At 44.6% G+C, this 212,862-nt stretch overlaps 2 protein-coding genes across 2 annotated transcripts; both read right to left on the bottom strand.

Annotated features, from left to right (window-relative positions):
* Nucleotides 1–23,223: 23,223 nt before the first annotated feature.
* LOC115478402 (probable cation-transporting ATPase 13A4) lies at nt 23,224–107,948 on the bottom strand. The gene is made up of 30 exons (XM_030215703.1): nt 107,842–107,948; nt 98,658–98,831; nt 94,467–94,613; nt 85,642–85,712; nt 85,211–85,291; nt 82,053–82,122; nt 75,381–75,515; nt 72,470–72,542; nt 70,510–70,641; nt 68,235–68,405; nt 66,755–66,912; nt 64,127–64,315; nt 61,892–61,953; nt 59,087–59,237; nt 56,509–56,592; nt 53,107–53,263; nt 51,277–51,394; nt 50,973–51,097; nt 49,010–49,173; nt 48,796–48,924; nt 46,051–46,130; nt 43,960–44,002; nt 40,612–40,721; nt 40,206–40,302; nt 38,072–38,144; nt 31,791–31,962; nt 31,402–31,622; nt 29,303–29,391; nt 27,537–27,617; nt 23,224–23,765 (listed from the first exon to the last, which is right to left on the bottom strand). The coding sequence occupies exons 1-30, from the start codon at nt 107,902–107,904 to the stop codon at nt 23,541–23,543; spliced, it is 3,645 nt and encodes a 1,214-aa protein (XP_030071563.1). The 5' UTR covers nt 107,905–107,948; the 3' UTR covers nt 23,224–23,540.
* A 15,958-nt stretch (nt 107,949–123,906) lies between these two features.
* Nucleotides 123,907–198,050, bottom strand: LOC115478403 (probable cation-transporting ATPase 13A4). Its single transcript, XM_030215704.1, has 29 exons — nt 197,880–198,050; nt 195,548–195,679; nt 193,473–193,543; nt 193,294–193,374; nt 186,662–186,731; nt 184,613–184,747; nt 182,360–182,432; nt 180,191–180,322; nt 179,188–179,358; nt 176,709–176,866; nt 174,957–175,145; nt 172,496–172,557; nt 170,874–171,036; nt 164,449–164,538; nt 161,617–161,773; nt 159,774–159,891; nt 159,065–159,189; nt 156,851–157,029; nt 155,530–155,649; nt 150,809–150,888; nt 148,518–148,560; nt 146,744–146,853; nt 146,260–146,356; nt 140,099–140,171; nt 137,319–137,493; nt 133,810–134,030; nt 129,904–129,992; nt 126,103–126,183; nt 123,907–124,197 (listed from the first exon to the last, which is right to left on the bottom strand). Exons 1-29 carry the CDS (start codon nt 198,048–198,050, stop codon nt 123,907–123,909), a joined length of 3,657 nt encoding a protein of 1,218 aa, XP_030071564.1.
* Between the last annotated feature and the right edge of the window lie 14,812 nt (nt 198,051–212,862).

The following is a 212,862-nucleotide window of genomic DNA, read 5'->3' as shown; positions in this document are numbered from 1 at the left end:
GTTGTCAGACCCAAAATGGACACATACCAATTTTCATTTTGCCGCATGTCCATTTTCGGCAAAATTAAAAAAAAAAAAGACCTTTTTTACAGGTGCGCTGAAAAATGATTCTGCGCGCGCCCAAAACCCGCGCCTACACTACCGTAGGCCATTTTTCAGTGCACCTTAGTAAAAGCACCTCAAAAGCCCTCCTGGATCTGGGAATAAACTACAAATAGGGAGGGACTCCTGCATTTTTTAAGTTCAAAACTTGCTCTCCCTCTGTCTCGCTGTGAACTAGGCAGGTTTTCTCCCCATGCCTGAGTTTACTCAGCTGTGATTGAATAATGAGAACAACATTCTTCCCTCTTCCTGTTAGAAGACGCCGCACAGATCCGGCAGCAAACCTAATGATAGAGTTACTGCATTATAGAAGTGATGTTGTACCTGCGTCAGGAGAATTAAGTTATTAATCCTTTTTTGTTGTTGTCTAGTTAAGACAAAAAGTGTAATATGAAGATACTCTAATATTAGGTGTCTGTTCTCCAAATGTGATTAAGAGCATATTAGCTTATAAACAACAACCTCCCCCTCCCCACCGCTTAAATAAGCAATCTAACATTACCAAATACATCTTCCCTTTTCCCTTCCCCCAGAAAAGTAGAACTGTAAAGGAAGTCATGCAAAGTAAAATCCATCAGAAGTGTAGAATGACAAGAGGTGTTTTGACTTTCAAGGGTATCAATAGAAATCAAACAAAATAAAACATGGAAAAGAAAATAAGATGATACCTTTTTTATTGGACATAACTTAATATTAGCTTTCGAAGGTTGCCCTTCTTCCTCAGATCGGAAATAAGCAAATGTGCTAGCTGACAGTGTATATAAGTGAAAACATTCGAGCATTACTATGACAGTCTGACAGGGTGGGAGGATGGGGGTGGGTAGGAGGTATGCATGGGGACATCAAAGCATATCATTGATATTCTAACAGGATGGGTGTGGATAGGTGAGGGGTGGGGTGATCAACAGAGAAATACAGCTTTATGGTTTATAATGGGCTAGGAACCCCAGACCCTTGTTTGATTTCTATTGATAACCTTAAGAGTGGACTAACACGGCTACCACACTCCTCGACTTTCAAGGGGAAATTGTCCGTCTCATTTGCTGTTTCCCCACCTTCTCCAATAATTGGTGTTGCCCTTCTTAGAAGACTGGTGGTGTAACCTGGCTCCTACTTTGGCACCAAGTTGGGGATGGGAAAATGGGTTTCTGAACACCTTTGATATATAGTAACATAGTAGATGACGGCAGAAAAAGACCTGCACGGTCCATCCAGTCTGCCCAACAAGATAAACTCACATGTGCTACTTTTTGTGTATACCTTACCTTGATTTGTACCTGTCCTTTTCCGGGCACAGACCGTATAAGTCTGCCCAGCACTATCCCCGCCTCCAACCACCGGTTCTGGCACAGACCGTATAAGTCTGCCCAGCACTATCCCCACCTCCAAACCACCAGTCCCGCCTCCCACCATCGGCTCTTGCACAGACCGTATAAGTCTGCCCAGCACCATCTCCGTCTCTTGCCACCGGCTCTGCCACCCAATCTCGTCTAAGCTCCTTAGGATCCATTCCTTCTGAGCAGGATTCCTTTATGTTTATCCCACGCATGTTTGAATTCCTTTACCGTTTTCGTTTCCACCACCTCCCGCGGGAGGGCATTCCAAGCATCCACCACTCTCTCCGTGAAAAAATACTTCCTGACATTTTTCTTGAGTCTGCCCCCCTTCAATCTCATTTCATGTCCTCTCGTTCTACCGCCTTCGCATCTCCGGAAAAGGTTCGTTTGCGGATTAATACCTTTCAGATATTTGAACGTCTGTATCATATCACCCCTGTTTCTCCTTTCCTCCAGAGTATACATGTTCAGGTCCACAAGTCTCTCCTCATACGTCTTGTAACGCAAATCCCATACCATTCTCGTAGCTTTTCTTTGCACCGCTTCAATTCTTTTTACCACTGATGTTAAAAAAGATGTGCACATTGACGCAACATGATTAACCCATCTTGCTTAGGTACTTTTGGGCCTCTAGGTCTTTGCTGGAGCTCCAGACTTGTAGATAAATATCAGTTACTGTACAGTGGGTCAGCTTGCAGCCAAAAGGGTTAAAAGGTATGTCTAAATATATTGCTACCTACTAATCATTTCTATAACACTACTATTTATTAATTTAGAATTTGCTCACACCTTGTCAGTAGTAGCTCAAGGTGAGTTACATTCAGGTATACTGGATATTTCTCTGTCCCAGGAGGGCTCACAATCTAAGTTTGTACCTGAGGCAATGGAGGGTTAAGTGACTTGCCCAAGATTGCAAGGAGCAGCAGTGGGATTTGAACCGGCCACCTCTGGATTGCAAGACTGGTGCTCTAACCACTAGGCCACTCCTCCACCCCAAAGGATCTTGTTACTCTTTGGGGTTCTACATGGAATGTTGCTACTCTTTGAAATTCTGCATGGAATCTTGTCACTCTCCAAGATTCCAGAATCTTATTTATTTAGATTTTGCTCACACCTTTTTCAGTAGTAGCTCAAGGTGAGTTACATTCAGGTACTCTGGATATTTCTCTGTCCCAGGAGGGCTCACAATCTACTAGACTTATGAAGTGCTGTACACATTATATGCAGGTACTTCCTCTGTCCCTAGGGCTCATAATCTAAGTTTTTATATACCTTGGGCACTAGAGGGCTTAGGAGCCGTTTTAATAAGCCGCGTAGGTGCCTACGTGCGCCCAGCGCGTGCCAATTTGGAGTTACTGCCTGGCTACCACGTGGTCCGTGCGGTAATTTCATTTTCATTTTGACGCGGCGAAAATCGGGCAGTAACTCCGACTTGACACACGTAGGCGATTACCACACAGTTAACGCGAGAGACCTTACCACTAAGTCAATGGTTGGCGGTAAAGTCTCAGACACAGACTGGACGTGCGCCAATATTTATTTTGCCGCATGTCCATTTTTGGCAAAACTTTTTAAAAAGGCCTTTTCTTTCTTTTTTTTTTTTTTTTTTACAAAAAAGGCTCCTTGTGCTTTTTTGATAATGACTTTTGTCATTGTGCTTTTGGTTTTCCTCTCCTTTGAGTTTTTTATATATCCAGTTTTGCAAGATCATTAAGAAGCTGAATGAGACTGAATTAGTCGCACTTTGATTAATGCCTGGATTTTATTCTATGATGTTTATGCGTTATTCAATATTCATTTTAGTCTGCTATAATATTCTTTACTGACCTTTTCTCAGGGACTTTTTAAGTAAGCCGTGTAGGCTCGTACGTGTGTCCTCCGCATGTGAATTTGAACTACCAACTGGCTACCGCGTGGCCCAGGTGGTAATTTTATTTTTTACATGCATCCACTAAGCACACTGGAAATGTTTTGGCACACAGCGCTAACTGAGCGGTAATCACCATTGTACACGTGTAGACCATTACTACCCAGTTAATGCGTGAGACCTTACCGCTAGGTCAATGGGTGGTGGTAAAGTCTCAGGTCCAAAATGGATACGTGGCAATTTTTATTTTGCCGCACAACCATTTTCAGTTAAAAAAAAGAAGCTTTTTTTGTAGGCGCGCTGAACAGTGGCGTAGCTACGTGGGGCCTGGGCCCCCGTAGATTTGGCACTGGACCCCCCTACCGATGACCCACCCGACCCCCACCCTCTTGCTACCAACCCGCTGTCATTTGCCTTTGCTGGTGGGGGACCCCAACCCCCGCCAGCCGAGGTCCTCTTTTCGCAAAAGGCTTCCTTCTGTTTCTGACGTCCTGCATGACAGTGTGGCAGCGGGAGGCGGGTCGAGAGGGTTGGCAGCAGAGGGGGCAAAGTCGGCAATAGTGGGGGAGTCGGTGGCACCGGGGGGGGGGGGCTAAAATGTGCCCCCTCACCTCGGGCTCTGGAACCCCTCCCGCTGAAGTCTGGCTACGCCCCTGACACTGAAAAATGGACCTGTGCATGTCCAATACACACGTCTACACCAGCACAGGCCATTTTTCGGTCACCTTAGTAAAAGGACCCCTCAGTGATTTATCCTTGATTGTCTCTTCTTCTAATCCTAGACATTTATATACCCTCCCATCCCATTCAAGTTCCTTTATTTCACCGTCATCAGTCAGAGGAATGTTTCCGGTTTTGCTCAGTTTTCATATAAGGAAGGTTGCCTTAGCATATTTCTCCAGACCTCAACTCATATTGATGTCATGCTTTTCACGACATAGAGTTGTTCCACTAATTGTTGGTCACTGGTCATGTCATCTGCAAATGGTATGCGTGATATAACTACTATCTTGAGGATTAAGGATCAACCCATAGCCCGAAGTGTTAATAAAAGTACTCAGTGGTGATATGGAGTCTCCCTGAAATATTCCTTGATGGATTTTGCCAGCTATTTGTGACCTGGATTGGCCACTGTTGGAAACAGGATGCTGGGCTTGATGGACCTTTGGTCTTTCCCAGTATGGCAATACTTATGTACTTATCTTGATGTTAGGAACAAAAAACTGTTCAACGTTTCACTTCAGATGACTTGTGGTTTGCCCCATTTTCACTTGATGTAATCAATTAATCCGGGGTTTATTTTGTACATTTCAAGTCAATTTATTATCCTGCTATCAAAGACTTCCTTATAGTCAACCATGCTATACTGATTTTCTGTTCTACTAAGCATGATGGCTTTATTCTGTATCAACGGGTGTTTGTTTTCATATGTTCCCTTGTTGCCCTTCTGCCCAATTGTCATGATGTTATTGGAGTTGATATGATCATGTATTCCATTGGCATCTATTCTGCTAGGTCTCAGTGGACTACTACTACTACTACTTAACATTTCTAGAGCGCTACTAGGGTTATGCAGTGCTGTACAGTTTAACAAAGAAGGACAGTCCCTGCTCAAAGGAGCTTACAATCTAAAGGACGAAATGTCAAGTTGGGGCAGTCTAGATTTCCTGAATAGAGGTATGGTGGTTAGGTGCAGAAGGCGACATTGAAGAGGTGGGCTTTGAGCAAGGATTTGAAGATGGGTATGGAGGGGGCCTGGCGTATGGGCTCAGGGAGTTTATTCCAAGCATGGGGTGAGGCGAGGCAGAAATGGCGGAGCCTGGAGTTGGCGGTGGTGGAGAAGGGTACTGAGAGGAGGGATTTGTCTTGAGAGCAGAGGTTACGGGTAGGAACGTAAGGGGAGATGAGGGTAGAGAGGTAAGGAGGGGCTGCAGATCGAGTGCATTTGTAGGTTAGTAGGAGAAGTCTCAGTGGACTAATGTTAACTGTTGGAGCCAAAAATTGCTCCGTCTGGTCTAGGGCTCTCAGTTTCAAGCTTTCTTTTGTTGCTTCGGGGCATTCTATAATTTTGATGTTTACCTTTTCCAAATTCTCCTGGATGCAGGGCCGCCATTCTACTACTACTTGTCACTTCTATAGCGCTACAAGGCATACGCAGCGCTGTACACCATACATGAAAAGACAGTCCCTGCTCAAAGAGCTCACAATCTAAAAATGGAATGTTGCTAGTGGAATAGCAACATTCCATATAGAATCTCAAATAGTAGCAACAGAATCTCCAATAGTAGCAACATTCCATCTAGAATCTCAAGTAATAGCAACATTCCAGAATCTCAAATAGTAACAACATCCCGTGTTCCACTGCACTAACTACTAAGGCTATTCCTCCACTGGCAACATTCCATGTAGAATCTCAAATAGTAGCAACAGAATCTCCAATAGTAGCAACATTCCATCTAGAATCTCAAGTAATAGCAACATTCAGAATCTCAAATAGTAACAACATCCCGTGTTCCACTGCACTAACCACTAAGGCTATTCCTCCACTAGCAACATTCCATGTAGAATCTCAAATAGTAGCAACAGAATCTCCAATAGTAGCAACATTCCATCTAGAATCTCAAGTAATAGCAACATTCCAGAATCTCAAATAGTAACAACATCCCGTGTTCCACTGCACTAACCACTAAGGCTATTCCTCCACTAGCAACATTCCATGTAGAATCTCAAATAGTAGCAACATTCCATCTAGAATCTAAAGTAATAGCAACATTCCAGAATCTCAAATAGTAACAACATCCCGTATTCCACTGCACTAACCACTAAGGCTATTCCTCCACTAGCAACATTCCATGTAGAATCTCAAATAGTAGCAACAGAATCTCCAATAGTAGCAACATTCCATCTAGAATCTCAAGTAATAGCAACATTCCAGAATCTCAAATAGTAACAACATCCCGTGTTCCACTGCACTAACCACTAAGGCTATTCCTCCACTAGCAACATTCCATGTAGAATCTCAAATAGTAGCAACAGAATCTCCAATAGTAGCAACATTCCATCTAGAATCTCAAGTAATAGCAACATTCCAGAATCTCAAATAGTAACAACATCCCGTATTCCACTGCACTAACCACTAAGGCTATTCCTCCACTAGCAACATTCCATGTAGAATCTCAAATAGTAGCAACAGAATCTCCAATAGTAGCAACATTCCATCTAGAATCTCAAGTAATAGCAACATTCCAGAATCTCAAATAGTAACAACATCCCGTATTCCACTGCTCTAACCACTAAGGCTATTCCTCCACTAGCAACATTCCATGTAGAATCTCAAATAGTAGCAACAAAATCTCCAATAGTAGCAACATTCCATCTAGAATCTCAAGTAATAGCAACGTTCCAGAATCTGAAATAGTAACATCCCATGTTCCACTGCACTAACCACTAGGCTACTCCTCCACTAGCAACATTCCATGAAGAAGCCTGCCCTTGCAGATCAGCAACGCGGCCGCGCAGGCTTCTGTTTCTGTGAGTCTGATGTGCTGCACATACGTGCAAGGGCAGGCTTCTACATTACTACTACTACTACTTATCACTTCTATAGCGCTACAAGGCATACGCAGCGCTGTACATCATACATGAAAAGACAGTCCCTGCTCAAAGAGCTTACAATCTAAATAAGACAGGTAAACAGACGGAACAACTAAGAGGTAAGGGAATTAAAGGTAGGGTACAGGGCAAGGGAGTAGTGGGTAGGAGTCAAAAGCAGTGTCAAAGAGGTGGGCTTCTTAGTTGTGCTCTACAGAGTCCTCGTATAAGTTTCTCCAGAATGTTTCTGTTTTTAGCTTTAATTGGTAGTATTTTCTATTTGAAAATACTGTTTACTAAGCTGCGTTATAGATGCATTAGCATTTTTAATGCACGTTAAACATGTATGTGCATTAACTGTGTATGTGCCTACAATATCCCTAGAGGTGCCTACAAGGTTAGCGCGCAAGCTAATTGTAGGCACGTTAAAAATGCTAACGTGCCACGGGGTCCCTTTTCCTAAGCCGTGGTAGGCTCTATGTGTGTGCAGCGCATGCCAAAATGAGACTACCGCCAGGCCAGCACGCCCTCCTGGCAGTAATTTCAGATTTGGCGCATGCCCATCACGCCTAGATGAATTATTTAGGCATTTCCTCCTATGTGCACCGGTTCTGGTGGTAATCAGCACTTGGCGCGCATCAACCGATCACCGTGCATGTAATATATGAGCCTTTATGGATAGATCAGTGGGTGGCGTTAAGGGCTCAGGCCGGTTTTGGGCGCACACTGGTTTCATTTGTACTCCAGGCCCATTTCCCTTCTCATTTAAAAAAGAAAAATTGTAGATGCGGTAAAAACGGACCCAGTGCACGCACAATACACGCACCTACACTACTGTAGGCCACTTTTTACCTTAGTAAACAGGGACCACTGTTCTGTAATTTGTTTCTGTAAATTGTTTCCTACTCTTGTTCTGTCCAAGCTCCACTTATGTCAACGCCCACCCATAAATTAAACTTAAACTTAACTTAAATTAAGCTTAAACGTATAAGACCTTACTTTCCAAGGGAAATATTCCGTAGCTTGACACAATCAATGGTATTGAGCCGCACAGATTAATGCAATGGAATATATGCGGGTTGTAAAGTACAGCTTATGAAAAAACTCCAGACAGCCCAAAACACAGCTGCCAGACTGATATTCAACAAAAAAATGATTTGATAGCGCTAAGCCACTTCGATTGAAACTACACTGGCTCCCTATCAAGGACCGCATTACTTTCAAAATTTGCTCTCTGGTCCACAAGATAATCTACGGTGATGCCCCAGGATATATTTAATTGATCTTCCAGCCAGAAACAGAATCAGTTCATCACATATTTATCTGAACCTTCACTATCCAAGCTGCATTGGACTCAGATACAAATCAACCTATGCATCCAATTTTTCTTACTTAAGTACGCAAATGTGGAATGCATTACCAAAGAGTGTGAAAATGATGCACGATCATCAAAACTTCAGGCGATCTTTAAAGACCTATCTGTTTGCAAGGCCTACCCTATTGATTCTACTTAAATGCCTCAACTGTACAATGCCTCTGTACATACATTGCAATGGACATTTTTATTTCATATTTCCTTGTCCCTTATTGCACACATTTACCCCTACCTTACCTGACCCTTTTTCTAATTGTATTTGTTTAATACCTACCATACTTGGCGTTCACCATTACGGTATTTTGTAAGCCACATTGAGCCTGCTAATATGTGGGAAAATATGGGATACAAATGTTACAAATCTACTATAATAATTTCCACCTCCAACGTTCTGAAGCTGACCCCGTGGCTTCACTGAAGTGAAGGGTTCGTTAGGTTCGTCAGTCTGTCACCATCTCTCTCTGTCCCGCCCTCGCGTCAAAACGTGATGATGTCGAGGGCGGCACAGTGAGAGGCAAGGCAACCAACCAACGATAACAGTTGTAAGCGCGCCTGCGTACCGCCTACCCTCTCTGTGTCTCGCGGTAGTCGTTCGTTGGTTTTTGGAGGTCGAGCAAGTGAAGAACTCGGCAAACAAGAAAGGCAGTGTGGCAGTGAAAGCCACACGGAAATATCTGACAGCTGTAGCTGAAGGACAGCCGCATACGTGAAGACAAGACCAGGAATTGAAGTTTATCCTGGTGAGTGCCTGTAGCTGCGTCAGCCCTGCCATTGCCTATCAATGTGTGTGAGTGAGAGAGTATGAGGGAGCTCCTGCTGGCTGTGGATCAGGCCAGGACTTAGCTGGTGGACGGGAGAAGCACTGTGTGGGAGGGAGGGGTCCCTGGAACTGGGTGGGGACCCTGGAACTGGGTGGGAGGGAAGGACCTCTGAAACTCAGAGGGAGGGGGGGCCCTGAAACTTGGAGGGAGTGGGGGAGGGTGTACCCTGAAACTCGGAGGGAGGGAGGAGGGGTGGGGACCCCTGGCATATACTCTCATTCTCACACACACTCTCTCTCTCTCTCACAGACACACTCACAACCAGTCTAACTCGCACCCAGTCTCACTCTCTCTCTGTCACACACACACTCACACATTCACTCTCTCTGTCTCTCTCTCTTATACAGTCACTCTCACACACACTATCTCAAACATACACACTCCGAGGAAAACCTTGCTAGCGCCCGTTTCATTCATCTCAGAAATGGGCCTTTTTTACTAGTAAATAAATAAATAAATAAAATTAGCACTACGGCACATAGGTTTGTGTTTGCAGAATTGTACTTAGCTGCTATGCTGGTCATTAACCCCCAGATACTAGTATATAGCGTACCTAGAGATCGGCGCTGAAATCGACACAGATTCTACAACAATGCTCTTAATTTAATAAGCTTAAGAAGCTAATGAGTGTTGATAACAGTACTTAACAAGCAATAATGAGCACTAATTGGCGCTGATTAGAATTTAGGTGCACAACTCACTGAGCGTATTCCATAACGATGTGCACCGAACTTCTAACACGTGCAGGCAAAACAGGGCGTGGTTATGGGCGGGGAAATGGGCATTTTTGTGGGCGTTACAAAATTTATGCACCTAGTTATAGAATACGGCCCAGTGCGCTTAAATCTACATGCTTGGATTTACGCCACATTTTCATATTCTATAATAGGCACTTAAATCTAGGCACCGATTATAGACTATGCTTAGTCGGCACTGATTTCAGTACCGATTTGTTTAGACGCCATATAATAGAATCTCCCCATACGAATCAGAGAAAATTTTTCTTCACTCAACATGTAATTAAACTGTGGAATTAGTTGCCAGAGAATGTGGTAAAGGCGGTTAGCTTAGCGGAGTTTAAAAAAAGGTTTGGATGGCTTCCTAAAGGAAAAGTCCATAGACCGTTATTAAATGGACTTGGGGAAAATCCACTATTTCTGGGATAAGCAGTAGAAAATGTTTTGTACATTTTTGGGATCTTGCCGGGTATTTGTGACCTGGATTGGCCACTGTTGGAAACAGGATGCTGGGTTTGATGGACCTTTGGTCTGTCCCAGTATGGCAATACTTATGTACTTATGCTACTATTTGAGATTCTGAATGGAATGTTGCTACTCTTTGGGGTTCTACGTGGAATGTTGCTACTATTTGAGAATCTGAATGGAATGTTGCTTCTCTTTGGGGTTCTACATGGAATGTTGCTATTGTTTAGGTTTCTGCCAGGTACTTGTGACCTGGATTGGCCACTGTTGGAAACAGGATGCTGGGCTCGATGGACCTTTGGTCTTTCCCAGTATGGCAATACTTATGTACTTATGCCCATTTGTGTCAACATGTGTGCAAAAATGACTAGAATATGGACATTTATCTGTATTCTTACCTCCTAACTTAGGTGGCTCCTTATAGCATTACCCCACAAATAGGCAAGTTTTATAGGCATCTTATTATCAAATTATTCCCACCCCATCTAATACCTTAGAGAGGTGGCTTCTATGAATGGTGCCTAAAAAAAAATCAGTGCTGGAAAATCCCACTTAAGTGTTTATTCTATCGGCCGCGCCTAAAGTTCAGCATGGTTTATAAAATAACGCTTAAGCGGAGAGGTTGCGTGCAAATTTAGGTGTGGCCATTTGCACCAACGAAAATGTGGTTCAAATGCTTGCACCTAAATTTACGCACAGAGAAACCGTTATTCAACAGTTATGCGCAAAATTCAAAACCACGCCCGCAATCTGCCCCAAAACGACCCTTCCATGGCCCTTCCATTGCTCTGCCCCCTTTTTAAGGTCATGCATAAATTTCAGGCGCAGAGCCCATGCCTAAATGTATGCATCTAAGTCGCAATTAAATCTAATCAGTGCCCATAATTGCTTGTTAAAAAGCCAGCTATTGCCACTAATTGGCTCATTATTCTATTAAACTGTGCACACAAATCGGGGACCCGCCTAAATTTGTGCACACAATATTTGGTGACTTTTATAAAATTGGGGAGAAAATATATGCTATAAATACATTTTTTTCTTCCCTGATAGTGAAATTAGAACATGCATAAAATGTTGCCAGTAGCTCCGTCTTTCGCATTCCACGTAATACCTTTTCTGATCAGTAGGGTTCGATATCACTGTTTGCACCGATGATGCTCATTGCTTTAGTTGTTGAATATTAGTTCCTTTTATTATGTATAGTAGTTCTGAATTTTTCCAAAATAAAAAATGACTTGAATTTAAAAAGAAAGTAAGTAGAAGCAGGAGCAGAAGAAGCCCTTACCATCTCATTTTCTTCTCCTTGGTTAAGAAGCGCATGGTGATCACCTCTAGTCTTTGCCTCCATTGGAAAGTATCGGAGCAGGTCCTGTCTCCTGTCCTTTCAGACTGTGTTACAGAATTCTCTGATTGACTTCACCTGAGCCAGTTAATTACGTGTTGTCGTTTGTCCCACCCCTAGGCATTCCTCTCAGAATCACACCTCCCTTATTACGCCAAAAAAGAAAAGATGACACTGTAGAAATCTCACATGTTTTAGCCACCACTGGCAATTATAATCTAATATTTCCTCTTCACAATGTGTTGTTAACAAAACATGCCACATTGTTGTTTAAAGTTCAGATTTATCTGAAATAAACCTCTACAGAGAGAAGTCACTATTCTGACTTGGATACTGTGGTGACCAGCGAAGTGGCTTTCAGTTATCCATTACAAGGTGGAACGTGAATACTTCTAGGGATCATTCGATTTGATTGACCAGGGGTTTTGTCAGGAAAGGAGTGAAAAAACTCCTAATGCAAACTGTACTAAGGGGTCCTTTTACTGCTGCCTTTAAACATGCTGAGGTCACACCTCTCCTTAAGAAGCCTTCACTCGACCCTACTTGTCCCTCGAATTACCGACCCATCTCCCTCCTTCCCTTTCTCTCCAAATTACTTCAGCGTGCTGTTCACTGCTGCTCCCTTGATTTTCTGTCCTCACATGCTATTCTTGACCCACTACAATCTGGTTTTCGCCCTCTCCACTCAACCGAAATTGCGCTTACTAAAGTCTCCAATGACCTATTACTGGCTAAATCCAGAGGTCTCTATTCCATCCTCATTCTTCTTGATCTTTCCGCTGCTTTTGACACTGTCGATCACAGCATACTCCTTGATACCCTGTCCTCACTTGGATTCCAGGGCTCTGTCCTTTTCTGGTTCTCTTCCTACCTCTCCCTCCGCACCTTCAGTGTTCACTCTGGTGGATCCTCTTCTACTTCTATCCCTCTGCCTGTCGGCGTACCTCAGGGTTCTGATCTTGGTCCCCTCCTCTTTTCTATCTACACTTCTTCCATTGGTTCATTAATCTCATCCCATGGCTTTTCCTACCATCTCTATGCTGAATACTCCCAAATCTACCTTTCTACCCCTGATATCTCACCTTGCATCCAAACCAAAGTTTCAGCGTGCTTGTCTGACATTGCTGTCTGGATGTCTCAACGCCACCTGAAATTATATATGACCAAAACCGAGCTTCTCATTTCCCCCCCCCCAAACCCACCTCCCCGCTCCACCCGTTTTCTATTTCTGTTGATGGCTCTCTCATTCTCCCTGTCTCCTCAGCTCGAAACCTTGGGGTCATCTTTGACTCTTCTCTCTCCTTCTCTGCTCATATCCAGCAGATCGCCAAGACCTGTCGTTTCTTTCTTTACAACATCCGTAAAATCCGCCCCTTTCTTTCTGAGCACTCTACCAAAACCCTCATCCACACCCTTGTCACCTCTCGTTTAGACTACTGCAATCTGCTTCTTGCTGGCCTCCCACTTAGTCACCTCTCCCCTCTCCAATCGGTTCAAAACTGTGCTGCCCGTCTCGTCTTCCGCCAGGGTCGCTTTACTCATACTACCCCTCTCCTCAAGTCGCTTCACTGGCTCCCTATCCGTTTTCGTATCCTGTTCAAACTTCTTCTACTAACCTATAAATTTACTCACTCTGCTGCTCCCCAGTATCTCTCCACACTCGTCCTTCCCTACACCCCTTCCTATTCTCTGGCAACAAATTCCAGAGTTTAATTACATATTGAGTGAAGAAAATATTTCTCAATTTGTATTAAATTTACTACTTTGTAGCTTCATCGCATGCCCCCTAGTCCTAGTATTTTTGGAAAGAGTAAACAAATGATTAACATCTACCCATTCAACTCCACTCACTATTTTATAGACCCCTATCATATCTCTCTTCAGCCGCCTTTCCTCCAAGCTGAAGAGCCCTAGCTGCTTTAGCCTTTCCTCATAGGGAAGTCATCCCATCCCTTTCATCATTTTCGTCGCCCTTCTCTGCACCTTTTCTAATTCCACTATATCTTTTTTGAGATGCAGCGACCAGAATTGAACACAGTATTCGATGTGTGGTCGCACCATGGAGCGATACAAAGGCATTATAACATCCTCATTTTTGTTTTCCATTCCTTTCCTAATAATACCTAACATTTTATTTGCTTTCTTAGCCGCAGCAGCACACTGAGCAGAAGGTTTCAATGTATCATCAACGACGACACCTAAATCCCTTTCTTGGTCCGTGACTCCTAACATGGAACCTTCCATTACATAGCTAAAGTTTGGGTTCCTCTTTCCCACATGCATCACTTTGTACTTGCTCACATTAAACGTCATCAGCCATTTAGATGCCCAGTCTCCCAGTTTCCTAAGGTCCTCTTGTAATTTTTGGCAATCCTTTTGCGATTTAACAACTTTGAATAACTTTGTGTCGTTAACAAATTTAATTACCTCACTAGTTACTCCCATCTCTAGATCATTTATAAATATGTTAAAAAGCAGCTGTCACAATACAGACCCCTGCAGAACCTGACTATCTACCCTTCTCTATTGAGAATACTGACCATTTAACCCTACTCTCTGTTTTCTTTTAATCCACAATAGAACACTTCCTCCTATCCCATGACTCTCCAATTTCCTCTGGAGTCTTTCATGAGGTACTTTGTCAAACGCCTTTTGAAAATCCAGATACACAATATCAACCGGCTCACCTTTATCCACATGTTTGTTCACCCCTTCAAAGAAATGTAATAGATTGGTGAGGCAAGATTTCCCTTCACTAAATCCACGTTGGCTTTGTCTCATTAATCCATGCTTTTGAATATGCTCTGTAATTTTGTTCTTTATAATAGTCTCTACCCTTTTGCCCGGCACCGACATCAGGCATACACATGTGAAACCAGATGTTAGGAAGCCCTATTTATATGTGGATATACTAGTAACATAGTAGATGACGGCAGAGAAGGACCTGCACGGTCCATCCAGTCTGCCCAGCAAGATAAACTCATATGTACTACTTTTTGTGTATACCTGACCTTGATTTAGTATTTGCCATTTTCACGGCACAGACCGTAGAAGTCTGCCCAGCACTAGCCCTGCCTCCCAACCACCAGCCCCCCCCCCCCCCCCCCCCCCACCGGCTCTGCCACCCAATCTCCGGTAAGCTTCTGAGGATCCATTCTGCGCTGTGTGTAGATTGTAAGGGGGTGTGGCTTGCACAGGCCCCAGGTGTAACTAAAATCTGCACGTGTATTTCCCATTTCAGAAGGAGAATGCCTGTACATGTTCCAATACAGGAGCGGACTGACAGTGATCTGGGCCTCCTGCTGCAGCTTCCAACATTGTTTCCAGCACCCACCTGCACACTACAGCCCCTGGGCCTACCTTGGTGGTCTACTGGCCTCTTCAGCGAACAGTAAAGAACCCCACTCTTTCCTGCCCACCACTGCTGCTCTCCCTGGCACTGCAGTTTCTTCTTAATGGCTGCTGAGACTTCCTGCAGCAGTTTAACGGGTCTCGGCAGTCTCGGCAACCATTTTGAAGATGCAGCGGTGCCGAACAGAGCAGTGCAGTGGGCAGAAAAGAGTGAGGGTTCTTTCCTGCCCCTGAAGAGGTCACTAGACCACCAGGGCCCTCTGAGGCTGGGGGGGGGGGGGCTGTAGTGTGTGGGGAGGAGAGAGGCATTGGGTTCCTCAGACCCTCTGGCACTGCCCAGTTGCCTCTATGGTCAGTTTTGGGATTTTCAGCTGCTTCTTAGCATTCACAGATTTTTAAAAAAGCCCTTAGAGCATTCCTCCCTTATTCCCTGTAGTGTTTTTTTTTTTTTTTGTTACATTTGTACCACAGGCTCAATGTGGCTTACATGGGGCAACGGAGGGTTATGTGACTTACCCAGAGTCACAAGGAATTGAACTCAGTTCCTCAGGACCAAAGTCCACCACCCTAACCACTAGGCCACTCCTCCTTTCCACCTTTGATTTGAAAATAAATAAGGATTGAGGCTTCTATTGTTAATTATTGGAGTGTTCGCACAAAGGTTTGCAAACTGGCAGGGAGACATGCATAAATGGAGGAGTAGGTCTAATGGCTAGAGCAGGGGTTGGGAATCAAATACCATTGCGGCTGCACCTAATCATGGGTGAGTCGCCTAATCTTGCAAACAGATTATGAGCACTCTGGAGACAGGAAGATATCTATTATACCTGAACACACATGTATATGTAAAAAATGCAGACACTTATTACATGTGTAGATGGTGAAATACCAACTTACACAATTGACAATTTTGGACACATGATGATTTGGGTTTTTCAAAGATAAGTGTTTTTATTGTGTGTTGTTTTTTTACTCACTTTTTGTAAAGATTTTTGATATGTTTCCTGTTTGAGAAAGACTGTGATATGTTTGCTTTTGATACATTTTCCAATGGAAGGTTTTTATGCCGATGATGAAAGAGTAAGTGATCATTGGATCCTTTCAGCTCGTGTGATTTTTGAGCTCTTTGAGGCTTTTCCTTCCATTTCTTTCAGTGGTTCTTTTTGTTTTCAGTGGATTTTTCCTGTGATTTCATGTATACTTTGAAAATGAGCACCTAAATGTGTGGGACCCTCTCAGTCTTAGGGCCAGACAAGCAGACTTCCTCTCTAAAAACTCTATCAATCCAGTGGACAAGCGTCCCAATGTACAATTTTTGCATGGGATGACCAGCAGTCTGTTATGTTTGAGACATTGCAAATAGCGAAAAAAAAGCACAAGGAACCTTAAAGTAAGGGGTGTCTCAGCTTTACTTTATTGATCAGACCCGACACAATTCACCGAGAATTTCTAAAAGCTTCAGCTACATCTCCGCTTTGAAGTGACCCAACTCATCATTGTACTGTTTGATAGGAGACCAGTAACTAGTTCAACAAACACAAGCAACTCCATTGTTCTTATAGGCTTTATGTACTGAACAGCAAAATTGTTTGCATGTCAAGGTTTGCAATAACAAAATCCTGTTCCCAGTTGTGCTGTTTCATTTGGTTTACTGAGGGACCATCATTTACATCTCACTTCTGCTTTTACTTTTTTAATTTAACTGCAAGCGTTGGACATAACTGAGTAAAAGTAGTAAAAATTGGCAAAATTATTACTTAACTAAAAGTTACAAATGTTATCCTGCACTTCTTTATGAGCAAAAGTGACAAAACCATTACTTAAGTACAGTAACTAATTACTTTTAGGGGCCTTTTTACCGGAGGGTTACAGCGTGGGAATCTGGCACTAATGTTGAGCTACCCCAGGAGCCTGGTGGTACTTCTGCCCATCCCCTCCACCACATGCTATTTCTGGTGCTTCAAATTTATTTTAATTTTTTTGGCGGCGGGAGTGTGCTTGGTGCTGCTGGGTTACCACCGGGTTAACGCGGGAGCCCTTACCATCACCTAAATAGGCTGCAGCAGGGACGTAGCCAGACCTTATGGTGGGAGGGGGCCAGAGCCCGAGGTTGGGGGCACATTTTGAGTGCCGCCCTGCCTCGCCTCCCCCTCACCTCGTCAACAAATACCTTTGCTAGTGGGGGTCCCCAACCCCCGCCAGCTGAAGCCTTCTTCAGCGCCGGTCTCCGGCGCAGCCATTTTCGCTGCTCTGCTGTTCTTTCTTCTTGCTCCTCTGTCCTGTACACGCTGACGCTCCTTCTCAGTTTCACGTAAAGGAGGGTCAGCGTGCACAGGAGGAGCAAGAAGAAAGAAGAGCAGGGCAGCGAATGTGGCTGCACCGGAGACGGGCGCTGAAGAAGGCTTCGGCTGGTGGGGGATGGGGACTCCCGCCAGCCAAACCAGGGGCCCAGACAAAATTTACGGGGACCCAGGCCCCCATAGCTACGCCCCTGGGCGGCAGTGAGGGCTTCTCCCGGAAATGGTCATGCAGCAAGTGTGCCACTTTCCACATAGTCATTTCTATTTCTGGTTCAAAAAATACACTTTACCCACTGTGGTAAAAGGGAGACACAGCACATGGCAAATCCACACGCTGACACCACTGCAGGCCCCCTTTTGCCGTAACTTTGTAAAAGGGGTCCTTAATTAGGGATCCTTTTACAAAGGCATACTAGCATTTTTAGTTAAAAAAAAAACATGGGCTAAACGCTAGAGACGCCCATATATTCCTATGGGCATCTCTAGCGTTTAGCATGTGCTAATTATTAGCGCACGCTAAAAATGCTACCGCACCTTTGTAAGAGGTCCCCATAGTTACTATACAACACTGTTCAGAACATAGCCTCCCACTCTCACCAGGACACATGTACTTATTTGGCCACTGTTGGAAACAGGATTCTGGGCTTGATGGGCTTTTGGTCTGTCCCAGTGTAACAATACTTATGTACTTGTAAATTGTTTTTTCGCTGTTCATGTTCCTTCCTGTTCTAGTTTTTCAAATCAGGATCAACTCCTTAGTCTTCCTTATCTGTATGAACACAGACTGCTTCACAAAATTCTCAGTTTTTATTATTTTATCTATCAAATGTTAGTATAGTAGATCACAAGATATCTTGCACCATATTAACTATTAAACATTTTTTTAAAACTTGATAATACCCAACTTGTATTCAACATGCCCAAAGATTAAGCCTACAGGATAGGGTGTAGGCAATGCAAAATTATTAATCACATTTGGTGAAATCACAAGATACATATAAAATACTCATCGTTTTAATCGACAGAATCATAGACATTCAGCCCAAGAGGATGGCAGTTTTGACTACTTTTAAATTTCCAGTTCTTCCATAATAAAGCAACAAACAAATTAGTCTCCCAGCACCTCAGGAACATATACAAATACATAGAGAAAGCAGTACACACTTAATCACAATCTTTTTTAATAATTCCATATGAAATAGCATTCTAAGGGGCCCATTTACTAAACCACGGGGCGCCTACATGCGCCCAATACGCATCAGTTTTGACTTACCGCCCAGCTACCATGTGAATTAAACCCTTGTAAATGTTTAGGTCTTTTTACCACCTCTACAAATCTTCATATATCAGTTACCCACGATTGGTCTATGAGAAAGGTAATTTTATTCACTTACCAAGTATTGATACAATTAATATTTTTCTCATGGGAGAACAGAACTACTGCATAAATATGCTGGCTGTATCTATCGCTCCAACATACTGGACTGAAACAGCTATTTTTATACACGTGTTTAACAATGATTTACAATGCCTCAATAAGCTATCTTACCCAGGATCATCCTGCCTTCTTTCAAAGTCATCTGGTTTTTCTCACCTGCTAAACCACATTCCCATGTTTGTTTATGCTTCCTCCTTTCCCAGGCCTGTTTGCCCGTGAGGAAATCAGATCAGATCATAAGTTCCTGGGCCTCACGATTTATGGCCTTTGCCCTTTGACTCTACTCCAGGGTGCATAACTGTGTTTACTATCTACACATGTGGTCCTTGCGGTAATTTCATTTTTTATGTGCGTCTGCTATGTGCGCTGGAAAATATTTTCAGTTACTGGCACGTGGGCGGTAATTGGGCAGCAATTGGCATTTTATGTGCATAGACCATTACCTCCCGGTTACTGTGTGAGACCTTACCACTAGGTCAATGGCTGGTGGTAACATCTCAGACCCAAAATGGACAAGTGGCAATTTTCATTTTGCCGCACATCCATTTTCGGCAAAAATATTAAAAAAGGTGTTTTTTACAGGTGTGCTGAAAAATGATTCTGTGTGCTCTCAAAGCACGTGTACACTACTGCAAGCCATTTTTCAGTGCGTCTTTGTAAAAGGACCCCTTAAACTATAAATTTAAAAAGCAGAATAAAATCATTAAAAAATGACCAGAGTGAATCGATTTCACGAACCATCTTAGAGTTCATTGATTTTGAGAGGACAAATTGTCAGACCAATCTACTGTTTTGATGGGTCAGTGTTGAATAATTATCAATGCTTCATTTGAATCTAAATTGATGACACAGAGACTTCAAAAATATATAAACCATGAATAATCTAATACATTCTTTTGACACCTGCAGTAAAAAGGAAACTTCTCTTGAATTAGGGGCCTATGTACTAATTCAGGCTAAAACGTTTTAGCATGTACTCTTTTAAAATTTTAGTGCATACGCAAAAACTTCAATTGGCAAGCAATGGAGTAGATATTTTTTCTGCATGAAGTGAAAAATAATTGTAATAGTGCATGTTTGTTCTTAATAGGAGACACTATAGATGGAATCCATGTGCTTTGAGTACATGAGTGTTACATGGAGGGGCAGTTTTGATAATGTGTCTAAATCGGACTTCGGATGTTTTGCAGTAAACGTACCAAATCTGAATAGAAAACGTAACTGTTTTCAAAAAAGAAAACTGTCTTTTTTTTTTAAATCAAAAATACCATTCTGAACAAGGATTTGTGCTTTGTGCGTTTATCTTTCTAGACCATTAAAAAAAAATGCACAAGTTAAAAATGCACAAAGTTCAAGCCATTGGGATGTAGGAGGGGCCAGTATTTTTAGTAGACTGGTCCCCCAGACATCCCAGGAGAGCAATGGGGCAGTGGCGTAGGAAGGTGCACACCGCTGGGGGGGGGTGTCGGCTCCGCTGGTTCCCTGCTCTCTCTGCCCTGGAACAGGTTACTTCCTGTTCCGGGGCAGAGAGAGAGCAGGGAACCAGCGGAGCCGACGCAGCTCCCAGCGACTTGCATTCAGGGGCAGATCGGCCCGCCCCTCGCCTCGTTTCTTCATCCATGTAAGAATTAGCTCGGGGGGGGGGGGGCTGCATGCGCCATGCTGCACCCGGGGGGGGGGTGCACAGCGGCGACCCGTCCCGGGTGTCAGCTGCCCTCGCTACGGCACTGCAATGGAGCACCCTAGGGAGCACTACAGTGGACTTCAAATAAATGCTCCCAGGTACACATCTCACCGTTGCTCTCTTATCTTATCTGCTGAGCCCTCCAAAATCCATTGCCCCCAACTGTACACCACTACAACAGCCCTCATGGGTGAAGGAGACACCAATATGTGGGTACAGTTGGTTACTAGTGATTTTTCTGGCGGGCTCACAATTTCCACCACAAGTGTAACAGGTAGGGGAAGGTATGGGCCTGGGTACACCATTCTACAGTGCACTGCACCCACCACTAGACTACTCTGGGGACCTGCCTGCTGCTCTAATGGACCTGGCTATAATATCTGAGGCTATCAAGGAGACTGGTGAGTACTATTTTCATTCACATTTTTGGGGGTGAGTGGGGTCAGTTAACACTGGGAGATTAAGGGGGGTATCCCTGAATCCTTCCAGTGGTCTTCTGGCCATTTAGAGCTCCTTTTTGGTCTTTTTTTGTTGTAACAATAGCTCTAGTCCAAAATGTTGATGTTTTCGCCCTAGACATTGTCTTCCATTATGGCTGTAAAACATCTAAGTGTTAGGCCCGCCCTAAGCACCCCTTCAAAACACCCCCAACACACCCCCTTGCAATTTGTATGCACTGCAGACAAAATGCATAGATAGATGTCTGCAATACAGGTTTCGAAAATACCGATTTGGAAGCTTTGAGAAGAAATCCGTCCAAGAGACGGCTGAGGGGAGACATGATAGAGTTATATAAAATAATGAGTGGAGTGGAACAGGTGGATGTGAAGCGTCTGTTCACACTTTCCAAAAATACTAGGACTAGGGGGCATGCGATGAAACTACAGTGTAGTAAATTTAAAACAAATCGTAGAAAATGTTTCTTCACCCAACACATAATTAAACTCTGGAATTCGTTGCCGGAGAACATGGTGAAGGCGGTTAGCTTGGCAGAGTTTAAAAAGGGGTTAGACGGTTTCCTAAAGGACAAGTCCATAAACCACTACTAAAAGGACTTAGGAAAAATCCACAATTTCGGGAATAACATGTATAGAATGTTTGTACGTTTGGGAAGCTTGTCAGGTGCCCTTGGCCTGGATTGGCCACTGTCGTGGACAGGATGCTGGGCTAGATGGACCCTTGGTCTTTTCCCAGTGTGGCGATGCTTATGTCTTATGTTTTATCTTACACACTACTCTGGTACTATACATATGAATTATCACATCATACCAAAGGTAATGAGTTTATCTTGTTGGGCAGACTGGATGGACCATACAGGTCTTTGTCTGCCGTCATCTACTATGTTACTATGAAAATTCATACAGCCTTTGTCCTATCCGGACAGTGTCACTGATAATTCTTATAGACCACCCTGGCACCAGCTGGATAGCACTGGTGTGGAGTGAAGGTGGAGCGAGGGCACTTTGCCTAACTAGTCAGTGATATTCAGCCAGTATCCATATGTATCTCTGTGGATAAATTTAGGCCAGAAAATGGCTCTGTTAACTTAAAGGACATAGCTGTATGGATAGTTTATGGAGCCTCAGTGGTCACTGCTATGCACATATATTTATGCTCTGACTAACTGGACAGCAGCACTGATGATATGGAATAGATTTAAATGTCATAGCTGGTGTTTACAGTCGAGTCCATATTCAAATGTTGTGGCCAGCAAGTTTGTAGAATCCATAAACTTCTAAATTTCAGTAGCTGAGGAAAACCTAAGTTGAAAAACTCCATGATGTGGTAGGACCATGAGCCACTGATTTCGGGTCTAACGTTTTTGTTGTAAGTTTATAATGGAAATCCAAGTTGTTTTTGTGATGAGGAAGAACGGGAGAATGTACACCTTGACAGGGTACATCTCAGTAAAAAAAAAAAAAAGCATAAGCATGGAAGAGATATATCACTGACTCAAGGGGGCGCACTGGATCATTTTTCATTTTTTTTTTACATTTTGGTTATTAAGAATGACATGTTAAAAATAAAAAAAATGGAAAAACAAAATAATGTCCATCTGGGGCATCGCCTGTCCAACCTGTGAAAATGAATGATGCTTCCGAGATTCACTGGGACCCCCTGCAACCCCTTTTATCCCGTGGGTTTATATGGGGCAGATACGATCCTTTGTCCCTCTTGTCCCACTGCTGCTCTGTATCTAAACGAGTCCAGCCGCAGGTTGGCCAGAGCTATGTTGAAACATAGCACAGGCAATGCAGGAGTGACTAAGGGCCGCTCCTACCTCATTTAAATGTATAGATGTTGTAAGATGGGGTCAGAAGATTCAGGAGGCTGAGGAGGTTGTGTTGGTTTCATACACTCAGGGATCCTTTTACTAAGTGCGGGCAGGTAAAAAGGCCAAAAAATAGCATCGCCGTGTGGTAAGATTTCACTTACCAGGTGACCGTGCAGGGGGGACCACTTAATGCCACCCATGGGCCGGTGGTAGTTCCAGATTAACGTATGGCTCCAGAAAAAGGAGGACACATTGATCCAGTCCGGGTTTTGCTTCCATTGAAAGCAATGGAAGTAAAACCCTCCTCCTTTTTCTGGAGCCATATGGTAACCCTAGGGTTGGGGAGCTTTCGAGGAGTCTGTGGAAGCAAATAAGCTACTGCCCACGTCACCGCTGTCACCGAGCTGGGCTGGGCTGCAGGGGGCCTGCTTAGGGTTACCATATGGCTCCAGAAAAAGGAGAACACATTGATCCAGTCTGGGTTTTGCTTCCATTGAAAGCAACGGAAGTAAAACCCAGACTGGCTCAATCTGTCCTCCTTTTTCTGGAGCCCTGTGGTTAACCCTACGTGTGGGGCTTACCACCACTCTGTACAAAGGGGCCCCCGCTGGTTGGGTAAGACAGTAGGAGGGGCCCAGAATATTTCATAGATATTCATTGCGGATGTCCTGAAAACCTGATTGGTTGGGGTTTCCCCAAGACAGATTTGGGGAATCACTGAGCTGGACTGGATCTTTAAAAGGGAAGATGACACATTTTGAACATTCACGAGCAAGTTACCATGATAGGACCTTGATTACTACAAACTATTTGGGCAAACCACTGACGCTTCAAATGGCTTTGTTCTGTTTGAGGTCAGCAAGCTGCTTTTTCATGGTTTTCATACGCTGGATTACAATACACTTGAGTTTTGGTGTCTTTCTCGTCCTTGTTGAGGACCCCGTAGAATGTCCTGTTTAGTGGAGGCCATTCTGGATCCTTCTCCAATATTCGGATGAATGTTCGATACTTGCTCTTTGAATGGTAGTTAACGATTTCCTTTAACATCAACCAAAGTTTTCTGTTTTCAATCACAAATTCCTGTACAAATGAAATGCACGCATTAATAAAGACCTGGGCACGAAAGAACAGAAAATATAGTTCCTTTAGAAAGACAAATAATGTGGATCTTTCTAATGCTAATGAACTTGCCTTGGCTTAATAAAGGAAAATTCCTATGTCCCCTTATAATCATCCCATATGGTACAAAAGATTACAGTAATGTAATTCTCCATTCAAACTAGACTGATCATTGAAGTGCTGCTGACAATTAGCAGTTTGTCCCGAGCAGGCGATTTAACCAGTCAGGAGTCAATTCTGGTCTGCTTAAATTGCTTCGAATAGCGACCTGAAAGTTCCAGGTGGCTCACAGTAAAAACAAAGATATTAAAATAGCATATAAGTACATAAGTATTGCCATACTGGGACAGACCAAAGGTCCATCAAGCCCAGCATCTTGTTTCCAACAGTGGCCAATCCAGGTCACAAGTACCTGGCAAGATCCCAAAAAAGTACAAAACATTTTATGCTGCTTATTCCAGAAATAAACAGTAGATTTTCCCCAAGTCCGTTTTAATAATGGTCTATGGACTTTTCCTTTAGGAAGCCGGTCAACTCCGGTGCCTTCATTGTGTGATCATCTGTTTCTGACATCTTACGTCCTGCACCATGCATGTCAGAAATAGAAGATCACACAACGAAGGTGCCGGAGTCAACCGGCGCTGAAGAAGACCCTTCGGCTGGCGGGGATTGGAGACCCCTGCCAGCAAACAAGGTACCTGATGTGACAGTGGGGTGCCGCGGGGGAAGGGTTTGCGGTTACGGCGGCGGTGGGGGGTCCAAAGTGGCAGGGGGGGGTCGGCGGCTAAACAGTGCTCCCCCACCTCGGGCACTGGCCCCCCCTCCTGCTGAGGTCTGGCTACGCCCCTGACGCATACGCATACGTAGTCCACTCTCCACTCCCCCTGGCTATGCTTCTGTGTGTAAATGTGACAGAGATAATGTGTGACTTTGATAGAGTGACTGAGTGTGTGTGCGTGTGAGTGAGTGAATTTGAGTGTTTGTATTGCCTGAAAGACTGGACCAATGTGTTTTATCTCATTAGCTACTAACTAATATGCATGGAGTAAATAGAGACTTATAAACACTTCTGTATTAGGAGAAAAGGACCTCATACACTACTACTACTACTTAACATTTCTAAAGTGCTACTAGGTTTACGCAGCGCTGTACAATTTAACATAAAAGGACAGTCCCTGCTCAAAGAGCTTACAATCTAAAGGACAAGTGAATGGTCAGTCCAATAGGGGCAGTCAAATTGGGGCAGTCTGGATTTCCTGAAGGTAAGAGTTAGGTGCCGAACGCAGCATTGAAGAGGTGGGCTTTAAGCAAAGATTTGAAGATGGGTAGGGAGGGGGCTTGGCGTAAGGGCTCAGGAAGTTTATTCCAAGCATAGGGTGAGGCGAGGCAGAATGAGCAGAGCCTGGAGTTGGCGGTGGTGGAGAAGGGTACAGAGAGGAGGGATTTGTCCTGTGAACGGAGGTTACGGGCGGGAACGTAAGGGGAGATGAGGGTAGAGAGGTAGTGAGGGGCGGCAGACTGAGTGCATTTGTAGGTAAGAAGGAGAAGCTTGAATTGAATGCGGTACCTGATCGGAAGCCAGTGAAGTGACTTGAGGAGAGGGGTGATATGAGTATATCGGTTCTGGCGGAATATGAGACGTGCAGCAGAGTTCTGAACGGATTGAAGGGGGGATAGATGGCTCAGTGGGAGGCCGGTGAGGAGTAAGTTGCAGTAGTCAAGGCAAGAGTTCGGGTGGTGTGTTCAGAGAGGAAAGGGCGAATTTTGCTGATGTTAAAGAGGAAGAAGCGACAGGTCTTGGCAATCTGCTGGATATGCGCAGAGAAGGAGAGGGAGGAGTCGAAGATGACTCCGAGGTTGCGGGCAGATGAGACGGGGAGGATGAGGGTGTTATCAACTGAGATACAGCCTCATATAGCCAAATGCTTAGACTTTAATAGCCAAATGGCTTTCCAACAAGTCTGCTTTTAGGCTTCTTTGTGATCATAGGTCCTGAAAAACTCCTATAACAAACACATCAACATATATATTCAATCACATGCTCAGCTCAGTCTGAATCTGTTTGACTGTTCTTCTTTTCTTCCTCTGCGCTCTTCCCCCCCCCCCCCCGAATCCCAGTATCATCAGCCCTAATAAATACAGCATTCGGCTCAGTTCCCCGACAGGGTTCCTCGTAAATTTACTCACATGCAGCACAGTAAAAAAACCACACGTCGGGATTCTGATTATGCCCTTGATTCCAGGAGAGGGCGCTCCCAGATACCCAATTTATACAGTAGCAAAGTCTGGTCGCTGCATCTCAAAAAAGGTATAAAGCAATTGGAGAAGGTGCAGAGAAGGGCGATGAAAATGCTAAAGGGAATGGAACGACTTCCCTATGAGGAAAGGCTGAGAAGGTTAGGGCTCTTCAGCTTGGAGAAAAGGCGGCTGAGGGGTGATATGATAGAAGTCTACAAGATAATGAGCGGAGTAGAGCGGACAGATGTGAAGCGTTTGTTTACACTTTCGAACAACAACAAAACCAGGGGACACAAGATGAAGTTAGAATACGGTAGATTGAAAACAAATAGGAGAAGGTTTTTCTTTACTCAGCGTGTAGTTGGACTCTGGAACTCGTTGCCGGAGAATGTAGTGACAGCAGCTGGCCTTACGGAATTTTAAAGGGGGTTTGGACAGATTGCTGAGGGAAAAGTCCATTGAACATTATACATTTTGGAGGAGGGGGTTGCTGGGTTTTTGAAGCCTGGATTGGCCACTGTCGGAGACAGGATGCTGGGCTTGATGGACCCTTGGTCTTTTCCCAGTATGACGGTGCTTATGTACTTATGAAAATGATAAAAGGGATGGAACGACTTCCCTATGAGGAAAGGCTGAGAAGGTTAGGGCTCTTCAGCTTGGCGAAAAGGCGGCTGAGGGGTGATATGATAGAAGTCTACGAGATAATGAGCGGAGTAGAGCGGACAGATGTGAAGCGTTTGTTTACACTTTCAAACAACAACAAAACCAGGGGACACAAGATGAAGTTAGAATACGGTAGATTGAAAACAAATAGGAGAAGGTTTTCTTTACTCAGCGTGTAGTTGGACTCTGGAACTCGTTGCCGGAGAATGTAGTGACAGCAGCTGGCCTTACGGAGTTTAAGGGGGGTTTGGACAGATTCCTGAGGGAAACGTCCATTGAACATTATTAAATTTTTTTTTTTTTTGGGGGGGGGGGGGGGGTTGCCAGGTTCTTGAAGCCCGGATTGGCCGCTGTTGGAGACAGGATGCTGGGCTTGATTGACCCTTGGTCTTTTCCCAGGATGGCAGTGCTTATGTGCTAAAGCAACCTCACAGCACCCCCATGGGGAATAAGATCATTATTTTTACGGAGGGTCTTTGACTAAGGCGCACTCACGTTTTTGGTGTACGCTAAAATTATGGGTGTGCTAAACGTTAGAGATGCCAATGCACTCCTACGGGTGTCTCTAATGTTTAATGCGCCCACAATTTTAGCACACACTAAAAACGTGAGTGCGCCATAGTCAAAGACGCCCATGGTTTGTAGTTAGTGTTTTTTTGAAATCACAGAGTAGAAGCAAAGAAGAGATTAAAAAAAAATTATACACTCATTTCACATCAAACCTTAAAGCAATTTCAACACCACTTCCAGGAACAAGGTCACACTGTCTTACAATTGTATTCTCGCTTTGATTTGCCATTTCTGAATGGAAATAAACTGCATAAAACCTACCTCTAGAATGACTGATGCAACAAAAGTGGCCAATAACAGAACCAGAATATTAATCCGCCATAACGTCGGAGTGCAGACGAGCTTTGAGGAAGAGGAAGAAGAAGTAAATTAATGGGGGCAATAGATAGTCCAACTTCAATTTTTTGTTAATTGCACATAAAAATCATGTTTATTGTAACCTGATGTATCAAAAATCAGTCCACTTAAAACTAAACGCTTTGTTACTTCACTTTGGGGCCCTTTTACTAAGGTGCGCTGAAAAAATGGCCTGCGGTAATGTAGGCGCATGTTTTGGGTGCGCGCAGAATCATTTTTCAGCCTACCTGCAAAAAAAATGCCTTTTAAAAAGTTTTTGTTGAAAATGGACGTGCGGCAAAATAAAAATGGCCGCACGTCCATTTTGGGTCCGAGACTTTACCGCCAGCCATTGACCTAGTGGTAAAGTCTCACGTGGTAATCAGGACCACCAAGAGACTAGGCCGGGCCTGGGGCAAGGCTGCCCAGCCTCCGTCCCACTGCCACTGCCGCCCCCCGTCGCTCCCCCCGCCGCTGCAACCCGCGGTCTCACCTGCCTGCCTCCACGGCTCCAGGCCCCCTTCATTCAAAGCGGCAGTCGCAGATCGCGTCTCTTCTGGCCTGTGTCCCTCCCTCATCTGATGTAACTTCCGGTTTCCGCGAGGGCGGGACACAGGGAGGGAAGGCCAGAAGAGACGCGATCTGCGACTGCCGCTTTGAATGTAGGGGGCCTGGAGTCGAGGATGGAGGCAGGTGAGACTAGGGACTGCAGCGCCGGTGGCCCCCTTGGAGCCTGGGCCCGGGGAATTTTGCCCCCCTTGCCCCCCCCCTCTCGGCGGCCCTGGCGGTAATGACCTATGCACGTCAAATTCCACTTGGCACATGTCCGATATGCGCATCCAAAAATAAAAATTATTTTTCAGACACGCATATCAGATGTGCCAAAAATGAAATTACCACAAGAGCCACATGGTAGCTGGGTAGTAACTCCATTTTGGCACATGTTGGGCACATGTAGACGTTTATGTGGCTTAGTAAAAGGGCCCCTTCGTTACTAATTTGGCCACACTGCTGATTACCCCTGGCAGCACCCCCTATGGTAGAGAATAGAAAAAATATTTTCTACCATGGGAAATACCATGTGTCAACTTCGAAATTACCACCAGGCGCCTGCACTATCCCGGCGGTAGTGTTGATTTGGCGTATGCTACCCACTCGTTAGCCTTAGCATTGCTTAGTAAAAGGTCCCCTAAGAGCTCATTGGGTTGGTGCTTCAATCATTACCCAGTGGCATACCAAGGGGGGGGTGGGGGCGGTCCGCCCCAGGTGCACGCTGGTGGGGGGGGGCTGCGCGTCTGTCGGCAACGCTCGCTTCCTGCTCCCTCTGCCCCGGAACGGGTTACTTCCTGTTCCGGGGCAGAGGGAGCAGGGAACGAGCAAAGCGGACAGGCACGCGGTACCCCCCCTCCAGCAGGTAAAGATGCACCCGGGGGGGGATGTCGTTTCGCCAGGGGGGGTGTCCTTTCACCGGGGGTGGGGGGGTCGCGCTGCACCCGGGGGGGGGGGGGGCATCGGCGATTCGCCCTGGGTGTCAGCCACCCTAGGAATGCCACTGTCATTACCTGTTTTCAATACGACACAGATTATCAATTTGTTTCATTCATTAATTTGTGATTTTCGTCACTTATAAACACACTAACATAATAATGCAGGACGAGACCAGCTTCGTGCTCTTTTTGCAATAGCCTTACCTCCATGAAAGCGTAGATGCTCTCCGTGTCTGTAAATAGCAGAAACATACAAAGTGCGAGCTGTGCTCCCAGCAGAAGTGAAAATATATCTGAAGGAATACGAGTCATGTCAGCATCAGACGTTTGTATTAAAGTTTATAGTTTATTAAATTTTCAATACCAATTGGCTCGGAAAACAAGATCACAATGGTTTATAATGACAACAAAAACATTTAGAACTAGTAAAAAAGGCCCGTTTCTGACACAAATGAAACGGGCGCTAGCAAGGTTTTCCTCGGAGTGTGTATGTTTGAGAGAGTGAATGTGCGAGTGTGTGTGTGTGAGAGAGAGTGAGTCTGGGTGCGAGTGTGTCTATGAGAGAGTGTGTGTGTGAGAATGAGAGTGTGTGCAAGTACATATGTGAGACACAGTGTGAGAGAGAGAGAGTGTGTGTTTCACACAGATACAGTGTATGCGAGAGAGAGAGTGTGTGTGTGAGACACAGACTCTCTGTGAGCCTGAGTGTATGAGACCAAGAGAGTGTGTGAGTGACTGTGTGACACATAGAGAGTGAATGTGATATAGTGTGAGAGACAGTGTGTGAGAGTGAGAGAAAGACATTGACTGTGAGAGAGAGAGTGTGTGTGTGACAGAGATACCTCCCCCCCCCCCGCCCTCTCTGGTGTCAGGCCCCCCCTCCCTCCCTCTCTCTGGTGTCAGGCCCCCCCTCTCTCTCTGGTGTCTGAGCGTTACTGTGCAGGACGCTGAGCTCTGGCTGTGCTTCAAGGAACTGACCAATCCTATTTAATAGAATGCACCTCCAACAACATTCTGAAGCCGAGAAACCTCGTGTGGTTGGTCACTTCTGCTTGTGACGAACCCGGAAGTACGTGATGTCGATTCAGGAGATGGATACAGAGAGCAGGAATGCCTCAGCCATGCAGTCAGCTTCACAATGTTGGAGGTGCCTTTTATTATATAGGATAACTACAATAGGAAAGCATAATTTCCAAAACAACACACACCAAAGATAAACAGCATAAAACAGATTTAAAAATATACTATCATCAACTAGTAATTATTCTTTGAATAATTATGAAGTAAAATGGAAAACTGTGGACATTTTCTAAAACCTGATAAGAAAAATCTCCATTTCTATAAGAAAAACTTTCACAAATTTTATGACTATTTTTTTTTTGTCGTAGTAGGGCTCAGACTCACTCAAGCATCCTTAAGTCTTTGATATCACACACTAGTTCAATCCCTCTGTAGCATCACCCACTAGACAATAATGAACAAGTTTGGCTTTCAGCATGGGGGATGGGGAGGTGGGGTGTAACCGAGAGTTAAAATTATTGCAAAGAGAACAGTGGTGGATTCACCAGTTAAAATCTATTGAACCAACATGCAGTGGTCACATTTCGATTAATGGTCTGTGGTTCCTGCTTCCTCTTGTTGACACAATGACATTAGTAATATAATTAGCCACGTTGGCGTCTTTGTCTGTGTATCACCATTGAACAAGCTCCCTGTGCTAAGCTGGTTGTACTGTTTGTTAGTCTTGAACAGGATTAATTGTATAAGTAGTGAGACTATTTATAATAATGTGTATTGTAGACAGTGAGTTCAGTGAGACGCAGCTTTGAGTTACATATCCCCCGAGGAAGCCTTCAGTGAAACGGAGATCCCCGTTGGGGTTCAAGATAAGTGCTGGCTGTTTGAATCGCTTCTCTGAGATTTTTATTCCCCCCCCTGCTGTTCTATCCCACTTTTTTTTCTGTACTGCCCATTTGCTCATGCTCCAGGATGGCAATTTTAAAAGACATTCCCCTGGGTAAAACACAGAAATGTCCTTTCCTTAAATTGACTGGACTACATGTTTGTCAACAAATGCATATACCCCCGAAAAGTCACTAAACATTGCTCACACATATTTGGGCATGTGTTGCGAACAAGCACAAACCTTGTACCTACGGGTTCTCGAAGGTAATCAGCAGTCCATTTGCCTCGAAACCTGATTAGATGCAGCATCAAAGTTCCTGGCAGTCCTGGGCACCTCTGCTAGTATTGAATAAAAAGTACAGCTTTTACATGCTAGTACATTGCCCCTGTATACTTACAGTTAGTGTATATTGGCTGCCTGAACGGTTTTCCTTTGGAGAACACGAATGCCATGATGATGAAGTTGACCGTACTTAATAGCCACAATGTTGTGGTTTCAAAACTTTCATGACTTTGGTTAACTTGTCTTAGAGCTTCATCCACAGTCCTGCTTATGGCTGCAGTGGTATTGGTGGCAGTTGGGTTCTCGAGCAGACTTCCGTTGACTGGTCTACACATTCTACAGAAGAACCAGAGACACTAAACTCAAGTATCCACTTAAACAGTGAAGCAGTTTTCATTTCAAGACAGCCATTTATAACTAGCACAAAGATGTCTATGGAAAGTGTACCTACAGAAGAGTTGTTCAGAATTAGACCCGTCCGAGTGATGAAACAAATAATTTTACCTGGAGGGGGCTGAGGAATACCATGGTTGCTCCTGGACCACCAGAAAGCCACAGACCTGCATGGCAAGACTTAAACAGACATGGATAACGACCGAGAGCAGCAGAGGTGGAGAGATGAGTTGTGCCGGAGGTCGGTATGGAGCCAGCTTGGGGTACGCGTGATTCAAACTCACTGGAAGAACACAGGGCATGCATAGATTTCTTTAACATGTACAAGATGCTCATATCAAGTCAAAGTAATAGAGCAACTTTACTGTACAAAATACTAGTCAGAAAGCGAATGGGACTTATATACCACCATTCTGTGGTTTTTACAACTACATTCAAAGCAGTTTACATATATTCAAGTACTTACTTTGTACCTGGGGCAATGGAGGGTTAAGTGACTTACCCAGAGTCACAAGAAGCTGCAGTGGGAATCGAACTCAGATCCCCAGGATCAAAGTCCACTGCACTAACCACTAGGCTACTCCTCCACATTAAGACAGAGCCTACTCATAAAAGTCTAAAAAAAGGCAGTTCTCTGTGTCCACTTATGAATGTAAGTGAAAACGGGGTGAATTCTATATATGGTGCTGAAAAAGCGCTATTCTATAAGCCGCGTTTAAAGTTAGGTGTGGTTTATAGAATAGCACTTATGTCCAGGAAAAGCACCTAACTTTAGGCGCAGTCATTAACACCAATAATTGCTTGTTAAAAAGACAATTATTGTCACTAATTTGTTATCTAATTAAATTGTACACGCAAATTGGGCTCATGCCAGAAATTAGCAGCAGCTTTTGTAGAAATAGGGCGATGGTGGCAGAATGTGGAGGAGTATTTTCGACATGACATCCAAGACGGACTTTGGAGATTTTACACAAAATGTCCCAAATCCGAACAGTAAACAACCATTTTCAAAACCTCAAATCGTTTTTTTGTGCTCGGTGCTTAGGCCATTTTTGAAAAAAAAAAAAAAAAAGTACACGTGAAAAGGTGCTCAAATGGGTATAATAATAGCTAAGGCTGAACTCTTAGCAATTGGTTCTGCTGTTCACGAGATTCAAATTTATGCTCTTCAGACCCATTTTGGGCTTGATTTCCTTACAGGGCACCTACATGAAAAGTCCAAAGAGAGGCCTATTTTATTAAGCCTATTTATAAAGGCAACATAGGTGTCAGGCTCATTTTCGAAAGAGAAGGACGTCCATCTTTCGACACAAATCGGAAGATGGACATCCTTCTCACAGAAACGTCCAAATTGGTATAATCGAAACCCGATTTTGGACGTCTCCAACTGCAGTCCATCACAAGGACGTCCAAATTTCAAGGGGGCGTGTCGGAGGCGTAGTGAAGGCGGGACTTGGGAGTGCCTAACACTTGGACGTGTTTGACCCATAATCGAAAAAAGCAAGGACGACCCTGACGAACACTTGGACATTTTCACCTGGACGTGGTTTTTTATGAATAAGGCACAAAAAGGTGCCCAAAATGACCAGATGACCACCAGAGGGAGTCGGGGATGACCTCCCGTTACTCCCCCAGTGGTCACTAACCTCCTCCCACCTCAAAAAATATCTTTAAAAATATTTTGTGCCAGCCTCTATGCCGGCCTTAGATGTCATACTCAGGTCCATGACAGTGCATGCAGGGCCCTGGAGCAGTTTTAGTGGGTACTGCAGTGCACTTCAGACAGTCGGACCCAGGCCCATACCTCCCTACCTGTTACATTTGTGGAGGAAACAGCGAGCTCTCCAAAACCCACCATAAACCCACTGTACCCATATATAGGTGCCCCCTTCACCCTTAAGGACTATGGTAGTGGTGTACAGTTGTGGGTAGTGGGTTTGGGGGGGGGGTTGGGGGGCTCAGCACACAAGGTAAGGGAGCTATGTTCCTGGGAGCATTTTATGAAGTCCACTGCAGTGCCCCCTATGGTGCCTGGTTGGTGTCCTGGCATGTCAGGGGGACCAGTGCATTAGAAATGTTGGTTCCTCCCATGATCAAATGGCTTGCATTTGGATGTTTTTGACATGGACGTCTTTTGTTTCAAAAATCGCTGAAAGTCAAAGACGTCCATGTCTAGGGACGTCCAAATTTAAGGATTTGGACGTCTCTGACGGTATTTTTGAAACAAAAGATGGACATCAGTCTTTTTTCAAAAATACGGTTTTCCCTGCCCCTGGATTTGGACATTTTGCAAAGATGTCCAAATTGCAACTTGGACGTTTCTTTCGAAAATGCCCCTCCATGTGACTCTAAAATAGGCTTCCAGACACAGTCAATCTACAATGCACAAATTTTCTCCTGCTCTGAGAAAGATGCAAATTTCTGTGTGTGTGCTTAATGCATAAACCTGCATATTTTATAAAGCACACATATACATCACAACTGCACTGATGCTCCATGAAATCTACAGTACAGCCCTACTTAGCCTTCATATAACAGTAGGCACACACTTTCTGGGGGGGGGGGGGGGGGGGGGGGAGGGTAGTTATCATTGTATAATAAAAGTTGGGCTTTTATCCCATCTTAAGTTACGTCAGGTCAGGGGCGTAGCCAGACTTCGACGGGAGGGGGGTCCAGAGCCCAAGGTGAGGGGGCACATTTTAGCCTGCCCCCCAGTGCTGCCGACCCCCCCGCCATTGCCGACCCCCCACCCCGCCACCACCACCACCAACAACAACTTTGCCCCCCCCTGCCGGTGACCCTCTCGACCCCCCCTCCCGTCGCCAACCCTCCCCCACCGCCACCATCGCCTACCTTTCCTGGCGGGGGACCCCAACCCCCGCCAGCCGAGGTCCTCTTTTTCCGGCGCAAGGCTTTGTTTTGTTTGTGTGAGTCTGACATCCTGCACATTGTACGTGCAGGACGTCAGACTCACAGAAACAGAATGAAGCCTTGCGCCGGAAGAAGAGGACCTCGGCTGGCGGGGGTTGGGGTCCCCCGCCAGCAAAGGTAGGCGATGGCGGTGGCGGGGGAGGGTTGGCGGCAGGAGGGGGGTCCAGGGCCAAATCTATGGGGGCCCAGGCCCCCGCGGCCCCACATAGCTACACCACTGCTTCAGGTTACCGATTCATGTGGTGTATGTCTAACGCTGCTTTTGAGTATCCTCACAAACAGTGTTATTCTATCATCCCAGGAGCATCGGACTGCAAAGCTGTGGCCCAATGCTTCTGGGCTGCATTCTTAAAAAGGCCAATGGGCTGCAAGAAAAGCTGCCTCTTCCCCATGCATAATACCACTGAAGCCAGCTTCCCCAATGACTGATTGTACTCCCCATAATCAGAACGCCCTGCCTGGAAGTCCAGCCTCTCATCAGAACCCTCCAACCAGAAGTCCACCCCCAAGAAGAGCCTCTCTCAAACCTCCAATAGGCTACCCCCAGGCCTACCTTCAAAGTTCCCTGGTCTCTAGTAGGGTCAGGCAGGAGCGATCCCCAGTTGCTCCTGCCGTTGCCAGTTCTGAGTTTAAAATTTCAACAGTGACCCCTAGTAGTAATCTCATGGTACTACAATGAAAGGTATAGTTATAATGCAGCTTGATAACTGCTCTCCTCCAAGTGTGCACTTTTTATATTCATATGTGGTTGTCTAAAGCTTTTACAAAAATACCCCCACTTGTCTGTTACCAGGTATCCAATAGATCAGTGGTTTCCAAGCCTGGTTCTGGAGGCACCCCAGCCAGTCAGGTTTTCAGGGTATCTACAATGAATATTCACCAGAAAGATTTGCATGCAGTGGAGGCAGTATATTCAAATTTCTCTCATGAATATTTATTGTGGGTATCCTGAAAACTTGACTGGCTGGGGAGCCTCCAGGACAAGGTTTGGAGAACCACTGTAATAGGCAATAGATATGCTTATCTACTTTCCAAAATTAAGGGGGACATTTATTGACATGGGCTACCAACTGCAAAGGAATTAAATACAAAACCAATTATGCATCCAGTTTCTCCTTCTTGGGCAGCCAGCTTTGGAATGCTCTACCTAGATCCATCCGAACAATTAATGAATATCTACCCTTTAGGAAAATGTTAGACACATCTCTTCAAGCAAGCTTACCCTAACGAACCTACTTAATTGTCAGGTTCTCAGGTTCAGAGCCCGCGGGGCCGGGCTCTGGAGCAAACGTGAGCCCTTGGGCTGCTGCCGAGGAGCGGCAGCAGCAGGCAAAACCCCCCAACCAACACTGGGCAAGCACACCGGCACCGGCAAGGACTGCAGGCACCGCCCAGCGAGCCAGAACACAAGGACTGGAATCCCTCGGACTGGAGGACACAGGACTGGAACACTGGACTGGCACACACCGGACCGGAACACACTGGACTAGAGCACACCAGACTGGAACACACACTGGACCGGAACACACTGGACTGCTCCGTACAGCTTCACCTGCACTTAGCCACTGCCCCCCCAAGGGTTGAGCCCTTGGGTTCGCATGGCCGGCAGGACTTACCGGATACCAGATGACACAGGGACCAGGACTGGAAACAGAAGTACTCCTAAATCTTAAACTGACCTAAGTGCTCCCAAGCCCTAAACCAACAGAAGTGTTCCTAACAGTAAACTAACAAAAGGACTTCCTAAGCCCTATACTAACAGGAGTTCCCCTAGGCACTGACCTAACAGGAGTGCTTCTCATAGCACCAAAAGGAAAAGCAGGGGAGCCACAAGGAAGAACAGGGAAGCTAGAAGCTAAACACATAAGCTAATAAAGGTGCTTCCTAAGCACCAAACTTCAGCAGACCTAACACAGGTGCTCTGAGCACCAAGCTACAGAAGCTCTACAACTCTAAACTAACTAGGGTGCTCCCACGCACCAAACAACCAGAAGAGCTCCTAGCACTAAAAGGGAAGACAGGGGAGCCACTAGGGAAAAAACAGGGAAGCTAAACACGTAAGCCAAAAGTGCTTCCAAAGCACCAAACACAAACAGCAAAGACTGCAATGCTCCCAACAGCACAAACACCAGAAGTACTCCTAACAGCCAAATCTGCAGTGTTCTTAACAACACCAAACCCTGAAGTACTTCTATCAGCAACAGAGCTTCCAAAGCCCTACACACAGCAATGCTTCCAAAGCACCAAGAGGGAAAAGCAGGGGAACCACAAGGGAAAAGCAGGAAAGCTAAACACACAGTCACCAGTGCACACTGCACTAACACTAACCTGGACCTAAAGCAAGTAACAAAAGCAAACGTTGCAAAGGCCCTGAAGGGAGGAACACCACTTCCTTATCAAGGCCCTCCCTGATGATGTCACATTCCCTAGACCCAGGCAGACAGCACACTGAAACCCAGAGAGGCCCAACCCCCACACCAATGCAGCACCGTGAAGCACTTGAAGCCAGTACACCCAGAGAGAGGCAGAGCTAACTCAGTCCACACACACAGCTGCAGTATAGTGAAACAATTAGAGCCATGCTGCTGGGAGCTGCCAGCATAGAGAGACAGAGCTAGCTCAGAAAGGACAGACACAGGAAACAGAAGCCAGCTAAGAAGCTGACCACCAAGAAAAAGGTAAGTTTGAGAGGGGTTCTGACCACAACCATAACATTAATCCTACCAACTGCAAAGGAATTAAATACAAAACCAATTATGCATCCAGTTTCTCCTTCTTGGGCAGCCAGCTTTGGAATGCTCTACCTAGATCCATCTGAACAATTAATGACTATCTACCCTTTAGGAAAATGTTAGACACATCTCTTCAAGCAAGCTTACCCTAACGAACCTACTTAATCCTATCAGCCCACTTATACTACTCAGTTCTGACAATGACACTGCCTTTGACACTGATTATACCTTTAACCCTGTCCCCTACTCATCCTCTAATCGTTTCTTCTCCATCTCCCTATTCTATCCCCCTCCCAATCTCCTCTCCTTTTTCCAATCTATCCGTGTTTACCTTCCCATATCCAATCCATATATTCTTCAAACCTTATTATTATTATTATATTATTGTAGTTCGTAGTTACAGGACTCTGTAATGCTGTTTTTTCTTCGGTAAGTAAGTCGCATTGCACCTGCTGTATGTGGGAAAGCGCGGGGTACACGTGTAATAAATAAATAAATAGTATTGTACTGTTAACACCAGTAATTAGTAACTAAGTTCATTGCATGAAATGGGACGTGCTAAAATCGTCTGAGTTAATGGTAAAATAAAATGTCTTAAGGGTAGTTCATGTTGATAAATTAACTACACTCCTAAGTATACAAATGGTTCAGATACATTGTGAATTCAGGTTCCTGTGCATGCATCTGCTTTTTCATATTTGGACACATGCACGCTCTTCTGTCACTTACTTGTCAAGCACACTAAGATGGTGACGACCACATCTTGGATCAGGAACTGATAATTCCCCAGAATCTGTAATTGCTAGGGTAAAAAATTGCAAACCCTGGTTATAATATATTGCAAGCAATCTCCTCACGATTCTCCCTAATTTTGCTACAGAGGATTCTTAGCAGCAAGGATGTAGGGAGAAAGATAGAGATCAAGAAGTAAGAGGGTACTGGAACAAAAATAGAAAATGGACAGACCAGATGGTCCTTTCTGTCTTTAATTTCTGTCACATGGTGGGGGAGGGGGATTTTCAAACAATTTTACCCGAGAAATTGCCTCTCCCACTGCAGGGGCTGCACAGGGGTGGAGCTAACCAATAGTACACAGGGGGTGTTATTTTCCCTTTGAACATTTATTTGTAAGATCATGAATATAAAATGGCTGAATAATGCTGCTCTCTGTAAAACTTTAGGCCCTTCCCCCAAGAGCACCCGAATCCCACCCAGTTTAAATGTATAACTTTAGGCCCCACCCCCAGAACACTATATCCCGTCCCAGTTTAAATATATAATTTTAGGCCCCACCCCTCAAAGCACCTGAATCCTGCCCCATTTTAAACGTATAAATTTCAACCTTGTCGCAGCTACTTATAGAGACAAGATTTATGCTTTGTCCGTGCTGGCAAATTCAACCAAAGCCACTTATGCAGCCAGTAGTACTGATGGGTCTGTATACTGATCTGATTATTTTTGTTTATTGGCTTCTGTGTTCTACGTATTGATGTCTCATTTGAGTGAATGGACACAATGAAAACTGTCAGAGCAATATTTAAACTCCATAATCAGCATTTCTTTTAAACAGTAGGGTAAACATAAGGAATCCTGTTCCGAGGGAATGGATCCTCAGAAGCTTAGCTGAGATTGGGTGGCAGAGCCAGTGGTGGGAGGCGGGGCTGGTGGTTGGGAGGCGGGGATAGTGCTGGGCAGACTTATACGGTCTGTGCCAGGGCTGGTGGTGGGAGGCGGGGCTGGTGGTTGGGAGGCGGGGATAGTGCTGGGCAGACTTATACGGTCTGTGCCCTGAAAAGGACAGGTACAAATCAAGGTAAGGTATACACAAAAAGTAGCACATATGAGTTTATCTTGTTGGGCAGACTGGATGGACCGTGCAGGTCTTGTTCTGCCGTCATCTCCTATGTTTACTATGTTGTTCAACACCAGGCAATATCTGGATATCAGGTATTCAGGTATGGCGCTGACACTGTCAACACTCAGCTGATGGTGATACTCAGCCCCCATATCCAGATGCACATCTGGATAACTTACGACAGTTTTCTTTCTTGTCCTGTGTTATTTGGGTACCAGCATCGAATTTCACTGGTTTCTAGGTAAATCCCGGATTCACCCATGGATGCCCCAGTGTTATCCCAATAGCGCCAGGGTGATCTGCAGTGATTTCAGTGGTATGATATGGATCATGCCACTGAAAATCCGTGGATGGCCCCGGTGAGCAGCACTTATCTGTGTAGGAGCAGCTGCTACCTGGACAAGTAGCTCTGAATACCGAGCTCTGCATTTTTGGCTCCAGGTCTCAGGAACTGATTCAGAAACTGTTGTCTCTAAACCGTGGCGTCTACTGTTGAACTGGGAAATCCCATGCATGTAGCTGCCCATTCCTGGTGTAATTCTTGGAACGTGCACAGACAAAAATAAATTGGATTTGTCTTCATTTTAAATGAAAGTTTTGTAACTTCCCCATGTATTTTTATGTTTTTTTTCCACACATCTGTGTTTTTTTACATACATTGTATGCATGCATGAACCTTTTGCGTGTGCAGATCAATTGTAAATTCATTAACTTTTAAGTGTACATGCGTACAAACGATTTGCATGCAATTTAAATTTGAGAGACACCCATATGGATCAAGGGGCCCTTTTACTAAGACGCGTGGAGGAGCATAATCGAATGGGGCTGGCCATCTCCAAGGCCTCCTTCACACCACGTTCTCGTATCTTAGAACCATCTGTGCTTATCACCAGCTTTCTCAAATTCTATCCTAGTGTCTCCCTTCTCTGCTATCCCGCTGCACTGCCCTGTCTCACCGATCACATCTTCGCCTTCATATAACCTAACAAAGATCTTTTGGTGGCTTACCCAGTAGAGCAGCAGGAGACAAATGAACTGGATCATGGCATAAAGCGTCATGTACTTAAAGACGCAGAATGAAGTCACCAGCGCGGCTCGCCCTTCCCTGTTTAAAACAGAAAAACAGTTCTACCATTGAGCCATACCGTTGCTATATCCTCTCGATTCTACCGTAAAATAAAAGGCGTTTGTTTGTCCCCCCTGCCCCCCCCCCCTCGGCGGCTATGTCTTGAAGAGCTTGCCTGCCCCTTATTATTGAAAATGATACTGAAACAGCACCACCCCACTGGTAGGACTGTGCTGGAGGACGGTCACATAGCTTAGAGGGAACAGTGCTTTCTAATCATCAAATTTTCTCTAGATATATCTGTGTAGATCCAGCAACGAGAGTAGGTCTGAAATGATTTTTACGTACTTGATGAGCTGTGGGACACATTCTATGTTGGGTGTTTTTGAGGTGAAGGGTGAAGCCACCGATGCCTCCTGCTCCGACAAGGAAATCCCAGCATGGGCCACTTTCAGTGCCTGTATGAAAAGGAAACGTGATCTCCATGATCAACGGTTTACGAATATCACAAAACAGAGATCAGTTTTCAACAAAATGCTCAGTGCCTGAATGTGCTTCCTAGGTTTTGGTGCTTTAGGGGTTATCGCAGTTGATTCCCAAACCTGGTCCTGGAGGCAGCCCAGCTAATCAAGTTCTCAGGATATCCACAACGAATATTCATGAAAAAGATTTGCTTTCACTCTCCCACTGCATGCAGATCTGTCTCATGAATATTCATTGTGGATATCCTGAAAAACCTGACTGGCTGGGCTGCCTCCAGGACCAGGTTTGGGGACCACTGGGTTATTGTATAGCTGAAAGCATAGATGCATTTTTCACTCTGTGAATTCTGCTGGACTTTCTCTTCAAAGACTATCCCTGCTATTTGTTGCACAGAATCTGGGGGGGGGGGGGGGGGGGATATTTGTAATGTATTTCTTAAAAGTTTATTAATAACTTACTATCCTGCTTATCGGGATAACCAACTAAGGGCTTACAGAAAAGAGAAAACGAGAAAAAGTAACGAAGGCAACACAGCAAGAAGGGGAGAGGTACAATATTTGTGATAGAAAAGAGGGTTAGGGGAACACAACAGGAAGGAGAGTGTGCTCAGAGCACAGTGAGGCCTAGTCCAGGCATGGGCAGCGGAAGTCAGTTGAGCACTTCCAGGAAAAGATAGGTTTTAAGTTCAGATTTAAACTGTTCTAAGGAGGTTTGCAACCAAAGACGTTCTGGAAAATGGCTCCAGTGTTTTATCTGCATTTGCCTTTCATATAATGGCCTGGAGTTAGGGTTACCATATTTTGTCTCCCAAAAAGGAGGACACATGCCCTGCCCCCACCACAAACCCGCTCGTCCCCTTTCACAACCTCGCTCCGCCCCCTGTCAAGCCCTCGCTCTGCCCCCTGTCACATTTTCCCATCGCCCCCCCCCTCCCCGTCACCCCCCTCCCCTTACCTTACTACTGCCCTGGTGGTCTAGTGACCTCTTCCACCTTCGGGGCAGGAAAGAGCCCCCTTTTTCATCCCCGGAGCGCTGCCCTTTATGCATCCTTCCTGTTGGTGATCTCGGTGCCGATTCAAAATGGCCACCGAGAGTTGAAGTCTCGCGAGGTCACTTCAACTCTTGGTGGCCATTTTGAATCGGCGCCGAGGATCACCAACAGGAAGGATGCATGCAGGGCAGCGCTCCGGGCAGGAAAGAGGGGGCTCTTTCCTGCCCCGAAGGCGGAAGAGGTCACTAGACCACCAGGGCAGTAGTAAGTAAGGGGAGGGGAGGTTAGCAATCTGCCCATTTGTCCGGATTTCTGGACAAACGGGCAGGCTGGCAAAACCCGCCCGGTTGCCCGGACATGCCCTCAAAAAGAGGACATGTCCGGGTAAATCCGGACACACGGTAACCCTACCTGGAGTGTACACATAAAAATCTAACAGAAATATTCCCAGTGGTCAGGGTTGGAGAAGGGTTTGCATTCCTGCACATAAGTACATCCAATAAACTGTGAAATTAGCGTCTGTCCAAACTGCGTAAACATGTAGCTTTAAAATGGACAAGTCTGCGTATACATTCCTTTTTAAAAACTGGTGTAACTGTAATACAGTTACCCTGTTTGGCACTTAAGCCACCCCTTAGACTAGGCTTTGCATTTAGGAGGCGATTTTCACTGATTTCACCTTGTTTACTAAACTCAGGAACTCAGCTGAAGAGCACTTTTCCTTCTGTAACGTAATTGGAACTTGTAACACAGCACTTCGTCCTGGTCTCCCCAAGTTTTAAATTTCTTCTTTGTTTTTTGTTTTTTTTTAATATCTAACCTGAAGTGAGCACCTGACTATCTACTCTTGAAGTGCTTTGCTTCAGGAGAGATGTTACTTGAATGTTCTAATGTGTGCTTATTAGGTGTTGCATTAGTATTACGCTATCATATCATATTTATGTTATTTGAATGTTCTTCCATGCTGCCCATTATTGTATAATTTGTATTGCCCTGATATTTATCATACGTCTGTTATATGATTATTTTATAGTGCTGTTAAATGCACTTCCCCATGGAGAGGACTTAAAATGCGTACATTTTTGATACTGTTTCATGTTAGTTCTTTACTAGGTTTCAATTATGCTTATGTTTGGTCATTTTACTATTGTTACATAGTAACATAGTAGATGACGGCAGAAAAAGACCTGCACGGTCCATCCAGTCTGCCCAACAAGATAAACTCATATGTGCTACATTTTGTGTATACCTGACCTTGATTTGTACCTGTCCTTTTCAAGGCACAGACCGTATAAGTCTGCCCAGCACTATCCCTGCCTCCCATCCACCAGCCCCACCTCCCACCACCGGCTCTGGCACAGACTGTATAAGTCTGCCCAGCACTATCCCCGCCTCCAAACCACCAGTCCCGCCTCCCACCACCGGCTCTGGCACAGACCGGATAAGTCTGCCCCACTATCCCCGTCTCCCATCCACCAGCCCCACCTCCCACCACCGGCTCTGGCACAGACCGGATAAGTCTGCCCAGCACTATCCCCGTCTCCCATCCACCAGCCCCACCTCCCACCACCGGCTCTGGCACAGACCGGATAAGTCTGCCCAGCACTATCCCCGCCTCCCAACCACCAGCCCTGCCTCCCACCACCGGCTCTGCCACCCAATCTCGGCTAAGCTCCTGAGGATCCATTCCTTCTGCACAGGATTCCTTTATTGTTACACTGTTAACCTCAATGTAAATTTTATGTTACACGGTAACTGCTGTAGACTGCCTTGGGTGAAATCTCTTCATAAAGGTAGTTAATAAATGCCAATAAATAATAAATATAAGATGTCTTTATAGTTGTCTTGATTTTTTTTTTCCTCAAGATGTGCTAAGTGGGTAACATTTCTCTGGAGTAAGGCACATTGCTGTTTCTCTTACCCAAACTTTCTGGACATCTACGGGCATTAGGGCAGTGAGTATTGGAGAGCTATCCTACTTACTGGGCATCTTTGCAAGATGATTAGTTGGAAAGACCAAAAGTGAGCATCACAGAATCAGTGCCAACCTGATTTGCTGAGTCTATCCAGGAGGAGTGGCATGGAGGAGGATGGAGGAGTGGCATATTATATCACTACCCTCTCTCATTTCAGGGGACCTTCTGCAACCCGGGCACCCTCAGGAATTCAGGCCAGAAACAACAAACTAATTTTAAGGGATTGTAGCATTTGCCTTTACTTACGCCGCAGTCGTTGGCGCCGTCCCCACACATGCAAACGTAGTAGCTAAAGAGAAAACAAAATACAGAAAAGTGATACATAAAATTAAAAAGGTACAAAGAATAAGGTTGAGGATTTTAAGTTTTATTGGCCTACATTATGTCTTCAGAGAACCCACCTGCGTGATATCATGTTAAATATTCTGATTACACATTAGTGGCTGGATTCTATTAACGGCACGCAAATTTCCATGTGCAAAATTGCACGCTATCCTGAGAGGCATGTAGAACTAAATTGGCTAATGAGCCAATTAACTCATAATTGGATGCTAACAATCAATTATTGGGGTTAATTGGCAATATTTCTCATTTGCACACGCATCTTGCTAAATGCTGTTCCGGAAAGATCTGCATACAGATCTTTATGGCGCGCAATTCAAAAGGGGATATGGGAGGGTCAGGGGTGTTCATTAAAGATGTACGCAGTATTATTGAATACCGTAGATCCGTGCCTAATTTGTGCACCAGGATTTATACCAGGTTTCAATTGGTGCAAATCCTTACACTCAAACTTGGGTGCAGATCTCGGTGAAACTCGCTGTTCTTTAAAGGGTGCCGATCCCGGAATGCCCATTGTAGAATACCATTTACTACCGATTAATTTTCAGTGCTGAATTTTGAGCACCGTTTATTGAACCCTACCCTAGGAGTTGATGGCCCCAGCACAAACAAATTACTCAGGGGTCCTTTTATCAGTGGAGGAGTAGCCTAGTGGTTAGTGCAGTGGACTTTGACCATGGGGAACTGAGTTCAATTCCCACTGCAGCTCCTTGTGACTCTGGGCAAGTCACTTAACCCTCCATTGCCCCTGGAACAAAATAAGTACCTGAATATATGTACACCGCTTTGAATGTAGTTGCAAAAAAACCTCAGAAAGGTGGTATATCAAGTCCCAGTTCCCTTTCCCTATTTGAGATTCTACATGGAATGTTGCTATTCCACTAGCAACATTCCATGTAGAAGCCTGCCATTGCAGATCAGCAACGTGGCTGCGCAGGCTTCTGTTTCTGTGAGTCTGATGTCCTGCACGTGCAGGACGTCAGACTCACAGAAACAAAAGCCTGCGCAGCTGCATTGCTGATCTGCAAGGGCAGGCCTCTACATGGAATGTTGCTAGTGGAGGAGTAGCCTAATGGTTAGTGCAGCGGACTCTGATTCTGGGGAACTGAGTTCAATTCCCACTGCAGCTCCTTGTGACTCTGGGCAAGTCACTTAACCCTCCATTGCCCTTTCCCTATCAAGCTGCAGGAGAAAGGGCCCAGCGCTAGTGTTGGGGGCCATTTTTCCTGTGCGCCAGGGCCTCTTTTTTACTGCAGTGGGTAAAATCCCCCAGACAAAGATGGCCATGTGATGAGAACTCTTACCACGTGGCCATGTGGTGGGGAGTCCTTATCGCCACCCATTGAGATGGCAGTAAGGGCTCTTGCTGTAACCCAGCAGTAACCTGGCAGCATGCATCCATGCCCGATTACCACCAGGTTACCACCGTGCAAGCCATATCCGGGGCTTCCCAATGTTTACCGATCCTTACCGACACTTTATAATAGTTATTACCTGGTTTTAATTGGAAAGTTTTCATAACTGGTCACTTTCTGAACAAGGATGAGGTGGACATTTGGCCATTTGATGAATGTATAATGTGAGATGTCTAATCCACATATTTTTTAACTCTACATGTATTTGTGCAGCAGCCTGTTTAGTTGAAGCTGCTGAAGATCACATTTTACCTAATTTTCAAACTAAGAGTAGTAGCATTTTCACTTTGAAAATGAATCCAAATCAAAATTACCCATGGACCTGACATCAGCTATTTGTGTAGGCTAAGGAACAGGGTAAAACTGAACATATAGAATTTGAAAATTCAATTTTTGCATGTAGTTTGCTCACTGAACTGCTCATAACCCATGAATGCTATGCTTTGTTTTGGGTTTTTTTAGCTGCTATTCGGTGGGAGATTCTCAGCTCAGAAGATCTATCCAGTTAACTCATTAGCTGGCTGGATTCCTTTGAAAATGGTCCTTCCCACAGTTGTAACTTTAACAATGAAATTCTTACTCTAATTTCTGAAATTCCTCAATAAGGCTTGATTTCTGCCCAGGGGACATTCTAGCAAATATTGCTCCATTCACCAGTATCTGTAAAATGAAACAAAATATAAATGCATTTATAAAAGCCAGGGACAAGACACTTGAAGGAGTAGCTACTAAAGAAAATTATAGGAATAACACAATTGATGCTTTTAGTGCGCGTTTTGGAAGAATAATTTGAGGCAAATAATAAGAGATGCATGCAAACATTTTGTAAGCCACATTGAGCCTGCAAATAGGTGGGAAAATGTGGGATACAAGTGCAGCAAATAAATAAATAAACCAGGGATGGACTGCTATTTCCAATGGCATTGTGAGCCCCCTGGTGGCAGAGCAATGTATTACACTGATGTTCCAAAATTTGTCATAGAGTTTCCCCAAATAAACTCTACGCCAAGCCAGGGAGTTTAACAATAAAAATAAATGTTAATGTACTCTTAATCATGAAACATTACATAATTCAGTTTAATTTCAAAACTAGCAGATAACAAATTTATATATTTGATCTAATTATAGAGTTGTGAGATCTTTTCCTCCAGAACATCAGATAAGTATAAACATAGTAACATAGTAGATGACGGCAGAAAAAGACCTGCACGGTCCATCCAGTCTGCCCAACAAGACAACTCATGTGTGCTACTTTTTGTGTATACCCTACTTTGATTTGTACCTATGCTCTTCAGGGCACAGACCGTATAAGTCTGCCCAGCACTATCCCCGCCTCCCACCACCGGCTCTGGCACAGACCGTATAAGTCTGCCCAGCACTATCCCCGCCTCCCAACCATCAGCCCCGCCTCCCTGCACCGGGTCTGGCACAGACCGTGTAAGTCTGCCTAGCACCAGTCCCGCCTCCCACCACAATATTTACTTAAACCATTTACTCAGACTCTTTGGATAAATTCATTACATATGATACTAGATACTGTGAAACATTTTTTCACATAGGTTTCACACCACGAATATCTCCAGAGACTCCACTTCAGGAAAGTTTTGTTCTCACTCTCATATTCTCTCTATAACATCTATCTATATTTCTCTCTTTTTCTTTGTATTCCTTTCTTTTTGTGGGCGCACTTCTCAGTCACTTATCTGTTCTTTTCTCCCTTTTCAGGGATATGCTTGTCATTGGCCGGCTCTTCGTGCACTTCCAGGAAGAAGTCACAAGTCGGTTCCAAGCTCTCTCTTCAAACCCTATTGGCCTATCTTTACAAAACCAATAGACATAAACCTATTTCCCTAAGGGGGTGTTCATAAATTTCCTAACTAGCTACCCAAAAAGAAAAAATAATTTAGTAGCCCTAAACTATCCCTCCCACAGCAATTCAAATGACTTTGCACTCTCACACAGGCATTCTTCAGTTTCTAGCCCCTACTACATATAATACTTTATTTCTCGATATCTGAGTACATACTAGAATACTTCACGTTCAAACACATTATTACAGCTTCAATAAAAACTTGTCATTTTCTTATTAGGCACGGCAGAACACAAGTTTCAGTTGTCAAAATCCGAAGACACTTCAAAATTCACACAAAAGAATATACGTTTAAAAATGTCTTTCTTAATTACCCAACCTTGAGCTCCAAAATACAGCGGGGCCTAGAGTTAAACTAAATCACAGCCTTAACAAATACTCAGGTTACCCATTTAAAACACTTGACAGACCTGCTCAGTCTCACACATCTGCCTTTTATCAGATTCCCCCTCCCAACTCAAGGTTTCCTTACATTTTTTCCCTTAAAATCTTTCACTCTCAGCATTCTTTACATCACTTGGTTACATACATCTTCTTCCCTCATTGTTTTCCTCCTAACTTCTCAACTCGGCAGTTTAGAACCTGACCCGGGGCCAGGGCTCTTGTCAGAACCCCGCGTGAGACTCTGTCAGAGTACTGGGCACATGCTGCAAACTTGTGCAAAACTTTTCCCTTCTTCAAACATTACCAGATTCTGATAGAAATGAAAAGAGCCAGATCCTTCTCCTACCTTGCTAGTGTCTCCCCCTGCATGGCACAATTTGGTCCCGATGCACCACCTTTCGCTGCACACCGACACAACGCTACTCCTGCCTCCTCACACCAAAGCTGCAGAACTGGAGCGCATGCGCTCACAATCCTAGCCACGCACCACTTCTAAAAATAAACCTTCAAGGGGGCTCTCCTAAGCTCTTCCCTTCATCCCTAGACACCTCCGCGACTGCTCTCCGCGCCCTGGAACCAGCCTGGCTCCACGAATCAGCCCGGTTCCAATACAGGCCCAATCCCCGACTCCTCTGCGTATGTGCAAGGACGCGCATGCACACAGACGCCCATACTCCCAAAGCAGGAACAGACAGCTGCTGCCTGACGGCTCCAACACCGCGGCACCTCAAAAATCACGACACCGCAGTGCCTCCTTACCCCAATCCTGCCTCCCTTACCCGGACCAGGTATTTTATTTATTTATTTTTAAACAATGTTAACCCACAGGGCTACAACATGATAGCATGCTCTATTTGTAAACAGTGTGTACTTAATGGCATTGCTCCTAAAATGACAAAATGGCCTACATGACGATAAATAATACGATAGACAAACATCAAACAAAAAAATTCCAGCTGTCCGTCCCTATAAATCACCTGCCTTACTCTTGAATCTAAGAATCCCCTGTACCATGTAGAAGAGAACAGGAAGGTGAACAGAACATCATTAGTTTAAAGCCTCCAGACTTGCCTTTGGTAGCAAAGTGTTGAAATGCTGTACGATCACTTGATAAGATTTTCCACTCATGGCAAAGTAGAAATTCTCTTTTCCGTTTCTCCCATGGAACCCTCCTTCGATGTTGACGTGTACATTCGTGTCCTGCAGACCAATAGGGGTTGACAGGGACTTTAATACCCAAAGTAGCTCTAGCCATTTGCATTACTCAAAGGAGAAGCATACATACATGATTTCCGTATTCGTCCTGCTTACATTCTCCCACGAGTTTCCAGCTAATACATGCCGGACTCCAACCTGTTGGTTCGTTTGCTTCTACTAGGATGACCATTCCATTACCGGAAACCAAGCCGGAGTTTTTGGCCACAGTAATAGCTGTCTTAAGGTTGTCACCTGGGAAATAAGTCCAGACAGTAGGGAGGTAAAGAAATAAAACACGACACCATTTGCTATGCGTTGAATATAACACCATTATTCCTCATGTCGGTCATTGTCCGCAGCTTTACTTCTCCCTTTGACATAGTAATTTACTTGAATTTGTTGTCAATTCACCCTTCTGGAGGATGAACTTGAAAGTGAGCATTAGCATAGTAACATAGTAAATGACGGCAGAAAAAGACCTGCATGGTCTATCCAGTCTGCCCAACAAGACAAACTCATATGTGCTACTTTTTGTGTATACCCTACTTTGATTTGTACCTGTCCTCTTCAGGGCACACACCATATAAGTCTGGCCAGCACTATTCCCCGCCTCCCAACCACCAGCCCCGCCTCCCACCACTGGCTCTGGCACAGACCGTATAAGTCTGCCCAGCACTATCCTCGCCTCCCACCACCTTAGGATCCATTCCTTCTGAATAGCATTCCTGTATGTTTATCCCACGCGTGTTTGCTAAATGATAAGAAGCCCGTTTTAATCCTATGGGTTTCTTAGCATTTGACACAAAAACAAGCCATAGTGATCACTGTGTGGCTGCATTCCACACAACTCCAGGCTCCGCCCATTCTGCTTCGCCTCACCCTATGCCTGGAATAAACTTCCTGAGCCCTTACGCCAAGCCCCCTCCCTACCCATCTTCAAATCCTTGCGCAAAGCCCACCTCTTCAATGTTGCTTTCGGCACCTAACCTTTATACCTTTCAGGAAATCTAGACTGCCCCAATTTGACTGCCCCCAATTGACTGACTGTACATTTGTCCATTAGATTGTAAGCTCTTTGAGCAGGGACTGTCCTTCTATGTTAAATTGTACAGCGCTGCGTAACCCTAGTAGCTCTTTAGAAATGTTAAATAATAGTAGTAGTAGTAAACTGGCCACACAGATATCCCAGCAGAGCAGAGGGGCAGCCTAGTGGTCAGTGCAGTGGACTTCACATAAAGGGACCCAGGTAGAAATCCCACCTTAACACCCTTATTTTGTATTATGAGCCCTCCAGGAACATCTATAAACCTACCGTACCCAACTGTACACCAGTACAAAAGCCCTCAGGTCTGCAGCTGTCTCCTTTCTATAGGTACAGTTGGTATTTTGTGGGTTTTGGAAGGCTCATAATTTCCTCCACAAGTTTACCAGTTAGAGTGGAATATAGACCTGGGTCCCTCTCTCTACAGTTCACTGCACTGACCACTAGCCTACCCCTGGGACCAGCTTGTTGCTCTAATAGGAATGGCCATAATAGCTGAAGCTCTCACAGATGTACTGTCACATCTTTGAGGGGTGGTAAGGGGTCAACGATCACTGGGGTATTAAGGGGGTGTCATGCCTTAATCCCTCCAGTGGTCAATTAGGGCACTTTTTTTGTGATTTTAGTTGTGATTGAAACAGGTCTACATAAACATGTACCAAGTTTTGCCCTAGACATTTTTATCTGGTCCCATTATCCCTGAAAAATGTCCACATTCTGGGCCCGCCCAAAATTCTACCCAAAACATGTCCACAACATGCCCCCTTGCGATTTAGATGAACTGCAGAGAAAAACATCTTAAATCTGAGTTTTGAATATAGCGACTTGGACAGTTTACCGTGAAAAAACACTCATTTGTCGCTTTGAGATCTGTCAGGTACTTCAAAGTGACCCTGAATGGTCACTGTCCGAGACAGGATGCTGGACTCGATGGACCCTTGGAATGACCAGCATGGTTCATCTTATGTTCTATGAAAGAATCATTGCATTTATAGATGACTTGCTGTACCTGTAATCATCACTGTCCTGATCTGGGCTTTGTTGAGCTCCTCTAAAACAGGCTTTGTTTCCACCTTCAGCCGATTCTCCATTATTAGCAGACCAAGAAATTCCAGATCAGATTCCACCTGTTCCCTTTAGAGCCAAAAAAATTCTACGTTAAATATATTTCCACAACAAAATTACACTTCAGACTGGGACAGAAGAATGCACACAACTTTGATGGATTTGAAGCTTGTAGGTGATATATACAAAATTAAAATTACAAAAAGGAAATAAATATGGCACACACAGTACGTAAAAGATGTCCTTACCTTGTTAGACTGGCCACTTCATCCCGTCCCTCTTTTTCCAGTGTTTTGTAAGCCAGTCCGATGACTCTGAGACCTTGTGTAGTGTAATACTGAAGTTCTTCAAAAAAACTCTTTGGAACTTTTCAGAAAAAGAATCAAAATATTAAAATCTATGTGAATAATTCCAGAAAGGCTCCACCCCAAGGGCATCAGCTTTCTGCCAATGCCCCATTTCTTTCAGAAATGAAAGCACTTTCAATTTAGTGACAAATTCATTGGGCAGGAACAATATGACCTGACTGAAAACCAACCTCCTCAAAGGTGGCCTAAAGTATGTCCGAGTGGAGTGGAGGAGGAGGAGCCTAATGGTTAGTGCAGTGAACCTTGATCCTGGCAACCTGGGTTCAGTTCCCACTGCTGTTCCTTGTGACCTTGGGCAAATCACTTAACCCTCCATTACCCCAGGTACAAAAAACTTACATTGTGAGCCCCCTAGGGGCAGAGAAAGTACTTGAATATAGGGGTCCTTTTATTAAGGTGCCCTGAAAAATGGCCTGCGCTGGTATAGACACATCTACTGTATTTCAGCGCACTTGCAAAAAAAAAGGCCTTTTTTTGGCCGAAAATGGACTTGCAGCAAAATTAAAATTGGCGCACGTCCATTTTGGGCCTGAGACCTTACCACTACCCGTTGACTTAGCGGTAAAGTCTCATGCATTAACTGGGCAGTAATTGTAAGCGCATGTACACTGCCGATTACCGCCTGGTTAGCACCACGCAGTGGAAATTTTCCGGCGTGCGTAGTGGATGTGCGCAAAAAATGAAATGACCGCCCGGGCCATGAGGTAGCTGGGTGGTAGTTCCAAACTGGCGCACTTTGGGCATGTGTAGGCGCTCACACGGTTTAGTAAAAGGCAGTGGCATAGCTACGTGGGGCCACGGGGGCCTGGGCCCCTGTAGATTTGGCCCTGGACCCCCCTGCTGACAACCCTCTCGACCCCCCCTCCTGCCGCCAACCCGCCGTCACCTACCTTTGCTGGCGGGGGACCCCCAACCCCTGCCAGCCGAGGTCTATTTCCTTCATTCTGTTTCTGAGTCTGACGTCTTGCACGTTGTACGTGCAGGACGTCAGACTCACAGAAACAGAACGAAACCTTGCAGATCAGCCAGCAACATGCAGGACGTCAGACTCATAGAAACAGAATGAAGCCTTACAGATCAGCCAGCGGCTGCGTTGCTGGCTGATCTGCAAGGCTTCGTTCTGTTTCTGTGAGTCTGACGTCCTGCACGTGCAGGACGTCAGAAACAGAATGAAGCCTTGCACTGGAAGAAGAGGACCTCACTGGCTAATCTGCAAGGCTTCGTTCTGTTTCTGTGAGTCTGACGTCCTGCACGTACAATATGGAGGACGTCAGAAACAGAACGAAGCCTTGCGCGGGAAGCAAGAGGACCTCGGCTGGTGGGGATTGGGGTCCCCCGCCAGCAAAGGTAGCCCACGGCGAAGGCGGGGGAGGGTTGGCAGCAGGAGGGGGGGTCGAGAGGGTCATCAGCAGGGGGGTCTAGGACCAAATCTATGGGGGCCCAGGCCCCCGTGGCCCCACGTAGCTATGCCCCTGGTGACTACCCACGGCAGGGCATTGAGCTTTATCAACAAATAATAACAGAAGCAATGTGAAATCAGAGATCATGTGTTTATTTTAGGTAGGATTTAGCACAGTAGAAACCTGGATTATTCGTATTTGAATTTAAATCACTATTCAGCTGAATACGAATCATGTCATCGGGGCACTATGTGGGGCCAAATGAAATTGAATACCAATATTCGGTACAAACCCTACTACATTCCTGTACCTGTCTCGGATCTGCAAAATCTGTACACCGTCTCCGGAGCTCCCTTCATATAAACTGTAATCTTATCCTGTCCAGTCTCTTGAGTGATCACAGACATCCTCTGTAGGACTGAGGAAAAGGGAAACTGGTGGAGAATGGAAATTCCTTCCACTGGGACCTGGAAGAAAAACTTGCAAACTTGGAACGAGCATTTGAAGAAAGATGATTTTACAGATGAGGGACCTGAGGGGACCGCGGATTATCTATGTTGAGGCCCCAGGATATATGATTGATTTAATAGATCTCCCAGCCAGAAACAGAATCAGTTCATCAAGTACTTATCTAAACCTTCACTATCCAAGCTGCGTTGGACTCAGATACAAGTCAACCTACGCATCCAATTTTTCTTACTTAAGTACGGAAGTGTGGAATGCATTACCAAAGAGCGTTAAAATAATGCCTACCCATCAAGACTTCAAACGAACTTTAAAGACATACCTGTTTCGCAAGGCCTACCCTATTGATTCTACTTAATTACCTCAACCCTACAAAGCATCTATATATACATTGCAATGAATATTTTATTTCGAATCTCCTTGTCCCTTATTATATCCATTTACCCCTACCTTACCTGACCCTTTTAATTATTGTATTTGCTTAAAATCTACCGTACTTGGCGTCCACCATTACGGTATTTTGTAAGCCACATTGAGCCTGCTAATATGTGTGAAAATGCGGGATATAAATGTTACAAATAAATAAATAAATGTTTATACAGCTTCTTTTTTTAAGTCTGCTTCAGCTTTGCTTCATAAATTCATACATGCTGATATTTATCTGTGAAAAAACAGGGGCAGGATTAGCTCCAGGCCAGGAGCTGGCACAAAAGTTATCTGAGAGCATTATTTAAATGTACAGCACCACTGAAATTATAAATAAATTAAAATGTTGCCACCACTGAACATCAGGTCCTAGAATTTTTTTTATCCTCTCTAATCTCTTGAGTGATCACAGACGTGGAGTTATCAATCAGGAAAGATTCAGTGGTGTTCCCCAACGAAGCGCTTTATGAGAAGAGACGGCTGAGGGGAGACGTGATAGAGGTCTATAAAATATTGAGTGGAGTGGAACAGGTGGATGTGAAGCGTCAGTTCACGCTTTCCAAAAATACTAGGACTAGGGGGCATGCGATGAAACTACAGTGTAGTAAATTTAAAACAAATCGGAGAAAATGTTTCTTCACCCAACGTATAATTAAACTCTGGAATTCGTTGCCGGAGAAAGTGATGAAGGCGGTTAGCTTAGCAGAGTTTAAAAAGGGGTTGGACGGTTTCCTAAAGGACAAGTCCATAAACCGCTACTAAATAGACTTGGGAAAAATCCGCAATTCCAGGAATAACATGTATAGAATGTTTGTACGTTTGGGAAGCTTGCCAGGTGCCCTTGGCCTGGATTGGCCTCTGTCGTGGACAGGATGCTGGGCTCGATGGACCTTTGGTCTTTTCCCAGTGTGGCATTACTTAAGTACTTATGAGTAAGGCATAAAATTTTAAACCAAATGAACAGATAGTAACATAGTAACATAGTAGATGACGGCAGAAAAAGACCTGCACGGCCCATCCAGTCTGCTCAACAAGATAAACTCATATGTGCTACGATTTTGAACAAGGAGCCAATGTAGTTTTGCTAATAGTGGCAAAGCGGGATCAAAAGTGCCAGAAATCTGTACATTTGCATATGTAAGTGGGAGATAAACTTGGACGCCCAGTTATGAATAGTCCTTTATGTCACCCATATGGTTCTCATTGCTGGGATTTTTGTGGTTGGGAACTACTGCAACCACGAAAGTATCTCTGAATATGGGCCCTTTTTATATTGACCTTATCACATACTTCAATGAATTTCATTACTGTTTGTGCACTCAGCATCTGTCACGGGGGTGTTTCATGCATCCACTACCATCAATGGCCTACAACTACTTTGGAAAATATTAGGAACATCTCTCATCCCTCATTCTTTGTGCATTTCCTTAAACATAAGAACAGCCACACTGGGTCAGACCAATGGTCCATCTAGCCCAGTATCCTGCTTCCAACAGTGGCCAATCCAGGTCACAAGTTCTGATAGAAACCCAATTAGTAGCAACATGGCCTGCGTTAGTGTGGAAGCTTGTTTTGGGCATGCGCAGAATCATTTTTCAGTGCACCTGTAAAAAATGCCTTTTTAAAAATTTTTGCCGAAAATAGACATGCGGCAAAATGAAAATTGCCGAGTGGCCATTTTGGGTCTGAGTCCTTATGCCAGCCATTGACCTAGTGATAGACTTATGTGGTAACCGGGTGGTCATTAACTAAGCACGTCAAATGCCACTTGGCGTGTGCCCAATACGCACATCAAAAAATAAAAATTATTTTTCAGACGCGCATATCGGACTTGCACAAAAAATGAAATTACCGCAAGAGCAACATGGTAGCTGGGTGGTAGCTCCATTTTGGTGGATGTAGATGTTTACGTGGCTTAGTAAAAGGGCCCCTAAGTGACACAATACAAATTTTTACATTGAATATTTTCCATTGAATGTGTTACCAACAGTAGAACTTGGGATTCTTATATAGATACAGTGGAAGCAGGACCACAGTCCATCTTCATACACGATAACTTCACCTCATATCATTTAGGGAGCAAAATCAATATGGGCTACTGTTAAGATGGGTTATTTTACTACAAGTTGTACTATTTTAACACAATATCCCATTTTATGCAATGAAACCTAGTTACTAATAACTGGCATTAACAGTAAAATAACCCAACTAGCCCATGTTGATAACTTCACCCCTCAGTGTTTCTTTCTGATAAGCATAATCATTGTTGAATCAAAAGGCCTATTGTTGAAGGTGAAGGGTGTGACATTAAATACATATCTAGCGTGCTATTAATAAACTTAACACAAGACTACCTCTACTTCAGGAAGCAGGTGAAAGCTTGGCTCTTCAACCAAGCCTTTAATGGAAGAAGTAACTAATTTGTTAGTCTCACTCACACACACAAGGATTGACTCACATACTGCATTGGGACATGTTTCTCCACTCCTACCCTGGCTGAGATAATATTTAACCATCTCTCTGACCTCACGTTCAACTTTCTTCAAATCAATCGCCTTACTTTCTAATTCTTCCTACTTTCTTACTCATCTATATGTTACAACTTTGCCTTACCCTTCACTACCAATTATAATGTTCTAGTACATATTGTGTTGTCATTGCAAGTAGTATACCATGCCATACTTTGTATTGTTGTTCGAATATTTTTACTGCTGTAAATGCCTACTGCTCATGTTTGATCTATTCTTAATGTCCACCGCCTTGAGTGAATTCCTTCAAAAAGGCAGTAAATAAATCCTAATAAATAAATAAATAAACTTACCATGCTGGCATTAGTTGCTGGTTTAACAATTATACTTGGTGCTGGTTTTGTATTACTGTCCTTTGCACTGGAGTCTTCTAGTTCCTATTTAAAAAAAAAAAACCCATTTCAATATTTTAAAATATACAGCAGAAAACTGAAAAAGTTCAATATCATTTTTTCAACAAAAAAAAAACTGCTTTATCATTGCTCAACAGAGATAACCACTGGCACTTTGCACCTTAGCCAAAAGAATTGTGCAGCAATCATTGCGCTTGTGGAAGGGAAATTAGGATTTAAAATGGAAAGGGGAGGGGGGTTAATGGATGAAGGCCCAGGATGTCTAGACATAGAAACATGGCGGCAGATAAGAGCCAGACCATAGCATTCCAGATAAGGAATGTAGAGAAGTCTGCCAGTCAGAGCCAGTGCAAGGGTGCTGGGTTCCCTAGGTGAACCTTCAGCCTTTCACCCTCCTCAATTAACATCCAGGCCCCTCCTCCCCTCCCAAGCTTTTGATGTACTGAACAATCATGATCCTCATGTAAGAACCCTATAAAAATGCAGATCAAAACACATGTTGAGTTTTTCTGGCTGTCGGGAACATATTGTTTTCCTTTGACTGAAGCCTGCTCTTTGTTGCCCCCCCCCCACCCCAAAAGCTGCTGCCCTAGGCGACCACCTAGCTTTGCCTAATGGTTGGGCCAGCTCCTCTGCTAACCCGGCGGTAACCAGGTAGCGAAGCGCTGCCTGATTACTGCCGGGTAACCACTGTGTTAAAAAACTGAGCCCTATTTTCCCCAGCGCCATGAAAGGGTGCATGCTGAGGCTGGAAATATCGCTGGCACCTGTGTTGGGCCGGTGGAAAGTTCCAAATTAGCGAGCAGTAAGCCTACATTGGGCTTATCGCCGCTTTGTAAAGTGGCCCCTGTGTTATGTGTTTACGTAGGTTCCCTGTCTCTAATGCAGTATTTTATTTTGTATAAAGATCAAAAAACATTCAGTGTGACAATACCTAGGGGAAATCAGGAGCGGGGAAATCTTTTTCACATCACTATATTTATTTATTTATTTGTTACATTTGTATCCCACATTTTCCCACCTATTTGCAAGCTCAATGTGGCTTACATAATACCGTAAAGGCATTTGCCAGTCTGGTAAGGAACAAATACAAATAGATGTTAGGGTCAATAGGGTAGATAAGGTTCTGGCACATTATGGGTTGGGGATAGGAAGGGGTGTATAATGACCGATAAGATTGTTGATATTAATGTGTTGCAGAGTTGAGGCATTTATGTTGGATCAGTAGGGTATGCCTTTCTGAACAGGTAGGTCTTTATAGTGATTTTCTGAAGTTTAGATGGTTGAAGATTAATTTCACAGCTATTGGCAGTGCGTTCCATAGATGTGTGCTTATATAGGAGAAGTTGGACGCACAGGTTGTTTTGTATTTGAGACCTTTGCAAGTTGGGTAGTGGAGATTCAGGTAAGACCGAGATGAACTGGTTCGATTTCTGGTTGGAAGATCAATCAAGTCAGTCATGTATCCTGGGACTACACCATAGATGATCTTGTGGACCAGGGTGCAAATTTTGAAGGTGATACACTCTTTGATCGGAAGCCAGTGTAATTTTTCATGGAGGGGCGTGGCACTTTGGAACCGTATTTTACCAAATATCAACCTGGCTGCTGTGTTTTGGGATGTCTGGAGTTTCTTTATGAGTTGTTCTTTACATCCCGCGTAGATTCCATTGCAATAGTCAGCGTGGCTTAGTTGATTTTATTAGGTTGCAGAAAATTTCCCTGGGGAAGAAAGGTTTTATACATTTAAGTTTCCACATTGAATAAAACATTTTCTTTACAGTTGAGTTTACTTGGGTCTCAAGTGTAAGATTATGGTCAATTGTAACGCCTAGTATTTTGAGACTATCTGAGATGGGGAGGGTGTGACCTGGGGTGGTTAAGGTTGTGGGTTTGTAATTATTATGAGAGGATGAGGCAGTGTGTTTTATCAGTGTTCAATTTCAGTTGAAATGAATTTGCCCATGAGTCCAAGGTGTTCAAACCATGCTCGATTTCATTGGAGATTTCTAGTAGATCGTGTTTGAAAGGGATGTAGATAGTGACATCGTCGGCATAGATGAACGGGTGGAGACCTTGGTTGGATAAGGACTTGGCCAGAGGAATCATCAGTATATTGAAAAGTATTGGTGACAATGGTGAACCTTGAGGTACTCCGCAATCTGATTTCCACGTTGGAGATAAGTTTGTATTAGATTTCACTTGGTATGTTCTGGTAGTTAGGAAACTCTTGATCCAACTAAGTATCTTTCCACCAATCCCAAAGTGATTTAGAAGTCGAAGAAGTATATTGTGGTTTACCATATCGAACGCACTCGACATGTCGAATTGGAGGAGAAGTATGCTTTTACCTATGGCTATTTCATTCTTGAATTTGGCCAGGAGAGTGACCATTACAGTTTCGGTACTATGGGATGGGCAGAATCCTGATTGAGATTCATGTAATAGTGAGAACTTGTCCATGTAGTTAATAATGAATATATTTCCTTAAAGATTTTGGCTTAATAATTTACATTACCCAGTTAGTGGCCTCGAACATTTTCAGGTCCAGTGGGTCTCCCTGGACTTGTCCATCATGGACAATCAGTGAGTGACAGCTGGCCATAGCTCCCAGCAGAGGCCCCCAGGGCAGGGCGTTGCCAGAGGAGAACTTGTGAACGTCCAGGAAACTGGTTAAGAAAAAAAGAAAAATCAGATAATACAATGACCCTTATTTTATAGCAGCTTTTACACATCTAGATTGGCAATACGCCTGTACAAGGCATTTCAGAACAAGGGCTCAGGGGGCCTGTGTACGTACGGAGATGCTCACCATATGTACACAGCCCTGGAAGGCTAGTTTGAGTGGGACTAATACAGTGGTTCCCAATCCTGGTCCTGGAGGCACCCCAGCCAGTCAGGTTTTCAGGATACCCACAATGAATATTCATGAGAGAGATTTGTATGCTGTACCTCCACTGCGAGGGAGCAGCGCAGCAGTGACTAGAGATAGAAAGGTGTGGGGGCGGCCGGGGGGGGGGGGGGGGGTCAGGCTGCCAAATAAGGCCAATATTCCCTTATTTAGAAACCTGGATTTTAGTAATAACTAGTATTTTATCTTCCTTTGTTTTTCAACTATACAATCTCCCCCACATTCATATAGGTACACTATTCCCCTAATTCTATATAAAGTCCTAGATTCTATTTAGTGCAACTTAATTAGTTAAGCCAATCAGCACTGATAATTGCCACTAAAAAAGCAATGATTGACACTAATTGGCAATAATTAGAATTTACACATATTCTATAATGTGATGCGCTTAAATTCTAAGTCGCATAGTTGAAAAGGGGGCGTGGCCATGGACACAGAATGGGTGGGACATGGGCATTTCTAAAATCTATGCACGTTGCTATAGAATACACTCGCTCTGCACGTAATTCAGGCGTCCGCATTTACACTAAGTAAATTTAATCGTGTCAACAGGTGCGTTATATAAACCATGCAGAAATGTAGGTTTATTCTATAAAGTGCGCTTAAATTTTGGCGTACATTATAGAATACACTTAGGCTTTTGTCATTTTTGTGCCGAATTTGTAGGTATGCTACATAGAATATAGCGTGAAGCGCTCAAAGCTCCACACAAAAATTTGGGCGCGCGCCCAAATTGTGCACACAATTTAATTACTTAACAAGCCAATTAGCACTGAATTGGACGCTAACCATCAATTATTGGTGCTAATTGGTAATAATTTGAATTTATGCTATTCTATAAAGATGCTTGCACTTTTTCTGCATGATCTGAAAAGGGGGCGTGGTCATGGGAGAGGCATGGGCGGGTCAAGGGTGTTTCTAGAATTTGCAAGCAGTGATATAGAATTGGGGGGGGGGGGGGGGGATCTGCACCTCATTTAGGCTCAGAGATTTACACTAGTTTCAGTTGGTGTAAATCCTTGCTCCCAAAATTCGACACAGATCCCAGAGCTATGAGCTATTCTATAAATGGCGCCTAAATTGCAACGCCATTTACAGAATAGCGCTTATTACACATTTCTTTTTGGTGCCAGAATTTGGGTGCCTTTCCCAGAATTTAGTCCTAAATGTTAGCAAGTAATATCTCTCTTTAATGAATATTTATATGTGGAATCTCATTTTCATCTGTTTTATTTTATCTTATTAGTAATCTAAGTGTGCACATTTTTATGATTTTATATTGCGTTTTGAGTTTTATATTGTTAATTTATATTTATATTTATATGTATGCTTATTGTTTTTAGACCCCTGAGGCAGGCAATTATTGGCCAAACACTGGTCATGTCAAATTTATGAATAAAATCTGTTGACTACATCACTTTTGGCCTACTGTGCTTTTTTTTTTTAACCTGTTCTAGCAGTAACCACAAGATTACCATTAGGGACCTCAGCGGCCATTTTGGACCCCAAGGATGTACAAACAGATATGAGTTAGCACCTCTACTGCTTCCACTAGACACCAGGAGAATAAGGGGGAAGGTTGCCTGGGGGGGGTCCAGGTGCGTAGCCAGATGGTCAAATTTGGGTGGGCCTGAGCCCAAGGTGGGTGGGCATGGAATTCACATCCCCCCTAATCCCCCTCTGGTTTGCTCCTCTCTCCACCCTTCCCTGCCCACAGACCCCAAATATTAAATACTTGAGCAGGCGGGGATCCCCAAACCCTGCTTCCTGAAGATTTCCTCCTCTTCCTCGAGGCAGCCGGCAGCACTTGCCTCAAACTGATGCTGCTACTGGCTTGTCGTGCATGCTCAGTGCTTATGCATGTGTGAAAGCTGAGCATGTGCAGAAGGGCTGGTCTCCAGACAAGTGACGCTGGCTGACATTTGGAAGAGCGCTGGTGCTCAAAGAGAGAAAATCTTCAGCTGGCAAGGTTTGGGGATCCCCACCAGCCACAGCAAGAGTGTCACAATTTTGGGTGGGCCCGAGTTCAAAGTGGGTGGGCCCTGGCCCACCCAGGCACCTGTGGCTACGCCACTGGGGGGGGGGGGTCATCAAGGGAGATGCACTGTTACTGGAAAGTTCTAGGGGGGATCTTTGTGCCGGGGAGGGGTTGTGGTTGGATGCATCAGATGCTTTGGGGGTGGGGGATCGAATGATTTGCGAGCGTTGGGTGATCCAATGCCTTGTGGAGTGGCGATTGGGGAGATGAGATGGTGGTGGGTGGGATCAGATACTTTGGGGGAGGAGAACGTATGCTGAAGCAGATATATCCGACAAAGTAATCTATTAGGTGCCATCTGCCTTGTGTCAATTTCTTTATATCAGACTAACACAGCTACCCTTTCAAAAAACATTTTTTTTTTTGCAACATACCAGTTTCCTCCTGAAGGACTAACACCCCATAAATCCAATCCATCCTCCGTTAATGTACCAGTCTACAGAAGCAGAAAGCAGAGAAAGAAAACACTGCGTTAAATTGTCAAAACTAAAATTAAACACAAGAAACGAGAAAAGTAGTCGCATAGAGGTTAAATATTTGTAAGGTTCATGATACCGACCATTTTGAGCCTCTGTATGGTCAGGTAAAGCGGTCATTATTTAATGGATGACATCATATTTCAAAAGAATTTTCTGCTTCCACTGAGCAAGAGTGTCTTAAATTAGCTTTGATTCTTTCGTCTTGATTCATAGCATTGTCAACGTCTTGCATCACTGGGAGATGTAAACTGGGATCTGCTTAGCGCCTTGCAGGTTTGGAAGTTTGACTAATTTCTTTAATAATATCTGAATGAAATGTAACAAATCAGCATCTGAAATTTTCAACTCGCATTCTTCTCCCTTTTAGCTTCCCTTACATAACACTGTTGTAAATTTACAGCATTGTACCTTAATTAGCCTGATACGCTAACTCTCTCCAACTTAATTTGTTATGGGTTTTTGTTTATTTAAATTGGCATTAAGACAAATGATTATCTCAGTGTGAAATGAACAAGAAAAGCTACAGTTTAAAAAACCAAGGGGCCCTTTTATGAAAGCACGGTTGGCCTACTGCCGGCTTGCCGTGTGGCGATTTGGCTCTACAACCAGGCTCCTAGGGAGCCATATGGTAATTCTGGCTCCCACCACGTGCCATTTCTGGCCAGCCAGAAAAGGTATGTTCGGTGCATATGCACGGGGGGGGGGGGGAGAGAAGAAGGGAGGAATGCATTGCCCACCCAGTTCACACCGGGCACCCTCAAAATTGGAGGGCTGGCTATGCCCCTCAACCTTACAATTCTTAAAATTAGCAATGCAAAACAACAACAAAAAAAAGATGTACCTTGATGGATTGGGGATTTTTGTTTTGTGTCATCAATTCTGAGTTACAGAATTACACAGCAAGACTGCAGTCCAACATCACCTTTCAGGAGGACTAAGTCCCATGCCTACCATTGCAATTACCGTGCTCTAGAAATTGGCTTTCTCTGATTCACACCCTTTTCTTACTGAACTGCTTTAGAAATGCCTTGCTTGAGGTCTAGAAGCAGTCTGACCTTCCTCTCCATTTCTGGGATTAAGAGGTTAGGGATCGTCAGCTTGGAAAAGAGGCAGCTAAAGGGGGAAAATGATAGAGGTCCTACAAAATCCTGAGTGGAGTAGAACGGGTAAACATGAATCGATTGTTCACTCTTTCAAAAAGTACAAAGACTAGGGGACACTCAATGACGTTAAAATGAATACAAGGAAATATTTTTTCACTCAAAAAACAGTTAAGGTGTGGAGCTCATTGCCGGAGGCTGTGGTAATAGCGGTTAGTGTATCTGGGTTTTAAAAAGGTTTGTACAAGTTTCTGGAGGAAAAGTCTATAATCTGCTGTTACTGTAAACACAGGAAAAGCAACTACTTATCCCTAGTATCAGTAGCATGGAATCTTGCTACTCTTTGGGATTCTGGAATCTTGCTATTCTTTGGAATTCTGGAATCTTGCTATTCTTTGGAATTCTGGAATCTTGCTACTCTGGAATTCTGGAATCTTGTTACTCTTTGGGATTCTGGACTCTTGCTATTCTTTGGGATTCTGGAATCGTGCTACACTTTGGGATTCTGGAATCTTGTTACTGTTTGGGATTCTGGAATCGTGCTACACTTTGGGCTGCTACTATTTGCCAGATACCTGTGATCTGGATTAGCCACTGTTGAAAGCACATACTAGGCTAGATGGACCATCAGTCTGACCCAGTATGGCTTTTCGTATGGGATTGCCCTGTTTGTAAATACAACTGCAATAAGGAAGGTGAGTTGTTTTATCCAATAGCCTGCAAATGGAAGAAAGCTGCCACGAGGGGGAAATGGAAGAAAGGGCAGAAATTTGCCGGGAATGTTGTGTCACAAATTCTGTTTTTCAGTGGTTCTACTAATGTCCACCACTTATTCTATAATAATAGGGGCATGAAAGTGCCTTTGTCCAAACTACAATATTACTTTTGAAAATCCAACACAATGCACTCATTTTTAAGTTTGCATTTGTACCCAAACAGTAGAAACAGTACCATAGGCGGTGTCCATCTTTTAATGACTCATTTAATAAGCGCCCCCATAAAAAGCATTGTGACAAAAATATTTGAATACCTTGTCAAAGCAAACCAGGTTCAGGCGTCCGCACACATTGATCCTCTGAGGGCTGATGCAGTAAATCCCGTTCTTCTTCATTCTCCTTTGTGCGTACATAGTTCCTGTGGATAAAGCCGCAGAGAGGGCTGGGGGTACGGCAGTGGTGACCATAATCAGCCCCTTTATCACTATTTCAGATACTGATGCCTGAAAGAGTGCACGGAGAAAGTTATAAGATAAAGCGAATGCAGAAGGGAATAGGCTGCCTCGATACCCTGTGGATTAATAATGCCTTTGGTTATGAGTCTATTAGGCAAATACGAAAAAGGGGTCTGAAAAGGATTCCACTTCACAGGCATCAGTAACTAACAAAATGGTGGAATCCATGATAACTGCAAGCTTGTGGCATAATACAGTCTTCAAAACACATCAAGGGGTCCTTTTACTAAGCCGCGGTAAAATGTGGTTTGTGGTAGCTTGGGCGTGTGTATTGGGCACACGCCGGGTCAGTTTTTACCACATCTACAAAAGAAAATTTTTTTTAACGGGCCTGGAAAAGGGCCTGCGGTAAAAATGCCGCCCCGGGACCCCGCCCCCTCCACCCCCGAGGTCGCCGCCGCCACTACCCCCCCCCCCCTGAGGCCACCGCCCCCCTCCGTCCGCCACCGGGCTGGGCCCCCTGTGTTGAAATCACAGCGCCTCTCACCTCCTTGTGAAAGCGCTGCAGGCAGCAACGGATCGCCTCCCTTCGGGTCTCCTTCCCTCCCTGTGTCCCGCCCTCGTCTGACGAGGGCGGGACACAGGGAGGAAAGGAGGCCCAAAAGGAGGCGATCCGCTGCTGTCTACAGCACTTTCACACGGAGGTGAGAGGCGCTGTGATTTCAATGCAGGGGGCCCAGCCCGGTGGCAGACGGTCGGCGCTGGGCTCCCAGGCCCGGGGAATTTTGTCCTCCCCTGCCCCCCCTCTCGGCGGCCCTGCTTTGGGGTGCTGAAATTTAGATGTGACTTATGCCAGGCCAATGATTGGAGTAAGTTGGCGTGTCTAAGTACATCACTTGGTGACACGGCCATGGCCCACCCATGCTCCACCATGAGTGCACTCCCTCACAAGGGCACTTAGGGGGTCCTTTTCCCAAGCTGTGGGAAAAAGGGTCATGCGGTAGCAGCAGGGAATGTTTTTCCCATGTGCCAGGGCCCTTTTCCCCGCAGTGGGCAAACCCCCCCCCCCCCCAAAAAAAATGGCCATGCAGTAAGATTACTCTTACCGCGTGGCCATGCAGTGGAGAGCTCTTACTGTCATCCACTGAGGTGACAGTAAGGGCTCCCCATGCTACCTCGGTAGTATATTTACAAAAACTAAATCCAGCAGTACTGGAAATGGTGCACGCTGAACTATTGCCAGTGGCCACGTTGGGCTGGCAGTAGTTTTGGGTTGCCACGTGGCAACCCTTTAGTAAAAGGGTCCCTTAGTACTTACACTAAAGCACTTATAAAATAGTGCCTAGTGCACATACACTCCCAAATTCTAGAAAAGTCACTAAAAATTGTGTGTGAAAATTTGGAGTGGGCACTCAATTTGTGCATTCAATTTAATAGAATAACATGCTAATTAGCACTGATAAATTGGCTGGTTAACAACCAACTATCTGCACTAATTAAATTTAATTGAAATATACAAATGTACATGTGTCAATTTAGGCGCGGAAAAGGGAAGGTCACGAGCGGAATGGGGGCATTCCTAACATTTATGCGCATTGTTATAGAATTAGGGGGGTATATTAGATGCGTACATTTGCACCGTGCTTCAGTTGGTGCAAATGGCCACGCCTAAAGTTAGCCATGATTCCAGGGCTTAAGCGTTATTCTAGAAACTGCGCATAACTTTAAGCATGGGTTTTATAGATGAGCGCTCTTATCGGCGCCAATTTTTTGGGGGTGCCGTATATCTCATCCCACATCACATAACTGCCCATTACTGGAGCATCTCTATGTAAGTCTACGCACCAGTTTATAGAACTGCCTTTCACGTATTTTGGGTAGAGAGGTGTGGTAGTCGTGTTAGTCCACTCTTAAGGTTACCAATAGAAATCAAACAAAATAAAACATGGAAAAGAAAATAAGATGATACCTTTTTTACTGGACATAACTTAATACATTTCTTGATTAGCTTTCGAAGGTTGCCCTTCTTCCTCAGATCGGAAATAAGCAAATGTGGTAGCAGATAGTATATATAAGTGAGACATCCAAGCATTACTTTGACAGTCTGACAGGGTTAGAATATCAATGAAATGCTTTGATGTCCCCATGCATACCTCCTACCCACCCCCACCCTCCCACCCTGTCAGACTGTCAAAGTAATGCTTTGATGTTTCACTTATATATACTGTCATCTACCAACATTTGCTTATTTCCGATCTGAAGAAGAAGGGCAACCTTCGAAAGCTAATCAAGAAATGTATTAAGTTATGTCCAATAAAAAAGGTATCATCTTATTTTCTTTTCTATGTTTTATTTCTATTGATAACATATTTTGGGAAACGCAGTCCTTCTGCTGCTACTATGAATGACAATTTATGTTTTCCTGCCATCATTCCTCCCAACAGAATCCCAGGTCACACTATAGTTGACTACACACAGAACACTTACCCCTTGCATTGCGAACACAACTACTGTGTAGATGAGTCCAATTACAGCAACAGTCGTAAGAAACAGGAGGAACTTGAAAGCGTCTCTGTACAGCTTGAAACTCATGGGTTTGGGGTAGAGAATGGACCTCACCAGCTCACCTTTGGCTGTGTTAAACCCTAAATAATCATTAAAATATTTAGCAATGTTGAATTATATATAGTGAAGCAAAATGCACCACCTCGCATCGAATCTTAAAAGTAAGAACAGGTGCGGGCAAAATTTCCTCAGGAAAATAACATCTGTAGGTTACGAACGTGCGTATATCTGTACTATATTTTCTAATCCTACTCAAAATGTGTCACCTGAAACACTCAAAAAAACTTGAGAAAAGAAATCACTGTGAAAAAACCCCAAAAATCTCACAGAGTGCTACCACACTCGCAGAACCTCTTACGTGAGTGTCACAAACCTTACTAAGGGGTCCTTTTACTAAGCTGCGGTTAAATGTAGTGTAGGCTCGTGTTTTAGGTGCACGTTGGGCCACTTTTTTTTTTTTACTGCGGCTGGGGAAAAAAGGCTTTTTTCTTCAATGGGGGCAGTAAACGGCCATGTGCTAGAATTAAAGGTTACACGCAGCTATTTACTGCCTGAGCCCTTACCGCCACCCATTGACCTAAGTGGTAAGGGCTTGTGCGTTATACGCAATATGGCCAGAGTCACTATGCTCACATTAGCCCTCTCTTCAAGTCACTTCACTGGCTCCCCCCTGTTTACTAAGCCACACAACAATGCTGACACAGTCCGTTCAAAGTGAAAGGGCTCAGCAGCTCCTAACGTGGCTTAGTAAACAGGGGGGTAAATGTTAAAGATTAAATAAAGGCAGAAATAACACGGAGATTTTGGGCCACTGATGAAGTTGATATCTGTTGAGCACAAAAGATTTGATGTATTAAATGCTAACATTGTATTATATCTCTGGTGTTTGAATTCCACTGCTGTTAAGTGTGTATATTTTTGATACTGTTTCAGGTTAGTTCTATTATTAGGTTTCAATTTACTGTTTTCAAGTTTACTTCATTTATTGTATTTATGTTTATTCTTGGTTATTTTACGATTGTTATGCTGTTAACAAAATTGTAAGTTTTATGTTAAACTGTACCTGCTTTACACCGCCTTGAGTGAATCTCTTCATAATGGTGGTTAATAAATCCCAATAAATAAATAAATAAATAAATAAATAAAATAGAATAAATAAATATTGTGTGCAAGAGAATTGTTGAGGTCTTTTCCTCCATGTTTTTAGAACTGGTGCAGCACTTGTTTTGTATAGCATTTTCTTACCTAGACAACCTATACGCAGTTACCTGTATTTATTTTATACATTTATTTGAGGTAGCTTGTAAACCAGCAATAGCTCCTAAAGGCTTACAATACCTCCTACACAAAACTTTATACTAGCATTAGTTGAAAAATAGAAGCCCAGACTAAACACACTAACCAGTTCGCAGTACGACAGCTTTCACTGGACCCTGTTCGCTTGACTTGGTTTGTATGACTTCAGTTCCACAGAACAGGACGTGTCTTTTGTAGTCTTCCCCACTGTGCATCTTCCAGGGCATAAAAAGATCCACGTTTGGAAGGGGCGTCTTGATCACTGGGATGCTCTCACCTTAAGAAAGTAATTTTATAGCTGTCAGCGAATATCATAGGCTTTTAGAGTCCCATCGATTTGTCAGTCGTCCAATCTATAATCTAGAGTTCACTAATTGCTTCTTCAGCTGGTTGATATCTTCAATTATACTGAAGATAATTATCTGCATTATAATCATAAACAGTGATTTATCTTGAGGTAGCTAAGTCAGAAAACAAATGCTGAGGCTTTGGCCCAATTCACATGCTTTCTCACTGATATAGCTACTTAATTTTTGCTGATTCTGCCATTTTACCAGTGTATGAATTGAGAAATTACTCCTGAGTGATTTAAATGCAGAACTCAGTAAGGGGTCCTTTTACAAAGCCGCGGTAAAAAGTGGCCTGCGGTAGTGTGGGCGTTTCTTTTAGGTGCGTACTGGTCCATTTATTACTGTGGCTGGGAAAGAAGGCTATTTTTTAATGGTGGTAGTGCCGATAGGGTGCGTGCTACCTGCGCATTAACCGCCCCGTGTCTTTGTAAAAGGGTTCCTATGTTCCCTAAGAATTTCTTCTTTAATTTTCAGTCCGAACAGCAGCGTCTCCTCCTTATCAGAAAAATTAAGGGCCCTGTTTTATTATTATTATTTGTTACATTTGTATCTCATATTTTCCCACCTTTTTGCAGGCTCAATGTGGCTTACATATAACCGTTAATGGCGTTAGCCGATTCCGGTCTGAACAAAATACATGGTGTGAATGAATACAAATTGATATTGTGGTGGACTGAGGTACATGTATGGTAGGAAACGGTTGGGGGGGAACTTAGAGAGGGAAAGGGGGAAGAAGAGTCAGGTAATGTCCGTTACAGTCTTTGTTTGCATTGTGTCGCAAGTGTTCAGGTATTTTTATGTTGGGTCGGTGGGGTATGCTCTTCTGAACAGCTCTGTCTTTACTGCTTTCCGAAAATTTAGGTGGTCGAGCATAGTTTTTACTGCTTTTGGCAATGCGTTCCATAGTTGTGCGCTTAGGTAGGAAAAGCTGGTTGCATAGGTGGATTTGTATTTGAGTCCTTTGCTGCTTGGGTAGTGGAGGTTTAGGTATGATCGTGCAGATTTTGTGGTGTTTCTGGTTGGCAGGTCGATGAGGTCTGTCATGTATCCCGATACCTCGCCGTAAATAATTTTATGAACAATCGTGCAGATTTTGAAAGTGATACGTTCTTTGATTTGTAGCCAATGCAATTTTTCTCGGAGTGGTTTGGCGCTGTCAATACGTGTTTTTCCAAATACAAGCCTGGCTGCTGTGTTTTTGGCATTTTACTAAGGTGCACTAGTGTTTTTAGGGAGTGCTAAATGCTAGAGACATCCCTATATTCCTATTACAGCAGCTTAGCAAACAGGGCCCTGATTTGACCCACAGGGCAGTGAAGGGAAAGTAGAATTTTAGGGGTCAATATTCAATTTGCAGTGGTCAGCAGCTGGTTAGCCCCAGGTATTCGTCACCAGGCTGTTTCCTGGTACTGATATTTATTTATTTATTGTATTTGTACCCCTCATTTTCCCACCTTTTTGCAGGCTCAATGTGGCTTCCAGAGTATAGATATGGTGTGGCTGTTGAAAGTTATCTGATATGCTGGTATCTGGATATTGTAGTATCTGGGCACATTAGAATTACTATTTATGTGATCGCGCCTGTCCACCACTGAATACTGACCCGAACAACTTCCCGTTCCACCTGCGCTCCACTCCGAACCACCCCAGTACTATTGGGGTGATGTAATCTGATATTCAGTACCACTATCTGATTATTTGTGTCAAGCAACTGTTACATAAAGTGTAGAGTTTAAAATGGGCCTCCAGGATTCAAGAAAACGCTGGACAATACACTGTCAACTCCCCTTCTGTGCCTTATAAGCACCAAAGTCATTAGGTGCCTCTGAATCAAAGGGGATAGTTGAGCCTGCTATAAGCTGTTGGTCATCATTTTCTTGGACTTCAATAAATTGCTTTATTCATTTTCATTTTTACCAGTCCAATATTTAAAACTGGATTCAGGAAACAGCTGCATTTTCGATCCCCCTCAGCAGGAGGTGGAGCTGTCCTAAAGTTTCAGGTTTCATACAGACCGCTAGTGGTCAATACCTGTTAACATGCTCTCGTTCACAATACAGCCTCCACCGAGCAGGATGGCATCGCATGGCAAAAACTGCTTCTTCCCAGTCAAAATGATTACGTCTCCTGGGACCAAGTAACGAGATTCCAACTCACGATACTCTGCAAGAAAGTTTGGAAATGTACAACATCTGCAGGCTTTGACAATTATTAGCAACATTTCCAAGTACATATAATTTTAGATGAGATTATTCTTATATATTTTTGTCTTGAGCAGCTCATTTACATGCATTTTAGTAACAGAAAAAAAAATTGTCGACTGCTCCCAAGTTACGATTCCAACTGACCTGACTTTTGTTTAATCATGCCTGATAAAGGTATGCATTTGCTCACAAATTTTAAATGATAGCTTGAGACAGTACCAGAAATAATTTTTTGACAGCACCAAGTTATGGTTCCAACGAAGCCAACTATTATTTTGATGGTGCATGATAAATATATGTACATTTTTGTGTGGATACCTCACCAAAAATCAAATCAACCCACAAGAGTACAATCCAAAAACTGGAAGAGAAAAGGCCTCAGTGCCCCACCTCCATCCTGTATTTAACTTTTGGAGATGACAGGATTTTAACAGGGTCAATACAGTACACAAGCATTTTAAAAAAAAACCCTTAGAAAACAAATTGTTAAAACTCAGTTTACAAGTGAAGTGTGGATACCTACACGTTGAGCACACTGATGCCAGATTATGCTAGCTTTCTATTACGAAACCTAAACACCTTTGTTCCGTAATACAACAAGCTCTTACTGCGTGGCTGGAGGTAATGGCTCCCACGCTAACCCAGGAGTAACCGGGCATTGCGTGATGCTGCCCGATTACTGCCGGGCAGTGCGTTTGTTTCTAGCAAGGTGCTGGTACTAAAATGCTAGGCCACCCTTCAAGGGTGGAGTGATCACTGAGGAACCCACCCCACACCCAGTCATAGAATCTATGACAAGGCAGAATTGGTGTGTAGAGCCTGAGCTCTTTCATTAAAACTTGGGGATCATAGGTCAATTTTACCAGACAATGGAAAAGGTGCCAGTACTCAGTACTCCCAAGTACCCCCTCAAAAAAAAACCCTACCGATGGGTAACTCCCCCCATGGAAATATTTTAAAAATATTTCTACTAGTGTTGCACACTGGGGGTGGAACTACCGCTGGCACTTGTGTTGAGATGGCGGCAGGGCCGCTGAGAGACTAGGCCAGGCCCGCTGTTGCCACCCCCCGTCGCTCCCCCCGCCACTGAATCCGCGGTCTCACCTGCCTGCCTCCACGGCTCCGGGCCCCCTGCATTCAGGGCGGCAGTCACAGATCGCCTCTCTTCTGGCCTTCCCTCCCTGTGTCCCGCCCTCGTCTGATGTAACTTCCGGTTTCCACGAGGACAGGACACAGGGAGGGAAGGCCTGAAGAGAGGCGATCTGTGACTGCTGCTTCGAATGCAGGGGGCCCGGAGCCGAGGAGGCAGGCAGGTGAGACTGCGAACTGCAGCGCCAGTGGCCTGACCCTGGCGCTGGGCCCCCCTTGAAGGCCCGGGGAATTTTGTCACCCCTGCTCCCCCTCTCGGCGGCCTGGCCGGCAGTAGTTCCAGGTTGCCTCATGGCATGCCCGTTGCTGTATGGCAACCCCTTAGTAAAAGGGCCCCTTAATCTTGGCGATACGTCGTCTTCCTGATCGCAATAACTTTCGTTTTCTCCTTACCGATATACTATCATTTTGCTTGGTCCCTGTTATTGTGAACTACTTCGATATTTGTTCTGATTTTTATTTATTACCATTTTTGTACTTGTTTTTCTTGATTATTTTTCTGATTTCTTTCAAGTAAAACACTTGTTTTTGGTTTTAAAATTGCACAAATAAAAAAACTGGGGAAAAACATACAAGGACAGACCAAACGTCCATCAAGCCTGCCATCCCTCTCTGACAGCGGCCAGTCCATAGCTCACCTCCATTTTTTCTGCACACGGTGACCTTGATGCTGTTGTTGGACTCCACGAGTTTGTGCAGTTTTACAGATTCCTATAGAAATAAACGCATTGCAGATTAATCCATTACTAGGCAGCATTCCTTTATGCCTTTATCTCAATCTAAATAGCATTTTTATTTATTTATTTGTTGCATTTGTATCCCACATTTTCCCACCTATTTGCAGGCTCAATGTGGCTTACATTGTTCCGTCATGGCGATCGCCATTTCCGGAGTGAGAGATACAAGTGGTATTACATTAGAGATCATGATTGGCACAGTAGATTAAACAGTCAAGTATAAAGAGTTCATATTCGGAATTAGAGATAGAGTGGTGTTGTGTTAAAGTTCATTCGTGGTAGAGTAGACTTTGGTAGTCAAGTATAGAGAGTTGGGTTTTATCTAGTTCGGCTTGAGTTTCATTGTCTGGTAGTTAGGCTGTATCGTTGTGGTATGTCTTTTTGAACAGGCTGGTCTTCAGTGATCTCCGAAAGTTAGTCAGATTGCGGATTTTTCTCACAGCAAGTGGGAAGGCATTCCATAGCTGCGTGCTTATGTAGGGGAAGCTGGAAGCATGTGCTAATTTATATTTTAGCCCTTTGCAGCTAGGATAGTGGAGATTCAGGAATGTGCGTGTGCTGATCTTTTAGTGTTCCTGGGTGGTAAGTCTATGAGGTCGGACGTGTAGACTGGGGCCTCTCCATAAATGATTTTATGGACCAGAGTGCAGACCTTGAACGTAATATGTTCTTTTAGTGAGAACCAGTGTAATTTTTCTTTTAGATTTTAATGGCAATAAAATGTGAATCCCCAGTCATTTCTGAACTAATGAAAAAGAAATTCCTTCACAAATATTTCCTGAGAGTGTAGGTCTGTCATCACATCCACCTAATTCTTATCTTTATTATGATGCTTGTGTCTATTTTCTCTTCTGTGTATGCTATTTTTATGTTCCCAATTTTTACGTTTATTGTCTCTTCTATATAATTCAGAAGTCTACAAAAAATGTTGTATGATTAAAGTGTGGTAAAATTATGCAGTTATCATGTCTAAATATTAAGCATGTATGTATCTAGTTAGGTAGGATCCTATAAAGGGACATAGGTGTCCATGTTCCTTTATACAATAGACTTTTACCAGGCATCCAGTTATAGAATCATCCACTATGTGCTTATTAACTGCAGTTCAGAAAACACAGATGCACTTATCGTTATCTAATGAGCTGGTGTTAAATGTTTTGCATTTTCTGCTGCACGATTACTTAACGTTCGGTGAGTTACTAAGCATTAGGTGCCAGGCACAATCCACACACTTCCCCAGCCCATTCCTTATAACACAGATGTCAAGGTCTGCCGGAAGCCTGGATTATCTAGTGCTGGTCATAAGCCTCCCTGTCTGTAGGAGGAGCTGTGTCCCTATCCCTTGTGTTCCCTCCTGTTTCTAGTCCTGCCTGTCTCCCTGTGTCTTGTCTGATTGGCTCTTGCTGGGCTCAGCCCAAAGTGCATGGGTTTAAATGGTCTGCTTCCAGTTTGGACCAGCATCGGGTCATTAACTGTGATATTTGTGTTAATGCCACTAAGATTTACACTACCAGATTGTTATAGGTCCATAAACCCAACTGATATTCTACTTTATTGTTCAAAATTTAAGTGTACTCATCTGTGATTTTCTGCTGCAAATCATCTTGGGGGACCTCTCTCCGATATGAATTTTGTTTCACTACATGCCATTTCAAGAAAAGCCCCTTTACTGAGTCAGATCCATCCTTCCAGTTTCAAAACTTTCACAGATCTTGATGACCACTGGACCACTGATGAAAATAATGGTAGGCCCTTTTGGAGGATGGGGGGTCTCTTTGTAGGGGGGGGGGCTTTCATTGGGGGTAGAGGGCCTTGATCAGGGGAGTTGGGATGTGATTGGGTTTGGGGGCTTGGATCATAGGGTTATATGATGTGTTGAGAGGAATGCTTGATTGGGGATGTGAGGGGAGGGGTTAGATCAGGGGAGTGGGTGCTTACTAGCAGAATTAGAAAAGTTTCAAAGAAGGGCAACCAAAATGATTAAGGGGATGGAATTCCTCTCAGATGTGGAAAGGCTTAAGTGGATAAGACTCTTCAGCTTGGAAAAGAGACGGCTGAGGGGGAATACGACAGAGGTCTGCAAAATCCTGAGTGGTAAATGTGAATTGATTGTTTATTCTTTCAAAATACTACGACTAGAGGATACTCAATGAAGTTACATGGTAATATTTTTAAGATTAATAGAAGGAAATATTTTTTCACTCATCGAATAGTTAAGCTCTGAAACTCAGTACCAGAAGATGTGGTAACAGCAGTTAGCATATCTGGGTTTAAAAAAGGTGTGGACGAGTTCCTGGATGAAAAGTGCATAGTCTATTGTTGAGATAGAAATGGGGAAAGCCACAGCTGTCCCTAGGATTGGTAGCATGGAATGCTGCTACTCTTTGGGATTTTGGAATTTGGCTACTCTTTGGGGTTCTGGAATCTTGCTACCATTTGGGTTTGGCCACTATTGGAAGCAGAATACCGGGCTAGATGGACCATCAGTCTGCCCCAATATGGCTATTCTTATGTTCTTATGATTGGGAGGGGGAAGCTCCTATAAGATGCAGCCCAGGAGCATTGGGCCATGGCTTTGAGGCCAGATGTTCCTGTTTCCTGGAATAACGCTGCTTGCAACATTTGCTCTCAGCAGTGTTATTCATTAACCAGTGGGACCATCATACTGCAGATTGCCGACTCCTGTGGTAAATCAAGATGCGGGAAAAGCTCACCTTGTACCACACCTTGATAACTTCCTCCCTTAATCATCTGTATAAATAGAAATAAAGTTCTTTAAAAAGTATTTTCAGCAGATGCATTTGTCACTTACCTTTCTGAGATCATGGACCGTAAATATGATTGAAACAAGGCTCATAATTATGATAGCGATGGAATATGCAATATAGCCCACAGCCAACCAAAGAGCTAAACTGCAGGCTTCAAATGCATAGAAAGGGCTTAAAACCTGAGCAAAAAAAAAAATCAATCAATAAAATAAAACAGGTCATTATTACTTGTTTAAAACTGAGGACTATAGTTACTAACATGGGAGACTGATGGTCCATCTACCCGCGGGAGGTGGTGGCGATGAAAACAGTAACGGAATTCAAACATGCATGGGATGTGCATAAAGGAATCCTGTGCAGAAGGAATGGATCCTCAGAAGCTTAGCTACAATTGGGTGGCAGAGCAGGTGGGGGGAAGAGGGGTTGGTGGTTGGGAGGCGAGGATAGGGGAGGGCAGACTTTTATACGGTCTGTGCCGGAGCCGGTGATGGAAGGCGGGACAGGTGGTTGGGAGGCAGGAAAAACTGCTGGGCAGACTTATACGGTCTGTGCCCTGAGAAAGACAGGTACAAATCAAGGGAAGGTATACACATGAGTTTATCTTGGGCAGACTGGATGGACCGTGCAGGTCTTTTTCTGCCATCATCTACTATGTTACTATGTTAAGAAGTGTTATTTTACTGTTAACCCCAGTTATTAGTAACTACTTCTCATTGTATGAAATAGGACGTCCGCTAAAGCAGCACACGTTAGTGGTAAAACAACAGACCTTTACAGTAGCCCATGTTAGTAAATACGCCCCTGAGTGCTGAGTTCAGATCACTTTATATAAGTCATACAATATACAGCGGAATTTTACAGTTTCATGAAAGTGTCTTGTAAAAATATCTGGAATGTCAGATGACAATAACGCATGAGGTATTGGTATGTGGTAATCAATTCATACAAACGTACAATTTATACGCACACGATTTATCTAGCCAAACACGCCAAAAGAAATAAGAAAACAATTGATCAGAGTTTATAGATATAAACTTGCATAAAATCCTGAATGAAGCGGTTAACAAAAAACATATATAATATAAGCAATCTAATATAATAATTTGCTATGTGAACATTCTAAAGTGTCTACCTGGGATCATAACCACCTGCTGACGTCACTGGCCAGCAGTAGAACCCTGCTTGCCTGACGTCAGCAGGGGGTTACGATCCCAGTGAGAGACGCACGTTGAAGAACAGCTGCAGCGGGCAGAGACGTCCCTACGTGCACATCGCCCCCCCCCCTCCAAAATCGCCAACCCCCCTCTGCTACCCTCCCCTCCCCCCCTCTTACCGGGGTCCCGGCGGCAGCAGTGAAGAGCCTCGTGAGTCTGCTGCCTTCCCTTCTCTTCGCTCTCAGCTCTGACTCTGGTCCCGCCCTTGCGGAAACAGGAAATGAGGGCGGGACCAGAGTCAGAGCTGAGAGCGAAGAGAAGGGAAGGCAGCAGACTTGTGAGGCTCTTCACTGCTGCTGCCGGGACCCCGGTAAGAGGGGGGGAGGGGAAGGTAGCAGAGGGGGGTTGGTGATTTTGGAGAGGGGGGCGACGTGCACGTAGGGGGATGGGCGGGGCCAGTGTCGGGGAGGGGAGGGCCGTGGGTGGAGGCATCACAAGGATGTGTCTGTGAGACAGAGAGGAGGGGGGACTGGAACTCGGGGAAGGGACAGAGGGAAGGAGAGAGAGGGAGGGAGAGAGGGAGGGCCTGGAAATCAGAAGGGAAGAAAGGGGGCTGTGGGACTTGGAGGGGACAGAGGGAGAGAGCGAGGGAGGGAAAGAGGGATAACCTTGCTAGCGCCCGTTTCATTTCATACCGAAACGGGCCTTTTTTACTAGTCTAAAATAATGCAATATCAAACCTAATATCAAGAAAACAAGGCAGCAAACCTCTAACCATTTGTCCTCAGATCTCCTGCCCATCAAGTATATGCCAGTGCTTGAGGAGTTTCGAGCAAGACCCCGATTTACATATACGCAGGGGCGTAATATAGGAGAGATTTTTTCCCATTATAAGGGTATGGAGGTGAAAACCAATGAAGAGTTACCTGCAGGGCACACGATTTGTGGTGAGTGTATATACTGCAGGTATGCATTGCAGACGAGTCAGGTTGAGATACCACATTCTGGTGGGTGTATGTTCAGATTACGCTCAAGAACTGACTGCAACACTAAACAATGTGCATACGGTATTCGCTGTCCATGTGGTCTGTGGTATGTAGGTCATACCATTAGAAAGATTAAAAATAGAATGGCACAACATCTGAGCAATATTCGCCTGAGTAAACATGAGGCTCCGTTAGTATCTCACTGGGGCATGGCAGGTCATTTGCTCCAGGATTTGCGGTTTGTGGTACTATTCAGGGTCCAGAATAATAGTGGGGGGGGGGGGGGGGGTAATGTGTTGTTGAGGCTCCTACGTCTGGAGCAACGATCAATTTTCATGTGGAACACCATTGTGCCAGCAGGCTTGAACAGGGAAGTAGAGTGGTTGGCTGTTTAAAATGAGGGGTGGGGTTAAGGAGATTTAAAAACAGCGGGGTATGTCCAGTAATCCACACGCATGCGCTGGCCTTTTTTCGCTGGAGGATGAATGCAAGTGGACGTTGTAGGTCCCACCATCGTGGCATCCATGAGTAGTGAACATCGTGTAAATGTGAGTAATAAGAATTATGTATAATTGTAATGTGGATAGAAGCCTGTAAGATCTACAACACGCTGTATTGCATTATTTTATTTAGGAACCCGACTCCTGATGACGCTCAAGTAGCGAAACACAGACTGTGTAGGGTCTGGTTAATTTGCAAGCGGTGATAGCGGTGGATTGATCGCATATTGACTTTGAGTGGTTTGGAAGATGTGTATTTTTAACTACCAAGCACCATATGAACAACAGAACTCCATGTTGTCTACGTCTTGAGTGGTTTGAACCTCAGGATCTAAAATACGGACATGACAGTATTTTGATTTCATGCTAGTGATGTGGGGATAATCCCACTGATTAAAACTGTGAGGAAGTGTTGATGATGCCGGATTGTTCATAGGTGATAGAAGGTAGATAGTGATTAGTTGTATTAGTCAGAGATTTGAGTTGTGAGGATATGTGTATGGGTGTGCATGAGTATGTGTGGTTGATCTGAGGCGATTATAGTATTGCAGATGTATTGGTTATGTGAATTAATTTGGAAAATAAAGTACAGCATTTATTATAACTGTTTTGACTTGCATATTGTCACACTGGTGAGGAAAAGTGAGCCCTTGGGCCACTACCAAGGAGAGGCAGCGGCAGGCAAATCACCCAAACAGGAGGCAAGGCAGACCACAGACAGACGGGCACAGGCCGGACTGGAGCAGCTGGATTGGAACAGAAGCACTAAGCCAAAGCAGGAGAATAGTCCATGAATTAAACAGAGTCTTACCGGCAGGCAGCAAGGCAGAAGGGAAACCAGGAACCCAACAGAGTCTATAGGCCGGCGGCATCAGTAGTAAACCAGGAATCCAGCAGGGACTTGGGCAGGCAGCAGACAGTAGAATAAACCAGGAAATAAGCAGAGTCTTGGGCAGGCAGCAAACAGTAGAATAAACCAGGAAACAAGCAGAGTCTGGGCAGGCAGCAAACAGTAGAATAAACCAGGAAACAAGCAGAGTCTTGGGCAGGCAGCATAAAGTAGAATAAACCTGGAAACAAGCAGAGTCTTGGACAGGCAGCAGAACGTAGCATAAGCCAGGAAACCAGCAGGGTCAAAGACAGGCAAAGCAAGCTTTCAGGGCAGGAACCGCAACAGATCAACAAGGACAAGAACACAACTGAAGACCTCTGTTGCCAAGGCAAAGTAGAAAGTTTCTAGGTGGTTAATAAAGGCAACATACAAGTTCACCAGGTAAGGGTGCTGCTTAGTTCCAAAAATCCCAAGCCAGTCTGGAAAGCTGGAAAATCCGGACCGACATGACTTCTGGAACATGGGAAACAGTAAACAGACAGTCCATCGCATGCCACCAGGTCTAAACACCAGGTAGCAAGATGCATGAGAGCCTGAAACATGGGCACAATCGTGACACATATGCATATTCATTGGGGAAATCCTGAAAACCCAACCGGATTGCGGCCCTCGAAGACCGAGGTTGGACAACCCTGATCTAGACTAAAACTTTTTCGTGACAATAAACTATTGCACGCTCAATCTGGTTGTTGCATTGTTTCAGTCAGTGTGTTAATTGCTTTTTTTCTTGTTGGAATGCATGAGCAGTGGGTGCAACAAACAGGTCAAGGCACTAGGAGTGGGGCAAAGTGACACAATGAGCGGCGTGAAGACCTAATAGCAGAGTCCCAGCTAGGAAGAATTGCTTCTCCCATTGACTTTATTGATAGGAAATACTAAAAACGATGAAAAGAGATAAACAACACAACTTTGCAACCAAAATGAAATGAAACAAATGAAATGACAGGGTGAAATGAAATGAAACAAACCAAAGTGAACATTTTTTGCACGAGCTAACTGTGTAGATCCATGGGAATATTATAGGCATTTACACGGTTAACGCATGCTAATTTGAAGCATGCATAAAAATGCTAGTGCACCTTTGTAAACAGGGCCCTGAGACTGAAATTGTTATTGCTGTGATTTATGTTGTTGTTTTGTTTATTTTTATATTGCAAAACCATTTTTATGTAAGTAGTATATTGAGTTAATAAATCAAACCAAATACTGTTTTTGCTTTTGCAGGCAGAGAGCTTCGGCTTAAAGCCATTCACTGTTAAAACCAACTATTCCAGTTTCATTCTTCTTTGTGTTTTGAAAATGATTTTACTTGTGTTTCGTAACAATGAAAACAGACACTTAATAGAAACTTTGAAAGACAAGACACATAAAAATCTGTAAAGAAGTATTAATGCCTCAGGCAATTGTTTAATAACCTAATTTTCAAGTGAAAATCGACTTCCTTTTCCAAGCATATGTGGAACCGGGTCTCATAAAGGCAAGAGGATGTAAGCCAGGCATAGAACTCAACAGAATTTACAAAGCAACGGCATACTATGGCCTTAGTGTCACCTAGAGGAGGCGATGTTGAGTCTATGATAATCAACAGAGTTTACAAAGCAATGGCATACTATGGCCTTAGTCTCACCTAGAGGAGGCGAAGTTGAGTCTATGATAATCAACAGAATTTACAAAGCAACGGCATACTATGGCCTTAGTGTCACCTAGAGGAGGGAATGCTGAGTAGTAGTAGTCTATGATAATCAACAGAGTTTACAAAGCAATGGCATACTATGGCCTTAGTCTCACCTAGAGGAGGCAATGTTGAGTCTATGATAATTGAGTGGAATAAATCTGTTGCAGATGTCCATTAATCTTAGTAACTTCTGGAATTGTGGTAATCCCAGAAGTACAAGTCATTGGTGAGGCCCCACTTGGAGTATTGTGTTCAGTTTTGGAGGCCGTATCTTGTTAAAGATGTAAAAAGACTGGAAGCGATGCAAAGAAAAGCTACAAAAATGGTATGGGATTTGGGTTGCAAACCATATGAGGAGAGACTTGCTGACCTGAACATGTATACCTTGGAGGAAAGGAGAAATAGGGGTGATATGATACAGACGTTGAAATATTTGAAAGGTATTAATCCGCAAATGAACCTTTTTCAGAGACGGGAAGGTGGTAGAACTAGAGGACATGGAATGAGGTTGAAGGAGGGCAGACTCAGGACTAATGTCAGGAAGTATTTTTTCATGGAGAGGATGGTGGATATGTGGAATGCCCTCTCGCTGGAGGTGGTGGAGATGAAAACGGTAATGGAATTCAACCATGAGTGGGATAAGCACAAAGGAATCCTGTTTAGAAGGAATGGTTCCACGGAATCTTAGTGGAGATTGGGTGGCGACGCCGGTAATTGGGAAACAAAACGGGAGCTAGACAGACTTCTACGGTCTACACCCTGATCATGACTGAATAGATAAGGATGGGCTGGAGTCATAGGAGCCAACTTTTCAAAATTATTGGGGGTGCTAAGCCCAATGGAAATGACCCCTCCCTGGACACATACAAGGAATTTTCTCAATATTGGGGGTGCTCAAGCACCCACAGAGTCGGCTCCAATGGCTGGAGTGTAAATTTTAAGGGGCTTCAATGTTAGCTGCAGAACTTAGTACAAGAACAGTGCTGGGTAGACTTCTGTGGTCTGTGCCCTGAGAAAGGCAAGGAGAAATCAAACTCGGGTATACGTATAAAGTATCACATATTATGTAAAATGAGTTTATCTTGTTGGGCAGACTGGATGGACCGTACAGGTCTTTATCTGCCGTCATTTACTATATTACTAGGAGTGGCCTAATTGTTAGTGTAGCAGGATTTGATCCTGGCAACCTGGGTTTGATTCCCTCTGAAGCTCCTTGTGACCTTGGGCAAGTCACTTACCCTTCCATTGCCCCAGGTACAAAGAACTAATCCCCTGTTTACTAAAGCTGTACTAGCAGCTGCCTATAGAAAAGAAAGCCCTGAATGTTCCTCCAAAATAAACACCCTTTAGTCAATAGGTTACCTCAGTTTTAAAAATCAACCAATCTTCTGCTCCCCTTTATCAAGATCCTTTTTTTTTCTTTCTCAGTTCAAAATGTTCCTGTTCATTTTATTCAAACTTAAAAAAAAATTAGGGGTAAAGACAGCAATAAAATATTGATAGCAGCACCTCTTTAAAAAGAAGTTTCCATATCGGAGTCACTTCAACTTCAATGACGTTAGGTCCGCATATAAATCTCCTGTGGGAAAAACGCAAACATACATTCAGTTTCAATCCATTCAGTAACCAGCTCCTCGGTTGCTTATGTAGACCACGCCTTTCGCATGCATTCTGTGGTAGAAATAGATGTGTCTATATTGGAATTGCAACAGAAGAGGAACATGGCGTGGTATCCGCCTTAGTCCACTTTTAAAGAAAATAAATGGAAATAAATCAAAACAAAGAAAAGAAAATAAGACGATACCTTTTTTCATTGGACTTACTCGATACATTTTTTGATTAGCTTTCGAAGATAACCCTTCCGATCTGAAGAAGAGGGGTTACCTTCGAAAGCTAATCAAAAAGTGTACCGTTAGTCCAATGAAAAAGGTATCATCTTAATTTCTTTTCTCTGTTTTGATTTATTTCCATTTATTATCATCAGAAGAGGAGGAAGAAAAAATCTCCACAAAGTAAACAAGGAATGCCAAACAGTGGAGAATAACCACAACATCCACACAGTGAAGTGTGCAGTCAAAATGCGATATTACTTGAGAGGCTTTGTACGGGATCATTTGCTTTCATCCTTTTTCTTGTTTTGGAACACAATTAATAGCCACCATATGGTTCCCACAGACATATTTCAGACTCCTGATGCAGGCAACAAAGCGGAAACAATTTTAGTAACGGCATTTGTTTGAATAAAGACCTATTTTAAGCATTTTGATTGCATTTAGGTGCCGTGATTGTTCTTCACTCTTTAGCTTTCTTATGTATTGGAATTTACATATATGTATTTTTCTACCTCACAATCATCCATGCAGAAATTTGCTTATTCTTATAAAGTGGCCTTGCTTTCCTGTCAAAATTGCTCTTCTTCACATTTTTATTTATTTATTGTATTTGTATCCCACATTTTCCCACCTCTTTGCAGGCTCAATGTGGCTTACAATACATCATGAATGGTGGAGAAGTATAAGAAATAAACACTTAGTATTACAGAAGGATCTTGGGTAAACATGATAGTGAAAAAGCATGATATTAGTATAACAAGCAAATGTTATGAGACAATTCTGGATATAAGTGGAGGGGTTCACATTTGTTGCTCTTTATGGTATGCCTTGTTAAAGAGATGTGTCTTCAGTAGTTTGCGGAAGTTAGTCAGTTTGTAGATCATTTTTAAGTTGCACGGTAGCGCGTTCCAGAATTGTGTGCTCAAGTAGGAGAAGGTTGACGTATGCATTAGTTTGTATTTTCGACCTTTGCAGTTGGGAAGTGAAGATTGAGGAATATGCGGGATGATTTTTTTAGCGTTCCTGGGTGTTCTGGGCTGTCTGAAGTTTCTTGATTATTTGTTCTTTGCAGCCAGCATAGAGTGCGTTGCAGTAGTCTAAGTGGCTGAGTACCATTGATTGTACCAGGTTACGGAAGACATTCCTGGGGAAGAAAGGTCTTACTCTTTTTAATTTCCACATTGAGTGGAACATCTTCTTGGTTGTGTTTTTCGTGTGATTCTCAAGTGTTAGGTGTCGATCAATGGTGACTCCGAGAATTTTTAGGGTGTCCGAAATTGGAAGATTCAGTTTTGGTGTGTTAATGGTGGAGAATTTGTTCGTATTATGCTGAGAGGTGAGTATTAGACATTGGGTTTTTTCTGCATTAAGTTTCAGCTGAAATTCATTCGCCCATGAATGCATGATATGTAGACTTTGGTTGATGTCATTGGAAATTTCCTTTATATCTTGTTTAAATGGGATGTAGATCGTTACGTCATGTTTCTAACATTAAAAGAATGCCCACATCTCCTCGAACACCCTCAAGGATGTTAAATAAACTGGTAGTCTCATTCCTTTTTTGGGCTCTTTAAGACCAGATTTCTTTTGTGGTATGCGGCCACAGGCACAAGGCCGTGGGCACATGCCGAAGGGACGTGACCAATGGGTCAGGTCCCACACCCTTTTGGAGCTGCCTGAGGAGCTGGGAGCGGGGAAATCTGAACAGCTCCGATACTCATGGGGATGCAGAAAGGAAGTAAGTAGGCAAAGACGAGACCATCTTTGGTAAAAGGCCCTTATGGATCGGCATGTTTGAGTAGGCGGAGGAACTGTGAGTACGGCATCCTTTCCTTCTCGCTCCTTGCCTTTTGGTGGAAGAATGCCACTTCCCCAACCAGTTCAGACTAGGAAGTTGTTGGGATCCCCTGTGAGTGGTGACCCCAGTGCTCTTGAGGGTAAATTGCTATGGGATTTTACTCCTTGCGTTTATGGGCAGAAAGCTTTAATAATCTGACACAGTATTTAAATTCAAGACAGTTCCATGATAGAGGTATATAAAATAATGAGTGGAGTGGAACAGGTGGACGTGAAGCGTCTGTTCACACTTTCCAAAAATACTAGGACTAGGGGGCATGCGATTAAACTACCGTGTAGTACATTAAAAACAGAAGAAAATTTTTCTTCACCCAACGCGTAATTAAACTCTGGAATTCGTTGCCAGAGAATGTGGTGAAGGCGGCTAGCTTGGCAGAGTTTAAAAAGGGTTTGGATGGTTTCCTAAAGGACAAGTCCATAGACCGCTACTAAATGGACTTGGAAAACTCCACAATTTCGGGAATAACATGTATAGAATGTTTGTACATTTGGGAAGCTCGCCAGGTGTCCTTGGCCTGGATTGGCCGCTGTCGTGGACAGGATGCTGGGCTCGATGGACCCTTGGTCTTTTCCCAGTGTGGCATTACTTATGTACTTATGTCCTCTACTTGGCTCACCTTTATTACATAGAGCAGTGATTTAACCTATTGTGATGTCATAGTGGCTCATTCCACCAATAAGAGCCAACCTCATTAGTGATGTCACAATGGCTTGATTGTATAGAATGTTTGTACGTTTGGGAAGCTTGCCAGGTGCCCTTGGCCTGGATTGGCCGCTGTCGGGGACAGGATGCTGGGCTTGATGGGCCTTTGGTCTTTTCCCACTATGGCATTACTTACGTACTTATATTCCCATATGCTTTCCATGATCCATCTTAAATTTTAATTGGCCTCAATTTCCCGTTTTCCTGAAGAGAAAAGAGGAACGCTTTTTTTAAACTCATGTTTCATCACATTTAGGTCAGAAGGTATTCTATACCTTATACTCTGTTCTTCTGCAGTCAGACCAGATCCAAACTTTGAGTGGATATCTGCGCAAGAAAGGCTGTCCTCCAGTGTCCTGAAATCACGAAAGAACAAGCATGATTGTTAGTTCTAGAGTAACATTTTTAAAGGAAATACTTGTACCCAGGAAGATTATTTGCAGGTTCCTATAGCCTTCCATTGATAAATACATAAAGAACCTAAGTTAATAAATGGAATATCAAAGTCCAAGATAAAAAAAAAACCCACCAACAAAACAACAATAAAACAATGCAGATAGAAGCTGAATGAGAAAGGTTTCGCCTTTTTCTCTTTGATGAGATGTCACAGTTATGATAAGCACTTGAGGTACAGAGTTATTCTTAAGAATTTTTAAGGAACTTCATCCATTTCAAGTTTCGGAACTGCATTCTACATCATACTCACCCAACCTTCTGAAACTGTTTCTCATAGTTGTCCCACACATAGCTGACTTTCTGAAGCCTCATCATTCTCAGCTGCAACAACAAAAAGCACCAATATGACATTTACTACCTGTAACCAGCTACCTATTATCTAAACTCTTGGAAACAGGTTATAAAATCTAGGCTCACTTACTCTAGAAACGACGACGGTTAATCACTATAAAACTCTCAACTCTTCCCTTTAAGAAGGAGATTCCTTTTAACATTCCCTTTTGCATTTCAGACAGTGGCAAAGGACTCAAATACAATTCCACCTCTGCATCCAGCTTTTCCTACCTAAGCGCACAACTATGGAACGCACTTGCCAAAAGCAGTAAAAACTACGCTCGACCACCTAAAGTTTCGGAAAGCACTAAAGACAGACCTGTTCAGAAGAGCATACCCCACCGACTCAACATAAAAATTCCTGGACACTTGCGACACAATGCAACCAAAGACCATAACGGACATTACCTGACTCTTCTTCCCCCTTTCCCTCCCTAAGTTCCCCCCAATTGTACCTACCATACATGTACCTCATTCTACCACAATATCACTTTGTATTCATTCATACCATGTAATTGTTCAGACCGTAATCGGCTAACGCCGTTAACGGATAGATGAGCCTGCAAAAAGGTGGGAAAATGTGGGATACAAATGTAACAAATAATAATAAATAAAACTTACTGAAGCCCAAGAGGGCATCAGTGTCTCCCAACACCCCAGATCGCAATTCCGGAACTTCAACCCAGCTCGCCATGAGTGTGGACTGAATTAAGAGAAGAATGGCGTGCCTGAGTGCGAGAGGCCATGGAATTGTCTTTGGGGGCCTGGTCCAAGTCAACTGAGCCTGGCCTAGCCTAGCTACACATACAAATTCCTTTGAGTACTTCAAATCAAAACGGGTATCAGAGTCTGGAATTCTGTACTTTCTTATGAAATAATAGGGTGGTACTGTGTTAGTTCACGTTAAAAGTAATAAGTAGAAATAAAAACGGAAAAGATGATACCTTCTTTTTTTTTTATTTTTTTTAATTTCTCAGTATTATTTCTTTACTGTTGGAAACCTTCCTGTGATTGATATTGTTACTTGAAAAACCAGAAAACGTTGTCCTCGTTAGCAAATCTGACTGGTATTAGCTGGAACCAGCTACTTGCAATGAATAATCTTCCAGCCAGTGTACTGAAACTCTTTGCCAGCACCGATTTACTGGCCATATTGAGTTCATTGTTCAATGTTAACTTGTTTAGTTATTTATTGGGTTTTATGAACTGCCTTTATGAAGAGATTCACTCAAGGCGGTGCACAGTAGGTACTGTTTAACTTGAAACTTACAATTTTGTTAACAGCGTAACAATAGTAAAATGACCAAGAATAAACATAAATACAATGAAAGAGGAAAACTTGAAAACAGCAAATTGAAACCTAATAATAAGACTTCCGTGAAACAGGATCAAAAATATACACATTTAACAGCACTGAAAGTCAAATAACAGAGATATAATACGATGTTTAACTGTACAGCAGTGTTTCCTCAATCTAGACCCCATTGTAATACTAAAAGCTTCACATGACCCCAGATAATGATGAAAACAAAATAGCAAATCCTGTTCCCCTCTTCTCTCTCTCATTCACTTTATTTTCCCCCATTTACATCCAAAGAATGATGACTGTACACTTCATGTTCAAGTGTACAGCACTGCGTACGTCTAGTAGCGCTATAGAAATGATAAGTAGTAGTAGTCTGTAGCTGCAGCAGTGGTGTTCCTATGTTGGCTGCCACCCATGGCGAATTGCTCTTGCGCACCTCCCTGATGTATCACCTCCACCCCCCCCCCCCCCCCCCCAGTGCATCACCTCCTGAGGGTGCAGGGAGCAGTCGTGCGTCTGTAGGCTCTGCCGGTTCCCTGCCCCGGAACAGAGGCAGCAGGGAACCAGCAGAGCCGACAGCCATGCGGCTGCTCCCTGCATCCCCTTGCAGCATGCACCTGGGGTGGACCACCCCCACTGTCCCGCCCTTGGTACGCTACTGATTATCAGTAGTGAGCCCAGGCAGGGACGCCGAGAGACTGGGCCGGGCCCGGGACAAGGCCGCCCCCGGGCCCCCCCAGCCGAGGTCGCTGGGCCGGGCCCTCTCTCCACCCCCGGGCCCTCTGAACTAACCTTTAAGCGCCTCGCCTCCCTCACCTTGGCTGCAAGCAGCGGCAGACCTCGGCTCCTTCCTTCCTTGCCCCGCCCTCACGGACGTTACGTCATGCGAGGGCGGGACACAGAAGGAAGGAGAGGTCTGCCGCTGCTTGCTGCGAAAGGGAGGGAGGCGCTTAAAGTTTAGTTTCGGGAGCGACGGAAGGCGGGCGGGCCGGACTGTGGAGGCCCGGGGACTTTTGTCCGTCCTGTCCCCCCTGTCCCTCCCTCTCGGCGGCCCTGAGCCCAGGGCTCTGTGTGTCAGTGTTTACTCACAAACCCCAGTACTCTGTATGGCTTTCCAGTCTAAAAGGAAGGGGGGGGGGGGGGCTGACAGTGGAGGTCCAATGAAAGGGAAAAGGAAAGGGGGTGGGATTTTCTGTGATTACAATCAAAGCGATTTACATATTATATACAGGTACTTATTTTGTAACTAGGGCAATGGAGGGTTAAGGGGCCTTTTTAGAAAGGGTAAAAAAGCCCCCAGACACCCTTGGCCATGCGGTATAAGTACATAAGTACCCCTCCGAAGGGACACCACCTTGTAAGTGGTGGAGGGGCTTCCGTGTTTCAATGACTCAGAGGGCTATGCTGAAGGGTTACCCATATCAGACAGGCCTCTGAGGAGAAACCAGACAAAGAGTGTCCCAAATTAGGGAGAGAGGAAAGATGGTGACCTGAAGCTCGTACACTCAACGGCCCAGCTGTCCTCTGAAGTTCAGTTTTTGTTCACTTGAAATTTCCTCTCTGCATTGCAGTTGCCTTAACAGAGGAAGGGGACAATGGGGGGTCAGCCGCCGATGACCAGCGTTTTGTCCCCTGTGCAGCAAGTGTGGGACCGCTGTGTGACGAGCTGCCCATAGATGACTGGGTTGATGAGTCCTTTGATTAGCGCCGACGAAGGAGCGTCGATGCTCTTGGACCTAGAAACAACTTCATCGCTCAAAAATCATTTAACCACCATGCCCAAAGGAGTGGAGGAGTGAGTCAGGAGTGTATGCTGAAACGGAAGTCGTTTGCAGCTGAACCCGTGTCGGCGGTGCTACTCCTAAACCCTTAAGAGTTATCAGCTTGGAGTTTTTGGCTCCCGTGGAGGTTGCATTAAATGTCATCTGGAGGGTGCTCCAGGACCTGACGGTGGTAGAGAATGACTTTGCTTCAGATATAGTCTTGTTAATGAGCCACATGGATAATCTAATCGAATCCTTTGAGAATATACAGCAAATGAAGTTCTACTGAAGTAGGAAACGGTTAAGATTTGAAAATGATAAAAGACCAGAAAAATTTGAACAAAATGAATATTGTTATAGATGATTAATATCGAGATTGTTGTTTTCCCAGAGTTCCGGGTATGACTCCTAATGTTTTTTTTCCTCTGAAATGATTCCTTTTAATATATTAATTCAAAAGGAGTGAAGCCTGTGAAACTGGGATTACTTTAATCAGCGGGAATTGGATTGGAGATTCAAGGGTTTGTATTGTTAAACAATTTCTGGTTTTAAAAGGGAAAAAAAATGAAATCAGGTGTATTACTTTCACTAATATTGGACAATAAGTATGTTTCCAATGAAATTGATGGACTATGCACCGTTGTGGTCTTGAAGAAACCAACCAGATGATCAATGTGGAATAATGATTTAGATAAATAATAACTGGGGATAATCGGGTTAATACCACGTTTTCTTTGTTTGCTGTTGCTTAAATTGATCTCCTTGTCTTGTTTCACTCTCCCTATTTATTTTGTGGTCTAAGAAAGAGAAAGATTGTATAAAATCCATTTATCTTGTTGAGATTGTTTTTTTCTTCTAATATTGTTTTAATGTACAATCATCTCTGTTTTACTGTTTTGCAAGTGATCCTTGTAAAATGAAAAAATTATAAATAAATGATTAAAAAAATAAATAAATAAATAAAAAAAAAAGTACATAAGTAATGCCATACTGGTCCATCGAGCTCAGCATCCTGTCCCCGACAGCGGCCTATCCAGGTCAAGGGCACCTGGCAAGCTACCCAAATGTACAAACATTCTATGCATGTTATTCCCGGAATTGTGGATTTTTCCCAAGTCCATTTAGTAGCGGTTTATGGACTTGTCCTTTAGGAAACTGTCTAACCCCCTTTTAAACTCTGCCAAGCTAACCGCCTTCACCACGTTCTCCGGCAACGAATTCCTTAGTTTAATTATGCGTTGAGTGAAGAAAGTTTTTCTCCGATTTGTTTTAAATTTACTACACATCGCATGACCCCTAGTCCTAGTATTTTTGGAAAGCGTGAACAGATGCTTCACATCCACCTGTTCCACTCCACTCATTATTATTTTATATACCTCTATCATGTCTCCCCTCTTACTGTGTGGCCATGCGACGGGGAGCCTTTACCGTCACCCATTGAGGTAGCAATAAGGGCTCCTGCGCTAACTCTGCGGTAACCAGGCAGCATGCAGCAATGGCCGATTACCACTGGGTTAGGTCCAACCAAGCCATTTCCAGAGGTTTTCTTTCACCCCTGGAAATGGTGCGCGCTCAGGGTGGGACGACCATTGGTGGCCGTGATAGGCCGGCTGTGGTCCCAGAAGAGCGAGTGATAAACCCATGTTGGGCTTACTGCCACTCTGAAAAAGGGCCCTTAAGAGACTTACCCAGAGTTACAAAGAGCTGCAGTGGGAATCGAGCAGCTCTTTTTTCTGTTACCCCTGATGATATGACCTCATTTGGGGTCTCGACCCACAGCTTGGGAACCACTGTTCTACAGTGTTTACATGACTTGCGTGCTTTAAGACAGTGGTGAAAGGGGTTGCACATCTCGGGACAACTTTGGAAACACAGGAAGAAACATAAAAAAATAAAGGAATTCTAAAACAAACTGGTATGCAAGAGCACCTTGACTACAGATATGATACGTAAAAACACACACAGGGCTCTTCTTTCACCTTTCAGGTGTTCATCACATTTGTACTTAAATTTTTATGTGGTTTGGCTCCAGAATATTTGTGCCGTTTCGAATCATTATGGTGGTTATTTTCGAAGCTCTAGTTGTGTTTTTGGATGTCTGAAAATCAGCATTTAGAGTTGCACATTGTATGGCCGTGCAAATCCCGATTTCATAAAGCCAGGGCATGGACGTCTTAACACCGTGGTATGTCCATAGGGCAAGGGGGAGTGGTCTGGGTGAGTTTTGGGTGGAACCAGGGAGGGACCAAAAGATAGACATTCAACTCTGATTGGAAGGGCAGTCCATATTTAGACCTCTACTTGGCATGTCCAGGTTACAGAAAGGCGTTCCGATCGAGCAGTCCTGCACTGGAGGGAGTAAGGGAAGTCACAGTCGATATTTTCCTGTCCCTGAAGCGCTCGCAATTAAACAAACAACCCCCCCCCCCAAAAAAAAAAAAAAAATTACGAAAAGGTACACTAGGTCTTACGCTGGCAACCTCTGGTTCTCTACCCTTAAGGTCAGCAAGCTGGCCTATCCATTAAGCTACTTCTTCACATGGGCATCCATGAGTAGGGTTACCATATTTTGTCCCCCAAAAAGGAGGAAACATGCCCCGCCCCATCACACACCCGCCCCACCCCTGTCACACCCCTCCCCGCACCCTTCACGCCCTCATTCCGCCCTCTGTCACATTTTCCCCTCCCCCCTGTCACACACCCCCGTCACCCCCCCTCCCCTTACCTTACTACTGCCCTGGTGACCTCTTCGGGCTAGGAAGGAGCCCCCTCTTTCCTGCCTGGAGCGCTGCCCCGCATGCATCCTTCCTGTTGGTGATCTCGGCGCTGATTCAAAATGTCCGCCAAGAGTTGAAGTCTCGTGAGGTCACTTCAACTCTCGGCGGCCATTTTGAATCGGCGCCGAGATCACCAACAGGAAGGATGCATGCAGGGCAGCGCTCTGGGCAAGAAAGAGGGGGCTCTTTCCTGGCCCGAAGGTGGAAGAGGTCACTAGACCACCAGTGCAGTAGTAAGTAAGGGGAAGGGAGGCTAGCAATCTGCCTGTTTGTCCGGATTTCTGGACAAATGGACAGGCTGGTGGGCGGGCCACCAGCCTGCCCGTTTGTCCAGAAATCCAGACAAACAGGCAGATTGGCAAAACCCGCCCGGTTGCCCGGACATGACCTCAAAAAAAGGACATGTCTGGGTAAATCCGGACATATGGTAACCCTATCCATGAGGTCATTTTATAAGATGGATGTTCCCCTGCTGCCACACAGGTGTCCATGTCCCATGTTTTATCCCATTCATACTTTGGATATTTCCGTTTTTAGTACATGTTAAACATTAAAGCGTGCTAACCATATAAATACCCATAGGAATATTATAGGCGTCTACACGTTTAGCCCGTGCTAAAAACACTAATGTGCCTTTGTAAAAGACCCCCTCAGGAGCTGATATTCAAAGTGAGTTACCAAGCTGCGGGAAAAAGGGCCCTGCGCAACTGGTGGGGGCCCGTTTTTCCCGTACGCCAGGGCCCTTTTTACCACAGTGGGTAAAAAAGCCCCCAGACACACATGGCCATGAGGTACAAGAACTCTTATTGTGTGGCCATGCAACGGGGAGCCCTTACTGCCACCCGGTGGAAACCAGGAAGCATGCAACAATGCCACCGGGTTAGATCCACGCAAGCCATTTTCTTTTACCCCCAGAAATGGCCAGGGCCCTTTTTACTGCAGCAGGTAAAAAAAGCCCCCAGCACACATGGCTATGCGGCAGGAACCTCTTACCAGTGGCGTACCAAGGGGGGGTGGGGGCGGTCTGCCCTGGGTGCACGCCGTTGGGGGGTGCCGCAGTGCGTGCCTATGGGCTCCGAGTTCGCTACGCTAACTTCGCTGGTTCGCTGCAGCTCCCTCCCTCTGCCCCGGAACAGGTTACTTCCTGTTCCGGGGCAGAGGGAGCTGCAGCGAACTAGCGAAGTTAGCGTAGCGAACTCGGAGCCCATAGGCACGCACTGCGGCACCCCCCCCCCAGCGTCGTGCACCCAGGGGGTGTCATTTTGCCGGGGTGGGGGGAGGTGTCATTCGGCGGGGGGGGGGGGCGCATCGGCGATCCTCACCCCGGGTGTCATTGAGGGTAGGAAAGCCACTGGCTCTTACCACCACCCATTGAGGTGGCGATAAGGGCTGCCACGCTAATCTGGCGGTAATTACCGCCGGGTTATTGCTGTGCAAGCCATTCCAGGGGTTTTTCTTTTTCCCCCGAAATGGTGCGCACTCAGGGCAGGACTACCGCCGATGGCTGCATTGGGCCAGCGGTAGTCCCAGAAGAGCGAGTGGTAAGCCCGCGTTGGACTTAACACCACTCTATAAAAGGGCTCCTAAGGGAAACTCTTATCTAGTTTGTTTATTTATTTATTTATTTATTTGCTGCATTTGTATCCCACATTTTCCCAACTATTTGCAGGCTCAATGTGGCTTACAATATGTTACAACAACACTCACATTAATGGAATGGGAATTTTCAGAATATAGATTCAGATAAGTTGTGTAAGAATATCATGTCAATCATATTAACGGAATAAGAATTATTAACTCAAGCGAACCAGGTCCTTAGGGAATATTCAGCAACAGGTTACCCAGATAATGCCTCTGGATATCCCTTCCAGTTACTAAAGCTGAAACTTATTATCTTGTGGGTGGTCCAGGGCAGGGGCGTAGCCAGACAGCAGATTTTGGGTGGGCCTAGGCAAGAAGTGGGTGGGCACCAAATATTCTCTCCCCCACTCCCACATCAAAAAAATATCTCAGTTGGTGGGAAAATGCTTCTCTCCAGTCTCCACCTTGGTAGTCTGCAGCAGGAATGCGCTGAAAACTGAGCATGCGAACGTACCAGTATTGTGAAGAGCAGCATTTTCATTACCATGTGCTACTGTTGGATGGGCCTAAGCCCTAAGTGGGCCCACCCAGGCCCACCTGTGGCTACGCCACTGGTCCAGGGGCAGAATCAGCACTTAACCAGATAAACGCTGATATTCATCCCTCAACCAGATAAGATAACCAGGCAAACAGGGCCGCATAAATAACAGTCCTATTTTTCTCCCGTTTCCTTTATCCATTTATTCATTTCTGACCTGATGAAGAAGGGTCGCCTTCGAAAGCTGATCAAAAAATGTATTAAGTTAATCCAATAAAAATGGTATCGTCTTATTTTCCTTTCTATGTTTTATTTTTCTTTTATTTCTACTGATTACCTTTAAAAGTGGACTGACATGGCTACCACATCTCTCTACTCATTTATCCAGTTAAAAACGGAATATTTAATGCCAGTACTTGGAAATAGCAGTGTTTAAAAAAATGCTGACCGCCCCCAGCTGAATATTACCCCCTTAAGTATAAATGAAACAAATTTGGAAATAAGGTGATACCTTTTTTAATTGGACTAAGAGTGCATTTTTGAAAACCAAAGCTCCTTCCTCTGGGCAGGATGGTATGAAAAAAAAGGTGATCATATCAGAGTATTTAAGTGAAGCGTAAAAGCATTCCGGAGACATTCTCAAGTGGAAAGGTAGGCGACGGGAGGAAGGGAGGGAGCATAGAGGGAGAGATGATAAGCTTAATATGTGTACAGCGCAGCCAGTTTTACAGTATCGATGAAGAGAAAATGTCCATAAGGTAATCCGCCATCACTCACTTTTAATTCTGGCCTCATTATCGCTCTGTTTAAGACGGAGTTTCCATCTGTGATCATCAGTTGATCTGGTTTCCCAGTCAATGAGTTATCCAAGTCAGATAGATAAACCCAGGTCACCTTCTTCCTAGAATACTTTTTGAAATCGTCCTGCGGGAAGAAAATGCAAGAAACGATTATCATTAACACGGAGATGCTTCATTAATCATTTATCGGTTAACAATAGGATGGGCCAATAGGTTTGATCTTTCAAGAGTATTTTAGTGTTCCATTTAACATAGTAACAAAGTAGATGACGGCAGAAAAAGACCTGCACGGTCCATCCAGTCTGCCCAAGATAAACTCATATGTGTATACCTCACCTTGAATTTGTACCTTAACTTGAATTTGTACCTGTCCTTTTCAGGGCACAGACCGTATGTCTGCCCAGCAGTATTTCCCGCCTCCCATCACCGGCTCTGGTACAGACCGTATAAGTCTGCCCTCCCCTATCCTCTCCTCCCAACCACCAACCCCTCTTCCCCCCACCTGCTCCGCCACCCAATTTCAGCTAAGCTTCTGAGGATCCATTCCTTCTGCACAGGATTCCTTTATGCATATCCCACGCATGTTTGAATTCCGTTACCGTTTTCATCTCCACCACCTCCCGCGGGAGGGCATTCCAAGCGTCCACCACCCTCTCTGTGAAATTCATTCCTCTCACCTTCACGTCCTTCAGGAGGAAATTTCCCTACAGATCAATGCATTAGAACCGGTGCAGGAGTCTCACCAGAGCACGGGTTTTTACTCTGATTTGATCCACTCCATCTTTACTATATAACTTGTACCCTGTTAACACAGTGTCCCATTGATTGTCCTCCTTCCACAATTTAAAGGGAGACAGCCTTTAAAAATTAGATCGAGTATAAAGTAAATATATTATATTAATTAGGAAGAAATATTAGAACGTACCATTTACGTGTGTAAATAGCAATTTAGAAGTGGAAATAGGCCTGGACGAATAAGTAGTGATTTTAAATAAGCTAATATATGAACGTGCAGTACTAATGCAGACATTTCAAGGGTGTGTGTTATAGGTGTGCATGTCTTTTTTTTTCATTATTTTTAGTTCTGTTCATGCATTTCAAATATTTAATTCGTATATTTTTTAAAATTGTTATTACATGAGGTGTATATTTTTGTATATGAATAATACAAGTCCATAAACCGCTACTAAACGGACTTGGAAAAATCCAAAATCCCAGGAATAACGTGTATAGAATGTTTGTACGTTTGGGAAGCTTGCCAGGTGCCCTTGGCCTGGATTGGCCGCTGTCGTGGACAGGATGCTGGGCTCGATGGACCCTTGGTCTTTTCCCAGTGTGGCATTACTTATGTACTTATGTCCTCTACTTGGCTCACTTTTATTACATAGAGCAGTGATTTAACCTATTGTGATGTCATAGTGGCTCATTCCACCAATAAGAGCCAACCTCATTAGTGATGTCACAATGGCTTGATTGTATAGAATGTTTGTACGTTTGGGAAGCTCGCCAGGTGCCCTTGGCCTGGATTGGCCGCTGTCGTGGACAGGATGCTGGGCTCGATGGACCCTTGGTCTTTTCCCAGTGTGGCATTACTTATGTACTTATGTCCTCTACTTGGCTCACTTTTATTACATAGAGCAGTGATTTAACCTATTGTGATGTCATAGTGGCTCATTCCACCAATAAGAGCCAACCTCATTAGTGATGTCACAATGGCTTGATTGTATAGAATGTTTGTACGTTTGGGAAGCTTGCCAGGTGCCCGTGGACAGGATGCTGGGCTCGATGGACCCTTGGTCTTTTCCCAGTGTGGCATTACTTATGTACTTATGTCCTCTACTTGGCTCACTTTTATTACATAGAGCAGTGATTTAACCTATTGTGATGTCATAGTGGCTCATTCCACCAATAAGAGCCAACCTCATTAGTGATGTCACAATGGCTTGATTGTATAGAATGTTTGTACGTTTGGGAAGCTTGCCAGGTGCCCTTGGCCTGGATTGGCCGCTGTCGTGGACAGGATGCTGGGCTCGATGGACCCTTGGTCTTTTCCCAGTATGGCATTACTTATGTACTATGTACTTATGTATGTAAAGAATTATTTAGGTACTCAAAGAAATTACTTCAAGCAAGTACTCTTTGTGTCTTTAAGAGGAAAAGGCCTCGAGAAACCCCTTGACACGTAGAAAAGTCAACAGGGGGTTGGACTTCGTCATCATCGGTCAAAAAACCTCTGTATGAAATCTTTTGTATCGGCTAAACAATATTTAAACAAACTTAGCTCAATTGTTTAGCCAATATAAAAGATTTCATACAGAGGTTTTTTGGCCGATGATGAGGAAGTCCAACCCCCTGTTGACTTTTCTATGTGTCAAGGGGTTTCTCGAGGCCTTTTCCTCTTAAAGACACAAAGAGTACTTGCTTGAAGTAATTTCTTTGAGTACCTATATAATTCTTTACTTTCATCTGACTGATCTAGGTATCTCAACCCTATTTTCATTGCTTAATACATATGTATGACACATATATATTTTTTAGAACACTATTGTGACCAGGAGTGTAGCCAGACCTCGCGGTGGGATGGAGCCAGAGCCTGAGGTGTGGGGGGGGGAGCACATTTTAGTCTGCCGCCACCCCACTGCCTTGCCACTCCCCCGCCGCCTCGTCTCTCCCCCGCTGCCCTGCCGCACCCCACAACAGCAAATACCTTGGCTGGCAGGGGTCCCCAACCCCCTCCAGCTGAAGCCTTCTCCAGCGCCAGTCTCTAGCGCCACAATGTTCCCTGCCCTGCTCTCTCTTCCTCCTGACATCCTGCATGCTCCTTTAAATGAAACCGAGCATGCTCAATTTCACTGAAAGGAGCATGCAGGACATCAGGAGGAAGAGAGAGCAGGGAAGGGAACGCGGTGGCACCCCAGACCGGCGCTGGACAAGGGGCCCAGATGAAATTTGGGAGGGGGAGGGGGGACCATGGCCCCACCTAGCTACGCCAGTGACTGTGACCCTTGAGGCAGGCATTTTGTTGTTGTTGTTACATTTGTACCCCGCGCTTTCCCACTCATGGCAGGCTCAATGCGGCTTACATGGGTCAATGGAGGGTTAAGTGACTTGCCCAGAGTCACAAGGAGCTGCCTGTGCCTGCAGTGGGAATCAAACTCAGTTCCCCAGGACCAAAGTCCACCACCCTAACCACTAGGCCACTCCTCCACTGTTGCTACTATTTGAGATTCTACATGGAATGTTGCTATTCCACTAGCAACATTCCATGTAGAAGTCGGCGGCCCTTGCAGATCACCAATGTGGCCGCGCAGGCTTCTACATGGAATGTTGCTAGTGGAATAGCAACATTCCATGTGGAATCTCCAATAGTAGCAACATTCCGTGTGGAATCTCCAATAGTAGCAACATTCCATCTAGGATCTCCAATAGTAGCAACATTCCATGTGGAATCTCCAATAGTATCTATTTTATTTTTGTTACATTTGTACCCTGCACTTTCCCACTCATGGCAGGCTCAATGCGGCTTACGTGGGGCAATGGAGGGTTAAGTGACTTGCCCAGAGTCACAAGGAGCTGCCTGTGCCTGAAGTGGGAATCGAACTCAGTTCCTCAGTTCCCCAGGACCAAAGTCCACCACCCTAACCACTAGGCCACTCCTCCACACGGAACGTGTCGGGTTCCTTTGTCCAAGCAGCAAATAAAGTGTTTTCTTAAGCACCATCTTCAGTGTTGGATTGTCCTTCGGTCAGCCTCTACTCTTCTTTGATTGGACAGTCCAGCATATATACGCATTCTGCATCCAGGCATATTTCCCAATGAACATTCATACTTGATGGAAGAACAAAAAAGCAGATCAGTAGAAAAAATTATTTTATTAATGACAACCAAATATTCAAATCAGCCCGACACTGGCCGTGTTTCGCCCAACTGGGCGAAACACGGCCAGTGTCGGGCTGATTTGAATATTTGGTTGTCATTAATAAAATAATTGTTTCTACTGATCTGCTTTTTTGTCCTTCCATCTTGGAGTTTGCAGATCGTTTGCCTTGCTGTTTTCTTGGACCCATTCATACTTGATTCAAGTCACGTACAAGGATATTCAAGTGTCTTTAATGTACTATCCTAAGCATGCAAGGCCCAAAACATTGTGACATTAAAGCAGACTTACTGTTGTTCTGAGCAAAACGACATCCGCTTCTTGTAAATTACATGGGTCACAGTTTGCCCACACATCCCATTCTGGTTTCCAATAAAATAGAAGCTGGAGAAACCCGAAGGACAGAATGTGACCGACAATGCACCAGGCTCTCCGACAGCCTTGTGTGCTGTAGCCAAATATGTCCTACAATAGAAAACAGAGTTGGTTTAGTCCATGAGATTATTTATCCCTATAACTGCTGGTGAATTTATTGTTGGCTGTGATCCATAAACCTGACAGGTTTCTAATTTTTGGCAGGGCCGGTGCAAAGGTACTGAGCACCCTAGGCAAATCAGCCCTTTGCCTAACCCCACCCCACTGACCCCCAACTTAGCTGCTGCCCATCCTCTTCTTTACTAAGGGTGAATCCACAAGCACATTCAAAATATGTGGTTGTGTGGCCAGCACCTCATGATGCTGATCTTGCGATGTATGAGTTCATTGTCAGAAAAAGTGAGCCCTGTAATCACACATTTTGAATGTGCTTATGGTGTCTGCCTGAAGGAACAGGAAGAAGACTGGTGGGAAGCCACAGTATAGACTTCTGATGCCCCACTGTAGCAAAGCAGTGGGTTTCTAAGCCTGTGAACTGTATTAATTATTTCATGAAGTACATTTCCCTTGTTTAGACAGCAGATGGTGACTGTCTGTTTTTGTAAAGCTGTTACAGAAGTGACAGTTTTTTCCCACCTAGCTGTGAGGTCATCTTTAGTCTCAGATAGGGAGAGGAGAGAGAAAGATCTCTTCACTGAGACACAATGAGCACTTATATTTTATAACCTGTGAGCAGCTATGTTTCCTGAACTCCCCAGATACTACTCAGCTAGTACACAAATGTTTAGTTAGTTTTAATATTGATAGCTGTTTGATTTCCCTGTTATTGTTACTATATTTCCACCATTTTTCCTCTTACCATTCACTGTTCAATTTCTTGACAATAAACCTTATTAGTGTATTGACTCTGCTGTCCTGGACTGACTATGAATCCTGGTGGATTGTGTTTTGGTCTGTGGTTACTTTTTGGGAACTGTGGGACCCCTGGGATTGTGGCCACAGTATCCTTAGAAATCACCGGGGAAATAACTTATGGGTGGGTCCAGAGTACTCCACAGTTAAGAAAAAACACAGATTGTGGAGCCACGCACTGCTTTGGTCCAATATCTGCTCCATTGATTTGGAGTTAATTCGTCTTCAAGCTCATGCTCCCACACTTTACACAAACCCTTTTAAACCAAGCAAACTGAAACCACCTAAAAGTTAGAAAAAGTGATAGTTGTCAAAGTAGCTTTTGCTAAGAGCCAATCTTCATTTTGAGTGGTTAAATCAATCTTACTGTTGCAAATGGAATGTCTCAAATGCAGCCATTTAAAACAATGAGGGGGAAGGGTGAGGTGGCTATTTCCTTTTGCAATTCTTGGGCTTACAGTTGGCCATCCTCTTCATTTGCCCCAACATCCAGATTCCTCTTATTTCCCAAGCTTTCCACCCATTAGTCTTCCCACTAATCTTAAAATGGGGATTTTGTCAAATTGGCATCGACAAAGAAAAACGGTCCTCTACATCCAACTCGGTTTCTAAAGACCAGCCTAAATCTGTGTGCTGGGATTTATGCCATGTTTTCATTGGTGTAAATGGACATGTGTAGTTTTAGGCTCTGGAATATCAACTGAGCGTATTCTATATACTGCGTCTAATTCTAGGTGCTGTTTATAGAATAGGTGTAGGTGGAAATGTTTGCGGCACGGATTTTTTAGGTGCCATATATAGGGAGGTAGTTACTGAGAAGATGCAGCATAGGTGGTTTTCATGTGGGGTTCAACTGAAGATTTTGAGTATCATTAAATATTATGCTTGGAGTTGTGTAGTACTAGGGAAGGACAAAAGTTGAAAAATGCCAGGGCAAGATGAGTGAGTGGCCAGTTCATGAATCGATTAGTCTTAGCTGTGTACAGCACCTCAATGAGTTATATCCTGCAGTTTATATACTCTAAAGCTTATAGAGCATCATTACCAGAGCTCAGTTCTCCTAATATCATTTCTAGCCACTGGAATGTGAAAAGGCAGAAATATTATACTGTATAAGTTCCTTAGGGGTCCTTTTACTAAAGTGCGCTGAAAAATGACCTGCAGACGTGTGTTTTGGGTGCACGCAGAATCATTTTTTAGCACACCTACAAAAAATGCCTTTTTTTGGACGAAAACGGACAGGCGGCAAAATGAAAATTGCCGCGTGTCCATTTTGGGTCTGTAGGCCTTACCGCAAGCCATTGACCTAGCGGTAAGGTCTCACACGGTAACTGGGCAGTAATGGTCTGCATGCATCAAATGCCACTTGACGTGCGTAGCTGCCGCGCGCCAGAAAATTAAAAAACTATTTTTCAGACGCGTGTAGCAGACACGCACCAAAATTGAAATTACCGCAAGGGCCACGCGATAACCAGGAGGTAACTCCAATTTGGCATGCATCGGGCATGCATAGGCGCCTACGCGGCTTAGTAAGGGGGCCCTTTAATCTTTCTGAGTCACCGGTGGACTTAGTTAAAAGTTGAGGAGTGAAGCATAGCTGTTGAAAGCCACCTAGAAATGTACCTACTCCAACAAATTAGAATCACCAGAAATTTGTTTTTGTTAACTTTTCTCTTCTATGCACTTTGTAGGAAATGAAAAATGAACGCAGTCATAACAGTGTTTGTGTGGTGTTTCCGTTACCTTACTTCAATCTTCTTATCGTGAAATCACTTGTACCTTTGCATAATGTAATTAGTAGCCCAGATATATGACTGAGGTCTTTTATTTATTTATTTGTTACATTTGTATCCCACATTTTCCCACCTATTTGCAGGCTCAATGTGGCTTACATAGTACCGTAAAGGCGATCGCCAGTTCCGGTATGAACAATTACAGAGTGATATAGAATAAGGTTCATGTGGTACAAACACGATAGGGAGTCATCGAGAAGAAGAGATGTGTTAAGTCCATTACGCTCTTTGGTTACGATTGTGTTGCAGGGTTCAGGCGTTTAAGTTGGGTCAGTGGGGTGTACCTTTTTGAACAGGTTAGATTTTAGTGATTTCCGGAAGTTTAGGTGGTCATACGTTGCTTTCACGGCTTTTGGTAGTGCGTTCCACAGTTGTGTGCTTATGTAGGAAAAGCTGGATGCATAAGTTGATTTGTATTTGAGTCCTTTGCAGTTTGGGTAGTGGAGATTTAGGTTTGTTCGTGTTGATCCTGTTGTGTTTCTGGTTGGTAGGTCTATGAGCTCTGTCATTTATCCCGGGGCTTCGCCGTAGATAGTTTGATGAACCAGTGTGCAGATTTTGAAAGTAATGCGTTCTTTGATTGGGAGCCCGTGCAGTTTTTCTCGGAGGGGTTTGGCGCTTTCGAATCATACTTATTTACCAACAAGGAATAAAGACATATCTCCTTGATCATTATAGACAGCAAATTCATTGTTTGCGCTTTCTACCTGCTTGGAATAATCAATTTGCGTCTTGAGCCTGGACATTTCTGAAGCTATGTTGTTTGCTACCATTATTCATCCATTCTTTTGCCTGACATTTTCAGGGCACTTCTGTAACAGGGTTGACAACAAGGGAAGTGCAGTTCAAATCCCACTGCAGCTCCATCTGATCTTGAACGTTACTTAACCCTCCATTGCCTCAGGTACGAAGTAATCTAATGTACTGTGGAGCACTTATAACTCAAAAATTGGTCCAACATGGCTTACCTTAATGTACAGTAAATATACTGAATATACCAACGAAGAGATAATGATTGCACAGAGGCGTACCAAGGGCGGGGCGGTGGGGGCAGTCCGCCCTGGGTGCACACTGCTGGAGGGGTACAGAGAGCAGTTGCGCGCCTGTCGGCTCCGCTGGTTCCCTGCTCCCTCTGCCCTGGAACAGGTTACTTCCTGTTACGAGGCAGAGGGAGCAGGGAGCCAGCGGTGCCGAGAGCCGCGCGGCTGCTGCCAGCAGCTAAGAATGCACCCGGGGGGGGGGGTTGATGCGCTGGAGGGGGGTGTCATTGTGCTGGGGGGGGGGTGTCGTGCTGCACCCGGGGGGGGGGGGAGTGGGGAGTGCCATCGGCGATCCGCCCCGGGTGGCAGCCGACCTAGGATCATCACTGTGATTGGTATAACTACAAAAGTTTAGCCCCAGTGTTTCTGGAATAAATAAGGAGCCCTTTTACTAAACCGCATAGGTGCCTACGCACGCCCAATGTGCGTCAATTTGGAGTTACTGCGAGGTCTGGGCAGTAATTTTGTTATTTACATGCACCCGCTACGTGCGCCGGAAAATAATTTTTATTTTCCTGTGCGTGGAGGAAAACCAGGTGGTAATTGTCATTCTACACGCATAGATGATTACCGCATGGTTACCGCGTGAGACTTTATCGCTAAGTCAATGGCTGGCAATAAGGTCTCAGACTCAAAATGGATGCACGTCAATTTTATTTTGCTGCGCGTACATTTTCGGCAAAAATATAAAAAGGCCTTTTTTTTACAGGCGCCCTGAAAAATGGATCTGCATGCGCCCAAAACACGTGCATACACTACTGCAGCCCATTTTTCGGCGCACCTTAGTAAAAGGACCCCTAAGTCTTTAAATGCTTGTGAAACAGATAATAAAAAGATTGCTGTTTACTAGATAAAGGCAAGTTTTTCAAAATTTGAACTGCCTTAAAGAGGAAAGAATCTTCAAACGTTTTCTTAAAACGGATGCCCTAGATCAGGAGTTCTCAAACCAGTCCTCGGGACATCCCTAGTCAGTCGGGTTGTCAGGATATTCACTATGAGGCCAATATTCAGACAGTGGGAGTTAGCCAGGCTAACTCTGCAGTCGGCGCTAAAACCAGTTATTACACGATGTGATACCTGCAAGCGAGCCTTCTCCGGAGTAGCCCCCACACTCTGGAATGCATTGCCTGAAAGGCTCCACTTAACACAAGACTACCTCTACTTCAGGAAGCAGGTGAAAGCTTGGCTCTTCAACCAAGCCTTTAATGGAAGAAGTAACTAATTTGTTAGTCTCACTCACTCACACACACAAGGATTGACTTACATACTGCATTGGGACATGTTTATCCACTCCTACCCTAGCTGAGATAATATTTAACCATCTCTCTGACCTCTCGTGCAACTTTCTTCAAATCAATCGCCTTACTTTCTAATTCTTCCTACTTTCTTACTCATCTATATGTTACAACTTTGCCTTACCCTGCACTACCAATTATAATGTTCAAGTACATATTGTGTTGTCATTGCAAGTAGTATACCATGCCATGCTTTGTATTGTTGTTCGAATAGTTTTACTGCTCTAATTGCCTCCTGTTCATGTTTGATCTATTCTTACTGTACACCGCCTTGAGTGAATTCCTTCAAAAAGGCGGTAAATAAATCCTAATAAATAAATAAATGCCAAGCCATTTCGGGTTTTCTGGTTTACTTTTGGTGATTTGACTTTGACCAGCCAAGCCAAAATTCAACACTGGCCGGTCAAAGTCAAACAGGCCAAAGATAGACTGCCTTGCATGGCTGCTAAAGTTAAGTGGCGATGCACCAATAATCAGTGGATAGCCAGTTATATATCACCCAATATAACTGGCTATCCACTAGCTGCTAACTGGCAAAATTTAGGGGGACATGGCCAGCCATGCCCCGCTAAATACTGGTGGATAGTCATCTATGTGGCATTTAACTGGCCAGGTGCCAATCCTTGCCAGTTAAATGCATTTGAATATTGAGGGTATGAATATGCCGCACTATCTCCATTCTCATGCATATTCATTGTAGGTATCCTCGAAACCTGATTGGCTAGGTGTGTCCCAGAGCTGCTTACGTCTAGTAGCACTTTAGAAATGATAAGGAAGTCTCTCAAGACCTACCTATTTGGGCAAGCTTACCCTAACGATCCCGTCTTGCCTCTATGATTCCTGGACTCCGACCCCTCTAGTGATCTTGTGGACTTACCTACTTTCTCCTATCCCTATACCTTTCCGCCCCACGTATCCCTCTCCATTTATTGAACTTGTCTGTTTGTTACTTAAATGTTGTAAGCCACATTGAGCCTGCCTGCGGTGGGAAATTGTGGGGTATAAATGATATAAATAAATAAATAAATAGTAGTAGTAGTAGTGTCCCGAGATCTAGGTTCAGAACCCAGTGTGCGGTGGCAGCCAAAAAAAGCCAACAGGATGCAAGGGAATATTAGGAAAGGGATGTAAAATAAGACAAAGAATACTATAATGCCTCCGTATCGCTCCATGGTGCGACCTCACCTTGAGTATTGTACTCAATTCTGGTCGCCATATCTCAAAAAAGATATAGCGGAATTAGAAAAGGTTCAAAGAAGAGTGACCAAAATGATAAAGGAGCTGGAACTCCTCCCATGTGAGGAAAGGCTGAAGAGGTTAGGACTCTTCAACTTGGAAGAGATACTGCTGAGGGGGGATATGATTGAGGTTTATAAAATCCTAAGTGATCTGGAAAGAGTAGAAGTGAATCGATTTTTCACTTGTTCAAAAACTAAAAAGACTAGGGGACACTCACTGAAATTACATGGAAATAGGAGGAAATATTTTTTCAAGCAAAGAATAGTTAAGCTCTGGAACTCGCTGCTGGAGGCTGTGGTAATGGCGGTTAGCATATCTGTGTTTAAAAAGGTTTGGACAAGTTCCTGGAGGAAAAGTCCATAGTTTGCTATTGTGATAGACATAGGGGAAGCCACTACAGGTAACGGGAATTGGTAACATGGAAAGCTGCCACTATTTGGGTTTCTGCCGTGTACTTGTGACCTAGATTGGCCACTGTTGGAAGCAGGCTACTAAGCTAGATAGACTATTGGTCTGACTCAGTATGGTTATTCTTATGTTCTTATAACCCTTGCCTTAAATGAAGGGAAATACTATAGATGACAATCTCTCGATCTAAAAGTTTGTTTACTAGAAGGAATAGAAATCCATTGAGTTAGGTTCAAACAAAGGCACCAATCAGTAAAGAATCTTGAAAATAATTTAAAAGTAACATGATCTTGGATTGGAAATCAGTGACGTTTTGTAAATAAAGGAGCGATCCAGTCAAACTTATATGTTGTCTAAAAATCAACCTGGCCACTGTTCTGTAAAAGCTGGAGCTTTCTCCGGAGCTTAACTGACAGTCCAGCATAAATAGCATTGCAATAATCCAATTAAGGTAGTATCAGGTATTGTACCAGCAGAGTAAAATGATCTTTCTAAAAATAAGTACAAATAGTTCTAAGCTTCTTAAACTTAACAAAAAAAAATACCTCTTTGTATAACTTGTTGATCTTACATTCAAATTTCAGTGAAGTGCCCTTTCAATCTGTTCAGAACTCTGCTGCACGTCTTATATTCCACCAGAACCGATATACTCATATCACCCCTCTCCTCAGGTCACTTCACTGGCTTCCAATCCGATACCGCATTCAGTTCAAGCTCCTCCTTCTTACCTATAAATGTACTCAATCTGCTGCCCCTCACTACCTCTCTACCCTCATCTCCCCTTATGTTCCCACCCGAAACCTCCATTCACAGGACAAATCCCTCCTCTCAGTACCCTTCTCCACCACCGCCAACTCCAGGCTCCGCCCATTCTGCCTCGCCTCACCCTATGCCTGGAACAACCTTCCTGAGCCCCTACGTCAACCCCCCTCCCTGCCCATCTTCAAGTCTCTGCTTAAAGCCCACCTCTTCAATGCTGCCTTCGGCACCTAACTCTTACCTTCAGGATATCCGGACTGCCCCAAATTGACTGCACCCATCGTATCGTCTACTCACTTGTCCTTTAGATTGTAAGCTCCTTTGAGCAGGGCCTGTCCTTTTATGTTAAATTGTACAGCGCTGCGTAACCCTAGTAGCGCTTTAGAAATGTTAAGTAGTAGTAGTACTTATTCCCAGTACTTTGATTGATCTTCCCACTCATAAAAATTAATTTAAACCTTGTAATATTTGTTTGTACTGACTAAATCATACAATCCTAGTTTTAGTAGTGCTCAACTTTAACGTATTATTATTATTAGCATTTGTATAGCGCTACCAGACGCACGCAGCGCTGAACACCTGACACAAAGAGACAGTCCCTGCTCAATAGAGCTTACAATCTAAGTAATACAGACAGACAAGACAGTTACGGGTGAGGGAAGTACTGGTTGAGAAGGAGGGAAGGGACAAGGGGAGGGCAATTGAGTAGTGGCTAGGAGCCAAAAGCAGCAGTGAAAAGGTGGGTTTTCAGCATAGATTTGAAAATAGGTAGAGATGGGGCTAGACGTATAGGTCCAGGAAGTCTATTCCAGGCATAAGGTGCCGCGAGAGAAAAGGAACGAAGCCTGGAGTTAGCAGTGGAGGAGAAGGGGGACGAGCGGAGTTCACGGGGAGGAATGTAGGGAGAGACGAAAGCGGAGAGGTAATGGGGGGGCTGCAGAATGGATGCATTTAAAGGTCAGTAAGAGAAGTTTGAACTGAATGCGGAATCGGACAGGGAGCCAGTGAAGTGACTTGGGGAGTGGGCTAGTGTGGGTATGACGATTCTGGCGGAAAATAAGTCGTGCCGTATTAGAAAGAGCCCACTTTTTAAATTACAGTTATAAAATTATATCTTTAATTCTGTTGAGTGTAGATCAGCAGTACAGAGATGTCATCCATGTAAGAATATAGATATTCACCCTTAACTTTAATAAAAAACTGAGCTGGGGAAAGCATACAAATATTAAATAAAACCTGGGCGTGTGTAACACATATGAGTTTATCTTGTTGGGCAGACTGGATGGACCGTACAGGTCTTTCTCTGCCGTCATCTACTAGGTTACTCAAGTTACTATGGTGACAGCAAGGGGAGACCCTGAGGCACCCTGCAAGATGTTTGCCAAGCCTGAGAAGATATACCATTCTTTTTTACAACATACATTTTGTCAACAAGAGATTTCTGAAACCAATCCAAAGCGACACTTGTTATTCCTATTTCACCCAGTTTGCTTAACTGTCAAAGTCAGCTGAAAGGTCGAACAACAAAGAACTGCCTGTTTATTATTACTATTAATTCTCCTGATGTCGGAAACATCTGGGGACAGGGGACAGCAGAAAAAGGCATGGACCAAACGAAAATAAATAGTGATAAACTGAGTGAACAATCTCTTACCATCTCATTTTCTTCTCCTGGGTTGAGTAATGCATGATAACCCTTCTTGTTGGTTTCCCCCATAAATTATAGTTGGTTTGGAGTCGGTGTTCTCGTGAAGCTGAAGAGATTCCTTACTCGAGAGCTGCAGATTAGACTCCTTTTAACGGTATGTGTGGCAATCAATCATAGTTACTACACTTCCTCCTGTCACAGATTTTTTTTCTCAAAGAACACACCCTCTGAATTTAACTATCCGGAGTTAATAATAATAATGAAAAATTAACTCCCCATGTGCTGTAAAAGTTCCATGTGCTAGAAAGTCTGAGGGTCATTTACTAATGGGCCCTTTTTTACTAAGCTGTGGTAAAAAGGGCCCTGCGTGAGCGGCAGGGGCCGTTTCTGCAGCGCACTGAGGCCCTTTTTACCACAGCGGGTAAAAAGGCCGAAAAAAGACATGGCCATGCAGTAAGATTGCTCTTACCATGTGGCCATGAGGTGTGGGGGGGGGGGGGGGGGGAGGGAGGGAAGCACTTACCGCCACCCTTTGAGGTGGAGGTAAGGGCCCTCACCCTAACCTGGTGGTAACTGGGTAGCGCGTGGCACTGCCCGATTATCGCCGTGTAACCCCCTTCGGAAATATTTTTTAAATATTTCCGTTAGCACCGGAAATACCATGTGCTGGGGGTGGAACACCACCGGTGCCCGTGTTGGGCCGGCGGTAGCTCCAGATTGGCGCATGGTAAACCTTCAATGGGCTTACTTACCTCTGCTTAGTACAAGGGCCCCTAACAGCAAAACACCATTGATGAACATTATTTACCATTAATGCACTGTCAGGGTGACTTGGTTAAGGGGATACTTTCAAGATGTCTGCACTAGGGCAAAATCCACACATACTTTTTACCCCTGAGCTTTGCACCAGTTTTCACAAGGAGTGCATCCATGCACTTTTCCTTTGAAAATTGCCTTGGGGATGGGGAGGGGAGGGGGATTCTATAAATGGTTCTCAAAAATGGGCAGCAGAACCAGAGAGATCCAAGATGGCTGCACAGTGAAGATGCAGGTATGATTTGCTCTTGCCCTTGTCCAGGGCAGGGGACCGGCAGAATCGACAGTCAGATGACTGCTTCGTGCCTCTCCTTGCTAGGAGGAAGGATGGAGGGGGTGATGTGCTTCGGGGCTGACGTGCCTCGGGAGGAGCGCAGCGGCGACCTGTCCTGGGTGGCAACCAACCTAGATACGCCACTGCAGTGAAGAAAGCGTCAGGCCTTGGGAGCGAGGTTTCACTCAGCCCCACTGGACCAGCACCTCCCCCGCAACCACTAGACCCCGTGGCATTGAGCTCGCATCAAGCTACAGAGTCAGCGTTGCTTGACGCAAACAGGGAAGGGATTCAAATCCTTCAGCCAAGCGGTGGATTGGTAGAGAGTCTGTTGGGCGTAGGGGCAATTCCAGCAGTCCCACCCTTGACGAGACCCTCAGAAGTGACCCTCAATACCATATAGATAGCATTAGATTCTATTTACAAGGTATGTGCGGAAATTTATCCCCTTGTTCAGAGGATTGCCAAATGCGAAGAGGAGTTGAATACTCAGATAAGTTGAACTTGTTACAGTTTCAATTTCAGAAAGAGTACTCAAATGACTTAGGTTCAGGATAAACTTATATTACAGCAGAAGACAGAGAATTTAGATAACTTTACTAGACATTTAGACTTGCGATTTCTGAATTTTCCAAAGATTTTGACAGCTACACCTAAAGATTCATTTTATAGATTCCTGAACGAAAAATTTAAGTATTCTGACTCTGAACTTCCACCTTTACATAAAATATATTATTTGCCCGTTCTTAGACGTACTAGTTCTCCTGTTGGCAACTCTTTGGTGGACGTGTCTTCTAATAGTCTAAATATAACCAGCGTCTTGTGAATCCTTCCCCATTGAATTGAAACCGATCCAGGTCTGTCTCCATGCGGTTGCCAGATGGCTTTCTGAACACCATCTGGTTTTAAACCTGGATAAGACTATCGCCTCCTGGATAACAGGACATGGTTCAGTACCATCAATAATTCCCACATGATTTGATAGACAGATCACCCCAGTAACCTCTTTCAGATATTTAGGAGTGGTTATAGGCTCCGCTCTCTCTTTCAGTTGTCAGATTTTGGATGTGTTGAAAAAATCATTTTATTATCTTCGACAGTTACATTCAGTCAGAAACGCCATAGATCAAGAGTCCTTACGGATTCTGTCATATGCCTATATTACAACACGTTATGACTACTGTAATATTATCTATGTTGGTATTAGAAAAACTAATCTGAAATGACTTCAAACTATTCAGAATACTGCGGCCCTTTTCATCTGCCGGGCCTCCAGATACGATAGGGCTACCCCTCAACATCTCCACTGGATCCCGATCAAATCTAGAGTGAAATTTAAGGTTCTTACATATAAGGCAGTTCATAATGCTACTCCATCTTACCTTGCAACCTTGACTATCCCATATATACCTGATCATATTCTTCGCTCGTTAACAGATAATAGATTGGTCTTACCTCCACCATGGGAATCAACCCGCACGTCTACTTTTTATTTTCTATCTCCTGCATTGTGGAATTCTTTACCACAACCGATTAGACTAGAAATATCATATGCCCTTTTTCGTACAGCATTGAAAAACTTAGCTTTCATCGTCTAAAGTTACTGTATTTTAGATGGTAGGTTGCACAGGTTCCTAGATAATCGCAAAGAGGTTTGTGCATTGTATTATGAATGACTGGCTTATGAGTTGTCCGTTTATGTTGTTCTCTGGAATGGATGATTTGTTTGTTCTTTCCTATCTTTTAATGGCATTACCCATTTCATTTAATTTTATTGTTTTTTAATTTTATTGTATGATTTACTCTGTAAACTGTTCTGACTTGCTTGGTGATAAGTGACAGTATGGCAAAACAAATAAATGATAAACGATAAAGTTGGGTTGAGGCAGGGCCGCTAAGAGGAGGGCGGGGGGCATGATTCCACCAGGGCCGGCCTCCAAGGGGGACCCGGTGCCGGGGTCTGTCCCGTAAGGGCTATGGTAGTGGCGTACAGTTGGGGGTAGTGGGTTTGGGAGGGCTCAGCAGACCAAGTAAGGGAGCAATGGTCAGATGTGTACCTGGGAGCATTTTATAAAGTCCACTGCAGTGCCCCCTAGGGTGCCTTATTGCTGTCCTGGGATGTCAGGGGGACCAGTCTACTAAAAATGTTGGTTTGATTTTGTACATTTTGCACTTGGACGTTTTTTTTGAAAATGGACAAAAAAAATGTCCAAATCACAAAACGTCCATAGTATTTACGAAAAAAAAGATAAGACGTTTTTCTTTTTTGAAAACGACCTTCTTTCCTGTTCTACTACTGCAGGCCTTCCACTGCTGATCCTTCCATAGCCTGGACCTCACTTGGTACTCCTCTTGGCTCACTGGCCTCAGTTTGCTCATGGGAGAAGTTGCTTCACCTTGGCAGCAGATAACGTCCTACAGATGCTGTGCTGGAGCACCTTCTGACGCTGCTGCTTGTATATCCTGGGGAGGGGTAGAGAGGACCCTCCCAAGTTCACTTCACTGGTACACTCATTCGTATGCTATAGTTCAAGTCCTCCTCAACATCGGAGTGACATGTCACTCGCCAAGCCCAGGCTCTCCCTAAGTACTACTCCAATGCCATCTTGGGCTCCCTCACACTTTCATTTTCTTAAAGAATTTTTAACACACAGAACTTTTGTAAGTTGCATTAATCAACACACATTAATTCATAGGTTAAACACATGTGAAATTGATTTAGCATGCTCGCCGCTGACGGAGTTATTACAAGATGGTCAAAGCCAGGGTCCGGTGTGGGTTCAGCTTTGAATATCCCCAGCTGTCACATAACCACTTAAGATGATATTCAGCCCTTATGGGGGAGATCATACATATGGTGACTAGAAAGTTGGTGCAGAAATCAATGCCAACTAGACATATTCTATAAGCGTATTTAGGCGTGGTATATAGTATACGCTTAGTTGATATCCCAGTGCCTAAAACTACACGCCTCCATTTACACCAATGAAAACGTGATGTAAATTGCAGTGCGTAGATTTATTTATTTATTACATTTGTACCCACATTTTCCCACCTATTTGCAGGCTCAATGTGGCTTACATAGTACCACCGTAGAGGCATTCGCCAGTCCAGTAAAGAAACAAATACAGGTGTTATTATGGTTGAGTGAGGAACATATGCTTCAGTTGCAATGGGAATCAAGGAGAGGAAAGATTATTTAGTGTCCAGTACAAGCTTTGGTTATGTTGTGTTCCAGAGTGCAGGCATTTATGTTGGGTCAACGGGGTATGCCTTTTTGAACACATAGGTCTTTAATGATTTCCTGAAGTTTAGGTGGTCGTAGGTTGTCTTTACAACTTTTGGTAGTGCGTTCCATAATTGTGTGCTTGTATAGGAGAAGCTGGACGCATAGGTTGTTTTGTATTCAATTTTTTTGCAGTTTGGATAGTGGAGGTTTAGGTATTTTCGAGATGATCTGGTTATGTTTCTGAGTAGACAATTATTTTTTATTGTCTATCACAGTTCCAGGGGAGATCCGAGAAATTATAGACCGGTGAGTCTGACGTCAGTGCCAGGGAAAATGGTAGAGGCTATTATCAAAAACAAAATTACAGAGCACATCCGAGGACATGGATTACTGAGACCAAGTCAGCACGGCTTTTGTGTGGGGAAATCTTGCCTGACCAATTTACTTCAATTCTTTGAAGGAGTTAACAAACATGTGGACAAAGGGGAGCCGGTTGATATTGTGTATCTGGATTTTCAGAAGGCGTTTGACAAGGTACCTCATGAAAGGCTACAGAGGAGATTGGAGGGTCATGGGATAGGAGGAAATGTCCTATTGTGGATTAAAAACTGGTTGAAGGATAGGAAACAGAGAGTAGGGTTGAATGGGCAGTATTTACAATGGAGAAGGGTAGTTAGTGGGGTTCCTCAGGGGTCTGTGCTAGGACCGCTGCTTTTTAATATATTTATAAATGATTTAGAGATGGGAGTAACTAGCGAGGTAATAAAATTTGCTGATGACGCAAAGTTATTCAAAGTCGTTAACTCGCGACAGGATTGTGAAAAATTACAGAAGGACCTTACGAGACTGGGAGATTGGGCGGCTAAATGGCAGATGACATTTAATGTGAGCAAGTGCAAGGTGATGCATGTGGGGGAAAAAGAACCTGAATTATAGCTACGTCATGCAAGGTTCCACGTTAGGAATTACGGACCAAGAAAGGGATCTGGGTGTCGTCGTCGATAATACACTGAAACCTTCTGCTCAGTGTGCTGCTGCGGCTACGAAAGCAAATAGAATGCTGGGTATTTTTAGGAAAGGTATGGAAAACAGGTGTGAGGATGTTATAATGCCGTTGTATCGCTCCATGGTGTTCAATTCTGGTCGCCGCATCTCAAGAAAGATATAGTAGAATTGGAAAAGGTGCAGCGAAGGGCGACGAAAATGATAGCGGGGATGGGACGACTTCCCTACGAAGAAAGACTAAGGAGGCTAGGGCTTTTCAGCTTGGAGAAGAGATGGCTGAGGGGAGACATGATAGAGGTATATAAAATAATGAGTGGAGTAGAACAGGTGGATGTGAAGCGTCTGTTCACGCTTTCCAAAAATACTGGGACTAGGGGGCATGCGATGAAACTACAGTGTAGTAAATTTAAAACAAATCGGAGAAAATATTTCTTCACCCAACACATAATTAAACTCTGGAATTCGTTGCCGGAGAACGTGGTGAAAGTGGTTAGCTTGGCAGAGTTTAAAAAGGGGTTAGACGGTTTCCTAAAGGACAAGTCCATAAACCACTACTAAATGGACTTGGGGTTCGATTCCCACTGCAGCTCCTTGTGACTCTGGGAAAGTCACTTAACCCTCCATTGCCCCAGGTACAAATAAGTACCTGTATATAATATGTAAGCCGCATTGAACCTGCTATGAGTGGGAAAGCACGGGGTACAAATGTAACAAAAAAAAAAAAAGAAAAATCCACAATTCCAGGAATAACATGTATAGAATGTTTGTACGTTTGGGAAGCTCACCAGGTGCCCTTGACCTGGATTGGCTGCTGTCGTGGTCAGGATGCTGGGCTCGATGGACCCTTGGTCTTTTCCCAGTGTGGCATTACTTATGTACCTATGGGAGTGTTCCCGGCGGTAATTAGCAGTTGGCACGTGCTGGACGGTTACCACATGGGTAACGTGTGAGCCCTTACCGCTAAGTCAATGGGTGGCGTTAATCCTCAGACCATAAATAGACGCGTGCTGGTTTTAATTTTGCCGAACCTCCAATTCCCGGCCCCCAAACCCCCCTTTTTATTCCAGACGCAGTGGATAAGTGGTCCAACGTGAGTCCAATACACACACCCACACTACTGCAAGCCATTATTTTGGCACACCTTTAAAAAAGGGCCCCGGATATTGGTGCTTTTGTATCACTCACTCCCTCCCACTTACTTCCTCCATATACTGTGCCCTGGTCCAAGAAAGGTCGTTCCTGGTATAAATTATGAAAAGCTTACATTTCACTCCTCTAAGCCAAACAAAATTAATTTGACAGAACTGATGCAAGAATGAAATCTGCAGGTGACTCTTCATCTAATGGGTTCTTAATATACAGAACTATTTAGCGGATCACACACAGAAACGATGACAGAAAATAAAAACACATACTGGCCTGAGCTGGTACATTTTGTTCAGGAAATATAGCTTTGTAATTTATTATTATTATTATTATTTTTCATAAGTGCCATGATGAAATATCTGGCACAGAGGAAAGAAAAGGGATTCAAGGCTAAAGCTTGGCGGAAGATGTCCCAGAGAATAAATCGAGTGTTACGCAAGACACAGTTAAGGCTGACAGCACAGTGAAGTGAAAAGTTTTGCACTTTCTTTTTTTTAATTCTTTATTTATCATTTTCATTAATTTACAAGAATATATCTTGAACAAGTAAAGCAGTTTAACAGGTTACAGGCAATTTTCTCTAAAGAAAAAATTAAATAAGAAAATTATAGATTATCAACTTGTATTAGACCCCGAATTGAAGGGGCTGGACCTTAGTACTACTCAGGAGATTAGTTTCAAATATCTTTCAAAAATAAGAGGTAAAGGCTTAACAGTATTATACCGCGCATTTTACTTTTTCATTAGTCTCTTTTTCCAAGGCTAATCAGACCTACTGAACTCCAACATAAATTATAAAACCTTTTTCTGTGTAATAAACTGTTTCAAGTGCTCAGAAACAAAAAATACATATTTAACCCCTAAATATTTCACATTGCATTTACATGGATAATTGAGATTAAAAGAGGCTCCCATGGCTAATGTTGCAGATCTTAATGCCAAAAACTCTTTCCGTCTAGCCTGAGTCTGTTTAGTGACATCTGGAAAGACTAGTACTTTTTTCCCATAAAATGGGGTTTGTAAATGCTTTAATGCTGTTTTTCTAACCAGTTCCAGGTCCTGTTGAAAAATAAAGGATACTAAAAGAGTTTGTCTTTCAGTTATTTCTGTCAAGGATGATTCTAATAATTCCGAAACATTTAAATCAGGTTCTGTTTGTAATAGTTCCTGGGGGCCATCTTTCAATTTTCTTGCTGGCAAATAATATACTTTATTAAGTGGAGGTATTTTATCTTCTGTAAATTTCAAATTTTCCATCAAATATCGTTTGAAAATATCCAAAGGAGAATAAACTAAAGTTCTTGGAAAATTCAACAAACGCAAATTGAGCCTCCTGTTGTAGTTTTCAAAATACTCCAATCTGGTATGAATCAATGTATTATCTTGTATAAACTTTGCTGAAACTTCTTTCATTTTTACATTTTCATCAGATAAATGTTTCATTCTTTCTGAGACTTCATTTTTCATTGCTGTAAGGTCTTTAGACAAAGTCTGAACGTTACTCACAAGAGAGTCGATCTTGCTAGTTGAGGTTAAGACCATCTGAAGTGTCTCCCATATAGCCTCGAGTGATACCGGCACTTTCTGAGCCTTAGATGAAACACAGGCTTCGACTGGGGAAATCGCTATGGGGCCCAGTTGACTCGCCGCTTTGCCGTCATCGCGGTTTTGCGGGTCGCCTCCATAATCGACCCCAGTCGGTTGTGGCGGTTGAGATCGCGTTGGAGGGGACAACGAAATATCCTGTCCTAAGAGGTCAGCCTCTCCTGGCGCTGTAAACTCAGCGGGACCTCCAAACGCCGTCGTCGCGGTTCTCACGAGAAAACTATCGAGCGTCTGCTGGGTAGGTGTAGAAGTTAGAGCTGCCTGGGCCGCAGCTCTAACAAACGCCTTTCTCTTTGTATGCGGCATATTTCTTTAGAGGTAAAACAATTTTTTTTAGGTAATAGAGAAAGGGTTTGTGCTCCTGCTGACTACTCGATGTTACTCGCGAGGTGATGTTGCTGCCGCCAGCTTGCTCCGCCCCCTCCACCCAAGTTTTGCACTTTCAATCTAAATTTCTCCTCTTACCTCTCACTTCGCACTTTCAGTGTTCACTGGGCGTTCCTCCTCAACTTCCATCCCGCTTTCAGTTGGTGTCCCCCAGGGTTCTGTCCTTGGACCCCCTCCTTTTCTCCATCTATACCTCTTCCCTTGGTACCCTGATTTCATCTCATGGCTTTCAATACCATCTTTATGCAGATGACTCTCAGATCTACATCTCCACCCCTGAAATCTCAACCGTAATCCAGGAAAAAATTTCATCCTGCTTGTCTGACATTGCTGCTTGGATGTCTCAACGCCATCTGAAGCTAAACATGACTAAAACTGAACTTCTCATTTTTCCCCCTAAACCCACCTCCCCTCTTCCCCCTTTCTCTATCTCTGTTAATGGCTCTCACATCCTCCCTGTCTCCTCAGCTTGTAACCTTGGAGTCACCTTTGATTCCTCTCTGTTCTTCTCTGCCCATATTCAACAGATCGCCAAAACCTATCGTTTCTTTATCTACAACATTAGCAAAATCCGGCCCTTCCTTTCTGAAAACGCTACCAGAACCTTTATCCAAAACCGCTTGGATTATTGCAATTTATTTCTCACTGGTCTTCCGCTCAGCCATCTCTCTCCTCTCCAGTCTGTCCAAAATTCTGCAGCACGACTTATTTTCCACCAAAATCGTTATACCCACATTAGCACACTCCTCAAGACACTTCACTGGCTCCCTGTCTGCTTCCGCATACAGTTCAAACTTCTCTTACTGACCTTTAAATGCATCCACTCTGCAGCCCCCCCATTACCTCTCCACTCTCATCTCTCCCTACATTCCTCCCCGTGAACTCCGCTCACTGGACAAATCCCTCTTGTCAACCCCCTTCTCCTCCACTGCTAACTCCAGGCTTTGTTCTTTTTCCCTCGCGGCACCTTATGCCTGGAATAGACTTCCTGAGCCTGTACGTCTAGCTCCATCTCTACCTGTTTTCAAATCTATGCTGAAAACCCACCTTTTCACCACTGCTTTTGGCTCCTAGCCTCTACTCAATTGCCCTCCCCTTGTTTCATACTCACCCAGTACTTCCCTCGCCCTTAATTGTCTTATCTGTCTGTATTTTTGGATTGTAAGCTCTATCGAGCAGGTACTGTCTCTCTGTGTCAGGTGTTCAGCGCTGCGTGTGTCTGGTAGCGCTATACAAATGTTAATAATAATAACGTTCCATGTAGAAGCCTGCCTTGCAGATGAGCAACGCGGATACACAAGGACAGGCTTCTACATGGAATGTTGCTAGTATTGGAGATTCTAGATGGAATGTTGCTACTATTGAGATTCTACATGGAATGTTGCTACTATTGGAGATTCTACATGGAATGTTGCTACTATTGGAGATTCTACATGGAATGTTGCTACTATTGGAGATTCTAGATGGAATGTTGCTACTATTGAGATTCTACATGGAATGTTGCTACTATTGGAGATTCTAGATGGAATGTTGCTACTATTGAGATTCTACAAGGAATGTTGCTACTATTGGAGATTCTAGATGGAATGTTTTGGCTCCTAGACAGTTCTCAATTGCCCTCCCCTTGTTCCTTCTCACCCAGTACTTCCCTCACCCTTAATTGTCTTGTCTGTCTGTATTACTTTTAGATTGTAAGCTCTATTGAGCAGGGACTGTCTCTCTGTGTGTCAGGTGTTCAGCGCTGCGTGTGTCTGGTAGCGCTATACAAATGTTAATAATAATAATAACATTTCAAAGAATTCTATTTCTGCATTTTTTAAAATTTTGCTAGACTGATTTTAAGCGTATGATGGTTTTGGTCGTATCCATGTCCTGGTGCTATGGTCAACGCTCTGCATTGCTAAACAGGAGATTACTCGATGCCTGTCTCCATGAGGAACAGCTGCTATTTGGGGGTACATCAGAGGATTTGGCCCTTATATAGTCAAGGGTAGGGCAGCATAATGTTGCGGATTAGGGAGAGGGTACATGCAAAGAAGCCCACTCAGACCCCCTTTTACTAAGGCGTGCTCATGTTTTTAAAATTGGGCGCATTCTAAATGTTAGAGACGCCAATGCATTCCTACGGGCATCTCTAACGTTTAGCGTGTACCCAATTTTAGCGTGCGCTAAAAACGCGAGCACGCCTTAGTAAAAGACCCCCTCAGTCACCAATGATTTATCAATCTGTGAGGGGGCTGAAGGGCTCACTTGGCCACCATTTATCCCTTGGTGGAGAAGGCAGGTCAGTGTAAGGAGCAGTGCAGCCCCTTTAATACCTTACCATAGTGCATGCTGCGAGTATGTTTTTTGAACTTTTGGACCAGATTCTATATCTGGAACTGAAAAAAAATCAGCGTCGATGGGAAACACACCTATGCGTATTTTATAAACTGCACTTAAAGTTAGTACGTGTAGCACTGTCCATGCGACTAAAATTGAGGCACAGCCATTTACGACAATTAATTAATTAATTTGTTGCATTTGTATCCCACATTTTCCCACCTTTTTGCAGGCTCAATGTGGCTTACATATTTACCGTTAACGGCGTTAGCCGATTCCGGTCTGAACAAATACATGGTGTGAATGAATACAAGGTGATATTGTGGTAGATAAGGTACATGTATGGTAGGTACAATTGGGGGGAACTTAGAGAGGGCGGGGGGAGGAAGAGTCAGGTAATGTCCTTTACGGTCTTTGGTTGCATTGTGTCGCAAGTGTCCATGTATTTTTATGTTGGGTCGGAGGGGTATGCTCTTTTGAATAGGTCTGTTTTTAGTGGTTTCCGAAAATTAAGGTGGTCTGGCATAGTTTTTACTATTTTTGGCACTGCGTTCCATAGTTGTGCGCTTAGGTATGAAAAGCTGGTTGCATAGGTGGATTTGTATTTGAGTCCTTTGCTGCTTGGGTAGTGGAGGCTTAGGTATGATCGTGCAGATTTTGTGGTGTTTCTGGTTGGCAGGTCAATAAGGTCTGTCATGTATCCAGGTGCATCGCCGTAAATAATTTTATGAACAGTCGTGCAGATTTTGAAAGTGATACGTTCTTTGATTGGTAGCCAGTGCAGTTTTTCTCGGAGTGGTTTGGCGCTGTCAAAACGCGTTTTTCCAAATATAAGCCCGGCTGCTGTGTTTTGGGCAGTCTGAAGTTTTTTTTAATGATTTGATCTTTGCATCCCGCATAGATTCCATTACTGTAGTCTGCGTGGCTTAGTACCATTGATTGTATCAGGTTACAAAATATTTCCCTCGGGAAGAATGGTTTCACGCGTTTGGGTTTCCACATTGAGAAAAACATTTTCTTTCAATGAAAGCTGGTATAAATGCCCACAAGTAACTTTAGGCATGGAACGGGTTATTCTATAATACTGTGTGCAAATGTTAGGAACACCCATGACCCTGCCCGGGCTCCTCCCATGAGCACGCCTATTTTTGAGATCCATGCAGTAGAATTTACACAGACTACTTTATAGATTACATTTAGTGAGTAGTGCATGTAAATTCTAATTAGTGTCAATAATTGCTTGTTAACATCCAATTATCAGAGCTGATTGGCTTGTTAAGTAATTGTGTTTTACACACAAATCAGAATACGCCCAAATTTGCATGTAGAACTCTAGTCGCACTATATAGAATTTCCTATGGCCAGGAGAGCAATCAAAATCTCAGATGTTTTGCTACAGGTGAGCCGTATTATAGATAGATATTTTATTTATTTGGATTTTGCTCACACCTTTTTCAGTAGTAGCTCAAGGTGAGTTATATTCAGGTACACTGGGTATTTTGCTGACCCTGGAGGGCTCACAATCTTAATTTTGTACCTGAGGCAATGGAGGGTTAAGTGATTTGCCCAAGATCACAAGGAGCAGCAGTGGAATTTAAACCAACCACTTCTGGATGTCAAGATGGGTGCTCTAACCACTAGGCCACTCCTATGTGCTTTCCCCGCTTTCCTATCTGTTATAGTTCTCCCCTCCTATCCTTCTCTGTCTAGTCAGTCAAGTTAATATACTACTGCCTTTCCCTCACAGATCTACTGTACTTGTCCCATGCGCCCTTGAATTCTGATAGAGTACTCATCTCTAGCTCCTCCACTGGAAAGCTCTTCCACACATCCACCATCATTTCTGTAAAGAAATATTTCCATAGATTACTCCTAAATCTATCTTCTTCCACCTTCATCCTATGGCTTCTCATTCCAGAGCTTCCCTTCAATTGAAAGAGACTCACTCACCTTCTGTGCATTTATACCGTAGATGTATTTAAATGTCTCGATCATATCTCCCAAAGTATACATATTGAGACCTTTAAGTGTGTCCCTATATTCTTTATGATACCTTTTTACCATGGGCATAGTTTGACTGTTTCATTTGGGGGGGGAGGCAAAGGATGGGGCGGAGCATATCAGCATATTCATTTGCATATATATATATGCAAATGAATATGCTAATATGGAGGAAGGAAGGAAGGGAATAAGAGCTGGCTTTTTTGGGGAATAACCACAATGAATTACTATTGGCGCCCCGCCCGCCGCCAGTTCACCGCTGCGACTTCGTGTAAGACTAAGTTGTCGTTGTCATTTGGGGGGGCAATGCCCTCCCTCGCTCCGCCCCCCCAATCTACGCCCATGCTTTTTACCTTTACAATTACCTTTTTAGTAGCTGCCCCTGGGCCAATTTCATTCTTTTCATAACCTTTTGAATGTGCAGTCTCTGGAATTATACACACTACTCTAGATGAGGTCTCACCAGAGACTTATAAAAAGGCACTATCACCTTTTTTTTTTTCATGCTCGCCATTTATCTCCCTACACACCCAAGCATCCTTCTGGCTTCGGTTGTCACCTTTTCTATCTGTTTGGCCACCTCAAATAGAGTACCTCAGGGTTCCATTCTTCTTTCATTCACAGAAATACTCCCCCCCCCTCCTCCCCAGTAGCACAGCCATGGGTGGGCCCAGCTGGGTAGGGGTCCACCCAAAATTGCCACACCTTCACTGTGGCTGGTGGGATTGTAAGACCATCTGCTAAGCTTGGCAGTTGGTGCCAATTTCACTGGGGCTGCTGCTGCAACTGGCTCCTTTCACATGTTGAGTTTTCACACATGTGCTAAAACATGCTGGTGGTGCAGCAGCCCAGAGATACTATCACCAACTACTGAGCTTGGGAGATGATATGGCTGATGGAGGAGGAGGTCTTCAACTGACAGTGCTTGGGGGGTCCCACCAACCCAAGTATTTTTGAAGTTAGGGATTTGAGGGGAGGGGCAGTGAGCAAGTGCAAAGCAAGGGGGAGGTTTGGGATCAGGCCCACTCAAAATTGTACATCTGGCTACGACACTGCCCTCTATACTGTACCATTCTCTTGGAGTTTGTAGCCAAAATGCATGACTTTTGCATTTGTTAGAATTAAATCTTAGCTGAGGAGAACCAAGATGGCATTTAGTTTGAAAAGACATGTTGGTTGCTGCACTCATGCTTTGCTCTTTTTCTCCTGATTCAATTTGCCTTAGCTCTAGGATGTGTTCAAAGCACACGGGGAAGACTCAGAGCTCTATCGGTGGGCCCTAGACAGTGGCCATTGATTTCAACTTACGTGATCTTATCTATTCTTGTTCCACTGTCTGTCAATGGGTAGGCTGAGGGCGCTGACCTGCTTAGAGCAAGAAGTCTCTTTAAGCCCTGAATTATAGAGCATACCAACTTCTTTGCAGAGAGGATAACAGTTGCATAGGTCAGCTTGGGGATTGCTGATGCTTGGAGGAGGGGTGGCCAGGGGCTGGTCCTCCATTTTTTGCTTTCGATGGTGCAACTACAGACTTGGTGTCCCGGGGTATTGAAGGCAGTGTAGTGGCTGAGAGGCTGACTGGCTTCATGTGACTGGGGTGAATACAAGTCTGTCTCCATTCTTGTTACCATTTTGGAACCCCTGGAAGGCATGCACCCACATTAATGACGCTTTCCATAGTTACACTGGATAATATCTAGGCTGCACTGGTTTGTTTGGATGCCTTAGTGACAGTGTGTTCAAAAGATATTGGCTCTCTATCAACTAAGCTAGAACCATTTTTGAAAGCAGCTCACTGGCTTCCATTCCTTTATCGCGTTATTAACAAAGATACTACTATTGGTTTACAAACCTCATTCATCTAGCAAACCATCATATGTTTCACGATTACTGACCACTTACTCCAATCATCATATTCTTCGATCCTCTTCTCAAAATTTACTGGTTATCCCATCTTTCGATATTAGACATGAACATACTAGAAAAGCAATATTCTCGGTCCAAGGCCCCGAACTCTGGAATAAACTACCACAATCCCTTCATAACCACACTCTGCTTTCAACATTTAAAACAGAACTTAAGACCTTCCTTTTCACAGATGCATATTCCTGATTTTTTCATCTCATCCCACAACAGCAGTACTTAATTGACTGCACCTACTACTACTACTACTACTATTTAGCATTTCTATAGCGCTACAAGGCATACGCAGTGCTGCACAAACATAGAAGAAAGACAGTCCCTGCTCAAAGAGCTTACAATCTAATAGACAAAAAATAAATAAAGTAAGCAAATCAAATCAATTAATGTGAACGGGAAGGAAGAGAGGAGGGTAGGTGGAGGCAAGTGGTTACAAGTGGTTACGAGTCAAAAGCAATGTTAAAGAGGTGGGCTTTCAGTCTAGATTTAAAGGTGGCCAAGGATGGGGCAAGACGTAGGGGCTCAGGAAGTTTATTCCAGGCGTAGGGTGCAGCGAGACAGAAGGCGCGAAGTCTGGAGTTGGCAGTAGTGGAGAAGGGAACAGATAAGAAGGATTTATCCATGGAGCGGAGTGCACGGGAAGGGGTGTAGGGAAGGACGAGTGTGGAGAGATACTGGGGAGCAGCAGAGTGAGTACATTTATAGGTTAGTAGAAGAAGTTTGAACAGGATGCGAAAACGGATAGGGAGCCAGTGAAGGGTCTTGAGGAGAGGGGTAGTATGAGTAAAGCGACCCTGGCGGAAGATGAGACGGGCAGCAGAGTTTTGAACCGACTGGAGAGGGGAGAGGTGACTAAGTGGGAGGCCAGCAAAAAGCAGATTGCAGTAGTCTAAACGAGAGGTGACAAGGGTGTGGATGAGGGTTTTGGTAGAGTGCTCTTAACCCTCTTCCCTTCTCTTCTATTCTATCTGTATTATAGTTCTATCCTCTTCCGTGTTGGTCAAGTTCTGTCATAGCCTGATTGTATGATACATATTATTTGTGGGTTTTAAAATGTTTTTTTTAAACTTCTATGTACTTTTAGCATATAAGCCACCCAGACATCCATTTTCTCCCAGAAATGGAGCACGCTTGGGGCTGAACTACCACCGGCGGTTGCGTTGGGCCAGCAGTAGTCTCATTATAGCGTTCGGTAAGCCTGCGTTGGCCTTACCGACGCTTTGTAAAAGACCACCAAATGCGATGGAAAGATCACATTGCATTATAACAGTTTGCTGTCCATGACTCATACATTTTCTAATGTCATTTATTAGTCACACTACATTACATCTTAAATATGCAAATAATGCGATAAAAGATTTGTTTGCTACAAGTAAGTAACACAGTCCCTTTCATTTTGGTCCAAAATTTGATCGTCCTTGTACCAGTTATCCTCTGTGAATATCTCCTCTGTGCCATCATACGCTGGGTTGTAATAACCCTCAGTGTTACCATCTGGTTCACCTCTGGCAGGAAAACAATAGACGGTTTTGTTCAGTGGGGGCCACTCTGGGTCCTTATCCAAGGTATTTCGTAACCTTTTATACTGGCTGCTTTCAGTGCGTCGAAACATTCTTTTTAACAGGACCCAGAGTGCCCGGTTTTCAACGATGATTTCCTATGAAATGAGAACCACAGTAATGTTTAAGGCTTCCAATAAGGATATCTCTTTTAGAAGAACATAATAGGGTCAATATTCAGCCACCCAATGTCTGTTTCAAAATATTACAAAAGCATGAGGGAGAGTGGTTTAACTTTCACCAGATAACTTCAATATGCAGTTACAGTCTGGTCAAAATAGCAGACAGGGCTCATACTCTCTTACCCTTGTTTTCTAACTCCTCTTACTCTTACCTATGGGCCCTGTTTGCTAGGGTACGTTAGTGTTTTTAGCACGCCTATACTTAGTGCGTGCGTTGATGATGTAGGCGCCTATAGGGATATTGTAGGCGCGTACATGGTTAATACACGTACATGGTTAACGCGCCTATAACACTGCTTAGTAAACAGGGCCCTATATGTTCCACCTTTGCTTGTACCCTACACTGTGAATTAAAATGTTCTATTACACATTGAGGGCCATAATTGAACGGGGGCGCCCATCTCTAAGGGCGGCCATCTCCGGGGACAGCCCCGGGAAGGGACAGAGCCAACCGTACTAACGAACAAGATGGGTGGCCATCTTTCGTTTCGATAATACAGTTGGGGCTGGCCAAATCTCAACATTTAGGTCAACCTAAATGTTGAGATCACCGGACCTAGAGATGGCTGGCCTCAGTTTTTGCCGATAATGGAAACCGAGGCCGACCATCTCAAATCTGGCCAAATCCAAGCCATTTGGTCGTGGGAGGAGCCAGCATTTGTAGTGCACTGGTCCCCCCACATGCCAGGACACCAATTGGGCACCCTAGGGGGCACTGCAATGGACTTCATTAATTGCTCCCAGGTACATAGCTCCCTTCCCTTGGGTGCTGAGCCCCCCAAATCCCCCCCCCAAAACCCACTCACCACAACTGTACACCATTACCATAGCCCTTATGGGTGAAGGGGGACAACTACATGTGGGTACAGTGGGTTTCGGGTGAGTTTTGGAGGGCTCACATTTACCACCACAAGTGTAACAGGTAGGGGGGGATGGGCCTGGGTCCACCTGCCTGAAATGTACTGCAGTACCCACTAAACACTGCTCCAGGGACCTGCATACTGCTGTCAGGGAGCTGGGTATGACATTTGAGGCTGGCAAAAAAATGTTTTTAATTTTTTTTGGGGTGGGAGGGGATTAATGACCACTGGGGGAGTAAGGGGAGGTCATCCCCAATTCCCTCCGGTGGTCATCTGGTCAGTTCGGGCACCTTTTCAAGGCTTGGTCATGAACAATAAAGGACCAAGTAAAGTTGGCCAAATGTTCGTCAGAGCCGGCCTTCTTTTTTCCATTATCGGCCGAGGCTGGCCATCTCCTAACCACGCCCCCGTCCCGCCTTCAGTACACTGCCGATACGCCCCCTTAAAACTCTGTACGGCCCTGCGACGGAAAGCAGTTGAAGCCGGCCAAAATCGGCTTTCGATTATACCGATTTGGCCAGCCTTAGGAGAAGGCCGGCCATCTCCCGATTTGTGTCGGAAGATGGCCGCCCTTCTCCTTTGAATATAAGCAGGATTGTGTTGACATTGTAAGTAGTATACTATGCCATACCTTGTATTGTTATTTGAATATTTTTTACTGCTATAATTGTCTATTGCTCATGTTTGAAGTATTCTTACTGTACACCGCCTTGAATGAATTCCTTCAAAAAGGCAGTAAATAAATCCTAATAAATAATAAATGTCAAAATAAATAAACAAATGTAAGAGAAGGAAATCACGCCATTAGTGCTGAAAAGAATTGAATGCATCATTAGAATGCAACTTGTCCCCTTTTCTTTCTGTATACTGGACTCTTGGCATACTTGTTTTCTCCATGGTGTATATGGGGGAGGGGGAGCTTTTTGCAATTAATTAAAAAGAAGGAAAGATAGCTTCTTACCTCTACAAGAAATGATACTGAAAAATGCACAAAAAGTATAATTACAATATGAACCCTCCAGAGAGTAGGTGTGCAAACAAGCTGTTAGGATAGAAAAGAGAAGATCAGATATTTATCGATGTATCCAACATTCATCATCAACCCAAGGTGCCTTTCAAAAAAAAAATTACAGAAGATATTAGAAATGGAAGGAATGGATTTGTTTATTCATTTACCAGTTTTTCCTAGAACAGATTTTCTATTTCTAGCTGTGAAAATTCTTATTTTGCTGTAAGTTAGGTCACATTGAGTGTTTTTGTGTCTTTTCTAGAAGTTTGTTCATCTTAGTGAATTTGAGAGAGGTGCTAGGTATCAACATGCAGATGGTATACCAGATTTGCAAGGGCTGGGTTCTTGGTATGCTTTGGGCAAACTTCAAAATATACATGTATACTCCATGTTTTGTAATGGTAATACACGTATACTTCAAAACATACCACCAATGGATTTATATCTGCTCCAAGTCACACATAACAGTCAGCTAACTGCTTATATAGGCCCAAGCAGGCCGATGACCAATAGTAAGGGGCCCTATTACTAGCGTCTACGTGCACCCAATGCACGCCAAAACGGACTTACTGCCCGACCACCGCGTGGCTCTTGTAGCAATTTCCGATAAGCGCGTCCGAAAAAAATGTATTTTCGGACACGCGTATCGGGCGCACGCCAAGTGGCATTTGACGCGCATAGGTCATGACTGCCCGGTTACCGCGTGAGCTAGGTCAATGGCTGGCGGTAAGGTCTCAAACCCAAACTGGACACACGGCAATTTTCATTTTGCCGCACATTCATTTTCGGCAAAAATTTTTAAAAGGCATTTTTTTGAAGGGGCACTGAAAAAAATGATTCTGCGCATGCCTAAAACACACGTCTACACTACCCCAGGCCGTTTTTCAGCACGCCTTTGTAAAAGGGCCCCTAAATGTGGGCGCTAGAAGCTACTAGAACCTGCATTTACACAGCACAGATGATCACAGGGTATCAGCCGCGAGCGTGAAGTGAATACCGCAGAGCTCATGTTGGTCCTGTACAGGGCCGGCCTTAGGGTGAGGCGACTGCATAGGGCCTCGCGCTCAAGGGGGCCCTGCCCCCGACCGCCTGAGTTCCAGTCCCCCTCCCTCTGAATTTTAAAAGTTACCTCGTCGGGTTAAAGGCAGCGGCAGGAGTGAAAAGCGTGTGAGGTGCTCGGCTCTTCAGGAGCCTTCCTTTCCCTCTCTCAGCTCTGGTCCCGCCCTCACGGCTGAGAGAGGGAAAGGAAGGCTCCTGAAGCGCCGAGCAGCTCGCAAGCTTTTCACTCCTGCCACTGCCTGTAACCTGAGGAGGTAACTTTAAAAATTCAGAGGGAGGGGAGGGAGGCCTCGGAAGGTGGGGAGCCTTGGAGCTGGGAGGGAGGCCTTGGAGCTGGGAAGGAGGGAGGAGCCCTGGAGCTCGGAGGGGATGGCCGGCCCTGGAGCTAGGGTGGGGGTGGAGCTAGGGTAGGTGCCCATCAAATTGGTCTGCACAGGGCCCCGGACTTGCTAAGACCAGCCCTGGTCCTGTAAGACTAGATGCTATTATTTTTTAATTAATTAGCGGAAGGTTCGGTGCTATACATTGATACATATAAGGTAATAAGTGTTCAATTGCAATATGGCAGTGGATCCCAACCCCAGCCAGTCAGATTTTCAGGATACAGTGTATGCAAATCTCTCTCATGAATATTCATTGTGGATATCCTAAAAACCTGACTGGCTGGGGTACTTCCAGGACCAGGGTTCGGAATCCCTGGTATGCAGAATTCCATTACTAAGGCAGAAACACATTTAATATCCTGTGCACGATACAAATAATAAAAATTGGAGAATACTAGTGTACTGAAAATTAACACGTGGTGTAACTTCATATGCCTTACCTGCAAAGATGAGAACATAATAGCAGAAAAGAATGGTTATGAAAATAATATATGGAATTGTAGGCTTTGTTGGACAACTTTTCCCAACAATGAGCTGTATAGTGACATGTTTATGTGTCCTTCAAATGGGGGTGATGTCTTTTGTTACTCCATGCATAAGTGTTGATTCTGGATGACATTTTGAGGGGGGGGGGGGAGTTATCAAGGTATAGTAGGCTTTTACCACACCTTGATTTACCAAGGGAGTCACCAACCTGTGTTCTCCCGACTGCTTGTGCCAGTGGCAAATGAATAACACTGATTGCGAACCACCTCGTAAACAGAATTAGTCCAGGGGCCCAGTAGTATCGGACCACCAAGCCTGGGCCTAATGTTAAAGGGGCGGCGTACTTCAGTAAAAGTAGAGGCCAGAGTGTCCCCATGCCAAAAGCCCCACTTCCCCCCTCACGCACAAATCAAGCTCCTCCCCCACCTATTGGCACATCAACCAGACACCACACCTGGAACTTCCCCTCCTCAAAGGCAGGACCCCCCCCCCCCCCCCAGATCCTTCAATCCCCCAAAGGCCCACTGGACCTACCTTATTTAAAATGCTTGGTGTCTAGTGGTTCAGGCAGGAGTGATCTCCGGTTGTTCCTTCCCTGCCAACACCTTCACCCAAAATGGTGCCAGAGACCCCTGCTGGTAATCTCATGGTACTACCACTAGGGGGTTATATTTCATAAGAACTTGATTTTTATCCCAGTATAGTAAATAAGACCACATAAGTTCAATGTATTATTTTCAGGACCAATTCTAGCACTGAATGACTATATTTTTCACACATGGGCTCTTCTGGCTTATGCAAATGAGGTCCCTCAGCGAGTCTCTGCATCCCTCCACATCTCCCTTGAGGCACCCCAATTAGTTTCATGTCAGGTTTTTTTTTTAATTTCCTAATTCTAGAACAATGCAAACCAAAAATGGTCCTTGAGCTCTTTTATGCAGTTAGATTTCAAGATAGACCTCATAATATACTTGAGTTAGGTTTAAATGCTGCTCCCCAGTACCTCTCCACTCTCGTCTCTCCCTATGCCCCCCCCCCCTCGAGTACTCCGTTATGTAGATAAATCTCTCTTAATCGTCCCCTTCTCCTCTACTGCTAATTCTAGACTCCGTTCCTTTCGTCTTGCTGCACCCCACCCCTGGAATAGACTTCCCGAGCCTGTGCGTCTAGCCCTGTCTTTGGCCGTTTTCGTGTCCAAACTTAAAGCCCACCTCTTTACCACTGCTTTTGACTCCTAACCACTACTCACTTGCCCTGTCCTTTTATCCTCACCTCTTTATTCCCTTACCCTTATTGTTCTGTCTGTTTACCTGTCTTATCTAGATTGTAAGCTCTTTGAGCAGCGACTGTCTCTTTTTTGTGTATGGTGTACAGTGCTGCGTATGCCTTGTAGCGCTATACTACTACTATTTAACATTTCTAGAGCGCTACTAGGGTTATGCAGCGCTGTACAAATTAACAATTAAGGACGGTCCTTGCTCGGAAGAGCTTACAATCTATGATAGTAGTAGTAGTAAATGCATTCATACAGCCTATGCATGCAAATATTTGGCATGCATATCTGTTAGGGCAATACTGGAAACCAGACCAGCTGGTAGGACTGAGGCAATCAAAGGCCTATTTATGTATCATCAAGCCAAGCTGTTCTGTTCTGCTTAATAAAGTATGGCGAATAGGTTTCATATTACCAAAATCCACTGTGTTCATTCAGTGCAATAAATGTATAAGACCATAACCCATAGGATTCTTTAAAGACAAGAAACAAGGACTATCTACTCTGATTGCACAAGGTCATATCTAATGATGAGTCTAATTTGATACTTACTTCCATTAATGTATAGAAATTCTTTATGTCGGCAAATATGAAGAAAATGCTAAATCCAAGACTGACAATCAGCACAATCAAAAACGGATCTAAAAGAAAGGGGCAGATTACAGAGATTATTAACTTCACTATATTGAGACTTAAGGGGGAAGTTATCAAAGTGGGGCTGCCATTGCTAGTAAGATGGCTTATTTTATCATAAGCAGTTAGGAGTCACGGACCAAGAAAGGGACCTTGGTGTCGTCGTTGATGATACGTTGAAACCTTCTGCTCAGTGTGCTGCTGCGGCTAAGAAAGCAAATAGAATGTTAGGTATTATTAGGAAAGGAATGGAAAACAAAAATGAGGATGTTATAATGCCTTTGTATCGCTCCATGGTGCGACCGCACCTCGAATATTGTGTTCAATTCTGGTCGCTGCATCTCAAAAAAGATATAGTGGAATTAGAAAAGGTACAGAGAAGGGCAACGAAAATGATAAAGGGGATGGGACGACTTCCCTATGAGGAAAGGCTGAAGCATTTAGGGCAGCTGAGGGGAGATATGATAGAGGTCTATAAAATAACGAGTTGAGTTGAGCGGGTAGATGTGAAGCGCCTGTTTACGCTTTCCAAAAATACTAGGACTAGGGTCATGCGATGAAGCTATAATGTAGTAAATTTAAAACGAATCAGAGAACATTTTTCTTCACTCAACGTGTAATTAAACTCTGGAATTCGTTGCCAGAGAATGTAGTAAAGGCGGTTAGCTTAGCGGAATTTTAAAAAGGTGTAGACGGTTTCCTAAAGGAAAAGTCCACAGACCGTTATTAAATGGACTTGGGGAAAATCCACTATTTCTAGGATAAGCAGTATAAAATGTTTTGTACCTTTTTGGGATCTTGCTGGGTATTTGTGACCTGGATTGGCCACTGTTGGAAACAGGATGCTGGGCTCGATGGACCTTTGGTCTTTCCCAGTATGGCAATACTTATGTACTTATGTATTGTAGAACAGAGTCTCATCTTATGCAATGAGATTCTGTGCTAAAATAGAATGACGAGGTAAAATAACCCATCTTAACAGTAGCCTACGTTGATAACTTCCCCCCTTACTGATTCGTTTTACAGATATGAAATAATTCAAACACTACACATAAATGAATCAAGGTTTATTTACTGAGCAGTAAAAATGTAGCTTTTACTCTTGACATAATGTTGTCTGAAAGAATATCAGAGCAACTGAGGACTTGATTCTGTAAACTTTGCCGCGTCAATAATTCGGACTCCACAACTGACGTTTCAACTAACCTCTGGCTGTGGCATAGACGTTATACCTGAATATTCAACGCCAGCCAGTCCATGAATATGAGCACTAACCCCCCAATATTCAAAACCATTTAACTGGCCAGGAATGGCACCTGGCCGGTTAAACGGCACTTAACCGGCTATTCGGTAATATTCATTGGGGATAGCTGGTTATACCCTGCTAAGTATTCTTAGTTAGCGCCAAGGAGACAACCAGCTATATCGTGAGATATAGCCGGCTATCCGCAAATATTAAATCCATATCTGGCTATTGTAACAGTGCATATTGGGCACTTAAATAGCTGGTATATCTTTAGCCGGTTTAAAGCTAACTGGCTATCTTTGAATATTGACTTAGCCAGTTAAGTTTAAACCGGCTAAAAATAAACTGGATATTCAACGCCCCTGACCCGCCCATGCTTCTTCTATAGCCACACCTCCTTTAGGGTTGTGGGTCACAGGATTTGGGCATGGATCTTTATAGAATCGCACGCAGCCAGATCCACCACGCAAATCCAAATAACAGCCAATTAACGTCAATAACTGATAGTTAACGGCTCATTGACTACTTTATTTGTGCATGGATCTCAGGATCGCACACAGTTTTTTGAGTATCCAAACTTACATTTATAGAATCTGGAGGATAGTGCATAAATGCAAAAGGTGTTTACATGGGCACAGCATGGGTGGGACATGGGTGGGGTTCCCGCTTAAGCATGCGACTTACAGAATACTGTATGTTAAACGTGTCCCTGCAGTATTCAGACAGCCGCACTTGCACCAGCTCTACGACTGACGTAATTGCAGACACATAAACGGTAGGCATGCTGATACTGGGTTATACTGGTATTCTATAAGGCAACATAGGTGCCCAGTTTCCATTATAGAATGGGGTCCTACCAGATGCCCTCAGGAAGCCTCCATGATGCCCACTTTCTTCACCAACTATAAACTCACTCACTTGCCCTTCAGATTCCCTTATTTTAGGTGGTTTTTATTTGTTGGGCTCACAATCAAATACACTTCTCCAGTGGCGTTCCTGGGGGGGCAGTGTGTGCGGTCCGTCCCGGGTGTACACCGCTGGGGGGTGCCACGCGCCTGTCTGCGCTGCTCGTTCCGTGCTCCCTCTTTCCCAGAACAGGTTACTCCCTGTTCCGGGGCAGAGGGAGCATGGAACGAGCGAAGCTGACAGGCGCGCGGCACCCCCCCCCCCAGCAGGTAAAAATGCACCCGGGGGGTGTCGTTTCACGGGGGGGGGGGGGGGGGGGTTGCGCATCGGCGATCCGCCCCAGGTGCCAGCCGCCCTAGGCACGCCACTGCACTCCTCAATGCCTCATATACTAAGGGGCCCTTTAATTAAAGGGTTGGCATGTGGCAAATGGCTTGCCGCACGCCAATCCGGAACTACTTCTAGGCTACCACAGGAGTCCGGCAGTAGTCCCCGCCCCTAGTGCTCGCCATTTCCAGTGCTACAAAAATATTTTCTATTTTTGTAGCGCTGGTGCTTACCACCGGGTTAGCGCGGGAGCCATTACCGCCACCTCAATGGGTGGCGGTAAGTGCTCCCCCCACCACTGAAATGGCCACTTGGCAAGTGGTTTACTTACCGCACGGCCTTTTCTTTTCAGGAAAGATAGACAGCCTTTTACCAACTGTGGTAAAAGGAGGCCTCAGCGCACATCAAAAACACGAGCTGATGCTAGCGCAGGCCCCCTCTTACCGCAGCTTAGTAAAAGGACCCCTAAATGAGTTATTGTGCACATTTCTGTGTCTTTTATGACTACTCCCTCCTCCTTCGCTGTGGAACCGAATGTTCCTTGTCATTGAAAGCTCGCTCCACTAGTTTACTAGTCTGTACTCAAACTCCAAATTTTAAAACAGTTTCCCGCTAATGCTATATTTTTGTGCTTCTTGTACTCAATGCCTATCTTCATTAACTATGCAACATTCTCATTTGGAGTTCTGGAGACCGCACCTACGGAAAGATATAAACAGGATGGAGTCGGTCCAGAGGGCGGCTACAAAATTAGTAAGCGGTCTTGAATGCAAAAATTATAGGGACAGGCTTATGGACCTCAACATGTGTACGTTGGGAGAGAGGAGACATGATAGAAACGTTTAAATATCTCAAGGGCATTTATGTACAGGAAGAGAGCCTTTTTCAAATGAAGGAGAGCTCTGGAATGAGGGGGCATATGACAAAGTTAAGAGGGACTAGGCTTAGGAGTAAACTAAGGAAGTATTATTTTACAGAAAGGGTGGTGGAGGCGTGGTATGGCCTCCCGGTGGAGGTGGTGGAGTCGAGGACTGTTCCAGAATTTTAAAAGGCATGGGATAAGCATGTAGGATCGCTTAGGAACAGGTAGAATTGGGGGTTACAGAGGATGGGCAGACTGGATGGGTCATATGGCCTTTATCTGCCGTCATGTTTCTATGTTTCTATTCTATCCTTTACAATACGCTGAGAATGGATGTCAGAAAATTTTGGAAAAAAATAATATTATAAATGCATGCGTTTAGTGACCCTGTGGGTTTCTATTTTCAAATAGATTCTCTAAATCTAAGGAGCTGCTCTAATTCTGCCAATGTATGCTGGCACTGCACATAAAGTATGGTACTTACAGTTGGTATATATAGGTTGCCTGAATGGTTTTCCTTTGGAGAACACAAATGCCACAGTTACTAAATTGGCAGTAACTAGTAGCCACAGTGTGGTATTTTCAAAGCTTTCATAGTTTCCGGTTCCATGGTGAACAGTTCCATTGGTCGTCATATTTGAATTGAAGGAAACATTCGTAGAGGAAAGAGTCCCCAAAAAACTTTCATTTACTGATATACAAGCTCTGCAAAAGAATAGCACATAGGAGATCTTTATAGAAGTATGATGATGGTGATAATGAGGTTAAACACTGACTTTTGCAAACATCTTTACATATATAGGCACTCAATTATGGAATGCTCTACCCAAACAAGTAAAATCTACCCAGAACTACCTAAATTTCCGAAAATTATTAAGTAGAGGAGTGTGGTAGCCGTGTTAGTCCACTCTTAAGGTTATCAATAGAAATCAAACAAAATAAAACATGGAAAAGAAAATAAGATGACACCTTTTTTATTAGACATAACTTAATACATTTCTTGATTAGCTTTCGAAGGTTGCCCGAAGGATGCTATATTGGAGAAACAGGCCAGATGCTTAAGACAAGATTCAATTTACATAGACATCACATGAACAATACAGCCAGTAGGGCCCCCACCCCGGTGGGACAGCACTTCACAGAACCAGGACACTGTACCAGTGATTTCACAGTGAGAATCCTGAAAGGTAACTTTAAAACCATACAAGAACGTAAGACCTTTGAAGTCAGAATGATTGAATATTTTAACACCCAACAGAAAGGACTTAACAAGGATCTGGGGTTCCTAGCCCATTATAAACCATAAAGCTGTATGTCTCTGTTGATCACCCCACCCCTCACCTATCCACACCCATCCTGTTAGAATATCAATGATATGCTTTGATGTCCCCATGCATACCTCCTACCCACCCCCATCCTCCCACCCTGTCAGACTGTCATAGTAATGCTCGAAAATTATTGAAATCAGTATTGTTTAAGAAGGCTTATTCCCCAGGTCTAACCTAACTTGAATTAACTATTACTATAAATTCAGATCCAGGGACAATAATTACCTGTCATTATCACTTGCCTTTTGATGTTTAATTGTTATTTTATATCTTATTCTTCAATTTGTATAATTGTTTTTCTTGTACTGTAGTTTGCACTACAGACTTTGTAAGCCACTTTGAGCCTGCGATCAGTGGGAAAATGTGGGATATAAATGTAATCTATATAAATAATTCTCCCCTCCAACGTTCTGAAGTTCACTGTGTGGCAGGGAAACACTGAAGCCCTGTACTGTTGGTAGGCTAGGCTGTCAGCACCACTCACTCACTCACACTCATAGACCCGCCCTCAGCCACGCCCCATCCAGACATAATTCACAACCCCAACGTTCTAATGAAGCCTCCACAAGTCCCAACGTTCTAAATTTATGGTGGTGTAGATCGAAATTTGCCCCGCCCTCGCATCAAACGTGATGACGTCGAGGGCGGAGCAATGGCACTCAACAAATCGCATCGCTCCGCCCTCGACGTCATCACGTTTGATGCGAGGGCGTGGCAGACATCGATCTACACCACTAAGAGCCAGCCCCCCTCTGTCCTACATCAGCTCACGCCCCCCCAAAGTCAACGCCCGTCACCCCTACAACCCTCCCCAAGTTACCAGCACTAACACCCTCCACCGCCCCCCACATGTTGCCACCGCTCCCCCCCCTGAGGTCGCAACACCCACTGCTCCACCCTCCCCACAGTTGTCCCAGCCATTGCTCCACCCTCCCCCCCAAACAGGTCGCCACCGCTAAACCCCCCCCCTCTGTCCTACATCAGCTCGGCGCTGGTACCCGCCCCTCCATCTGATACAAAAAAAAACCCTGCAAAAATGCTTTTAAAAAGGAAGTGGCACACCGCAGGCAGCCATCAGCCATCAGCTGTGCATCCACTCCTCCTCTCACCTCTGACGTCGCTGCGCAGTACGCTCCTCCGGGGTTCTTCTCCAGGGGCAGTGACCTCAAAGGTGAGAAGAGGAGCGGATGCACAGCTGACAGCCGATGGCTGGCTGCGGTGCCCCGCTTCCTTTTTAAAAGCATTTGCGAAGACGGGCTGGTGGCGGGAAGGGGGTCTCCAGAGGGTCGCGACGTGGGGGGGTCAGGAACTCCGAGGGGGGGCGGAAATCGGAGGGAGGAAGGCAGGGAGGTGGGGTCTGGAACTCGGAGCGGGAGGGAGGGGTCTGGAACTCCGAGGGGGGTCTGGAACTGGGGGAGGGGGGACCTTGCTAGCGCCCGTTTCATTTCTGCCTGAAACGGGCCTTTTCTACTAGTAATAAATAAATAAAATAAAAATAAAATAAAAAAAAAATCAGAAGTTCTGGGGGCAGGAAAAGTGAAGGGGGTTGCTGCCTGCTGTTCGTAAAAACAGATGGAATGGCATAAAGCAAAAATTCCGTGCCCTGTGTGCTTGATCCCCCCCCCCCCCCCCCCCAAAAAAAAAATAAAAAAAAAATAAATGGCTAGTTTGATGCCTGAAATACCTTTTGTTCCTGAGAGAGAATAAGCCATGAAGTTCTCAAATGGGAGGCAGGACCGTAAAAACACACTTTAAGGGGTGTGAGAATTAAAAGAACCCAACTGCATATGCTCACTGCCTGCACAAACTATGTTTGCTCCTCTGAGGCTGTAGGGGGTTGTGACTGGCGACGGGCATTCCTTCTTGTGACGTCACTAATCCAAGATGGGGATGAGTAGTGTAAAACAGGAAGTGGCACTAAGGGTGCTGCCATCTTGAATTTGTACATCTCATAGGTCGCTGCCATCTTGAAAAAGGGTGTAGCATGGGTGGTTATGACATCATTACCTGTGACATCACCAAAAGGGATAGAGTTTACACAGCAGTTATGACAGCACATCTGGTGATATCATCAAAAGGGCCAGGGTGAGGCCATGAGGGTGTGGCTTGGGTTAGGAGTGGGTAGGGTCAAGACAGATCCTTGATTCTGACTGGCTGACCACCTGGAAGTAGGCATGGCACCTGTCAAAATCAATCATGCAAATTAGGTGTGGCAAAAAAAATGGGATGGACCTTACTACTGATAAGATAAACAACTGAGCAGCCTTTGCTGTAATGGGACAATTTGCAAAGCTATTTACCCGGCTAAAATAGTATTTGACACGCATAAATTGATGTTCTAAAACTTACACTCCTTCTATATGGCTAAATGCACACTCACTATGGAACAGGGAGAATACATTTTTCTGCATTTAAAGGAGGCTGTTAGGGTTGCAAAGAAATCTGGTTTTCCAGGTAGCCAAGCAGTACATACTAACTTATTTCTCCAATGAAATGGATGCCCAGTTCTGGCTTTGAGATTACATTACTCACCTTTCCCAAATCCAGGCTCAAGAAAATCAAGCTGAAATTCTAAAATCAGGCTGATCGACAGCCTCAAGAGGTAGACCTATACGTACCTTCCCACTTTAACACCGTGAATAAATGTGAGATGATTTTTTTTTACCTGTGAATATCAGTGGAACTGTACCAGCTTTGCCTCTGAACCACCAAGAAGCCATAAGTCTGCATGGCTAGACTGAAGCAGATATGAAGGACCACCGAGAGCAGCAGAGGAGGAGATGACAGCTGTGAAGGAGGTCGATATGGAGCCAGCTTAGGGAAGGCATCGTTCAAACTCACTGACAAAAAAAAACCAGTTTTATCAATCAGATTTCATTTATATAGTTTATTGTAGGATGGAGTATTAACTTATAACTGTGCCGCCAACCCCCCTCCCCCCGCCATTGCAGACCCTGCCGACCCCGCCGCCACCAGGACGTCAGAAACAGAAGGAAGCCTTTTGCGAGAAGAAGAGGACCTGGGCTGGCGGGGGTTGGGGTCCCCTGCCAGCAAAGGCAGGCGATGGCGGGTTGGCAGTGGGAGGGGGGTCAAGAGGGTCATCTGCGGGGGGGTCCAGGGCCAAATCTACAGTGGCCCAGGCCCCCCCTAGCCCCACGTAGCTAGGCCACTCTGCAAACACTGTACCAGCCTGATGCACAACCCAGAATAAAAAAGCACATTGATGTCATTGAATGTGAAGACTATATGCTTTTGAAACATTACAATTGAGCAATACATTTCTTAAATTATTTTCTAATATATAAAATTCATTTCATTGGAATATCAGTTCCCTACTAACACTATAAGCCTGACCAGTACGTGCACTTGAAAACAATCACTGCAGGTTCCCTTCTCATCCAATCCAGCTTCCGCACACTACAAGTTTGATTAAAACGCTACATCGTCAACAAACCCAACAGAGCTTGGAAATTCTTTATAATCACCCAAACCAGAAGATATATAATAATTTAAATAATGAAAGACCACATTTTACCTCTAAGCAAAATAGCCTCCGCGCACATGGTCCTCAGCTAATGAAAAATTAAACTAAAAATGCTTTTACAGTGGCTGACTTTGCGCCACATTTGCAGTGACAGCTGATGTCATAACTCCACAGAGAGGCCAATTCTTATGGAGCTTATCTGAAATTTACAGACTACAATTCCTGCTAAACTTTTATATCAAAAGCATTTATTTGGAGCTCTCTGTTTACCATATGAGGTACTATCATAACTACATTACTGGCAATCACATTCCCACCAAAAAAAAAAAAGCAAAGAATAACCCCCCCCCCCCCTCCTGCCACACACTACCTTACAATCCCTTGTAGTCTAGTGGTGTAATCAGGACAGGAGTTATCCCCAGTCACTCTTGCCCATGTCACCTCTACTCTCAAAATGGCTGCTGTGACCTCTCGCGGCAATCTCATGAGATAGCAACTAGAGGTCGTGACAGCCATTTTGAAAGCAGAGTCAGCATGGGCAGGAGCAATTGGGATCACTCCTGCCCTGACTATACCCCTAGACCACCAGGGATTGTAAGATAGGTTCAAGTAGGCACCTACAGGTGGAAAGTGGGGAAAGGCAACTCCTGTTCGGACATGAGGGGGAGGGAGGGAGAAAGCACAAATGAAAACACGCGGTCAGTTTCGGCCAAAAATGAAACCATGGCCATAGCCTTTTGGATGAAAACAAAACCAGGGAGAACAAGGATTTTGGACCAGTTTCAGCACTGTAACTGAAACAGGAATTTGGTCGGCAGACGGCCCCTACACAGAGAATCTTAGGGAGAGCAAGACATAGTAGATGGCTTGGATGGGTAAACTGGGTAAGCCATATGGCTTTTACCTGTTGCCATATTCTATATATCTCCCTGTTAATCTGACATCACTACTCCTTGCTCCCTCCCCCACTTCAAGAAAAAGCGTTTCAGCAAAAACAAAATAATCTACTGTATTATGGATATCGTACTAATCCACTTGGATATGTAGAAAAAAGGGTCAACAAAAATATCCGAGTTTGAGATCTTTTTACTGGACCCACTCCGTAAATCTATGACTAACTTTCAAGAGCTATTGCTCCCTTCATCAAGTCAGTGCAGAAAGTTCAATGGAATGGATTCCTCACAGATACAACTGGTGTCCAGCAGATGTCCTACTTTCAGCTCAGGATGAAGATAAAATAACTCTCTAAAGCAAGTCACAGATGTATTGAGTTAATCCAATAAAATTAATCACTCACGGCTTGTTTGTTGACTCTTTTTTTCACACATTACAATAGAGGAAATCTGATCTGGCATTATTGTATTCACAGACACCTTGCCCTAAAGACTGAGCTCCAGCAGAGGCAATATGGTGCAAAACATTTTTCTAAAGGATTTTATTTATTTGTTTCATTTGTATCCCACATTTTCCCACCTATTTGCAGGCTCAATGTGGCTTACATAGTACAGTAGAAGCGATCGCCAATACCGGTATGAACAAATACAAAGTGAGGTTATGGCAGAGTAATGATCAGTACGATGGATACATTGGGGGTCATAAGGAGGAAGAGTTGGGTTAAGTCCAGTACGAACTTTTATATTGTTGTGTTGCGGGGTTTAAGGCATTTAGGTTGGATCGTTAGGGTATGCCTTTTCGAACAGGTTAGTCTTTAGGAGTTTCCGAAAGTTTAGGTGGTCGTATGTTGTTTTCACGGCGATTGGTAGCGCGTTCCATAGTTGTGTGCTCATATAAGAGAAGCTGGATGCATAGGTTGATTTGTATTTGAGTCCTTTGCAGCTTGGGTAGTGGAGATTTAGGTATGTTCATGTTGATGTTGTTGTGTTTCTGGTTGGTAGGTCTATGGGGTCTGTCATGTATCCCGGGGCATTACTAAAACAATCATATTTTAGAAAGAAACTTACTTGTTATAAATACTAGAAGAGTGATACCCAGATCGTGGACAAGAAACTGGTAGTTCCCAAAGATGTTGTGTTGCTAAAATAAGAAGGCAAATATATTTATCTAGTTGTTTTATGTTCTTATTTTCCCCCACAAGACCTGAAATAGGCTCATTGCAGATTACATACAACAAAAAGCTTGATGACTCTACATTCCTAGCTAAACATTCCACATTAACTCAGCATCCGTTCACTGACTATAGGCACCTGGTAGAAGCCCTTTATATAAAAGAAGGTAGATATTTATTTATTTATTTATTACATGGGTACCCCACGCTTTCCCACATATAGCAGGCTCAATGCGGCTTACATAGTAAAAAAGGTTATCAATAGAAATCAAACAAAATAAAACATGGAAAAGAAAATAAGATGATACCTTTTTTATTGGACATAATACAATTCTTGATTAGCTTTCGAAGGTTGCCCTTCTTCGTCAGATCTGACGAAGAAGGGCAACCTTCGAAAGCTAATCAAGAAATGTATTGTTATGTCCAATAAAAAAGGTATCATCTTATTTTCTTTTCCATGTTTTATTTTGTTTGATTTCTATTGATAACCTTAAGAGTGGACTAACATGGCTACCACACTCCTCTACATAGTAAAAAAGTAAATAGAATTACAAAGTCTTAAAGGAGATTATATGAATTATTGTAAATATAATAATAATGGTAAAGGATAAGTAAATTGAGCATTTGAGCGTAGAGGGGAAAGAAAATGGGGAGGGAAGGCGTAGGAAGGATGGGAAGGAAAAGATAGGGGGTGAGCGTGGGGAGAATGGGAGATATGGTGATGAGGAGAATGGGAGATGGTCTAATGTATAACAATCATCAGGACAGGGATCATATGGGTGGGATTTAGTTAAGTTGGATCATTGGGGTAGGCTATCTCATCTTCTCCTCCAACTGTTCACCTTCTAGTTTCCTTGCCTCTGATCATCCCTCCTCTGATCACCATCTTATAACTTTCACACTTAAATCTCCTCCCTCCCAGTCCCGTCCTATCCTATCTAATTTATCTAGGAATCTTCACGATATTGACCCTTCATCTCTATCCTCGCATGTTTCAAACCTCCTCTCTACTGTGGCACCATCCACGTCTGTCAACGAGGCTGTTTCTTCTTACAACAATACTCTATCCTCTGCCTTAGACACTCTTGCACCTTTGATGACCCGCCCTGTAAGGCGTACAAAACTCCAACCTTGGCTGACTTCTAATATCCGCTACCTACGTTCCTGTACCCGCTCCGCCGAACGCCTCTGGCGGAAATCTCGGGCCCTTGCTGATTTCTTACACTTTAAGTTCATGCTGACCACCTTCCAATCTGCTCTTTTACGTGCCAAACAGGATTATTATATCCAACTGACCAACTCTCTTGGCTCTGATCCTCGACTTCTCTTCACCACATTGAACTCTCTCCTCAAGGTGCCCCCTCCCCCAACTCCCCCTTCATTATCTCCTCAGACCCTTGCTGAATTCTTTCACAACAAGGTTCAAAAGATAAACCTTGCTTTCTCTACCTCACCAGCTCTCCCTCCACTAGTCCGTTCCCCTCTCTCTCCTTCCCCTCATTCCCTTTCCTCCTTTCCTGAAGTTACTATTGAGGAAACTACACTTCTCCTTTCTTCCTCAAAATGTACCACCTGTTCCTCTGATCCCATTCCCACCCACCTTCTTAATGCCATCTCTCCTACTCTTATTCCTTTTATCTGTCACATTCTCAACCTCTCACTTTCCACTGCGACTGTCCCTGCTGCCTTTAAACATGCTGTGGTCACACCTCTCCTTAAGAAGCCTTCACTTGACCCTACTTGTCCCTCTAATTACCGACCCATCTCCCTCCTTCCTTTTCTCTCCAAATTACTTGAGCGTGCTGTTCACCGCCGCTGCCTTGATTTTCTCTCCTCACATGCTATTCTTGACCCATTACAATCTGGTTTTCGCCCTCTCCACTCAACCGAAACTGCGCTTACTAAAGTCTCCAATGACCTATTACTGGCTAAATCCAGAGGTCAATATTCCATCCTCATTCTTCTTGATCTTTCCGCTGCTTTTGACACTGTTGATCACAGCATACTTCTCGATACCCTGTCCTCACTTGGATTCCAGGGCTCTGTCCTTTCCTGGTTCTCTTCCTACCTCTCCCTCCGCACCTTTAGTGTTCACTCTGGTGGATCCTCTTCTACTTCTATCCCTCTGCCTGTCGGCGTACCTCAGGGTTCTGTTCTTGGTCCCCTCCTCTTTTCTATCTACACTTCTTCCCTTGGTTCATTAATCTCATCCCATGGCTTTTCCTACCATCTCTATGCTGATGACTCCCAAATCTACCTTTCTACCCCTGATATCTCACCTTGCATCCAAACCAAAGTTTCAGCGTGCTTGTCTGACATTGCTGCCTGGATGTCTCAACGCCACCTGAAATTAAATATGACCAAAACCGAGCTTCTCATTTTCCCCCCCAAACCCACCTCCCCGCTCCCCCCGTTTTCTATTTCTGTTGATGGCTCTCTCATTCTCCCTGTCTCCTCAGCTCGAAACCTTGGGGTCATCTTTGACTCTTCTCTCTCCTTCTCTGCTCATATCCAGCAGACCGCCAAGACCTGTCGTTTCTTTCTTTACAACATCCGTAAAATCCGCCCCTTTCTTTCCGAGCACTCTACCAAAACCCTCATCCACACCCTTGTCACCTCTCGTTTAGACTACTGCAATCTGCTTCTTGATGGCCTCCCACTTAGTCACCTCTCCCCTCTCCAGTCAGTTCAAAACTCTGCTGCCCTTCTCATCTTCCGCCAGGGTCGCTTTACTCATACTACCCCTCTCCTCAAGACCCTTCACTGGCTCCCTATCCGTTTTCGCATCCTGTTCAAACTTCTTCTACTAACCTATAAATGTATTCACTCTGCTGCTCCCCAGTATCTCTCCACACTCGTCCTTCCCTACACCCCTTCCCGTGCACTCCGCTCCATGGATAAATCCTTCTTATCTGTTCCCTTCTCCACTACTGCCAACTCCAGACTTCGCGCCTTCTGTCTCGCTGCACCCTACGCCTGGAATAAACTTCCTGAGCCCCTACGTCTTGCCCCATCCTTGGCCACCTTTAAATCTAGACTGAAAGCCCACCTCTTTAACATTGCCTTTGACTCATAACCACTTGTAACCACTCGCCTCCACCTACCCTCCTCTCTTCATTCCCGTTCACATTAATTGATTTGATTTGCTTATTTTTTATTTTTTGTCTATTAGATTGTAAGCTCTTTGAGCAGGGACTGTCTTTCTTCTATGTTTGTGCAGCGCTGCGTATGCCTTGTAGCGCTATAGAAATGCTAAATAGTAGTAGTAGTAGTAGATACCTACTTTCTTTTATAGAATATTACCCCTTAACAGAGTAGATGTATGCATATGTGCTTGGGTGTGAGCCCCAGAGCTGGTGTAAGTGTGTTGTACCTAAGTTCCTGTGATATGTGCTTAACTTACTGTATTGTGTAAGTTCAAGATCTGCATGACTGTTCATAAAATCATTTACGGAGACGCCCCGACCTACATGCTAGATCTTGTGGACCTACCTCCCAGAAATGCTAAAAGATCTGCCCGCACATTTCTTAATCTACACTTTCCCAACTGTAAAGGATTAAAATACAGACTAACACATGCATCCAGCTTTTCCTACATGAGCACGCAGCTGTGGAATGCACTACCAACTAACTTGAAAATAATTAACGAAATAACTCACTTTCGCAAATCTCTGAAAACCTCTCTCTTCAACAAGGCCTACTACGAGAATCCATAGCTTAAGTATAACACTTCACCACTCTCCCCTTTTCTGAACGTCTTCCTTCTACACTGTCTGCCTAGCTCTTTTTTGTTATCCTCGATCTCTTTGTAACACCAATTGTATCTCTACCCTGGAATGGCGATGCCATAACAGATCTTTGTAAGCCACATTGAGCCTGCAAATATGTGGGAAAATGTGGGATACAAGTGCAATAAATAAAAATACATAAATACATAACTGTGTGCCTTGGCCATACTCCAGCCAAACATCATCCCTGTGTATGCATACCTGCAAACTGTGCACTACGGGGTCCTTTCACAAAGCCACGCTAGCGTTTTTAGCACGTGCTAAAAACAAGTGTGTGCTAAATGGTAGAGACGTCCACTATGGGCGTCTCTAGCGTTTAGCGGACGCTAATGATTAGCATGCACTAAAAATGCTAGCACGCCTTTGTAAAGGACCCTCTATGTAAGATATATATGTAGGGGTAGATAGTCAAAGTGATTTAAATGGCCAGAAGAGGGTCCTGTCTGTTTAAATCACTTGTCTGGGGCTATTCAGGGTTATTCAGCAGCATTTAATCAGATAGTGTCACTGAATGTCTCCTCTATTTGCCCATGCCAAAACTGGAGTGTTCTTGGGCAGCCCGGGGGTGGGGTGGAAGCTAAGCTACATAGCAGCGATTTTCAGTCCGTTAACCTGCTGAGCAACTACATAAAGTTAGGACAAAAAAAAAGGCAATTCTAACTTAATGTTGAGAGTTAACCAAGCATCAGTCTGAATATCAGCTGGTGCCTGGTTAACTTCCGAGTCCCGGCCTGACATGTCACCATCCCCCTCCCTCCCACCCCCTGGGAACATCCTGAAGCCCCTCTCTGATCCTCCCTTCCTCACAACCCCTCTAGAAGCATATCTCCCCCTCCGCAGAAGCAAGATCCCCCCTCACTTCTGTCCAGATCATAGCAACCATTTTCCAGAGCCAGCTGCTAGTGGCAGGAGCAAGTTGCTCCTGCCCCCATCACCCTCACTGGACCATCAGGAACTTTTAGGAGGCCCAGGGTAGGAAGGGACTGTTGTGAGTTGGGTGAGGGAAGTGGGTATGGACCTGGGTAGAGGGCTGGACGGGGGCGTGGGAGGGAGGGAGAGGGATCTTGCCTCATCGGGGGAGGATGGGAGGGGAATCGGAAGGCAAGCTACGTGCTTCTGAGGAGGGGGTGGGAGGGAGGGAAGGAGGATCGGCTTCAGGATTTTCCTGGGGGGATGGGAGGGAGAGGGGATCAGAATCGTGGCGCAGAGGGTACTTGCTGGTAAATTTTTAACAACAGGCTCTTTCTCCGGACGTAGCCAGCTCTGCAGTTGGAAGGGCCAGGGGTGGCCGGGGTGGGGAGAGGGGGGGAGGGAGCAACACTTGCCTCTCTCTCCTCCCTCCCTTCATGCGGGCACGCTAGGCATACCTTTGCTGGCAGCCAATAAATGGACTGCCACCACTCCCAACGTCTTGCTCTGAGCAGCATGCTGGAACTTCTCACACATGTTGGAGAAGTGCCAGGAAACAAGGAGCGGGGAGCAGCAGCAGTCTATTTACTTGGCTGGCAGGGCTCAGCATCCCCACCAGCAAAGTAAAAGAGAATTCAGCAGGGGGCCCAAGCCCACATTTTGGGAGCCAGTTGTCAAAGTAGCCATGGAGGGCCCTACTTTAACAACCGGCTCCCAAAATTCTCAAAAAATTAACAACCGGCTCTTGCGAGCCTGTGAGAGCCTGCTCCAGCACACCACTGGTCCCAGCCAATATTCAGCCAGGACCCGCATAAAGCTCCAGCAGCCGGCATATTAGAATTTAGCCCTGGATGTCACGCGATACCATTTCCTTGAATTGAATGCCAATGATATCTGGAGGTGAATGTGTTACTTCAGCAATGCAGATGCATAGAACGGGTTTAGTTTAGCATTTATGAATAACGTTGGCATTATAATTTAGAATAAGAAATATTTTATATTTTACTTCTGACATAAGCACTTTACACGACCCTATTGTTCCATAAGAAGGTCTTTTACTAAGACGCACTCACGTTTTTGGCAAGCGTTAAAAAAAATGGGCACGTGCTAAACGTTAGAGACGCCAATGCATTCCTATGAGCGTCTCTTAACGTTTAGCGTGCCAAAAACGTGAGCACACCTTAGTAAAAGACTATGTAAATTTGTTGCTAGCTAGCTCTAAAGATACAATACTAGAAAGCCCCTGACCACTTCCGCTATAACTGATAAGAGATTATCTTTAATCTTAGAAACATGGTCAAATGAAGACAGATAAAAACCATGTGGCCTAACGGTTCGCCCATCCATGCCGTCTACTTACCCAATAAAGTAGTAATACACCAATATATTCCAGCATTCCATAAAGGGCCATGAACTTAAAGACACAGAATGATGTGACGAGAGCGGTCCGTCCTTCCCTGTCCAGGAAACAGATAACTCGGTATCAAATGAATCTATTCTAATCACCTCCATGCTTGGAATAAACTCCCTGAGCCCATACGCCAGGCCCCCTCCCTGCCCATCTTCAAATCCTTGCTCAAAGCCCACCTCTTCAATGTCGCCTTCGGCACCTAACCACCATACCTCTACTCAGGAAATCTAGACTGCCCCAACTTGACAGTTCGTCCTTTAGATTGTAAGCTCCTTCGAGCAGGGACTGTCCTTCTTTGTTAAACTGAACAGCGCTGCGTAACCCTAGTAGCGCTCTAGAAATGTTAAGTAGTAGTAGTAGTAGTAATTACACTTTGAAAGTAAAAGAATTTGACCCAGTAAGATTGTATTTCTTCATAAACCTACGCGCTTACTTGATGAGGTGGGCGACACACTCGATGTTGTCAGTTTTGGAGGTGAAAGGTGAAGCCACGGATGCCTCCTGTTCCGACAAGGAAATCCCAGCATGGGCCATTTTCAGTGCCTGAAAAAGTTGTTTTTACTCTATACGTTGGTACGTCTTACACAACCATTGCAATTGTTAATCACATTTGTACAAATGTTATGCACAATTACTGTGTATATTGGAAATAATAGTGGGAGAAATTTTCAAAAACCCATATAGGGGCTCAGCCTATGCCAAAAGGAAATCGTGAACAGAAGTTCTTAGCCGTGCACCAATAATTCTCACATATGGCGGGTATAACAATTGACCTGAGAAGTGATTCCTTTCACACTAGGATAACACCTAGTGATTCACTGTAATCCTCATTGGTTTTACCCAACACTGTAATTATTCGAGAAACTTTTTGTATATATATTTTTTTACTTCTTCATATATTAAAAAAAAGAATTACTTAGGGGTCCTTTTATTAAGGTGTGCTGAAAAATGGCCTGTGGTAGTGTAGACGCCTGAATTAGGCGCATGCCAGAAAATAAAAAAACATTTTCGGGTGTGCATAGCGGACGCACACCAAAAATGAAATTTCTGCATGGGCCACAAGGTAGCCGTGCGGTAACTCCATTTTGGCATCTGTTGGGTACGCATAGACGCTTACACGGCTTAGTAAAAGGGCCCCTTAGCTTTCTCAAGCTAAGGTGTAAGTCCGTCACAGTGGCGTAGCCATGTGGGGCCACGGGGGCCTGGGCCCCCCGTAGATTTGGCCCTGGACCCCCTGCCGACGACCCTCTCGACCCCCCCTCCCAGCACAAACCCTCCCCCGCCGCTGCCGCCATTGCCTACCTTTATTGGCGGGGGACCCCAATCCCCACCAGCCGAGGTCCTCTTCTTCCAGCGCAAGGCTTCGTTCTGTTTCTGAGAGTCTGACGTCCTGCACAGAACGAAGGAAGAAGAGGACCTCGGCTGGCGGGGGTTGGGTTCCCCAGCCAGCAAAGGAAGGCGACGGCGGCGGCGGGGGAGGGTTGGTGGTGGAAGGGGGGTTGAGAGGGTCGGCGGTGGGGGGGGGGTCAAAGTTGGTGGTGGTGGCGGCGGTGAGTCGGCAATGGCGGGGGGATGTCGGCAATGGTGAGGGGGGGCTGGCCGTGCCGGGGGGGGGGCTAAAATGTGCCCCCTCACATTGGACTCTGGACCCCCCTCCCGCCGAAGTCTGGCTAAGCCCCTGGTCCGTCACCATTTAACAGGACTGCTGATTTCTACTATGAGCTAAAAACATTACCGCAGCTTAGTAAAAGACCCCCTTAAAGAGCTAAATAACTTCAAAAATGTGCATTTTAGATCCACTGTCCACTTCTACGCAAACTACATCTTTCAGAAATGTGAATCTGAAATGACCTTCTTTTTTTTTTTTCAATAACGGGGGGTGGGGGGTGGGGGTGAGTCTCTGTAATAAACTTTTGTGTGTAATATGAAATAGATAATTTCTGCTATGTGAAATCATCTTAATTATGAATTTCATGAAAACCAGCACAAGAAATCATTCTTGAGGGCTATTTTTTCACAAAAGTGATAACTCGCCCTCAAGGAGGGGTGATTTTCTATTTTTCTGCCAGCCCCGTAACATGGTCTGCTTCTCATGTACATACACAGCAAACTTGTGGAGAAAAGAGGCCTCTCTAACCATTCGGGAAATCCTAAAGGTCATATATATCAGCCCCCAAAGGAGAAAAAAATCTGTGTCGTCTACTCACCCCACAGTCGTTAGCGCCATCTCCACACATAGCCACGTAGTAACTAAAACCACAATCACAACGGAAGAATATTACATATTACAGTGAAGATATGTCATTCACTAAAAGCCGTGAGCAAATAATACTCAGTACTGATGGCAACAGGGATAATTCCTGATTATTTTCTTGTTGGAATGGCCATATACAAAGTTCACTGTCAGATTATGAAAAATATTGACAGTGGTGTTTGATGGACTGAAGAGTGACAAGTTGCTGGGCCTGATTCACTAAAACTTTACTCCATTTCTGTGTCTATGGTGGAAAACAGGCATGAACCTTGGGGGTACCAGAGTACAAGGTGTATGTGTGGGAGGGGGGGGATAAAACTTTGCCTCATCCTACTGCCACTATTTCCCCCCTCCCGCGACTCCCATATACTTCAGCTGGTAAAGGTCCCCAACTCTGCCAGAAGTGCTCCTCCTACCTGAGACATCTGCCATCTTCGTGCTGGGCCTTACCCCCCCCCCCCCCCCCCCCACACACACACACACACATGCTCAGTTGTGTGAAAAATTGGGGGGAAGCCTAGTACAGCGGCAGCAGTGCTCACGAATTGAGGAGCACTTCCACTGGTGAGACACAGGGACCCCTGCCAGCCAAGGGCCTCAAACACAAATTGGGGGCCCAGGTCCCCAAGCCCCCCCTCCCCCCCATGGCTATGCCCCTGGTGGAAAATGTGGTGAACCTGGTCTGTGATTAGTCACGGATGACAATGATGCCTAAAAGGTTGGCAAAACGCAAAAGACAGCATTGACGACAAGCCTCTGTTTTTCCACGTTAAACTCAAAGGGCTCAAAATTCAGCATTGTTTAAGGGGCCGTTGATACTCAGCAGCATTTAACTGGGCACTTCTGCTGAATATCGGTTCTAACCGCCTCTTCTAAAACCAGACAGTGGAAGGGCGGTCCAGGGGTGGAGTCAAGGAGAAGTTGGTAGTTATGTGGGTACCAGGCCATATTCAGTCCTGGTGCCCCCATAGCTAAGCAACCAGACAGGACTGTGCGAAAAGTTATCCTAGATTTATCCACTGGCTCTGGGTTCAAAATGGCAGCACTGACCTATGACAGTAATCTTGCTCTAGTACTTTTAGGGGTTGGCCTTCCAGATAAGGGCAAATTGAATATCCAGGTCTTATTTAGACAGTGGAGACAGCACTTTAAAATGCTGACTGCCACCAGCTGAATACTAGTTTTTAAGAGAATTCCAAATTTAGCAGGGGCACAGACTTTCCAAAAATACTAGGACTAGGGGACATGCGATGAAACTACAGTGTAGTAAATTTAAAACAAATAGGAGAAAATGTTTCTTCACACAACGCGTAATTAAACTCTGGAATTCGTTGCTGGAGAACGTAGTGAAGGCGGTTAGCTTGGCAGAGTTTAAAAAGGGGTTGGACGGTTTCCTAAAGGATAAGTCCATAGACTGCTACTAAATGGACTTGGGAATAACATGTATAGAATGTTTGTACGTTTGGGAAGCTCGCCAGGTGCACTTGACCTGGATTGGCCGCTGTCGTGGACAGGATGCTGGGCTCGATGGACCTTGGTCTTTTCCCAGTATGGTATTACTTATGTACTTATGTCCTCTACTTGGCTCACTTTTATTACATAGAGCAGTGATTTAACCTATTGTGATGTCATAGTGGCTCATTCCACCAATAAGAGCCAACCTCATTAGTGATGTCACAATGGCTTGATTGTATAGAATGTTTGTACGTTTGAGAAGCTTGCCAGGTGCCCTTGGCCTGGATTGGCCGCTGTCGTGGACAGGATGCTGGGCTCGATGGACCCTTGGTCTTTTCCCAGTGTGGCATTACTTATGACTACCTCAGTAAAATCTATTGGCCTTCAGTGTTCTGTAGTCTTAATGGAAAAGAGCAATCCATATTTACCATTTCTATACAAAGGGTTGTAGTACCATTAAGACTAGACCAATAGCATTCTTGGGAGGTGCTTATGATTTTTGTAGAGGAGGTTATGTGAAGTGTAGCCTCGTTTAGCTGCTCTTCCATAAATGAGCTAAGCCGCAGCAAAGAGTCATTCAGGACAGCCATGCTTAAAATCATAACTCATCAGGCTTCAACTCTGTTGCAAATACTGACAAACCATAATTTTGTCCGTTAAAGAGAGTTCTAATCAAAAAAAAAAAAAAAAAAGACTAGACCAATAATGTGGGTGAACTGTAAAATAGCATGTTTGAATGGCACCCTACATTGATAACTTCCCCCAAAATCTTTAAGATAAAGAACGTACTCTAGTTTTTGAAATTCCTCAATCAGGCTTGATTTCTGTGCCGGGGACATCCTAGCAAAGATGGATCCGTTTAGCAGCAACTGGAAAAAGGACACATCAAACCACTGATTTCAAAGCGTATACATCATACTGACTGCAGTTAATCTCACAAGCAATGTTATGCCATCATCCGGGATCATCAGGCTGCATATTAAATGAACCAACCACATTTCAAATTAGCTTTCTTGGGATGGTAAAATAACCCCAGTTATTTGCTGGAGTGATTTTTTTCTGGCTATAATGCAGCTTGCCGTTTATTTATTTATTTATTTGCTGCATTTGTATCCCGCATTTTCCCAACTATTTGCAGGCTCAATGTGGCTTACATTATGCCGCAATGGTGATCACCATTAACATAGTAACATAGTAGATGACGGCAAAAAAAGACCTGCACAGTCCACCCAGTCTGCCCAACAAGATAAACTCATATGTGCTACTTTTTGTGTATACCTTACCTTGATTTGTACCTGTCCTTTTCAGGGCACAGACCGTGTAAGTCTGCCCAGCACTATCCCCGCCTCCCAACCACCAGCCCCGCCTCCCACCACCGGCTCTGGCACAGACCGTATAAGTTTGCTCAGCACTATCCCCACCTCCCAACCACCAGCCCCGCTTCCCACCACCGGCTCTGGCACGGACCATATAAGTCTGCCCAGCACCATCTCCGCCTCCCGCCACCGGCTCTGCCACCCAATCTCGGCTAAGCTGCTTAGGACCCATTCCTTCTGAACAGGATTCCTTTATGTTTATCCCACGCATGTTTGATTTCCGTTACCGTTTTCGTTTCCACCACCTTCCGCGGGAGGGCATTCCAAGCATCCACCACTCCCTCCATGAAAAAATACTGCCTGACATTTTTCTTGAGTCTGCCCCCCTTCTTTACTTATTTCAACTCGATTGCCCACAGTATGACATTGTGCAGAATCAAAGCCTATCTGAATCTACCTTGACTTGGTGCAAAAAGCCAAAAAAAACTGCAGAAAACATGAAAAAAGAAAACAAACATTAACGGAATGTTAAGTACAAAAGAGGAGTTACAATTAGGTATATGAAAATATCACGTGAATTAGACAGAAATAAAATATCAAGTGGATTAGAAGTAACTAAATAGATAATTCATAATAGGTATATATGAACAAGACAAGGTAAAACGTTCAATAATATTAATGTGAATTAAAGTAACCGATTTAATTAATTAATTAAAGTAATGCAGCTTGCAGTTCTTATCACAAGCCACTTTTTAGAAATTACATATATTACAGGGGCATAAATACCATTGAGCAAGCAAGACAAAATGTCCAGGGCTACCCAGGGGTAGAGGTTGCCTGTTGTGGAATCCTCCCACCCCCACAGGTCTTGCATCTCTCTGCCCTCTCCCCTGTCCACAACGGTCCATATTGGTAGCGGGTTGCCAACAGAGGCAGCAATGAAGACAGGCCACCTCCAGATGGCCCAACCAGGGACTTTCCTCTGCCTCTCTGATGCAACTTCCTGGGGTGCTGCCTGTTTTCATCGTTGCCTTTGCCGGTGATCCACCACAAGTGTGAAGACCTTGGGGGGAGCTACAGAGAAATGCAGACCACACATGAGGGAGGAGTTATGGAGATGTGGAGAGGAGGAGAGAGGGGGAGAGATGCTAGACCTGGAGGGGGAGCAGAGGGAAGACAGAGAGAGAGAGAGACCTTGAGCAGAGAGAGAGAGACCTGGAGCAAAGAGGATGGAAATGAGGAGGAGAGATGCTGAACCTGGTAAGGGGGGGGGGGGGGCGGGGGCAGACAGAAGAGACAGGCCTGAAGCAAATTGGAGATGGAGATATGCTGGACTGGAGTGGGGGTGTGACAGACAGGGAGAGAGAACCTGAACCAGGGCTAAGGAAAACAGAGAGATAATAGACCAATAGAAGTGGAGAGAGATTCCAGACCATGAGAGAAGGGGGGGGGGGGGCTGGGTGAAAGAGGGATGGCCCTGGAGTGTGGGATAATGCAAAAAGAAGGGAAGAGAGTGGGAGAAGCTGGAGATGGGGAGGAACAGAGACACAGAGAAGAAATGCTAGGCATGGAGGGAGCATAGGGACAGTGACACCGAGGGCCAATGCTGGACACAGGGGGAGAGATAGGGACACAGAAGAGAGATGCTGAATGACAGGGGGGAGGATAAGGACACAGAGAGTAGATGCTGAACATGAGGGGAAGACAGGGACAGGAATACAGAGGGGAGATGCTGGGTAGGATGGATAGGGATATAGAGGGAAGATGAATGGTAGACATATAGAGAGAAGAAATGTCAAAAGGACAGGAGACCCTGGAAAGACAGCTAAAGAAAAAAAAAAAACAGAGAAAAGCAGAAAAGAGACACTGGGACCAAAGCAATGCTCAAACAGAAAGGTTTAAAATAAAGTATTTTTCTGAGTTTATTAACTGTAATATGTCTTGCATTTAAGTCTCTATTTCTTTTACTATGATAGGTTTTCAATATACTGCCAGCAAATTTAAACAGAGTAGATAATTTTAAGGTTTTCAAGAAAGCTCGGAAGTCCCATTTTTTTTTTTTAATTGTTGTATGAGGTTTGAGTTCTTATTTCTGTATAATTACCTGTATATTCCTGGAAATTGCCCAGTTTTATTGACTAAACCACAGAGATCTCTAGTGGGTTTCGGGGGCCCATCTTAATTTTTCCACCTTGGACCCATTTAGTATTAGCTGTACTACTGCATAATAATGAGGTGTTTTGCATGCATTTGCATGTTTTGCATCTCTTTACTATCTACTACCGGAGTAACCACAATAACACTGCATTAAGGCTGTGCTACCTACACATGTTAAGGGGCAAATAATACAGGTTCATTTCCTAACACAGCTCTGACGTAGAAATGTTTGTTTTCTTTTTTCATGTTTTGTGCAGTTTTTTTTCTTTTTGCACCAAGTCAAGGTAGATTCAGATAGGCCTTGATTCTGCACAATGTCATACTGTGGGCAATCGAGTTGAAATAAGTAAAGATTTTGAAAATGTACTCATAGAGATATTTGAAGGGGGACGTGGGAAGAATGTGCACGGCTGATATTTTCATTCCAGATTCAGAATAGATTTATTTTTATTTAGTTATTGCCCTTGATATACTGCATATGGTTTGGGGAGGCATCGACATGCTTTACATTAAAAATAGAGAAGAAGGAGAAAGAGAGGCAGAACAGTGCAAAGGAGGGGGAAGAGATTAAAGGGGACAAGGTATTAAAAGTTTCTACGATTACAGTACGATTTCAGTGATTTCTTAAACTGGTTGACTGTGGGTTGGTTCCTAACAGAAAGAGGTAGTGCATTCCATAAGTTGGGATCCAATGTAACTGCAGGTGTTTTCACAGGAAATGGTTAAGCGACGGGCTGAAGGTGAGGGGAGTGCAAGGAGGTCATTGTCTGCAGACTGGTGGGAGAGCGGAGGGATGTAGGGAATGAGCAGGTTATCGGTGTAGGCTTTTGCAGACAGGAGACGGCCTTTGTAAACAACGAGGAGGACTTTGAACTTGATACAGCGAGAGACGGGAAGCCAGTGTTCTAAGCGTAGAAGTAGGGTAACGTGATCGAAACGGTGGGAGTTATGAAAAAGTTTTAGCGCGTCAATTTGGAACGATCACCCAGCTACCTCATGGCCCGGGTGGTAATTCCATTTTTTTTTTTACACACGTCCGCTACGTGCACCAAAAAATTGTTTTTATTTTTGAACGCGTGGCGCTAACCGGACAGTAATTGGCAGTGCATGTGCATTGCTGATTACCGCCCTGATAATAATGCATGATGACTTTATCGCTAAGCGAATGGGTGGCGGTAAGATCTCAGACCCAAAACGGATGCACACCAATTTTTATTTTGCCGCACATCCATTTTCAGCCCCCCCAAAAAAGGCATTTTTTTACAGGTGTGCTGAAAATTGGATCTGCGTGCATCCAACGGGTGCGGGCCATTTTTCACAGCACCTTAGTAAAAGGACCCCTTAGAGCGGTCGATTGAATAAGCTGCAGACGTTCGAGCATGTAAAGTGAAAGGCCAGCATAAAGTGAATTACAGTCATCTATATGAGGAAGAAACAGGGCCAAAATGACTGTGCGGAGAAGAGAGGTGGAAAGATAGGAACATAAAGAGTGAATGCAGTGTAGAGCAAAAAATGATGAACTTATGACGGAGTCAATCTGGGCCTTAAATATGAGCCTGGAATCGAATGGCACTCCTAAGATCTTAACAGAGTCCTTGAAAGTAAGAGGTTTGCCATAAAGAAGGGGGGAACTTAGAGTGGATTTGTAAGGATTGGGAAACAGAATGGCTTCAGATTTCGATTTGCTGAGAACGAGCAGGTTATCTTTCAGCTATTTGAGTCAGATCCATGTGGACAACAATCTTCCAAAGTACATCTTGGAATAGAGGATATAATGTTTCTGATTCAGGCAGAATGAAAGGAAGCAGAGTTTGGAAACGTTTTCTGTTCCAAGATACAGATTTGGAAATTTCATTTTTAAGAAAATTGCAGTTACTGGGCTCATGAAGGATTTGCAGTTGTCAACAATTTTCCAGAATGAATGATATTCAGAAATGTTGGAGTTTGATCTGGCCCGTTTCTACTTTTCAGGTATAAAGCATAGGTCAAGAAAATACAGCAAACGCTCATTTGAAAATATGTTCCCGCTGAACTTACATTTGGAAGCAAATTAGAAAAATGTTCCACTATGACTTGAAAAGATTTTCCACTCATGGCAAAGTGGTAATCACCAGGTCCATTAGGATGAGATCCACTTTCAGTATCAATGTACTTCTCCTAAAAATTCACATAGAAAAGATTCCAGGTTAGGTTCCTACAGGACCAATTATCTTTGGACTTAATTGTTTTCTCTTGCTCCTTTGTACTTCTATCTCAAAGCCTATTACACTATTGAAAACATCTTACAATGGTCAGAAAATCTATTAATAAACAGTTTCCCATATTGGCTTTCAAGGCAGTTTTTAAGGAATAAATAATATTTTTATAAGGGAAATGGGACTTGATATTCTGCCTTCCTGAGATTTTTGCAACTACATTCAAAGCGGTTTACATACATTCAGATACTTATTTTGTACCAGGGGCAATGGAGGGTTAAGTGACTTGCCCAAGATCACAAGGAGCTGCAGTGGGAGTTGAACCCAGTTCCCCAGGATCAGAGTCCACTGCACTAACCACTAGGCTACCAGAAAAATAAACTCCCCCCCCCCCCCCCCCCACTTGATATTCAAAACTATTTAACCGGCCAGGAATGTCTCCTGGCTGGTTAAATAGCATTTAAGTGCCTAACTGCGGTTATCTCCCACTGAATATCCCATTAGCAGCTGGCCGTCAACTGCCTATAATCATGTGACATTGTCGGTTGGGTGTGGATCGTCAGTGCCTAACCAGCTACGTTAAGCAGTCAAAATAGGCCTATCTTTGACTGCTAAAATGTTAATCGATTAGTGTTGAATGTCAACGGCCAAAATAAACCCAGATATTCAATTCTGGTCGCCGGATAGGGCCCGGCATTGAGCCTCCGAGTTTAACCACCGGTGGCAGACAGCAAATGTGCTGTCTGCTGCCAGCTGAATATTGGGCCTCCAGAGTCTAAAAGAGTAAATGACTGAAAACCATTGAATGGCTTCGTCAAACCTTGGAGATGCCACCTGAGTGCTGGATGTCATGAATGTTCTCCTAACATCCCTGTGCATAGGCAGGCCCATTTATAACTGCACTATAAGCAGGGCTTTTTTTTTAGGGGGTACTTGGGGGTACTGAGTACCGGCTCCTTTTCCGTTGTCTTCTAAAATTGACCCATGGACCCCAAGTTTTAATGAAAGAGCTCAGGCTCTACACACCAATTTTGCCCTGTCGTAGATTCTGCGACTGGATGCAAGGGACCTAGTTATTGTGGGGTAGGTCCTTCAGTGATCAGTGATTACCGGCACCTTTTTTGCTAGAAAAAATGCACTGACTATAAGTATTTCACATCTACCCAGGCATTGTTGCCAGTGATTCCATAACCATTTTTCTCATTGTCTTCCATTGCTTTCCAGGTGATGGATGCTGGGTGAGATCCTTTTGGTCCGTTGGCTTCCACCGTAATCACCTTACCGTCCTCAGAAACCATTCCAGAATTTTTTGCAACGGTTATAGCTGTTTGAAGGTTATCACCTAAGAAATGAAAATGCAAAGTAATTTATACTCTTTCCCATAATCTAGGACATAAATACTGAATACTCAAAACCTTTGTAGTTAGCATGGTGTTTACAAGTTACTTGGTCTTTTTTCCTCTCTAACATCATATCTTCCCCATTCTCTGTCATCTACTCATACCCCCTCTTATTCTATATGTGTCACTGTCTGGCTGGGGGGCTCATTCCCCGCAACAGACGGCCTAGGGCGTTTGGACTTCGACGGAGGCAACACGGTCCATCAACCGCGATTCATCTGGGCCTTCGGGAGTTTCTGTCTCTTCTCCGCGGTTGCCCAGTTCGAGTTCTTTCAGACAATGCGACGGAGGTCGCCTAAGTAAACGCAATGACCATCACTGAACTCTCCCGTCGAACGATTCCTCTATGTGGTCCTACCACATGAACCTTACCCTATCACAACTTCACCTTGTATTTGTATACACCGGAGTCTACAACTGCTCTCCGGCACTATGTAAGCCACATTGAACCTACAAAGAGGTGGGAAAATCTGGGGTACAAATGTAACAAATAAATAAATAAATAAAATAAACGTGGACATGCAATTTTTCAACCAGCGTACTAGAATAACAGCTATCATAGGGGCCCTATTATTAAGCTGCGATAAAAAGTGTCTGCGCTAGTCTGGACAGGTGAAATTGGCAAGCGCTGGGTCATTATTTAACACAGCTGGGAAAAAAGGCTTTTTTTTCAGTGGGTCGTTACTGCCAGCCATTGACCTAGCAGGAAGGGCTCACGTGCTACTTGCGTAATAATCATGCAGCGCGTGCCAATATGGCCATGCTGCGAATTACCACCAGGAACGCCCCTGCGGTAGAAAATAGGAAAATATTTTCTACCACAGGAAACAGAACGCGTCAACATTGAAATTACCACGGGGGGCCCACGCTAGCCTGGAAGTGGCATCGATTTGGAGCGAGCTACCTGCGAATTAGCCCTACCGCTGCTTAGTAAAAGGGCCCCTGAATTGTTTAATTATCTGCTAATTGCTTTAAGTACCAGTAATGGTATCCCTGGTGTTCATTATGCATTCTTATATCCCACTATTATCCAAAAACAAGTTTTGGTTCAAAGTGGTTTACAATTTACATTTTGGTGGAGTTACAATAGTGTTGTGCAATGTTGAGAAGGCATCTATAGTTCGTGTGGTTATTCGTAGAGAGGCCGTTTTACAAAGGCAAGCTCATAAATGTCCTGCGCTGGTGTAGACGCATGTTTCGGGCGCAGGCAGATTTTTCAGCGCACCTGTAAAAATGCCTTTTTAAAAATTTTTTGCTGAAAATGGACGTGCGGCAAAATGAAAATTGCCACGCTTCCATTTTGAGCCTGAGACCTTGCCACCAGCCATTGACCTAGAGGTAAAGTCTCACGCGATAACCGGGCGGTAATGACCTACGTACGTCAAATGCCCAATACGCGCTTCCGAAAAATAAAAATGATTTTTCAGATGTGCATATCGGACGTGCGCCAAAAATGAAATTACCACGAGATCCACGTGGTAGCTAGGCGGTAATTCCTTTCTGGCGCACACAGACGATTATGCAGCTTAGTAAAAGGGCCCCAGAGTTTTTGAAGATATAGATTTGAAGTGAAAAAGGTAGTGATAGCTTTTGTGTTCAATTGTAGAGTTTTGGTGATATTTATCCATATAGTTTTTGAAGAGGTAGATTTGTTAAGCTTCGTTATTGGAAAATAATTCAAATTATTGCCAATTAACACTCTTTAATTGTCCAATGGCATGTTTTATTGCCATGATGTGGCTTAGTAAATACTGTAAGCCCCTTCAAATAGAAGCCTAGTGAGACAGGGTAATATTGGAATGCAAGTTGCCTTGAACTAGGGATTAGGAAAAGATAGCAATGAAAATCCAAAACATCAATATCCAAATCACATCTATGTGAAGAAACTCAAAGAAACCATTATGTTATAACTCTAGTAGTTTTTGCATTTGACCTGATTGTATATAATTTCAGTAAAGAATTCTCACAGTTACATACCTGTTATCATGACTGTCCGAATGTGGGCATCATTTAGCTCTTGCAAGACCGGCTTGGTCTCTGCCTTCAGCCGATTCTCAAAGATCAGAAGACCAAGAAATTCCAGATTTGATTCCACCTCTTCTCTTAAAATAAACAGAAGGAGAAAGATGAAACTGGGACTTCTAATCATGACCTCCATTAACTGAAGTGCTAATAGCTTTTCTTTACCACAAGCAGTCTTGAACACAAAAATTATAGGGACAGGCTTATGAACCTCAACATGTATATGCTGGAAGAGAGGATGGAGAGAGGAGACATGATAGAGACATTTAAATATCTCAAGGACATTTATATACAGGAAGAGAGCCTTTTTCAACTGAAGAAGAGCTCTGGAATGAGGGGGCATATGACAAAGTTAAGAGGGAAGAGGCTTAGGATTAATCTTAGGACGTACTATTTCACAGAAAGGGTGGTGGAGGCGTGGAATGGCCTCCCAGTGGAGGTTGTGGAGTCGAGGACTGTGTCAGAATTTAAAAAGGCATGGGATAAGCATGTGGGATTGCTTAGGAAAAGGAAGAGTTAGGGGTTACAGAGGATGGGCAGACTGGATGGGTCATATGGCCTTTATCTGCCGTCAAGTTTCTGTGTTTCTAACTCCCCAGAAGGTACTGAACAAACGTAATGGATCTCTGAGAAGCTTGGCTAAGGATACTAAAGATTACTTTACCTTATTAAACTGCCCACTTCATCGGGATCCTTTGTTTCCAGATTTCTGTATGCTAGGCCAATGACTCTGAAGCCTTGAAATGTGTAGTATTCAAGTTCTCTTGAGAAGTTTGGGGGGACTGAGGAAAGTAAATAGTCAGTTATTTAGATGGACTCCAAAAATAGTAGACATTTGCAGCATGTCACCTGAACAGTTTTCTTTCCACTGTCAGATGTAGTTATAAATGCTTGTGTCTACAAAGGCATGCTATAGGCGTGTTAGCGTTTTTAATGCGCATTAAACTCTAACGTGCATCAAATACTAATGCGCCTATAGGAATGTATTTGGTGCATTAGCGTTTATCGTGCCTGAGCTTTAAAGATGCGTTAAAAACACTAATGCGCCTTAGTAAACATACCCCAAAGTTCGACAAATCAAAATAATACTATCTTATAAAATATCACAGCTTGGAGGCCCCGAATATCACAGGAACGTTGCCTGAACATCTTTCATTGTCTTTTTGGATTGTGCATTATGGAATTCCTAGAGTGAATTAATTAGCCTTACTATTACATGCATGAAACTCACCTCTTTTCGAAAACACGTGGAACAGCATTTTCGAAAGGATATCCAAGTCAGAACGACCCAAACGGAAGTCCGTCTTACTTGTATTTTCAAACAGGAAATTCATCAAGATTTCCTGTTCAAAAATATGTGAGACGGACGTCCATATGCTGGACGGTGCTGAAGTTGGGACAGAGCGACTCAGTGGACATACACATGTAGATTTCATTCTCAGAACAAAGTGGCATGCGGACCAATGACTTCAGGACGTTGAGACTACGCTGGTATAAAAAGGAGTAAACCTTATTGTAGGCTCAACACAGTACTGTGTTTTGGCCACAGGCCTGCCTCAGGAGTCTGTTCAGGAAGGCATATCCCACCCAGGGCCACCGAGAGACTTGGCTGGGCCCGGGGCAAGGCCGCCCCCCCCCCCCCCCCCCCCCCCCCCCCCGGTTGCTGCCGCCTCCCGCCACTGCAGTCCGCGGTCTCACCTGTCTGCCTCCATGGCTACGGGCCCCCTACATTCAAGGCGGCAGTCGCAGATCGCCTCTTTTCTGGCCTTCTCTCCCTGTGTCCCACCCTCGTCTGATGTAACCTCCGGTTTCTGCGAGGGCGGGACAGGGAGGGAAAGCCGGAAGGGAGGCGATCTGTGACTGCTGCTTCGAATGCAGGTGGCCCGGAGCCGAGGAGGCAGGCAGGTGAGACCGGGAACTGCAGAGCCAGTGGCCTGACCCCGGTGCCGGGCTCCCCTTGGAGGCCCGGGCCCAGGGAATTTTGTCCTCCCTGCCCCCCCCCCCTCGGCGGCCCTGATCCCACCAATCCAACATAAAAGACTGAGTTCCTGTGGAACTCAGTCTTTTATGTTGGATCGGTGGGATATGCCTTTCTGAACAGACTCCTGAAGCAGGCCTGTGGCCGAAACACAGTACTGTGTCGAGTCTACAATAAAGTTTACTCCTTTATATACCAGCGTAGTCTCAATGTCCTGAAGTCATTGGTCCGCTTGCCACTTTGTTCTGAGAATGAAATCTACATGTGTATGTCCACTGAGTCGCTCTGTCCCAACCTCAGCACTGTCCATTTTTCCTGCCAAGCAATTTTCAAAAGAGAGATTAGAATTCACTGGTAAACACATCCTTATCTGTGGAGAGCCCTTGAAAGTTTTCCCCTGAAACTTGGCGTCTGATATTTTAAGACAAGGTTTGATACTTTTTTTTTTCTGTGCCCCCTAGACAATGCTCAAGTTTTTAACCAGCCCCAGACAGTCACACCTAACTGACTAATTGCATGACGTTAATACCTGTTTCTGGTTTGCAAAAACTGACCACCATCTCCGGAGCTCCCTTCATATAAACTGTAAGTAGATTCTCGCCAATCACCTGAGTGATCACAGACATCCTCTGCAGGGCTGAGGAAAAGGGAAACTGGTAGAGAATAGAAATTCCTTGCGCTGGTCCCTGAGAAGAAATCAAAATAACAGGGGCAAAAAAGTGACCCAGGTTTATATGTTAATATACATCTAAAGTTTCTCCAATTTTTGATCCATGCTTTGCTGAATTAGCAAAAGACCTCTAATTATTTTCTTATATACTGATATGTATGACATCAGCCATCATTGACGTTTCCTTGCAATGCGTGACAAAGACATATTTAGCGGTCCTTTTACAAAGGCACGCTGAAAAATGGCCTGAGATAGTGTAGACCCGTGTTTTGGGCAGGGGCTTAGCTACGTGGGGCCACAGGGGCATGGGCCCCCACAGATTATGCCCTAGCCCCCTCTACATCTGCCCCCCTGCCGCTGCCTACCCCCCGCCCCGCTGCCGCATCAGGTACTTTGTTTGCTGGCGGGGGTCCCCAAACCCCGCCAGCAGAAGAGTCTTCTTCAGCGCCGGTTGACTCCGGTGCCTTCGTTGTGGGATCATCTGTTTCTGACGCCTTAAGTCCTGCACCGTGCATGTAGCCCTATGCAGGACGTAAGGCGTCAGAAACAGAAGATCACACAACGAAGGCGCCGAACTCGACCGGCGCTGAAGAAGACTCTTCGGCTGGCGGGGATTGGGGACCCCCACCAGCAAACAAGCTACCTGATGCGGTGCAGGAGGGTTGCGGTTGTGGCAGCGGGGGGGGGGAGGGGGTTGCGGTTGCGGTGGCAGTGGGAGGAAGTTCGGCGGTGGGGGGAGGCGGCTAAACAGTGCCCCCCACGTCGAGTGCTGGCCCCCCTCCAGCCGAGGTCTGGCTATGCCCCTGGTTTTGGGTGCACGCAGAATCATTTTTCAGTGCACCTGTAAAAAATGCCTTTTTTTTTTTTTTGCCGAAAATGTACGTGTGGCAAAATGAAAATTGCCATGCGTCTATTTTGGGTCTGAGACCTTACCGCCATCCATTGATCTAGCGGTAAAGTCTTATGCAGTATCCGGGCGGTAATGACTGATGCGCATCAAATGCCACTTGGCGCGTGCCCAATACATGTGTTCAAAAATAAAAATTATTTTTTGGACAAGCGTATCAGCCACATGTCAAAAATGAAATTACCACAAGAGCCACATGGTAGCCTGGCGATAACTCCATTTTGGCGTGCATTGGGCGTGTGTAGATGCTTACACAGCTTACTAATTAGATGGAAATGGTCTCTGGGACAATAATTCAACTTACATTACTTTGGAACCCAACAAACGTTTAGTTTCCATTTGATGATAAAAGAGTAGAAGAGTAACCTAATGGTCAGAGCAATGTGCTCTAATAAGTTCAAACCCCACTACCACTCTTTCAGGCTTATTTTTGAAAGAGAAGAGCGCCCATCTTCCGACACAAATTGCGAGATGGGCGTCCTCTCAGGGTCGCCCAAATCGGCATAATTGAAAGCCGATTTTGGGCGTCCTCAACAGCTTCCGTCGCAGGGACTACCAAAGTTCATGGGGGCGTGTCGTAGGTGTAGTGAAGGCGGGACTGGGGCGTGCCTAACAGATGGGCGTCCTCGACCGATAATGGAAAAAAGAAGGGCGTCCCTGACGAACACTTGGACGACTTTACCTGGTCCTTTTTTTCTTATGACCATCCATAAAAATGTGCCCTAAATGACCAGATGACCACCAGATGGAATCGGGGATGACCTCCCCTTACACCCGCCAATGGTCACCAACCCCCTCCCACCCTCAAAAATAAATTTTAAAAATATTTTTCCAGCCTCTATGCCAGCCTCAAATATCACACCCAGCTCCATGACAGCAGTTTTCAGGTCCCTGGAGTAGTTTTAGTGGGTGCAGTGCACTTCAGGCAGGCGGACCCAGGCCATCCCCCCCTACCTGATACATTGTGGTGGTAAATGTGAGCCCTTCAAAACCCACCACAAACCCACTGTACCCACATCTAGGTGCCCCCCTTCACCCATAAGGGCTATGGTATTGGTGTACAGATGTGGGGAGTGGGGTTGGGGGGGGGGGTTGGGGGGCTCAGCACACAAACTATGCACCTGGGAGCAATTTCTGAAGTCCACTGCAGTGCCCCCTAGGGTGCCCGGTTGGTGTCTTGGCATGTTAGGGGGACCAGTGCACTACGAATGCTGGCTCCTCCCACGACCAAAGGGCTTGGTTTGGTCGTTTCTGAGATGGGCTTGCTTGGTTTCCATTTTCTCCGAAAATCAGGGACGACCATCTCTAAGGTTGACTTAAATTTCGCGATTTGGGCGTCCCCGACCGTATTATCGAAACGAAAGATGGATGCCCCATCTTGTTTCGATAATACGGGTTTCCCCGCCCCTTCGTCTTATGAGGACGTCCTCAGGAAAACTTGGGCACCCCTTTCAATTATTCCCCTCCATGTGTCTTTACCCTAAGGATAAAGTGGCAGAAATCATGCCTAGGTTGAAGCTGTGGAAATTTGTTCTTGTGTAAAGAACACATGTGCATGTACTTTATAAACAATGCTCTATCCAAACTCTATCCCTGAACATGCCTACATGTGGGTCACATAAAAATACATAATCTCTGGGGTCATGTTATAAACGATCTTTTACATATTTGAAAAGGCCTTTGAATAAAAACTCCTTGATATAATTACCCCTTAAAATACAAGGTTGGTTTTTTTTTAATTTTGTGCATCATGTAAGCCCAAATCATAGAATCTCAATGCTTACCGGGCTGTCTTTCGGTCCAGGTTTAATAATCATGGTTGGTACTGATTGCATTTCCTCATTATTGTTATTTGTATTCAAATCTTCCACATCCTGTTAAAAAAAATTGGTAAATTAAGGGCCTCTTCTACTAAATGACGCTAGCGATTGATGCGTAGCAAATTAGCATTTGCAGCACTAGGGAATCGCTAGAATGGTTTATTAAAAGAGACCCTAAATGTAGAATGTACAGCAATTGGAAACTTCACTTTATAAAGCCAAATTATTTCATGCCTTAAATTATCGTTAAATTCTTGTGTTCTCCTCTGACGTTTAATAGCATTTAACATGCAGTAAATATTCATGGGCTTAGGAATAGGGTATGCCCATGCTGAGAACAAGGTAAACATATTTTATTATAGGGTCTCTTCCAGGATAATCTTACAATAGAAGGTTATCTTAGCTTTATGGCAGTAATTTTATAAATAGTGTTAACACAAAAGACCCACAACTGGTAGTAGCAACAGAAGAAAATGGATCACAGAAGATGAAGGAGAACACTGTTATGAAAATTAGCCCAACGTGGCCACAGGCTGCTTCAGGGGCAGCAACTAAAAGGTTTGGGGTTTTTTGTAGGTTTTTTTTGCAACTTACTTCCCCCTAGTACAGGAAAAGAATGCTTGCAATAATACTCTTCTCCTGTTGGTTGCTGTCTCTGAATCAGCCTATAACGAATCAACTTCAAGGTCCACACATTAATCCACACGATTATCCACGGTGAATCTCAGAGTTATATGCTCAGTCTGATTGACCTTCCCACCAGAAACATGTCTGAAACTTCGCGAACTTACCTCAACCTACATTACCCCAATTACAAAAGGACTCAAGTACAAAACCTACTATGGATCCAACTTCTCCTTCTTAGGCAGCCAACTCTGGAACGCCCTCCCCAGACCCATCTGATCAATCAGCGACTATCTACCCTTCCGGAAATCACTAAAAACCCATCTGTTCAAGCCTACCCAAATGAACCAATCTAATCCTTGGATCCCTTCTACCCAACATATATCCAGAAGACAACGACAATGACTCAGACTACATCTCCCACCAAATTTCCCTATGCTTTTCCCGTGTCCCATCCCCCTCCCGCCCTCTCTACCCCTCCTCCATTGCTCATCTACCCCCTGCTCATACCTCTCCTACTCCCTTCACCCTTCCCCATCTCTACCTACCTATTTATTTTATTATTCTGCTATAATTAACTTATATTTTCTCTATCAATACTCTGTAATCCATATTATTATGTAAGCCGCATTGAACCTGCTTTAAGTGGGAAAGCGTGGGGTACAAATGTAATAATAATAATAATAATAATAGGCGAAACATGTCAATTTGAGTGTTTAGCTCATGCCCTTATATTGTGTTATCTTGACTATTGTAATTTGATATATTCAGGTTCTACAAAGAAGCTTTTGAAAAGATTTCAAACCGTGCAGAATACGGCGGTTCACTTGATTTTTGGACTTTCCAAGTATGTTAGTATATCTTCATATTATGTCAAGTTACACTGGCTGCCAATAGAGGTCAGGATCATTTGGACAATTTGGACTCTTCAAATAGCTGCCCTGTTTCACAGGATCATTTATGGTGAAGTTCCCAAATACATGTTAGATCTGGTTGATTTACCACCCAGAAACAGTTCCAGTTCTACCCAATCCTACCTAAATTTACACTATCCCGACTGTAATAGCCTTAAATACAAATCTTCCTACGCCTCCAACTTCTCCTACATAGGCAGAAAACTATGGAATGCCTTACCCAAATCCGTAAAGTCAACTCAGAACTATCTAAATTTTAGAAAACTATTGAAGACCATCCTGTTCAAGAAGGCTTACTCCCCAGACTCAACCTAACCTATCCATTCCGGTTTTCAGCAAGATTCTTCAATCTTATTAACTTATAACTATGTATTACCTTTTGCTACCTTTGTTGTTTATATGATACCTAATTGTTCATTACCTTACTCTTACATTGTTTAATTGTACTTTTCTGTACTGTAGTCTTCCCTACGGTTCTATGTTAGCCACATTGAGCCTACAACTAGTGGGAAAATGTGGGGTATAAATGTATTAAATAAATAAATAACTTATATATAATTATAAAATAAACCTCCATGTGTGTACTAGTAGGCCACCTATATAACTGATGGTCTGGTGGAGATTGATGATACCATAAACTCTGGAACACTGACATGCAATTTCAATCCACACCAGCAGAGGAGCACTTAGTTGAACTTGTGCAGAGTGCCAGATTAAAATCTGATCACTTCATTGGGCAGATTGAATGGACCTGCAGGTCTTTATCTGTTGACATTTACGTTACTATGTTACGGAGTGTGAGGGCTTCTTACCTATACAAATATTTCCTCATGTACAGCAACTTTTCTACCATACTGTCTCAGCTGCTTGATTTTGTGGGTGAGAATCAAATATTGGACAAGCTTTCAATGTGACTTTCAGGGCAAGTATAACACAGAAACTTTGCTTGTGCCCTTAGCTGGTTCCTTATACCATGCTATGGACAAAGCATGAATCTAAGAAGTCACGTTCTGACGTCAATCACATCAATAGCAGATATTATGTCTGCTATTGATGTGATTGATCATGATATTTTGCTTTCACGGTTGCATGCATTTGGCATCCAGGACATGGTTTTACACTGATTTTCTTCTCATTTGTATAATCAGTCTCAGAACGTTGTGATAGATGAGTCTTCTTCTTCTTCTTGGTTTCACCTACAATGAGCCTCTAAGGTCTTGGTATCAGCTGCAATCCTGTTTAAAAAATATTTTGCACCTTTTGCATCTTTTTCTGCTCAGAAGGTTACGAGTTTCAAGTTTTTATGTTGATGATCAGTTGAGGGTATTATGGAATGATTGCTGTGAAATTACACGTTTATCAACTTTCTAGGATAGTTAAGATCTACTAACAAATATTCACTGGATGTGCTGTCATTTCACCATATCAAGTTAGATGGATACAGGTTAACTATCTAGCTCATTTTCGAAGGAGAAGGGCGCCAATCTTCCGACACAAATCGGAAGATGGGCGTCCTTCTCTCAAGGGTGGCCAAATCGGCATAATCAAAACCCGATTTTTTGACACCCTTGCCTGCTTTCCGTCGCGGGAATGACCAAAGTTCACGGGGGCGTGTCAGCAGGGTAGCAAAGGCGGGACTGGGGCATGATTAGGAGATGGGCGTCCTCGGCCGATAATCGAAAAACAGGGCGTCCCTGATGAGCACTTGGCCGACTTTACTTGGTCCATTTTTTTTTCATGACTAAGCCGTGAAAATATGCCCAAACTGAGCAGATGACCACCGGAGTGAATCAGGGATGACCTCCCCTTACTCCCCTAGTGGTCACTAACCCCCTCCCACCATAAAAAAAAGGTTAAAAATACTTTTTTGGCAGCCTCTATGCCAGCCTCAAATGCCATATTCAGGTCCATCGCAGCAGTATACAGGTCCCTGGAGCAGTTGTAGTGGGTGCAGTGTAATTCAGGCAGGTGGACCTGGGGGGGGGGGGGGGGTGGCGGGCTCAACACCCAAGGTAAGGGAGCTATTCACCTGGGAGCAATTTGTGAAGTCCACTGCAGTGCCCCCTAGGGTGCCCGTTTGGTGTCCTGGCATGCCAGGGGGACTAGTGCACTACGAATGCTGGCTCCTCCCACGACCAAATGGCTGGATTTGGCCGTTTTTCAGATGGACGTCTTTGCTTTCCATTATCAGCGAAAACCGAAGTCGGCCATCTCTAAGGTCAACCTAAATGTTGAGATTTGGCCATCCCCGACCATATTATTGAAATGAAAGATGGACGTCCATCTTGGTTCGGTAGTACAGGTTTCCCCGCCCCTTCATGGTGCCGTCCTTAGAGATGGGCGCCCTTAGAGATGGTCATCCCCGTTCGATTATGCCCCTGTATGGGTCACTTTTACTAAGCCGCGTAAGCGCCTACGCGAGCCCAACATATCGAATTCCAAGTTACCACCCGGCTACCACGTGGCCCAGGCGGTAATTTCATTTTTGACGTGCATTTGCTACGCGCATCAGAAAATCATTTTTATTTCCTGGCATGCAGCGCTACGGAGGCGTAAAAGGCTTTGATGCGCGTAGACCCTTACTGCCCGGTTAACATGTGAGTCCTTACCACTTAGTCAATGGGTGGCAGTAAGGTCTCAGACTCAAAATGGATGCACACCAATTTTCATTTTGCCTCACGTCCAAAACACGCGCTTACACTAGTGCAGGCCATTTTTCAGCGCACCTTAGGAACAGCACCCCTATGGTTTGTGTTGCAGGGTCATAACTTTGGAACTCTGTATCATACGAGTTGCGAATTATAATGAATTTTAAGTAAATTGACTTTATTTGACATCTGAGAGTCTATAATTCTATAGCTCAAACTATTGTAATACGGCATCTGTGATATTGAAGATGAGGGAAATTTGATATTTTTATGGCTTAGGATTTTATCTTATGGTATTAATGTCCTTAATAGATTAAGGAGTTCATTTTCGAAACAGAAAAAGTAAAAAAAAAATGGCAGAAAGCAGCAGACGGACAGTTTTCTTTCACAAAAATGTTCTGATTGCTATTTTTGAAACTCATTTTTAAGGCATTTTTCTATGCAATTTGTCTAAATCTCAATGGGGCATGTTGGAGCCATATTATGGGTGGGACTAATGTGGTCTTAGAATTTGGACGTTTTTCTGTTATAATGGAATATTGTAAAAATGTCAAGGACAAAAAATAGGGCATTTTTAGCTAGACTTGTTTCAGTAGACCAAACTGGCTGACCAAAGGAGGAATAAAGGCATGACCCCCTCTTATTCCCCCAGTAGTCACTGATCCCCTCACTAGGGTTACCATATTTTGTCCCCCCCAAAAAAGGACACATGCCACGCCCCACCACACACCCGTCCCTTTCACGCCCTTGCTCCGCCCCCTGTCACATTTTCCCCTCCCATTACCTTACTACTGCCCTGGTGGTCTAGTGACCTCTTCGGGGCAGGAAAGAGCCCCCTCTTTCCTGCCCGGAGCGCTGCCCTTTATGCATCCTTCCTGTTGCTGATCTCAGCGCCGATTCAAAATGGCCGTCGAGAGTTGAAGTCTCGCGAGGTCACTTCAACTCTTGGCGGCCATTGTGAATCGACGCCAAGATCAGCCGCAGGAAGGATGCATGCAGGGCAGCACTCCGGGCAGGAAAGAGGGGGCTCTTTCCTGCCCCGAAGGCGGAAGAGGTCACTAGACCACCAGGGCAGTAGTAAGTAAGGGGAGGGGAGGCTAGCAATCTGGACAAACAGGCAGGTTGGCAAAACCCACCCGGTTGCCCGGACATGTCCTCAAAACATCCAAAATTGAATTTGGACATCATATCAAAACTGCCCCTCCATGTATGTTTCTTTGTAAGCCACAAAGAGTAGTAGATAATGTGGCTATATATTTTCAAAAAACTAAAATAAATAAAGAAATTTGTTGTGTAGAGTATTTGGGCTCTACAACCTGATTCTTTATCTTATTGAGCTTGTCTTTTGATTAGTCTGCAGGTTACATGTTCTCTTAGGTCCTGGATTATGGGTTACCCTGGTTCATTTGGCCCATTTGGGCTATTACTCAAAATGCTGCATTATTTTCAAGGCCCCATCTTTCTGGAATTCCTTTTCCTGGTCAGTGGGGGTTGAATTGAATCATTTTCTTTTCGGGGGGAAGAAAGGGAACACTTTCAGAAAGCTTTTGTCATTCTGATTTTGAGCCGTTTTTATGCGTTTTTAAAATAATATTTTGATTTTATATGTAATATTCTGTTGTACTCTGCAGAGGCGGCTGAGGGGAGATATGATAGAGGTCCATAAAATAATGAGTGGAGTTGAACGGGTAGATGTGAAGCGTCTGTTCACGCTTTCCAAAAATACTAGGACTAGGCGGCATGCGATGAAGCTACAATGTAGTAAATTTACAACGAATTGGAGAAAATGTTTCTTCACTCAACGTGTAATTAAACTCTGGAATTCGTTGCCAGAGAATGTGGTAAAGGCGGTTAGCTTAGCGGAGTTTTTAAAAAGTTTGGACGGCTTCCTAAAGGAAAAGTCCATAGACCATTATTAAATGGACTTGGGGAAAATCCACTATTTCTGTGATAAGCAGTATAAAATGTTTTGTACATTTTTGGGATCTTGCTGGATATTTGTGACCTGGATTGACCACTGTTGGAAACAGGATGCTGGGCTCGATGGACCTTTGGTGTTTCCCAGTATGGCAATACTTATGTACTTATGTATTTATATGTACTTCATTAGATAATGTGGAATATAAGTTTTAATAAATAACCAGTTTCTATAGAAATTACTATCAGTACTTACACAATCACATTTAAACAATAGTAAACTTACTGCAGGCATTATCCAGTTGGTGGCTTCAAACATTTTCAGGTCCAGCGGGTCTCCCTGGACTTTCCCATCGAGGACAATTAGTGAGTGACAGCTGACCATCGCTCCAAGCAGAGGCCCCCAGGAAAGGACGTGGCCAGTGGAGAACTTGTGAACTTTCTGAAAACTTATTTATAGGTACATTTCATTATAAAATTTACATATTTGGTTCTTCATACCAGGGGCGTAGCCAGACACCCAATTTTGGGTGGGCCTGGGCCCAAGATGGGTGAGCAGAAGAACTCTGCCCTGGCCCACAAGTGATTTGGTCTCTCTTTCTCTCGCCTGCATGCCATATGGTCTTTCAAACATCCCTCCCTCTCCCACATACCTTGTAAATAGCAGATCTTTGCTTGCAGCAAGCATCAACTAATACACACTGCTCATGTTGGCTCCACAGCCTTCCCACTTATCCAACTTCCTGTTTCGCACAGGTGGGAATATGTTAGAGGGAAGGCTGTGGGGCCGGTGTGAGCAGTATATATCAGTTGCTGTAGGCAAAGATCTGCTATTTACAAGGTATGAAGGAGGAACAGTCATTGGGAGTTTTCAGCTGGTGGGGCTTGGGAATCCCTGCCAGTCACATCACAGGTGTACTGCTACTGGGTGGGCCTAAGCCCAAAGTGGGTGGGCCTAGGCCCACCTGGACCCACCCTTGGCTACGCCACTGCTTCATACAAGTTTCAATATATATAATACACATAATACCATAAAATAAAATGTTATTACTTCTACTAAACTTTTCTAGAGTGCTATTAGACGTACACAATTGCGGCGACAGGTCACAGCAGCCATTTTCTTATGGCAGCCACAAGGGGCAGGAGCGAGTGGCTTTGTTCCCGACCCCGTCAACCCCATTTGGACCACTAGGAATATCAAGTAGGCCCAAAGGGGCCCACCTAGACTGTGGAAGGTTAGGGGGATGTTCGGAGGGGGATTCTGAAAGGCTGGGGGAGGGAAGGAGGGGGATTTGGGGGGGGGGGGGAGCTGGGTGGAGATTGGAAGGCTTCAGAAGGAAAAGAAAGAGTTATGCAGGTCTTGGCCAATATTCATCTGGGACCTGCATAACTGTCTTATGCAGGCCCCAGTTGAATATCGACCAGGACTCGCATAAGCCCTGGTAGTCAGCCTTGGGCAAATTAGCCCCAAATATTCAGTGTCAGGGTCACCTAGTGGTAGGGTTGGCCCTGAAAACATTTAACGAGAAAGGGCCAAGGAAAGGGTGGGAATTATGGATTTAAAAGCAATCTGAATGAGGTGGGTCTTCATGAGGTAATTTTATAAGTGTCATCTAGTGTAAGTTTAGTTGTCAAAGTGCACATAATACAACCAAAAGAACATCGTGGGAGAAACACTGCTCATAGAGATGAGACCTGGAAGAAACACTTGAAAGAGCAGGAGTGAGAGACAATAAGAAAAAGGAGAATTTTATGGTGAGGAAGAGTCTATGGTTAGATATGAAGAAAAAAAAACATTAAGATCAAAGATAGCAGAGTTCAATACCGGTAATTTCTCAGAAAAAAAACAAGAATGACAAAGTTTAAGAGAATCACAGTTTGACAAGGTTTGCTGTTTCCGAGACTTACCAGTTTCCCTGTGATGGGATGATGCCCCACAAATCCAATCCATCTTCAGTTAAAGTACCAGTCTAAGTGAAAATTGATCTGCATTAGTTTATTATTTATAAACTAAAACAAAAAAAAATGATGGGGCTAACTAGCTCGTGGCAGTCAGTGATTTTGAAGCCGCTGACAGCTGCAGGCAAAATTAAAACCTGGATATTCAATGCCGGACCACGTCTGGACACCGGCATTGAATATCCGGATCAGCCGCAAACCCAAAAGTTATGCAGCTGCCGGCCGATGTAAAGATAGGACGGTCTCTTCCATGGTCCTGTCCTGCTCAGTTAGGGACCCTTTTACCAAGGTGCACTGAAAAATGGCCTACGCTGCTTGTAGACACGTGTATTGGACAAGCGCAGGTTCGTTTTTCAGCACGCCTGCAAAAAAGACCTTTTTTTAAAATGAAATGGACATGCGGCAGTATGTAAAATGGATATTGAATTGTTACTCAATTGATCCAGGAATCTTTGTAGAATTGTATAAGAGACCTATTGTATAAGGTCATGCAGTAATAATTTGTGTAAGTTTATAAAAAAAAATTTTTTAAATGTATTCTTAGTAAGTAATTGGTATCACGTAAGGAAGAATAGTGATAAACATTAACTCAAAATTTGTCATTATTGTTGTAATTGTGGTATAGGTCTCACATGTTAACCAGGCTGTAATCGTCAGCATGCGTACACTGTAAAAAGCCTCCCCTGCATACACTGCCGATTGTCCCCTATTTAGCACCACATGGTAGAAAATAGAAATTATTTTCTGTCGCATGTTTTGGATGCATGCACAAATTAGAATTACCGCCAGGGGAGGCTTTTTACTACATAAGTATTGCCATACTGGAACAGACCAAAGGTCTGTTTCCAACGTGGCCAATCCAGGTCACAAGTACCTGGCAAGATCCCAAAAAACTTCAGTACATTTAATGCTGCTTATCCCAGAAATAAGCAGTGGATTTTCCCCAAGTCCATTTTAATAATGGTCTATGGACGTTTCCTTTAGGAAGCCATCCAAACCTTTTTTTAAAACCCTGATAAGCTAACCGCTTTTACTACATTCTCTGGCAACGAATTCCAGAGTTTAATTACATGTTGAGTGAAGAAATATTTTCCTCCAATTCATTTTAAATGTACTACTTTATAGCTTCATTGTGTGCCCCCTAGTCCTAGTATCACGTCTACCCGTTCCACTGCATTCATTATTTTATAGGCCTCTATCATATCTTCCCTCAGCCGCCTTTTCTCCAAGCTCAAGAGCCCCAGCCGCGTTAGCCTTTCCTCATAGGAAAGTCGTCCCATCCCCTTTATTATTTTCGTCGCTCTTCTCTGTACCTTTTTCTAAGACGCGTAGGCACCTACGTCCGTCCAATGTGTGTCAAATTAGAACTACCACCTGGCTACCGTGTGCCCCTGGTGGTAATTCTAAGTTTTACGTGCATAACACTAGCCAGGTGGTAATCAGCAGTGTGTGCGTGCTGACGATTACTGCCTGGTTAACGTGTGAGACCTTACCGCTAAATCAATCGGTGGCAGTAAGGTCTCAGACCCAAAATGGACGCGAGCTGATTTTTATTTTGCCGCGTGTCCATTTTTGGCAAAAAGGGCCTTTTTTGCAGTCACGCTGAAAAACAGACCTGCGCTTGTCCAATACATGTCTACACCAGTGCAGGCTATCTTTCGGCCACCTTAATAAAAGGGCCCCTGAGAGAGGCTTTTGGAGCACCAGAATGAGGCTTGGAACACTCATTGGTTGAATAATGAATACCATCCAAAAACCCACAGGAGGCTGTTGAGGTTGGGAGGAAACAAGGGCTGCGAGCAAGTAAATAATAGCATTGACTCCTGAGGATACGGGTGGAGATGGAGGAGATTAATTGTGGAGATGGAATGGGTCATAGTAGTTAGATTCCATTGGGGATGGGTGGGGATGGGTGAAATTTCTGTCCCCATGCAACTCTCTAGCCTTTGGCTAACCTGGATATTTGAAATTGGTGCTCAGACGTGGTCCAGCATTGGATATCCAAGCTTAGTTCTGCCTGCGGCTTTCAGCGGCTTAAAACCACCAACTGTCATGGGTAAATATCAGCTCCAATAGCTATTCAAGCTCTCTGAACTGCTAAAAAAAATTCCAAAGCATATTTAGTGTAACCAAGGAAAGACCTTGCAGTCCATAAGTTTTTAAAGCCAAATGAATGAATTATTGCCAATTACGCTGAACTGAATCCTTTTAGAAAAATGTAACATCATCAGGAGGAAAGTGAGGACGTGATTATTTGAAAGTGGCCTGTCACTGGCCTCTAACAAAGTAACACACATTATTACATTTAGACTTAATGAGTAGAACCGAGCGTTTGATTTTTCTGCTCATTCTGGCACGCTATTTGCTCATTTCAAGCCAAGGCATAGCAAAACAAACCGTTTTTATTTACTTTATCAAAGCAGATGAGATTTATTTGTCCACAGATGTTGATCCTGTCTGGGCTGATACAGAAGATGGACTTTTTCTTCAGTCGTCTTTGGGCAAACACGTTCCCCGTGGTTAAAGCAGCAGGAATAGCTGGAGGGATGGCTCCAGTCATGAGTAACAGAGCCTCTTTCACGATTCTGCCGACAGAAGACTGTGGAAATGGTTAAGGTTGCAATCAGCTAGCAACCCACAACATCTCTTGTCCAAGTATATTGTTCACTGGATTGAACCAATCGCTGCTAACCGACTTATTTCTTTTAACTTAAATTATTTCTCTCTCTATTGTGAAATCTTCTATCGCTGGAAAGTTTGAAACATAGATACACTGCTGCTGTTGTATTGTACCAAGATTCAATTTTGTTCCAGCTACACAAAATGAGTTATGATTTCAGATTTATTTATAAAGTGATGTAACAACATTAGCCTGAAAACCCCACTATGTGCTGAAATAAACTTTCTACTTAACATCCTGTTGTATCCGGGCTCTTTTCTGCAATATCCTTTTGTAAATCAACTATGCACAGCAGGGGCGTAGCCAGACTTCGGCAGGAGGGGGTCCTCCAGAGCCCGAGGTGAGGGGGCACATTTTAGCCCCCCTCCCGGCACCGCCGACCCCCCCCCCCCCTCGCCATTGCCGACTTTGTCTTCCCCCCTGCCGCCGACCCGCTCAACCCCCCCTCCCGCCGCCAACCCGCCATTGCCTACCTTTGCTGGCGGGGGACCCCAATTCCCGCCAGCCGAGGTCCTCTTCTTCTCGCAAAAGGCTTCCTTCTGTTTCTGACGATCTGCAAGACTTCGTTCTGTAAGTCTAACATCCTGCACGTTGCTCTTCTCTGGCGCGGCCGCGTTGCTGATCTCCAAGGCTTCTGTTTCTGTGAGTCTGACGTCCTGCACGTTCCTCTTCTCTGGCGCGGCCGCGTTGCTGATCTGCAAGGATTCGTTCTGTGAGTCTGACGTCCTGCACGTTGTACGTGCAGGACATCAGAAACAGAAGGAAGCCTTTTGCGAGAAGAAGAGGACCTCGGCTGGCAGGGGTTGGGGTCCCCTGCCAGCAAAGGCAGGTGACGGTGGGTTGATGGCGGGACGGGGGGGTCGTGTGGGTCGTCGGCAGGGGGGTCCAGAGCCAAATCTACAGGGGCCCAGGCCTCCCTGGCCCCACGCAGCTACGCCACTGATACACAGTGATGCATATTGAAGCATCTCAGAATTTAGGGCCCCTTTTAATAAGCCATGTAGGCATCTATGCGCACCCAACAGGCGCCAAATTGGAGTTACCACGTGGCCCTTGTGGTAATTTCAATTTTGGCGCACGTCCTCTATGCACATCTGAAAAATATTTTTAATCTTCCAGCGCGCTTAGCGGACATGTGCCAAGTGGCATCTGATGCGCATGGTCCTTACTGTCCAAATTCTTTACCGCTAGGTCTATGGCTGGCGGTAAGGTCTCAGACCTAAAATGGACGCGCGGCAATTTTGATTTTGCTGCACGTCCATTTTCGGGAAAAAAAAGGCCTTTTTTTACAGGTGCGCTGAAAAATGATTCTGCGTGCACCCAAGTCCCGCACCTATACTACCGCAGGCCATTTTTCAGCACGCCTTTGTAAAAGGACTCCTGATAACATTCAACCTAAGCAAAAAGTTTGTAAACAGAAGACCTGATAGACTGTTTATAGGTACAACCCCAACATTAAAAATAATGCAGAAATCCACTTACCCCAATCGCTGTGTACACCCATACTGTATATGTTGCCCCAGCTAGAGAGAGAACTGCAAGGAACATGAAGAACCGTAAAGCATCTCTATGCAGCTTAAAATTCATGGGCTTTGGGTAGAGAATGGACTTTACCAGATCTCCTTTGGCTGTGTTGAAACCTTAAATACAATAGAAGCATGTATGTGTTAAAAACAATGTGGTAGTTCTGTCTCCCTACCCAATAGTGGTAGGGATGACACCTCACATGAGGAGACTTAGATTATAATAATGAGAATGGAGGAGTAGCCTAGTGCTTACAGCAGTGGGTTGAGAACTAGAGAAGCCACTGATGGTCCTTGAGCCTCTTATAAACTGAGCTATCAAGGGGGCCAACTTTTTCCAATGAGACATTTAGGGCAGGCTTCCAGCCTTCCCCACTCCCCCTACAGCTCTGCCCAGCCCCGTCCAAAGCTCCATCCCTGGCACATCCTGATCCGTAGCTGATGGCACCAGAAGCAGCAGAATACACCTTAATAAAATGTCATCCTCTGCTTCCTTGGGACCAGTCCCACAGCTCTTATTGCGAGACTGGTCCCGCAGCAGCAGGAGATGTCATTTATTAAGGTATCTCCTGCTGCCACTGGAAGGGGAATCTGATCACAGGGAGATTCCGGATCCCTGGTGGGAGTGTGGGAGGTGACCTGCAAAAGTGAGAGACTTGGCAGGTCTGTATAAAACTCACGCATGCATGTACAGGAGAGCGTGTCCATGCCTCTCCATGTCCCCCACGAGCAGCAGTTTCAAAAGGTTTATTTGGCAGGCCTGACCTCTAGTGGTAATAACGCAGAATTACAATCAGGGGGTAACAGCAGCCATTTTTGAAACCGGAGCCTTCCGAACGGAAGCAAGTAGGCATTGCTCCTATTCCTGATAGGCACCAGAGATCCCTGGTAAAAGCCAGGAATGGGACTGAGGAGTGGGGTCCTGCAAAGGATGGCCTCAAGGGGGGTGTTAACAGGAGTGTCCCGTACTGGAAACATGTCCTGTGAGGGTTCAGAAACCAAAATAACACAGAAGTTCATTGCCCGCATACCCACTCCACCTTTTCATCTAACAGATCTATACAGGGTGGAGGATTAGCTATTATTTTTTCTAACTCTTTGAAAATCGAAGAACTATCCAGTACTCAGTTTCCTTATGAGGAAGTATTTTTAACTGAAGTAGTCAGCAATTCTACAATCCGTATTTTGCTTTTTTTATTCTCCACCTTCATTAAATTCTGCTGTTTTCCAGACAATTACTGAGACAAGTCTTAAATTCCAAAATGTGATTATTTGGGTTGATTTTAATATTCACGTAGATGTACTTTCTCATCCCTGTTCAGCTCATTTTCTCACCTTTTTACAGCAAAGCTTTCTTCAGTTTCAAATTCTGAGTCTGACGTCCTGCACGTTGTAAGTGCAGGACGTCAGACTCAGAACAGGAAGCTTTGCTGCAACGGAAGAGAGGACCTCGGCTGGCGGGGGTTGGGGTCCCCCATCAGCAAAGATAGGCAATGGCGACGGCGGGTTGGCGGCGGGAGGGGGGTGGAGAGGGTCGTCGGCAGGGGGGGGGTCCAGGGCCAAATCTATGGGGGCCCACGCAGATACGCCTCTGCCTACAATTAGCACGCACACTAACTACGTAGGCCCCTATAGGGATATTGTAGGCGACCGCACCTTGAGTATTGTGCTCAATTCTGGTCGCCGCATCTCAAGAAAGATATAGTAGAATTGGAAAAGGTGCAGCGAAGGGCGACGAAAATGATAGCGGGGATGGGACGACTTCCCTATGAAGAAAGACTAAGGAGGCTAGGGCTTGTCAGCTTGGAGAAGAGACGGCTGACGGGAGACATGATAGAGGTATATAAAATAATGAGTGGAGTGGAACAGGTGGATGTGAAGTGTCTGTTCACGCTTTCCAAAAATACTAGGACTAGGGGGCATGCGATGAAACTACAGTGTAGTAAATTTAAAACAAATCGGAGAAAATGTTTCTTCACCCAACGCATAATTAAACTCTGGAATTCGTTGCCGGAGAACGTGGTGAGGGCGGTTAGCTTAGCAGAGTTTAAAAAGGGGTTAGATGGTTTCCTAAAGGACAAGTCCATAAACCATTACTAAATGGACTTGGGAAAAATCCACAATTCCAGGAATAACATGTATAGAATGTTTGTACGTTTGGGAAGCTCGCCAGGTGCCCTTGGCCTGGATTGGCCGCTGTCGTGGACAGGATGCTGGGCTCGATGGACCCTTGGTCTTTCCCAGTGTGGCATTACTTATGTACTAATGTGCGTACATGGTTAATGCGCTTTTAAAATGCTAATACGCCTACAATGCAGTTTAATAAACAGGGCCCTAAGTTACAAACATTGTTATAGAATATGCTCCTATTTCCACGTGGAAATTAAGGCACAATATATAGAATTTGGGGGATTATGCAGATCGCATTTCTGACTGACCTGTTTGCATCACAACAGCTTTCACCAGACCATGAGCTGGCGGCTTGGTCTGGATGACCTCAGTTCCACAGAACAGGACGTGTCTTCTGAAGTCCTCTGCGCTGTGTTTCTTCCAGGGCATGGAGCTATCCACACAGGGTAATGGGGTCTTGGTTACTGGAATGCTCTCGCCTGAAGAAAATCACATCGTAGCGGAGAACTGGATGTGTGAAATCTCGTTTGTCTAATTGCAATCTCTAAAAAGCAGTTTCACTTTCTGATATTTGATTTTATTTCATTTAACTAGATAAAGAAAGTTAAGTCATTGGCTAGAGAAGGCATCTCTATGGCTACCTTTTTAAAAGCTTGTTTTATTACACATCTTACACAAATCTGTCAAATTTACAACTTTCGTATTTTGTGTCTATCATCACAGTGTAAAACTGAACAAATCACTTTTGCTGTGCATTATTTACAACATGCATAAGTCTTACTTTGGTTTTTATCATTTATTGTTTATTAAAATTCACTAAATCTGCCTTTATCACTAAAGCAAATCAATGCGGAGTACAATAAAACAAAAACAAAATAGAACAGAACGCCAAAATCAGATAGGACAGTATATGAAACACATAGGAAAATTATCAAACACACACGAAAAATCATTCAAACAAAATAAACAAAACTATGAAAATTACACAAATGTTATAAAAGTTTCATAAAAATTTTAGGGCCCTTTTACTAAGCCATATAAGCACCTGAATTTCTCATGATGTTACAGATGTATTACACAACATCTCCTAAGCAAGATAATAAAGAATATTAAAATAAAAACAGTTCAAGTCTTAACCATATAAGTTTACATTTTCAGGACAATCAACTGCAATTGTATTTATTTGAACTGGCTACCGGCTTAGAAAACATTCAGCAGTAAGTGATGAAGGAATTATTAAACTACTAATTACCACACATAGAGCTATTATTCACCGGAACCTGTCCAATGAAATTGCAGCTGGGCTGGTACCTGTCAGCATGCCTTCGTTCACAACACAGCTGCCATGGATTAAGATGGCATCACATGGTAAATAAAGCCTCCTCCCCATTAAAACAAGGACATCTCCTGGAACCAAATAACGAGACTCCATCTCTTCCAAATCTGGAGATAAATGGAGAGGACAAATGTTTGCTGGCAAGAAAACAAGATTGTTAACAATTAACAACAGGTTTTCTTGAAAACATGCTGTGTAATCCCTGTCCCGTGTCCCTAGGGAGGAGAAACACTTCAGCCCAATGGACTGAAAATAAGAGAGACAATTAGGTGTAGATATAGGCGCAACCAGTAAAAATCTTTATTGGTATCTCACTAAGCCAATACAAAGTAATCGTTCTCTCTGGAGCAAGTTGTCATACAGCAAAGCCAGACGCAAACACTGAATAACAAAGACTGCTCAGCTAACACTGTCCCAACCATCACATATATACTGCTGTAAGTTTTGTTTCTCCTAAATCATGTGATTTGTCCTAAACTAGAATCATTAGGTAGCCTATGCCATATATGGATTGTTCCTATATCATATCAGTCTCTCTTGATATGTGTGTGCACGTGCACACTTGGTGGACATTGGCTAATTAGTTATCAGTACTGCGTGCAAACTAAAACAATCCCCTTGTGTCCTCTCTCCAAGACTGAAACATTCTGGACATCTTAGGCTCACTGTATCCTCAGTCTCTCTCACCACCTCACAAGGTTATATCCACCCTATATGAAAGGCATACTCAGCTCCAGCCAAATGTGCATCCTTGAAGTGTCATTCCTCAGTTCCTGAGAAAGCACTGTATGTTACAAAGACGCTAAATTATTAGGCTAACTTGTGAGAACCAAAAAGAGCAATGAAAAGGCTTTTGTAACAGGCCTAGCATAGGAAGGAATATACAATGATAATGTGATTCTATTGGAAATTGCTCTTTGTAAGACCTGTTTACTAGACCCATATCTTTACATAAAGGAGGGGTAGGGGGGTTAAGAGATCTAGTTCACATATTTCTCAGTAATTGAAGAAACAGTAGGTATTTCCCTGTTCCGGGAGGGCTTACAATCAAGGCCTGATATTCAAAAGAATTTCACTGGGTATAAGATGGCTGAGGGCCTCAAGAGGAGCTATGTAGCAGCCCTTATTTGGGCAGTGGTGGTGAATATTCCCTTTGACTGTTGCGGCATTGTCTGGGCAGAACCAAGGTGGTCCAGGGGAGATGTCAGAACAGTCCTGGAAATTATGCTTAATTTGCGATCCTAACATTGTCCAATTAGCTACGTGAGTACAACACTGCATATCGGCTATACCTGAACAACTTCCAGCTACCGCTGCTGACTTAGATATTCAATGCCAGCGACAGGACCTAGCTTGGCACTCAATATCGACATCTAACTTAGCCGGTGGAAGTCAGTGTTTAAAAGAATGCTTACTGCTGCATATTGACCTGAGGCCACGGACGTTTCAGCTCTCCCTTGAGCTTCTCTCTACATCCTTAATCAAGTAAGAATCCCAAAGCTAAATGTGTATACTAGCAAGTACTCTGCATGGTCCTATTTATCCTAAATTAAAAGATGAAGTCCTTAAAATCACTTGACTATGGAATTCTTAATAGATTCATTAGGCGTTGATACAACCTAGAATGTGCAGTGTTTATTTATTTATTTATTTATTAGGATTTATTTACCACCTTTTTGAAAGAATTCACTCAAGGCGGTGTACAGTAAGAATAGATCAAACATGAGCAATAGGCAATTACAGCAGTAAAAATATTCAAGTAACAATACAAGTATGGCATAGTATACTACTTGCAATGACAACACAATACGCAATAGAACATTATAATTGGTAGTGAAGGGTAAGGCAAAGTTGTAACATATAGATGAGTATGAAAGTAGGAAGAATTTGAAAGTAAAGTGACTGATTTAAAGAAAGTTGCACATGAGGTCAGAGAGTTGGTTAAATATTATCTCAGTTAGGTTAGGAGTGGATAAACACTCCTACTTTATCTACTCATGTCTTACACCAGCATAAGGTAATAAGTATTAGAATGGTTTGCCGCGAGTGTTTTAAACAACACCTTTTCTTTCACAATTTGTTGCATTGATTACATATGCTAGAATGGAAAAACGCAGAGAAAGAAATGACTTGGAATGACTTACCTCCATTCTTTCTGCACACTGTAACCAGAATATTATTATGAGCTTCAACCAACTTGTGAAGATTTATAGATTGCTGTGAATAGGGAGGTGAACATAAGCAGTATATCGGTCAACACGTTCCTTTCAAATTTGCACTTCAGATTTATATAATAAAGAGACCCAACTTGTCCTAATCAGATGAAACTGAGGACCAAATTCTACAAACGGCGCCTTAAAAATCGGTGCTAAAAAAACACGCAATTAGAGTTATCTTATAAACTACGCCTATAGTTACACGTAGTTTATCGAATAAGCTCATGCGCCATTCTTATGACTAAAATTTAGGCACACATATCTAGGCCACCTAAAACCAGGCCTAAATACCTACGCCTAAGTTAGGCGCAGATTGGGTGTATTCTATAATAGTGCCGTGGTTTCTTTTGAAATGCCCACAACCTACCCATTCCATATCCATGGCCACACCCCCTTTTTGACTGTGGGCATTAGAATTTATGCTCACCGCATTATAGAATACGCCTAGAAAGTTGTGTGCATAAATTCTAATTAAAGCCAATTAGTGCCCCTAATTGCTTGTTAAGTGCCAATTATCATCACTGATTGGCTTGTTAATCAATCAAGTCGTGCATGGCCAAATTAGCAAGCAAAATTTAATGCACCCTATATAGAATTTGGGGGTAAAAGTCTGAATTAAGTATATTTGCTCATAGTAGTTATTTTATATTGGGTGCTTTAAACATTTAAACACTTAAGTTTAGTAGACCAATATTTTTCGTGTGGGGGCTTTACAACCAATATCACATACATTTTGTCCCAAACAACAATATATTCTTCCAATCAACTAAGTTCAATTCCTTAAACCATTATTCATCTCATCAACTTTAAAATGGTCACTTTGATGTACTATCTACATTCTTCTGGGGATCCTCAGATATTAATTCTGCTCTCGCCATACGAACATAATAATGCAATGTTCATCCAACAAAATGGCTGAGGCGCAAACCCTCATAGATCAACCCAAATTTTCTCTAGAAAGCTTGATTTTTGTTTTTTTTAAACATTTTTTTCTGTTTTGTCTCGTAATTCACAAAGATATTTTTTTTATTTTTTGTTACATTTGTACCCTGCGCTTTCCCACTCATAGCAGGTTCAATGCGGCTTACATATTATATACAGGGGTACTTATTTGTACCTGGGGCAATGGAGGGTTAAGTGACTTGCCCAGAGTCACAAGGAGCTGCTTGTGCCTGAAGTGGGAATTGAACTCAGTTCCTCAGGACCAAAGTCCACCACCCTAACCACTAGGCCACTCCTCCACTGTTGCTACTATTTGAGATTCTACATGGAATGTTGCTATTCCACTAGCAGATCACCAAAGTGGCCGCGCAGGCTTCTGCTTCTGCACGTGCAGGACATCAGAGGGAAGCTACGATGCTGCCAGCCAGCCAATCGCTGCCTGCACCGTTCGCTTCTGAGTCCAACTGGCTGGCAGGCAGTGAAGGAGGACGCTGGGGGACGAAGAATCGCTGGATATGAGAGAGAAATTGCAGGAAAACACCTTCGGCTTCAAGCTTGTGCACGAAAACTGACACACATTTTTGAAAAAATTCTTGCCACTGTGGGACGGTTTGGGTTATCATACCGGTGAAGACCCCTGATGCAGGCGTTTGTACGCCGAAACACGGCCCGTGTCGGGTTTTCATCATAAATAAAGGACTGCATTTTTCTCATTCCTGAAGGCCCAGTGTTTACTTTGTCTGTTTGTTTGGTTGCTTTTGTATGCTGTTTTCCCTCTTTTTTGTGACTGTATACTCCTCCACTAGCAACATTCCACGTAGAATCTCAAATAGTAGCAACCACTAGGCTACTCCTCCACTAGCAACATTCCACGTAGAATCTCAAATAGTAGCAACCACTAGGCTACTCCTCCACTCCGTGGGGAGATTCAGCCCTGAGTCTCCACATCCTTAAGTTTCAGACACCACCTATATGGATATTCTCAGACTTACAGTGCAGGTTTCCTTGAATGAGTCTAAAATGGATTTTGCAGTATATTTATGAATTGATTTTTCATATTTATATCCCGCTTTTAACAAAGCGGGTTACATTAAACACATTCGTAAACATATGACATTGCGCTGGCCTGCCGTGACTTTGGGTCATTAGTCACAGAACCGCCTCTGTCTTGCTTAATGGACCACTGAGAGAGTCCTTGCAACGAAACAAATCGGCATGTTTCATGTTCCAGCAGCTCACCTTTCTGAGTTCATATACAGTAAGTGTAATAGAAATGAGGGACATAAATATGATAGCAATTGAATATTCAAGGTAATTTTCAGATATCCAGAGGCTCACGGTGAAGAACTGGAAGAAGTAAAATAGATTCAGGACCTGTAAGGCCAGAAAAACAGCACAGAATTAGAATAAGCAGCGACATCAAATGATTTAACATTATCATAGTGCTTAAGTGACGACTATGCGCAAACCCTCTAAGCATGATGTCTCAGGTTTCTCTGATAGATATATGATCATTCTACAGTATATCATTAACCATTTACATGTGCAAAAGTTCCTAAACCCCATTTAAAGGATCATTTTCAAAGCCTTTACATAGACCTGGTGACCTGAAATTTGCTGTCACTATTTTGTTAAGCTGCGAACCCTTATTTTCTAACTGGATAATATTCTCCTGCTGTTGTTTGGGCTTCCAGCTCATTCAGAACTGGGCTACACAATGATGCCATCATTTTTCATTTACATCTGACGGAGCTTCTGCCTCCATCTAATAGCCCCGTCTTCCCTCCCTCAAGCTCAGTCATCACAGACCATGGCTCTCTCTGGAACCTAGTGAACTTGAACCCTGAATTGTCCACTAGATGTCACCATTGTGCAATAGCCAGGGCTTCCCCATTTCAGACTGTGAACATTGACTTCATGATATCTCCAATTCCTGCCTGAAAAGCAGGAGTTAGGTTCAGGAATCATATCCATACCCACCTCTTTAACATTGCTTTTGACTTGTAACCACTCGCCCCACCCACCCTCCTCTCCTCTTTCCTCTACACATTAATTGATTTGCTTGCTTTATTTTTTGTCTATTAGATTGTAAGCTCTTTGAGCAGGGACTGTCTTTCTTCTATGTTTGTGCAGCGCTGCGTACGCTTTGTAGCGCTATAGAAATGCTAAATAGTAGTAGTAGTAGTAGTATATCCAAGTCTCCCATCAAGTAGCACTGCCACCAAGCCACTGGCCCACTCTGAATATTTTTGGTTGGAGTGTCTGATGTTTAATAATCAATCAATCCTCCACCACCCCCACCACGAGGAAAATAGCACTAAATAGAGTGTAAAATAGAACAAAGGAAACATGTTCTGAAAACCAGTGAGCTCATATGAGCTTGTGACTCTGGGCAAGTCACTTAACCCTCCATTGCCCCATGTAAGCCGCATTGAGCCTGCCATGAGTGGGAAAGTGCGGGATACAAATGTAACAAAAATAAAATAGATACTATTGGAGATTCTACATGGAATGTTGCTACTATTGGAGATTCTACATGGAATGTTGCTATTCCACTAGCAACATTCCATGTAGAAGGCTGCGCAGGCTTCTGTTTCTGTGAGTCTGACGTCCTGCACGGACGTACGTGCAGGACGTCAGACTCACAGAAGCAGAAGCCTGCGCGGCCACATTGGTGATCTGCAAGGGCCGACTTCTACATGGAATGTTGCTAGTGGAATAGCAACATTCCATGTAGAATCTCAAATAGTAGCAACAGTGGAGGAGTGGCCTAGTGGTTAGGGTGGTGGCCATTGGTCCTGGGGACCTGAGGAATTGAGTTCGATTCCCATTTCAGGCACAGGCAGCTCCTTGTGACTCTGGGCAAGTCACTTAACCCTCCATTGCCCCATGTAAGCCGCATTGAGTCTGCCATGAGTGGGAAAGCGCAGGGTATAAATGGGCCAACTTCTACATGGAAGAATCTCAAATAGTAGCAACAGTGGAGGAGTGGCCTAGTGGTTAGGGTGGTGGACTTTGGTCCTGGGGAACTGAGTTTGATTCCCACTTCAGGCACAGGCAGCTCCTTGTGACTCTGGGCAAGTCACTTAACCCTCCATTGCCCCATGTAAGCCGCATTGAGCCTGCCATGAGTGGGAAAGCGCAGGGTACAAATGTAATGAAACAAAACAAAAAAATATATGTATTTCTCCTACTTATTTCCACTTTCACAGTATTACCAGATGTGGCACTTCAGAGATGTAGAATGAAAAATTAACCTTACGGAAAGCAGAATCATGGGCCACTCACTTCTTTAAAGAGTATTTTCCATATTGGTGCAACTTCAACTTCAATGGTGTTGGGTCCACAAATTGTTCTCCTGTAAAGATTTAATTATAAATTGCTAATATGAAAGAGGGTCTTTGGTTTTACAACGTCATAAGCGGGGATAGAAAACTACTACTACTTCTTAACATTTCTAGAACGCTACTAGGATTACGCAGCACTGTACAAATTAACAAAGAAGGACGATCCCTGCTCAAAGGAGCTTACAATGTAAAAGACGAAATGTCAAGTTGGGGTAGTCTAGCTTTCCTGAGTAGAGGTGTAGTGGTTAGGTGCCGAAGGCGACATTGAAGAGGTGGGTTTTGAGCAATGATTTGAAGATGGGCAGGGAGGGGGCCTGGCGTATGGGCTCAGGGAGTTTGTTCCAAGCATGGGGTGAGGCGAGGCAGAAAGGGCGGAGCCTGGAGTTGGTGGTGGTGGTGAAGGGTACTGAAAGGAGGGATTTGTCTTGAGAGCGGAGGTTACGGTTAGGAACGTAGGGGGAGATGAGGGTAGGGAGAGGCTGCAGATCGAGTGCATTTGTAGGATAGTAGGAGAAGCTTGAACTGTATGCGGTACCTGATCGGAAGCCAGTGAAGTGACTTGAGGAGAGGGGTGATATGAGTATATCGGTCGAGGCGGAAGATAAGACGAGCAGCAGAGTTCTGAAAACACAGTTCATCGGATGGAGTCAGGCCGAGTCAGCCACTGTTTCTTTAAACATTGCCATTTAGGTCACCTCTCAGGGAACGTCGGCACTGGCTCGGTCTTTTATGTGCCTATATATACCTAGACTGAGTGTGGTATTCCCGGGGCTGGAGCAGGGGTTGGAGAGCATTAACCATTTAGACACACACGTGTTTATGTAGAAATTAATCTAGGAAGTCGGAACATGCCAAAGAAAAGGTACAAACATATGTGTTTAAACTTCCTGAGGATAATTTTCAAAGTGGAAATTCATAAAAACTCTCATGTGGCTACTTCCACAAGTAAAAGTAGGGTTTATGCATCAGTGTAGTTATAAAATTATCCCCATGCATCTAGTAATTTTGCAACATGTCACGTAATACTGAGTGAATTCCTTCAAAAAGGCGGTAAATAAATCCAAATAAATAGTCTGAAAAATCACTGTACTGAATTGTTCTGAGCTACAGTATTTTACAGCTGAAATAATGGGGTACTCTTCTCTGCACAAGGAGAGAGACCCCATGTCTCCTTGTTTGTTTATGTAAAATGTGGCAATTTGATTGTCTGCCCTGAGAAGAAAAGTCTTATGTGCAAGCAGAGATTTGAATACGATGATTGCATAATATATTGCAAAAAGCTCCAAGAAATTTATGTGACATGTGCCGAGGGGCATAATCGAACGGGGCGCCCAAGTTTTCCTGAGGTCGTCCTCACAGGACATTCCCGCGAAGGGGCGGGGAAACCCGTATTATCGAAACAAGATGGCCATCCATCTTTGGTTTCGATAATACGGTCAGGGACGCCCAAATCTCAACATTTAGATCGACCTTAGAGATGGTCGTCCCCGGTTTTCGGCGATAATGGAAACCAAAGACGCCCTTCTCAGAAACGACCAAATCCAAGCCATTTGGTCATGGGAGGAGCCAGCATTCGTAGTGTACTGGTCCACCTGACATGCCAGGATACCAACCGAGCACCCTAGGGGGCACTGCAGTGGACTTCAGAAATTGCTCCCAGGTGCATAGCTCCCTTACTTTGGGTGCTGAGCCCCCTAAAACCCACTCCCAACAACTGTACAACACTACCATAGCCCTAAGAGGTGAAGGGGGGCACCTACATGTGGGTACAGTGGGTTTCTGGTGGGTTTTGGAGGGCTCCCATTTACCACCACAAGGGTAACAGGTAGGGGGGGATGGGCCTGGGTCCACCTGCCTGAAGTGCACTGCACCAGGGACCTGCATACTGCTGTCAGGGAGCTGGGTATGACATTTGAGGCTGGCATAGAGGCTGGCACAAAATATTTTTAAAGTTTTTTTTAGGGTGAGAGGGGGTTAGTGACCACTGGGGGGAGTAAGGGGAGGTCATCCCCGATTCCCTCCGGTGGTCATCTGGTCAGTTCGGGCACCTTTTTGAAGCTTGGTCACAAGAAAAAATGGACCAAGTAAAGTTGGCCAAGTGCTCATCAGGGACACCCTTCTTTTTTCCATTATTGGCCGAGGACGCCCATGTGTTAAGCCCGCCCCAGTCCCGCCTTCGCTACACTTCCGACATGCCCCTGAGAACTTTGGTCATCCCCGTGATGGAAAGCAGTTGAGGACGCCCAAAATCGGCTTTTGATTATGCCGATTTGGGCGACCCTGTGAGAAGGATGCCCATCTCCTGATTTGTGTCGAAAGATGGGCGCCCTTCTCTTTTGAAAATAAGCCTGACTGTCCCCTTTGGATGACTGTTGATCCTGTGTTTGCATGTGTTAGAGATGGGCACCCCGGCCTGCTAGCAAGGCATCTGTTTAGAGAGTGAGGCCTGGGCCGGCCAATTGGAATGAAGCTCCTGGTAAAAGATTCCTTTACTTCAGTTCCCACTGGATAGGTCTCATATGGAGTTTGATTGTTGGAATTACTGATGTCAAAGCAGAATGTCTTGGGGAACTTTGTCACTGTGATGGTGACTGAGGCTGCAGGTATGGAGCAGGAGATGGACTACGTGGTTGAAGCAATTTGTCTATGGTAACCACTTGTCTCAAATGATGTAGTAGAGTTGGATATTGGAACAGTGACTGAAGGGAGGGTTTCTGTAGTACCTTCTGAAAGAGATGAACCAGCAACAATGCTACAACCAGAGTAGGTTGGAGAAGAGCGAGGAGGGGTAAATTCTGAAGGTACAGTCGGAGGAAAGGGTGGTGCTATGTGAGCTTGAGACAGTTGTGTTGGCGGAGTGAGCTAAGGCATATCATATTTTATGTTCTTTTTCTTTTTCTTCACTGGGGTGGGGGAGGGGTAGCAGCAGAGGTGATGCCAACCTGTTCTAACTGTCTCTGCTGAGGTGGTGACCACCAAGTGTTGTTGTCAGTGCAGCAGTTTATCTGGTAAAAGTCTCGGCTCTGAAAGGACAGTTTCTGCTGACCATTTAACCGTAGAGAGCCATTTCTGGTTGGCAGGTTTTTTTTCCTTTGTCGGCTTTACCCCCATAGGGGAACCAGAAGGAAAGGATATAATGGTGCTGGTTCCTGTTGATACTCCAATAGAACCTGCGGGGACAGGAGCCTTTTGAATGCTCATGGAAGAGGATCCTTCCAGTCCCATTAAAAGACCCTTCAGGTTGGCACAAGCAGATTTTTGCAACTTGATGAGGTAGTAAATTTATGTGATGAGAAATTCCTCTGAATCCTGTGAGGAGAGGGCTTGACATATTCAAAGACTGACTGTGTAGAGCACTAACGTCATCGAGGCAAGAAGAACAGGAAGCTTCAGTTTGGCTAAAAAAGACGTAAACAAACTAGGGAGGATTGTTCCTTGTTCCAGGCACAAGGAAGATACGACTAAGTGTGGCTGCGTTATCCTGTTTATTCACGGAGAAAGTCCCTTATGCAGCAATAACTGTCATGAGTCATGAAAAAAAACAACAACTAAGGAAATACTCAAAAAGTAATTAAGAAAAAGAAACCACAGAACCTTGATTGCACAAACCTTCTTACCTCTTGACTCAATCGTTGGTCAAAGCCTCTCCTGCAGCAATAACCACCATGAGTCATTTAGGATATGTGTCTATCAGCTTTGCTCAGCAGGATGGTGTCGATATTACTATTCATTTTGGGAGAATACCTTAAGATATTTGAGGGAAAGTAATTTTCCTTTACTGCTTGGGCCTTAGTGACCCCCTCTGGGCAGAGGCGTATCTGGACTTTGGCGAGAGGGGGGGGGGGCCAGAGCCAGAATGAGGGCCACCCCCGGTGCCACTGACCCCCCTCCGCCATTGCCGGACCCCCTGCTGCCAACTTTGACCCCCCCCCGCCACCAACCCTCTCCACCCCCCCTCCCGCCGCCAACCCTCCCCCGCCACCGTCGCCTACCTTTGCTGGTGGGGGACCCCAACCCCCGCCAGCCGAGGTCCTTCCATTGCAAAGCTGGCGGGGGACCCCAACCCCCGCCAGCCGAGGTCCTCTCTTCCGTTGCAGCAAAGCTTCCTTCAGTTTCAAATTCTGAGTCTGATGTCCCGCACGTAGTATGTGCAGGACATCAGACTCAGAACAGGAAGCTTTGCTGCAATGGAAAAGAGGACCTCGGCTGGCGGGGGTTGGGGTACCCCGTCAGTTTTGCAACGGAAGGACCTCGGCTGGCGGGGGTTGGGGTCCCCCGTCAGCAAAGATAGGCGATGGCGATGGCGGGTTGGCAGCGGGAGGGGGGGGTGGAGAGGGTCGTCAGCAGGGAGGTCCAGGGCCAAATCTACGGGGGCCCGGGCCCCATGCAGATACGCCCCTTCCTCTGGGGTACATCCATGCCTGAATGGCTACAGTAGACAAGGTATCTCATCCTGGATTCTGGGGCCCACAAGTGTAGACTTACAATTTTGTCTTCATATTTCTATTTGTAATCTGTGATCCTTTGTTCTGTATTTGATGAGGGTCTGTCTGTGTTTTGGATATGACTGAGGTGTGGTATTCTGTAAGTACGTTCTGTGTAGAACTCAATAGCAGTTCCACATTCTGTTTTGCTTGTAGTTGGTGTATTGGTGTTTTAGGGCCCAGTGTAATGGTTGTAGTGCTGCCTATTCAAAGGTAGGGTTCTTGCTGTTTAAATCATAGGATTACTGCTATTGTCATATAACATGTTATGTATGTTAAGTTAGGATTTTTTCAGGTTTTGTATTTTTTACAAGGTGCCTGGAAATAGAAAGATTTATGTTGTTATTCCTCAGATGAATGAGAATCAGTTTGGGTTTTTTTTTTTTTTTTTTTTGTATGGTAACTTCCAACAGGAACTTTCCTAGTTCTGATCTGCATCTCTTGTTGGGGAGAGGTTGGATTTTTGTGGATGCAGAATACTATTTTTGGAAAGAGTAAACAAGCAATTCATGTCTACCCGTTCCATTCCACTCATTATTTTATAGACCTCTATCATATCTCCCCTCAGCCGCCTTTTCTTGAAGCTGAAGAGCCCCAGCTGGTTTAGCTTTTCCTCATAGGGAAGTCGTCCCATCCCCTTTATCATTTTCGTCGCCCTTCTTTGTACCTTTAGGCATCCTAATTCAGAGATTTTTCATGTGTGAAGTTGATTTAATTAGGGCCCTGTTTACTAAGTATCACTAAGGACGTAGTAGTGTTTTTAGTGTATACTAACGATTAGCACATGGTAAACGCTATCCGGCTTATTTTCGAAAAGAGATCTCCAGGCCATCTCCTGAACCCGGCCAAATCGGTATAATGGAAAGCCGGTTTTGCCCGGCTCCAACTGCTTTCTGTCGCAGAGCTGGCCAAAGTTAAAGGGGGCGTTTCGGAAGGGTATGGAAGGCGGGACGGGGGCGTGGTTATGAGTTGGCCGGCTTCGGCCGATAATGGAAAAAAGATGGCCAGCTCTGACGAGCATTTGGTCGGCTTCACTTGGTCCATTTATATTTAGGACCAAGCCTCAAAAAAGTGCCCCAATTGACCAGATAACCACCGGAGGGAATCAGGGATCACCTCCCCTTACTCCCCCAGTGGTCACCAACCCCCTCCCACCCAAAAAATAATTTTAAAAACATTTTTTTGCCTGCCTTTATGCCAGCCTGAAATGTCATACCCAGCTCCATCACAGCACTATGCAGGTCCCTGGAGCAGTTTTTAGTGGGTGCAGCGCACTTCAGATAGGTGGACCCAGGCCCATCCCCCTCCAACTGTTACACTTGTAGTGGTAAATGGGAGCCCTCCAACCCCCCCAAAACTCACTGTACCCACATGTAGGTGCCCCCCTTCACCTCTTAGGGCTATGGTAGTGGTGTGCGGAGTGGGTTTTGAGGGGGATTTGAGAGGCTCAGCACCCAAGGTAAGGGAGCTATGCACCTGGGAGCAATTTTTGAAGTCCACTGCAGTGCCCGGTTGGTGTCCTGGCATGTCAGGGGGACCAGTGCACTACAAATGCTGGCTCCTCCCACGACCAAATGCCTTGGATTTGGCCGGGTTTGAGATGGCCGGTTTCAGTTTCCATTATCAGCGAAAACCGATGCCGGCCATCTCAAACCCGGCCATCTGTGACATTTGGCCGGCCCCAACCGTATTATCGAAACAAAAGATGGCTGGACATCTTTTTCGATAATACGGTCAGGGACAGCTCTTTATGGTGCCAGCCTTATAGATGGCCGGCCATCTATTTGGCCGGCGCCATTCGATTATGCCCCTCGCACATCACCCATAGGAATATATAAGTGACTAGCGTTAGTGAGCACTAATTTTAGCGCACAGTAAAAATGCTAGCACGGCTTAGTAAACAGGGTCCTAGGTGTAGAATGCCCTGTTTGGGAACTGAATCAGGGACCCTCTGTATGGCAATGCCCAGCACTGAAAATATGCTGCTGGCTGGCCTGGTATTTTTTTTATTTTTAAAATGTGAAGCATTTTTAAAGTAAACAAGGTTTCAGAAGTAAAGCTTTCAAGATACGCAGCTCTTCAACTCTACCTTGTGGCTTGGTCTTCACGTGTCAAACCAGAGCCGTACTTCAAGTGTATATCTGAGCAGGAAAGGTTTTCTTCCAGTGCTCTGGAATAAATAGCATTGAAAGGAATTTTAAGTAAAAAAAAAAAAATCTCTTCTGAGGAAAAATATAACTTTTTTTTCCCCTCGCTTTATAAACTCACCCAGCTTTCTGGAACTTTTTTTCCGACATGATCCAGACATATTTGATTTTCTGCACCAAGATGAATCTGACCTGCAGGGAGAAACAGCATCTTGAGCTACCACTGAAAAGGAGTGAGCTAAATCCCTATAACTAAGGGGCTTAAAATGAAGTACCATGACAGGCACTCAGGAATCCTCCGATAACTCTCACATCTCCGCACAATAACTGCGTGCTAATTTTTTTTTGAAGGGGTTATCAATAGAAATCAAACAAAATAAAACATGGAAAAGAAAATAAGATGATACCTTTTTTATTGGACATAACTTAATACATTGCTTGATTAGCTTTCGAAGGTTGCCCTTCTTCCTCAGATCGGAAATAAGCAAATGTGCTAGCTGACAGTGTATATAAGTGAAAACATTCAAGCATTACTATGACAGTAAAATAGATACCATTGGAGATTCTACATGGAATGTTGCTATTCCACTAGCAACATTCCATGTAGAAGCCTGCGCGGCCACATTGGTGATCTACAAGGGCCGACTTCTACATGGAATGTTGCTAGTGGAATAGCAACATTCCATGTAGAATCTATAGAAATCAAACAAAATAAAACATGGAAAAGAAAATAAGATGATACCTTTTTTATTGGACATAACTTAATACATTTCTTGATTAGCTTTCGAAGGTTGCCCTTCTTCCTCAGATCGGAAATAAGCAAATGTGCTAGCTGACAGTGTATATAAGTGAAAACATTTTTGAAGGGACAAAGAGTGACATTCCTGTGCTAACCACTTATTGCAGATACATTACCACATGATATCGCCTATGTTTACTAAGCAGGCGCTATGGGCGCATTAGCAGTTTTAATGCTTGTAAACAGTTTACGCACGTTAAACGCTAACGTGCCCATAGAAATGTATAGGTGTATTAGTGTTTAATATGCCTTAATTTTCAGGTCTGTTAGAAATGCTAACGCACCTGATTTAATTAATTAAATTTATTTATTTGCTGCATTTGTATCCCACATTTTCCCACCTCTTTGCAGGCTCAATGTGGCTTACATTATGCCGCAATGACTACCGTCATTAGCGGTAAGAGAATAACTGAGTATTGTTACAATTAAGGTACATTAGATGTCAAGAAAATTGAGAGTAAAGAAATAATGAATACATATCAGATATGCGCAATGTAGGATAAAGTATAGCGTCCATAGACCATTATTAAAATGGACTTGGGGAAAATCCACTGCTTATTTCTGGGATAAGCACCATAAAATGTGTTGAGCTTTTTGGGGATCTTGCCAGGTATTTGTGACCTGGATCGGCCACTGTTGGAAACAGGATGCTGGGCTTGATGGACCTTTGGTCTTTCCCAGTGTGGCAACACTTATGTACTTATGCTACTATTTGAGATTCTGAATGGAATCTTGCTAATCTTTGGGGTTCTACATGGAATGTTGCTACTATTTGAGAATCTGAATGGAATGTTGCTACTCTTTGGGGTTCTACATGGAATGTTGCTTTTCTTTGTTTTTCTGCCAGGTACTTGTGACCTGGATTGGCCACTGTTGGAAACAGGATGCTGGGCTCGATGGATCTTTGGTCTTTCCCAGTATGGCAATACTTATGTACTTATGCTACTATTTGAGATTCTGAATGGAATCTTGCTAATCTTTGGGGTTCTACATGGAATGTTGCTACTATTTGAGAATCTGAATGGAATGTTGCTACTCTTTGGGGTTCTACATGGAATGTTGCTATTGTTTAGGTTTCTGCCAGGTATTTGTGACCTGGATTGGCCACTGCTGGAAACAGGATGCTGAGCTCGATGGACCTTTGGTCTGTCCCAGTATGACAACATTTATGTACTTATGTACTTAATCACATACCCTTAGTGTATGATTGCACAGATACAGCGCACTTGTATGAAAGATGCTGTACAAACTGAAATTATACTGTATATTACAAGCAAAAATTGTGGAAACTCTACAGCGTCTTAGAAGACGTTCGATTTTCATTTTTTGGAATTATATTCTTTTGGATAGAAAGGGGAGATCCTAAAACGGGGAAACCTGGTTTGACAATTACTTACTTTTAGGTCTGGCTTCTTTATGGCTCTGTAGACAATGGAGTTTTCATCCACTGCGTTCGAACCACGTGAGCTGCTCACCGCAGGCAAACGAGCCCACAGCACCTTCTTCCTCAAATATTTCTTAAAATCATCCTGAAGTAAATAAAGTCAGGGAAAATTCTCAGACTGTAATTACACTGCATAATTAACATTCTGTACTTCGCATTCTGTATGGAGAGATAAAACTCAGTATGACATACTTTTACCAAATCACCCGAGAGAGCTCAAGGGGCTGTGGCACCTTGGAAGCCCCCTCCCCACCTGCAATCCAGTATCTCGGCCTCTACTCCCCATCTCTCCCTTCTCAATGCATGATCCAGTATGTCCCCACTCCACCGGTGATAAAGGGAAAGGGAAGTGGGACTTGATATACCGCCTTTCTGAGGTTTTTGCAACTACATTCAAAGCGGTTTACATATATTCAGGTACTTATTTTGTACCAGGGGCAATGGAGGGTTAAGTGACTTGCCCAGAGTCACAAGGAGCTGCAGTGAGAATTGAACTCAGTTCCCCAGGATCAAAGTCCACTGCATTAACCACTAGGCTGCTCCTCCACTCCGGGTGCCACAATCCCAGTCCATCATTTCTCCCTCTCCCTTCCCTCCCCATCAACTAGTGGATACTGAACTGCAGGCAGAGGGGGGAGGGGAGGGGAGGGAAGAGAGAGGGAGAGATGCCAGATTAAGATTTTGGCACCCTTTATCACTGGTGCCCTTAGCCTGTGCCTGACCTGGTCCATAGGTTACTACTAATATTTATTATTTTTATAACTATTCTAGATGTATGCACAGGGCCACTGGGGGGGGGGGGGACAGGGAGGCAAAAATTTCCTAGACCTGGGCCTTCGGGGGGGGGGGGGGGGGGGGCCCAGCACAGGGGTCTCTCACTCTCTCCTGCTCCTGACGGACCTAGGTGATCGTGTTCCGACAGGAGCAGGAGTGAGAAACTCCGGTGCCGGGGGCCCCCTTGCATTGCCTGCCAAGCGGCTGCTGGGCCCTCAAGCCACTCATGCACGGTTTTGAAACCGAGCACGCGTGGTGTGAGAGAAAAGCAGCCACAGGGGCAGGCAAAGCAGCAGATGAAAGACCAACATATTCCAATTGCTACATTAAAAATTAACAAACAAAAACAGAAAATAAGGGGGACTAATGCATTACATTTTTTGACTAGTTTTTGGAGGCCAAAACATCCTTCTTTAAGGGGTCCTTTTACCAGTGGCATACCAAGGGGGGGGGGACGGTGGGGGCGGTCCGCCCCGGGTGCACGCTACTGGGGGGGGGGGGTGCCGCGCGCCTGTTAGCTCCGAGTCTGCTCGTTCCCTCCCTGCTGTTTCCTCTGCGCGGAACAGGTTACTTCCTGTTCTGGGGCAGAGGGAGCAGCAGGGAGGGAACGAGCGGACTCGGAGCTAACAGGCGTGCGGCACCCCTCCAGCAGGTAAAAATGCACCCGGGGGGGGGGGGGTCACGCTGCACCCGGGGGGGGGGGGGTGTAGCTTCGCTAGTGATTCCTGCGCCAGTCTCAGAAGTTTACATCAGAGGAGGGGGTCCTGGCGCAGAAAGCACTAGCGGCACTGCAGACAGCCAGGTACGGTGCATCTCCCATGGTACTTAATTAGCGCAAGCCCAGCAGAGATGGGTGGAATGGGAGCGGAGGGGGAGCGGCTCCTGCATGCAGTGAAGATGTGGTTCAGACTGGAGAAGCAGTTGAGCCCGACAACAACGAAGTAATAGCCAATCAACTGCAGTTCTGGACAGGTATAGAGGGCGGGGACTAGGGTTTTCCAGGTGATGTCAGACCCTGGCTTGCATCTGATTGGCTCCAAACTTCTGGTCCCAGCTCAGCTGTTTTCAGGACTGGAATTTTGGGCCCAATCAGCTGCAAGCCGCAGCTGACATCATCTGGATAGTCTGTAAAGGGGGAGAAGCAGAGGAATGGAAAATGCTTTAAAAACAAATTCCAGATTTGTACTTTGTTACTAAGTACTAAATTATACTTAACAAGTACTTTGTTACTAGCCGTCTCTGGGAAAGAGAATCCTACCAATAGGGATGGATCATCAACAATGTACACCTCTCGCCTACACCTTCCTCTAGAAACTTCCACATTTCCACACTAGAAATGGCCTATTGGATAATATAAGGTTGCAGAAGTGGTGAAGTTACAGTTTCCCGAAGAAGCTAAAACTTAACGTCTATGAATCTAACTATGCAAAAGAAAGATTGGTTTGGTTTGTTCCCTGACGGCTCTACATATTTTTTTTCTTGTGCAATAAAATATAAAAATTAACTCCTACCATTGTTCTTAATAATATGACATCGGCTTCGTCCAAAGAACAGGGGACACAGTTAGCCCACACATTCCACTCCGGTTTCCAGTAAAAGAGAAGCAGAAGAGCCCCACAGGACACGAGGTAACCAGCCACGCACAGCGCTCTGCGACACACATGGGTCCTGTAGCCAAACATCTCCTGCACAAAGGGGGTGGGGGGTGGGGGGGGAGAAATCCTGCATTAGCTTTGAAAAGGTTCTGAGTATATTTATTTTCAGGGCATATGAAGCAATTTTCTAGGCATGTGCACTTTTACTAAGGCGCAGGAGCATTTTTAGCAAGCACTAATATTTAGGGCATGCTAAATGTTAGCATCGTCCATATGGACATCGCTAACATTTAGCATGCGCTAAAAATGCTAGCATTCCTTAATAAAAGAGGCCCTTAATTTTTTTTCATTTAGTAAATTTAAAATGAAGCGGAGAATATTTTTCTATCACTAAATGTGTAATAAAACTCTGGAATTCATTGCCACAGAATGTAGTAAAAGCAGTTAGCTTAGCGGGGTTTAAAAAGAGGTTTGGATAGGTTCCTAAAAGAAAAGTTCATAAGCCATTATTAAAATGACGTGGGGAAAACCCACTGCTTGTTTCTAGGATAAGTAGCATAAAATGTATTATACTTTTTTGGCATCTTGCCAGGTACTTGTGGCCTGGATTTGCCACTGTTGGATACAGGATGCTGGGCTTGATGGACCTTTGGTCTGTCTCAGTATGGCAATACTTGTGTGCTTTGTTTGGGGGAGAACCCCACCTCTTTTTTTTTTTCATTCAACCTTTATTTCAGTAACAAAGAAACAAAACAAAGCATAGCCCCTTTGTGCCTGCTAAAATCATTCTAGCATTGCAAAAATTAATGGGGTAGATATTCAAAACAGCAACTGGCCATTGAAATCGCTCATGTGGGGCTTTCAGGATAGTCAGCAGCACCAAGGGGCCCTTTTATTAAGCCGCGGTAGGGCTAATTTGTTGATACTGCTTGCTAAATCGACACTACCACTAGGGTACCGCAGACGCCCGGTGGTAATTTCAAAATTGGTGTACGCTGTTTCCCACGATAGAAAATTGTTTTCTGTTTTCTACTGCGGCAGTGGCGTAGACACAGGTGGGCCTGGGTGGGCCAGGGCCCACCCACTTAGGGCTCAGGCCCACCCAACAGTAGCACACAGTGGTAGCTGGTGGGGATCCCAAGCTCCGCCAGCTGAAGACTGCCCCCCCGGGTGCAGCACGATGACACCCCCCCCCCCCCCGACAACCAGCTCCCGCACCCTACCTTTAAAAAGAATATCGGGAGGCGCAGCGCCTCGCGCCTGCCCGTAAAAGAAATGTGGACCATTGGGCCTTCTCTCGCTCTGTCTGTCCCGCCTTTGCGGAAATAGGAAGTTGCGTCAGCGGAGGGTGGGACAGATAGAGCGAGGGAAGACCCGACGGTCCACATTTCTTTTACGTGCAGGGCACGCGCGAGGCGCTGTGCCTCGCCTTGGATCCTGATATTCTTTTTAAAGTAGGGTGCGGGAGCTGGTCGGGGGGTGTCAATTCGCCGAGGGGGGGAGCTGGCAGGGAGCACCCTCCCCCCTGAGCTGACACCCGGGGCGGACCGCCCCTCCCGACCTCCCCTTGCTACGCCACTGCTGCCCCCTGATGGTAACGAAAACGCTACTCTCCACGATAGCGGCACCTGCAAATGCTCAGTTTTCAGTGCATGCCTGCTGCAGACCGCCAAGATGGAAAGAAGCGTTTTCCCACCTGCTGAGATATTTTTTGGTGGTGATTGGGGGAGGGAGGGGGAGAGAACACTTGGTGCCCACCCACTTCTTGCCTAGGCCCACTCAAAATCTGTGGTCTGGCTACGCCCCTGTTAAACTGCGGGGGCTAATTCCCGGCGGTAATTGGCAACACGGACACATTGTCGCATGCTGACTGATTACCACACAAGTAGCGCATGAGCCTTTGCCGCCAAGTAATAGGTGGTGTTAAGGGGCTCAGGTAGTAAATACCCCCACACTACTTTTCTCATTAGCGCACGGCCATTTACCGCCCCATTAAAATAGGGCTTTTTACCCGCCACGGTAAAAAATGGCCCAGCGCGTGCTGATTTCACACGTGCAAGCTAGCTCAGGCCACTTTTTACCATAGCTTTGTAAAAGAGTCCCTTAACCATTTAGTTCTGCCGAATATCCCCTCTAACCAGCAATCCCCTGACTGGCTAGATTAGGGGGTGAGTTATTAATCATTTGGAGATGATATTCAGTCCACTAACCCTGCAAAGTAACCACGTAACAGCTGTCCAAACCTTTGCAGCCAGTTAACTTAGCACCAGTTTGATTATGAGCTGGTACCTAGTTAACTTCAGGGTCAGTGGTCATATCCAGGTATTCAATTCTAAGAACCCACATGCCAGCTTTGTCCCGTTTCTCTCCCTCTCTCCCTCCTTTCCCCACCTGTAGGCCCTGCTGGGCCTATCTTACAGTCCCTGCTGGTCTAGGGGTTTAGTTGGGGCAGGAGTGATCCCCAGTTACTCCTGTCCATTCTGGCTCTGCTCCCAAAATGGCTGCCTTGATTGGGGCATCACTCCTGCCTTGACTACACCACTAGACACCAAGGATTGTAAGGTAGTATGGGGGGGAGGGGGTTACTCCTTGTATGCTTTTTTTCTGTACTGTAATTGCAAATAACTGGGGTTATGGTCTTGCACAATAGTTTATATGGTAAATAGAAGGGACCATTTACAAAGCAGCAGGAAGCCCATCGTGGGCTTACCACTCGCTCTTCTGGGACTACCGCTAGCCTAACACGGCCACCGGCAGTAGACCTGCCCTAAGCGTACGCCATTTCCAGGGGAAAAAGAAAACCCCTGAAAAGGCTTGTGCGGCGGTAACCCAGCAGTAATTAAGCATCGCCGTGTTCTGCCCAGTTACCGTCGAGTTAGCGTGGGAGCTCTTATCACCATCTCATTGGGTGACAGTAAGGTCTCCTCTTTGCGTGGCCATGCGGTAAGAGTTCTCTTACTGCATAGCCATGTATGCTGGAGGCTTTTTTACCCGCTGCAGTAAAAACGGCCCTGACATGTGGGAAAAATGCCTCCCCCACCAAGTAAATACTTTTGATATAAAATTTTAACAAAAATTTAAGTCTGCTCTTCAGCTTGGAGAAAAGGCGGCTGCAGTGGTGTTCCTAGGGGGGCTGGCACCTGGGGCGGATCGCTGATTCGCCCCGCCCCCTGGGTACAGTGCCCCCCCCGATGCAGTGCGGACCCCCCCCCCCGCCGGGTGCACACCGCCGGGGGGGTGCCGCGCGCGCCTGTCCTCCGTTGTTCCATGCTTCTTCTCTGCCCCGGAACAGGAAGTAACCTGTTCCGGGGCAGAGAAGAAGCATGGAACAACGGAGGGCAGGTGCGCGTGGCACCCCCCCGGCGGCGTGCACCCGGGGCGGACCGCACCCACCGCCCCCCCTGGGAACGCCACTGCACGGCTGAGGGGTGATATAATGGAAATCTACAAGAGTAGAGTGGACAGATGTGAAGCGTTTGTTTACACTTTCAAACAATAATAGAACCAGGGGACACAAGATGAAGCTAGAATATGGTAGATTCAAAACAAATAGGAGAAAGTTTTTCTTTACTCAGTGTGTAGTTGGACTCTGGAACTCGTTGCTGGAGAATGTGGTCGCAGCGGCTGGCCTTATGGAGTTTAAGGGGGGGTTTGGACAGATTCCTGAAGGAAAAATCCATTGAACATTATTTAAAAAATTATTTTGGGGGGGGGCGGGGGGGTTGCCGGGTTCTTGAAGCCTGGATTGGCTGCTGTTGGAGACAGGATGCTGGGCTTGATGGACCCTTGGTCTTTTCCCAGTATGGTGGTGCTTATGTGCTAAATTTGGGATGATAATTTCCTTAGGAATTGGCCTCTCTGGAGTTAGAGCACCGGTCTTGACATCCAAGGGTGGCTGGTTCAAATCCCACTGCTGCTCCTTGTGATCTTGGGCAAGTCACTTTACCCTCCATTGCCTCAGGTACAAACTTAGATTGTGAGCTCTCCTGGGACAGAGAAATATCCAGGGTACCTGAATGTAACTCACCTTGAGCTACTACTGAAAAAGGTGTGAGCAAAATCTAAATAAATAAATAAAGATTCTGGAATCTTAAAGAGTGACACAATTCCATGCAGAATCTCAAAGAGTAGCAACATTCCATGTAGAACCCCAAAGAAAAACAAGGTTCTAGACTGGCAGAGTGGACTGGAGGAGTGGCCTAGTGGTTAGAGTACCGGTCTTGCAATCCAGAGGTGGCCGGTTCAAACCCCACTGCTGCTCCTTATCATCTTGGGCAAGTCACTTAACCCTCCATTGCCTTAGGTACAAACTTAGATTGTGAGCCCTCCTGGGACAGAGAAATATCCAGGGTACCTGAATGTAACTCACCTTGAGCTACTACTGAAAAAGGTATGAGCAAAATATAAATAAATAACAATTAACTGTCCCTCCATGTGTGGTGCAGAGTCCATCACTGTACAAGCACTGTGGCTTTTAGTTTCGGTTTTCATTAGCTGGGTCCATGTATTCTGGCTTGAATACTGTGGGTTTAGTGGAGGAATGCAGACTGCAAACTCTTGACAGTCCCCAGCAGCAGGATCCCCAGAGACTACACTGTCTGTAAACTAACAGCAGAGGCAGAACGGGACTGATTGGGGGAAGGAAACAGCTTCTCCTTTGCAAGCACTATGACAATGCCTGTACTGAAATGTGGAAGGGGAATTAATGACATGCACAGAAGAGAGGTTTAATGTATCCCTGGAATTAATATGGGAAGATATGTGAGAAATGTGTAATATGTTCTTTTGCTGTTAAAAGGAAAACCACAGGAGATGTGGTTAAGCATTTCTTGACGTAGGCAGCCTGAATAAAAGGTCTGTTCTTTATACTTGTAACCTGGGTCTCACCCACACCAGCTCAGGTCCACTCGGAGCCAGGCCACAAGGACAAAACACAGTAGCCTAGTGGTTAGAGCATCAGGCTTGACATCCAAAGATGTCCGGTTCAAATCCCACTGCTGCTCCTTGTGGTCTTGGGCAAGTCATTTAGGGGACCTTTTACTAAGCTGCATAGACGCCTACGTGCATCAAATTGGAACGCTACCATGTGCCACGGGAGGTAATTCCATTTTTGACAATGCCAAACCACTCCGAGAAAAACTGCACTGGCTTCCAATTAAGGAACGTATCGCATTCAAAATCTGCACGACAGTTCACAAAACCTTCTACGGCGAGGCACCGAGATACATGACAGACCTCATCGACCTACCACCCGGAAACACCATAAAATCAGCAAGATCATACTTAAACCTCCATTACCCAAGCAGCAAAGGACTCAAATACAAATCCACCTATGCTTCCAGCTTTTCCTACCTGAGCGCACAATTGTGGAACGCACTACCAAAAGTAGTAAAAACCACACTCGACCACGTGAATTTCCGGAAAGCACTAAAAACAGAACTGTTCAGAAGGGCATACCCCACCGACCCAACATAAAAAACCTGGACATCTCCGACACAACTTAACAAAAGATTGTAACGGACATATCCTAACTCTTCCTTTCCCTCTCTAAGTTCTCCCCAATTGTCTTTACCATACATGTATCTCACTCTACCATAATATCACCTTGATATTAATCACAACTTGTATTTGTTCATACCGAAATCCCCAAATCCAAGCAACCTTCAAGAGCTGCTGCTACTATTTGTAACAGCTACACTGCCTCTCGCCTTACATCGAGAAGGTAAATCTTATCCCAGTTGTGCAGGTCATGATAACATCAAGACTGGATTACTGCAATGCACTATACAGTGGTCTGACTACAAAGAGCCTGCACCAGCTCCAGTTGTTTAGAATGCAGCAGGAAGACTCATAGAAGGTTGCAATCGATGTGACCACATCACACCATTTTTGCAAAAACTTCATTGGCTACCAGTACAATACAGGGCTAAATTTAACCATCTCTCTGACCTCATCTGCAATGTTCTTCAAATCAATGACCTTACTAGGGGGAATGCGATGAAACTACAGTGGAGTAAATTTAAAACAAATCGGAGAAAATGTTTCTTCACCCAACGCGTAATTAAACTCTGGAATTCGTTGCCGGAGAACGTGGTGAAGGTGGTTAGCTTGGCAGAGTTTAAAAAGGGGTTAGACAGTTTCCTAAAGGACAAGTCCATAAACCGTTACTAAATGGACTTGGGAAAAATCCACAATTCTGGGAATAACATGTATAGAATGTTTGTATGTTTGGGAAGCTCGCCAGGTGCCCTTGGCCTGGATTGGCCGCTGTCGTGGACAGGATGCTGGGCTCGATGGACCCTTGGTCTTTTCCCAGTGCGGCATTACTTATGTACTTATGTCCTCTACTTGGCTCACTTTTATTACATAGAGCAGTGATTTAACCTATTGTGATGTCATAGTGGCTCATTCCACCAATAAGAGCCAACCTCATTAGTGATGTCACAATGGCTTGATTGTATAGAATGTTTGTACGTTTGGGAAGCTTGCCAGGTGCCCTTGGCCTGGATTGGCCGCTGTCGTGGACAGGATGCTGGGCTCGATGGACCCTTGGTCTTTTCCCAGTGTGGCATTACTTATGTACTTATGTCCTCTACTTGGCTCACTTTTATTACATAGAGCAGTGATTTAACCTATTGTGATGTCATAGTGGCTCATTCCACCAATAAGAGCCAACCTCATTAGTGATGTCACAATGGCTTGATTGTATAGAATGTTTGTACGTTCGGGAAGCTTGCCAGGTGCCCTTGGCCTGGATTGGCCGCTGTCGTGGACAGGATGCTGGGCTCGATGGACCCTTGGTCTTTTCCCAGTGTGGCATTACTTATGTACTTTCTAACTCTTCCTACTTTCTTACCCATCTATATGTTACAACTTTGCCTTACCCTCCACTATGAATTATAATGTTCTAATGTGGGGTACAAATGTAACAAATAAATAAATAAAAATATTGCGTTGACATTGCAAGTAGTATACCATGCCATACCTTGTATTGTTAGTTGAATATTTTCACTGCTGTAATTGCCTATTACTCATGTTTGATCTATTCTTACTGTACACCGCCTTGAGTGAATTCCTTCAAAAAGGCGGTAAATTAATCCTAATAAATAAATAAAACTGGAAAAAAATAATAAGCAGCTAAATATATTTCTGCAACCTGAGAAGTTTCTATTGATTTTCAAATCTGATACAATTGTAGAAGGGAAAACGTGTTATGGGAGCAGGTCATAAAAGATCCCATTTGGGAATGATATATGAAGGGGGGCCGGCCATCTCTAAGGGCAGCCATCTCCGAGGACGGCGCCGCGAAGGGGCGGAGAAAGCCGTATTATTGAACAAGATGGGCGGCCATCTTTTGTTTCGATAATGCGGTTGGGGCCGGCCAAATCTCCAGATTTAAGTCGACATTACAGATTGTCGACCTAAATGTTGAGATCACCGGACAGAGATGGGCGGCTTCGGTTTTCGCCGATAATGGAAACCGAGGCCAGCCATCTCAAAACTGGCAAAATCCAAGGTATTTGGTCATGGGAGGGGCCAGGATTCGTAGTGCGCTGGTCCCCCTGACATGCCAGGACACCAACCGGGCACCCTAGGGGGCACTGCAGTGGACTTTCTAAATTGCTCTCAAGTCCATAGCTCCCTTCCCTTGGGTGCTGAGCCCCCCAACCAGGGGCGTAGCCAGACAACAGATTCTGGGTGGGCCTAGGCAAGAAGTGGGTGGGCACTAAGTGTTCTTCACCACCACCACCAAAAAAATATCAGCTAGCGAGAAAATGCTTCTTTCCACCTTGGCTTACCATCAAAGGGAAGTCTTCAGCTGATAGAGCTTGGGATCTCCACCAGCTACCATTAAATGTATGCTACTGTTGGGTGGGCCTGAACCCTAGGTGGGTGGGCCCTGGCCCACCCAGGCCCACCTGTGGCTATGCCACTGCCCCCAACTCCCCCCCAAAACCCACTCCCCACAACTATCCACCACTACCATAGCCCTGTGAAGGGGGGCACCTACATGTGAGTACAGTGGGTTTCGGGTGGGCTTTGAAGGGCTCCCATTTTCCACCACTAGTGTAACAGGTAGGGGGAGGATGGGTCTGGGTCCACCTGCCTGAAGTCCACTGCAGCCACTAAAACTGCTCCAGGGACCTGCATACTGCTGCGATGGACCAGAGTATGACATTTGAGGGTGGCATAGAGGCTGGCAAAAAAAAGTTTTTAAAGTTGCTTTTTTTAGGATGGGAGGGGGTTAATGGCCACTGGGAGAGTCAGGGGAGGTCATCCCCATTCCCTCCAGTGGTCATCTGGGCAGTTCGGGCACTTTTTTGGGACTTGGGACTTAAAAAAAAAAGGGACCAAATAAAGCGGACCAAATTCTCGTCAGAGCCAGCCTTCTTTTTTCCATAATCAGCTGAAGGCGGCCATCTCGTAAGCACGCCCACGTCCCGCCTTCTGTACACTGCCGACACGCCCCCTTGAAGTTTGGCCGGCTCTGCGACGGAAAGCAGTTGAGGCCGGCGAAAATCAGCTTTCGATTATACCGATTTCGCCGGCTTTAGGAGATGGGCGGCCATCTCCCGATTTGTGTCGGAAGATGGCCGCCCTTCTCTTTCGAAAATAAGCTGGATAGGGTGCATAACTACTATATCAGAGTGGGCAATCTCGATCCTCAAAGGCTACAACCAAGGGGAATTTTCAGGATTTCCCCAATGAATATGCATGAAGATCTATTTGCATGTACTGGCTCCATTGTATGCAGATAGAGCTCATTGGGGAAATCCTGAAAACCCGACTGGGTTACGGCCCTCGAGGACCGAGGTTGCCCACCCCTGTACTATATGATCCCCTTTCCAAACTTTTTTCACATTCGTTTGATACCTAAGTATGAATAATTTCAAATGGGATGATATCACAGAATTTTTAAAATAAAAATAATAATCGCAAAACACAGTTTTGATGAACTTGTATTTTAACACGAAGAGAACAGAAATACTTTGGCAAGATTAGTTGTTGGATACGTAAAACCCATAATTCCAGCACTGTTTTAAAAACCTGCATGAACTTCTTTGTAAGTTCACATCGCTTCTAAGGCAACAAGTAATAATCGGCTTAGATGTTAGGAAAACAGAATACTTTGCTCTGTTAATCTAGCCTGGCACAAACCCTCTGATAAATATAAAAATGCTTACGTGCCTACTGAACAATGATATTTTATTTATTTATTAGGATTTATTTACCGCCTTTTTGAAGGAATTCACTCAAGGCGGTGTACAGTAAGAATAGATCAAACTTTGAAATCTGTTTCTGGGATCTTTTGGATGAAAAGAAGCTTGTTCATATTCCTTGGGGCACTGACTTTCAAAATACATAAGTACATAAGTATTGCCTGCTACTGGGAAAGACCAAAGGTCCATCGAGCCCAGCATCCTGTTTCCAATCCAGGTCACAAATACCCGGCAAGATCCCAAATATGTACAAAACATTTTATACTGCTTATCCCAAAAAGCAGTGGATTTTCCCCCAAGTCCATTTAATAACGGTCTATGGACTTTTCCTTTAGGAAGCCGTCCAAACCTTTTTTAAACTCTGCTAAGCTAACCACCTTTACCACATTCTCTGGCAACGAATTCCAGAGTTTAATTACACGTTGAGTGAAGAAAAGGTTTTCTCCGATTCGTTTTAAATTTACTACATTGTAGCTTCATCTCATGCCCCCTAGACCTAGTATTTTTGGAAAGTGTGAACAGACACTTCACATCTACCCTTTCAACTCCACTTATTATTTTATAGACCTCTACCATATCTCCCCTCAGCCGCCTTTTCTCCAAGCTGAAGAGCCCTAGCCGCTTTAGCCTTTCCTCATAGGGAAGTCGTCCCATCCCCTTCTCTGCACCTTTTCTAATTCCACTGTATCTTTTTTGAGATGCGGTGACCAGAATTGAACACAATATTCGAGGTGCAGTAGCACCATGGAGCGATACAAAGGCATTATAACATCCACATTTTTGTTTTCCATTCCTTTCCTAATAATACCTAACATTCTATTTGCTTTCTTAGCCACAGCAGCACACTGAGCAGAAGGTTTCAACGTATCATCAATGACTACACCTAGATCTCTTTCTTGGTCTGTGACTCCTAACGTGGAACCTTGCATGACGTAGCTATAATTCAGGTTCCTCTTTCCCACATGCATCACTTTGCACTTGCTCACATTAAACATCATCTGCCATTTAAACGCCCAATCTCCCAGTGTCGTAAGGTCCTCTTGTAATTGGCTTTACTAAGGGGGCCCATTTACTAAGCTGCGGCAAAACATGGCCTGTGGCAGTGCAGCTGCGTCTTTTGAGCACACACCAGGCCAGTTTTTACCGCATCCTGGGAAAAGGGCCTTTCTTTAAGGGGCCGGAAATGGATATGCAGCAAAATAAAAACCAGCGTGCGCCCACTTTTGGCCTGAGACCTTACTGCCACCCATTGACTTAGCGGTAAGGTCTCATGCGCTACCCAGGCAGTAGACACGCAGCGCACGCCAACTGCCGTTTACCGTTGGGTAAGCGCTACGTGGTATAAAATACAAAATATTTTCTACCGCGTGTTTTCAGCGCGCACCAAATTCAAAATTATGACCCAGGGCACATGGTTGTTGGGCGGTAATGCCAATTTGGCGCATGCTAGACGCACGTAGGCCCTTACTCGTGTTTGTAAAAGGACCCCTAATTCGTAGACTATGTCGCTGATTCCCAAGCCAATTTTCCTAGGATTTCAAGCAATCTCTGTCCGGCCCACACTGCTCTGTTGAATTCCCCGCAGCCTCCCATAGGGGCCCTTTTACAAAAGGTGTGGGAGAGCCTATGCGTGTACAGCATTGGCCAAATCGGTACTACCGCCTGGCTAGTGCATGAGCCAGGCGGTAATTCCGAATTTGGCATGCACCAAATCCCGCAGTAGGAAATCATTTTTCTATTTTCTACCGCGGGCCGCTTAACCGGCGGTAAACAGCAGTTGGCGCATGCTGCATGCTTACCATGCGGGTAGCGTGTGAGACCTTACCGCTAGGTCAATGGGTGGCAGCAAGGTCTCAGGCCAAAAATTGACGCATGTTGGTTTCAATTTTAGCCCACGTCCATTTTTTCGGCCCCTTACAAAAAGGTCCTTTTTACCTAGACTCGGTAAAAATTGGTGCCCAAAAGACATGCTTGCACTACCGCAGGCCACTTTTTTACTGCGGCTTAGTCAAAGGACCCCAGAGATAGTGACTCCCAGTGTCTAAGACTGAACTGAAGTGACATTGTTACTGTGGTTGCTGTGTTAGTCCACTGTGTGTAGATGAAGGTTAACAAACACAGACTTGATATACCACCTTTCACTGTCAGGTAGAGCAAAGTGGTTTATGAAAATAACTAGTAAAAAAGGCCCACTTCTGTATGAAAGGAAACGGGCGCTAGCAAGGTTTTCCTCCCCTCCCCCTCCCCTCGCTCTCTCCCTGTGTCCCCTCCAAGTCCCACGGCCCCCTTTCCTCCCCTCCGATTTCCACGGCTTCCTCCTTCCCTCTGTCACTCTCCTTCAGTCTGTCCTCCCTCCGAGTTCCAGTCCCCCCTCCCTCCCTCCCTCCCTCCCTCTGTCATTCTCCTTCGCTTTGTCCTCCCTCTGAGTTCCAGTCCCCCCTCCCTCCCCCATCCCCCAACGTGCACGTGCCCCCCCTCCAAAATCGCCAACCCCCCTCTCCCCCTCTGTAACCGGGGTCCCGACGGCAGCATTGAAGAGCGAGCAGGCTCAGCGAGTCTGCTGCCTTCCCTTCTCTTCGCTCTGACTGTGGTCCCGCCCTCATTTCCTGTTTCGGCAAGGGCGGGACCACAGTCAGAGCGAAGAGAAGGGAAGGCAGCAGACTCGCTGAGCCTGCTCGCTCTTCAATGCTTCCGCTGGGACCCTGGTAAGAGGAGGAGGGGGGTAGGGAGCCTCCTGCACACAGGGACGCCGCTTACGACAGTTTTGTTTTTCGCTTGTGTTTTAGCTGTTCCGGTGGTCAGGCGGGACCACAGGAACAGCTGAAACAGAAGCGGAAGAAAAGGCTGTCGGTAGCGGCGTCCCTGTGTGCAGGAGTTAAGAACTTTTAAGCAGGTGGCTGTTACGGAGGGGAGGGCGAGAGTAGGAGTGGTCTGCTGGGAGCACTTCAGAATGCGGCCAGTGACGTCTGCGTGATCTACCGCACCTAGCAGACCACCTCCGGCGGAAGCCACGGTCCCTGGTATCCATTTGACCCAATTCTCCTCCAGCCTTTCAATCGGGCCGCTGGCATCTCAGCTTGGCCTCCAGACCGCGATCGTCTCCTACGCTGCTTGTTACTGCCTGTGCCTGAAGTGGGAATCGAACTCAGTTCCCCAGGACCAAAGTCCACCCCCCCAACCGCCGCAAAAGCGGTGAAATCCGTATAATCGAAAGCCGCTATTTTGACACCATCGCTGCTTTCTTGTCGCAGAGCTGGCAAAAAGTCAAAGGGGCGTGTCGGCGGAGTAGCGAAGGCAGGGCATGGGCGGGCATGGGCTTGGCTATCAGATGGCCGGCTTTAGCGTATAATGGAAAAAACAAAAGCGGCTTTAAAAAGCATTTTGCCGGTTTTACTTGGTCCTTTTATTTTCACGACCAAGCCTCAAAAAAGTGCCCCAACTGACCAGATGACTACCGAAGGGAATCAGGGATAACCTCCCCGTAGTCCCCCAGTGGTCACCAACCCCCTCCCACACTAAAATTATAAAAATAAAAACCTTTTTTGCCAGCCTGTATGCCAGCCTCAAATGTCATACCCAGCTCCCTGACAGCAGTATGCAAGTCCCTGGAGCAGTTTTTAATGGGTGCAGTGCACTTCAGGTAGGCAGACCCAGGTCCATCCCCCCCCCTACCTGTTTCACTAGTGGTGGTAAGTGTTGAGCCCTCCAACCCCCCCCCCCAAACCCACTGTACCCACATGTTGGTGCCCCCCTTCACCCATAAGGGCTATGGTAATGGTGTAGAGTTGTGGGGAGTGGGTTTTGGGGGGATTTGGGGGGGCTCAGCACCCAAGGGAAGGGAGCTATGCACCTGGGAGCAATTTGCCTATTTTTTAAAAATTTGTAGAAGTGCCCCCTAGGGTGTCCGGTTGGTGTCCAGGCATGTCAGGGGGACCAGTGCACTACAAATGCTGGCTCCTCCCACGGCCAAATGCCTTGGATTTAGCCGGGGTTGATATGGCCACTTTTATCTTCCATTATCGCTAAAAAACAAAAGCGGCCAATCTGAAACCCGGCTAAATCCAAGGCATTTGGCTGCTTCCAACCGTATTATCGAAAAAAAGATGGCCGGCCATCTTTTTCCATAATACGGTTCCGGCCAGCTGTTGCGCCGCCGCCAAAATAGATCGCCGGCAATCTATTTCGCCGGCGCCATTCGATTATGCCCCTCCACGTCACTCATGATCTTTATGTAGTACCACTTGTATCTCTCACTCTGGAATGGCGATCGCCATGATGGAACAATATAAGCCACATTGAGCCTGCAAATAGGTAGGAAAATGTGGGATACAAATACAGTAAATAAATAAATAAATACATTGATCATTTATAGAGCATAACACTAGAGGTGATGAATGTGGGATAGTCAAAGAGACCAGGTACCTTGTCTGAAAGCCTTGAGATGTCACGCTGATCTCCGAGACTCTGCTGTTTTTCAGTGACACTCTCCGCTTGCTGGAGTGCCACAGAGATATCAGTCAGAATGATTTAAACAGGAAGGATCAGCTGACTCTCCTAACCACTTAAATCATGATAATAATCAACGGTTATTCTTAATGGACAAGATGCCAAGAAAATGCAGTACCAGAGATGGCAAGTTACCCAGTTCCAGGCTGGAGATTTTGAAATTACATTCTAAAGCAGCGTGGGATTCATAGTGCCTGATTTTGCCCATGGAAATCAGTGCAGCAAATCCCATAATGCACCATGTTAAGGAGGTCAGAAATCCAGGACTGGCCTAAAATCTCCAGCCTGGAATTGGGTAACTCGGTGTCTCTGCCGTACTACCCACAAAGATGTAAAAGCGCTGGAGTTTGTAAGTACTTTTTTAAAGTTATTTAAAGTGGATACATACATTTGAGAGTTAAAATTTATCATCCCTGAACAGAGCCTTACTACTACTACTACTATTTAACATTTCTAAACCGCTACAAGGGTTACGCAGCGCTGTACAATTTAACAAAGAAGGACAGTCCCTGCTCAAAGGAGCTTGCCTTCTCTGAAAGTAGCAGGTCTCTGTTTTAAAACAGGTTCAGGCCTCTGATTATTAGGAGACAACAGTCACCAGCAACTATATGAAATCGAAAACGTAGCATTAAGGCGCCATATTCAAAAGGGCGGTAGGAGTATGGATCCTCGGAAGCTTAGCTGAAATTGGGTGGCGGAGCAGGTGGGGGGAAGAGGGGTTGGTGGTTGGGAGGCGAGGATAGAGGAGGGCAGACTTATACTGTCTGTACCAGAGCCGGTGACGGGAGGCGGGACTGGTGGTTGGGAGGCGGGAAATACTGCTGGGCAGACTTATATGGTCTGTGCCCTGAAAAGGACAGGTACAAATTCAAGGTAAGGTATACACATATGAGTTTGTCTTGGGCAGACTGGATGGACCATGCAGGTCTTTTTCTGCCGTCATCTACTATGTTATTATGTTATATGTATGAGTAGTGTCGGCTTGGCACGTGGCGATTTGGCCCTACTGCCAGGATCCCACGGGAGCCTGGTGCTCGCTCTGACTCCCGCCGTGCGCCAATTCCGTCACTAGAAAATTATTTTTTAATTTTCTAGCGCTGGGGGGCATGCGCCCAGTAATAATTGGGCAGCGCTGTGCACTGTCTGGTTACCTCCGGTTACCGCCAGAGCCC

This window comes from Microcaecilia unicolor, chromosome 10, assembly GCF_901765095.1.
Source record: "Microcaecilia unicolor chromosome 10, aMicUni1.1, whole genome shotgun sequence".
Lineage (NCBI taxonomy): Eukaryota > Metazoa > Chordata > Amphibia > Gymnophiona > Siphonopidae > Microcaecilia > Microcaecilia unicolor.
The sequence above is the reverse complement of the archived record's forward strand: the minus strand, read 5'-3'. Positions and strand labels throughout refer to the sequence as shown.

Coding starts and splice junctions, on each gene's coding strand:
- LOC115478402 (XM_030215703.1), bottom strand. CDS start 107,904: ATGGGGGAAACCAACAAGAAGGGTTATCATGCATTACTCAACCCAGGA. Junction 64,316..66,754: donor TTGTGTTCGCAATGCAAGGG/GTAAGTGTTCTG, acceptor GCACTCTTTCAG/GCATCAGTATCTGAAATAGT. Junction 48,925..49,009: donor AGGACGAATACGGAAATCAT/GTATGTATGCTT, acceptor ATTGGTCTGCAG/GACACGAATGTACACGTCAA.
- LOC115478403 (XM_030215704.1), bottom strand. CDS start 198,050: ATGTTTGGCTACAGGACCCATGTGTGTCGCAGAGCGCTGTGCGTGGCT. Junction 184,748..186,661: donor GGAAAATACTCTTTAAAGAA/GTGAGTGGCCCA, acceptor CTGGCCTTACAG/GTCCTGAATCTATTTTACTT. Junction 159,190..159,773: donor GAAGTGGGCAGTTTAATAAG/GTAAAGTAATCT, acceptor GTTTATTTTAAG/AGAAGAGGTGGAATCAAATC.